A 254,151-nucleotide genomic window follows, 5' to 3' on the forward strand; every position below is an offset into this window, starting at 1 on the left:
ATTTAAATTTTTGGAAAGCACAATTTTCAACTATTTCACAAAACTTTTTTGTTTAAGCTGTTATCCACGTGCTTTGAGTAATTTATAAAATATTGTAAATATTTTAAAACTTTTATATTTCATTAAAAATTTGATACACAACATAAAGCTCAGATTTTTATTTGATAGGTATTTCATTTCATGGTTTTACCACAGACACATTTTTAATTTATTAGATCTCGATAAAAAAATATGTTTGGAAAATTCCTTGCGCAATATATGATGAAGATCATATAAACATTTCTTTTACATCAGCATGTTATCTAGATTGAATTATATTTTATACAATCATTAGCCGGCATGTTTGATTGTTTAAGTGAATTTTAAGCTATGTATTAAATAAGACGCAATCACAGGGAAGTTGCAAATAAAAATGAAGTGTTGTTAGAACATACAAAATTTTGAAATTGTCTCTACATTCTCGATTGCTAGACTTTTGATCTGTGTTAAGAATGCGCGAGCTGACAACAAGTTCAAGCATAACTGATCAATATTTGTCGTCAAAATAGGTTTATTCAATTTAATTGCCATGAGCATTGTGTGCATATCCTTGACATATCGATTACAGCCAGCATACAAAAATTGAGAAATATTGGTTTCTGATAGGTATTGAACCCACGTACTCACAAAAGAGTGATACAGTTATAAGGTCACTTGACTAACCTCTCGATACCAAAGGGCTTGCTCTAGCACTGGCAGATTTACCTATACAGCCTAGGCTTGATACTTTTGATTCCACTATCATCATACACCACATTCAAGCAATGGATTATGCTTAGAATTATTTTGTCCTTATTTCAAAGATTTCATTAAGCGCCATTCACTTGCTTCGCTGATTGAGGGAACGAAGGGCAATAAATCTGATTAATTGCTGGTCCATTATTCTGGAAGAAATATAATAGGGTTGATGATAAAAATTCAAGAATTATTAAAAATAAGTGGATTCGTTTATGGACGGATCTTTAAATCCGTTAAAAGTTCTAATGATGGTGTACGTTTGATTCACCAGATGTTGAAAATTAACAATATATTGATATGTTTTTATCATCATGATTTATCGTCACTCGTTAATTATTACCCAAAAATCCAAATGAATAAAAATTAAATTGCCGTGACTGTATTTTGATAGATTTGATTTTTCGTATATATTTCCAATTATTGACCACTCAATTAACATTATCTTGACAATAATTTCCCTTTCTGACTTTTCCATCATTCGCAATATGTTTTTCAAAATACTCTGCAAATCTTGGAATTCGATTTTGATCACATGATTGTTTTAACACTAATCACGATTTTTGATGAGTGAGAGAAATTTTTTATTATTCCTCATTTTTCATACAAATGAAGGAAAACTCTTCAAATGAATTTGTAAATGCTTAAAAATGTGTCAAATTTATCACTTTCATTTTTATTCAACTCAACATGTGTCAAGTGCCTAGAATAAATTCTAATAAGTATAAGTTAAGTCACTATTAAGTTGTTGTTTGTGAGAGAATCTAACATCATATTATGAGTAAGCTATTAGCACACCACTTAGCATTTATTACACATGTATGTATCTTTAATTTAACGAGCAAGCATGCAAATAATCGATATTGTACCAACGTGTTGTGTGTTTTAACTTCTCAACACATTCACATCTATAAAAATGTTTATATACACAGCACAAATGTGAAGAAGAAGCGCGGCAACTTTCTCCGCATAATAAAAACATTTGGTAGCTTATTTCCTACAACCAGTCGATCGTTGGATTTATTTTGCTTCGAGACTTAGTGTGATATAGACGTCTCTCGATACGGAGCTGTTGCTTGTGGTTAGTTCTTCTTTTTTCTATATTTTGTGTGATTTTTTTCAAAAAAAATGACAAATTTTTTAAATGGTGAAAATACAATTTTAGAGTAAATACCTAAAGAAAAATTGAGAAAAGTTTTTTTGGTCAAATTGGATAGTAAAATAGTAAATTTAAGTGTGTGCGCGCGAATATACTTTTTTTTTGAAAAGGCGAGAAAGAAGATATTTAATTTGTTTAAGTGAAATCTCAACATTAAGGTTTTTTTTTGTTGACGGTAGTTTTAAAAGTGCACTAATTTCTTACTTTATTTCCTTCTCTTCAATAGCATCCGTTTTGTTGAGTGCGTGTTAATAAAGTTATGTCAAAAGTAAACTAAAGTTTGACATTTCAAAAACAATTAAAACATTTAAAAAAAAGTGAAATAAAAATTATTTTTGCATATAAAACGAGGAATCACGGAATTTCAAGGATGAATTCCCATCTGGTAAAATCGTCCGTAGTATTATTAATAAGGTGAGTCAATCAAATAATATATCCTTGAAATACCAAAACAAACAAATATAACGACAAATCAGACTGATGTCACAATTAAAGACAGAATTACATAATGCTGCTGCTTGCTTGCTTTTTTGTAATCCACGATAATTTTATGCATAAAAACAAGAAACTTGCGTAATTTTAAAATTCTTGGGATTTGTTCTTTGTTTTACAATTTTGAGTCATGGTCCAGTCTACATTCTTATCTAATGACATGAATCTGCAGATTTCCCATGTCCACTATCCATGACTTGTGCGTCAGATGTTGAATTTGTCATCAAATTTCCTAACGAACTTATGTGACAATTGATATAACTTGCCAGTATCAATTAACATCCATCCATTAACTAATTTTATAATTCTTCGATCCATACCCGGAAAGAAAAGCCAACTCTCTGTAACTCTATTATATCAGTATCTTTTGTTATCCAATTCACATCTTTTTCGCATTCTTCTTTTTTTATTTCGCGTTTACAATTGCAACACTTGTGCATTTAATTTAAACTCGGGTTTAAACTTAACTAAATAATGGAAAGGTGCTGCCTTTTGGGGAGACTTTGAGCGTGTCATCAAAAAAAAAGCTTTTTTTTATACATCTGTACGCCTTATCTGATGAGACTTATTGGAAGGAAAAGTGAATGAAAGAGAAGCGTAAAGACTAATTGAAAGAGAAGAAAAAAATTTACTGGAAATTTTTATTCAAAAAAAAAAAAAATGAAAGAAATGTAATGTCTGGCAATGACTATAAAACACGTTTCTCTCCTTCATGAACGTTACACCAACGATACTTTATTATTATTATTATTTTTGCTTTTTCGAATTTAAAGAAAGTTCCTTTTGAAACAAGAAATTTTTTTCGTAATTCAATCACTGAACTTGCACATTTCTCTAACTATTCTGGCCATTTAACCTTCGTCTATACTTAAAGATGGGAAAATGATTCCACTTTGGTCTAAGAATTCAAAATTACCTAGAATTAATGATTAGAATTTTGCTAAACATGCGTTAATCGACACAAAATATTCATGACAGCCAATTGGCTGTCATATGGCATCCAAGCTACTTGTGTCGATCAGGTGCAGATTAATAGCACTCAATAGTTTACGTTTTGATTCTTTCACAAAAATGCCAAATAATGAGTCTTAAATGGTATAGACACTAAAACTAAGTCACCTTAATGAAGAAGACTCAATCTCTGAGCTTTTAAGGTTCCTCCAAAGCACACCAAATAGAAGCCGCCTCTGTATAGCCTTCCTTGTTTGTGTCGCTCGAATAATGACACATGTTTGCATGCTGTTGTCTAAAAAATCATAAAAAATAATAAATTTCGTTTGCAGTCAATTTAAATATACAATATTATCCTGTTTATGTGTATAAATTGCTTATTTAGATGCAAGCATTTCAACAATAAAATTAACATATTCAAGAGGCACGTTCTAACTGAAAATGAGCTTTTTATCCTAATAAAATCTCCCCAGAATGTTTGTTGTGAAAAAGATTCAAAATAATAAATTTAAGGTTTTAAGAAGCACGTACCAAGAAACAATGAATTTTGAAATGCATAAACATACTAATCATATTTGCATTTTCCTGATTATTACTAAATTATTTTAATGACAAAAATATGAAAAAGAGCAGCAACGAAATTATATTCAGTCACAAATTCCACCCGGATCTTTTGAGAGTCCAAATTTATCTCATACACCTGAATGTATGTGTTCGCCTTTTTGCACATTTAGTATTTCTTTATTTTTCGAAAGAAAACAGTCATGCCAGGGACATACCCAGGGGGGTCAACCTACTTCCTACCATTCTGGACAAAATTCTTCAATTTTCTTGGATTTTTGTTGTAAAAATCCGAAAAATTCTCTTAATTTCTGGGTTTCATACGAAATATTCAAGGCCCCCTCAGGCAACTGACTACGTCCATGAGTCATGTGATGATGATTAACATTTTTTTATTTTCCTTTTCATAAAAAAGATCGTGACTTTGAAGAAAACAACCAAAGATTAAAAATGTTAACAATGAAGTTTTAAGAAAATTTAAAGAATTTTATTATTAAATTAGAATTCAAGTGTGTTGTTTACTTTTTATCGTATGTCTATCTAGCTTTCGTCCGGACAAACTTTTAATGGCTCTTAAAGCGGATCTTTCTTCAAGATTACAATTCTCAGAACAATTTAAAGTGCTGAAATATTTCACAATTAAGAATATATGCAACATCAGCTAAAGGCACCCACCTAAAATTTAAACATTCTTTATGAATGTCAAAATTGAGTTCATAAAACTTGATTTCATTTCACCAATACTTTTGTCTCAAAATATTATACACTTCTTCTTTCTCGACAGTTTCTCGTGTTTCATTATTATTCCGAAATCCGCAATTTAATTGAATAAAAAGAATTTTGTTGACTGACGGCTTACCGGTATTCTGTAAGCATATACGTGACAAAGACAATAGAATGTTATGTCAAAAAACAAGTTTCGAAAAAAATATTTCATTAAAGGTCATTTTACAAACAGCAATTGACAACGAAATTTCTTTTAATATCAAATTTACAATCGACAAAATGGTTTATTGCTGCTTTTAAACTTCCCTATTAATTAGATATGCTTAATTTATTTTCAATTCATTCCAATCAATTCTTCAAAGTTTAAAGCCACCATAAAAAGAAGGATTTTTAAAAAACAGGACAACTTGAATTATTAATGAAGGAATGCAAAGTTGTTGTTGCTTAAAATGCACACGTGCAGATTATTTTCATCGAATTTGTGGAACAAGAAATGTTTATCTTGTATTTTTTATCGAAAATGTTTAAAAATAGAAAGAAAAATTTGCCGTTCAGGCAATGAATATAGTATCGTTGCATGCTAATGACTAGGGGAACGGTCGATAATTTCGTAACGCTAAAAATAAAGTTTTCAGATCTCTCCTACTATAACGTTTTGTAATAAAATTTGAATTTTTTTTGTAATTTTCGAGTGTTCCCTAAAGTTCAAATGGAAGTTCAATAAGAACAGATTTTCAGAAATCAGTAATTAAACTTAGACTCAAGGTTTATAGTAAAAAGTACTTCATAACAGACATAGAGCATAATTTTATAGTACAGTAATATCAATACGTTACCTAAAAGCATTCTCTTTGTCTGTTAGGGACTAAAGCCCTCAAAGGATGATTGAGAGATTTGTTTTCAATATCTTCATGATCAAACTATTTTTGATCATTTGAAATGGAAAACGAATAAAAGCACAGCGTAGAGATGTTCGAAAATCCGACCTAGGTCAATTTGGCTCTAGCCTGATAATTAGAGTCTGATTTTTCGGCCATTTTTACGCCTAGTGAGTCAGGATTTTGGTTTTCAAAAATATTCCCGAACAATCAAGGAGCATGCTCATGAGTTTGCTCACAAATTTGAATGCTCAAATATATTGATTGAATAAACTCATAAGCATGCTCATTTATTTGAGTATGCTCAGTGTCTGTTAGGGATTTGGTTGATTATCTTGGATTCAATCTTTTCTACAGCTAATAGAAAACCAGAATTATTTATCAACATTGCAGAAATATAAAAACGTAGAAAAATATTGAAACGTTCCGTTCCAAAAAATATTTAAATAGCAATTTTTATATAAACTTGAAATTCTGCATTTTAATGCAGACGTGACTGATTAAAGTTTTAAATGTTAAGCATGTCAGAACAAATCATAGAACCAAGACATTTAGAACATCAGTATAGCACATATCATAAATCTTCTTGCGAGGCTTGCCATCAAACCATTACAATTCTTGAAGAATCGAGGATATTTCCAGAAGTTTCATAAATCTTTCAAATTTTGCATCAGAAAACAAATCAAACACGTTTCTAATTCTCATTAGAGTCAATATTCCATTTCAAGGTTCTCTTGAGATAACAAATATAAGATTTAAAGCTTTTAATTTCATGAAAACAAATGTCTACCTTAAAATTAATTTCCATTTTATTACCAATTATGCAGACGTTGCCTTAGGTAAGCTATTCAACTCGATTTTTTTCGAACAAAAATCAAACATAACAAATAAAATCCGGATTATACGAGTCAATAAGGGAAATATGTATACTTCTTCATTTCATGGAAGTTCAAGTAGTTTTAAACCTTGACAACAGCTTATTCGTCATATGGAAAATATTGCCCAAGAGCTTTTTTTGTGTCATGATTTAAATTTTAAAGATATTATGTAATTATGAATTTTCTGATAAAGAATTCACGTAGCTACTGAGTTGTCGATGGATATTGTATGAATGGACACAAATATTTAATAAGGTACATGTCGGAGAAAGGGTTCACAATCCAGTCCTTTGCCGACATAACTCTGTACTTGGCATAACTCTATACTTGGGTCTCAAACCAGAGTCAGGTTAGGCTACCTAGCTGGCAAAAACATGCATTCTAAGCAGAGTAGACTAAAAGCAACGCTTACGAGCATGCTCATCTAGTATGTATATTTAAGGTGATATTTGCGTGTCAGGGCCTTGCACCAGATTGTCGAGCATTTTACCGCTGTGTGCTTTCCAGGAATGCATTAAGACCTTCTATAATTCTAATTACTTATCTACTTACTCACTGGACGTGCAGATCAATTGAGATCCATGACCTTCCTCAGATGTCGCCTGATTATGGTCCTATCGCTGGCTACGCTTGCTAATTTGCCCTTCTACCCTGATTATACCTCTGATGATGTACAAAGGCTAGCTTTAAAAATCAAACAAAAATCATCTCTCAATTTAAGTGGTATGAGAAGACGAAATCTTTTTTTTTTATTCATGCTAAGATTTATTGACAGTTAATTATACTGTCAATAAGATTATTTGTTATATCCACGTACAAGTAAAGTAAATATTTTGACAATAAATTTCATTTGACTTAAAATCCCAAAATGTCATGCAAAATTTTTTCTTAATTCTATTTGTTTTATTATTTTGCTAATTTTCAATGCTATTAACATTCATTCCTATAAAGCAACGAAAAAGTTAATTCAATTATAAAAGAAGTTTTGCATTTTTTTTATTGCTCTAACACCTTCAATACATTAAGCACGTGGGATTGTAAGACTCATTTCTATTATTGCACGACAAGGTGCCATAACTTACGAGATTCATTACAATAACAACTTATGTTTCAGTCTGACTGTAAAGTTAATGTCTAATTACAGTATTTTTAAATCATTTGAAATTAACACTATTTACTAGTCGCAAGTTTTGATTAGTTTTTCTAGATGTTACATGGAATTGATGGATTTGTGTTTAATATCACAATAATGTAATTTTTATGGAACTGATAAAATTCATTTTTCGATTCTATTTTTCTCAATATCAAATAAAATGAATACAATTTACAAATTGGCATCAAATACAAGTGGCACAAATGAAGAAGACTCTGTCAAGGAGCTTCTAAAATCTATTAAGAACAATAATTGAAGCGGCCTCTAATTGGCAGCCTTATGGAAGTCACAGGGAGGCAGCTTCTAGTTGAATCAATATAAGATATTTAGTACAGCCTCGAGTCTACTTAGAGCTCAGATCTAGACAAATTCGAGTTTACTTCAAACACCGAATCATGTAGAATCTCGATTTAATCTCCAATCAAATCCTTTTCAAATTGCAATTTTACTGCTTGTAAAATCCATTGACATAGTTTTGTTAATTGATGTGTGAGACTGAGACAATAAAAAAATGAAAAATTGAGGATTTCTCCAATTCCATTTCTCTGTAAAAAATTTCTCTGCATTGAAAAATCCGTAAATAAAAACTGTCATATGACTGGCCTGAATTCCTTTCAGCCTTACATGTTATGAAAAAAGCTATTGTTTGCAGTGAGCATACCAACTTTTATAGACTAAAAATTACATCAAAAAACTATTTTGCATTGCTCAAAGGATATTGGCACTTTAATTCAAACTCTAATGTCTCTATTGTTTAATAATCGAAGCTTATTGCAGTCTTATTAGTTCACGGTAGAATAAGCACATAACAATGTTATTGAAATATATATCTACTGTGTAATTTATAATCAATGAAGAGTATCTTTATTATCCAATTGATCTTTTTATTCCAACTTTCACCATTTTGGTCACACGATGTGCTGCTATAAAAATTTACGATTATTTAATAGAAACTCCACATACCAAACTATCGCAAAATTTTAAACTAGCGCTGTAACAATGAGCATATTAAGTTATTACCCAAGAGAGTTTAATTAAATTCTTTTTACTTTTATATGGGGTCGTTCATTAGGTACGGTACATAATAACGATCTTTTTTCAAAATTACACAGTGATAAACTCAGAAATTGGGGAATCCGAAGTCTGACTCCGAAACTGACCAGATGTCAAACCACCTATATATCCCCCACTTATCACCTCCCTGAACGTAATTAGCGAACGGCCCCTAACGTCATCGGAGGGAATCGTGTGTAGCATCAATGAGTATTTCATATAAAAAAAGACTTGAATATTAAAGAAAATCAACATAGTTAAACAAATAAGTTAGTAAATAATATTCTGTCACGTATTGGGTTAAGGTCAATACTAAATTTTGTTTTTACCTCCTATTCCGTCTGTAACCAATTGCAAATGTGTACAAAAAATAATAATTTTGGTTCACTTATTTTCGAAATATTTTTTGTTGACAATACTTCATGTAATTTTGAAAGTCTATTTTGATTCAGTTACAATAATTATTCCGGCTAAAGATGTAAACTCAAGCATTAGAGAATGGCAATGCTGTACAAAGAATGTGAATGAACTTGAACGACTTGATGAAAGGGAATTTCAAACCATTGAATTTAAATAATGGAATTAAAATGTGAAATGTTGAATTATTTACAATTGATTCAATTTATATTGAGATGTTTTGACTTCTTCTCATCATCTTATTTACTGTGAATCATTCAAATGTCTGTAAATCATGTATTTTATGAACTTGAAATTTTCAATATTAACATATGCAGTTTCAAATCAGAAATGATGTTTTGTTAAGTCGTGTCCAAAAGTTTTAAGCACAGAATATAGAGATTTGAGTTAAAGCTAGTCGTTTTTCCTTCAGAATACTTCTCATTTATTTCTAATGTAGTGGTAAATATCTTTAATTTAGTATTAAGTAGACAATTTTATTGATTCTATTAAACTTAACTTTGAAAAGTTTATTATATGCAACTGTATATTTTATATGTCTCTATGTATGTCTCTAGCAGCCTCTAGGGTGGTATTGACTTTAATAATTTCACTTGAGTACAATGAAAGTTTCCGAACAGACAAAGAGCATGATCATACGTTTACTCTCCAAATTGAGCATGCTTAACTATATTTGTTGAGTATACTAATGTACACGCTCATTTAGGTGACACTGCACATGTGTATTAGGAGTTTACTTACTTCGCTGACCCGACAGATCAGCTGTGATTCATGACCTCTCTCAGTAGATGTCTTAAACTGGTACTATCGCTAGTTGCCCCTTTGTCAAATACCAATTACCCAAATCATGTGCTACACTGTCTCTCTGATCAACAGCCTCCTTTCGAGAAGGAGTTTAGGAGTTTTGCATCCAAAATTCAAATAATTCAATTTTTAAAGTACTATTCTGAAGAATTTTAAGTACCCGAGTAGACAACTTGACATAAAAAACTTGTTAATAATTAGGCCTAAGGGCTACTAATATCATTTTCTCCAGAACTTTTCGTAAAATATGTCATTAATCGATCGTTGTTCTTAGGAGACTATTAATAGACTTTGGTATTGGTAATTGGCTTAGGGCATCGATATAGACCGTTCTAGACGCCTTCTGAGTCATGAATCACAGCTGATCAATACGGCCAGTAAAAAAATAAGTTAGTCGACTGTAGGCTTAATTACTAACTAGACATTATGTCCACTCAGGAACCAAAAATTCAAACCGAAGACTCCCCTGCCACATTCAATTCAAAATGCAATATTTTTCTCTCCTTATTATTCTCAGTTTCTCTTTCTAAATGCATGCATTATGAATCATTCACTTCTTTAAAGAAATAACAATGAAACCATGTGCGATGGAATAAATGATTAAGATTCTGTTTTTAAGATATGGGGATTTTTTTGCATTTGACTAAGCGCTATAAATAGACTTCTACAAAACATCAATTAAAATAACTTAAATTTCTATTAACAATGACGTTATGCAATTAGATAATAGATTACGGAAGTTTACGGAACTTTACGTATAATTTAATTTCAGACATCCTCATAGTATTACAGACGTACTCAGCTTTATATTTGTTAATTAATGGTGAAAACATTTTAGTTTAGCAGTAATTAATATCTTAGACATTAGGAAAATCCACAACTGTGTCATTTATGAAGACGTTAATGCTTTAATTTAATGTGTTATAATTTTGTACCTTTTTGGAAATGATGTAAGTGTTTTATACAATAGTTAACCATTCTCACTTTGAAATTACGTGACTTTAATAAATTAACACTTATCACGAGCCATTCCTATAATTCATTGCAAATTAAGTATCGAAATGCTCATTTGCAATTTTATGACGAAAATTTCTTAACATTTTTTTCATTGTTATTGGCTCGCCTTTCTTTGGTGAATAACAAAATTATTGATCGTGTGCATATCAATGTCATTAACGAAAAAAGAAGTTCAGACGAATAACAAATATTCCATATTACATCATACGATTAATTCTAAGAAAATCTCAATGACTAAATCTTCTGATTTCTAAAAAACGATTAAAAATGAGGATGCAAAGTATTCCTGGTATGAATAAACATTCTTGGATTTAATAAACATTCTTGCCTCGTAAAGGTCATTCACTTATTGCGTATTAATTACATGCTTACTGTAACGATGTTCCTAAGTGGATACATCAAAAGGATTTCCACCTGACTCTGTTGGTGGCTCTCTCCAAGTAGCTTTGACAAGTAGCTCTGGCCAAGTAGCTTTTGTAGCTTCTTCAAATCAAGGGCGATGTAACAAATTTGTGATTCTGTCCCAGCTTTTTCCCAGCAATGACATGTTCTCTGGCCACTTGTCGCGTATTGGAAAATTTGAATTTAATGACATCCACACCCTTGTGAGACAAGCCTGAACATCCTATCCTTCAATTGTCAACATGTCAATTATTATTGGTAACCCAAATGATGCAATACCTACATATTAGGGTATTTGTATCAAATGAACTCTTTTCGTGTCAATGTAAAACAAAAACAAAAATTAACAAACTTACTGCTGGAATTCAGCCCATATCCACAATTCAATTTATTTGTTACACGTACAATATTACAAACAATGAACATGATGCACATTTTTTTACATAATCTAACGGAGTTTTTAATTCATGAAATTTTTGTTGCTTCACGGCTATCTATTTAATGACCAAACTAATATTGCTTCTGTTGAGTATTGCTATTGTTTTTGACGTGTGGCCCAAATTTTCTCTTTCTTTTTTTTCATGATGCATTTATTATTATTGTTACTTTCTGTTATTATACAGAATTATAATTAAATAATTAACACATCTTACACAATTAATGTTCATTTTTAATATTAGATAATATAGAGGGATTCATTCATTATTATGGTAATTATTTTTAATTTCTGTATGTATTACACATTTTCATTTTCTAAAAAAAAATGTGGACCGGAAAAATTGTTAATCTTTTCAACTTCCGAAACAATTTTTGGGTAAATTTGCAATATTTTAGTTTTATTTTCATAACCGAGTCGCTTCCAAAATTTATGAGAGAGATGTAACATCGGTCAAAATTTTCGGAAAAGTAACTGTAGTGTACAGATGTATTTTTAATCGATTCTTCCGAGCGACACGAATGAAGATGACTATTTTACTCTATTTTATTAAGATTCTATTCCATTGCTTGGAGTACAAACTTTTAAAATTTAAATGCTCTGCTAAACATCTTTCATCAACACCAAATGAATGAGCAGACCCTAAAAAAATCTGAATTTTCCTCGTTTGGCGTCTTAGAAATATGGTTTTCAAAGAATAATAATATAAAATAAGTAAAATGTTAACTTCTCTTGAGTCATATGATTAGGAAATTCCGACTTAAAATATTCTATGCAGAGAAGGTTTCAACAATTGTTATTGTAGTTTGAATGGACTTCAATGAAATAAACTGCACCTCTGACTTCTCAGTCCTGTTTTTAGTATCTTAATGTCGAATGGCATAAATGAAGTGGTTATTTGATCCATGTGTTAAAAAACTCAATGCTAAAAAATTCTAAAAAATACTAGATAAATTTTTAAAAAATATTGCAAAATTTTATAGAATCCAGCACCAGATCAGAGTGACTCTGACACTTCGTAACCGCGGTTTTACTTTCAGAAACCGCGGTTTTTAAAAATCCGCATTTTGGGCCAAAAGCCGGTTTTTGAATTCAGAAACCCTAATTCAAATCAGACCATTTCCATATGGTCAGTGTAGTCGGACTTTTGATCAAAATAGACAGCACCAGACAAAGTCTAACAGAAACCCGTCAGAATTTAGGATAAACCGAGCCCGTAGTGGTCTATCTGTACTAAGAAAGGATGATCTTTGCCTGTCACCGCAATTTGTGCTGTTCGGGCCAGAGAACCGATGCAAGTCAATTTGAATCTTCTTCCTTATTCCTTACAGTTAAAATCTTTATTCGTGATATGAATTTTTACAGTTAATAAACTAATAAATCATGTAAAAAGTAGCTTTTCCTCTACATTGCTTCATACGATTTATGAATTAACATACTTGAAGTAAGATAAATGCGGATGTAAATTCAATAATAAACTTACTTAAAATTCTCTTTACCTTTACATTTCTGAAATATTTTTACTTGCTCATTAAATCATATGTCACAGAATTCGACACATTTACATTAAGCACAATAACTTTTTTGTTTATTACTCTCAGTTAAGCAGTTTGACATATTCTTATATGTCATGACAATAAGTGACATTTTGTTGTTTGGATACATCTCACGAATTCCTCAACAAAAATACCTGAGCGAGTGATGAACATGTGTTAAGCATCAATTAACATTATCAAGATATAATCATTCCTTACTATGGAACTATTGCTTTAAAATTTACATATTTTGTATGTATATGTACAATATGAAAGTGAAATTTTCAACGAAAAAAAAAATATTAATGGGACATTTTCACAAAACATGTCTGCCGTTTAAATGCTCATCTCATAGAAAATCGCCAAATATCAACGGAACACTTACTTTCTCGATCTTCACCATTTATTCCAGTGATGGATAAACTTTTTTTCTTTACGAGACTATTTAACATTATTTATGACACATTACTGTCTAGTCTAGTGTAAAGCATACCTAAATGTTGCTACCAGCAGATCGTTCAACACTGATTTAATGTAATTAAGTTCCATATATGGAAAGTGGTATAGTTGCATTTTCACAAAAAAAAATAACACGGCGACAACAGTTCCAAAAGTATGAATATAAATTGGTTTCATTCTTCTTTTCCTTCCTCTCACTATTGCAGTGTTGTTGTTGTTATTTCTTACTTCATTTTTTTTTGCCATTCAATTCCTTAACATCACGCTTTTTTGAAAATCATTTTTGACAATGTTAAGGTGAATGAAGGTCAATGTTGATCTTAGCTACTCTTGAAATCTCTGTTTTATGTATGAACTCTCCAATATCATTATAGCTTTTTCTGATGATTTAAATCACAAGCTTGTTAACTAGGAATGTTTTGAAATGTCAATTTTTAATGCATCAATGCAAAAGTTCAATTTAAAGAAGTATCGATTCTGTACATAAAATTACTTAATTCAACAGACGCTATAATTAGCATTTAATATTAAATAATTTAATAAAATTCAAAAATTCTTGCTATATTAGTAATGAATAGCTTCAGATTAATCGTTAATTTCCTTATTGATATTTTTAAAACGGATCAAAATCTACATTCTAAATTGATTGATTGTGCATTAAAAGGCTCATTGCATGTAATTATTAAAAAATGTTAATCTATGATAATAATGACATTTTAACAAATATGCAGTATGAGTATCCCGTGCTGCATAATGCGGTAAATCGCATTTATCGCCATAAAAAAGGGTCGAGTCAGACGTCACGGTAAACCCAGTCTTAAAGTTACATCATAATCAGCCTTCACGGTGCCGGTAGAGCAACCTCGTTTCTTTCCGATAACACAGCGACGTCACGGTGTCTTAGCAAATCCGTTGCGCTGTTTGGGTCTATTGACAATTTTAAGAATAACTTTAACAATTTATTGTCTAGAAAATTCAGTTGATGAAATGATCAGGCATAACAATTTAATTACAACAGTTTTATTGATAGTAAACAGCAATGATTGTCAGCATCACTCAAATTCGACAATTTTAAGCATTATTTTATTTATTCACGCTATATATTTTTTGTAATAAGTTCATCGCACTGTCAATAGCATCATTATTTTAATTACAACTTCTACAAACTTCTGGACAACATTGAAATTTATATTGTCCATTGCTGATAATGCAATGCTTTATTACTCAAGCTTTGACCATCAAAAAAGTATCCAACATGTAGAAACATTTCAAAATCAAAACAAAAGCAAAAGTCGGATAGGTGCAAATGTGAAGTTCATTTGACGAACCATAAAAATATGTAAACAAGTCATTCGAAACATGCACAACATCACCTTTGGTGATAATACTGCATTACATAATGAAATTTAATAATCTCATCCAGAGATTAAAAATATGAAAGAAAATACACAAATTATGCAACGGAATTATGAGAAGAGAGAAAAGATTTCTTTTTTGTCATCTCGCCTTTAATTCAAACGTGATTGAGTCTATTTTTCCAATTTATATACCTAAAAAAGAATGAGTAGACATAAAAAAACATTTTTTGACGATGATGAAAACAACAATAAAGTATTATTAATCAGTCAGACGAAACCGCATGGTGCATACCATTGAAAAGAGAGAGAAAGCAATAGATTTATTGACGTTTTAGATAACATGAATGGATGTCAACTATGTATATGTTGACTGAAAGCATGTGACGATCTGAGACGAAATAGAAAGAGAGAAAAAGTGATACATATTTTTCATATGAAAGCTATTGCATAATTGCCTGATTTGATCATTAACTAGTGACACAAAAAGCTATAAATTGTTTACGTACGTGCGAAAATTAACATGAAAAATTGAAGTTTGACGAAAATGTGAGCATGCAAATGATTTAATTGATTTGGTGCTGATTTGCTTTTTGGACATAAACTTTTTGAAACATAAACTTACCTCGAACATCGCTACATCGTCATATAAATGATCTACAGTGCCGGCAGATGTCGGTCCTTTTTTAAGGGGTATTGTCCTGCTCGAATATCTTGTCCAATGCCAGCTTAGCATCAGTTAAGTTACCTGATCGACAAAAATGAAGAAGGGATCTGCCATGGAGCTTTTAAGGACCAACCAAACTTCTTTTATTAACACCAAATGGAAGTCGCTTAATTCTGGCATCCATCGAGGTCTATCGAAGCTTTTACAGTTCCGTGACGAAGCCTACTTCATTTGTGTCGCTCGGGTTATTCATTCCAGCCCTTCTCAGCATTCACTTTAAGCTATACCTTTCAGGAAATCATCTCTTCAAAGCCAACAATGTTGGTCATATTTAAACTCAACTTGAGCTTGTCTGCAAAAGAAATTGAAAGTTATTGAATTTTAAAATTACTCATACATTTAAAAATATCGTGTCTGAAATGCACTGAACTACTGAGTTATTTCTCGAAGCTGCCTCAAACAATTTACTATTTTCAAGTTCACTAACTTATTTTTAAAAACGAAGCATTTCTTTTGGATTTGTTATGAAATTCATTGATTACTGACAGCTAAAAACGAAAAACTTTAAAATCATTGGAAATAAAGGAAACAAGTGGATTTAGTTTAAAAATAGCCACAACAAAAAAGAAGTATACATACTTTCACTATCGTTTAAGATTTACACATGCATTTTCATGAAAAAATATACGAATTTTTAAGTAGAAACGGTCTGTGTTTAAGAATTGCAGACAATGTCTTCCTAAATACTTGCACTTTTATTTACTTTAACAATTACACCGTATGTATGTTGGCAAGAAACTCATGTACATCATAAATCTACTCTATCCTTTGTGAGACGTTAAAAAATTGCATTTATGATATTTAAAATACGCTGCACATTTTGTGGAAGTGCTGTTGAGCGAGAGAAATAAAAAAAAAGTAAAAGGGAAATTTTTTCACTGGATTAATGCAAATTTTTTTGCTTTATTGAATCTTTGAAACTGTTTAATGAGCCATGATGTTTTACAATTTGACTTAACATGCCACAATACAGTTGAAAGAATCTTATACAAGAATACTTTCGCATTGCAATGACGTACTCTGTACAGCAATAAGAATCCATGAATCAGACAATATAATCCCAATAAATTGCAATAAAGTCCATAAGATGGATATAAAAATATCGTAAAAATTCTTTCACAATGATTACAGTTTGACTTTCAAGTCACATCCTGAATTCAACATCGTAAAGTTTTTAATCAAATATCATCTTTCAATTTGCATAAATCATTTTGAATATTATCATTCAAAACACATGACAGCATCCTACATCCGTGATCTACTTCTGTCATTATGAGATAATGGAATATCGAATGAATGAAGCACTGTCTGCTTAGTTACATTTATGAAATATAATACTTGCTTAAGATTTAACTAGAACTGGAAGTTGAATTGGATTTAGTATGGAATAGCCTACTAGACTCAATACAAAATTCAAGTCAACTTCAAACTCTGGATTTAACAGCTTACTTATCAAATCCTTTTGACCTCCAGTCTGCAACTTCCAATTGACTTGAAATTTATGTCTTTAAAAAGTGAAAACAAAAGATTTAAATGCAGGCAGTAGCACAAAACTTGAATTCCTGTTTCTCATTGTCGATGTCTATTTGTATACTTATAAATTTAAATTCAATAACTGATCATAATTTTATGATTTATACTTACAGCATACATCTAGTCGTCACATCATTAGCATTAGAAGATACAATCTCATCAGATTTACGAGTACGAGCTCGTTCAGCATTACACCTAGAAAGAATAGGTTCCAAAACGAATGAATGTGATGTAGAAGAAACTGAGCAGCCTTGTCCTCCAAGTAAATTTCGTACCCCAACTGGTGAATGTAATAATGTTAATCATCATGATTGGGGCGCACGTGGTGATATTGTCATGCGAACGATAGAGCCAGATTATGCTGATGGCAAGAGTGAACCACGTACATCAATTGGAACACATGCCCTTCCATCACCCGATGTTATTATACAACACTTACAGAAATCTATCAACAAAGATTCACAACATCCGCATATTACAGCAATGTTGCCAGCTTGGGGTCAACTATTAGCTTATGATCTCTTCCAATTTATTTCACCACAATCGACGCAATGCTGCGATAGTAAATCAAACTTGAATGATGATTTAGCTCAATGCTATGTGCGTTCAGGCGAAGATTGTAAAGAGTATACTCGTTCCATTCCATCACGTGATTTACAGTCATGTAACTTTAAGTATCGTCAACAAATGAATGGTGTATCTGGCTTTATTGACGGTTCAGGTTTATATGGTGCTACAGAAGAAGAATTTGATGCTATTCGTACCTTCCTTGGCGGAAAAGTTGATATCAATGAATGTGCTAGATGTAATGAAGCTGGTGCTATTGGTGCTCTTCACGTCATCCTTCTTAAGGAACACAATCGTATTGCTGATGAATTAGCAGAATTGAATCCTGACTGGAGTGACTCAACATTATTCTTGGAAGCTCGTCGTGCATTGATTGCTCAAATTCAACATATTACATACAATGAATTCCTTCCAATTCTTCTTGGTCAACAAACCGTATCAAAAGATGAATTAAGGTGAGATAACACTTTCCATATGCTGATCATGACAGCATTAATTTATTAATCATATTGATGTATTTTACAGATTGGTATCTGGCAAGCATTATTCAGGTTATTCAAGTGCAAATCGTGCTGGAATATTTAATGAAGCTGCAGTCAGTGCTTTCCCAGCATTTTACAGTTTATTACCAGCTGACATGATGAATTCCTCAGCAACCGCAGACATTTTAATCAATAGACCTGCTTTACAACAAAATTTCATTCCTCTTCATGATACATCTGATGATGAATGGACACCACTTGCATTGGCCATTCAACGAGGACGTGATCATGGTATTCCTGCATATCATAAAGCAATCAACATTTGTGAATCTCGTTTGGGACTTAGTGATGATTTAAGCTTTGACGACATTGAATCTGTTTTAATTTCTGAGGAAAGACGAGAACTTTTGGAGAAAATTTATTCGTAAGTATTTCAGGCACTTTCCCATAATGAAATCTATACATAAAGCTTTAATTACAGAAATCCAAGCGATATCGATTTAATTGTTGGTGCCCTCTCAGAAGCTCCATCACTCGGTTCCGTATTTGGTCCAACACTTACATGCCTGTTTGCTATTCAATTCTCAAATTTGAGAGTAAGTGATCGTTTCTGGTATGAAAATGACTTGCCCCCATCATCATTAAACATCGATCAACTTCAAGCTGTCCGTCGTGTTTCTTTATCTGGCCTTTTGTGTGCCGCAGATGGAGTTAAAGCCTCACAACCAAAAGCATTCCTTCGTGAAGATCCATATTTGAATGCACAACTCTCATGTGATCATTTATCTGGATTGGATTTAAGTGCATGGAAATCAGAGGAAGTTGAAGTTGTTATTGAAACTTTTGATACAACCATTAGTACTCACATTCCTGAATTGGCTGATTTAAGTTCAGAGCTCATCAATGATGCTTTTGGAAAAGCCAAGATTGAAATGATGAATAGAAATCGTTTTGAATATGAATCATGGTTATCTCAAGGTGGAATCGATGCCCGCTCACCTGATGGAACAGCTGCTTCATTCAGTAAAGCTAACAAAAATGCACTTCTTATGGCAAATTCATCACATTTCTATGAAATTGCAACTAATGAACTGATTGGAACTTTACATAACATTCGTAGACGAAAGAGACAAGTATTTGACAACAACTTAAGCAATGGACAAGATGACTTCATCAACAGTATTTCAAATCTTGATGTCAACTCATTCTCTACTGGAACAATTTCACCAGTTACACTTGAACCACAATGTGAAGATCTTACAGCACCATGTGATACAAAGACACCATTCAGAACATTAACTGGATATTGTAACAATTTAAGGAATCCAACACTTGGTCAATCATTGACTGTTTTCGCTCGTTTACTTCCATCACAATATGATGACGGTGTCTTGAAGCCTCGTGCAACTTCCACAAATGGATCTCCATTACCAAATCCACGTGTTGTTTCAACACTTATTCATCCTGATATCTCCAACTTACACACTCGCTATTCCTTGATGGTTATGCAGTTCGCACAATTCTTAGATCACGATTTAACAATGACACCAATTCACAAAGGTTTCCATGAATCAATTCCAAGTTGTCGCTCATGTAATTCACCAAGAACTGTTCATCCTGAATGTAATCCATTCCCTGTACCACCAAGAGATCACTTCTATCCAGAAGTCAATGTTACAAGTGGAGAACGATTATGCTTCCCATTCATGAGATCATTGCCAGGACAACAATCATTAGGTCCAAGAGAACAAATCAATCAAAATACAGCTTTCCTTGATGCTTCACAAGTTTATGGTGAAAATGGATGTGTTGCAAGAATGTTACGAGGATCATCAGGTCGTTTGAATACAACAATTCATCCAACACGTGGTAAGGAATTACTTCCAATGTCACCATCACATCCTGAATGTAAATCAGCTAGTGGATATTGCTTCATTGCTGGAGATGGAAGAGCATCAGAACAACCTGGTTTAACTGCTATTCACACAATTTTCGTCCGTGAACATAACAGAATTGTTGAAGGTTTACGTGGAGTCAATCCACATTGGAGCGGTGATCAATTGTTCCAACATGCAAGACGTATTGTTTCAGCACAAAATCAACATATTACATATAATGAATTCCTTCCTCGTATTCTCAGTTGGAATGCCGTTAATCTCTATGGTTTGAAGTTGTTGCCTCAAGGATATTATAAAGAATACAATCCAAACTGTAATCCAGCTATTGTCACTGAATTCGCTTCAGCCGCTTATCGTATTGGACATTCACTTTTGAGACCACACATTCCACGTTTGAGTGTTAACCATCAACCAATTGATCCACCAATTTTATTACGTAATGGATTCTTCAAAACTGATCAATTGTTACAGCCACAAATCTTAGACGAAATCTTACGTGGTTTAGTCGCCACACCAATGGAAACACTCGATCAATTCATTACTGGTGAAGTTACAAATCATTTATTCGAAGATGTTAAAATTCCATTCTCAGGTATTGATCTCGTTGCACTTAATGTTCAACGTGGTCGCGATCATGGAATTCCATCTTATAATCATTATCGAGCATTATGTAATCTTAAACGTGCACAAACTTGGGATGACTTATCACGTGAAATTCCAACAGAAGTTATTAACCGTCTGAAGAGAATCTATCCAACACCTGATGATATTGACTTATTCCCAGGTAAAATCACTAACTTTATGCTTAATATTCAAGCTTTAATGTTAATTGATTAATTACAGGTGGTATGTCAGAACGTCCATTACAAGGAGGTTTAGTTGGTCCAACATTTGCTTGTATCATTGCCATCCAATTCAGACAGTTGAGAAAATGTGATCGTTTCTGGTAAGAATGTGACTTTACAGTTCCTTTATTGACAATTATCATTTTGTGGATTAATTCTTTTAAAGGTACGAAAATGCAGATCCAGCAATCCGATTCACTGAAGCACAATTGACAGAATTGAGGAAAACAACCATGTCTAAAATTGTATGCGAGAACTTGGATGTACCCGGAGATATGCAAAGAGCTGCATTTGACCTTCCAAGCAACTTCTTGTAAGATTTTCAGTAGCAATTTCCAATTTACAGACTTTATAATTCACAATATTTTACATAAACAGGAACCCAAGAGTATCATGTCACTCAATGCCACAAATCGATCTTAATGCATGGCGGGAGAATGTAGTTTCAGGATGTACAATTGGAGGTAAACATGTAGGTGTTGGTGAATCATCATTCCCATCACCTTGTACTAGCTGTATTTGTACAAATGAAGGGGTTAGTATGGAATATTAATATCAATACATGCTAAATTATGATTAATAACATTTTATTTTGTAGCCACAATGTGCATCATTAAGAATAACAGACTGCGCACAATTGGCTCGTGAATGGCCACGAGATGTTATTTTAAGAGATGATGTTTGTTCAGCACAATGCGGCTTGAACCTTCAAAGTACAAATCCAAGAGATTCTTCAGATCTACGACCACCACCAGCACAAAGAGTACCACGCTCAAGACAACAGACTCAATCATTCCAGGGCTTCAAATTCCCTGATTTATCGCGTTTCATCAGTAAATAAAGGCGGATGAATATAATATTAATTAATTTAACAAAGTGAAAAAGAGAAGAAAAGAGATACAAAAAAAAAATATTAAAATTGTACATAAATGCGTTAAAACCTTTTGATAAGTGGCCATAATACAATTTTTATACCTTTTTATACTTTTTACTATAAAAAGCTACAAATTATTTACAAAGCCTATTCAGTAAAATCTTTCGAGTCATAAAGTATTTTTTAATGATAATTATTCTATGTATGAGGATGAGAAAGTGTGTAGTATTACATAAAGCAAATCTCTTGAACGCAAAAATGTGCGATGAACAATCAGCATGCTTTTATGCTTCTAGTAAAGAAGCTTTGTAAATTGTTATGCTTAAAGTTTATATTTGATTAATGAGTTATAGTAATTTATGGTGATACAACACGAAAAAAAAGCATTTTTTATTTTAAAAATAGCGGGAAACTCTTTTATATTCTCGTCTAATTATGTTATGAATCTTACTTCCTTCAAACACCTTTTTTTTATATTGTTTATTAATTTTATTATGTATATAGTTTTAAGATTGATTCCACCATACCTAAACTAAACTTTATCCAACAAACTATACTGAATGTAACTCATTACTTCTTGTGAGATGATTACTAAGGCATTTCAATGCTAAATTACTAAAGAATAAAGTCATTTAAATTTTCTAAATAGAAATACAGACTATTTTATTTCCTTACTTACTTAGCTGACCTTACAGATGAATGCCATTTTCGTGTGATCGATGGTCTCTCTCAGATGTCGCTTAAAGCTGGCTCTATTCGCTGGATTCCGTCTGCCAATACCAAGTGCTATACTGTCTTTATCGACAGCTTCCCTCCAAGAGTTCTTTGGTCATCAACGAGTTCTTTTAATATTTATTTTATTTTCCTTACGTTGAGCAGCAGCTGTCTGGTGTTCTGTTTCAATTTATTAGGATATTTCAGGCTGTTTTTCCTAAATGTTTCTCATTTGATGATCAGTTTGAGTCCCCGATGTGACACCAGATTCTTAAAATCAACCTGCAATAGGTTATTAACATGAACGATTTTTAAGAATTTTAAGAGACCTAGCTAGAGACTATTACAACTTAATTATTGATTTTATATAAATGAATATTGATTTCGATGCGATGAACATGAAGATGGTTTTTTTGTCGTGATGACGGTTTTTGTCCCAATGGACGTTTTGCTTTATTGAAACTCTCCACAGTTGCATGGTCCAGGGTGTATCAATACAATGAACGTAGCCACAATTTGTGTGTCGCGAATCACATAAATCAAATTGACCTAGCTAGAAAGTCGAAAAAGCATTTTAAGTGTGCTAGACATTACCTGTGATTGAACCAGCATCGCCAACATTCAAAAATTCCCATTCTTTGGATTATCATCCTGACTTTAAAGCTTCATCTTCCTATAGAGACACTGATGTACAGACGAAGTGTTTAATACAATTGTTCCAGTATTCCTTAATAGTTGGTTGCTTCTGTCGTCTTCTTGAATCTCCTCTAGTTTTAGAAGCACAAAACCAAGGCATTTTTAATATTTTTTCTTTATTTATATTAGGTACGTAAAAGATTTTTAAAACAAAGTATAATGGTCTTTAACATCTAATAATCAAAATAATATAACATCTTCATGATTTCGTTACCATTTTTCTTGCAAATTTTAATCATTCAACATAAATCACTTCTTTACACACGCAATTATTGTGAAAGTTATCTTTAAATAAAAGAGGAAACATAAACATTGCACATTTTTCATCAGAGCTTCCTTTACATATTTTTTTGTCAATTAAATTTTTTGTTTACCGTCTAATTCTATAAAATGTTTTTTTGATAAAGTAATTTACACAAAAGTTACTTCCATATTTCATAGAAAGTTTATTTCTTTATATTTTTTGTATTGTCTAAAACATCTCGTTTTAAGGCTGATGATCTCTGTAAATCCGATTATTCTTGGCATCAATGTTTTCATATTTAGTCGAATAATTTTGTCTTTAATGGAAACTGTTTAAACTCAAATTACAAACATATTTAACATAAATTAATACTTTAAAATAATTTAAATTGATCAACAATAAAGTAAGAGATGAATTTAATGCTTCTAGAATTATTTATCGTCTACTCATCTATCAAAAAGGATTATTTTTCATTCAAAACTTGATTATTGCTTTAAAAATTATTAATGATTTTCTTCGTTTTCATTCTTTGTATGTATAAATTTAAGAGATTTATGGCAAAACAATACCTGCTGATTGTTATGCTTCTCTTATTCGATTATAATTTATTTTTTTAAAAAAAACCTTTTTAACTCTGCATGCAAAACTTTAGAGAAAAAATTTAATTGAAAAGACTTTTTTGATTCCTAAACAATCTTTCATTCTTTTTAAGCTATTTCTATTAATGTTAAAATTTATGATTCATTCAAAAGTACTTGAAATCATGAGTAAGTTGAACATTTTGCTGTTAGCAATGACTTGATGATAAGCCATTAGCAGGTAAATTTCCATTAAGTTGAATTGAATTTGATGGTGGATTTAAAAGATCACAGTATTGTAGCAGTGCTTCTCGTAATGAACGAGATACTTCCTGGGATGATGTTGTTGTACAATCAACAAGATATGGATATAGTCCAATCAATTGTTCCCATGCTGTTTTGCCGACTATCGATAAAGAAGCTTTATTATTATGAACAACATAAAAATTTAATTATTACTAAATTACCTTTTGCTGGCGGCGCCTTTTTCATTGATATAATAAGTGTTGCAACAGCTTTCAAAACAAATGAAATTTCACTTAATCGATACCTTGGCAATGGACATTTCCCACTTTGACGCTCATCATCATTAAACTTTTTTAAAACTTCCTCAAAACGATGTAATAAAGCAGTAATTGCAAGCTGGCCAGCAACGCCGCCTTCACTATTTGTTAATTGAATGCCTGTCATTTCTTTGCTTCCATTATCTTCCAATAATGAGAATTGTAGTAATGTTTCGAAGCAAGTTTTTGCAAATTCTTCACGTAACTTTAATTCAACATCACAACCTGGATTTGGATTAGTATTCGTTGCTGTTGAATGAATAGAACCCTTATTTAATAAAACGACAACATTTAAAATAAATTGATGAGGAATTTCGCCGGAATATGGTAGAACTTCATCACGCAATTGTTCAATTATTTGACAATCAATCGCCTCATCAAGTACTAATTCATCAAGTCCTCTATCCTCAACTTGACAGACACTGAAAGATAAAGCATAATGTGATTTTAATTGATAAGATTAAATAGAGCAATGACCTACCTCTTTGGAAATAAAAATTTGTCTAAAGTATCGGATAAATCATTCCACATATTTGCAAATTCTTTTGGACTTTTGCGTGCAACAGGAAGACCATAGTGCAATACAGACATCAAACTTGTTACAGCCAATTTCCATGTACTGCTCGACATACATTTATATTTTAAGCTTAATGGTAAAGAAAGTGCTTTAATTATTTCGTGTAAAATTTGTCCTTCAATGACTCGTTCGTCGCTTGCTGTTTGTTGATATAATTTTACAGCAACACTCATTGACTTTTCACCAAACGGAATGTAGTTCATGCTGACCCATTCCATTGTATTTTGTGGCATATTCCTTTTGCGGCTTTCAAAATATGGTGGCGAACATGCAAAACGACTAAAGCTTAAAAGTTGTTTAAAAACCGCACATGTGATTGTGTTCAAAGGCGTTGTTCCTGCAGCAGCTTCTTTTTGAAGCAATTCCATACAATCAAGAACTCCATCATGAAGTGGTGTCAATAAAGAATCAGACATGGCACTCATTATTAAGTGATTTGAATCACTATGAACAGGAACCATAACAGCATTCATAAGAACATCGCAAAGCTTCCGGAGATCTTCCTCTGTGAAATGGGTATGAATATGTTGGAATAAAGCTGGAAATATTTGGACAAGTGCAGTCAAAAATGCTTGACTTGGAATGTAAATATCATCAGACGATTTTTCGGAATCATTCGAAGGAATTTTTGTACTTTCTACTCCAACATTTAACCATACTTTCCAAGCACCCTGAAATATAATTAATTAAAATAAAATATCGGTATGAATCATAATAACAGTAATTGCTTACATTCCACAAATCATCATTTTCGCCATTAGTTTTCAAATTGATGGATTTATTGTAGAGAATCTCTTGAAAAGACTTGAGTGCCGCTAAAGAGACCTCATTCGATTTGCTAAGTGCTGAACATTCAATAAATTCCAACAACAATGAACATGCACGTGGAAAATCCCCAATTGTCTGAAGCAACTTAAATTTCGTGATAAAAACCTAATTGAATAAAAAAGAGAATGAGAAAATGTTTTAAAAATTAATGAGGAGAAGTTTGTTTTGGAACTTACTCTTGATACTCCAGACAATGTTAAAACTTGTGTCTCGGCCCATTGTTTTTGTGCAGTATTTCTCGAATGATGAATTAAAATGTTTCCGCTTGTGTCAACTTTTTCATTACTTGCGGAATTAGATGCAGTCCTAACTTTATCTAGTAATGGAAATAAAACTTGCCACATAACTGCTTGCCATGTTGGAGGATTAAGTAAATTTCCATGAGCAGTAATTGTTGAAAACAAAGTTTGTCCTGCAGATTTTCTCACAGCAGGTCGTGGATCAACGCATAAATCTCCCAATCTAGCATACAATACCATCCACAGTTTATCAAAGTGCGGCATGTTTAATGTATGTGGAAAATCAGGAAGAACTGAGATGTCATCGCCAACATTTTGACTTAATCTGTCTTGATTTTGATTAAAATAATCTGAAATATTCCACATTAATCCTACAGCAGTAAGCGATATATTCAGCTCTTGCATTTGACTCCCGAATTTTGCTGCTGTATTTACACATAACGGTAAGCATCGCCAAGGCATAACGGGTAAGAAATCAGTCACAACCAATTGAAGACATTGAAATGCTATTCGTATAAGTGCTTCTCCATGATGATCATTAAATGTTCCAATGATTCCAAGAATTAATGGCCATCCGTAAGTTAAAATTTCTCCAGTTCCATTAAGAACTTGTAAAACACATTCCAATTGTCTTTGACGAACATCTCCATGAGGGATACTACTTAATTCAGACAAGGGACCAAGCAATAATGTTTGAAGTTTCATATTATCTTTTAAAGGAACTTCATATTTATGTTGCAATGCAGCCTTAACTAAATAAGTTATTGCCTCAACGCCCCACAATCGCATGCAACTATGTGGATGAATACAAATTTCTAATAAATGATTTGTTAATGGACGCCATAAGACTTCAATTCGATTTAAATTTACAAGTCCAGTTTCAAGCAATTTAGCAACAGCAAACAATGATGGTTCACGATTATTGTAAGCAAGTTCCATTGATTCATGTGACAATTTACATAGTGCATCAATTAAATGATGAAGAGCAACATCATCGAGATATTGACTGCTTTCAAAAAGCTGACTCAACATTGTTGACAAAACGGGAAGATCCGTCATAACTTGTGTAATTGAATTTGTATCAGCCATTGGTTTTTGTGTCGCTTGTAGACTTCCACCTGTTGATGGCTTTAATCCTAATATCCATGCTAAGTGTTGTAATGTTGCCAAGACAATGAAAAATGAAGAGCCTAAAATGCCTCCATGACAATGAGCTAAATGTAATATTGCACGCATACATTGAAGATTTTTGGCAGTCAGCATAACTGGACCTTGATGTGCTCCAGGTTGAAGAGAACTAGTTGGAAGTGGCGTACCAACTGCAACAATTGGAAAACGTTGCTGATTATCATCATGTAATTGTGGATGCATATATTGATTTCCCATATCTTGACTACCACTTCTCATAACATTTCCCTTCATATTCATTCCTTGATATCCTATATTTAATACTGACAATGCATAATGAGGCGGCAAAGAAGCTTTACAAATCGCTGTAACAAACGAGTCACGAGGCGTACTTAAATCCAACATTCCACATAAAGCAGCATAATTTTGCATTGATTTCAAGACACATTCAGCCATTGCTTCGTCTGTACTAGCGTCAATCAATGGAGTTAATCCTGCCAATAGTCCACACCAACTTGAATTTATTATCTGACAATGAAGAACTTTATCTTCTTCACTAACACGCGATTTATAAGGAACTGGCTTTTCTTCTCCAAGCTGTAATTTTTAAGGTATAATAAATCAGTATAAATACATCGAACAAGATATAATCAAGATACTTACAATAGAAGGTCCATTGATTGCTAATGAAATAGATCGTACAATGTCTAGTAAGCATGCATATGCTATAGAAATTCCGTATCCGTCAGGGATTGAAGGAGGTTCTGTTTTTTCAAGCATCTCTAAATAAAACGATTTTGATTGACCAGTTGGGAAATTCATAACAAGTGGCAACCAAACGCCTCGGAAAAAGAATCCTGATTGTGGTGACATTCCCGAACCAACTTGTAATCCAGCTAACATTGCCGGTGGAGATGATTGTAGATTTCCACCAGCTCCCATCATTTGGGGTGATGCAAATAAACTTTGGACATAAGCACCTAACGAATTAATAATGTCTTGAAATATTTTCGTTGAATGGTCTTTAAGGTCATAGCAACGACAAAATGAGACAAGTAACTCTGGTTGTACGGTCATTTTATGTAAAACTTCTAATGCTAACGAACGTTGCCATGTAGGCTTATCTGGATCTAAAAATTTCACAATTAGTGATAAAAAGATTTCACACTCAGTGATTAAGAGTTGATGATATTTCTGAATAAGAATTGATACAACACGCAAAAGTCTCATACTGATGGGGAAATAGGGCTTATCGTGTGGTGCTGATGGTTGAGTAGGAACAACGACATTACGATATTTGATATTTGGAGAGAATAGCTTAATGACTAATGCACAGACACGCTCTTTAAGGAGAAATGAAAATTCGGGATTTTTGTAGAAAACAGACGAGAAATTTGTTAGTACGGATTCTAATAATTCTAAACCAAAAGTTCGTGTCATTTCTGTCATTCCTAATAGCCAATATGGTTGATCAGCATTTACTAACTGAACGAGATCTTGGAAAAGAAGGAAAGCATCTGAAGCGCAAGTTTTTAATCCTTTTGGTGCCATTCCATGCGATATTTTCAATTCCTCTAAATTTATCTCGCGGACTTCTTCATCATTTTTAGATTCCTCTTGTTCAACCAAAGCACGTTCAAAAACTAACGACACAAGTTGCCTTACAGTAGCTCCAGCGGTATTAATAGTTGTTGAATCTTTTGTGAAATGTAAGCGAAAGCACAAAACGAGAGTTTTGGCAAGTGTCTCGCCATGAACAACAGAATTTGTTGTCAATAGTAATGTTACACTTTGTAGAACTTTCACTTCCTCGATTCCATTTTCCATAAGCATCCACAATGTGTCAGTTATATAGCGAGCACCTTTTTGATCCACAACTTGCTGTGTTATTAAACGTTGCATCATTCCAAGACAAAATTTTATTATCTTTAAATCCTTCGACTCGCATCCCTGAACGAGTGGGTACAGAATTTGATTTACCACATAATATACAGGTGTTTGAGGATTTGCTGCTGCAGACTTCAATTTCTGTATTGCTTCCTCGCATGACTGCAAATAAGATAATAAAATTAGCCATATTGAATGTAATAATTTAATATTCATAGTAAATCTTTCACATATATGCTTCTCCTCATTCAGTCTCAGTATCTCTGTATTCTTTTTATGTACAAACATAGAAAAGATTACATTTTTCATGGTGTCAATATTTATTTATTTATTCATTTATGCTCCATATTAAGTAAAGTCGACCTACATAATTATTTTTTATATAGAAACATAGAATTTTTGTTTGTTTCGCCATGTCTCGTTATGCTGATTGGTTACTGAGTTAAAATTATTACGATCAAACATGATAGTAGAGATGTAAAAGTATGCATGGACAATGTTATCGATTTTCCCTTAATATGCGGTTGCATGATTATGGAGAAAATTACGCAATGAATGGATGTAAGTTGCTATTATGGATTTTTCTTCTTTCAATTGTTCATCATCATTGAAGCAAGAAGATGAGGAATGATTTGAATTTGTATAGATATCATTATAGAAAGTGTTTTAATAATTCAGATCTAATTTAAACCATGAACGACGATGGTTATAAAAAGAGGTAATTCACTGGAGAGCAATAGAAAACATTTCTGCCGTCTACGTTAAACAAAGGGGAGAAAATCAATGAAAATATCCATTGCCCTAACTAGTAAGTTCTTTAATGATGTTTGTACAAAATTTTCGTGATAAAGCACGAATTTGATGACATTAGCAAATCATTTTCATACAGACTGCCTAACATACAGTTCATGATACTTTACCTCCTTTATTTGGGGATTTTTCTTCTTTGTTTCAGCACTCAAATTACGAAAATCATTTTGTAATGATTCTAAAAACTTTTGAGCTGCTTCAGTTCCAGTAGTGCCGCTCCCGACAAATGACATCATAAATTTATTTTTTCTAATTCGCAATAAATTTGCTTAAAAAAGTTTTTTTTCTTTCTCGTCTTGTTTGTCAATTATTTCCAGGTCATCAAAAAAATTTTCTCACAATATTCACACTATACCACTAACTTTTTAATACTCCCGACACTTAAACACACTTTCCTAATGTTCTTTTGTGTTTTTAAACTATTTTATTTACTGTTATCCATTATTTAATTAATTTTTTCATCAATTGAAATTTTTGTAAAATAATTTCATTACTTTTGTATTATTTTTAGCGCATTTTTCTGATAGGAAAAGATGCTTCTGTTCGCTCTTTGTCCGTCCGTCCATCCGTCTGTCTGTAGATCTATATGCTGCTTGATTTTAAGCTTTTTGATATGATTTTCGGCTTAAATGAGTTTTCTATGTTTGGCTAGAGTTGACAAAAAAAAATTTTTAGATGTTCTTAAATCATAGCAATCAATATTGATCATTATTTTGATTCTTTACACTGAAAATGCGCTTTCGTCGGTCACGGGTGACCACGTTGATACTAGTTTTTAGTACCTAGATCAAAGTAGATTAAAAATTTGATTTTTAGATTACCGTTGTTACAGCCTTAATTCATTTAAAAAAAAAACAATTAAATATTCTACTTCCAGGAACAATATTGAACAAAATAACTTAATATTTCAATATTTAATGAAATTTTAAAATTAAATGAAGAATCATCGTGTAATTTTTTGTTTTAGTATATCTACTTGTAGACATTCAAAGTAGCAACGGTCGAAATATTCTTGAACTACCGGAATTTTTTTCATTATTATTTTCCCGCTTAAAAGTTATATTCCCCTCTTGAAAATATTCTTAAAAAGTTTTAATTCAGTTTAGTTAGTTTAAATACATACATTGTACTTGATTGAATATTTTATTACATTTAATTACCATATATTTTCCAATACAATGGAATCAAGTATAGAAAAGTCGTGTTTAGAGGAAATATCCGCAAATGTTTTTGATTCGATGCAAAAGGTAAACAAGATTCCATGAAATTATTAATTACGCTTTAATCATACTATTTAATTAGGTCACATTGAAAACCATATCAAACAATTGGCAAGTATCTAATGCTGTGGCGAAAGATGTACTAAGCAAATGGCTCAAACAAAACGAAAAAAAGCTCAAGGAACTCGTAAAAGAATTCGTGATTCAAGGAATCAACACAAAAGGAACTTTCGCAATTAGTGTCGTGCCTGAAGACAAAAAAGAAAAGCTAGCAAAAATATGGAAAAACTTTGATAGCTGGTTGTACAGCATTGAAACAAAATCGAATTCTAAATCACTGGATCTTCCTGTGAATTTTGAGCCTATTCAAGTGTAAGTTATCAATTGTTTTAATTAATTCGAATATGTTCTGAATGATGTCATTATTGTACAGGAAAAATCTACAAGTCAATCTTGGAAATAGAGATTTACAAATTGCAGTGAAACAAGAGCCTTCAACAAGTCAGACAAATACAACTAAGATAAAAACTCCATTTGGAATGGTTAAACCGTTGGATAAGAAGGAAATTAAGAAAGAAAAGGTCGACGTAGTAGTTAAAAAAGAAGAAGAGACTGAAAAGGTGAAAATTGTTGATCCTGTAAAAGAAGAATTGCCTCCAAAAGTTTCTCCAGAATCGAAATCAAGTAATGTCAAATCGAATGCTAAGAAAGGTGGCAACAAAAACCAACCTGCTGCTCAAGGAAAAGCCAGCATTTCATCATTCTTCAGTAAACCTTCTAACAAAAATTCGACAGATAAACAAAGTCCGACTAGCAGTGAATCAAGTACTATCAAAAAAGAACCTGAAATCAAGGTTGAAAAGAAAGAAGAGGTGACAAGAAAGCGCTCAGCATCACCTGAGATTCAAAAGAAAGAGCCTGCCAAAAAAGTGCCTAATAAGAAGTTAAAATTGAAAGATCCACCAAACAAGAAACGTTCTAGAATACAAGTGATGGAAGATTCAAGTGAGGAAGAGGAGGTAGAACCGCAAATAGAAGATTTGCCAGACAGTAAATTCATCAAATTTGATCGTGAAATGACACCTGAAAAGAAAGAACTGTCACCAAAAGAAGAAATGGATGTTGACGAGGAAGTGGTGGAATCTAAAAAAGAAGAAACTAAAAAGGGACACAAAAATAAAGCGAAACGTTGGGTTACAAAGCGATTTGAAACAGACGATGGCTTCATTAGAACAGAAAAAGTCCTAGAAGAATATTCAGATGACGAGGATGAAAATAAAAATGAGAATAATGATGATAATATAAAGAAAAATTCACAGTCCCAAGAAAAAACAGAATCACCACCGAACAAAAAGACTCCACAAAAGAAAGTAACACCGAAGACGAAAGTTAAGGATATGCCCAAAACAAAGCAAGGAAGTATCATGAATTTCTTTACAAAAAAATGAATGTCCTAAACATTTGTTACCCGATTGGACAAGAAGTCGTTAGAACTAGACATTAATTAGGCATTGACTTGCCTTTAACTAATTTTACCGTATTTTTGTTCAATCGAGCATCAAAAGCATGTCCAACTTTCTAATATAATAAAGTTTTAAATTTAATTTAAAAAAAGTTCCTAAATTATTTTTGACACGTAAAACTTACATATTAAGAACGTGAGGTGCTTTATCATATGGCGCACGCATCAATCAAACTTGGCATAGACAAAGATTGATACCAAATGTTCCCATACCTTTAATGCATAGATTTTTTCTTCATTTGATAGAATATTCTGTAGAAAATTGAATCTTTTGATACAAGTTCAAGGACAGATCAGGCACAAACTTTTTGGAACGGAACATGATCTGCCATTTTGCTTAGTTTTCCCGGAAAATGGAAAAATTGTTTTTCAATCTAAACAAATTTAATACATTCGCACGTGATTACGGTGTTAATATATTTGGGAGTCGTTCGTTTTTGAGTGGGCGAGGAAGGTCTGCGATTTTGTATCAGTTTGAAAGAAAGTAAAACATTTTACAGCATTTTCCAACGATTTATAAAAATGCTTACAAGTAACATTTTTGATGATTGCTACAAACATCTCTTCAATCCTTAAAGTACATCAGCAAACTAACGTTTCTTTAAATTAGCGATGAGCAATCTGTGAACCACGACACATAAGTCTGCCACCAAAAATTATCGAAGATGCTATGAATCGTATGCCAGGTCTAGTTTCGGTCCAGTTTTACCACCAAGGTCTGCCGCGAAAAATAAAAGGTTGCACACCTCTGCTTTAAAGCTTTCTGAAAATTGAAAAGTAATAATGTCGAAGTATTAAAAAAACAAACTTTTAAGTTTTTCTCGATAGAAAGTTTGATTTGCCTTACTACCTATAATATTCTTTTCCTGTGTGATTTATTATTTTTTTCAATGATTTAAAAGAGAAAATTTACTCTCGATTTTACAAGAACTTTTTAATTATTTTCATGTAAGGTTTATTAACCCGAGCAACACAAATGAAGAAGGATCCGTCATGGAGCTTTTAATGCTTCGTTACTTCCTTTATTAACATCAAAATGAAGCAGCTTTTTTTGGCAGCCATATCAACGCCAAACAAAGGTGGAGCTTTAAAAGCTCCGTAGAGGAGCCTTACCTGCTCCGTAGAGGTGCATTAACAGTTCCGTAGAGGAGCCTTAAAAGCTTAATAGCAGAGCCCTTCAAACTCCATAGCAGATCCTTCTTCATTTGTGTCGCTCGGGTAAATCTTTTAAATTGAGATAAAATCTTGTTGAAGGTAGATACTTTTGCATAAAATATGTATATTTTGTTTGTATGTGCTTTTTAAGGTAATTTTAACTTTCATCAATCAATAAATCGAAAAATAAATTTTCATATTTTTATTATTACTAAACTCTCTGTGCCATTAATGATTCACTTTTTACAATTTTTATTTTGATATTTAAAGTTCAAAATTCATTAAACTAGAATAAAATAATAAATATGTTTGTAATTTACAGTCGAAAGCTTTCGTTTTTCCTTAATAAGCCTGTAAGCTTCCGTTGTAAAAATATTTTATTTTTTATACATTTTACTACTGTTTAAAGATCATAAAAATATGAACTCTCATCCATTAACTATACATAATTCTCTTATTATTTCATATACATACATAAACTTCTTTTTTTTGTTTTTGAAACTAAAGAGAGCATCACAAAAATAAAAACAAATTCACAAAACTTTTACGGGGGTGTATTGGTACCCGAGTGACAAAAATGAGGAAGGCTCCGCCAAGTAACCTCCGCTAAACCTCTTTTATTAATATCACCGTTTGTAGTTCATCTGGTTGCCAAAAATAGGCGGCTTCCATTTGGTGTTAATAAAAGAGGTTTAATGGAGCTCCTTGGCGAAGCCCAGAGTTGCAAAACATGCACCTGTCGCAGACAGAAACCGTACAATTTCCTAATAATTTGTATGGTTTTATTACAGAACGCAGACAAAAACCGTACAATTTCTTAATTTGTATGGTGTTCTTACAGAACTTATCAAGAAATTGTACGGATTTGGCCTATGACAGGTGCCTGTTTTGCAACTCCTCCGGAGCCTTTATCATTTGTGTCACTCGGGATATAAAAGGATGGTGGTTAATGTTTATAAACTAACAACACAATTGACTTATTTATTGAAAAAAAGACGAGAAATAATACTATGTTAGTCATCAAAATTATTAACGTCATTAATAGTTTCTTCATCCATTATAGAACTGTAAATTATTTTTATTTACGTAATCATTTTGTCCTCATTTATTAAAAATATAACTTTTTTTTTCATGATAAGTTAAGACGGTTCCTTATTCTTGCATAACCATAAAGAAATTTTCATTAATTTTTAATAGCCTTAAAGTTTTGTGTTTAGTTTTAGTGTCAAAGTCACTACTCATTATTGAGTTCCAAATATAAGTAAAGTTTACTGTATTATTAACGCGACATAAAACAAATTAATCAGGTTAGACAGTAGGAAACTATACCTGTATGGGGTCATTAACTCACTACACAAACAGTGTTCCTCAAACTGTGTGCTGCGACACACTAGTGTGCCGCCGATATTTATTGAAAATGCTATGAATCGCATGTTGTGTACGGTTTTGGGAGAAGATTATTATCAAGTTGTGCCATGCCACAAACAAGTTTGGACAACACTGACTTACTACGTAACACGAAAAATCTACATTTCGACCCCTGCTCCTACGACCCCATCCTGCTCTTTCCGTAACAAAATATCTATGAAGAACATTTGTCATTGTTAAAGGCGTAACAAAATCTCAACCCCCTTCCCTTAAGAGCGTTACTTATGGGGTCGTTCGCTTATTAAGTCACGCAAAACATTCAGAACCCCTCTCACTTCCCCCAATATTACAAAAATTCCATACAAATAATCCTCCTTTGTTTAAGCTGCTCTAAAATCATAGACCTTCTCCCCTCACCACCCCCTTAAAAAGCGACCGTAATAAGTGAACGACCCCTAATGTATAATGTTGTTTTGTTGAAATTATACTCAAAAGTAATGAATGTCAGCAGCACAACATTATGAATATAAAGAACATTTTGAAAACATTTGGATATGAAAAATTTTGGCACACACATTTTGGCTATACAGGAATATAACTCATATTTCGTATACTGAATAGATGATTTGAAACCAAAGTGATAATTTCTTTGACTAACTAGACGTTTTACATTGGAACTCAACACCTTTATTCATGATTTATATTCAAAAGTTTATTATTTTTATTGAAATGCATTTAATTAGTGACGATTTTAAATTGATTTGAAAGGTTTATTATTCATAAGATTTAATCATTGGTCCATCGCTTCTTCTTTTTCTTTACTTTTATTCCAGTTAGAAAAGCTTACTATTGCGGGTGTCTTGTATGAATTAATGTATCCATTTTGTGATGAGGCTTTGATATATGCTGGAGAAAAAATAGAATTTGTGGATGTAATTCCACTAATGTCAAGTGGAAATTTTCCTACTATTTTTGACATTTTTATGCTGTCGTTGCTTGTATTACTAAGCTCATCTCCATTATTATTGTTGTTGTTGTTATTATTATTATTCCCATTTGAGTAATAATTATTATTATTTATGCTTCCATTGGACATTGACTTCAAGCTGTTCTTACGATTTTTTATCGTTTCCTGAGCAGATTGAGCTAGTTCAAGCCAATGCTTTTTATTATCTACAACGCCTTCAACTAATGGCTTTAAATCCTTTGATAAATCAGCAAAAGCCTATTTTTATAGGAAATAGAAAGTCATTAACTTAATGAAAAAAAGATTTATGGACATTTTTATTTACCTCATAAATCGGCATACAGATTGAATCAATGAATCCAACTTGCATCATTGGTATTTGATCCTCTTTCTCACGATTCATTATATCAATTGGCGTAATATTCAGTTCTTGCCGTTCCATATCACCTTGTTCGAAAAATTCAGAACTTACGAGATCTGCAACTCGTTTCTCAATTTCCCATGGTTTTGTAATCGCAGATAGGTCACATACAGTCATGCTCATCGCTCTTAACAGCGAACGATTCTCCTCATTTGAAAAAGTTTCAATTGGAGGATTTGACTTGACTGTATTCAAAAATGGACCACGTTTTCTGGATTATTAAAGCAAAATTTAATAAAATAATCATCAAATAAATATCTAATAAATTACCTAAAATAGACAGCCAAGTCTGTAGACAGGATTGCATCCTCAAGTACTTTGATTACGCGACAATAATCTCCTGATGATAAATTCGATAAAATTTGATTACCCGGACTATTAAGAATCATAACACATTGATCAAAATGATGATGTTCCATTGTGGATGTTGAATAAAGCTGAGCAAGTGGCGATGACGCTCTATTATATTAAATTATATTAAGTCATGCACGATTAATTTAAATTCAATTTTACTTACTTAATTTGAAATGAATTATTTGTTCCGCGATGGTCCAAGTCACTGTATAAAGATATATTAAGTAGTATCGATTGATTCATAAAGGAAGCTATAACTTTTTTTAACTTACTGACATAAACAGCCAATAATCAAAGCAAGGCACTCAATTTCTCCAAAAATCTTCCACCATTGAGTTGTCGTTAGAATAGCGAACATCATTTGAGCTACATTAAATGCATGTCGCCAATTATGATAAGTAACATTCCGGTAGTTCTTCTTTACACTCAACAACCATCGACAGAGCATTTCATAATCTATATGAAAGCGTTCAACGAGATCTAAATCAAGAAACATTCGCAAACATGCCTTAAGTGTATCATCATCTGCTAAACTCAGATCGTCGAATGCAAAATCATGTAATTGAAAATATGCTGATGATGGAATTTTTAGGCGCTTCATGAAGGAAATGGAAATATATAATAATAAATTAAAGATGCTTTCAGTATAAAAATAGAATTTTTTTTGGAATATTTACTCTCAGTCGTACAGCATCATCTGTTGTTGCGGATGCATGATAACTAAGAACCTCAAGCGTTACACTCTGTTTTGCCATTGCAACAATTGCCTTCTCATACATGTGTGTATTATGAATTCCCATTCCGCAGAAAATTGCAAAAGCCTCTACAAAATTTTCATCATTTTTCGTGAAAGTCTAAATTGAATAAAATAATGAATATGTTATAGGAATGGATATACTTTTGAGTAGAACAAGAGACTAACCAATTCATCAAATTTATTGATTAGCTGAATAACACCAATTATCTGCCCCAAAGAATTCTTAATGGCCATACACAATATAGATTTATGTTTGAATGAAGTATTCTCATCAACACTGGAATCAAACCTTGGATCATCATAAGCGTGTGGTATGTTGACAGTCTGTTAACGATTAGATGATGTAGATATGCAACATGTTCAAGGATGTTTGAAATAACTTACCTCGCCAGTTGCTGCAACATAGCCCGTAATGCCAATATTTATAGGAAAACGTGATTCAAACGGACTAGTTCTTTCATTGAGATCATCATTAGCTTCAAAATCAAATACACGTGAAAAACTTCCTTTGGATGCTTCATGTACTAACAGTATCTAAGAGGATGGATATTAAAAGAATGATGTAGACATTTTCCATTTCATCTACATACATGTATGTAGGAACAAATGAATAAATGGAAATTACCTGTACTCTTTGGCACTGAATAAGACTTTGCATATGTGTTAAAATTCTAAATACCATATGTTCAATTGTACTTTGTTCTTCGAATATCATTCGTGCTAAATCTAAAAGCACTTGATTTCTCTTCACTTCTAACTGAGATTTCTCATAAAGCTGTGCATTGCGTAAGCCAATTCCACAAAATTGTAGATATGATGCAAACACCTGTAAAGGAAGAAAGAAAATGTTTTGATATAGAAAAGTCGAGGTAACAAAGCCTTAAAAATTGCAAATTATTATCCGACGTGACTCTGATATGGTTCCGTATTCAAATCGAATTCGGAACCAAGTCCGAGTCACGTTGGAATTTTGATCGATTTGTGCTATTCGGGAATATTAATTAGGTATTCAAAAGTTCAAGTTTGTTCTTAGAAAATCGGTATCAAATTATTGAAAATAAATTTAATCTCTGAGCATTAAGTGGCACATTTCTCAATAGGATAAAGATACACGTGTATCTCACAGCATAAAAAATTTAATTATTTAGGAAATTAACCAAATTAAGCTTGTTATCAAAGCATCTGTACGAAATGAAAATTTGTTCAAAGCAAGCTCAAAGAATACAAGTTCTTTTACAGTATTCTATCAATATGCCATTAGGTAAAGAAAATCCTTGAAGCACTAAAACTTATTCTTTTAAATAGGAATGTTCAGCTCGTAAATCTAAAGAAAACGTGCTTTGATATTTATGGCTTTTAATATTCAATCGCCTTTAATATTGGGGGGTTTACGATTTTTTGATGGGAAGTGCTTTGTTTTACTAAGGGGTGACTTGCTTATTACGTAGGTAATGAGTGAACGGCCAGTTAATAACCTTAGTCAATTTCCACTCAAGTGAGGATGATGGAAATTCTATTCGTAGCCAAATGCGTATACAGAGGGGTTTTATAAGATCAACCCATCTAACCCCAACAACCATCTCCGGACCAAAATTTTCAAAATTTGTTACTGCTCTTCGAGACAAAAATTATCAAAAACTTGAGTATGCTCAATTATATTGATTGAATAAACTCCTCAATACACTCTTTTAGATATCATCTTGAGGAAGCTTATTGTCTGATAGGGTTGAAGATGAAAACGTGTAGAAAACAAGCATAAAGAACGAAAACTTACAAAATTAAATTAAAGGCCTTTACTAACAATAAACAGCAATAATTTTTTGATCATCCTCAGGCTATAGCAAAGGGTTTCGTCTAATTTTAGATAAAGAAGAACTTTTTTGAAGTTTATTTAAGTAAATAATATTATCTGACAGACACTTTGCGAGAATTAATGAATAGCCTTAAACTATTTCACATAGCTCATTCATTCTCTGCGTCAGAAGAAATTTAATTTTGTTTCCTCAATTTCAATTGAATATAAAGTGCACTAAATGCTTTTATTCTATGGCTTCCATTTAACGTTTAATTGCCCTTCTGTTCCCCTTTATTAGAAGCTTAATTTATCTTTTATAACTTTGTTGGCTTTTGCATTCAAATCTTCAACTTATAAAGCACATGTAAAGAACATACTTCAGAAGGTTTGAAAAGTTTTAGATGTGAATAAGGTAGAAGTATGCAAGAGCTTATAGCAGTGGTGGGCAACCTGAGTGATGTGGCACAGGACATTTTTGTAAATACCAAGGACCGAATGCCGTGTGCTGCTTCAGATGAGTCTTACCATCAATATGTGTCACGACACACAGGTTGACCACAACTGGCTTATAAGAACGTGGAAAATCAACAAGTCAATCAAAAATGTTCAGTTCAATGGTTTCAATATTTTTAATGATATAAAAGAGATCCTTACCTTTTCATCAATTGATGAAAAACAATGTTCAACGCCCAGCTTATTTATCACTTGTGCTACACCAATAACATCACCATTAGCATCTTTTATAGGCATACAGAGAAGAGCTTTTGTTCTATAACCAGTTACCAAATCAATTTCACGATTAAATCGTTCATCCTGAAAACAATAATGTAAAAGGAATTAAATCATTGGAGTATTTTTATAGCTTGAGATAACACGATGATAAATGACAAAATAAAATCAGCAAGAGATAGGGCATGTAACTGTGAATATAAAAGATTTTCTATAAATCTGCTTGTAAATCCGTGTTAACCGAAAATTTCATTTTAAATAGGCAAGCAGGGACGTATCCAATAAGATTAGGAGTGAATTTTGTAGTCATCTCCCCTCCTCCTATCTCCTATTTGGACTAAATTGTACAATTTGCTCAACTTACTTCATAGGCATCAGGTATGTTTACTGGTTCTCCACTTTCAGCAACATGTCCTGCGATTCCAGTTCCCCATGCAACTTTTACTTCATCTCTTAATTCCATTTCCTCCATTGTGCTTCGCGGACATACGTCAAAAAGCTTTGATACCAGACATCTTAAGCCGAAAAATAAGAAAAATTGGATTTTGATAAATGATTTACATTTGAAGTTGTAATTGGACTTTTATACAGGAAGACTGTTATATGTTCTCAAATAAATCTCCCAATCTCTTCAATTTATCTTATGTAATATTCAGTATTACAATAAAAACCCTTTCTGTCTTTTTTCCGTAACTACATCTGCATACAAAATTGCCGTTGTATTTACTTTTTCCATTTCCATCTACAACGTATGTAGGAAATGCTCAAATTGAAACTGTAATCCACCCTTCTTTTCTTTCGAAAACGTCAGGCTACTTATCTTTCACTTTCAATGATTTACGATACTTTACGACAATTTTTTTTTTTCTTTTTTGTAAAATGATGAATGAAATGCTGACTATGAGACCATAAAACGAATTGAAATTTGACGCATGACAGTGACGTTAGCAAAGGTTTTAAGTGTACTTTTACAAGATATTTTAAACCACATTTTGTGGCTCGTTGGTGGAATGGTTTCGTACTTCGGTACCTTATTATTGTAATAGCTACCAAGCAGTCATGGGCTCGCGAGACTCGCTACATTAAAATGCGGGAAGTTTCCCTTTATTTAGGACGTTAATATTCAACCCTTCCCTATAGTCGCGACTTGCATTGCAAAATATTAAAATAAAATCATGTAAAAACAACACGTGGCATGCAAACAAATGTCACAAGTACTCCACGAGCAAATAAAAGATGGCCATCACTATAATCATTCATTATGTACATTTGTTTTCTTTACTCGTGCAATTTTTCATCTCATGAAATACTCAATTTTATAAAGTATATTTTTCTTCTTTTATTTTAGTTCATTTTTTTACTCTTTTTCTCTCGTGAATTATAATTTATTGCCTCATGATGCTCAACATCTAGAATATTATCAACAGAGAATTGTCGACTATAATTCTTTAAGATTCTTGGGAATCTGTTTTACTATTCATAGCCTGATTCTTACTAGTTGCATTGTTGCAGAGTGAAATTGAGAAGCACAAACGTGTACTTAACATTGTATACTGCACATTGTATTTTAATAACCAACTACAAACAAGTCACCCCACTACTAACAATAATTGTTTTTAAAGCTATTCTGCATATGTATGAACCTCGTTTATTGATAGATTGTGAGTCGTAGTGGCTTGATGGTGGAATTGTTTAGTACTTCGGTACATAATTATTGCAATATCGATCCTGCGATCATAGGTTCGAGACTCGGCAGGAGAAATTTTTCACTTGTCCTTTTTCGAATCATATGTTGTGAATAACCTTCCATCTTGCAGGCTACAGACAGTAATGTCATCAAGAATGTTGTTCTGTTGCCACTAAATCCTGTAGGTCTACTGATCAGGCGCGTACCCTCACTCGTCAAACAACTATTAGTCGTGGAATGTCCTAGCTCAGCATATGATCTCAATGATCTGAATAGCTAAGAAGCTTAACTGAATCCTAGTCCCCCTCATTTAACTGAAAATAAGCAGTAATAACTCACCTTTTTGGTCCTTCTGCATTATTTTTCCCCTGTACTAGAAAGAGTGATCCACGATCAGCGTTAAGAAGAATTGACACGTTTTGAAGTATTTTATGACACAATGATCGTACATCAAGTTCGTTGCAAATATCTTTTACCTATTGATGTAAATTAAGATAAAATTTTAAAACATGAATCATTAAATATTTAGCTGAATCAGCTTACCAATTCAAATATGAGCTCTTTCTCGTCTAAATGCTTCAGCTCATTGCGTGACAGTCTCTGTGTTCTATTAATACTATTAGTTGTGCCATTTTGATTTTGTACTAAACCCATTGTTGTGTCGTTTTGCGAGTTTATGCTAAGAAATGTTGGCGTTCCGTCTATTGTATTTACAATTGGTTTCAGTAAACCTCCACGTTCAAACTCATGAGCTGAGATTTTTCTAATAGACGCAATAAATAAGGAATTTTGTTTAATTGTACACGTGAATTTTTCTATAGTAAATATGTCAATCAAAAATAGTAATTATCTCATACCTGACTGGAGTTGTGGCGCCACTACCACTACGTGACGAACATTGCTGTTGATTCATGTGTGTCGGTGATGACACATGCATCATCATATCAGATCCAGCAAGAGCTGCCGGTGTTGCATGTGCCACAAGCCATGCATCGACAATGTTTCTTGTTGCCTTACGTATAAAATATTCTTGCGCAAATTCCTGATGCTCATCAAGCCATGACTCCATTCGTGCAAATTCTACATCGTAATGATTGTTTTGATGATGATTACTATTACTATTATGTGAATGCGACGCACCCAACCGACTGTTACTGTTTGAAATGTTACTTATGTTGTTTATATTATTTTCGAGCCCCAAATTTATGTGCCCCCCGTCAATTGTGGTGGGCATTCTGCTTTGGGGCTCCTCTATACTCCGCAGATGCAGACCTGGAAGAAATGATACTAAATGTTAATTTTCAAGCTGTTCTTATGACTTTTTAAGAATCTATATAAAAATGGCTATGAATTTTTAATAGCACCCGTTACAGTGGGTTGATGTAACGCAAAAGATTAAGTATATTTTTATGTATAAAAAGCTCATGAGACATTTAGACATTTACCTGGCTTTTTATTCTTCTTGAAATGACAAGATGTGCTAAAGTAACACATACTTTGGCCCATTTAGGGCATTTTAAAATTTAAACCTCGTTTTATATGTTAAAATATCACGATTGAATATCACACATTTGTAAATCCACAAAAAGCACTGTCTGTCCATTGGATTATGTTTTTGTTTTATTTTTTTCCTTTTTATTTTCTATTTATTTGCACTTATTTTCTTAGTATTTTCTAATGCCTGGTTTTAGTATTGTAAATTCAAAAATTGATTTTTAATATCACGTTGCATAGACGAACTAGTTACATGAAGCAATGTTCCACCAATCATGGAAATGAGCTATAAACAGATAAGGATGTTATGTAGAATACTCGTCTAAATGAGCGTAGTCATGAGTATACTCAATCAATATAATTGGCCATGCTCAATTTTGCTACCATCATACTCATGAGCATGTTCCATGTCTGTTCGAGAGCAAAGGCCTGCAAATGGCATTTTGATGAACTCCATTTGTGACAAAATTCAACAAAATTTCTTTTATCAATTGAGCTTAATTGCATCATTTACTTCCAACATTTTCTTATTGTTCACCAAATAAAATAAAAATAACAAGAAGTGCGTCACTTTCTAATGACAAACACGTGCCAAACTGTTTCACACCATCACATAATTTAGAAGTGAAATTTTTATTAATGACTTGATACCATCCGATATCATTTTAGGATATTCATGATTTTCATTTCGCCAATTTACCGCTTTATTACCTCCCAAACAACCATCCTGGCCAATTTAGAAAATTGATTTTTGTCCTCTCATTTTCTCGTTCCTTCTTCTTTTTTTTGTGCAATAAAATATAATGCCCATTAAAATATAAAATGCGATAAGACACCTAACGCCTATCTTGTTTTAAGGAAGCTTGCTTTAGAATGTAAATTGTTTTCAGTAAATTCTAAATTTTTATATGCCTAATTTAAAGTGCTTGCTATACCTAATTTAAGACTTAAATAATTAGACAAGCACATTTTGGAATTTTTAGCATTTCCAGCACTTTTGAATCGAAATGCTTATCCAAATATTTTGGAGCTTTTAATTAAAGAAAGCTCCTCATAAGGCATTTAATAACAGTTAATGGCTTGCAAGCATGTGCCACAGCCTATAAAAATACCACCACATTACTTGCAAATAATGTCTCACAAACAATTTGGATACTATCCGTTTTCTGCCTATCAAATGACATTATTAGAGCGCATTAGGTCAGGTTACAAGATATGGGCTATTTGTTTTATGTGAATTATGTTGACGGACATTGGCCTGTATTAGTAGACAATAGACAAATTCTATACTTTTTGAATTTTTATGTCCTAATACTTCTCGAGCGACACAAATAAGTTCATGACCAACAGACATAGTTCGAGTTCAATTTGATTTATAAACATATAATTTTCTCGAAACGTCTGCGAAAATTGACAGTCATCAAACATAGCAATCCTAAAGGCTCAATAGACTGGAAATTTCTAAAGGAAATTGACTTTGAATTTCAAAGAAACTCATAACAAAGTCCATTGCTATGATCATGAATTAGATATGCACGATTTAAGCATTTTAAACTTCAATCATTCTTAAAGGTTCTTACTGGGTAGAAATGAAAGCTACACGTGTGCTAAAATATAGCTGATTCCATTGAAGTCTGGAATTCTCTTTTATCTATGATTTCAAGAAGTCTGGACATTATTGGAGTCTGACTCCAGTGGAGGCACTTTTTTGGGCTTTCGGAGTTCAGACTTCTGCCAGACTCCCAAAGTCCTCCCAACTCTGCTTTCAAACAATGTTTAGAAAATGAATTGAAATAAAAAGTACATAGATACATAGGCAATTAAGGCAAATAAAACAGAAAGCATTTTAAGTTCATTGATATCACAAAAACAAAATAGAAGAAGAAAAGCATTGGAGGCACCCAACAATGCCGGTGTGTATTGTAATTCCCTCTCCACCAACATCAAATGACATTTTATTATGCCATTCATTACAGACTAAATTACACAATTCTTGATAACAGTGACGTTATAGAGGTTGGTTTTTTACAATTCTATTTATAGTCCATGAAGAAATTATTGCTTTGCTTTTTCTAAAAATGTCATTTCTCTTTTTTTTTGTGGATATTTTTTTAGTGTCGGTAAATAAAAAATCAATATTTTGAGAATCATTCAACGGAATTTCTTTCTATCCTAAACAATGATAAACAAGAAATATCTTTCCATAAAAACCATTCAAATATAAGAAACAGAAATTTTTCATATTTGATATCTTTTTATTTGAATAATTTTGTGTAAGAAGGAAAAGGTTTTTTGAGATGTTTAGCAGTTGTGGATAATATTTTTTGTGCCATGGCACTTAGATTTTACTGGATCTTGGTTTTAGTTCGTGGAAGTGACTAAAAAAAGATCCAGACAGTACAAGATCCATAAGGTCAAAGTCACTTCCATAATCCTAGAAAAATTATACAGGTATGTAGATCATATCAAACCAAATTTTCAATAAGATACACCATAGTACAGTAAATATTTGCAACATTATACAGATTGAGCATAAAGATTTCCATATGACCAGTGATGGACAACCTGTGTGCCGCGAGTTAAAAAATGTTTCAATTCCCTTGAATCGTATGCCAGGTGCTGTTTCTGTCAAAGAATACCACCAAAGTGTGCAGCAAAAAAAGAGGTTGTCCACGACTGCACTAGACCTAAAACTTCAAAAAGCACCAACTAGTTATCTATTTCTATTAACCTTCCTATTCAAATCTAAGAATTTCTAAGTTTTTGAAAGAAAATTCACTGTGCACTTGAGAATATTGACGACCACAACAGTGTGCCGTCACACAAAAGTCGCCCACCTCTGCTGTATCGTTATCTACAAAAAAAATCACTTTCTATTTTGCCAATTCACTTGTTTACAATATTCTCATTTCCAATATTATGGCATCCAAAATTTTATATGCTACATATTTAATGGTTTGATACCACATGTTGATGGAACATCAAAATGGAACTTTTATCATTATACAACAATAAAATGAGCTTTAGATCGAAACATTTAATTTTTATGCAACAACCGACCTCAATATGTTCAAAATTGAATTTAATTGATTGAAAATGTCATTCCAAAGTCATGTCTCCTTGATGCCGAATTTTGTATCGAATAACCGAGTTGTTCCAAAATGCAAAAATTAAAGCTTTTAAGAAGACTTAATGTTTGTGAATGTCGAATTTTATAGAGAAAATGATTGAAAAACTACAAAAATCCTGCATCGAGTTAAGTAAGAGGATACGGTAAATTAGAAATAAAAACAGATTAAACTTATCTAGACTTTCACGATTTCCAAGTCTCGCATGTTTTACGAGACGAGCCACTGGAATCAGCAATCGAATTGGAGCGAGACGGGGAATTCCCGTCCTGTTCCGGTGAAAGCCTACGCTTATCTAACAATAAATCATATTCAAGATATGATCTACATCACTTTATATGTAGTTGTCCTAATAATCTATCCAATAATCTATTAAAAATTAATAAAAATCCCCTAATTTAAAAAGTAGAGTCATAGCATTCAGCTTCCGAATTATTCAGATCTAGATCAAAACAACTTTTCATATATATCTTCACGTGGCATATGCTTTCGAGTATTTATTCACGATCGAGTCAAATACCTTAAATATTTATGATAATACATCCGCAAATGACCTTTAGAGGCCGAAGTGATCGTAACAAATACCAAAGAAAAGAAAAAGAAACATAACTCCAGAAAATACCAGTTCTTAACTGCCTCCTTTACATACATTAAAGCAAAGCAAAAAAAAAACACACGAGCATATTAATGAAGCTTCACGAGATATTCTACTCTCAGCTTCTCTCATATCAATATTTAACAATCTTAATGTTATGGGTGTGAAAATAAATGAGTGACGTTGTATATTTTGCTGGCAAAAAAAAGAGGAAGATTATTGCAGCATCATTTTCAAATCATCTACCTTGAATAATATTAAGTAATCAATAAATTTTAAGAATTTAAGAAGAAAAATGTCTAGAAATGTTCCGTAAAATGTTTAAAGACTTCAAGTTGTTGATCGAGGGTCTTCAGCGCATTTTTATCAATCGATCATTATTTAGTTAACAAGAAATATACAATCAGTAGGATCTACAACAAAAATTTCATGAAAAATAACGGTCAAAAATTCTTTTGAAATTTAACGGTCAAAATAAATTCAAATTATGATCGAGGGGAAAATCGCCAAGAAGTTTTGTAAATAAAGCAGAAAAGTCATTAATTAAAGCATTTAGGGATTGTTTTAAGCTAGCGAATTAAGCGATAAGCCAGTAACTCTACAATACTGAGCTAATGCTTCAAACCAGAGCTCTCAACGATGTCTGGTTGCTGAGATATAATGCCTCATCCAGCCACCCTGCCCACCTAATGATGCTCAATGAAGCTAAAAATCTAATTTAAGAGAAATTTAAATAAATTTTATTTACGAGACATCATCATAATTCTTTGCAAAAATTATTCTTTGGCTATCTAGAACACAATATAAAGTCATTTTTTATTCCTTAGTTTTTTTTTCTTCTCTCTTAATTGTATAATTCTGTGGCTTGTGTGGATTCTTTATCTCACTCATGATTGCATATTAATTTATTTTACACGAAAAAGAGGTATAAAAGCGGGATAAAATAAAATAAATGTTTATAATCAAAATAAGAAGCAAACATTAGTAACAACATCAGATGGAAAGAGTAGTATTCTGTGTACACATGATAGGATATCACATGGCGCCTTACTTCTCATAAACACGTTGACTTGTTCTCCACTTCTCTCTTTTACTCCTTTTATTTATGCCTATTAGCCGCTAACTGTGGTTAGATGGTGACTTTTCTTTCTGCGACAACAAGGCAACAACAAGGAATAGTAAAAAAAAAATTATGAAATCCGATTAAAGAGAATGAAGTAAATAAATAACAGTAGTAATCAATTTGAAGTATAGACATTGAAAAAGCAAATTCAAACAATTTAATTACGATTGTTGCCAGGTTGACATTTCCTTTAGTACTTTGTACAGAGTTATGAACCAAGTACTTGTATATATTGAGTATCTATTGAAGATCAACCAGAAATGCTTTGTTTTAACGAGATATAGTTCCTGACATTGTGTGGATAGAATTCTAAAGCGCTAGCCGGATAGCATTGCAATCCTGATCAATGATAGATTCTATTGCTAATGCTTTATTTTTACAAACATTGACTGAATCACAGATAATGAATATGAAATTTATTTTCGCTTACTCGACACCTACAAATGTCTTCATAATGTCATTTAAAATTATCTATGACACATCGGATATCTTCATCTGCTTATTCTTTATCTCCAAAGAAGCCCTTTTAAATGATATTTTATATGATACTGGCATACTTATTGACGGATTCCTCTAGTTCCGAGTATATCCTTAAACAGCACATCGTGTTCAATAGGACACTGCTATATCGTCTTAACTAGGCGCGAAGCTGCCCTGACGGTACCGTGAAGGCTGATTATGACTCATTTTTAAGATGAACAATGCGGTGTACCGCAATGCGACGCTTGGAATAGAAACTCTGCATAAAGATTTAAATCAATAGAACTGAATAGAACGGATTAAAAACCTAGGTATTTTAAAATTTGGAGTAAGTAATTAATAATGATCCATAAATTTGATTTTGAATTTTCCCATATTTCTACGCATTTATATTCAATATACTGCAATACACTTTACATTTACTTAGCTAATGTGGACTAATGTCGTCATACTTTATCAAAATGATAAGAACCCATATAAACAAAACAAAACAGAATACATGTAATGTTATCATTATTTACTTGTCTACGCAAAAAAGTATGAAGGTTTTGTATAGGAAATTAAAACGAGTATTTCATTTGACTCCAACAAGTGTAATAAGATTGTGCGTCGATAAAGAGAACAATCAAATAATGGAAATGAACTTGTAGGAATATTGCAGATATTAAAGTAATCTACATGCGCTCCAAGCTGTTTGGTTGTTTGGTTAAGGAAATAATGTTTGTTTTCAAATATAATTATGCATAGTCAATGTAGAAATGCTGTTTTTCTTCTCTTTTTTTTAAAGCTTGATACGATTGTTGCTATTGCTCATAAGAAAAATATTCCACATCCAATGCTATACTCACAATACCGTCTGTTATATACATTTTTAATTCGTATATAAGAATGTAGAATGAACGGAAAATCGAGAGAGAATGAACAAAAAATTGTGAGAAAAATAAGAGATTTTTAAGGGAATTTTACAGCCCACCTTAAGTCATTCCCAATATTGGCTTTATAATTAGGATGATTATTAAGACATTAAGTATTTTAATTAAATTCTAATTTCACACATATCCAGATATATTCTGAAATGTTTGTTGGAGTATGTAAATGATGCAAAGCTAATTAATGTATACCCCGCAGCAGTAGAACTCGAAGTCGACTTGGATTTTGTATGGAGTCGAGTCTACTTGAATTGACTGTTTCATACAAAATTCGAGTTAACTTCGAAATCTACCGAATATACAAGAGTATGTTCATAAAATTGAGCTTTCTCAAATTTATTGATTTAGTATCCTCATGAGAAGTAAGGTTTTCCGAAGTCTCGGACTCGGTCTCAGCATCGGGAACACTTACTTAGCACATTCACTTAGGTGAGTATGTTCACTGACTGTTAGGGTTAACTTGACTCGTAATAATCTTATTTTTAAAAAAAGTATTACTTTTACGGCTTTTTTTAGACTTTTTACTTTAAATCTTATACACAGATGTGCGTGAGAGAACATTTAACAAAGAAACAAAAATATTATTTTTGACAATAACCAAAAATTATTTTTTGTTAAATTTACTTTTGTGTTAAATAAAAAAATTAGTTGATGAGTATGTGATTGCTTTACCATGGTTCATTAGCTCAAGGGCTTGTGGACGATGTCGGCGACAAAATATTTTCTATATACACATAACTTTTATTCCACACAATTGTAATAATAAAAAAAAAAGTTCACTTTACTGTTGTTTAATTTTTCGCTCCATTTACTTTATGAATTGCATTTAATATACATTTTGTTTGTAGTAACAAAGAGATTGAGAATAGTTTTGAATAATAATGCAAAATGCCTTTTTTTTGTTGAATGCACATACATGTATTAAAGTTTATTCACTACTTTATTATTATTTCACTATTATATGATTCATGGAATTGATTTTATCTTTTTAAATTTCATCATATCCAATTCTAGATTTCACACTCTTAAATGACGACACTAAAATGAAAAGCGAGACTTTTCTTTCTGTAATTCACCAGAATTATTTGTGTTGTACCTTGAGTTTATTTTTATACAAAATTTTCTTGACTTTTCATTTAACTGTGAATGAATGATATTCTTAAATTTAAAATCTTATTTTTGTAGCCGGTTGGAAATAAATGATATAGCTATGATAGCCTTTATTATTTTATTACTTATTAATTTATTTTTATTATAATATTACTCATATTTCACGCTACTGTAAATCTTTTAATATTATTCTATAGTGTGTGTACGATTCGTTACAGGCTTAAAATACACTTTACTTCCAGAACTTTATTCACTCTCACAATTGACTTTAAAGTTTTCATAACTTTTTGCCTTCTTTTTTCTGCAGCAAACCTTAAAAAAACTTTATTTCACGTCAATCGGCAATGAGATAAAATTGAGAATTTTTCCACGTCTCTAATAGATTGCGAAACTCATGGTGACTGAAATATACTTCCAACCACGACAACACGTAAAAGTGTTTTAACTCATTGCGAATTCATACAACACTGCTTACTTTTTTTTTGTTTCGAAAAAATTTTTATTTCTGTGTGTGCCTTGCTCTCTCCTCAAAATTTTTATATACATTCTTATGTTCTCTTCTTTCTTTTCGTTCCTACTCAACAGCTGCTCTTCAAAAAAGAAATACATTTTTTTTTTGTTATTTTCTCCTTCACTCTAAAATTGAAATGTGTGTACATATTTATTAAGACAATATACAGCAGTGAATAAAATATATATGAGAGAGAATTCTTGTCGGCAATGACTGAGTAATTTACGAGAGAGGAAAACTTTGTGAGAGGAAACTAAAGCATGCAATAGACAGATTTTCGAAAATAACAAAAGAGTGCATTTTCGAAATCATGTGGTTGTGTTTATACTTCCATTGCTTGGCATTTAAAGAGCAAAAAAAGCTTTTTTCTTCGTTTTGAGATACAATTTATCTTCTTTGGGTCTTGTATCTTATGTTTATTTATTATTTCTCTTGCTACTCCATTTCATTGGCAATACCATTAATAAGACAATGCGTGAATAATAAAACAAGAATCTCTCTGCATATATACGTACGGAGAGGACATAAGAAAACACCGATATATTATATTATTTCATCGCAAAATTAATTCCAGTAGCTGCTTAACCAGTATACGACAAAAAAAAACTCACTCTTTAAATTTTTGTGGCTGTATATATATAAAATTTACACCTTTTTATTAGATTTTTTTATATGATTTTATTTTGCTTTATTCTCTGCATTAAGAATTCTACTTTGAGATTGATATCTCATCGGAATTTATCATTTAAGCTAAAGGATCTGATTACTGTCGTGATGACTTTTTTTTATATATTTTTATGCCATTTATATAAACTTGGAATTTCAAATTAATTTTCAAGAAGCGATACTTATTTTTCCTCTTTTTTCTTGATAAATTGACGCATTGAATAGCTTTCGGAATTGGATTTTGAGAATTATTTTCCTTTTGAATTTAATTCAAGAAAAATTATATATATGAACGTGAAGAATAGCATTGAAGGATTCTTGAGTGGACAAATATCGTTAGAAGAATAGCATTGAAGGATTCCTGAGTGGACAAATATCGTTAGAACTAGTCAATAACTCAGTGGTAGGGTCACCTTTTACTTTTCTCGGCACACCTTGGTGGAAAGCCTTGATCAAAATCGGTCACAGTATTCGATTCATGAGCAGTGTACCGCGACACATATATTGTCCACCACTGCACTAAGTGGACATTAACTTACGATCAACTTGTTATCAGAGCTCGAAATCGACTTGCATTTTATATGGAAAATTCGACTCAAATCTACTCGACTCCTAAAAAATCCGAATAGACTTCGAACTCAGCTAGTTGTATCTTGTTTTTGTCCACTCAGGAACATATTTGTTCTAATTGAATATTAATATTTTTATCAATTCTTGAGAAAAACTTAGGTAAGCTTAATATTCGATAATAGATTCTCTTATATCTAGCAAATATCTAGTAAGTCAACATGTTTAATAGCGAAGACGAATGTTTCGTTTATATACTTATAGAAGTTCAAATAAACAAATTTCAATTAGCTATGATTTTTTAAAAGCATAATTTAATTTTCTTTGCAAGAATAATAAGGAAATGGAAATTAAAAAAGATTTACAACTCATCATTTTTCATCCAATTTTAATTCATTTGAAGAAAAAAAATAATCAGAAATTATTTTTCACTTATTACGTTATGGGGATGGGAGGGGATTCATTGTTCATTTTTAATAAAGTTCCTTAATCTGTTACGTAATAAGTGAGTGGTCCCTATTGCAAAAATTGTAAAACTATGATACCGTAAGACATCAGACACAGTAATTTAAACAATAATATCCACATCTTATTTTATTAATTTCTAAACTTATTCAAAGGTAGCTAATGTAATATTATATGAATATTTATCAGTATTATAATTCTTATCAACGTATTAAATTAACAAGCGCCACAGCTTATTAAACCAGTTTTCTTTCCTTCTTCTTTCGACATACAAAATTCTTTTCTTGCATCAAACAGATTCATAGAGTAGCTTTAGGCTAATGACTTTTAAAATGATTTTTTTTACTAATGCAAAAAAGTGGAAAAAGTTATAAACTCCTTGTAGTTTTATCAGATGACTAAAGCGCATTTGTACATCTTTTTATTGGAGCAAGCAGCATTTGATTAAAATTTATAATAATTTATAAATTCTAGCAGACAATGAGCATGCTCACTTAAATGAGCGTGCTTATGAATATATGGAATCATTTAAATTGAGCATGCCCTTGTCTGTTCGTGAAGCTTGCAAGAATTAAACTCAAATATTCCAAAAAACAGAGCTAATAATATTCTAGTTCTCTACGATACAGGACTCAAAGTCGACTCGGATTTTGTATGGAAAATTTGATTCAAGTCTTCTCGACTCCATATGAAGTTCTAGTCGACTTTGAGCTCTGCTACGATGTCTGGTTAAATAAGAATCTTTGTGCTCCAGCGAACTGAAAAACTGCATTATTAAGGTCCCGTTTATCTACAAAAATGCGCTAAAAAAGAACAGATGAATAGAAGGCGAGTAATAGATATTTAGAGCGAATCATGATGCCCCTTGGTTTTCTAGAGCAGCAATTATATAGCTGTATAAAAATGCTACGACATAATTTTATGCTTAATGTAATGTCTAGCCGACATAGTAATTAAATTTCATCATCATCGTCATTGTCACTTTCTATTTACTTGTCAATCTGTATCTTTATTCATTGACGACGCGCAATATCCTATAGTGCGCTATATATAGCAAAAAGGTCTCATAATGGAAATCTCCATGACGTTTGATATATTTTTCATTATTTCTTTTTTTTTTGTATTTTTCCAATTTGAATATTCACATCGTGTTCCACATGTCAATAATTTAAATTTATTTAGATTGAATTAATATTTTTTTTAAATGAAGTATCAATATACAGCTAGTAAATTAAGTGCCATTCTGTTTTTTCTCACCAAGAAACTGTTTTTATTGCAAATATATTAAAATTTGCAGGCTCGTAGTCCCATTTTTCGTTCATAATCAAATATTATTGTCATTTTAATAAAAATAAACCTAAAGGAGAGACTAAAGACAAAAGAGGTCATTCACTTATGATGTCCGACAACAACAACTTATTTAACACGTTAATAAGATTTGAGCAAAAGGTATTTTCCAGCTTCTTTCGGACTACATAAGTTAATAACCCAAAAAACCCAAAGTCTTCTTGAAAATTTTGAAAATTTTCTTTCTTCGAAATCTTAAACTTTATATCAGTGGTGGACAACCTTTTATTTTTAAGGCACGCAATAAAGGTAAGCTTCAACCGAAACCGTACAAGACATACGGTTTATGGCATGTCCATAAACCATTTGGTGGTACACTAGTTTATCGCGGCACACAGGTTGTCCATCACTGATTCATATACTCTTGTTCCTTAAAAACTCAACTAAGTATGTTAAACAAACAGTTAATCGGGTTTCTATGGTGATTTGTAAATTGTGAGTGATATGAACTAAATGGACAAATGAACTAAATTATTTTTATAATAATTTCGAAACTTCACTAATAGTCTGTGAAAACGTTTTGGAATTGTAGCATAAAGGCTTTAATTTAAACAGTCTACAGTGTGAACACAATTTAAAACACCGGAAAAATTTTTGAAAACAAATGACAATTTGCAGCTTTTGCGTTACATCAGATCCTCAATAATGAAGTAAATTTGACAAACAATTTTTGTATAAAACTCACCGCCTTTTCTTCGAGATCGCCACAAAACGGGCACAGGATGAGACGAATTATTTGGTAAGGAAGCCAGCTTGTCAACAATACACTGTTATCCTAAAATGAAATAAATAAGAAAATTGTGATTAATATTTTTGATTTTCACAGGCAGACTGAATATATTTTTAAGTAGTAACAGTAATTCATTCCAGATTCCTCGAATACTTTTTAGAATCAACATTAAGAATTATAAATATTAGAAGTAATTTATCTAAACATGGCATTTTTCACTGTAATTAATACAAAGCATATGGACATATGGAGTGCAAACAGATCGCAAGTTGATTAATTTTTTTCTAGGAATAAGTATGGTGCAGGAGTGTAATCAGAATCTTATTTAGAGTGGTTTTGAGATTATTGCACGAAAAACCCTAGTAAATTAAAGAATTTTTCCAAAAGGAGGGTTTGATCCCCAAAAATCTCTACCTTTAGATACACTCCTATTAAGTGGTTAGCTAACTCATTGATCGACGAAAAAAATTAAATTTTTGACCCTTCACCCTCCAAACTTCTAGAAAATATGTAAATCATTTGAATTATCACATAACTTAGAATAGACTCGATTTTTCTCGTAAAATCCATATGTTCAAAATTCTTGTTCGGAATTAAGACATACAATTTGTAAATCACACTGCCTAGCTACAGTTTAATTTATGTAGTTAAGATAAAACGCAAATAAATTAATATTGATTGATACGCAAATTTTTAATAAAAAAATCATAAATGAGACGTACATCACTCAATTATGATATTTATCCATATGTATGATCATACAAAGTGATTTTACGATTTTAAAAATATTCAAAAAATTTGAATGATAATGCTTGGTGAATTTTTAAAATTTAATTAAGGTGTAATTTGAATTTCACCATTATTGACACATTTAATTGCTTCACAGTCAATTAATTATTCAAATACATGTTCGGTATTTTATTTCACGAGAAAAATCATTCAATTCATTATTTTATCTCAGTCTATATTTTTATTATTCTCATAGACCCGATCGGCACGTGTTAGAATGTTACTATTGCCGCGTCTTACCAAGAGCCAATTGACTATCAAGTGGTTCCACAACATTTCAATATGAATATGCTGATCAGGAGAGTATTGTGTTTAATTTTATTAATACCCGAGCGGCACAATGCGAGGGGTTGGTCGAAGCCGTAGTCTGACTCCAAAGCTGAACAAATGTCATTTGAATACCTTCTCGTGGATACCTAGAAGGTAAACGATAGAGTAAAAGACTATCCAAACCCATTCGTCTGAAAGATGGCAACCCCATAAGTATACTAAGGATGGTAAAGTGTACATCCGATTATTTTCGAAATCAATAAGCACAAAGAAAGCAACATAAGGCACAATGGGGTAAAAGCATTTTTCGACGCAAGAATGAGTCAAAATTTAGCCGTCACCGTGCTTTCAAGTGAACTTTACGTCTTACCGTTCATACGGCAACGTAGCAGTGCTTTAGCCAACAAGTTGTGCTGTTCGGGATAATTATTAGGTATTGGTGTAAATAATTATTGTCTAGCACTCATTTTAAAATATAGAGAAAAGATTACATCATGCAAAATATTTTGTTTCATGATCAAAAACGATTTCTTTTTCTGTTTTTATTTCTCCAACATCTACCTAATCCAGTTTCTGAAGAAAATTAAAAAAAATTTCAAGATTAGATAAACCTGGCGCCTAAAAATCAAGTAAGAATTGTTATATCCAACACAAAAATTTATAATACGACATTTTTAATGATTTAACAGTCTATCCAGAATTTTCTTTGAAATGCTAATATGACCATTATGTAAATTCAAAGTCATGTTTATCCTTGATTCCTGAGAATTTTTTAGAACAGATGCATACTTCATATCAACTAAGTTACCAAAGTTATAAAATTTTGCATCCTCAAAATGAACTGCATTTCAAATATATTAACTGACGACCTTGAAATTCTCTCAATATCCAGTTTGAATATTCTTCTTATTTTCTTCATGAATAAAAAATTATATACAGAAGTTTCTCTACCTTTTCATATTAACCTGGTATAGAGCAATGTCTTCCAAACATTTTGGTTTTGGCGGCAAATTGTTAAGCCAATTTAGAAATAGAATTACTGTGACGCATCAACTTTTTTGTTTAGATTAATTATTCTTAATGACTAACTTTAAAACATGATTTCGAAACATTAGATGAATTTGCGGTGCTCAAATGTATCATGGTACAAAGTTTAGCAGCCATTGGTAAAAGTAGAAAAGGAAGAGATCTATAAGTATATATGCATATATATGTTGTTAAAGTAATAAAGTCTAGAGTAAAGGGACTGAATATAATAGAATGAGAAGATTTAAATTGCATGGGAAAATATAACATGTTAACGACGTTACTATGACTTTCTTTCAAGGCTTTATCACTCGTTTTATTCAAATGAAAGATTTCTTCATCTCCATACAAAAATTTCATCCGGATGAAAGATTTATATGGAGAAGAAAATTTAGCAGAGTTAACGACTTGTAGAGGCTGACATCGTTAAACTAATTAAAGTGAACGATGGGCTGGACATATTTTAAGAAGGTCTATAAGCTCCTTTAAAAAGATCTTAAATCTCACTTTGTAGATGGCAAAAGATCTCGAGGATGATAAAAGAATTCATTGAAGAAAACCAGCGATAGGGCCAGTTTCAGACGGCATCCGAAAGAGGTCATGGATCATAATTGATCTGTTCGGCCAGCAAAGTAAGTTTGTAAGTCAAAGCCTTGCTATATTATAAGAACAATATGTACTACATTGTTATAAAACATCCATGTATTGCCAATGTAACAACATCGTGCAGTGATCACAATGGGGATTTTTTATTTGTTGGAAAATTCTATTAGCTTAATTAATTACTTGCTCTTTATTTTACTTGTGTACAAAGGTTTCAGTTAGAGTTAATATAGTTATTTAAATTCTTTTTTATGCATTTCTAAATCGAGTAATTGAGAAAATATGCATTTAATGATTATTCTAGTTTGCACAATTAAAGGGTGCAATAATCACACAAAGAATCAAATCAAGTGTTGGTTGAATCGATTGCCCATTGGACACTTGCACACATTTTCCTGCTAGCTTTTTTTGACCACTGACACGTTTCCCAAATGTAAGTCGACAATAGACATAATTAAATTTTCATGACTTTTCCTAATTTTTTTGAAAATTTTCAGTTTTCGACAGACGTAATTTGAGAAGGACCCCTATAAAGGGTTCATTAAGGAAACCCCTGGTGTATTTCAGAATTTCTGTCCAAAAAAGCTCTTTTGTTTGATCAGTTACAGAATCGCTAATATCCACTCCTTCATTTCCCCATTCATGCATAATAAGTGAGCCCTAAGGGAACTCAAAACTACAAATCTTATATTATGAAATATTCCCAATAAATTATTCACATTCTTTAATTAGGTTTTCAATCCCGGGATTATAAGCAACTCTACTCCGAAATTGAAAACCCTAACTGTTAAAAACGTTGCAACTGTATTTATTGCTTTTATTATTATTTGACTTCTTTGTTTAAAATTCAGAATTACGTAATTTAAACAAGAAGTTTGAATGTGATGCCGTCACTTACTTACATAGTATGAATTTGTACAAATTTTGTATTTTTCTATTCCTTTTTGAGCTGCACTTAATATCTCACTTATGTTTTTTGAGACAAATTCAAGTTAAATTTTCAGTATTTGAATCTTAGTAAGAAATAAAAATCACTTTAACTAGTTTCATATTTTGCATGAATTTGTAAAACTTTATTCACTTTTGCTTGTTAAGCAATTCTTTTTTTTTCAAGAGTCCATTTCACAATTTTAAATTTACATTTGCTTTAAATTCATATAATTTCACTTTTTAAGAGTCAATAAATTATTTTCCACATCTACTTGATTCTCATAAATTTCTTAGGCTGTTTTTCACAAATACTTATTTAGCAAATACTAGAAAAATAAAATATAAAGAAAATGTTGTCAGAATTTTTTTTATCAGTTGTTTCGTAGTATATGGTACTTTTTTGAAAACCTCTCTCTCATTTTTCTGTTTTCATTAACTACATATGAATTGGTATACACTAAAAAAAAGACACTCAGACTTTCAATTCACCTAAATACCTCTAAATATTTCCCGCATTTTAATTGTACGACTCGTACTACATCATTATAATATTGTATTTTTTGGAATTACGTAAATAATACACAGCAATACACGAATAATATTTATTTTATATATTGGTAGTTGGTTTTGATATAAATTATTATGGTACTGTTAATTAAGTGTGAAAAACATAACGACTTTGACTAAGTATTAAAAATATTCATTCATACTTTTACAATATTGAGAATATATAAACTACTAGTCACGTTAACAATTGCTCAAAAAATTGTCAAATATGTGATTTTGCTCGTATATTCATTGTCATCTCAAAAAGCTCATGGCTCGTGCATATACAATATTATGATGGAGAAATTGCGACTAATTTTTAAAACGTTATTTCATATTTATTTATCAAAAAAGCAATGGTGGTTAAGAGAAACTTTTGTTGACAATTGATCTTGTTTGAATTATTGAGTGCGAAACTTTAATTAATCTTCAAGTAGTTCAATAAATATTTCTCCCATTTATTTGATTTATTTTTTAACAACTAGTTATAATCAGACTGATAATCAGTTTACATGTGTATTTTTAAAATGACGTCACGAAATGTGTTTTCTTTTCCTCAGAAATGGTTGCACAAGGGGTGTAGCTTTGGGGGTCAAACTCAAACGAAGTTTTGAAACTCAGCACAAAACAGAGGTCGAAATGGAGTCGAATTTGATAAAGAGTCGAGTCGACTTGAATAGACTATTTCTATACAAAAGACGAGTCGACTTTAAGCTCTGGTACAAAATTTTCCTATTAAGAAAATTTTAATGTTTTTCAAATTTTGCGTGGGTTCACTACGCTCGGCCTCTTTACTCTTTAAAATCCTAAAGAACTTTTAAATTAAAATTGTTGGCTCCACCTTCGCTTCTGTGTTTCGCATTTCTAAATCCTTTCCTTCTTTATCTAGGACGTCATAAACAAGCACAGAACAATGTGCTATTTTTTTCATAGGGGCTGTTCACTTATTACGTTCAGTGAAGGGTTTCCAAAAACGGGAATTTTCCCGGGAATTCCCGTTCCCGACGAAGGCCATTCCCTTTCCCGTTTCCGATTTCCGAAATTTCACGGGAACTGGAATTCTGGAAACCCTAGTTCAGTGGGGTACAAGGGTAAATTTGATTCGAATAATAGAAATTCCACGAATTCCATTGTTCATTTTTGAAAAAAGTTCGTTATTTTGTAACGTAATAAATGAACGGCTCCTAAAATCCACATTTTTTACTTCATTTGCAATTAACATTCCAAAAGACTTCTCAAAAACCAAAAAAATGTTTATTAAGTGCCAAAGTCTGTACAGTTCTTTTCATCACAAAGTATTTCACGCTAACAACAAATACATCACACTTCGCAATTCTGATTTTAGTTCTCATTACACACGTTTTGTTCCTTTGTTTATATACCTTATATAAAGAATGTCTGTGTATGAACTTTAGTAAGTCAAGATTATACACGAGTATCATCAGACACTATTCTATTCATTCTTACACTTTTTATGTCTTAATTTTCCTCACAAATTTTGCACTTAAAATTATTTCTTTGAATGAAATTTATTTCCTTTCTTAGTAGCTACTCATTTTAAAATACTTAGAAGTAATGTTTACTGTATTCGTCGAAAGAATTAGGTGATGATTATAGTGTCATGAAAAAGTTTGATGAGCAAAAATTTTTAACATGAAAAATAAGAGAACACGAGAGAGGAATTTCCAAAATAGCAAAAAAAAAAATGTATTTATGTAGGGCAATGAAGTGAAGCAACTCGCTCAAATCACGAAAGTTTTTTTTATCTCGACAAGATAAATTTAGCTGTGATTTTATTTTTAAGAAAATAAAATTCATACAACTTTTAAAATTAAATGACAGTCTTATCATAAAACTTTATATAACTAAATTGATTCCTTCAAATTTATGAGCGTTATATTATGCATTAAAACGGAACTGAACCGAAAAATGACGAGAATTGGTATTTTTCAGAGATCGATGTCGACTTGAGTTCATTAAAAACCGATTAAAATTTGCATGGAATATTTTTCTGCTAACACTTGTGAAGTATACAAATTTCATATCGGTTCCTACCGAACTGTGACGAACTCAATTTGGCTTCGACCTCTCGAATTTATTTATGACTAATCCTTTCAATATTTTATAATTATTCACAACAAGACAGTATTTTCCTTGACATTTTGTCACTCCGTGAGACCACAATGTTTATATATCACAAGCTTCGAACTTTTTTAAATATTATTGGTATTATTATTATTTATTTGGTACATATCAATGACCGCTAAATTATGTAAAAATAATATATATTCAACATACACAAATTCACATTTTGACACTTATTTTGACTTTTAAAATATCAAAATAAATTAAATTCATTTGCTAATCGGCACTAAATTCTTTACATTGTTGATTAATGATTAGAATTATCACTTTTCTGATTTCTAGTAAATAATGTTTCACTTGATTAATCTGATAAGATTTTAATCAATGACGACTTTACAAATGTCGCAATAAAATTAAGTAATAATTTTTTTTTTTTCCTTTTTTACAACTTAAAAAACAATATTTGTAGCCGCGCTCGAAAAGAAAACTAAACTGAACAATGTGAGACATTTGTGACTTTTGCAGAGAGAAGAAATTACAAATAAATGTTGTTGTTGCCTTTAAAATAAACGTATAAGAAATATAAATACTAGTAATGTTAAAAAAAGTCTTATCTCAAGTAAAAAACGCATACAACGACGATGGAATTGCCAATGTTTATGTATTTCAGATGTTCGAGCGATCGTGAGTCACATTTTAATGTGAATATGAAAAGCTTATACGATTCACAATCTCTGATCGACTCGCACACATGAAAAGTAAGACAAAAAAGTGTGCTTAAATTCTCCCTCGAAGTGATCATCGGATGTACATAAGTGTGAATATATGAGCTGCCGCTCTTCGGAATACAAATGTGTATGCATTTATAACTCACACAACCCATCATGTTCTCTTTCTTATTAACGGCATTTGTGTATTTTTTAGCACATATTTGAACTTTCTGCTAATGTGCTGATGATATCGTTTTTGTCCAACATTGTATTGTTGTCTTTTATCAGATCATCTCTCATTTCAAATCAGTTCAGAAGCTAAAATTTTCGACAATGAGGACTCCCGTCCAGGGAGGAAGGGACGGGTAGGGAATCCCATTGTTCATTATTGAATAAGGTTCGATACTCTGTATTGTGATAAAAACAGCGAAAAAGAATCAGTGATGTAGTGGTTAGAGTGTCGGCTTATCGATCCAAATACCCCGGGGTACAAGGGAAAGTTTAGTTCAATTTGAGTGTTTTTTCGCTGTTCTAGCCAAGTCTGCTTGGTTTGTGAGATTCGCTTATATTAGCTTATATTTAGCTATTCTTAAAAAGTAAGCTACTAAGCTAAAACTCGTCATTAAGCTCCTAATGACTAATTCTGATCCTAAAGCTCCTTAAACTAGTGGATGAGGGCTTTCGGTGGCTCTTTTGAGCCTCACCTGTAAAATTCCTGATTACGTCCCTGGATGTACTTCGCCCTAAATTAATTTTTCATCATTTGCAAAAGGCGCTCTAACTCATTTGGAATTCATTCATATTCTAGATAGTTATTAATACAATAAAAACACATATTGCTGCATGTAAGTAACTTTAATTCATTTTTTTCCTACGTGTATTGTTTCAGTCTGGTTTATGCATTGCGATTCCCATAAATGAAAATGTTTCATTGTGGAGGTGAATAGACTTAAACAATAATTAAATATTCTTTTTGAGCAATTTAATTTCACACATTTCCTTTATTTCCATTTTTATTGTCCAATAAATTTTTTCAAATATTTCTACTATTCTAGTGTAGGTGAGTTCAATAATTCTCCATTGTAATCACATCATTCTCATATTTGACCATCAAATCGAGGAATCAGGTAGTATGAAAATATTGATTCAAATTAACTTATAGGCTAATCATGTTATTTGGTCATAAATTTTTCTAGGTATATTACATCCGGCATCTTTCAATAATATTAACTCGATTGACCTTAGTACAGTCATCATCTTTAAATTACATAAGACATAACACAATAGACGATGAAAACAGTTAAAATGTCTTTTACTTTCTTTTGTTTTGCTCTTTCGCATCAACTTTGATGAACTTTTTTTTTGCAAAACTACATCTACGACTACCTATACACTTATGCAATGAAGCTCTTCATTGTAATTTCCATCTTAAGATATTTTTGCAATAAATCCATAACTCATAAAATGCATCCAAGCTGCAATAAATTCCAATTACATCTTCTATCCAAGAGTTTCTGGAAGGAGATTTAGAGATGGGAAGTAATACGTAAAAGAATATTAATTGATATGTTTCATGCACTTTACATATTATGCACAAAAATTTACTTTTAAGACAGACTGTATGTGAATAATGAAAATTTGTGTGAATGATCAATATCGCCAATCACGTCGGAAATTCATGTCTTTTACTCGAACATTCGAATAACCAGTTTTTATTTTTGTCCATGGTCATTGAATAATTTATTAAGCTTTATACTTTTTTTTCGTATTTATTTAGCTTTCTTACATTACTTTACATCCGAAATTCCGGTTCAAGGACGAATTTTCAATTTTAACGCACACGCAAAGTTTATAAAAACAAAGAAGACATCATCTCAGAAAATAAGATAAAGAGATGCATGGGTATAGAAAGTTTCAGGGACGTAGTCAGAAATATTTTTGAGTGGGATTTGACAAATTTTTCAGGAATCCCCTGCCAAATTGAAGAATTTTTTTCTTAAGATAGGCGGTGACCCCAAAATCCTTATTTACTTATATTAGCTATAGTCATCACCTATATACATATTTACACTTATTATCTAATTATTTTTTATGGAATTTGCGTGAAATCGTTCAAATCACAACAAGTAGCTAAAAGAAGGTGTCAAGTATTTTTTTGAAAAGATACCTTGAGTAATGAATCACTGCTTAACGCCTTCGAATCATTTTTCTCTCTTCTTTCTTCTCTACATATATTCAGTTGAGTCACTCATCATATTTCAAACTCGGAAAAAATATTAATAACATGAGGATAGACAATCAAAAGAAAGCTTAGTGTTTTCGATTATGATTGATGACAATTGGTTTTTATTAGATCGGATATTGATTTTCTATTTAGGTAATCAACGATGTTTTGGCAACATTAGTACATTTTAGTCATAATTAAAAAATATTTGTATACGGGGTATACGGGTGTTGCAGTTGAAATGGTTTGATAGTTATTGACAAATTTGTGACTAATAATACCGCTTATTAAGCTAAGCATGTGTTTAGCTCAGCAAAATCTGAGTGTAAACGGAGTTTCCCGAAAATAATCATCAAAAAATGCTAGAAGTCGTGCTAGAATTTGTGGTACAGAGGTTTATTCACGGGGCATCTTAAACCCCTTCCCCCTAAATATTGACGATCCATACTAAAATATCGTACTCCTCAAAAGAAGTCTAGTTTAGCCTTGTTTTGGTATTTAAGAATCAATACAAAAGCCTAGATTTTTTTAAAACTTCATGAAAATATTTATCTTTATTTGGTCTTTGTTTATTTTTCAAGCCTTAATTATTCTGGGTAAATGCATTTGTACTTTATTAGAAAAATAGCTAGGTATAAAAGTTATTTTACATGCTTCAAAACAATAAGAAATATAGTAAAATTGAACTTTCTTATAAAAGTCCCAAAAGAAATCCATGAAATTTATACTCTTTCATCCAAAAACCAGCCATGGAAGGTTTTTGATACTGGATCTGACAAATTTTTAAATTCACATCTTCCCAACTCAGTGAATGTTTTAGCATCAAGTACCAACAAAGTTACTCGATTAGCTTCTGACTCTCCATATGTTATAGATGCAATTACTACACCGTCATCTTCTGATTTAGCATCCTTTGCTGGTATGAATAAAGGTTCGCTTGGATATGCATCTTTTTCCTTCCAGATTATCCTAGTTTTATTCTCAACGTCAACTTTTATTAGCGTACAGGGATATTCTGCATGAACGTCATATCCAACACCATAGAAGTATTTATAATACTTTCCGAGGTGCTTGTCATACCAGATCGTACCGAATTCCATTGGAGTGTCACATAAAACTTCTGGTACAACAAAAATGGTCCCATCAGATTTAATAAATGCTTCAGCTTGTACTCCTTTTAATGTAACAATATTTTTCTTTTCAGCATTTTCTTCTTTTGGTACATTTAATGGCATGACGAAGCGAAGCACACGAGAGTTCAACATATTTGTCTTTATTTTTTCTTTCTTCAATTTAACCATATTGTCAACCATTAATCCTTTAATTATGTCCGCATCATTATAACAACTCAAATCAAGAACAACATGTCCATCATTTTCATATTGATTGATGGTATGGAAATAAAAGAAACCGTCTGCTTCAAATGTGTGCTTTACTTCACCGGTTACTCTATCGACCAGAAAGATGTACGTGTTTTCATCTTTGAGCCATTTAAATGCATTAACAAATGGTGTTTTTAAATATGTCGCAATCTTCATTTGAAAAGCAGGCATTGATAACGGTTGTTCAATGATAATAAAATAATTTTCGGTAATGCCAAATGAATGCATGTAACCTGGACTGAATTTTCGTCTTGCTGGCACTTTTGCGATCATCTTTATATTGTCAAATTTGTTTTCTCCTTGTGGGATACAAAATATATTGTACTTACTCCCTTCAGAAGTTATGGTCAATCCACACTGGTAAAGATTTCCATCATAAAGCTGAGGATGTGCAGGTTGGAATATAATATTTGTGTATTTATTTAAATCATATCGTTCTAATGTTTCCAATGTTTTAGGGTTAAATTTTCGAATCATTGGTGTCTCCGTAATTGCATAAATTTCAGAATCTAATGGATACACTGTTACTAGTGTATTGTCAGAAGCTTGAGTGTTTTGTGAGAAAAAGGCACGTACTCTATTGAAGAAAAATTAATGAAATATTAAAAAATTTGATATACGCAGTAGATACTATTTACTTTTGAATGAAGCTTCCGTTGCTGATTGTTGTTGTTCCAAATTCATTAAACGCCAAGCGATTTTCGGATTTTACTTTTTCATATGCTTCACTCTTGATGAATCTACACTGATATGTAACATTTCCATTATCAATATGGAAGCGATGAAGTAGGGCCATTCCGTCGAATACATGATTTAATGACACATCACCAACTTTAAACGTACCAGGACCATTTAAGATGAAACTTCCACTGATCCAGTTTGGAATTTCTCCTATAATTTCCCCATTTATTGGTTCAATTATCTCCTCTTTGCGATTTCTTATCCAGTTGTTTGTATCGAAATTAAAGAAGCTTCCATCCTTTTTGATTATTAGCACATTGAGTATTAAGAACTAAATAGATATTTACTACTTACTGTGTCTTTAATTAGATCACTAATTTTTTTATAGCTGAATTCTTGATTTTCTGACATGTTTTGATGAAAATTCCAATCCTACTGTTTGATTACACTTTTGAAACTGGCTAGATTATCATAAAAATATATATATTTCAAGTTTTGTGATTTTGACAATCAAATAAATTTCAATGTGAATATGGGTGAATATGACACGAATTTGATGATCACTAGTACATTCATATACAAATAAACATCGCAATTTTCAAGATTATGTATTTCAAAAAGCCGGCTTAATATATTTCACTTGAATATTTTGGTGTATATTTTTAATACCTTTATAATGCTAATTGATGCTTCCAAATGATACAATTACAAAATGACTGAAAATATTTGGGGAAAAACTTGCTCGTTTTCAACGACCTTTAAAAGTAAATGAAGGAAAAATATTATCGGTTATCCATACGAATGTATGTATCAAAATAAAAAAAAAGCGTGTAAAAATATGTCTGTATTCAAGAGTTTACAGCATATGTTGCATTCCTATACACGCAAAGAATTTAAACAAAAATAAGCATGATTACACTGTCACACTACTTTTTTGAAAAAAATAAGTACAACTGGGTGTCAAACGATTGGTCGAAAATGAATTTACTGAAAATGTTCTCAATTTGACCGCAGACCTTCTTTTCATGAACAGGACATGTCAAACTTAAATGCAATTTCTAACTCACATCAAATATTAGAGAAATATTTTAGGGAAAATTCAAATGATTTTCATAAATTTACCCACGAAGTAAGACAACGCAAAATATTTTCTCATGACCCACAATCATGCACTTTTCTATACATTACTAGAAGACAGTAGAAAAGAAATTTCTATCAACAAATTAATTTGTTTTGAAGAGTAATGGAAATTTTATGACATTATGATGTACGGAAATGTTCTTCATTCATTAATTTGTTTTTGACCTATCCTAATAGAAATTCCCAAGAAAAGCATTTAATTATAATTGATTAATAAAAGAGTTAATAGTTCGAAGAAGAATTCCGCATTACCTATTTTAAAAACAAATTCCTATTATCATTACTAAAACTTTTAATCAAATTTACTTATACAGCGCAATAAAAAGGACATAAAACTTTATGGTTGTTTCTTTTCAGTTCCCATAAGTTCCTTATATTCAGAAATTTTTTCTCGTGTTTGTTGGAGTCTTTCCTTAAGCTGTGCAATTTCTGCCTTGACTTTTACTCTTGTATCCTGAATGTGCTCAAGAGTCTTTACTTTTTTATCCTCAACTGTAAAAAAATTCATGAAAATCTGAACTATGGAGGATTTGTAAGAATAACTAAGAGCTTACAATCAGTATCGTGTGTCCAACTTCCTGACGAGACTGGTTGTATGGTATTTAGCATTTGTTGCATCAACTGTGAAGGTTCATAAAACACAATTTCGTCATAGAATTCCGATACAAGACGTTTCTTAGTATCAATTACAGGAGGGGGTATCGAGGGACTTTCAGTATTTGGTGCGGAACCATCAGAAGGCGGTTGAAACAGTTTTAGAATGTGATAAAATGTTACAGGTTTATAGATCGTTGGATCATGGAAATAAATTTTGATCACGACTTCAAATTCTCCCCATCCAGTTTCACTGACTTCATATGGCGGTTTAGTTATAATGCGATTTGGATTCTCATAACTTTCGTGTAATTTAAAGTGTATCTTCTTAACATAAGTTTGCATATCCTCATTATTATACGGTTTCACATAAACAGTCCATTGATGTGTGTGCCCATCTGCAAGAAACAACAATCTAGTTATTGAACTGATCTCTACATCAACAATCTATTTAAAATTTACCTTCTTCTCGTTTCTTGCCAAATGCTCGAGATACATTTCCATAAACAATTGGTTTGACTTCCACTACGCCCTAAAATTACAATTTCATTAAATATTGTGAAACTAATAATGAATTAAAGACGATTTTGCACTTTCCGGTTCTTATATTAAAGAAAATTATATATTATTAAACAATAAAGCCGGAAAATACAAACACCTGATATTCTTTCTTACCTTCATCCTTCCTCCCGAATCTGGTCCAAAATCAGAAAACTTCAATAAATTGGACATTGTCGTAGATGTGCTGTAATTTATGATTTTTGATGAATTTAAGTTTTTTTAAATTTTATTTTCTTTCTTTTCAAACATAAACAAAGGAGTCCAAAATTTTAAAACAATAAATGTTCGTTACAAAAGGGGTACGCAACGATTTTTTCTTCAATTTTCCAATTTTCATTCCCCTGATTTGTTCAGTGAACATTTTAAAAAATATAAGAAGAAAAGTTTTATCCAATAATCAAATTAAAGCGCATTATTTTTGCTCCAAAAGGTAAATTTAAAGGTAGTTTAGAGTAAGTCAAACAGTGGATTTTGCAACAAAAACATAATTAATGAAGAAATCATACTTAATACTTGATAGACATATGAGAGATTATCAATATTCACAGTAAATTTAAAGTGGACAGACAGTCGATAAAAGATTCATTTTTAATTTTTATATTACCGCGCTAATCAACTTTTACGAAGAAGACAAATATTCACATTTTTAAGTTTTTTACAAGAAAACCCGACTTTCGGGACTATTTTATCCTTGCATAATACTATTATTGTGACTTGCTATCATGTAAAGTGATTATAATTAATAAGAAAGTGAATTTGAAAGAAATAAAAGGAAATCAAGAAATTGTGAATCACACAACAACAAAAAAGTCACATCAAATTTAATTTTTTTTTATAAATTATGGAGTCATCCTCAGCATTGGAGCTACTTTCTCGTGCAGCATTAAATGCTCAGGAACATGAAGGTAAATATCAATGAAATTTATTTCAAGAATTAATTAAATTACGAGATTTTTTCAAAATTTTCCTTTCGCAACATCAATTTTCAACTTTTAGCAGCTATTGAATTAAGTAAACTGCCAGCGAAGAAAAGATTATCACAGCTCAAAGCTCATCAACAACAACAGAATGCCATATTAAATTCAACACCACCTACCCATTCTAGTATATCAATAATACCCATCAATAATCAAGCAGTATCTGCGCCCATAAATTCCAGTAACAATAATAATACAATCAAATCGTCATTATTGGATCGTCCAGAGATGATGGAAGAAGATGAAGAAATTAATGTGGATGGTGATCACGACGATAGTCCATTAGATATGCGAATTACTAAAACAAAGCATGATTCTGACGATTCCGTCCGTCCAAGTGTTATTCGTCGTGCTCCGTCATTTAAAGATACTAACTCGAATTCACCAGGTAATATCTAATTAAACTTATCTTTTATAGTTTATTGCAAAATTGTCAATTTTTAGATCCGTCATCAACATGCGATCCATTTATTGATGAACATTTTAGACGTTCTCTTGGTACTGACTATGATCTCATTATGCGAAATAAGCAATTGGAACAAGAACAAAAGCAACGAATGTTAGAAGAGCAATTAAGTTTACAGCAGCAGCAGCAACAACAAGCAGCTGTTATGCATGCTCAAAGTCTACTTAAACTCAAGCATCATAAAAAGCATCAAATTCATCAACATCACCAAGCAATGTTAAACATACAACAAGAAAATCAACTGCCAATTCAACCAACGCCAATACAAATTGTCCCACAATTGCAACCACAGCAACAACAGAAACAAGTGATAATCACTGAGCACAGTGATGCTAATGAAATGTCTGTTGACGATCACTTTGCAAAGGCTTTGGGTGATACATGGAAGAAGATTCAAAATGAGAGCAAATGAAGTTGCTCTATGTACGGTAACAGGACTTACTTACATTTAAAAATTAAAACATATAGCATTTATATGCTTTAGGAAGCAAAGAGTCTTGGACTCTTTTTAATGGTGTACCTTTTCCTTGCATCTTCCTTTTTAATTAATCCTACTTTTTACAAATATATTCTCATTCGGTGGCAATCTGAATTTTTTTTAATATGTATTTTGAATCGTTTAATCATCTTAAACTACTTGAAACGGATCTTGTTAAATTACACAAAAAGCTATATCTTTTTTATACATATTTTAATATTATAATATTATAATTATTAAACTTTAGATTTTATTGACTTACTACAACAGAGGTATACATTCTTTAATGTATTTTGTTCTTTTGACCACTTTTGACTCAAAACAACCCGAATAGTAGTGAAAAACTATCCAGAATCAAAACAAAAAAATTTCCTCAAAACCTTATTTTTACTAATTATTGACGGTGACATGAAAGGAATGACGATATAACAGAATTTGCCTTAGCAATGGGAATCAGTTTCCATAGCATACTGTATTTTTTTAATTATTACACTTTTTCATAAACACACACACAAGAGCAGTGCCGATTAGAATTCAGTTCCTGAAATATACTTTTTTCGGTAGATGATCGGCTCATTAACAAATTTACTAATTCTTTTTATGATTATATCACATTTCATTTTTGATAATTTTTTAGGCTTACATGAAGGGAGGAAGAATGGAATTTTTATAGTTAATAGGTTGCTTATGCTCAACAAAAAAATTGTGAAAAAAAAATGATTTTTTTTTCAAAAGTGATCGATTTTTTTTAATAAGAAAAAAATGATAAGTTTAGGGATGGGATGGACAGAGAAATTAAAGTTATGATAATATAAAAGAAGGAAATCAAATATGATGAAAAAAAACTAGCTTCCATGACTAGATTGTGGAAGTTCACACTCAATTCAATTAGATTTAGGCCTGATTAATTAAACAACAAAAATTATGTATCCAGTAATCTTGGGTACCAACTATTAATATAAAATATAAATAAATAAATATATATGAAAAAATTAAAGTTCTTCGTTGATGAATCATTAAAATGCAGATAATTCTTTAATTCTATTTTTAAGATGATGCTGTTTTTATTAAACTTGAAAAGAAAAACTGATGATGAGCGAAAACAATTGTGAAAACATTTTTAGAGTTTAAAATAAAATGAATTTTTAATAAAAGTAAGCAGTTCTTTGAAATCAAGGTTTTTTCTTTCGAGGTTCAACAAGTTCCAATGCCGGTATTGATGAATCTTTATACCAAAGTGTTGGTTGATCTGCGATATTTTCTCCAAATACTTTTTGAAGTACATCCAGTACCATTTGTTGAATTAGTTCGACTTGATGATTCGGTGTGTAGCCATCACTTGAGGACCGTGAGATAGTGACCATAACTGGTAATTTCTTTAAACTCTTCAAAAATCTTTCAAACTTTTCAATCATTCCTTTTATCTCTTCCTCGCTACTTTCATGATGAGGAAGTTGGTGCTCCTCGTCATCGATTGTACAACCAGCATCGTTGACAATGAACCAGTCAATATCATATATAGAATAATTATGACATAAACTATCAATTAGCTCCTTAACAAGTTCAAACTTATCCTTCATGCTTTCATCTTTCAATTTATACTTTTCTAGAGATCCATTCTGGGCCATATGCTGGAATATTGTGTCAAAAAATTCCAACTGACTATTTCGTTCCGATACAAATTTGGCAATACTTTTTGGGTCATTCTGATCATAATTCTTGTCCATTTTAAAGATTTCCTTTAATCTGTCATACGTATTAGCTTTAGGATAAATTGAAAGGAATGGATTGAGGGTACTAAAGTAATCAAGATCAATATCAAGTATCCATGTTCGATCTTCTTCAACTAAATCACCCAATGATTCATTTACTTGTGTCACGGTCAATTTAACATCTTTTTTGTTTTGCAGAAGTTCATCTTCCTTATAACTTCCATCGGTAAGGAAGTAGTCCAGATTTGAACTCACGCATATTTTTCCATCGAAATCTCCTACGGAAAATTGGTAATTACCGTCAGAAATTTGATTAGCAAATTGGGGACGAATCCAAACTAATTCATTGATGTGTCCTGCATATGTTAATGGAACCAGCCAATTTTCTATACTTAAACTTTCTAATAATAAACTTCTATTATAGACAGTAGCAGCAGGCATCTGACGATTAATACAGCAGTCAGGATGAGAATCAAAGTGTATCATCATGTTATTTTGAAAGGGCAAATACAAATTGGCAAGTGCAGGAAGAATCAATTCCAAAATTTCATTATGATTCTCGACAACGAAAATTGGAATTTTAGTAAACTTCTTCGTCTTTGGTCTATGAATTGGTTTTGATGTCGATGGTCCTGCAGAACTTGATGCCATATCTTCAAAAATATATTTTTCAAAACTTATCAAAGCTGTCTTCCTATTTAATTTAAATTAAATAATTTACCTTAAAAATGTTCTTCTAATTCCAATATTGTTTGTTTGAAAACAAATGGATAGGTTTTGGTTAAAGTGGCATAACATCCATTTCAAAATTTCCCAATATAAACACGTTTTGAATCTCATTGAAACTATTTTATTTATGACCAGAGCTCGAAGTCGACTCGAATTTTTTATAAAGTTGAATCGATTTTTCCATACAAAATCCAAATTAACTTCAAGCTCTGTGTAAAACTTCGCATAATCTTGTACTGATATGTAAGCTTAAGTTACACAATTAAATTTAATTTGATCCAGAATTTGAAGATTTATATCCGATCGGCACTAATTATTCATTAGTCAATTGTCTAACATATGGCATCCAAGTGGCAACTTTCATGTTAACTGTCATAAAAATTGTCACTTGGATGCCATGTGGTGGTCATTTCGCTGCAATAAATAATTTGTGACGATCGGGCTTTTTGGAACGTGTGTCATTTTGAAATTACGATGAAATTTTGGTTAAGTGATCGGAACTTAAAGATACTGCCCCTATAATCACCTAACTCTGGAAATGTGTTTTATATCGTCTAGTTTTACTTAAGAAAGGCTTGATCTAACGAATTTGAGTACTTTGGAGGAATACTTTGGAGTTATTCAATTTTCGCTCTGAGTCATTCAATCAAGACGCGCCGAAAATTTGCGGAATAAAATGAAAAAATTTTCTCTTTGTTTGAAAAATGTAGATGTAAGTGAAAGAGATGGGGTATAGGCAAGATCTAATATCTAATTTATTTAATACTCTTGATTCACATATTCCAATTTCATCCAGACTTGCAAAACGTGCAAAAATGATTTCTAATGCTTGCTTCAAATCTGTTGATATGGATGATGTCAGAAGTAAAACTCTCAAAAGAAGACCAACAAAATGAATGACTTTGTAATTATCAGTTCGAATCATCAGACTAAAAGCTCATATAATAAGATATTGACGTGTCCTTATTACGTACATAAAGCATCCTCATAAGCGAAAATTTTCCATTATTTACGTATGCGACTACTCAGAACTTTTTCAATATTCATAATCCCTTCTGAGAATTATTGAGAATAATGTATAAATAAACTTTTTTTATCAAAAAAATTGAACCTTAACCTTTTTGAACAAAAAGTAATGAAAAGACTACCGTTGTGAATTGCATTGATTGATGCATGATACAGCATGCTACATTTAGTCAGTTCATCATCATAGCAATACCTGACACGTAAATATGATTCACTGGTGTAACTATGTTACGTACATGTATAACGTAAAGTTGTGATATAAGCACCAAGTAACAGGACCATGTGGAGCTATGTGAGATCATGTAATTATCCTCGGAATCCCTAATTGTAATAATTTTCGCAATGACGCGTGCTATGACGTTTTTATTCAGTCTGAGCTGTTATTAACAAGTTAATGAATCATTGAACGGTCGCTGATTAACGATAAATGCTGAAATTCAAGGTATTTCCAGTTTGATGCTAATTAGCTTAATTCGAGCATTCCATCCCCGTTCATTGAACAGCTCTCTATGTAAGATTATGCTAATTAATTCATCCCATCCAGCTATTTTTTGTTCATCAATAAAGAATAAATTCAATACCTAATTGAATATTGAAGATTTACAATTTAAAGGACACGCACATTACATCCAATGTGATTTATTTTTAAAATCATCAAATACTTCATCCTTTTTTAGCCCATTCAATTTTCGTAATAGCTTATCGCGTGGCGTGGCATGACATTTTTACCATTATGTGTAGATAGTTTACTACTTATTTCCAATTTATTTGTAATTCTTTATGTACCTTGATTATCAAAGTGAAATTGATGGCACAGCAGATAATCAGAAATGCAAATAATGACTGCTAATAAGAAAGATCAAGCATAGGGTTCGATCAAAATATTGAGGGTGATTTTATATCATTTAGGGATTATAAATACTTTAAAGGTAGTGAACGGGTCTAGACAGTCAATTCTAAGAAAATCTCCAGCACTGCTATGCTCCGAGACACAGTACTGGATTGTATCGCGATGAAATTTACACTCCATATGTATTAAGTCAGACTTGAATTGACTTGAATACGCTAAATTTGCATCGATTTTTTCTGTATACACTTGTGAAGTATAACATTTGGCACTTAGCGAGATGTGGCTGATTAAATTTGGTTTCGAATGATATGTATGTGGTATACAATGTCACTCTAGAAAAAGCTTGAGAAACACAGGCATAGATTCTTAGACATCATAATCCCTAATATCAAGAACACATTTTAGCAAATCAGAAATCAAATTTTAATAAGATTAATTAATTATGAAGTTAGAAATCTGAGTCAATATGTGATATTACTCTTAGTTATAGACAATTTACGTATCAGACTATGAAAAAGACGTCAACAATGGCCAAGATCAAATATTTTCATTTGAGGAATTCGAGAAAACTTCCAAAATTTCCTTTTGGTTGACAAGCCAAGCGATTATCACTTGATTATACGCAAAAATATGATAAATAAAAAGCAAATAAGTTGAAAAAGATATTGTTTGTTTAGCTTGTATAGCCTCTCATATCATATTTCTGACTTATTTACTAAGCTTAATTAATTGAATTGTTATGATTGCTTAATGTGTAAACATCGTTGTAAATATAACATCAGGCTTTTGACATTTGACAGCTACGCACTTTTTGTGACGAATCATTTAATAATGTTGTTTATTGCAAATGTAACTTCCCACACACAAAAATGGATTTTGAATTACACTTCGATGTAAGGAAATTGGACCAAAGTCGTAGAATTCCTTTATGTACCATTCGTTAAGTAGGTCATAAGGAAGAAAACAGCGTGGTAAATAAAATTTTGATTTCTTTTTCATAGCATCCTAGATCCTCTTGATATGTTAACCCAAAAAAAGTTCTATTTTTAAAATTCGGATGAAAAAGATTATGAGACAATAAACGAAGCATAATACATAAATTAAGAGGGTTGCGTTGCGTATTATATCCTTAAGGCAAACTTGATTTCGTTTATATTCAATTTTGCACCACGTGAATATTTTTGAATAAATTCAAATAGCAATGGGAAGCTTCTCAAAATTTCAACTTTTCTATCCAAAGAGGATCCTTTAAACTGATATGACCCCCACTTAAATCACAAACTTAATATCTATTCATCATTTAAATATGTGTAATGTCGTAAGAACTCTTGAAAGGACGCTGTCGATAGAGACAGTATTGTGTACTTGGTATTGGTAATTAGCCGACAGAAGCCAGCTTTAGGGACCATCTGAGGGATGGAAATGGATCACAATTGATCTGTACAGCCAGCGAAATAAGTAATGTCGTGAGTATTGTGCGAGTCGTTGTCATATCGACAGCACATTCTAGATAATAATTGAGAGATCGGTCTCTGGTGGAAGTCGAATCCACGTACACACAAGAGTGATACAGTTCACCGATGTTGCCTAACCACTCGGCCACATATGCCTTACTCTAGCATGTGTAGATTCGCCTAAATAAGGATTAACACCCCACATTCCACTCTGCTCATACACTACAGTATATATAGCCAATTACACGCAAATTAACAATTCCCATTGCTTAATTTATTTATAATAAAAGCAACTAGATTATAGTTATCGACGAAATTAAAACTTGCTACTTAAATCATATCTTCAGAAGCGTTTCAACAAAACTAAATCCAAAAAATTCAAAAGCTTACCTGTACACAATTATCAAGAAGATCAAGAAGCACTTAACAGAAGTTGAATAAATTAGCACTTCACGTGATGACTACGTTAATGTTTATGATAAAATTTCAGATTTCCACACTTCCAAATTGGAAATATTCTGTGACGATTTTTAAACAGAAGTTTTTAATTAAAACTGTCTGATATGATAATTGGAACACCACAGCACAGTACTAAAAAGTTGTGACTATAATTTGAAAACTTTTTCAATTTTAAACTTCCAAAAAGCTTTTGACCGGCTTATTTCACTATATTTATTCAAATATCCACTGTCTTCAACGAGAGTTAAACATGAACTAAACCTTCTTTTTTCTCTTCATATTTGAATGTTATCGGCGAGAAAAAGATTTTTCTATGCGCAATGTCGGGAGTTCTATTAGTTTACTGATGAATGTGACAAGTATACTTCAAGTTAAATTTAATTATGGCATGTACAGCATGAAAATTTTTAATAAAATTTTTCATTTAATTTTTCTTGTTTATTTCCTTTTTTTATATATTTACATAGCAGTAAAGAAATTCATACAATTTATCATTAATTTTTTTACTGTTTTTCGTTCAGTCAGAACAATCTTCCCTTTACTTAATGCAGTGTCTCTAGCATTTCATAATATATAGGAATAAATAAAATCGTAGTAATTCGGAAAACTACTATTTACAAAATTCATTAATTTTCATTCATTCAGGCTTATGAAACTTTAAAGTCCAATTGGACATTTGGACATCATGATACACATATTACAATAAGGTTTATGAAATTATCCTAAAAACAATATATTCATAGTCAATGTTTACGTTTAAAAAGAAACTAAAAAAAAAAATTTCATTTATAGCAAAAATAAGAAAAAAATTTGTTTAACTAAAAAAATATGACTAAATTTTATGAATAAAGAGAATGAAAGTTTCTAGACGTAGCTACATATTTTGTTCTTACGCCAGAAATATAATTTATAGGAGATTTTGGATTAATGAAAACAATATATTATAGATTTCATTGTCCATGCACTCATAGAAAAAATTTACTCAATTTATGTAATGACTTTCTTAACATTGATTCTCCTTCTGTATTAAAATAAGAATAGTTACAAAGGTTTTTGATGAGAAAAAATGCAATAATAAATAATTTGTTTTGTTGTATTTTGTGTGTGTGTGTGTGTTAATTTGTTATTAAAACTACGTTGGCGCTCTTCTGTCATATTCCCTTCGTCTTGAGTCATACTCTGCTGCCGGTGGCGGATAGTAATCATTTGGAGGTAAATGAGGATGTCTTTCACGATAGCCTGGCATTTGTTCTGGTGAATCATAATATCCATGTGATGGATAATGATAATTCATGGGATGATAATCGCTTCGACTATATTAACATAATAAAAATTAATAGTTTTAACCTAGCTTTATTTTAATTCTTAAAGGATTTACCTTCTTTTGATGTCACGATCTCTATGGTCTCTTTCTCTGTGATATGGTCTATTGTATGCATCATATCTTTCTCGTTTATGTTCGTTTGGATATCTATTTTTTTTATAATAAATAATAGATAAAATCACAACTGAAAAATGCCCATTTAATGCTTTTATACCTTTCACGATGATTGCCGTAAACATCATATCGTCCTTCCGGATAGACTCGTTGTTGTGTTGGATTGGGCGGTAATCCTCTTGAGGTTGAACTCACTCCTGCTCTACGATGATAATCATCCCACTTCTTATCTCGACTTCTATGGAGAAACAAATCATACATTTATACTTTAGACATTGTAATGAAGTTCATTCAAACGAATGTAAACGAGTCACAAAACTACAGAACTTTTCTCTATTTATTTACGTATGGATTTAGAGCATAGAAATACGATAGACATTTATCTTTTGATGCCTTAGGCGCATTTCGTTAAGAAACTTTATCCTTAGAAATTTCCAATAAGCATAGGCAATTGAAGGAATAAATTAACTATCTGGGTGTGGAAATTCACTTACCTTGCATCATTTGCTATCCTCTTGTGATCCTTAGTGTCATCAATTTCACCATCTTCTCGCTCTAAACGTCTCTTTCCGTGTGAATCATTTGTATCGTCATTACTATTATTGCTTACATCGTGACCTAAATATTTATCATGAAGTTTATCACGTTCCTCTTTCAATTGATGGTGATGATGATGGTCTTTCTTATTTTTCTTTTCTTTTTTATGGTTTTTAGATTCATGCATATCGTTATTTTGATGGCTATTATGATGATGATGATGATGGTGACTATTTTTCTTCTCATTTTTCTCCGCTTTATCGCTGCCGTGAGAGTGATGATTCTTGATTGGCGAATCTTCACTTGTTCCATTAACTTTAGCCCTTTCAGTTTTGTACATTTTGAAAAGTTTTGATGCGCTATCTTCTGTAAATTTCGATACAAAATACCACAAGCTACTTCTCCATTCTTTTATCTTAATTGGATCCTTGTATTCCTCAAGACATTCATCAATTCTAGTTCCAATTTTTAATAGACATTCGCGCCATTGACTTGCTTTTTCCTCATTACTCACTCCATGTTGATGGTGGGAGCTATCAAGAGCCTTAAGAGCTTTCTTTACAGGTCTCATTTTCTCTTTACACTCATTAAATATATTTGGATCGAGATCACCGAGAATATCCAATGCTCTAGGCTCATTGTTGGCTGTAAAATGCATTGGCTTATTAGCATCTTGTTTCTTAGTCTTCTTTTTACTTTCTTTATGATCCTTTTCTTTGCCTTCCTTTTTCTTTTTCTTCTCAATTCCATTCGTTTCTTCTTGAGACATTGAATGTTTTATATTCTCATCGTCAGTTTTTTTCGAATGCTCTTCGTGATGATGATGGTGGTGATGTTCATGCTTTTTAGTCTCTTTGACTTTTCGCTGTTTACGTTGTTTTAAACTTCCACGTCTTAATTCAACATTCTTCTTGATAATTTTCAATAAATATTCAGCTCGTGATTGTAAATGCTTTGCTTGTGGTTTCTTATCATCATTCAATAATATTTTGTTCGCTAAATGTAATGATGGATCCATTTTCATTGCCTCCCAACTACCAATTCCATATTGATAAATTCCACACAAAAGCTTTGAATCATCATCGCCATTCCAATCAACGTCAAAATTTGCAGGTCTTGTTTTGATGTCAAGAGTCCAATTTAATCGCTCTTCTGCTGTATTAGGTAAAATCTCGTCAAGGGGTGCTAATTCTTCCTCACACTGAAGTAAAGTCTTTGCATTAAATGAAACGCCTCCAAATTTCACACTTAATCCTGCACGAGCGCCACGTTTCTTTTCGTTTGCTGATGAAGAAGGTTCCTGATCTTTTAATTCATCAAGGAATGTGATACAACGCTCGCGTAACATTTCGGCTACTTTCTTCAATTCATGTAATGGCTTTTCTTGTAGCTCTGCATCGCATGCTATGGCTTCTAATCGTTTTAAAGGTGCTGGGAATTTTTTGTAACTTTTAATAAACCGTCTTAATTCGTTATCTGTAAAATTTGAGAATTTTTCTTTGAGAGGTGGACGACCTCGTTTTTTAGGACGACCATCTTCACTATTATCACTCATTCCATCATCTGACTGTTCGATTTCATCAGATTTCTTTCTCTTTTTAGCTTTCTTAGACTTTTCTTGCTCTTCCTGTAATACTTGTTTACGCTGCCTGGGCGGTAAATAGAGATCTTCAAGCTCCTTATTTCGTTCCTCTTGTTCAATTTTTCTACGGAAATTTTCAGGTATAATTTCAGCCCAGTCTTTTGTGTCATCTCCCTCCTCATGCTCAACGACTTTTCTCTTCGGACTAGATATAGCAACTTTATCTTCATCAAATGCAAAACTTGCAACCTTAAATGAACTAAGCAACTCATCTCCTACCATACTTTGGGGCTCGTCGCGCGTTTCAGCACGTCTTAAAATCTCATCAATATCGCATTTTAATTCCTCATCGCCTTCTTCTTCGTCTTTAAATAATTCTTCAGCACCAAACTTTAAAATTGCTGAAAGTTCTTCTTTTGAAAATGGATTTGCTCCATTAACATTAGTACCATTCTTATCTAATACAGTTCTTCCTGTTGTATCCATTCTTTGTATGACTAAGTGATCGAGAACCATTTTTTGTTTAGCTCTCTCAACAATTTCTTCTTCAACACTACGTGCTGTAACTAAACGATAAATGTTGACTTGATTTTTCTGTCCAATTCTATGTGCTCTCGCTTGTGCTTGTAGATCATTTTGAGGATTCCAATCACTATCAAAAATAATTACTGTATCTGCTGTTGCTAAATTAATACCTAATCCACCTGCTCGAGTACTTAAGAGGAAACAAAAATCTTGTGAGCCTTCAGCATTATAGTGATCTAAGGCCTGCTTTCTTATCTCTCCCTTGATTGAGCCGTCTAAACGTTGAAATGAAAAGTGTCTTTTTGTAAGATATTCTGCTAGAATGTCCAACATTCGAACCATTTGTGAAAAGATCAAAACACGATGACCTGTTTCTTTGAGTCGAACAAGTAATTTATCTAAAAGTACGAGTTTTCCACTTCCTTTCAACATTTCCTTGAGCGTTTCTTCCTGAGACATTGGCGGTCCTTCATCATCAATTGGTTTAATGAGCATTGCATGATTACAACATTTCTTTAATTCTATTACAATATTTAAAAACGACGCAGATGAACCTTTCCGACCTTTCAGCAATGCTTCAAAATTTTTAGTTAATATCCATTTGTAGTATTGCTTCTGTATAGTTGTCATTTCCACCCGGAGAATCTGTTCCACTTTTGCAGGAAGACTTTTTTCTACGTCTTTCTTCACGCGTCGCAAAATGTAAGGTTCTAGTTCTTTATGTAATTTTGTGTAACCCTTTTCCATAGCATTGCCATGAACTTTCTCAAAATCCTCCCAGGAAACAAATTTTTGAGGCATAATGAAATGTAAAAGTGCCCATAATTCTGTAAATGAGTAAAATAATAATATAAATTAGCAACGGGTATATATTGTGATGAAAAGTTGTTTACCTTTTAAGCTATTTTGTAGTGGTGTTCCAGTAATGAGTAATCGATGATTTGTATTGAATTCTTTAAGTGATTTATACAGCAAGGAATCATCATTTTTAAGTCTATGAGCTTCATCAACCAGTAATGCTGCCCAATTAATTGATCCCAAAAGTATTTTGTCTTTGAGTAAAATTTCATATGTCGTCAAAATTGTATTGAATTTAAGCTTATTTGTGTTAGCAAAACACCAGTCATACTGTCGAATTATTTCTCGACTTTGTACATCACCGATATAAGTAACTACATTCATGTCAGGCGCCCAGATTTGAAATTCACGCTGCCAAGCAGTCATTGTTGATAACGGAACAAGACACAAAAATGGACCATACAATTGTTGAGTTTTGAATAGATAATATAAGAAGCAAATTGTTTGAATTGTTTTACCCAAGCCCATTTCATCTGCTAATATTACAGAATTTTCTTTACACCAACTCAAATTAAGCCAATTTAAACCTTGCATTTGATAATCTCTTAAAACTAGTCCTCTATCGACTCCCATGTATTCTGGTTGACTTTCTACTTTAACAAATTTCGGTCGACGACGAAGCAAGGAACAATGCGATGATGGTGTTACTTTAGACGATTCACGAATCAGAAATTCATCAATTTTAGTTTGCCATTTTCGTTGTACAAGCTTAGAGTCTTCCCAAGTAGCATCAGCATATGGCAAAGATTCCCATTTGCATAAAAAATCTATTGATCCATCAGGCTTTTCTTGTTGTCCAACAATTCTTTCAATGCAGCTGTAGCTCTTTAAAAGCTCCTGATGTAATTCAAGTTGACACTCGTAATAATCAATATCTTCTGGATTAGCTGATCTCTTCTTCCACAATTCAATTTCATTATCACGCTTAATAAAGTTCTCTAGTTTTTTAAGACCTTTAACTTTTTGTTTTTGTAGAGATTCTTCAGATTCCCAGGTATTGTGTATGTAAGACCAGCCTTTCCATTTAATGAGATATTGTTCCTCAGTTGAAGATTTATCAGTAATATCTACACCTTCATTTGGATCACCTTTCTCTTCAACTGCATACATTGTTGTTTCATTTCCTGTTACGCCTTTCTTTCCTATTCTTTTACCAACAATTCTTTCAATAGTTTCCGTATTATCATCTGGTTCAACTTGGAGACTCTCTTCATTGATATCTATGATATCCTCTGAATCTGTTTGTTCATCCTCACTAGCTTCCTTATAGCTTACAGTCTTACCACGACGCGACGAAACGGCTCTGTTCTTAAAATTTCTTGAATCTTGAAAACTCTCGTCTGTATCTGAATGCTTTTTGGGTTTAGGCTTTGGAGCTGTTCGTTTAGGCGGTGGTTTTCGCACTGGTCGAGCAAATGAATCGTCAGAATCTTCTTCACTTTCTTCTTCCTCCTCCTCTTCCGAAGTATCCTTCCATGTACTTTTAGTTCTGCAAAAACATTTTTCATTAATAACTATAATGTCCACATGTGCATGTGGTTAAAGAATTAAATTAATTTCTTACAATTTTTTGGTTGATTTCTTTTGAGCTGCTAACCGCTTTCGTGCAGCTTCTTTCCTTGCCCTTTGCTTAGCTGCTGCAATATCTTCTTCCTATAATTAGCACACGTGTGAGTTTGTAAAATAAATTGAATAATATATGTTTAACTAACATCAATGCTGCTTTTAGACGAACTATATTGCTGGTTGTCTGATTGATTACTAATAGCATCTGAATCTTCCTCATCTCTATGCTCACTTTCCTCGGAGTTATCATTATGATATTGACTGGCGCTCTTATTGCTAGTTATTGCTCCGGTTCTTGTGTCTTCATCTGTTCCTTCAGGTGATGAATTGTTCAATTCACTTTTAGACGTTTCTTGTTCATTGATAGATTTTGACATTGATTTCTCATGAGATGTATTAACAGTCGACGACTCATTTTCACTTGAACTAGAATCACTATTTGAATCACTGAAATACCACGGATAATATCCTCACATTAATTTAAGTTACAGTATATTTAGCAAAGTCGGCTTAACAGCTACTGATAAATCCTGTTCTTACCTATCTGATTCAGATGAGGAATTAGATTTACTGCTAATTGATTCATTGTCTGAATCGCTTTTATCGTCCTTTTTCTACAAATATAAACAAAATCTTTAGTTCTATATATAAAAACAGGATCTCGTCGATCAAAATTTGCACAAACAAAAGCCGGTTGATAATTTCTGAATGAAAATCTAGCTAACATTCCTTAATTTTGGAATTATCTAGACCTTTTCCATATGATCTTTATAGTCCATTATTAAATACTTGATAAATTAGCTAAAAAGAAGGATAAATCGCTTCTAATCCTTTTAGGAATTCTAATGAAGTGAATATTTGTTTATTTCTTTGAAATTCTTAGTACTTTGCAGGACTGAAAATTTTCACTAAAAGGTTATCTGGATTACGTAATGATTTTTCACAGAACATCCTAAAATCAGCTAGAACCCACAGGATTCAACATATTGCTTATAAAGTCACTAAATTTGATTAAAATTCATTCAAAGTTTTTGAAAACCCCACAAAAATCCTAAAAATTATGAAAGAAAGTCTCACTGGATCTTTATGAGGAGCATTAGGAAGCACTAATATTAGGCCATACGATACAGGAAATACTGGAAAACTGATCCAGAAACATTTATACGATTTCAGTGATCAGTAAACAAATAATTGAGCTGAGTTTTGGAAGGTTTTAAAGAGTTTGAAAGCAACTTTTCCTCGTGGCTGGATGTGCTCAAAACTGACAAAACATAATGAACTATAGTGGCTTTTGTACACTTGACGTTAGATAAGCTATAAGGAGTCCACAAAGATGTAAACAAACCTTATAAAGATTCAATTTCAAGAGAAATTGGATGTTTGAAAACTTTTAAAAACCACGCCCTTAACACCTGAACTTCACAAAAATTAATATCTAAGAATGATCAGCACAGCTAGAATTGTAAATTAATCCAGAAATATCCTTGAATAATATAATTAATGCACTATTTACCTTGCTCATTGTCTCAGCAAAGCTTTGTAGTAGTGATATACTTCTATTCCGTTAATTCGCATTCAAATTTGCTTCAAATCAATCTCTCGAGCTCTTAATCACAATAATATTAATTAATTTTAAGGAATTACAAGCTTTTATCAATTTATTTATATTTTTAAAAAATTTTCAATTTTTTCAGCAATGTTAAAAAAAGCTTCAATGCTGAATTAGAAATTTCTCTCGATGTACAGAAAATTTTTAAATGAGTTTTCTGGTTGAAATCTTTCTTTTATTTACATTATTCCACAATTTTATTATTTATATATGCTTTATTTATTGTTTTAAACTATAATGCGTATGTTTATGCTGGTTTTCTATTATTTTTTTCTGTAAATAATTCCTTTTAGATTTGAAATTTTCCGCTGAATTACGCTGAACTATGCTGAATCACGCTGAAATTCGCTAAAATTCAGTAAAGGGAGTGAAAATAAGAAAACGAACAGTCGTTTTTAGCGCATTTTTAAAACAATAAACTTTTACTTTGATCAACTGGCTGGCTGGTTGGATGAAATGTGAGATCTCAGCAACTAGACATCTTAGAAAGCTCTAATTTGAAGCATTAACTCCATTTTATCAAGTTACTGGCTTATCACTTTGTCTGGTAGTTTAAAACGATATCTATATGCTTTAGGGGCCATGCTTCCTTAAATATTATGCTACGCTTAAAAATGACTTTTTAAACTAAATAAATTCTAATAGATGTTCCTTTATAGATTAAGATCCATGTTAATGGATCTTGAAATAAAGGCAGAGAAATGAGTCCACCTTTCTGAAAATTATCTGACAATCAATTACTTATCGATTGGCAAAATGCGCTGATGCCCTTTAGTAACACAAAGACTTTCAACATTTTTTTATTTGTGGAACAACAGAATAGCAATAATTTTAAATAAATGAAATAAAAGAGATTTGTACTTTAACTACGCACCTGTGATTTGAAAGTAATTAAAATTAAAAGAAATTCTCACCAACGGTTTTCGAAAAATTCAAAAAACAGGTTTTCGAAAATAACTGTCGTAGCGAATTTTCCTTCGAAATAAAAAATAACGAAAACAGCAACAAACAGGAACAAGCCGATTAAGAAATAAATTATTTAAATACAAATACTCATAATCAAAATGTCAAGTACATCTCAAAAGCATCGTAATTTTGTCGCAGAACCCATGGGAGATAAGCCATGTACAGGTAATTAAAAAGGATAACGAATTTCATAAAAGTACGAAAATTAAGCGCATTTTCAAATTCACAGAATTAGCAGGCATTGGCGAAACATTAGGAAAGAGATTAGAAACCGCTGGATTCGATAAGGTAAAATGACATAAATTAATTAATTTGAAACCACTTATTAACTTCTTGAAATCAATAGGCATACACTGTGTTAGGTCAATATTTAATCCTCAAAAAAGATGCTGAGCTATTTAAAGAATGGATGAAGGATACAATTAATGCAAATTCCAAACAGGCATCAGATTGCTATCAATGCCTAAATGACTGGTGCGAAGAGTTCTTGTAAATCACCATAAAAATAAATCTCTTTGAAATCTGCATATATTTTTCTATTATTTTAATTTCTAACAAACAAATTAAATTCATCAATAATTAAATTAACACAAAATAAACTTCCTCTTATTTCAAAATAAATGTTAAATCTTCTGTATAATAAAGTATATTTTGATGACAATTAATTCTAATGCTTTTAATTTCATAATTAAGGATTATAGTCAAGATAAAAGAAATTCAAAAATTCAAAAAATAACGGTTATTTTGAAAGCTACAAGTTTGAAAAAATATCAAGTCAACATTTTAAAATTTTACAAAAACATTATAATTAACCGTAAATATGGAAATAACACCATTAATAACTTAGTTTTTAATACATTTTAAAGAAGTTTTAAAGTATTTAAATCAAAATAAATATTCAATAGCAGTGCTTTAATGTCTAAAATTAAGAAAACAAAAATGAAAGAAAATTGGAGAAAAACGCGTTGAATAACAAAATGGCGAAAAAGGGCGTGCAATATTTCAAAAAACTTGTGAGAAGAATTGAAGTTCAGGAAAAATTAAAATTTAAATATTATTTTAAAGCATTCAAATGTGTAAAAAGCGGGCTTAAATAATCAATAAACTTTAATTAAGCATATTATCTAAAGGAATAAGTGGAAATCTGAGTGTTTTCAACACATTTATTGTGTTTAATTAGTAATTGAAAATTTTGCAAGAAAAAAAGCAAAAAGTGAATAAAGAAGAAAAAAAAGAATTCACATTTTCAAATAATTTCTAGTGATTTGTGTTAAAAAGAAGGTATTTGCAGTATAGCAAACAACGAAAAGAAACTGGATAGTATTTTATTTTAGGAGGAAAATAATCAGATTGCATTGAAAATAGTAGTAGTATTTTTTCAAGAATATGAAGCTATGAGGGAATGAGAATAATCAATAGACAAGACATAGACACAGAAATGATGGATGAAAATTCACTAAATGGTGCTCAAAATCAAATTGGTGTCGGTCAAAATCGCGTAAATAATATAGCGACTGGTGACAAAGTAGTTGAAGACCCAAGCAATGGAAATGCTCAAAATATTCAGCCTCAATATACGATTCCCGGAATTTTGCATTTTATTGAGCACGAATGGCAGCGGTTTCAGGCTGAACGCTCACAATGGGATACAGATAGAGCCGAGTTACAGGTATGTTTTAATTATTTATCATTTGGTTTTTTCCATATCACTGAGACAACCAAAAACATCTCATTTTCCTTCTGTTTTTCACGGCCATATATTACGAAAACTCCAGTGACAGGGAGATTAAAAGCGATAATTTCATTACTCTTAGGTTGTTATCAAAATTACAGTTCTACATTTGCATTAATTTAAAAACTTGATTACATTAGCTTCATTTGATGAGAACTTGGATGTATTATACTATAAGTCACTGAAACGGGAAATGTTACTCGAAAAGAAAATTATCTCGCCCATTTTTCCTTTTTTTTCTCATTTCTAATGACTTGAAAATTAAATTGATTCAGCACTACTTTTGTAAAACTGCACTTCAATATGTTTGAAAGTGATTTAAATAATGTTTGATTTTTGTTGAAACTTTTTCGTTATTTTCGTAAAATTAAATTGACATATAAAATATGAAGGAAGAAGATTCGTCAACGTGGATGTTTCAATTCTCTTTTTTTTTTTTGCTGATTTCTCTTCATATACACTTCGCTTTTCCTCATGTCACCATCTCCATATCGGTTGAAAAAAAAGTAAGAAGATGGAAAGAAAAAATATATGAATAAGAAGAAAATCTGAATGAAATAAAAATGAGTTTGCCTACAATCACTTTTATTAAGTGACATTAAATTTTACACATCATCTTCAATACTCTCATCATGAGCATATCACAGATGTTTATTCAATAAGGATTTTTTTGTACTTCCGTCTATTAAGCTAATCATTCCTATTATTTTGGCTGTTTTCAGTTCTCTTCTGATAACTTTAAATTAATAATTGACATGAAACAAAGGAATGATTAAAATGCTTAATTGAGTGATGTTTACACATTTTTAATTGGTGACAACTCAGTAATTATCCTCAATTGTTTTTGCGCATTTCAATAAAACTTAATTGTTATCGATATAAATAAAGAAAAAATCCCATTGATCATATATATACAACATACTTAAAATTTCTATTTCTATGCACAAGTTGAATACTTGTAATATTTTCTGCTCTGCATCAACATTCTATTCATGTTTTACTCATTTTTTGAATGGAAAATTTTTCCTCTCTCGTTCGCTCTTCATTTTAACTTTCTCTCCAAAAAAAATAATATAATATACTACCTTCCTATCAACGGAAAAATTCAGTCTTCACCATGACCTTTTCTTTTCGTTCATATTCGCTTTTTCATTCTCTAAGAAAATAGTTCCTTAATACTATTGCCCTGAAAATCGACATTTGTCTCTTGTTAGAGTAATGCAAAAGTCAATATTTATTTAATAATAGCTTTATGAAATTTAACACTTTATTATTGTGGTTTTTTAAAAAACAGACAATAAACGGAATATCTTCTTGGAATGATAAAGAACAATAAACAAGAGAACTTGTTGTGACTTCTTCTTAAAAAAAGATTATTTAAATCTTCTTGTTGATTATTGGCATTTCAAGACCTATCGCAATGATTGACGTCAAATTAATTGATTTTTTAGCTACAACCTACCTTAATTTATTGTTCTAATGCGTTCTACAAATTATTACGTTTTATCAATTATTAAGTTATTTGAAAGTTCATTGAACACATGAAACGCTTGTGAAGTTCGATATAATTAACATCATTTTGTCCTTGAAACTCAATAAGAAGAGAATCAAGTATGAAATTTGATAAAATGGAAAATATTTCCAAACACATTAAAAAACTTTAATTTTAGTTTTTCTAAGATAATTTGATGATTTTGGCTAATTTTTAAAAACATTACAAACAAAAAATCACAACCGGTCTTTACTTTTTTGTCAACGGCGTCAACGACCTGTCATTATTCAGTGTTTTTCCTTCCTTATTCATACGATGTTTTTAGCTATATATTTTTATTTTTAGAACTATGTGCAAAAAAAACAGAAATAAAGCCTATCGTGAAATTCGTTTTGATATTTTTTCCCTGCTACTCATTCTTCCGTATTCCTTTCGCAACCGTTCATCAATAGCTCATATATTTGTTGAGTCTGATTAATAACAAGAACAATGAAAAATAAATAATAATCATATTTTTAGTGTGTGGCTTTTGTTGATGAAAATAGAATGAAAGCGAAGAGTAAAAAAATAAATGAAACTAAAAAAAAGAATTTTATTGGAAAAATCGATTTTCCTGCCTTTTTTCTTCCCCTATAGAGAATCATATTCTTAAAGTATAAAGTACGACTTGTGTTCTGTAACACTTAAGCTCATTGTTTTTAATAAAAAATTTAAGTTTTTATTCTTATATTATGAAATGCAAGTGGGAAAATAACTTGATGACATGTTCTGTCATAAACTTTTGTGTTAGTGCTGCATTTCGATTCATAAAAATTTAATTAAATTTCATCCTTTATCTGTCATTTGAAAATCTTTTGCATTAAATTACGTATTCTTGAAAATAAACTAAACAAATGTTATGTATGTGCCTTACCTGGAATGTAAAGTGTTCAACCAGATTAAAAAAGTAAAAAAATACTTGAATATCAATGTAAATAATCTAAACATTCTAAAATAGACTAATATTTATATCCGAGCGATGCAAGGGAGTTAAATGATGGGAATGTAGAATGTTTATTTTATAAAATAAAAATATAAACTTGCTGCTATCTAAACTAATCTGAAGTATTTTTTTGAATTCTTTAAATTATTTAAAATTTGGAATTTTCATTCATAATGAAAATGTGTTTCACACTCGTCGAAAAAAATTGGCTGACGTCATATAGTCTGAAATTGTATTTTTTGACTGGTTGTAAAAGAAAATTTACCGTGTTATTTGAAAAAAATGATATGTGTCATCATTTATACTACAATGTTAACGAGATGAATGAGTATACATAAAAAAATATGTGGTAAATAAAAAGCTCTTTTTTCACGACTGAATAACAACAAATTGCTTGTCGTACTCATCAAAGTGCTTTTACTTCCATATTCCTTTACTAGACCCAACCAACCATACATGAACAATAAATGTAGAATCTTTAAAGGAAAACACTTCTTTCATAAATGTTTGCACAACATGAACGACGTTTGCAATCACATTTTTTTGATGTCATGCAATGGTTAGAGAAACCGTGTGTATACTAAATGATCACGATAATAGCTATATGCAGGATAAATTAATATTATCAATTTTATACAGTTGTTTAATTTCAATGCAATAATTTTAAAGAGTTATTCACATAGCAGTTAAACGTCTCATTTTAATTATAATATGACATAATAATGATCCAACAAAAGACTTATTTATTTATAAATGCATCAAAACACTTTGTTCCATTGAAATTCATTTGGAAATTAACACATATTATGAACACACCTAATTAAATTATTCGTTCAGTAAAAGCATTTTGTTTGAACATCTGTTGAAGTCTAAAATAATGGTAGCTCGATGTTTTTTTGTAGAGGATAAAAAGATTAGATTTATTTTCCTAATAAATGTAAATTCGAGTAGTCAAAAAATGGAGTGAGGGTGGCAAATGAGAGATATTCATGTAAACAGCCCAAATATCGCTTATTGATGGATACATAATTAATTAATTTTAATCTAGATTCCTCGTATCAGTTCCTTTCATAAATATTAATTTTCTTTTCTATATCTTTCAAACTAAAAAGCTCTCATTTATCGAAATATTTAGTTGAAATATAAACGATAAGCAGTAATAAGAAGTTTTCCAAAGTATGCGAGAAAGAAATAAAGAAAAGAAATGAAAAATATAAGAGTAGTAGCTTGTAGTAGCTTAATTAAGCCATATGCTCATGAGTTCATTTTTTTTTATTTGATGAGTTTTTAAGTGAAATTTTTTTTTTCTTCACTGAAAACCGAATGATAATGAAGAAGAGTTTTTCTTTCTTTATGATTTATCTTCGAATAATTTGAAAGTTTCTTTTGTTTTTTTTTTGTTAATCTTTTGTTATTTCGACAATTTTAACAGTTTTCGTTTGGCAGTCGATACGAAATGTTCAGTTTGCGTTCATATTTATAATTCGTAATTTTATTTTTGGTGGATTTATGTAAATGAATAAAGGTGTGTTTTAGAGTAATGTCAACAGAAATAATAAAAAGCTCAAATTTTAAATAACCAACGTAGAACAAATATTTTTCAACCCTCTCTCAGGGTAGCATTTTTATGACATGTCATGAATTGAGCTTTTAGTATACAAAACTCTAAATTAAGGTACTTTTTAACACTTTACTCACGAATTCGTGATTAGCTATGTTTTTATCTTTAAGGCTTAGCCGAGAAAAAATTACGTCTACATTGGACAGTGCTTCTGAATTCTTAAATGATTAGAAAATTCTCTCTGTAGTATAAATTTGTTAAAGGAATTCTACCAAAATGACCAAAAACAGTGAAAAGTTGTCTCAATTCTTACATTTGCAAGTCGAGTTGCTAACCCCTATTCATTTTTTTTTCATAATTGAATTGCTTTTAATTAATATGTAACTTTCACTCTTTTAATTTTAGTCAAAAATTGCTGTGCTGTTAGGCGAACGAAAAGGTCTTCAAACAACACATTCAGACTTGATACGTCGAATTAAAATGCTTGAATATGCTTTACGACAAGAACGCATAAAGTTTCATCGCTTAAAATTTGGATGTGATCCACCGACAATTGACTTAACACAATCACCTGATGAACAGGCTTTAGCGAATGAAATTGCTACAGGTAATTATTCTTATTATAGCATTTAATTCAATTGATTTGTTTTGACGCTTTTGTTATTGTAATTTAGATGCAGATTTTCCATACAGTCCTGTAACAAATCAAATGTGGGAGCGTGGACGTGCACGCCTTCAAAATTATTTGAAAGAAATTGGGTGGACAGAGACAATAATTGATGTACGTTCAAAGTGTACCAGAAATTTATTGAAATTAGGCAATGCGGAACAAGAGGAAAATATAAATCCAAATGTAAACGGTACTGAGACTAATAATAAGCGCGCAAGTGAATCCCAAGGTTTGTGTTCACAAGAAAGCAGCGAATATGATAATGAAAACAATTTTTATATCATAGGACGCGATCAACCGGCAAAAAAGAGTCAGCAAGCTATGGCCGATGCTCTCTTATTGGACACAGAAGCAGCTGTAATGTCTAGCTTTGCCTTTCTAGAGCCCGCCGATGTCGAAATGGACGAAGAAGATTATATGGGTGATGATATGGATCTTGTAACTGGCAGTGACTCCGATATAAAGCAGTTAAAAATGAAAACCAAAGGTGTAATTGTAAATGATGGTAAGACTTTGTTATTTTATCATACTTTAATTTATTTAAGTATTATGGACTAGATTGATAATGTTATGTAAAAATATTTTAGATGATGCAGATGCTGAAGCAGAAGAAGTGCTGAATGATTTGAATCGTTTAGCTGAAGGCGAAGATGCCAATATGAATATGGTTGTCAATAATCAGCGTATCAATGATGGATCTATGAAAAGGCGTGTAATGACTGGTATGGGACCAGGCGTTAATGATGAAGAAGTTGATAGTAGCCTCGGTCTTGGCGAATTGGCAGAATTGACCGTGACCAATGAATCAGAATCGACTTACGATGTCAATAATTCTAAAGAGTCATATCGTAAAACTTGGAATGCAAAATATACATTGCGTAGTCATTTTGATTGTGTAAGAGCACTAGCATTTCATCCGAAAGAATCTGTTTTAATAACAGGATCTGAGGATCATACTTTAAAATTGTGGAATCTCCAGAAAACCGTTCCGGCAAAGAAATCAGCATCGTTGGATGTTGAACCACTTTATACATTTAGAGCTCACAACGGACCAGTTTTATGTCTTGCAATGTCCACAAATGGTGATCAATGCTATTCTGGAGGAGTCGATGGTGTCATAAATTGTTGGAATTTACCTAACTCTAATATAGATCCTTATGACAGTTACGATCCAGACGTTCTAAAATGCAGTCTAGAGGGTCATACGGATGCTGTGTGGCGACTCGCGGTAAATCATACGAAAGGAAATCTTGTGTCTGCTTCCTCAGACGGTACTGTTAAACTCTGGTCACCACAATCAAAGATCCCATTATTAAATACATACAGTAATGAAACGGAAGGAATTCCAACTTCTGTCGACTTTGTTCGTGATGAAACAGATAAAATAGTTGTGAGTTATAAGAGTGCAGTCTCAATAATCCATGACGTAGAGACGGGCAAACCATTATTAAAGTTAACACCAAATGGAATGTCCGGACCAACAGATCCATCAAAATATATTAATCGTATTATATCACATCCAACAATGCCGATAATCATAACAGCACATGAAGATAGATGGATTCGATTTTACGATGTAAACGACGGCACATTACTTCATGCAATGGTCGCACATTTAGATGCTGTAACAAGTTTAGCAATTGATGTTCATGGACTTTATTTATTAAGTGGTTCACACGATTGTTCAATACGATTATGGAATATTGCAAATAAAAAGACATGCGTGCAAGAGATAACGGCTCATCGGAAGAAATTTGAAGAAAGCATTCTAGACGTGGCATTCCATCCTACAAAGCCATTTATCGCCAGTGCTGGCGCTGATGCAATTGCAAAAGTGTTCGTTTAATCTTAATAATGAGATGATGAAAAAAAATAATATGAAAAGTATGATAAACAAAAAAAAAATAATAGTAATAATGATACTACTGATAATTAATAATCCAAAAAAACACACATAACTAAACCTACTGATTATCGGTAATATACAGCGATTTAAAATAAAAGTAAATAAACATTATTATTATTATTAATTATTATAAAGCACGCCATCTTGTTAATAACTAGATGTGTTACTGAGTGTGGTAAAGTGAAACATTTTAAGAGAAAATCAGTGAACTATCGCCATTAAATTGTTTTCAATTATTATATTAAATATTTATATACTTTTTCATTTCATATCATATTCACACCATAATAAACGGTTTAAAAAATTATGAGCTTGATAGTTTCGAATAGCTTTTACAGATGCCCGAATTATGCTCGATGATGGAACTGACGAACAGAATACTGTTCGTATAATAATATTTGGTGTGAATATGTTTGGAAAGGCATTCTGCTTTCCTTATCAGTTTAATTTATTAATGAATGCAAGATAATAAAAAAAGGATGCAAGAAAACGATGAATAAAAACTATTATGATTATTGAATTAAATTAATTAAAAAAAAGAAAAAAAAACATGAATAGCAATAATATTAACATGAAGAGAAAAACTTAACTACCGCCAATTTTTCATAAATTAAAAACAAAAACACTGATCACAAAAAAATTAAAACAAGTGAAAAGAGATTAAAACAATTTATTTCGTATGAAGAAAAGTAATATATCTTATTAATATATATAAAAAATAATGATGAGATGAACATAGCTGAGTTTTGAGAGAAATAAATAAGAGAATCCAGGACAAAAAAAAAGTATGATGCGTAGCATATTTTAATATGATAATGATACAAAAAGTGAAACGTTTGTTATTCTGAAAAAGCTTTTCCTTTTTTTATATATTATTTTTCCATTAGAAATTCGCTATAAATACATAAATTTTAAAGGAAAAAAAAGATAATTATGTGTGGCTAAAAAACAAGTAGAAATGCCGATTTTTCATCATGTAGCGTATAGGAAAAATAATAAATCACTCTGAATGGGATTAAAATCACTTGGGTCGATAACAGAAAATATTTTGTTTCAACATTGACCAGAATTGACGGTCGATTTTATATCCTCAGTATCACAAAGAAACTCATACATAATTAAATTAAACATTAAAGGAAAAAAATGAATAAAAAAAAAAATCTAAAAAAAAACTTCAATGTTATACTAGAGAATCTAACACAAAAAAAAATCATAAAAATGAAAATGAAATGAAAATTTTTTAATGGACAATGAGAGCATAATTTTAGGATCAAATCAATTAAGTCATTTAATTTATAATGGACGAATGAAATCCTTAAAAGGAGTTATGTATGATGATGATGATGATGATATATTCTCTAATAAAGTGCGATAATACTGAATCTTTGTCATATACTTTCTTGGCGCATTTCCCTATTAGAATTTTTTTTATATTTTTATCCATGCGTCTTTTCCATTAACAGCTTTATTTATTTAGCAGCACATTCTTAAGATACAAATTAGAATCAATTGTATTATGTGAAGTTGTGCTTACACGACGCGCCAATGCAGATGATGATTTTTTTTTTATATTTTCTGTACAATTTGAATAGTTAAATTAATTTCATTTCTTCTCCTTTAACATTATTATTAAATTATAATTAATTGCAAAAAGATATTTTTTATGTTGACAAAAAACAAAAATATAACAAGAAAGTGGGAAAAAATTAAGCAGAATTGTTACATAATAATAGTATGGTCTCTATAAACCGATGAAATTAACTCATTTTTGTGTAATTAAAAACTCAAACCAATTAATTGATAATAGGAGTTAAATAATTAATAAGAAGAAAAGAAAACTCTGTTCATAAAAACACTTACTGAGAGATGAAAATATTATATGAATTCTAATTGAAAAGATTAAAAAAAAGTAAAACAATCGAAATAAGTTTTAAGCTCTTGGTCAAAATAAACATTTGGTAGAAAAAAATATAAGAATGCTAAAGAAAATATAATTCCAGTCTTTAAAATATCATGTTGAAATGAAAATGTATATTCAGTGGCACCAACAAATCTTATAGGATTACTAGACTTAGGGATGGAAAATCATTAAAATTATTTGAGCAAAAAATAGTAAAAATATGAACAAATTAATTATTCTTTTATTGGAACTTTTTGATCCTAAAATTATTTTGGCATTAAAAAAAGAATTTTTTAAGTTTTAAGAAAAAAATTCAACAAATTTGCTCATAATTTATTAATGAATTTTCCAATCCTTAGTCAGTATATCCTCCCAATCTTCCTAGACAATTTAAAAAAAAAAGTAAACAAAATTTAAAAACTTAGTTAGCTTAAAACTATTTGAAACTAAAAAATTAAAAGCTTTTTCTCGCTGGATATTCATTTTCATTTTCCATTCATCTAAACAAAATTAATAAATTCAAAAAGTTAATTTTTTATTTGAAAGAAAACAATTGAAAAAATTCATTAGTCATACAGAAAAAAAATAAAGAAGGCAAAGTTTTTTGTCTGATTTTAGGACTTAGACATCATGGACAAGTTATGAAACAAGAAAAAAAAGTGAAAAAAAATTTCAAATACAGAGAAAAATATGTAAATCATCTTAATCTATTAAATCAGTTTCTCAATAAATTGGTTAGTATAATTGAAATGATAACGATGATAAAGAAATCAAACAAAATGAAAATAATAAAAAAAAATAAACAGAAAAAATGAGGAAGCATCTTGTGTATAGTTAAATATATTTCAAAAATGAAAAATGAATAAAAAAAATAAAAAAAAAAAATAAACTGTTTAATATCAAAAAGTATTGACATTTTTCTCTAAATTTAAGCTACAACTTATTAATAATTCATTCTTTTCTTTTTCAGCTACAAAGCTTCAAGTTTATACTTATTGGACGGGACTTCATCGCACAATTGATAAATTCAATGAACGACGGAATTTCTAAGGAATCAAAATTGTCAAACATCTTCGATAATTGATTCAAAACTGGTACATTGACCTGGACTCCATTCGTGGCAATTTTAAGGAAAGGATTTTGGAACTTACATCTGTTGCACTAATTCTATTAATTACAGATTCAATATTTCATTCTAATGTAGATCTATGAAGTTGAGCAAAGCTTTAGTTATTGACAAAGCTCTAACATAATAGAGCGAAAGCTTCTTCAACTACGATTCTCGTAACTTTACAAAAATAATCTCCATTCTCACTAAATAGCAGGTGATTTGTTCTAACACACCTGTAAAATGGCAATATCACGTTGAATGCAGATAGTCTTTAGTTAACAGTACGTAACGAATTATACGAAAAAGGCAGACGATTCATCAACAAGCGAGAGAGAAAAGCAAAAAAAGAGTAAAAAGCCAGACAATGCAGCACTACACATGGAAAATGAATGATCGAAATGAAAGAATTCTTTGATAATTGCTGTGTCGTGCTTTCTATCTCTTTCCAATTGTGTGTATTCTTCATGTTACAACAGAAACAAAAAATAATTTTTTTATATTTTCTGTTAAGAACGAGTTTCTCAATTTGAGCGTTAGTTAGTGTTTGCCTTACCTCAGCTTAGATTTGTTGTGCGAAACCTTAATGCTGTAAATTTTACTTTTTTGAAGTACAAAAGGTAAATAAATCATTTTGGAAATTCTATAAAAAATATAATTTTTTAAAAAGTTTAGAATTTTTTAACTTAATTCATAAAAAAAATGTGATAAAGTCATTGAATAGATTATAAATAATTTGAATAGCAATGAAATAATAGAACAAAAATATATTATAGCTTTAGTGCCGACAATTTTATGCAAATTAAAAATCCATTATAACTTCATTAGAAAAATTTACAACATATTTAAAATTAAATCTTTTGTCAAATTTCAAGAAGTTTTCGAAAAGAAGTTGACGTGGCCATAACTGCGATGCGTGTTAATGACACTTAAAGAAATGAAGAAGATTCTCTTTTTTGTGAATCATAAGCAGTCGCAGATAATAAGAGATATATTAAAGCTTTACAATTATTAAAATTTCTATACAATTGCATCATTGTGGAATTTTATATTCCAAGATTCTCGGAAGGAATCGTGATCTTTCAATATTGTTATTCTTAAATCACGTGGCATAACTGTTGACTAATATTGAGGAATCTTACTATTTTATTCCGATCGTAACACAGTCTCACATATAATCAATAAGAATAGAAATGTGTGGAGACAAAAGAGACATTTGACGTAAAAAAGATAAACTGGTATCGAATTCCACCTAGCTAGAGAATATTTAAAGCGCTTTGGGGATTTTTCGTAAATTACGAAACGCTTAAGGGAGGAGGTGGGTTTCAATTTTGTTGCAAAGCGTTATGGTGAGAAGAGAAGGAGGTCTAAAAATTGAATTTTGAACGTTACGGAATTTCCGAACGTTCCATTATTAGATAATTACCATAATGTGATTTAAAATGTTAATAGCCAACGGGAGTCTGACAACAAAACGAGATTTGTGATTCTTTTTAGCTCCAAAAAATATCAATAAATTTCACCATGATATCCATTCAATATAGAACGGTATAGAACGTATCTTTTGTCGTAACCTTGCAATACATGGAGACAAAATAACGTTATTCAGCTTGCTCAGACTTGGATAACAGAAAAACATTTGAAAATTGATTTATCAATCAATTTGTTTCAATTTTGTTAACATGTTTACGGAAGTGTCATCTACCTTTCGAAACATGAGCATTGAATCAAATAAATAGAAATGCTTAATTTATAAAAATTTCAAGTGATGTCTAAATGGAAAGGAAGTCGAGTATCGATAACCCATAGTCAATCTTTAAATCAATGGTGGCCAACCTATGCCGCCTTTTATGTTTGAAAATGCCTTGAATCGTATGCGGCTTTGGAATTAATAAAACCTTGTAACCACAGATTTAAATGGATCACAATCATTATTGTATCTTTTTAACTTGGACCATAAAACTCGAATGTCATCTTAAATCCAGACGCTTAGCCAGAGAAGGTTTTTGAAATTAGAACCCTCCTGGACAAAAAAGTATTCCTCAATTGACAAAGCTTTTGGAAAAATAAATTCCAAAAATCGGCATTTAAAATCCCTAAAAATAAGAAAACTTTATCCTCGAAAAATTTCTGTAGATGCCTCCGGTTGCATCTTCTTCATCAAAGCTAGATGTCAATTATGAACGACGGCCTAGCAATTTTACCATTCATTATTTGATAGCCATTATTATTAATATCAGATTCCTTCCATTAGAGACATCACAAAGAAGATATAAAGAAAAATGGCAAACAATGGCAGCGTTTTGGTAACAGGAGCTTCAGGCTATATCGGAAGTCATTGTATTGTGACATTATTGGATGGCAAGTTGGCAACTTTATATGAAGCAAATTACATATTTTATGTATATGTATATATTTTTTTGTTATTATTTATCTAGCTGGATACGATGTTGTTGCTCTTGACAACTTTACAAATTGTGTTCAAGGCCCAAATGGAGAATCCGTAGCACTTCAACGTGTTGAAGAAATCACCGGCAAGAAAATTGTCTTCTATCCATGCGATCTACTTGACATTGATTTCTTGAGGAAAATTTTTGAACAACATAATATTGCTTCAGTCATTCATTTTGCCGCTATGAAAGCTGTAGGCGAATCTATGCAATTTCCACTCTTATACTACAAAAATAATCTCATTGGAATGATTAATTTACTCGAGGTGAATTTGATGCTTTGTAAAATGAGACAAAGGACATTAATTTAAGATGATGTTATTTTTCAGATGATGAAAGAACATAACATATTTAATTTGGTATTCAGTAGCTCATGTACAGTATATGGTGAACCGGAAAAGCTCCCAATAACAGAAGAAAATGAAACTGGCAAAAGTGTAACAAATGTTTATGGACGAACAAAATATTTCGTTGAGGAAATGCTTCGTGATTTGTCAAAAGCAGATGAACGATGGAATATTATCGCCTTACGATATTTCAATCCAGTCGGGGCACATCCAACTGGAAAAATTGGAGAGGATCCAACAAAACCTTTTACAAATTTGATGCCATTCATTAGTCAAGTAGCAATTGGCAAAAAGGATATTGTCACAATTCTTGGTGATGATTATAACACACCAGACGGAACAGGTGTACGTGATTATATACATGTAATGGATCTTGCAACAGGTCATGTATCTGCAATGAACAAACTTGAGACAGGCAAATTCGGTATAAAGTTTTACAATCTTGGTACAGGAAAAGGAGTTTCCGTTCTTCAACTCATAAAAACTTTTGAAACTGTCAATAAAGTTAAAATTCCTTACGTAATTCTTCCACGTCGTGAAGGTGACATCTGTGAAATGTATGCGGACCCAAAATTAGCAGAACAAGAGTTGGGTTGGAAGGCAAAGCATACATTAGAGGAAATGTGTGCTGATTTTTGGCTTTGGCAAACATTAAACCCAAATGGATATAAATCTGATGTCGCTCAAACTAACGGACATTGATTTTACTTTAAATTATTCTAATTCAGGTTTCTGTATTCAACTTAAAAGGAGATGCTCTTATTTCTATATTTTTCGTTTTTATACAGCATTTTACTTGCAAATTTCCATTCACGTTTGTACGGTTTTTCATATGAATAAAATTATTATTTTAAGATGAATAAAAACATTCATTGCTTTGTGTATCTTACAAACTTTCATAATGAGCTTTATGGAAAGTTGTTTAAAACTTACAAATTGATTGTTCATACATAAATGATGTCTAATATAATGATGATTGCAATTTAAGTTAGAATATAACACTAAAAATAGGGGCGTGTACAGGAAAGGAGAGGAGGGTGGATTGGGAGCACCCATTCCTCCTCCCTTTTAGGGACAAAATGATGGCATCCTCCTTCAATTTTAATGGAGTTCGTTCACTTATTACGTTCTGTTTATAGGGAAAGGGGAGTGAGAGGTTGGTTCTACGATTTTGTGTGAGCTTAATAGGAGAACGGGAATCTGTTTCTTGTTCGTAACTTAATAAGGTGAACGGTCACTAGAACTTATTCTAGACACGAATCACAAACCCCTCTGGACTAATTTAATTGTAAACGGTCAAAGGTACAAAAGCCACAGAAATGTCTTTATCCATTGGGTCTCTTAACAACAGTATATATTTCTGCAATAACAAACGATTAACTCGTATAGATAAGCATCTGACTCGTCGACCGTAAATCCTGAAAACAGAATTGATTGATCCATGAATCGCGATGCACAGTTCAAAAAAATAAGCTTTTCCCAGAAGTGAAATCATAAGCTTTAGTTACAATACAAAGGAAATAGTAACAGTATGCGCATGATTGTTGAGAGTTACAGTAAATTCTCTATATTGCGATACTTTCAAGTAAGGCAGAATGAATATAGAAACATTTATAAGGAACATGCTGTGGCATTTACTCTCAATTTTCTCAGTGTTTGTTATCAAAAAACAAAACTTTCAGCTGATGATATTCATGATGTGTAAAATACGAAAAGGAAATCATTTCTCTTGCAACAAGTGAACAAGTTAGACACGCGAATTTTTGTACTTCTTTAAGGAAAAAGGAAAAGGAAAAAAATACATATTTCGTCTTAAGATACACATATATATTAAGAAGAGAGTTTGATTATAAATAAGAGGATAAGAGATGTGTACGAGTGTGCAGTGAATATTGTAGGAAGTTTTATTGCAAAAAAAGTTCGAAATACGACTCTATCTCATGGTACATATAGAAAATTGAGCAAGTAATTCGCTTGTGAATTTATGCTGTAAGGAATAAATTAGTCAATTTGGTCTTGTTCGATAACAATCTGCCAGTCAGCTAACGAATAAAAAAATTATCATTATCGATTTTTGATCTGGAAATAAAAAAAAAGTGTTCAGTTAGTGAAGTTTCCGTGTGACAGTGTATATATATGCAGTGTTTGGGGCCAACTGATAAAATCGAATAGAGATATTGAAAACGCATATGTAATATAAATACACAGCGAATGAGATGGATTTGCATTTTTAGAGCTTTTCAACTAATGTGAGTTGCAAAAATTTTCATTTTCATATCACTTAATGACTTTACCGTTAACATATGTTTTTATAAAAATTGAACAAAAAGAGCTTGACCTTTTTGGAATTAATTAAAATTGTTTTTATAAAATTTAAATAATTAATTCTTCTGTAAAATTAAGGAACAATTTTTTGTAGTTTCTAGAAGGTTTTCATTTTCATTTTTCCCATTTTTTAAGGTTGTTGTTCAACCCTTAAGCAAGTGAAAATAATAATAATTTGTTTTCCTCCGACTTGTTGTGCTGTTTGTATATATGTACATAACTACAACATAGCAATTTATGTTCGCTTGTTGAAAGTGACAGCCTCATTCCAATGATGTTTTCCAAAAGTTTTTCATATTTTTAGAAAAAGTTAATCATGCTTTTTTTAAAAGTCTCGTGTGTGTATGTATTCAAGTTTTAATTTTATTTTTACGACAATATTGAAATTTTCCCCAGTTGACTCTTTTGGAAGTATTACAATGAAAAATTAATTAGACAAAAAGTTCTCCTACATACATGTGAAAAAGGCGTAAAACATGACACTTTAATTTAGTCTTCAAAATGTTAACATTTAACGCTTTATATGCCTTGTGTTTATAAGTCTTCCCCGGATAGCACAACGTGTTCGGTACGGCACCGCGGTGTCGCCGTATTAACAGTATAACCTAAAGTTGCCGTGACAATTAATTCTGACCCATTTTGCGATAATAAGCAATTCTTTGTATTGTTCCGCTCGGGTTTAGGACTTAAAAGTGATTATAAGTTATTGTCTGAAGGATAAAGCTTTACCCAGAAGAATCATAACGAGAGAGCAGAATACCAATGAAACCAGAAGTTTTATTTGAACTCTAAATAGAACAAAAAATATGGAAACAAGGAAGTAATGTTCTTAAATTTTACTTATCCTTGTACTCTGTTTGCTCAAGTATTGATTTTTCTTTTCTACTGCAGTCCTGATGATATTGTTGCATATACTCAAGTTAATAAATACATACAATTTAAAATATTAGAAAATTACTTTTAAGGATAACTTTCCAATTACAGTTTTAAATTTCTTCTCGAGTTTGCCAATTAATAGATAAAAAATCCTTCTAACTCCATCGTTTAAATTCAAGGATTTTTTTGATTACATCCCGTACACAAATTAATGAATAAATTCTTGCATATGGACTATTTAGTAATCACATTTGTATGTTGCTCACATCAGAGATATTTATAGAGATAATAACTCAATTAGACAATAAATTATAAGGGCTATCTTTTTTAGTCTGCTAGAGACAGAGGATGATAATGAAAGTTTTAGGATGTATCCAAGCTATCAAGTCTATAGTATCTTTTTGTATCTTAATTATTAGTACCTATTTTTGAAATTTGTCTCAGATCAAAAAAAGTTTATGTCTTCTTCCAGAATGAATCTATTGATAGAAATCTAATTTATCCGGTCTATGATATCCATAAATTTATGATACTGACCTTTTTCAAAAATTTTGATATTTTTATTTAATAAAATTATTAATGAAGCCGTAAAATTTAATCAAAAATGTATGAACAAATCAGAAGAGAATCTCAGATTTGAAGAGAAGAAGCTGGTGTGAGTGGATTGATGTTTTTTTACGCATTTGAAGAAAATTTCAAAGTGGAAGCGAGAAATAATAAAATTAAATAAATCCTCCACCCTTAGCATAACGCAGATGATTTTTCAAGCTGAGAACAAACATTTTTCATTACTTCATGTTCAGGATTAAATTGATGCTGAACAAAGAAAAGTAAGCTTTCTTTAAGATTTGTCGAGACCAAGACTTCCAAGAATTCCCTTGTAGTTCCGATCTCGGTTTCTAAAGTTCAAAAGTTAAATCGAGATCACAGGAAATCCTAATGAAAAGTCAATCCATGTCAAAAACATTTAGAATGGCTATTTAAGAAGTCCCCAAAAAAAGATTTATGAAAAGGTCTACGGAAATCAGAATAACTTTCTAAAAATGAAAACCTGTGATTTCCTTTAAATTTTTTAGTATCTCAAAAGTGTGTATCTCACTTTAGCAAGTGCTTCCTCCTTTTAAACGTCCAAATAAATTATTAAATTTAACATGAAAGATATTCGGAAGAGATATATAAATTAAATAATTGAATTTGCTAGTGCTTCATCTTGGAGAAATTCCTCGAATATCAGAAGAAGAGTAATGAAGTCTTATTTTATTACTAAAGTAATAAATAAATTTTATTTTATTCCATTATAAAAGCACTGAAAACACCCAATTGAGTTATAAATTTCATTTTATACATCATCGCTTTCACAAAGTACGTACATAGAGAATAAATATATATTGTTGGTTAGTATAAAATGTAAACATTTGTCACATAAATCAAATTATCATTGTGCATTGAATGTCTTTCATTAAATCAAGTGCTCTTGTTCTCAGCCAATTGAACATCTACTTTTGGAATAGAATGTTCATCATTCTCATAGACGCATTCGCCCGCAATCCATGTTGAATGTACATTTAAATTGTCGTCCAATAGTATAAAATCAGCATCTGCTTCATAATTGAGAGTTCCTTTACGATTAGATATACCTAAACATTTTGCTGGATGCAATGAAGCTGCTTCTAATGCAAATTCAATTGGGCATAAAGTTTCATGAAGAAATACACGAATGCATTCATCCATTGGTGCAATTGATCCACAAAGTGTATTTGTATTTTCAATATATGCCTTATGATCTCTCACTTCGATGCTGTATTGCCCGATTCTATGTGTTCCTTCTTCCAAGCCCATAGCTGATATAGCATCAGTAACTATGATCAGTCCATTTGGATGTGTACGATAAGCAATTCTTAGTGCAGCTCCATGTGTATGAATTCCATCAGAAATAATTCCGAAATATACAGTCTTGCCATCTGGGATTTCATTTGATGCTAATAGCCCGACAATACCTGGGTCACGATGATGAAACTTGCATTGGAGAAAAATTTTGAGTTCATTGCACAAAAAAGTTTATATAAACAAATATGTAAACATACCGGCATCATTGCATTAAACAGATGTGTTATAAGACTAGCGCCATGCTTCACAGCAGTCTCACCATGCATCAAATCGGCCATAGAATGACCAACTGATACGATAATACCTCGTCGGACAAGTTCGGAAATTACTTCTGGCACCCTTGGCTTTTCAGGCGCCAGTGTGACAATAGAAACATCACTTATGTCTCCATATACAGCTTCAAGTGTTTCAAATCCATTCTCTAATTCGCGAATGCAATTTTCCGGATGTGCACCTTTCTTTTCAATTGATATGAAAGGACCTTCAACATGTACACCCAATATTGTTGCGCCATGTTTTCCACCCGCCTTTCTTTTTATTTTCGGCAAGACTTGATGATAAATTTCTTTTGGAGATGTTACAATTGTTGGACAAAAACTTGTTACGCCATGAACCAAAAGCTTTTGTGAAACTTTTGAAATTCCTTCCTCAACAGTGTTGACATCATATGAGAAATCTACTCCATATCCACCTGTCAGAAAGGAATTTACATTAAATGTTGTAAATTTTGTTGTGGATTAACTTTTGAATCAAAATATATGACTTAATCCTGAGCGACACAAATGAAGAAAACTCCGAAATGGAGCTTAAGGCTCTGGTAAGCTTTTTTATTAGCATGAAATGAAAGCTGTTTAAACTCAACGTCCAAAAGGCACCGGGACGAAGTCTTCTTCATTTGTGTTGCTCGGGTGAAGAATTTTACTATCTGTGTACTTACCATTGATTTGTAAGTCTATAAATCCTGGCGAAATTATAGCATTATGACAGTCTACATTCTGTAAAGATTAATAATTTATTTTCCTTGTTTTTCTTTCTGGTATCTAAAAATATTTAGAAAGTTTTGCTGAGTTTTATTTTAATCCATTTTAGACATAAATATTTAAGTTGTAAAATGTTTTTATAGCACCTTACTTCTAAGAATATTTATCATTATCAAATATTTAATTGTGATAATTTAAGCTTTAATCTTTTATGAAACCAAGGCAATTGATAACTTTTTGACATTTAATTGGGACTTACCACATGAGCCTGACTTTTTTCGTCAAAGAAAATTTTCTCCGGATTAATTATTTTGCCATTTCGAACCCATAAATCCTCTCGAATTATTTTATGATTTCTTAATATCCGACAATTTTTGAATTTGATTAACCTTTGCGATAATTCAACTTGTGAACGAGCAAAAACAGTTGCTTGCTGCGATAACATTTTTTATCGCTTTGCAATGTTGTGAGAAACACTTAATTAGCTTGGACAATCAGCAACGATTAAAGAGCAATAAACTTTTTACATTCTTTTTATTCTAGATTTTGAATAATATTTATCAAAATCTACAATAAACCTCTAAAACTCTATATCAAATTATCAACTAAGTTGATATTAAAGAACTATTGTCAAGTAAAGCCACATAAAATTCCTAAATGCGGTATAAATGACTAAAAACTAAACAAAGGTTTTTGGAATTGAATATATAAATGAAAACATCAACACAACAATAAAAAAGTAAATAAAACTGTTTTGCGTCGTAGCGCACTGAGGGGAAATTCAAATATTTGAATAATACGTTACGATTATAAGCGATTGTGCAAATTCGCATTACGAAATTAAGCTCCTTTAGCTCTTACATTAAATAATTGTCACAAACAAATCTCTAATCCGACCCATACAACACAACGTGTCCGCTAGGGCACCAATACGTCACCGTTTCAACAGTAAGACGTGAAACAGGTCGGGCCAGCAACACAAATGGCCTTAAAGTTAATTTGACGGCCATATGAAAGAAGGTAGTTTTCATTTGATGATGAAGCCTTAATAGATCCTTATCATCTAAGATCACTCGGGTTAGATATGTCGCTTCAAGCATCACATTTAGTTTGTTTATTTGTAACGAATCACGGATAATCAACCAAACCATAACTCATTTAAACTTCATATTTGTGCATTCAACAATTTAATCAAAATAAAGAACCTAATTTAAGCAATGTTATGATAAAATATTTATATTCATACACCAACAAGTTCATTAACTTTAAGCTCGTGTTTTATAATTATTAATGAGTTGTTTTAAATTAATACGTTCGTCCTTACTTTAATTTTAATGACGATGATTGAAGATAATTTTCATTTTCTTTTCTTTACCAAGAATTATGGCGCCATGAAAGAAAAATAAACTTAATTCACAACTTGTTAAGTTTATCTTTGAGCTTTTGCCTACAATAAATTTCCTACAAATTCTTTAATCTATTCCTCATACTTATTTCCTTACTTCGCTGTAATCTAGCACGCAAAGAGATCGCTTTTAGGTACCGTAGCGTTCTTTCTGTACCATAAAAGCATGCTCGTTGCATGTTATAGATTTGGACACCTTTAGAGGAGCTTCTAGGTCGTCTTCCCCATAGCCTACTTAAATTAAAATGGACAACAGATGAATTATTTGATTAAAGCTCACTCATAAACAGAACAACAAGACTAGAAACCGTCAGGAAAAAATCAATCCAAAACAGGTGGCAAGACGTTTATGCTTCTGAATATAGAAATGTTCATTATCTTTATTATATGATGTTTTATCGCAGCAAACAATTTATTCTCAAAAATTATTCTTCTTTCTTTTGGTTTTGATCACATAAAAACCATAAATCACGAATCTCTTGAGCTTCACAAACAGAGATGAAATTGAAAGAAATGCTGCCTGTTTGCTTTGATGCTAATATGAAAAGTATAAAATAAAACGCGCAAGTTCTTTTGCTAAAATTAGAATGAGATTTTGAAGTAATACCTAATGGAATGAAGAGAATATGAAAGTTTAGGTTGAAAGGTACAGATTTATTGTACTTTTGCAATAATAGAGTCCTTTACCGTTTATAATATTAGTGTAGATACGAGTCTTGTATACCAGCTTTCAAAATGATCAATAAGCATGAAGTTTTCAAATTTATTGTAGTATTAGGCTATTCCAATTTTACCGGTTTTCTAAATTTTCCTGGACCGGGACTTGAAATTTTGAAGTTTTTTTTTCAAAAAATTTGCAACCTTGAACCTTCATAATACAAAATTTTCAATATTTGTATTAAAAATCTATCCTAATGTATTACATATATTAGGAAACTTTAATCCAGTGGTGGGCAATCTTTTATTTTTCACGGAACACCTTGGTGTCTAAATCACCACACGGCACACGACATAGAATTCATGGCATTTCCAAAAAATTGTTGGCCGCACACATGTTGCCTACCACTGCTCTAATCTGTCGACTTGCACTAGTCGACTTTAATTGATTTTGAACTCGATTTCAAATTCAATTTTGCTTAGCAGGGGGAAATGGGGATCAAATAGTCGATGTTTTGCGGTACGGAGTAAATGAGCGAATTCCTTCTTGTTTTTCAATTAGCTTGATGTATTATTTTTGGTTAGACATTTATCCTTTCATATCTTATCGGTGTCAAATTGGAGTTTTTTAAAAAGCGGAATTATTTTCGCACTTACTGTGACTCAATTGAATTAGCATCTATTTATTAGTACATAATCATATGTCAGAACTTAGGAATTTTATCTTATTTTTATTATGTAAATGAGAATTTAATAACAAATTTTGAGAACAAGTGATTTAATGTTGTGTAAAAGGTTTATCATTTACAGTCCATGCCTCCCTTAATTTAAAGTCCAAATCTCTAATTCGTCGCATTGCCCGTTCTAATGAGTCATGCTTTTTAAGTTTTTTCCTTAAAGATGGTGAATATGCCTTCCAGTATGGCTCATCAGTAAACGAATAGTAATAGTTTGAGTGCTCTAAACTATCATCAGACTCATTATCAGTAATTGGATTTGGGCCAGCACTGCAAATATGAAATAGAGATATGACGAAATATATTGTCAGAACTATCGATGAAAGTTCCTATAATCATAAACATATTTTGTACATAGTAAGAGTAAACATTAGTATAGTTATTCACTTTATGTAAATTAAGTATGAATATTCACCACGAAAATTTTCGGCCTTCTCATTTTTTTTTTCAACAATAGATCACACTTTTTTATTAAATAAGTGACACGAGTATGTGAGCGAACGAGCGAATAAAGAATTGTGTACGAGTCGTACAATAATCAAACTTGAACAGCAGTCAAGTAATAGCGTTTTTAAATAAACGAAGCAAAATGGGTTTTAAAATTGTATATTTTCATTGCTGATGTTGCTTATTAATTATAATCATTATCAGTTAGATTCCAGATCATCACAATATACTATAACAATTTAAGCAAAAAAAAAAAATTAAATTAAAATGAATTATTTTTTATCACTACGATGATGAGCTGTCTGTATCGCTTATTCGCGGTTGTACAACAACATTCCAGTCTATTGGTTTAAAGTGCATTAAAGATCGCTTCAGTCTCTCATATTCGGCAATCCGTGATCGTTCATGACTACTAAATGCTTTAAAATATGGTGAAATTTCACCTGTTTCGATGTCATTTGGTTGTATAGCTGCTCCCTCACAATAGCTCAATAAATAAATTGTGCATGTCAATAAAAGCCAAATTGTCACCTGAAAAAATACAATTCTTTATTGATACATTTATATGTATGAATGTATATCATCCACAAATGAGAGAGTTTCACTTCCACAATAATCTGTAGACACGTTATCATTTTCCATAAATTTACTCACAATTTTTGATAAGTACATTACTCAATTTTTCTGTATTTTATACTCCTAATCAATTCTCTCACTTAGTTCCTCAATCCTAACTTTTTTACAATATTTTATTCACAAATGTGTTCATCGAAACATCTAAAAACACTAATAGACTCTCTTAAGCTTTAGTTAGTCTTTCAATGACCACTTCAGTTGTTATGAATCCATTTAAGTCAAATTGTCTTCAATAATTCTGCTGATTCCGGCAATGTTCAGTAAACAATTAGTTAATATTTTTTAACAACAAAAATACTACTGCTGTTGCGTTTATGTGTCTTATCATTGCCCACATTTAATACTTATTTACTTTTTTTTTCGACGTAAACTTTTAGTTCTTGTTGCTACTGTCTGCCACACATTTTTAAAATAATGAATATTAACAAAGATAATGAACATGCTGAAAGTAATAGATACCCAAAAAAATTGTTACTAGTAAATTTATGTAGTTTGTATAGTTTTCTAGATGTGTGTGTCGATTTTATTTTCTTAACAAATTTGCACTTTTTATGACATCAAATTGTAGTAAACAGACAGTCTGGGTGGAGCTAGATATTTTTAAGAGCGGGTGTATTTGTATCAAACCATAGAACTTAGTTGCGAGTGAGTGCCACACCGCCTACCTACCCCCTGTTTACACCCTAACTAGACCGTTAGAATTACTAGTACCTCCAAAATCCCCTTAGCGATGCCTCTGCACATCTTTACTGAAGAAACTTCTATATCTAAAACATAAACGACTTCCTTAACTGCCCTAAACCAGAGTTGTTCAAACTGTGTGCCGTGATAGACTTGTGTTTTTTGGAAATGCTTTAAACTGCATTTTGGTCGTGAATAACCACCAAGGTATGCCGTTGCACAAAAAAGATGAAACGACACTTCTCAATCTATGTTCTGCAACACACTCCTTTGTCGCGACACAATATCAGATGTATCACTCCCGAGTGACACAAATGAAGAAGGGTTCGCATTCATAAACACCAAATAAGTCGCCAGATAAAATTTGGTATCAAAAGGTTTAGTTTGGCAACACAATCGACATATTTACAACCATTTTGTCCCCATAAAAAGACCGTCATTACTAATGATAATAACTTCCTTAAACAAAGGAAATTAAAACATATGTAAATTATAAAGGCTTTTTAATTAAACTTAAGCTTGAAACCCGAGATAAAAAACGGAACCATAAATTTTCATGCTCCATGCTTAACAAAAATTTGGCTCTAGTTTTATGTGTAAAAAAGTTAATGATATTTCCATATAACACAGTGACACTTCATTTTCACTTTCATGAATGTCATTTGGGTTGTGTATGTACATGTGTTGAGTGATTTACAAGCTAGCATCTTCATTGCTCAACAGATAAAGATGGTAAAACAATTGATTGAAATCATTAAATTGTATTATTCAACTGATACCTTTAAATCACATCCATATGAATGAAAGATGATTATGCTTGTATTCGTGTTTGAAGATTAAATACTTTAAAAAGTTGTGTACACTAAGTTTTATTCATTACTACGTTTGATGAGTGACACAACACAAGACATGCTTCCTTATTGAATTTTAGACGTCACATATGAATCTCGAGTGGCACAATCATATGTCACGGTGCTGTCTAGGTATGAATCACAACCGAATTTTCCGCCATAAAAATGGTTCAAAATCAGCCGTCACGGTGCCGTCTAGGCAACTTCGTGTTTTGCCATTAATATGGCAACGTATCGCTGCCTTTGTGAACACGTTGTGCTGTTCGGGAATAGCACCTAATACAAACTTTTTGACTAAAAATAAAACGTAGTAAGTTCAAACAACTCTCAAACCTTTGAAAAAGTAAAATTCATGACATTATATTCGGAATCACTCGTCGAATAAATTTGCATGTTCCGCTTGGTTCTATATTAATTGATTAAGTATGGCTGCTAATTTGACTAAAGTATGATATGCTTCAAATGTGATTTGATTATTCTAAGCTATCGTCATGATGTCATTGAGCATTATTTGCATAAAAATATTTTTCGAGGGTAAGGGACTCCAATTTTTTTTAATCAACCTTACCATAACTTATTACGTTATGGAAAGAAATGAATTTTCAGACACCCCCTTCTCTTTGTTACACTACTTCCACTCCTTCCCCTAGAAAGCGGACAGATCTTTAGTAAATTAAAGGAAGCTTTTACCTAGCAATTGCTGTTGAATTAAGTTTTGACCTCCTTGACTTCGATCCTGATACTTCGATAGTGCAGAACCTCTAGTATTTTACAAGTGAATATGATTGCTTGTGGTGTTCTGATGCTATTAAGAAGACAATGTTTCAAAAAGTATGTATCATACTGGAACAATATCTAGAAAAGATACAGAATCCATGATGTACAACAGTTTATTGTTAATGTAAAGTCATTAAGGAATATTACTTTCATAACAAAAAAGCCATTTGAAATTTGAGATTCCATTAATGTTTAAGTATTTCTTCTCATCCATAAAACAAAAGAATTATAGAGACAGTCATTAAACCCACCACCTACCCACCTAATAAGAGACATAATTTCGAGTAATTAAAGGACAAAAGCTCAGCAACAAAGTTAAAAATTAAATAGTGGTGTTAAAATTGTGATGGATTCAATGAAGAACGAAAATGAAATTACACTTTCACAGGTTGCACTCTACACAACGTTATCATGCTTCATTGTCTCTCTTATTGCTGTTCTTCTTTACTTGACATGCTCTAAACGCTACAAACTAAATTGGTTTGAGAATAATCTGCTCGAAACAGCAAAGGAAAATGAAGAAAATGCTCAAAGGTACTGTAAAGCTTGACATAAGAAAATGCTTTATAGTTTTCAAGATAAACGATTCTCGGTTCTTGTTCTATTTATTTATAGTCATGAAGTGTTGGTTCATTGTGAGATGTTAAACAATAATGAAAGTTCCATCGCCGGAAGTTCTCGATCTCTTAATCGTAATGTTGGAAGTCCTGTATCAAATACAGAAGATCCAACATTTTGGGTACCTGGAACATCATCACTCACTGGTCATTGTAGCGATGTTCACTCAGGTATAAAATTATTTAATTGATTCCTTAACATCCTTAATATTCTAAATTATTTGATATCAAAGATTATTCGGAGCCACAAAGTCCCACGTCGCCAACAAGCAGTAAATGCTCATTCGCCTTATCTGTCAACTCAATTCCAATCGTACGCTCTGACAAGCATGTAGTTTTGACGTCAACAAGCCCAGCACGCCCCAAAATGGCTTCAATGCAAGCAAAATTAGATCACACGAAAATTGATACATCATTATATCAACAAGTTTGTCATTATTTTTATTCATATTTTATTTTGTGTATATCCAATTTTAGAGAACTTCAATATTTATTTAAAATACATAACCTAACAACCCATTCTCTTCCGCTTCGTTGAATAAATTTTAGAGTGCGCCAAAAAGAAATTTATCAATGTCATCTGAGGATCTCCGGGGGACATTACATTTTACAATGATTTACGATCCCATTGCTGGAATTTTAACTGTTCGACTTATTGAGGTAAATAACCAAATAACATGTTTTAAGTCCGATATTAAATCTCAATTTAAAAATATGAAAAGGCACACGATTTGCAACCGAGAGATTTCAGTGGAACAGCAGATCCTTATGCTAAAATACGACTTTTGCCAGACGCTTCAAAGACCAACATGTGGCAAACGAGAATACATAAACGAACACTTAATCCTGGTAAGAATATGTCATGTATAAATATCAGACATGAAATTTAATTTCCATCGTTTCAGTCTTCGATGAAGATTTTGTATTTGAAGTACGACCAGCAACGATTGGAAGAAGAACTTTAGAAATTCTCATATATGATTTTGATGCTTACTCTAGACACGTATGTATCGGTGGCTTAAAAATTGCCCTTTCACATGTCGATTTATCAGATAAAGTTGAGTTATGGAAATCATTGGGGCCATGTTCGGAGCAAGATGCGAAAATTGAGTTGGGTGACATAATGGTTTCGTTATCGTATCTACCAAGTGCTGAACGTCTTACATGTGTTGTTATTAAAGCAAGAAATTTAAGAGTTTTTGACGATACAAGAAATTCATCAGGTAATTGAATGCATACATAAAAGTCATCAAAAATTTATGTTAATTTATTTTGTTTATTTGCTGCGTGCTTTAAAGTAGATCCTTACGTCAAGGTGTCAATAATATATAATGGAAAAAGACTTAAGAAAAAGAAGACGACTGTCTTTCGTAACACCATTAATCCAGTAATTAATGAAGCTTTAACATTTGATATTTCAAGAGATATGCTTAAACATTCCATCATCGAGTTTTTAGTTATGCACGATAATCTTCTTGGAGCCAACGAACTACTTGGTCGAGCTGTCATTGGTAATTCACATGAGGTTCGAATCGAGGAGAAACAATTTTTTGATGAAATATTTCGTACTAAATCTGCAACTGCTCAATGGATACCTCTTTCCGATCCAAGAAATATTCGCTAAATATATTTAAGGCTTACATCCATATATCTCCTTATTATCTATACACAAAATTATTTTTGAAAATCATTCCACATAAAGCTATTCATTGCTTCTGTTATTTTTTGTTGTTTTATCTCTAATGAAAGGAACTTATTAAATTTAGTCATGATTAATCATTAAATCAAGCTAGTTAGAAGTAAAAAATAAAGTACATGAATGGTGCAAATAAATATTTGAGAATCAGGAATTTTACGTGTAGTTGGAAATAAATGAGCGACTGAATATATTTGCTTCTGTCTAATACGAAATAAAATTAACAAACAAGTAGAGTATAACAAGGATATGTCCAATGTACCTAATCATATTGAAAAAAAAATCTATATTTAGCATATTTTAGTCAAAAAAGTAAATAAAATTTAATTACACTGAAATTAATTTCGGTGTGAATGTACTAATTCTAGTGAAAATGATGACCTAGAAACTTATATAGTCATGTGACATTAAAGACCTATGCATAAATAATGTTATTTTAGAGAATTTTTTATATAATCAGCAGTTAATTGTTTTAAATATATATTTTAATTTCAATCTTTTATGGCGACTGGTTTAAAATTTAATTATTATAACAAATATAAAGTAAATGACTGTCAGCAACACTGATTGAAAATTATATTAACGGAACCTATTATGTATAGTAATCTAATTTATATAGTTATTTTAACTAAATTGTTAAAAATATGTTTCTTATTTATTGACTTATTTATTCTATTTGTTTAGTCTAGTCAACAAGAGTAAATTTTATAGCTAATCAGATGATTTACTTTGGAAATAAAATTTTCTTAAAAAAGCTCAAATCTCTGTCAGAGCTCGAAGTCGACTCGAATTTTATATGGAGACATGCTGACTTTTCCATACAAAATTCGAGTCGCTATCAGTTATTCTTACTTTTTCTTGAAATATTTGTCCACAGAATTTTTCTTTTTGGATGACGATGCAATGGGAGATTCTGCTTTTCTTTTCTCACTCTGAGAAGTGTCTGAATTCTTCTTCGCATATGCTGCCTTCATTTTCGCCAAATTCTCTTTCATTACAACATCATGATCAACTATTCGATGTGGATAGTCTTTTCCTATTATACAGCCATACTTCTTTTGATTTTCTAGTGATACTTTCCATGGCTCATAGATAACTCCTGCTGGATAGTTCTTCAATTCAGGTACATACTTTTTAATATATAATCCTTGAGGATCAGTTTTCTTTCCGAAAGCAACTGGACTATAAACTCGGAAGTATTGATGGAAGAATGCAGAAGCACTTAGCCACATCCAATTTCCAGCATTTAATGCCCAATCAGCATCAAGTAAGTATTCTTCAAATACTTTTTGTCCTTCTTCCCAATTAATCCAAAGGTCGCCTCTTGTTAAAAAGCATGCAACTGCATGTCTACCTAAATGATGAATCCAACCTGATTGTAAGGAATAAAATTATTATCATTCATGATAAATAGGGATAAATGCTTAATAAGTAAGTACCTTCTTGTTTTAACTGTCGCATAATAGCATCTATGAATGGATATCCTGTAGCTCCATGTTTCCAAGCATCCAGATATGATTGATTGTGGGCCCATGGGATTTGAGCACATATTCGATTGCCTTTCATTTGATCAAAGTTTGCAGTAACGGATGCAACACAGTAATAAAATTCTCTCCATATTACTTGACCTTCAAGCGAAACTGGTGGTTGTGAATGCTTCCTACCCTTGTAAGCTTGTTTAATTTCTTGGTAGAAAAGACGTGCACTCAATGCACCAAATTTTAAGTAAGGCGATAGAACTGTAGTTGATGGTTCAAGAGAGTTTGGACTCGTATTAGGCTTTTCAAATGAACAAATATAATCAGTTTGCTTCATTTTATCATACATTCTTCTTAAGGCTTCCGTTTCGCCCCCAGGAAATTTGGACGTTTTACTCAATTCTTCTTTATTTACACCCATTTCCTTAAGAGTAGGTACATCATAACAGTCTTTACATTTCTTCTCCGTATCATCAAGTTCTGGCTCACAAGATTTAGGCACTTTATTTGGATTATCAACAGGCGGTGGAACTTTCAACTCACTGGCAACAGATAGAAATTTCTGATATGTCATTGGAGCTGAGCCTTTATTTTTCTTTATGACCAATTCTGGATTGAAGATCGTATGAGAATATTCGATCATAACTTCCACATTAAATTTTTCAGCATCTTTTAAGAGAATTTGATCACGTTTTACAGCGTATGGTTCAATGTCATGCTCAAATGTAATCAGTTCGACATTCCACTTTTCAAAAAGTTGTGGAAAAAGTTCCTTTGGATTGCCGCGTACAACATACAGTCTGTAAATTTTAATTTCATAAGAAGCAAGCAATTTAACGTCACTTTATGAATGACTTACCTTGTGTTTAATTTTCTCAAGTTTTTATCCAGATCTGCTAATGTTTCTTGTAAGAATCGCCATCTATTCGCTCCGACAGTCATCCATTTGATAATACCCGGATCGAGCATGAATATGGGCCTCAAATAAGCCTGTAAAGAATTTTTGTTATTAAAGTAAACATTGTTTTTGAAAACAAAAAATTACCTTTCGATTTATAGCCTCATCAACTGCCTTAACTAATGCAGGATTATCATGTACACGCAGTCCTTTACGGAACCAATGAATTACAGTTACTTTTTTACTCATTTCAGTCTTTTTTCTGTGATAATTTATTAAAATTAAATTTATGCTCTCAACCGTTGTTTTTTCAATGTTTTGCGGGGCTTGAAACTTTTGAAAACAAAAACAAAACATTCTCGGGAAAAAATTCGAGAAGATTTTTGTTAATTAAAGACAAAGTCTGTTTTTAATATAAGAATAGTTGATTAAATATCGTTAGAAGTTAATATGGAACCTCCGAAACCAAAGTTTACTTTCATTGAGCCACAAAAGCTAATTAAAACTGCGACAGATATGAAAAATTGGGAAAATAGCGAAGCATATTATGATTTGCTTGGATTTGTTAATTCAGTTTGTATGTGCATCCAAGGAAAAAGTCTTAAATACAGTTGTCAGATCTCACAAGTTGTACAAAAGCTGCTTGATATGCTAGATAAAATGGAAAAACTTGCATTAGAGACTCCACCGGTTGAGTAAGATTGAAACATAGAATTTAATAAATGACTCATTTAATAACTATGAATATTAACTTTCAGTCAGCCTAGTCGGTTTGGAAATGTAGCATTCAGGACATGGTATCAAAAGATGAAAACCAATATCGAATCATTAGTTAAAGACATTCTGCCTGAAAATCTTTATGACGCATTACCAGAACTTATTCCTTATCTTTTGGATTCATTTGGAAATCCTACGAGAATTGATTACGGAACAGGACATGAGCTCTCTTTTATTTTCTTTTTAATGGCACTTTTCAAAATTGGGGCACTTGAAAAAACTGATGAATTAGCTGTTGGAATTAAAGTTTTTGATAAATATTTAAACTTTGTACGTAAACTACAGTTTAGTTATAGATTAGAACCTGCGGGCAGTCAAGGTGTTTGGTCATTAGATGACTATCAATTTATTCCCTTCATTTGGGGAAGTGCTCAATTAATTGGAACAGAGATTGAACCAGCAAAATTTGTCGAACCTGAAACGATTGAAAGTTTTCGAAAGGATTACATGTTCATATCATGCATTGATTATATCCAACAAGTAAAGACAGGTCACATTGCTGAGCACTCCAATCAATTATGGAGTATCAGTGCAGTTCAATCATGGACTAAAATTTGTACAGGACTTATTAAAATGTATCAGAAGGAAGTTCTTTCAAAATTTCCAGTCATTCAGCATGTTTTGTTTGGTTCAATATTCAGTTTGAATCCTGTTAAACCAGGAACTCGCTTGCCTCAAGCACGTTTGGGAATGCCTTTATCAGCGCATCCACTTCCAGGACATTAAATTAATGTATTTGTATCATATCAATATTAAATAAAAAAAACTTGCAAAACCCCTCTGAAAAAAATTAACCGACTTTTTAAATTTTGAATTTCTCTGGGGTTTGTAACTATTAATAACAATAGTCGCATAAATATTTTTCCTTCGACATAAAATTTAATTTACACCGAAGTTCGCCAATAATGGCTAAATATTTTGGTTTAGATAAGCCTCTAAGATTCCTATCATGGATCCAAAAGAATGGAGGATTATTTCCAACACTTAGAAAAGGATTTCGGTGAGTTTTTAAATTACGCAATGGAAAGAATCACACAATCCAGGAAAAAAAATTAATTAATATATAATTTCAGTATGGATGAAATGAAAGCGGGAACCTTAGTTGGTGTCGATAAATATGGTAATAAATATTACGAAGAACCTACCCATTTCTATGGACGTAACAGATGGGTTGAATATGCTGAATATAAAAATTTGGAATATGACGGTTCACAAATTCCTGCAGAATGGTAAGTTATTAAAATGATTAGTCTCATTAATGCCAATTATTTACTATGGATCCTTATTTTCAATAGGTTTGGCTGGATGCACTATAAGGTAATTGATTTTAATTTTAAATTTTTAAACAAGATCCAGGAATGATAAGATTATGTTTTAGACGGATTTGCCACCAAATCGTGATGGAAATCGTAAACAATATAAATGGATGGCTGATCACTCAGAAAATTTGTCAGGAACTACAGGTAAAGCTTTTAGCTATAAAATTATCGATTGTATCTAATGTTTTCATGTATTTTGAAACAGACCAATACTTCCCATATTCAACTACACGTCCAAAAGTGGAGGCTTGGGATCCAAAAAAATCCGTGTAGATTCAATGTTAATAAATGTATAACTTAGGAAATCACAAAGCATTGTGGAAAATAAATTCAGATATTTAAAATCACAGAAAATGAAGTTTGATAATTAGATGTTAGTTTTACTTTGATAGGCACAGATACTTATCCTTCGCAGGTGATAAATTGTGAAAATATGTCAACTGTCGTTTAATATTCAAATTATATTTACATACTAAATTAGTTGTTTTGTCCCTTTTATAGTGGTTAACCCCTCCATATAAATATTTTAGTATGTTTTCTAACTTCAAACAATAAACATCATCCTTACTTAAATTCGTAAGGAAGTTCTTTTTATTATACTTATCAACAGACATGTATTGTGATTTACACTCCACCTAAAATAATTTATAATTTTGTATCATCGGATGATCTTTTATGCTCCGTTTCGGATTTTTCCTTTTTCTTCAACAACTTCCACAAGAGTCTGCGAATTAAATTAGATTGATTAAAAAAAACTTTTGGGATAAAAAAAATTTACTCACATATAAATCATCAGACCAACTATGAAAATAACACCACTAAGAGCAAACATCTCAGAGATGTCATGAATTGGACTGTCAAGAAGAAACTGGTAAAATGTCGGATACATGTAAGGAAAAACAAATCCTGCAAGTGCTTCAAAAAGACCCATGATGGCAAACATTGTGCTTAAATCTTCTGCCGGAACAATTTTAGAAATTATACTTCTCGCGCCTAAGAACTTGACTGAAAACATAAAATCAATTCCAGTTCCAACGAAAAAAACAACCCTGGTTTTTGCAAATATGTAGATTCCACGACAGATTATTGACATTATTGTTGACAAAATTATCAATACGACATCAGATATCTGTAAAATTTTACTAAGCACACCAACCGCGAAACTTGTTCCTAACAAACCCATTGTTGTATTGAAGACAGAATGGTAAATATAGATATCTACATCCCAATTAAGTTTGGCACGAACATATAGTAACAAATTTTGAGATTCTCCTTGTGTAATTCCATGCATTAAGAAATGCATAATCATGAAAAGAATAATTATTTGTCTAAGTCCAAATTCACGCTTCTTAATGAACGATCTGATACAGTAAATGGCATGACGAGGGTCGAAAAATTCGAGACAAGCATTTTTAGGGGGATCATCCGAATTTGCAGGTTCTTCAACAATGATTGGAGTGTTGTTTGTTCCATTAATGCTTGTTGTTTCTAGTGCATGATTATCATACGAAAGATCTTCCTTAGAATCTTTATTTTTTGGTTCCTTCAAGTAGAAGATAGCATACATAAATCCAATAATATGAACTGGTATCATAGCACCAAAAAGTTCTGCACACAAAGAAATAAATAAAAGACTCATTCTATAATTAACTTTAATTGACTGTTACCTGCGTAATCAAATCTCGAGATTAATGTTGGACTTATACTTTGTGCAATAATTGGTATGATGGTCATTAAAATTTGAAAAACTCCAAATCGAAATGTTCTGTTTTCTTCATTAGAAACTGCTGTTAGATAGCTAAAGATTCCCATAATCATAAGATTCTCTGCGCCAGTCAAACTTGGTATTAGACGATAAGCATATGCTGGAAATTCCACTGGTCCGTTGATGAATATTGCAGCAATAAAAAGTGCTATTTAGATATAGATCGTCATTATTACTATACCAATCACAGCCCCAACCAATTATTAATCTACTTACAAAAATAACCAAGTGCTTCTCCAATATAAGGAACTAACATACAAGGAACTCTCAATTTCTTCTTATCTGACCAAGGACCAGCAAAAAGAATTATGATGAGCGGACCAATTGATGATATTGGATTACGGATAGAATTTATCAACGAAATCTTTTTTTGGACTTTTTTTTCTGCATCACACAAAAATTTATAAACTTCTGGTAGCTTATCCTCAATAGATGCATATAACACTTCATACTTCTTCTTTATGTCGTCACTTTTTACATTCTCGAAATGGGTCATATTCTCTCCTTCAGCAGGGCAATTAATGTCAAATTCATCTTTTCTAACAAATATCTTACAGACATCTTTATCAAATCCAATTTCAGGAGTGACAAGTTCTCGACATCCTTTTTCCAAGTTCATGTTTTCAATAGCAGCAAACGTTATCAAAAACGGAAGAAGCCAACATATTATTAAAGGCTCTACTGTAATATTGTTGTACAATTTTCTGATGTTTTCTGCTATTGATAGCTTTGGACTCGTATTGATTTGAACCGATTCCTCAGTATTTTCTGCGACATTTTGGTCCTCCATCTTATTGTTTTGGATATTTAAACTTGTTCCTTTTATTTTTATCTAACACAACATGATAACTCTTGACTGACTTGATGCATAAACAAAACTGAAGATGAGAGACTGAAATCTGGTTTCACTTTTTCAATTAACAGAATGTGAGCATGTTTTGAATCAGGAACCTGTTTATTGCTGTTTATTTCTTCAGTCTCATACTCTTAAATTTAGCAAATATTTGATTCGAAGCTTTCAGAAGTTATTTATGGCTCTCTTATAGCATCTATCTTATTGACAAACTTAAGACAGGCTAATCAAATTCGTACTAAGACACAATCAATTAAATATCGTTGTTTGTTCCACAACTTATGAATTTAATATGATCTTTAAACTTAATATTAATTCACACATCGTTGTGTTAATTGCAGTTTATTGCTGAAAACAGAAATCGTTGACACAATGCTAAAGAACGCAACAATTTTTAATTTTATTCAATTTTATAATAAAAATCAGCACACATGAACCAGCATTTATTTATTATGTATATCAATGCATATATACTTTATCTTTATCTTCAATTAGCAAATGTGAGACTAATTGCCCTCAAGTAACATTAATGATTTTTACATGAATATAATCTTCAGAAGTCAAAATACTTTCGGAACATTCTGTAAAATAAAACGCATAGGGTTGTTACAAAGGGAACATCCAATACTTCCAATTTACAATTTTGTTTCCAGTCCAAGTTGTAATAAGATCCCAAGAGATAAGTTCGTGGACCAATCCGTCAACCACTAGAATAAAGATGTAAGATTAGAATTTTATTCTTGATGCTTCCTTTTTTAAAACTTGTTTAAGATGACGATGATTTCTCTATATTTGATGTCATATGAATGGAGAAACTGCTTCATTGCACTTTGAATTAAGGGCTATACGAATGATGCAATCTACAATAATTAACTTTCTTGAGTAACATTCGAGCCTTTTTATCAATTCTAATTTTTATTTCAGTTCAGATGTTTACATATGTTTTGATTCATACAAGGGTCAGACTGGGGTCAGACACAATAATTAGAAATCATGATTTGTAAAAAAAAATTTTTTCGTGAAAAATCCCGAGGGTCAGACAGTAGAATTGATATGCCATTGAATTTTTTTTTAAAAAAATTGGGTGTGTGTTTTTTGAGATTTTCTTTTTAGTTTCGCATTCCTTAATACAATGCGACCCTGAATTTTTGGAATAAAAATCTCTTGGGGTCTTCCTTGACAATGGAATCATAATATCGTAAATTGGTGTCTGACACAAACTTTCATTCCACTTTTTTTTTTCAAACAAAAAAACCACCTGTATCATTCTAATCAACTTAACAGTTGTGCATACATTAAAAACAGAACAGGAAAACATTGAGAAATTTTCTTACTTTTATCAAACATAAATACTTTCCAATTGAAACTTGACAGTAATAGTTGACTATTTTTTAAAGAATTTAGAAGTTTAGTTCCTAGATAATGAATCTCAAAAAATTGTTTATCAACTTAACATTTGTGTGTCTTTTTGGATTGTTCTCTTTATTTTTCTTTACATTTACATCTTTGACAAATCAAAGCAAAACTAATTCTAATGACTATTCAGTCAACACATTGCAAAATGAGAAAAATGTAACAAATATCTTATTTTGGATAAAATACTGGAATGATCCAAGTGAGTAGCTTTAATTACCCTAACAGATAAAGAGCATGTTCTCTAGAAGGAAATGTTCATGTTCGTGATATTTGATTTCACCTTACTCTGTTCTTAAAAGCACACTCTTTGGCTGCTAGGCTTAATTTGTTGTAAAACTCAATTCGCAGGCTGGTATATTGGAGGTGATGAAGAAGGAGAACAAATGTTACAGTCCATTGGATGTCCTACAAAAAAATGTTTCTTCACACATAATAGAAACTATTTACCAAACATTACAGATTTTGATGCTATACTCTTTCATGGTGCAGAATATTTGCATGATTCTGTTCCTCATGAAAGGAGTCAACATCAACTTTATGTTTATACAGTTCTGGAGTCTCCATTTTTATGTTTCGAGAATCTAAACAGATTTCAAAACTTTTTCAATCTTACTATGACATATCGCTTTGATTCTGACATTCATTGGCATTATGGATCATTTTTTGATAAGCAGACAAATGAGCTGGTTGCACCTTTGAAAATGCCTAATTGGAAAATACCAGAAAATGACTTTTATGGTAAGACAATCCATAATCATCAAATTAGATTCTCATAATTTTTCCAATTTTAGATCAAGAATTAATGAAAGTTTTTAAAAATAAAAAGCAGAAGATAGCATGGTTTGCATCAAATTGCAATTCTAATTCCAAACGAGAAATTCTAGTGTCAAAAATTCAAGAACACATTCAAGTTGATATCTATGGAAAGTGCGGAACACATAGTTGTGATCCAAAATCCTCAAATTGTGATAAGATGCTTACTTCCGATTATATGTTTTATTTATCTTTTGAGAATGCTTTATGTAAAGATTATGTGACAGAGAAGCTGTACAGGCCATTAAATGAAATCATCATTCCAATTGTGTTTAATGGAGCTAATACTTCCCTCTATGCTCCACCTCAAAGCTACATCGATGTCAATGATTTTGATAATGTTGATGCTTTAGTGACTCATTTAAAATATTTGATGAATAATCCAGAAGCTTACATAAAATATTTTTGGTGGAAGAAGCATTATTATGTAGTGGACCATAAACCAACATTCAAAAAAGGATTTTGTGATCTATGTATGAAGTTAAGAGATAAAAACTATCACAATGAGATCCATTCGTATGGTAATATAAAGGATTGGTGGGAATCTGGGATGTGCACAAAGGAAAGTCGAATCAAATTTTAGATTTAAACAGGCTATGAACATGCTTTGATTGTATTAATAATGTATTACTTAAGTTCCATAAAATATGGTATTAGTTGATCGTATGTCTAGTTATTAAGTGGGTATTATGTCAAGTGTCATGAGTTTAATAGTAAAGTGAAATTTATCCAAAACATAGTCTGAGAGGGCTTCGAACTCAAGACCTCTTTATTTCATGTCAAGTGCTCTTACCTACTGAGCTAAAGGGGATTATTAGAGAGTGTTGCAAGATACAGCCTTGAACCTTCTTCTTTATCCAGTATTCATTGCACAGCTGTTCCAAATAAATAGCAAATTCTACAAAATAAATTAAATTCCCCATTTTCATATACTAGACAGAAAAGAAAATTGTGCAAAATATCATGACGAAGCACATATTCTGATGATAAGAAATGTTTTAATTATAAATGTACTCCACATGTTCAGATTCCAGTTTTTATTTATTTATAAACTTTATAATCGTTCACGCGATGTCATAAAGTCAATATAGGACTGATAGACATTTTTAAATGATAGAAAGCGAAAATATAAATAAATAATAACATTTCATAAAATATTATTGAGATAGGTCGTGTCTATTATTTATGCAGAATTATAATAACACATATACTAACTCTAAAATCTTTGCCTTATTGTAGATTGGACAATCTGTAGATTTAAAAATAAATAATTTTAATAATAAAAAACTTTTGTTTTGTCTAGAAATTTAGTTATTGTCATTCAAAAATGTTTATAACCCAAACAAAAAAGAGGGCTGTTTATTGATAAAGTTTCGATTGCCTTGAAATATTATTTTCATATATTTTTTTAAATTTACACAGCTTTAAAACATTTTTTTTAATTCATCCATAATGTTTTCTAAAAGGTAGGAAGTCAAGTTTTAATTTTTTTAATTAAAATATTTTAAAAGAAAGGATGGCCAAAGAATTCATGAAAGGTAGCAGTTGATAAACACAGTGTAGCATTTGGTTTTTTATTGGGAATTGACAAAGAACAGCTATCATTAGAGATAGTTTTAGATGTAAACTGAGAGAGAACCATGGAGCATAGCTGATGGCTGTCAACTGTACGACCGACGAAGTAAGTAATTAAAAGAAAAGCTCTGAAAAGAGTTTGAAAATTTCTAGAATTTTTTTCAAAAGCAATCATAATCAAATTAAAATATTTTGTGGAATAATGACGACAACATTTCATGATTCTAAATTTTAACTCAACGTGGCATTAATAAGAATATTTATTGAAATATTAATTTCAAATCTCGAAGATTATTTTCTGTTTCTATGCTGTTGATAATCATAATCAAGTACATACGTAATTATGGAGGCGTTTTGGGGGTCAGGACGTTTGTGAAGTAAGCTTAGAAACAGAATAAAAAAATAATTTTATATGTAAGTTAGTAAAAAAAAATTAAATTGAATCAGATTGATTATGAAATTTATTTAAGCAGGAGATATAGAGAAGTAAAAAGAATAAGAATTGGAATTGCACCAGATAGAATTGGAATGTGCATAGGTATTTGTCAATTAGACTAAAAATAATGATGTCAAGAAAATTAATCTATTAAAATATAAATCGATTTTCATCAACAGATCAATCAGTGACAAACAATCAGAGTCAATTTATGAAAGTTTATAATTATTGTAATTACTAAAATAATCTACAATCACACTTCATACAAAGGTGTTTAAATATTGAGATCAAATTCTATATTTTTAATTAGGTACACCCGTATCACTTATTACGTTATAGAATAATGAACTTTTAATAATGAATGAACAAATGAAATTCTCGGTATTTCTTTTGCATATGTATATCAGATTTAATTTGTCTCCAATTTTTTGTGAAAATTTAAAAGCAGGACCCTTCCCTGAACGTAATAAATGAGCGGCTATTCTAATGTACAATTAATTTTTCCACTTGTTTAGTTTTTAATAGAAATTAATCAAAAAATACAAACTATAAAAGTTTTGCAAATTTTTATTTGAACAGGACATAAGCTCCTGATCATCAGAGAATGTCGCTTTCTCTGACAATGTATTAATCATTTTCAATTTTTGCATGTTCATATTCTAATGATGATAAGCGATGATTCTTCCGTTAAGACTAAAGTCCGAAGAAAGAATGTGTATGTGACTTCTTTTTACAATATTTTTGATGGTCAGACGATGTTTGACGTAGCGTCTCTTCTTCTTAAGTTCATGAACAAATTTCTTAAAGCGGATCTAGAAGAAATTCTTCAAAATTTAATTCTGATAGTCAATTGCATGCTTTGCTCATGATTCAGTGAAGAAATGAACTTTTAAAATTTTTAAAGTTTTCAAAACAATTGAAATTTGGGGTTTTTAAAGGCTTTATTTTGATAATGAAATATAATTTATTTTGTACTATAAAATAAATAAACGTTTGCATAATCTATGTATTGAAAACGTGAGAATACAATAGTAAACTCTTCAGCTCTCATCATTCACACAAAAGTCCTTATCATGTACTTATTTCGAATAGTTAGCATTTAAATATTTCAGGAAAATCGCGAGGTTTCTCAGTCTGAGTTGAAGTTTCGAATGACAAACATTACCTTCTAAAAATTAAAATCAGTGAAAATAGTTAATTAGAGTAAAGTTGTGAAGTATTTTTCAGACATAACCCAGTGATATAATTATAAATTCAAGACAAATTTTAGTGATTCAAAGTAAATTTTATTTAAATTTCTTTTGTTATTCCTGCCAATTCCTACATTTTTTGTATAAATAGAAATGATTTGTTGCTTGCACTAAGGATTGAAAAATTTACAATAAATTTAAATTGTAAATGCCATGACATTTTTTTACAAATTAATAAGAGAAAGCGGATTATCGGCATTTGTTCAAGGAGGGTCACGTGTACTGTTTTTGATTGTCAATTACCGGGATCAAAAAGTTTAAGGAAAATTTTAAAAATATTTATCAGTTCAAATTTAAAATTTCATTTTGTTGCAAAATTGGAAGATTTAATGTTCAAAGAGGGGCTCAATTTAAGTTTCAAAAAATAATCTATTATGATAAATAGTGCATTTACGGGATTTTTCTTTCTTTGTACTTGTACACCTCGATCAAGAACAGGACATTGCGATAAACCGTCTCATTTTTTGCCGGAAATATGGTTCGAAATCGGGCGGCATACATGTTGCCCATCACGATCAAAATTCCGGCCCTTGATTCGGTTTGAATCCGACTTGTGTTATTCGGGATATTTAGTGATTCAAATGAGAACACTTTCCATTCTTTATGTCGTCAGTAAACCTTGAACTTGAAAATGAACTGAAATGATTACAAAGTAGTCGTATGATGCTGTACGAATGTCAATTTTCAAACTGTTTCAAACATGTGCGGACATAAACGGAGCACTAAAAATAAAATCATGTGAAATTAAAAAGAGGCACGTCTTATAAAAATATTAAAGGCGATTTTTTGGTTAATTTAATTAATTTTAAAAAAGATTTATTGTTAAATCAGGATTAAATAGGTTGAGTGGGATAATTAATGAGCAATTCCTCTGTCAGTAATTTGAAGGTCAAGATGCAAAACATTTTCAATCCTATTGCAACCAGCTAGAATTGATGATGCCATTTCCTCAAAATCATTTCATTTTTAATTCTAAACGTGATAATAATTTCCTAAAAATGTCGTAATTAATATATTGTATTTTATTTCCAGATGAACATTACACTTAACCAAATCGTTGACAATATTGATTTAATCATCAATTACAAACAGCCAATTTTCTGGGCAGCTGTCCTTCATGTCATATTTAATCCAATTTTCTGGAATGTCGTTGGACGATTAGAGAACAAGTCAAACGCAATTTCACGTTTATTTGGAAATGACAAAGAAAAAGCCTGTTATATTTTTGCATTTGTTACTTTCACACTTGGACTGACTCGTGATTATCTTGTGTTCTATGCCTGTGCTTTGCAACCAAAAATAACAGATTTCTTGTCATATTATGCAAATATCAATACACCAACAGATTTGATTCAGACAGTTGGAACATTGTTGCTCTTGTATGGATCAGTTCTTGTATTGACATCAATGTACAGATTGGGAATCACTGGAACTTATCTTGGTAAGAAAATTGAATGCAGTTTTATAAAAATGACAAATAATTTAATGAATTAATTTTTGTTCAGGTGATTATTTCGGTATTTTCATGGAATCAAGAGTGACTGAATTCCCATATAACCTTTATGAAAACCCAATGTATGTTGGTTCAACCTTCTGCTTCTTTGGTCACGCTTTGAGGTAAGAAACTTTGTAGTAGAATCAAATAGAGCTGATTTTTGACCAAGTTGTCTCAAGGCAGCTTCGAGCTCTGGAACTAAATTTATGAAATATTTAAACAATTTTCTTTAAATTTGCAGAAGTATGACCGCTTCAGGACTATTGATCTCATGCATCGTTTGGTTAGTCTACAGAGTTGCTGTTATGTTTGAAGGGTAAGTTTTAAATCAATCAGAAACTAAAATGACAATCACTAACTAATTTTATATTTATTTGCTTAGGCCATTCACAGCAAAGATCTTCGAGGAAAAAGCAAGAAAAGAGGCTGCTAAAGTCAAGTAAAGCACTGTAAAGAACCAAAAATTATTGAATAAGAACCAAAGCTTTCTCTTAGAAATGTAATATTAAAAACCATATTAATAAGTCTACCTTAATAAATTTTAATTTTTAAAAATAATTCATTTTATTTTTTATTCATTACTGATTTTCAACAATATTAATTAATCCTAAACAGCACCACGTGTTCGCTAGGACATCGCTATTTCGTCGTTTTAACGATAAACTCGAAGTTGCCCTGACGGCACTGTGATTATTATGTCATATAATAATCAAATTTTTATAAATATTTACAGTCCACGTGGTGGTTTGATCGTATGCGTGCGACTATAACACATCCATGCTACACATGTCTACACAACTGAATATGAACATGAGTATGAACACTTGCTTGTTATTCAATAGAACTTAAAATAAACAAATATTTAAGAAAATTGTGAAATTATTGTTATAATATTATGAAAAATATAACAAGTAGTTATAGAGTGACCGGTCACTTATTACGTTACAGAATAATGAACAAAATGAAAAACTCAGGATTATTGTTTAAATGAAGTTCAATCTCTTCACCAAACACATACGTAATAAGTGAGTCATCTTTATTCTTAGACTTTTTATTAATTAATTTGAAAACTAAGGAAATGAACTGCTTTAAGATGTTATGCTTATAAATTATAATTGTTCAATATTGAAACACATCTAAGCTTAGTTATTAATCACAATTCAACTCCAGATTATAATTCATCAGTTTTTAAATCATAATCTTCACTTTGATATTTAAAATTAAATTTAAAAATGTGAAAAACTTCAATAAATGCACTAAAGTTGATACGTCTTCTTGGTTTTTTGTCAGAAACATTAACATTTGAATGTCTATGCGATTCACTTTTTGGTCGTCCGTCCTGTTCTATCAATTGATAAGCAGTAATTTTTAAATTGTTGAAACTTGGATCTGATTCCGCAATTGGTGATAGAGTTTCAAGAATGTTTTTGATCAGTCTTTCAGCTTCTTCATCACTCGAGGATTTCTCCAATTGCTGGATGTAATTTTCAGCTATTTCCATTCGATTTGCGGCACTCATTTTGATAATAAGAATGAGAACTGTCGCAAAAATATAATATTTTATTTTGATATCAATTTTGACTTCTTTTAAGAGATTCTTTTCAGTTGTATTATAACTACAAGACTAAATAATAATCCGTTGCCGAACTCTTTATATTGTTTACTTTATAACATTGAGCAGTGGTGGGCAACCTTTTATTTTTTGCGGTACACCTTGGTGAAATCGCACATGACTTACGGTTCATGGCAATTCCGAACATTTTTGGCGATATACTAGTGTGCCGCCGCACACAGATTGCCCATCACTTGCTCACCACCAAGTCTTAGTGTATAAATACATTCAGAGATGAAAACATCAAGAGAAAAAAGACACGTCATATAAAACGAAAAAATGGGATTCCCTTTTAGATAAATGGGAAATATTTTTGCATGCTTTAATTGAGTTTATGTTCATGAGTATGTAAAAGAATATAACATATTATATTATTTAGAACAAAAAGGAAGCAGATAAAAAAATAGCCATGATAATTATAATAGGTCTTAGTTATGATGAAAATTTTCAGTGAAATTTTGCAATACAACAGTAGTCATGACAACTTTGCATCATGCCGTTAATACGATGACGTACCGGTTCCTTAGCGAACACGTATGCTGTTCGGGTATTCACTCTTTGCAATTCATCATTGGGCAAACTGGGATACAAGCTAAAATTTATTAGATTTGAAAGCGTTCGTCATTTTCTTCTAAAGATACATTTCAAAGAGGTATTTAAAACACACTGAAAATTAATCATTTAAATACATGCGTAGCTTTATGAAGCTTTCAGCTAAGACACAATTTTTAAGGCATAATTTAAATCAGATTTTTTATAATTATTTGTTGAATTTGTATACATGAAATCGGATGGAATCTAAACTATAATGTTGAATAATTTATTTGATTATTATAATCACATTTGGCACTTAAATTTGTAGATTTAGGAATATTTGTTAGGCAAAGAAGTCGAAGCCAAATTGAGTTTGCTATCAACCGATTGAAATTTTTTTAAAAAATGAATAACCCAAATGCAATTTATTGAGTTTCAAAATCAAAATTTAATCCGTTTTGAGTATGATGATTTAACTTCTGTGCTTTTAGGGTGCAAATATCAACATAGTCCAAGCAATTGCACATACAGTTAGAAACACTTTTTCCTTCTTTGAGCTTTTTTTTTCTTCAGATACAAGGCACTCATCTTTTATTGCCATAAATAGTTCTACAATTTTTGTGATTTTCTCCACATTTGATACAGACTTTTTACCACGAATTGCATAAAAAAGAAGTTCTTCAGTCTCTTCCACAAGCTGGTCGTATTCATCTGAATCTTTAGCTCCAGGAATGCACTCAATCAGATTTTGAAATTTTTGCAATGCATTTACATCGTAAACTTGTGACTCGTCGTATTTATTGACAAATTCGGAAAGCTTTTTCTCAGCCAATAAAAAAACTTCTTCCGGATTTATTTTTGGCATGACTTTAACTAAATATTTTTTACACTAATGGATGTGTATCTTTGCAGATCTAACAATATCGACTGATTTTAGAAGTCTACCTTTATTTTCATAATACAACAAACAATTAGTTGTGATAATCATATTAATGAAGTCTGCATGGTCCAAATAAGAAAAACTTATTTACACTTAGTTGGATGAATGACTGTCTCAATGGTGAAAGAATTTGTCTACTTCTTTAAATTTGTAAATAAACACATAATATGTTATGTAAGTTTCAGTTGTCAGCTGGGAAGCTATCATTAAAGACTTCCATTCAAGTGAGTGATGTCACACAAAAATGGAATTTTTTTAGCTGAACGAAGGGTAACCTACATACCCCGGCACACTAGTGTGATGTCAAAAATTATTGGAAATGTCATGAACCATATGACTGTGCTGTTTCGGTAGAGGCTTATCACCAAGGTGTGTCGCGAAAAATAAAAGTTGTCTACCACTGATTTACTAGATTTTTTTTTAAATTTTTCTGGAGTTTTTGTTTGTGCATAACAAGCAGCAGGGATGACGGATTGTAATACTTAAAAACGATTTTGGAGAATTTTGTCCAAAAAAGAAGAGAAGTTGAGCTAGTTTACCCTAAATTATTTTGAAAAAGCTTTGGATTGGAAACATCTTTGATTAGTGTTGACCTGAGTAGGACATCATATTCACTAATGCAACGCTAAGTTTGTCATGCTAAGCAAAATAACAACATGATCTGGGATGCTCTGACAGCTTCGTGATGTTATTTCAAGCTTGTTTACGGTTAATAAAATCTATTTGCCACAATAGATGCTGCTGACATGCTTAAGTACCAATTAAAACAGTACTAAATAAATGTTATAAATTCTCTCTTTAATAACAGCTGATAAAAGAATTGTGAGGAATTAAAAACTCACAATACATGTCTAAAAACTCTCTTTCAAGCTCTCTGTAAAGAGATTCATTCTCTCTTTTAAAAATATTTTCATTTGAGAGATAAGAAATGCTTATCTAGTAGTATAAACGACCTGCCGTAATCTGAAACTCTCAATTGTTTTGTTAACAATTATTAAGTCATTAATTTACTGTTGCCGCATTAACATCAAAATTATGGAAGATCAAAATATTATTTATGGTGGTGATTTGGAAGGTTCTGAAGCAATTAGCTTCGCATCATTAGGAGAAATGATAATTGAAAATTTAAAGAAACATGGAGACAAGAGAAACTTTGTAAGTTCCGTTTGTTTATTTATTTTTATTGACTGATCAGCACTATTATTATTGTCTGGTATGAATTGACAGAAACAAATTAAGTAATTGAATTAAAAATTCTTGCATTATGAGAATTTTGTATGTCCAATCTTAAAAATTCAACACATAAAGAGTAATGAACTTTGTGAAGTACTCATATGAAGTAATTAAAACCCGAGCGACACAAAATTGTTCGGCATCCATTTGATGTTAATAAAAAAGCTCCGATTTGGTTGAAGTACGTCAGAATCATATTGCAAATCGAAACTGTAGCGGAGCCTACTTTGTTTGTGTCGGTCGGGAAATAGAGATGTGAAAACGATAATAAATGAACTTAAGTCTCTCACTGCTTATGAACCCGAACGACACGAACGGAAGAGTCTCCATTCAACTCCTTTAATCATAATCATTTGCATTTGTTCTTCAAGATTGACGGAACCACAGGAAAAACTCAAAGCCATAAGGAAATTCTAGACCAGAGTATAAAAGTTGCAAAAGCTCTTCACAATAAAGGAATTAAAGAAAACGATGCAGTTGCAATAATTTCTGAAAATCGTCATGATTTCATCCCAATTGTTTTTGGAACATGGTATTTGAATGCTGTATCGAGCCCAATAAATGTTACATATACTGAACGTAAGTATCTCCTATCTCTAATAATTCTATTTAACGTTTTTGTCTTATCACATAATAAACTCAATGATAACTGTGTTATTTTTAGGAGAACTCAAGCACGCTCTTCAATTATCAAAGCCTAAGGTGATATTTGCATCATCATTCGCCATTAAAACTGTCATTTCCGCTTGTAAAGAACTGCAATTTGTGAAGTATTTAATTCTTCTTGATGGACAAAGTTTAAGTGAAAATTACATTAGTTATCAAGAATTTATTAATGCTCAGTCAGACTCATTCGATGTTTATCAGCATGTAAAACGCAAAGTAAACACAAAGGATCAAACTACTGTTATTTTTCTATCAAGTGGAACGACAGGCTTACCAAAAGGTAATTAAAACTTTGACGTTACATGAGTGGCTTAAACATGTTCCTAAAATTACTCTTTGCAGGTGTCGAGATCACCCAAAGAAACATAATGGAAGTAATGCAGGGTTATAGTGATGGTATTGAAGAGTACAGAAAGGTTGCAGGCAGATTAGCTGGTCTAGCAATTGCACCATGGTTTCATGTTTTAGGGTTGATGAATGTTGTAGTAACGATTCTAGTTGGTGAAAGTCTTTTGGTCTTTCTACCCAAATTCGATCCTGAATTATATCTGAAGAGTATTGAGGTAAGATGCAAATTGAGCTATAATGTTAAGCCTAATAATTGAATTATTTTGTTTAATTCTTACAGAAATATGCCATAACTGTTTTGATAGTGGCACCGCCAATTGTTGTGTTCTTGGCCAAAACTCCACTGTTCAATAAATATGATCTATCAAGTTTGAGAGCAATTTATTGTGGTGCTGCACCTCTTTCAAGTCAAACAGAAGAAGAACTTAAAAGTAGATTTAAAACTACTAAAGTTCTAATAATTCAAGGATATGGAATGTCAGAAACTACTTACGGTATAATTGGATCTCCAACAGAAACGAAATCTGGTAGCATTGGACATATCTTAAAAGGCAATTATGTAAAAGTAATTGATGAGAATGGAATTCCTCTTGGACCGAATCAACGTGGAGAGTTGTGCTTTAAAGGATCAAGGGTAATGAAGGGTTACTTGAATAATCCGAAAGCAACAGCTGAAACAATTGATAAAGATGGCTGGCTTCATACTGGAGATATTGGATACTATGATGAAGATAAGCAATTCTACATCGTTGACCGGTTAAAGGAATTGATAAAGTATAAGGCTTATCAAGTTGCACCAGCAGAACTTGAAGGTCTTCTCCTTTCAAATCCCAAAATTAAAGATGCTGGCGTAATTGGTATACCTGACGAAACATCCGGTGAACTGCCATTTGCATTTGTTGTTAAGCAGCCAGGAGCAAATTTGACAGAACAAGAAGTAAAAGATTTTGTCGCCAAAAATGCAAGCAATGCAAAATGGCTTCGTGGAGGTGTCAAATTTGTTGATGAAATCCCAAAAAATCCAAGTGGAAAAATTTTACGAAGAGAATTGAGGGAACTGTATAGCAATACACGATCGAAGCTGTGATTTTATTAGATTTATTGACTTTCAATACCTTAATAAATTTAGACCTGTTAATCAAAATTTTTATATTAATCGAAAAGCTTGTTGTTATCAATTATTTTCGTCAAATGCTATCTGCTAAATACAAACTTCTCTCAGTCTTTTTTCGGCTCTGAATCGAACTAGAGTAATAAAATAATTTCAGTGCAAATTAGTGTAAGATTATTTTGATAAAAAATGAGTGATCCAAATGTTATTTATGGAGGAGATATTGAGGAACCGGTCAACTATGCTACTTTAGGAGAGATGTTAGTGACATGTTTTAGAGATGGCGGTGATAAATTAGCATTGGTAAATAATTATTCCTAAATTTTATCAGCAAATGTTTTATTAAAATCTAAACATTCAGATTAATGCTGAAACCGACGAAAAATGGACTTTCAACGAGCTGTTGAAAGAAAGTATAATAATGGCAAAAGCACTTCATGGAGCTGGTATACGTAGAAATGATATCGTTGGAATTTTGTGTGAAAATAAAAATGAATTTGCTGCTATATCTTATGGAACAATATTTCTTAATGCTGTATTAGCACCTGCCAATTATGCATATACTGAACGTAAGTTCTAAAATTAAATTTTATCTTTTCAACAATATATCATTAGTTGTGGGATTACATGTCTATCACAACATTGATAAGCGAATATTATTGAGTGGAATGAAACGACAAAATTGATGTAAAAACAAACCTCCAGCAATGATATTTTCATTTATGTCTCCGTGTTAATCTGCTTTTTGCAGATGCCTCTAATTATAAGCCAATTTAAATAGGTTGTTGAGAATATGTCAACAGTCGTTTAGTATTCAAATTATATTTGCAACTTTAATTAGTTGATTTTCCCCTTTTATAGTTGTTAACCCCTTCTTGCAAATATTTTAGTTTGTTTTCTAATTTCAAACAATAAACATTATTCTTACGTAAAACCGTAAGGAAGCTCTTTAATTAAACTTATTTGTTAAAACAGTTGAATTACCTCTTGAACATAGGTGGATATGTCATTTTAAACTATTTTAATTACAATATACAAACTTAAATTCATGATAATTTTAACTTTTACTCAAACTTTTGTTTAATTCATAGGTGAAGTAAAGCACACATTTGATACATCCCTACCTAAATTTGTATTCATTTCATCAGCTGCTAAAGGAGTTGTTCCTGCGCTAAAAACTTTTTCATATGTAGAAAGAATAATTTTGATTGATGAAGACAATGTCGATGACGGTAAAGTCATCTCTTTAAAGAACTTTGTTAAAAAGTATGGAAATAATGATTTCGACGTCGAAAAGTTGGTCCATCAACCTATTGATTTATATGATCAAGTCGCTGTTATATTTATGTCAAGTGGAACGACTGGATTTCCAAAAGGCAAGTCGCTTCATAACTTATACTAACAATTTGTAGTTTATTATTTATTAATTAGGTGTCCAAACTACCCATGGTAACTTAATATCATGTGTTGCATACAATATTGAGCGAGTTAACTTGACAAAGGATTTATTTGAGAATAAGATTCAGTTCTCTTTGGCTCCTTTCTTTCACGGTATGGGCTTTATTGGAAAACTATTTGGAACTACTTCACGTGAGATCACGCTAGCGTATTTAAACAAATTCGATCCTGAATTATATCTGGCAACAATTCAAGTACAGTAGAAAAAGATTTTGAATCTAGAGCTTAACCTTCTTTCTGTTCTTCGATAGCTTAAGCTCTAGATTCAAAAATTTAATAGAATCTTGCTTGTTTCTAAAGATTATTTTTTTTTTCATAGAAATATAAAATAGAGATACTGGCAGTTCCACCACCAATTGTCGTTTTCCTTGCCAAAACACCATTATTGGAAAATTACGATTTATCAAGCTTAAAGTTGATTGTATGCGCAGCTGCACCTTTATCGCAAGAAACTGAAACACAAGTTAAGGAAAGATTCAACAACGAAATAATTCTTTTGCAAGCCTATGGACAGTCTGAAGCAACATTAGCTGTTTTGTATGGACAAGCTGGATCAGCCAAACCAGGTTCAGTTGGAGAAATCATCAAAGGAATGAGTGTCAAGATAATCGATGAGCAAACAGGAGCTAGTTTAGGACCTAACAAAGTTGGTGAAATATGTCTTAAAGGACCATTCTTAATGAAAGGATACATCAATAATCCACAAGCAACAGCTGAAACCATTGATAAGGATGGATGGCTTCATACTGGAGATTTAGCATATTATGATGAAGACAATCAGTTCTTTATTGTTGATCGATTAAAGGAACTTATTAAATTTAAAGGTTTTCAAGTGGCACCAGCAGAACTTGAAGGTCTTCTCCTTTCAAATCCAAATATTAAGGATGCTGGTGTAATTGGTATTCCTGATGAAATTGCTGGAGAACTTCCATTCGCTTTTGTTGTGAAACAACCAGGAGCAAACTTGACTGAACAAGAAGTAAAAGATTTTGTCGCCAAAAATGCAAGTAATACAAAATGGCTTCGAGGAGGTGTCAAGTTTATTGATGAAATTCCAAAAAATCCAATCGGAAAAATTATGAGAAGAGATTTGAAAGATTTGTACAAGAGTTTGAAATCCAAGTTGTAAGTTTTATTACAATCAAATAAATATATAAAGAGCTGTAACATTACTTTTTGTTAGTTATTGCATAATTATATCATACTCAACATCAAAACACGATTTTCCAGTGTCATGAGTAAAGATCATTTTCAAATTTGGATTTGGTCCCTGAGTTTTTCCTTTTTCTTCCAAAAAGGTAAACAGCATTTTAAGGGATTTATTGTACTTCAGAATCCTTTTGTTTGCTTGGCAAAAAACTTTAGATGAACTTACCGAGCATTGCGTCGTCGAGTTTAATCCTAACATATCTAAACCCATTTGCAATACTTCATTTTTGTTATTCTGTTTTTGATTGCACAGGTCAATTTTTTGATCAAAAACTCTTACTTGGTTCATTCTTGATGTTATCTGTAACTAGAAGAAAATCATATGATGAGAATTGAAATTAGGGTCTGAAAAATGAATATTTACTGTTGATGTTGAATATGGTTGTATATCCATACACGATGACATTATTAAATCGCATTTGTCGTTAAAATATACACTTTCATTAATTAGTTTAATTCGATTATTTGATTCCGGACAGTTCATTATCTTACTTGTTTTTAGTTTCCATTCTTTCTGTAAAGAATAAACAATTTTTAAAGTAATTTATTAAATATGTTAGTTCTCCATCTTACACAGCAGGAACTAAAATTGAATATGACAATAATCAGAATTAGCAATTTTACAGTAAACATCATCAAAGATTACTAACAGTTACTAAATGAACACTAATCATTTTCCATTGATTTTATACCATTTTTACATGATTTTACGATATTTATTTAAATTTGTTTAGTGCCATCAGAGAAAATTCAATTATAATTACTTTTATGTTGTATTTAGTGGCCTAACTGATCTATGACCATGCGCTAAATTACAATCAAGTTAACTAGAAAAATCATTAATTAATGTATTGAGCAATAATGTTAGCTACCAAAATTGATGAAACGAGCTAATGCTTCAAACCCGAACTCTTTACGATGCCAGGTTGCTGAGATCTCACTCCTAACCCAGCGCACAAAAATGCACTAAAAAGACCTATTACATGGACAAGAAAAATTCCAAAATAAAAATAACGGTCATGAAAAATTCAAAATTCTCATTGAAAGCATGCTAGGTAAACATTCGATGAGATTTCGATGAAATACGTTTTTGATTTTTATAAAGAATGGTTAATGAAAGATTTTGGTGCCCTTTCAGATCAATCGTGCACTTTTTAAAAATTAAAAATAAATTAATTAATAATGTCAATCTTTCACGACGAAATAGAGATAGAGGATTTTGAATATTGCGAGGAGGAGGATCTTTACACATATCCTTGTCCGTGTGGCGATGAATTCATTATAACTAAGGTAAATACACGTTTAATAATTTTAATTTCATGATTTTTCATAAACATTTATTTGAAGGAGGAACTTATGGATGGATTAGAGGAAGCAACATGTCCCAGCTGTTCATTAAAAGTAAAAGTAATATATAATAAGGTATGTAATCAGTGCTAAATGTAGATCCATGTGATGTATTTTAACTTTGAATTTAATTTTAGGAGGATTTTAAGCGAGAACATATTGAGATTGAGGAGAAATTAGGCAGCATGACATTGAAGGAGACCAAAGTTTGTAATTAAAAAAATAAGATAGATAGACCAATCAACAACCATCAATGTATTCTCAATTTAAATATATCGTTCTGAATATATTTTGTGATAAAAATAAATTATTTTGTTTAAAATGCTAATAAATTCAATTTGTCTATTACGTTTTAATTTCATATTCAGCAGCTAAGCATGATTGATTGTCTTTTTCGTTTCTACTTTTCCTTTTAAAATAGTTTTTGTCGATGCAGATAACAAAATTACATTAGAAATGGAATTAAGCATGGCTTTTGTAAGCTTAGTTAAAATATCTTACTTTTTATTACTAAGATGGGAAAGTCCGTAAATTACGTAAAATTAGCAATTTTATAAATTTTACATCTTCCGAATTACTCTTCCTTATACGAGTCTGTTGTTGAAATTAATATTGTCACCCGAGCTTTTGACAGAGTACGTGCAGCCTGTAGTTTTACTTCAATGTTCGGTGAATCATATAAATATATTAATTACATTCATTCCGTTAAAAGTAGGTAGGCACTGGGATACAAATGTCGGAATCAAGTTCAGATTCCTTGATGAAAATGTTTTTATTTATTTCTGTTACGAAAAAATGTTTGTCATTGTTGATGATGACTTGCATATGGAATTCCTAATCTAATCTTAGAAAATGCAATTTTAATCCTAAGATAGGTAGATATGATAAAAGTCTGCATGGTTTACATCAGTGTAATAAAATCAATCGTACAATGAAGTTCAAGTTCACGATTTTCGTAATTTTTCTTACTATTTCCTGCTTAGCAGAAGCTTTTTGGTCCGATTGTCCTGGTTCTAATGTTCCTGGACCAGATGATATTGTGTCACCAAATTGTAGTGGAGATCGATGTCGAGCAGTAAGAGGTGAATCATTAATTGCAAGGATTTATGCAACGCCACAAGCTGTACATCATGAGCTAATAGCAAGAGTAACTGCGTTCGTTTTTGGAATAGGTAAAAATATAAATTATATTTTTCATAGATCAATAATTTATTGAATTGTAATAGGAATCAACTTGCCAATGCAGCCACCATTCGATAATGCGTAAGTAAAATATATATAAAAACATGTTTGTATGACGTAAATATCAAATCTTTTCTATGACGAAGATGCAACCAAATTCATTTTGCAAATGATACTTTAACAAGCTGCCCCGTTTATCCCAATATTCAATACGTCATGAACGTCGAAATGCAAGTTTCTTCATTATTTCCAGCTTTTACAAACACTCTAGTACAAGGTATGTACATACTCGAGAGACACAATTGAAGAAGACTCAGCTAAAGTTCTTTAATTAACACCAAATGGAAGCCGTCTCCATGTAGTATTCAACTAGCTACCAAAAAGAGGTGTCTTCCATATAATGTTAATTAAAGAGCTTTACCGGATCCTTCTTCATTTGTGTCACTCGGGATAATATTCTCAATGAGATTTAAAATTTGAATAAATAAATATTAATAGTTGACTTTTGGGATGGAAATCAACGAGCTGCATGTGGACAAATCATCGCCGATTTAATATGAACAAGGATATTGCTTTTAAGTTACATTTTTCTAAAGGTTTTCAGCTTGACTTATTTTCTTTTATGCTTTATCACTATTTTTGCTTCAATGCATGAGCTTCCAGTGTCATGTTTGATTACATTACGAATTGTAAGATTAGAATTTGAAACCAGTCCAATAAATTTTATTGCATGACTTGATAATTTGTTTATTTTTCGATGATTGTCACAGAAGTAACTCTGTTAAGGAATAAAAGGAAGTAAAATAATTTGAGATGATATCCAACACGTCTTTTCAATTTACCAAATTTCCTCCATCACATTTCAATCCTGATCCTGTTCTCAATAAAGGAATTAGATCATTTACGTTTTTCCCTTTATAGCAACTGTCCTTTGTTATGTTCAGCACAACTAATTTATCTTCAAAAATAATAACGTTTGACTACATAAGAATAATAGATTAAATTTTAATTTAAAGATAAGATTTTCAGGGATTTTTCTGGTATTTGATGTGCATTCCTACTCGAATTTATTTTTACCTACTCAAGTTGAATGCACCTAGATTTTCAAGACCTTGAATGACTTGATGAATGATTTAAATTACTTATAGACCGAGCGACACAAATGAGACAAGATCTGTCACAACTTTGCAATGCTTTGATCCATTTAATAGGAAACCGCATACGATTGGAAGTCATATGGTCGCTTCCAAGTAGCTTCTATTAAGACTGCTTAAATGGAACTAAGAAAAAGTCTTTTTCATTTGTGTCGCTCGGGTAGTATCAACTATTAATCATGTTTCTACATTTTTAATGAAGTTGTACCAAAAATTACTATGTGCGAATATCTATGTTATCGTTAACGATAATTATGTATGCAATCAAATTATGTAATTTCTACGCGGGACCGTTATTTATAGCTTAATAGGTAATATCAATTCCTTAAAATATAATTTATCATAATTTGACAGGGTAAATTTATCAATGAACGTAATATACTCACTATTGCAGTTTTATATGGACGTATATCGGCACACATGTCTGAAAAAGTTTCACAATTTTCATTGATGGACATTGTAGAGTTTGGTGAAATTTTGATTATCCGATTATCATCTCCACAATTGTTAATTTTCTTTAATTTGATTGTATATCCATCCTTAGAATTGAAAATGAATATTATGAAATATTCAATTAATGACTTTATAATCCCGCGCGTCACAAATGAAGAAGGCTTCACCACGGAGCTTTGATTCACATCATATTAAGATGCTAATTCAAGAGCGCTACAGCCCAAAGCGATGAATCGCAGTTACTGCAGTAAAAGTGGGCCCAAATCATCCGGATCGGTAACTCCGAGGTAAGAGTCTGGGTTTGTAGATCGGCCTTCATTTATGTCGCTAGGGATTCCAATTACTTACACAAGCCAAACTAGTTTGTATAGTCCAAAATAAAACAAAAAACTCAATATCAACTTTCATTGTGGATCTGTGCAGAATGAATGTTAACAAACCTTATTTATAAAAAATGTTATGCTTCTAATTAGCTCCCATCATTTCGCAAATTTATTTTATTGGATATAACGGTATGCTTAATTGTTTGTAACAACTGTGTGACAATCTATAAAATTACAAAATAACACCCATAAAAATGCTGACTTCCTGTTTGAATTAAACACAAAATTTGTTCTTTGATCGTAAACCACAACTTATCAAGTAAAACCATCTCATTATGCTTAATAGCATCACGTTAATGATCTTCGACAGTAAATAGTTTTTTTGTATATTTCATCGTACAAACCTCGTAAAATTTCCATGTTAAGGTTTTTAGTCAATCGCATACAAAAAGTAGTGACAAGGTCACTTCTATAAAAAATAAAAAATAAAATTAATGAAATCATATCACCCTGCGCAGACTGTAAAAGAGAGACATGTAAACAGCTTACACTTATTGAAAGAAATTGAAGGAAATTGGTTAAGAAGTTAGTCATGTTTTAAAGCGCATTTCCTTGAATTTGTAAAATTCTGGATTATTGTTGTCAACTGTCGTTTAATATTTAAATTATATTTGCAATATTTAGTTGATTCCCCCTTTTATAGTTGTTATTCCCCTTCAAATAAATATTTAGTCAGTTTGTGATCTTTGAAGAATAAACGTCGTTGTTATTAAACCTAATTCGTGTGGTGTCTTTAATTAAACTAAAGGAAATATACATTTAAATACCTAAGTTACAAATTTAATATTTTTGGAATTTAAAAATCGGACATTGACTCAAAATAAGCTCGTAAAAATATTTACAATAAAAAATAACTTGTCATGTCACGCGAACTCGATGGAATCAGGTAATGAAGGAATTCGAAAAACTGCTGACCTTCATGAAGAAATTCACTTTATGCAGTGCACGGACGTAAACAGATGCGAGACAAGAAAGAAAAGAGATCACTGAACGACTGGACGAGAGGAAAAAAAATTGAAAGTGAATTTATTTATCTTTTGTTCCTTCTTATTATTATTTAACTAAATGAAATGGATTTTTTTCATTACACAGAATAATGGTCTATTTAAACTAGAGCAATAAAAAGAAGGGATTTATGAAGTTGAGTTCGATATGATAATATGATTGTGTCCATATGGATTAAATTAATTTAATGAAAAGATATTTATTTCATCAGATATCATTTATTGTTGACATTGATTATTATTTATTGCAAATAATCTCATTAATTAATGGATATCATAGGTGATTACAGATATATGTATCTACATTTCAATTAACATGAACACAATCAACAATTTATAAATTTATTAGGTAAAATCAATTTTATATTTAGCTAGCCATTGGGTCCGGTTTTAGGCGACATCTAAGGGAGGAAATGGATCACAATTGATCTGTATAGTCAGCGAAATTAATAGCTACAATATTAGAATTGGTATTTAGTCAGTACTTTTAAGGGTTAGAGTGGTGGGTAATCTGTATGCAGCGACACTAAAACCTAAAAACTTCCCTCCATACGAAAAATGACTTCTATGTATCACTATGTACACTCTGTATGAATTTCACACGTAGTTCGTATGTAAACGAATGCATTTAATGATTGTTTTCAACGTGGGTTGATCATTAAAATTGACCATAATCACTTGAATAATTAAAATGATTTTCTCAATATGGATTTCACAGATTTTATTCAATTAATTACATCAATAGTATGTAATTAACATGAATATTAAAAGATATCAAATAATCCATCGAAACTGATCATGCTTATTGACAGAATGATGTGTTTAATGAAATTATTGTGTCTGACTGTTAAGCTTAAATGCCATGAAAAATGATTAATTTTAATAATTTATGTATCTGGTGCTCATTGTTAAGATTGATGACATAAATTATTGACGGATTTACTTTGTTGCTAGTTAAGTCATGGATAGTATTAAGGAATGATATGTATTTGATGTAACATAAGGATCTGATTCGTTAAAAATTGAACTAGATTAAATCATACTTTTTTGTCAATTTTTGCAATGTGAATCAATAAAATTTGGAAAACCCGATTATCTTGCTTTCTGCTTTACACATACATTTGGTCCATTTCATAAGGTCATGTGTGATAACCATATTTAAAATACTTTTGATTGATTGATTGGGGCATTTTTTGCCATACTTACATACCATAATTGTAATGAAACTAATTTGATTTTTAAGGCTCCTTAAGAGAGCATGAAACAACTAATTTTATATTAAAAGTAACTCTCTTGGATATGATTTGGTAATTTTTATATAAAATAGTAAACTTTGTTGTTTGATTAGGCATAAGATAATGATCCATAATTACTAATTTATTTAAAAATGTATTTTATGTAAGGATTAAAAGGGTATCTTGCAATTTCAATTATTTTACTTTCCATTATGACATTGCTTATTTTTTTGTTACTTCCTATGCATTCATGACTATTAATGCTGAAACTCAAATTCATATTGATCATACAGGAATTGTTTATTTATCCATATCAGCTACATAATTTTGTTTAAAAATAATTAATGAATTTTGATCAGATCGCAATGACTTAACATTTGTAAAGTATAAACTCTCTTAACAAGTATTAGATGAATATGCTCGTAAGCGTTGTTCTCAGCTTACCCTGCTTATGAGAGCATGTTCATTGCTTGCTAGAGTTCGAATCTCAATTGTAAAAGTAAGGAAATAATGCATAATGATATTATTGTAGGAATGTAGATCAATGATTTAGAACTATCAAAATCATGACGACTTTTTGTTACAAACTTCCTAATTTTGCTGTCTGAACTATTGGTCTATTGTGATCCATAAGATGACAACTAAAGTTGGCTCCATCACTGGGTTTCCAATATCAATTATGAATTAATTAGCGCAATCATAAAATGTAGCATAATTAAAAATGAAATAAGAATATAAATATTTTTTTTTCATATAAATTGTATTTTTAAGTTTATTTACAACTTAATAAGTACGGAACACAGAACAAAATTCAGTAAATTATTTACATAAGTTTGTCACATTCATAACCGAGAATTTTGCTAATTACAGATTAATAGACTCTTTAGTAGTGATAGTTGAAGTGTGGTGCGTTAACGGCAACATGAGCTGAGTTTTCAGCAGATGAGTATTTGACTGGAGCAACTGATTTGTAAGCAACTGGTTGGATTGTCTTGACGACTGGAGCAACATACTTCTCAACAACTGGAGCTGGAGCGACGTATTTTTGTACAGATGGAGCTGAGTAGGTTGAGTAGACTGGAGCTTGTGCGACGTATTTTTGAACAACTGGGGCTGAGTACACTGGAGCTGAGTAGACTGGTGTTGGTGCTACGTATTTTTGGACAACTGGTTGAACGTATTTTTGGACGACTGGGGCAACAACTTTAGCGTAAGTTGGTTGAGCAACGATTTTGTGTCCATCAACTGGTTCACGACGAACATTAGCAACGAATCCATGGTGATCATCAGCTGTGTATGAAACAATACGTCTGTATCCATCAGCATCAATCAATGAGTATTCTCCTGAGATAGCACCATCCTTAGCGACTTCATGTTGTTGCTTGATGTCACCAGTGTGTGAATCATGAACATCATAGTTGAATTCGTAGTTGGCTGGTGCTTCTTGTTCATATGCAACTTTCTTAATCAAAGCTGGTTGAACTTGTTTGATGTATGCTGGTTGGATTTGCTTGACTACAGCTGGAGCAGCATAGTGATGATTGTCATAGTTCGAGTTGTAATAGTCATTATTGTAATGTTGAGCTGATGCAACAGCAACAAGAGCGAACAATGCAATGAACTGGAGATAGAAAGAATATTATTAAATTATCAGTTAAATACTTATTTGTATGATTAACTTACTTTTGATGCCATTTTAGAAATTTTTAGTGCTGTTACTTAAATGATTGCAACAATTGAACTATATTTTTGTTACTGAATTAATCGCTATATATAGTAAAACAAATTCATTGGCCCACTACTGTCTCCAAATAATTTTCGGTCCATTCCAACTTCCAAATATTCTCTCAACTTGTTTAACTGCTCAATTTTATTTCTTTTTCCTTTCTTTGTTTGGTAGTTTGTATCATTTTTCTCTCAACCGGTCAATAATTCGTAATTTAATCATTTTCTCAGCAATTTTTTTTAAAATTTAATACGAAAATTTACATGGAGTAAGGATTTGTACAAATAGTACAAGGTTAAACGATCCAAAATCAGGAATCAGGTGGCTGTGACTCAAGCCCCCTAAAGCCTCGTTGGCTTCGTCTCTGATACATAAAATTAAAACATTTTTAAGAGAGATGTTTAATTCAAAGTTTAGACGATTCTAGTTCTTGAATTTTTAAAAATTTTCCTCATCTAAATATCAATTTTTCATCATCTTTCAAGATTTAAGAAAGAATTTTACGCCCCGCGTAAACAAACCGTGGAAGAATATTCATTTGATCAAAAAATAAAATTTGGATGCTCTCTGCACTGAGTAAAGGCAGTCAAAATATGGTAAATTGACTATGTCCTTTTTAACATAATTAAATCTTTTTCAAGCGTAAAACATTAGTGAATTGAAAGGAATAAAATTGGATAGTCCTCGATTTGTCAAATATGAGCAGAAAATTTCGACCAACAAGCAGAAAATCTTAAGGGTGAGCATTTTACAAAAATTCATCAAATTTCAATTCAGTTGTTCTCAATAAGCAGTCTCAAGCGGTGATATCTCTAATTAAAACAGCTCAAAGCTAATTATTATCCATCTTAGAAACAATGAAATCAAATCTGCGCTTAGGAAAGTAACAATCAAGAAGGGTAGAGAAATAACCAGTCTGGGAGATTCAATCAGCGAATTCAACGCAAGTTATTATAAATACCATTCAGGATCATCAAGGAGTAAAATTCAAAGAGCATAGGCTTCACCGAGAAGGTGCAAACGTCATCGTCATTTGTGCTCAAAGCTCTTTTTTTCAAGATTTAAATAGTTAAAAATTTCAAGTAAAGCAGATACTCCCCTAACAACATAGTTCCCTAATAAGCATTCTCTCTTCAGTAAAATAGCTGACCATGCTCGTGAGCGTTGCTCTCAGCTTACTCTGCTCTTGAGAGCACAGCAATTGTTTGCTAGAGCTCGAATCTCAATTGTAAAAGTTATTAAATACAACATGGTGATGTTTGAGATTTAAACCAAACTATCTAAATTATGACGACTTTTTGTTACTAACTTCCTTTCTTCTGTCAATTTCCAATACCAAGTATGACTTTTTGCTGACTGTTACTAAGGACTAAGTTCAAATCTGTAAATTTTAATTGAATCAAAATAATGTTTGAAAAAAACCTAAGATCATGCTATGACACACTAATGTGTGTCTAACAATTAACTCACTAACAATTAAATCTATGATGATATGTAGCATTATCAAAAGTGAAATAAGGATGCAAATATTTTTTTTTTTTCATATAAATTGTATTTTTAAGTTTATTTATAACTTAATAAGTACGGAACACACAGAATTGTTTCTAAAAATTCAGTAAATTATTTACACAATTTTGTCACATTCATAACCGAGAATTTTGCTAATTACAGATTAATAGACTCTTTAGTAGTGATAGTTGAAGTGTGGTGCGTTAACGGCAACATGAGCTGAGTTTTCAGCAGATGAGTATTTGACTGGAGCAACTGATTTGTAAGCAACTGGTTGGACTGTCTTGACGACTGGAGCAACATACTTCTCAACAACTGGAGCTGGGGCGACGTATTTTTGTACAGATGGAGCTGAGTAGGTTGAGTAGACTGGGGCTTGTGCGACGTATTTTTGAACAACTGGGGCTGAGTAAACTGGAGCTGAGTAGACTGGTGTTGGAGCTACGTATTTTTGGACGACTGGGGCAACAACTTTAGCGTAAGTTGGTTGAGCAACGATTTTGTGTCCTTCAACTGGTTCACGACGAACATTAGCAACGAATCCATGGTGATCATCAGCTGTGTATGAAACAATACGTCTGTATCCATCAGCATCAATCAATGAGTATTCTCCTGAGATAGCACCATCCTTAGCGACTTCATGTTGTTGCTTGATGTCACCAGTGTGTGAATCATGAACATCATAGTTGAATTCGTAGTTGGCTGGTGCTTCTTGTTCATATGCAACTTTCTTAATCAAAGCTGGTTGAACTTGTTTGATGTATGCTGGTTGGATTTGTTTGACTACAGCTGGAGCAGCATAGTGATGATTGTCATAGTTCGAGTTGTAATAGTCATTATTGTAATGTTGAGCTGATGCAACAGCAACAAGAGCGAACAATGCAATGAACTGGAGATAGAAAGAATGTTATTAAGTTATCAGTTAAATACTTATTTGTATGATTAACTTACTTTTGATGCCATTTTAGAAATTTTTAGTGCTGTTACTTAAATGATTGCAACAATTGAACTATATTTTTGTTACTGAATTAATCGCTATATATAGTAAAACAAATTCATTGGCCCACTACTGTCTCCAAATAATTTTCGGTCCATTCCAACTTCCAAAAATTCTCTCAATTTATTTAACTGCTCAATTTTATTACTTTTTTCTTTCTTTGTTTTGTGTTTTGTATCATTTTTCTCTCGACCGGTCAATTTATTAAATTTGTTAAAAATGAGTAAGGAATTGCTCGAATATTGCAAGGTTAATCAATCCAAAAACAGGATCAAGATCGACGTAACTCTTAACTAAAAATAGGAGACTTCCATCTGTAGTTAATAAAGGTGGTTTAGTAGAGCCTTAAACGTTACAAGGTGGGGCTTTTTTCATTTTTGTCGCTCGGATAAGGCATAAGATCAAACATGAACCAAACGAAAATTTTGGCTTTGCTGATTGCATATTGTATTATAGTGCCTACAGAATTGTCTAAGATGCCTAAAATTCTAATTGCGTATAACTTTGAAACATTTTTTTCGTATGCTATATTAAAAAAAAAAATTTAATTTGAGGCAGTTTAGACGATTCTAGTCCTTGAAATTCTCATCTCAATATCAGTGGTTTGTTATTGTTCATGATTTACGTAGACAAAATTTTAAAAGCACATTTTGGATTATAATTTGGTTAATAACCGCAAGATTAGGGTTATGTATCGAATAATCTGACACTTTCAGATTTTTAAAAGACTGTTTAAAAAAAGAAAAAGACTTGATTTTCCTAAATTATAAATTTTCCTGTTTATTTTGATTGCAAATTGTAATTTCGCATCTCGGAGATTAAGTTGATTAAACATGTTGTTTAAATCTAGTTGATTTCCCTTCAGGAATATTAATTTATTTTCCAAAAGGTAAATTTTTAGTTTCCTTTTATACTGATTGTATCCTTTGTGCAGTTGATTAAAAACTTTTGGTCTAAGACAAATGAGATCATTGGCAAGTTGCAATTTACGGAATCTGGGAAATTTAAACTGTCCTTTTCTACGACCATCAACTATAACTTCAATGTCATCGTGCTTCATTAAGATATACTTTTTAGTTAACAGCAGTAAGTTAAAGAATGCAATTCCTTTAACAGGCAATACATTAACAGCAATGTCACTAAAAAATTTTTCAGTCGAAAAATCTCCTCTCGAGTCCAAACGCTGTCTTCAGAGCTTTATTTTGAATCTTCTGCAAACGATTGGTGTCTCCAGCACTCATTCTACAAATCAGGGAGCCGTTACAGAACATGCGAGAGTCAATGAAAGCATTATAAAATAGCATCAGTGAATAACATGGTAAGTGCTTCTTGATGATATTCATTGCGTTCATAGACTGGAAGAAGATTTTAACTAAGTGATTCACGTGTTCAGTCATCGCTAATTTACTGACCACAACCACTCCTAACACCAAACATAAAAGCAATTGTAATATAATTCAATTTATATAAAAATGTAAACTTAACTCACCAAGATATTTTTTGTCTTCATCTCTTCAATAAATAAATACAAAATGAGGTTTATGAAGAACAGGGTTTCAAACTATGAAATATATATTTTGTTCAAATTCGAGCAGCTGAATTTAAATTATGAAAAGCCGCTAAAAAATCTAAACCAATTTACTCACCGTTTTCTATCGGTTGACGGTTTAAAAATAAATGGTCAACTTTTTTCTCTAAGCATAATCAAAGGTGAAATAAGAATATAAATATTTTTTTCATTTAAATTGTATTTTTAAGTTTATTTACAACTTAATAAGTACGGAACATACAAAATTCAGTAAATTATTTACATAAATTTGTCACATTCATAACCGAGAATTTTGCTAATTACAGATTAATAGACTCTTTAGTAGTGATAGTTGAAGTGTGGTGCGTTAACGGCAACATGAGCTGAGTTTTCAGCAGATGAGTATTTGACTGGAGCAACTGATTTGTAAGCAACTGGTTGGATTGTCTTGACGACTGGAGCAACATACTTCTCAACAACTGGAGCTGGGGCGACGTATTTTTGTACAGATGGAGCTGAGTAGGTTGAGTAGACTGGGGCTTGTGCGACGTATTTTTGAACAACTGGGGCTGAGTAAACTGGAGCTGAGTAGACTGGTGTTGGAGCTACGTATTTTTGGACGACTGGGGCAACAACTTTAGCGTAAGTTGGTTGAGCAACAATTTTGTGTCCTTCAACTGGTTCACGACGAACATTAGCAACGAATCCATGGTGATCATCAGCTGTGTATGAAACAATACGTCTGTATCCATCAGCATCAATCAATGAGTATTCTCCTGAGATAGCACCATCCTTAGCGACTTCATGTTGTTGCTTGATGTCACCAGTGTGTGAATCATGAACATCATAGTTGAATTCGTAGTTGGCTGGTGCTTCTTGTTCATATGCAACTTTCTTAATCAAAGCTGGTTGAACTTGTTTGATGTATGCTGGTTGGATTTGTTTGACTACAGCTGGAGCAGCATAGTGATGATTGTCATAGTTCGAGTTGTAATAGTCATTATTGTAATGTTGAGCTGATGCAACAGCAACAAGAGCGAACAATGCAATGAACTGGAGATAGAAAGAATATTATTAAATTATCAGTTAAATACTTATTTGTATGATTAACTTACTTTTGATGCCATTTTAGAAATGTTTAGTGCTGTTACTTAAATGATTGCAACAATTGAACTATATTTTTGTTACTGAATTAATCGCTATATATAGTAAAACAAATTCATTGGCCCACTACTGTCTCCAAATAATTTTCGGTCCATTCCGACCTCCAAAAATTCTCTCAACTTGTTTAACTGCTCAATTTTATTGCTTTTTTCTTTCTTTGTTTTGTGTTTTGATTCATTTTTCTCTCAACCGGTCAATTAATCGTAATTTAATCATTTTCTCAGCAAATTGTTTAATTTAATACGAAAATTTACATGGAGTAAGGATTTGTACAAATAGTACAAGGTTAAACGATCCAAAATCAGGAATCAGGTCGGTGTGACTCAAGCCCCCTAAAGCCTCGTTGGCTTCGTCTCTGATACATAAAATTAAAACATTTTTAAGAGAGATAAAAAATGTTTAATTCAGGCAGTTTAGACGATTCTAGTTCTTGGATTTTTGAAAATTTTCCTCATCTAAATATCAATTTTTCAAAATTTAAGAAAGAGTTTTACGCCCCGCGTAAACAAACCGTGAAAAAATATTCATTTGAATAATTAAATCATTTTCAAGTATCAAAGTAGTGTGAAACATTAGTGAATTAAAAGCAAAATGATTGTACAGTCCTCAACTTGTCAAATAAGGGCAGAAAATTCCGACCAGCAAGCAGAAAATCTTAAAGATAAGCATTTTACAAAAAATAATCAAATTACAACTCAGTTTTTCTTAACAAGCAGTCTCAATCGGTGAAATATCTAGTCAAAATGGCTCAAAGCTAATATTTATTCATCTTAGGAACAAGGAAATCAAGTCTTCGCTTAGGAAAGTAATAATCAAGATCTGCACATTCACCGAGAAGGTCGAAAAGTCATCGTCGTTTGTGCTCAAAAGATTCGTGGACTTACCGTGCGATAAAGTACTCAAGTTGCTTAAGAAATTCAAAGTCCCAGCTACTAAGGCCAGTATCGAGAATAATTCAATATGGTCCGCAATTATGTCAAGTTTTCTTAAATAAAAGAATTTGTTTTTCTTTTTTTTTTAAAGATTTAAATAGTTAAAAATTTCAACTAAGAGATAAGTAAAGTAGATCCTCCGATAACAAACATATTTCCCTAATAAACATGCTCTCTTTAGTATAATAGATGACCATGCTAGTGAAAAAAAGTTATTAAATACAACATGATGATGTACGAGATCTAAACCAAACTATCAAAATCATGACGACTTTTTGTTACAAACTTCTTAATGTTGCTGGCTGAACAAATCTATTGTGATGATTAAGATGGCAATTAAACTTGGCTTTATCACTGGGTTTCCAATATCAATTATGAATAAATTAGCGCAATCATAAAATGTAGCATAATTAAAAATGAAATAAGAATATAAATATTTTTTTCATATAAATTGTATTTTTAAGTTTATTTACAACTTAATAAGTACGGAACATACAGAATTGTGTCTAAAAATTCAGTAAATTATTTACATAAATTTGTCACATTCATAACCGAGAATTTTGCTAATTACAGATTAATAGACTCTTTAGTAGTGATAGTTGAAGTGTGGTGCGTTAACGGCAACATGAGCTGAGTTTTCAGCAGATGAGTATTTGACTGGAGCAACTGATTTGTAAGCAACTGGTTGGATTGTCTTGACGACTGGAGCAACATACTTCTCAACAACTGGAGCTGGAGCGACGTATTTTTGTACAGATGGAGCTGAGTAGGTTGAGTAGACTGGGGCTTGTGCGACGTATTTTTGAACAACTGGGGCTGAGTAAACTGGAGCTGAGTAGACTGGTGTTGGAGCTACGTATTTTTGGACGACTGGAGCAACAACTTTAGCGTAAGTTGGTTGAGCAACGATTTTGTGTCCATCAACTGGTTCACGACGAACATTAGCAACGAATCCATGGTGATCATCAGCTGTGTATGAAACAATACGTCTGTATCCATCAGCATCAATCAATGAGTATTCTCCTGAGATAGCACCATCCTTAGCGACTTCATGTTGTTGCTTGATGTCACCAGTGTGTGAATCATGAACATCATAGTTGAATTCGTAGTTGGCTGGTGCTTCTTGTTCATATGCAACTTTCTTAATCAAAGCTGGTTGAACTTGTTTGATGTATGCTGGTTGGATTTGTTTGACTACAGCTGGAGCAGCATAGTGATGATTGTCATAGTTCGAGTTGTAATAGTCATTATTGTAATGTTGAGCTGATGCAACAGCAACAAGAGCGAACAATGCAATGAACTGGAGATAGAAAGAATGATATTAAGTTATCAGTTAAATACCTATTTGTATGATTAACTTACTTTTGATGCCATTTTAGAAATTTTTAGTGCTGTTACTTAAATGATTGCAACAATTGAACTATATTTTTGTTACTGAATTAATCGCTATATATAGTAAAACAAATTCATTGGCCCACTACTGTCTCCAAATAATTTTCGGTCCATTCCAACTTCCAAAAATTCTCTCAATTTATTTTACTGCTCAATTTTATTTACTTTTCGTTTCTTTGTTTTCTTCTCTCAACCGGTCAATTTATTAAATTTGTTAAAAATGAGTAAGGAATTGATCGAATAGTAACAAGGTTAATCGATCTAAAATCAGGAATCAGATCGGTGTGACATTGGACCAAAAACAGACGGTTTCCATTTTCCAAGGTTCTTAATCAAAGGTCATTTCTGCGGAGCTTGTAAGTATCCATTTACATATAAAAAGATTGCAAAATCTACTTTTTTTTAATTTTGACACTCGGTTGAACCAAACGAAATAAATTCTGACTTTTTGAAAGAAATTTGTAAAAGTGCATATTATAAGTTTTAAAATTTCAAAACTTGGCTTGAGTTTTTTGAGAAAATAATGCAAAAATTGGCAGAATAAATATTCAAAATATTGAGTCTTGGTAATTATAGTGTGCATAAAATTGCGTCAGATGCCTAAAATTGTAATTGGGTATAATATGTAACATTAAAACATTTTTTCATGTGCAAAGTTAAATTAAAGAGAGAAAAAATTAAAAAGCACTCGACCTTATCGAGCGACTTCAGTGCCTTTTTGTCTAGCGATCGAGTAAACTGATTAACCAAACGACGATCTAATGAGTGAAAATCGAATGTACTCAAAATCAACCTAAAAATCAGGAGATCCAGTAGGACGGTTTCTCAATAAAGGTGGTTTCACTGACACTCGGTTGAACCAAACGAAAATTCTGCCTTTGCAACTTTGTAAAAGTGCATATTAAAGATTCAAAACTTGGCTTGAGAGAAAATAATGCAAAAATTGGCAGAAAAATATTCAAAATATTCCAGTCTATCAATTATAGTGTGAATGGAATTGCGTCAGATGCCTAAAATTGTAATTGGGTATAATATGTAACATTAAAACATTTTTTCATACGCATAGTTAAATTAAAAAGAGAAAAAATTAAAAAGGACTCGATGTGAAAATCGTGTACTCAAAACAACCTAAAAATCAGACCTCAAACCTAAAAATCATAAAATAGATCCAGTAGGATCTAGCTCACTACCATAATGTAAAAAATAAGATCCTGTAAAATACGAATTAATTCTCAGTAAATTTATAAACTTTAAAGAAAAAAAAAAAGCAAAATTAATCACCTTTATTATTATATTCTAACGCTTTAAAAATGTTTTCCAATGTTTTCTTGTTTTATTTGTGAAATGAAAAATCATTAAATAATAGATTTGATTTATTGATATGAAAGCAGTATTACATTTTAACGGAAGCTTATCTTAATATTAGCCAGAATGACTTTAAATTAAATTCTACATGAGTGATGTTTAACGAATTTGAGATGGATAAATATTGCATGAAAAATCATTAATTAGGATTTTAATCATTAATTAACGAGTATAGAGATGGTTTTGCTTCCAGACCAATTGATATCGGAATACAAAGATGCGCTCAAAATGTTTTGTTTAGACAGTTTAAACGATTCTAATCCTTGAATTTTTTGATTTTTGATAATGTTCCTTATCAAAATATCAGTTGTTCATTATTGTTCAAAATTTAAATAATCAAAATTTTCAACTAAGTGATAATCCTAATATGATCTCGACATAATCACATGTTCACATACCCCCTGTACCTATAAGCAAAGCTCCCTAATAAGCATGCTCTCGAGAGATTAATAACCTTAGATATATTAGATGAACTTACTCGTGAGCGTTGTTTTCAGCTTACTCTGCTCTTGAGAGTACGGTCTTTGGTTACTAAATTACAAATAAAAATGAAGATTAAAGATTGGGCCTCTTCTGAAATTTCTAACAAGATCGTGCTACTTTTACACTAATGTCGATAAGCATAGTTTGCTAACAAACTCAATAAAAATATGTAGCATAATCAAAAGTGAAATAAGTGAATAATTTTTTTTTCATATAAATTGTATTTTTAAGTTTATTTACAACTTAATAAGTACGGAACATACAAAATTCAGTAAATTATTTACATAAGTTTGTCACATTCATAACCGAGAATTTTGCTAATTACAGATTAATAGACTCTTTAGTAGTGATAGTTGAAGTGTGGTGCGTTAACGGCAACATGAGCTGAATTTTCAGCTGATGAGTATTTGACTGGAGCAACTGATTTGTAAGCAACTGGTTGGATTGTCTTGACGACTGGAGCAACATACTTCTCAACAACTGGAGCTGGAGCGACGTATTTTTGTACAGATGGAGCTGAGTAGGTTGAGTAGACTGGAGCTTGTGCGACGTATTTTTGGACAGCTGGAGCTGAGTAGGTTGAGTAGACTGGGGCTTGTGCGACGTATTTTTGAACAACTGGGGCTGAGTAAACTGGAGCTGAGTAGACTGATTTTTGGAGCTACGTATTTTTGGACGACTGGGGCAACAACTTTAGCGTAAGTTGGTTGAGCAACGATTTTGTGTCCTTCAACTGGTTCACGACGAACATTAGCAACGAATCCATGGTGATCATCAGCTGTGTATGAAACAATACGTCTGTATCCATCAGCATCAATCAATGAGTATTCTCCTGAGATAGCACCATCCTTAGCGACTTCATGTTGTTGCTTGATGTCACCAGTGTGTGAATCATGAACATCATAGTTGAATTCGTAGTTGGCTGGTGCTTCTTGTTCATATGCAACTTTCTTAATCAAAGCTGGTTGAACTTGTTTGATGTATGCTGGTTGGATTTGCTTGACTACAGCTGGAGCAGCATAGTGATGATTGTCATAGTTCGAGTTGTAATAGTCATTATTGTAATGTTGAGCTGATGCAACAGCAACAAGAGCGAACAATGCAATGAACTGGAGATAGAAAGAATATTATTAAATTATCAGTTAAATACTTATTTGTATGATTAACTTACTTTTGATGCCATTTTAGAAATTTTTAGTGCTGTTACTTAAATGATTGCAACAATTGAACTATATTTTTGTTACTGAATTAATCGCTATATATAGTAAAACAAATTTATTGGCCCACTACTGTCTCCAAATAGTTTTCGGTCCATTCCAACTTCCAAAAATTCTCTCAATTTATTATACTGCTCAATTTTATTTACTTTTCCTTTCTTTGTATTGTTCTCTCAGCCGGTCAATTTATCGTAATTGATTCATTTTCTCAGCAAATTATTTAATTTAATACGAATATATTTTTTTTGAAAATAGAGCAAATGCCGCTTAATTTACCACGCCTTTTGCCCTCCAATGTTGACAATACATAATTTTAAGGCTGTTACTTTTTTTGGAAACAGTTGACTGTTTACCCTTTCCTTGACGGGTGATAAAAATGAGTAAACAATTGCTGGAATAGCACAAGAAGGTTAATCTATCCAAAATCAAGAACCAGATAGGTGTGACTATGGCATAGTGTCGGATTTTAGCCGAATCCGGCATCAAGTCAGATTCACGCCATCTAAGGCCAGATTTTGGATCGATTAATCTTTTTGCGGTATTCGAAACCGGATCAATAATTTAATTTAAAAGATTCATCACTTTTGACTTTATCTCCAAGGCAAACGGTGTAAAATGGAACGATAATCTGATACCAAGCTGACTTGATTCTAACCTGAGGTCGGATTTAATCAAATTTGATCTTAGTTCAGAGTCACATTGACCCTTTCACGTTGATTTTTGGTCATCCAGCAAAAATTTAAACAATTTGATTTATTTCCTACATTTCTCAATTCTTTCTGTTGAAACTATCATTTCTTAAAATCTAATCACGATTTGCCTCATAAGAAAAATTATCTGACACAGTAAATCACATAAAGCTATTATATCCTTTTTAAAATTCCAATGGTCATTACTGTTTATACATATTTGTAATGAAATTCGAGCTCAAATAATTATATCTGATTTCATTTATAATAAATGACGTGCTTAACGACTTCAGGTGTAAATAAAATCCTTTACTTGAGCGATCTTTTCATGTTTTGTTCATCAATTTGATCTGTGACACTTTCTCATTATTACGAATGATATGCGTAAAGTTTGAATTGATTGTTGTTCTCAGTATTATTTGACATCATAATTAAATTATTATTATTGCTAAATTGATGAACTGCTGTAGCTGCAACTAATTGCACTCAAGTTGCACTTTATAATATGACATTGCGTTTCGGATAGAGTTGAGGGATCCCATTGTTCATTTTTGAAAAAAGTTCGCTATTCTGGAACGTAATAAGTGAACGGTCACTTGATCAATAAAGTAACTAAGTTCATCAAGAGAAAAATTTCCGTATGGCTATCAAGTTGCTTGTATCTGAAATTAATTAAACTAGTTACATAGTCCTGAACGTCCATTTTGGTCCTCTTTAGTTACAAAAGTTAAAAAACTTGTTTAATTATTGTTCCTCTATAAATCACATCGAACTGTGACATAATATATTTCGCAAATAAATCCTTAATATTCTGGTTCCGTGACCTAATATACTCTTGTAAGTCTATCAACAAGATCTTCATATGATATTGCCTTTAATCAACAATTTAACTCTGTTAATGGTACTTGTAATATCGAAAAGGGAAACAATCAGTTTTTTTGTTGGATTCATGGCTAAGTTATGAATTACGTTGATCTTTTATTACTTTTTAAGGCAATATACATTGTGAATATTATGTATTTCATGTTAAAGTAATTGTATGTAGGTGAGATAAACAAGACTGAAACGGCATAAATTTTCAATATATATTATCAATATCTCAATAATGAGAATTTTTTAAAGGAGATGGACTTGAGCTCCTTTTTCAGACTTTAAGACCCATCATGAGCTTTAGCATCTAGAAACCTGAAGCATTCCTAAATACGATTCTGATGTTCCGATAATAAGCTTTGAGGTAAAATTATATGACATGTAGACAGCATGACAATCGATGAGAATAAAAAATTATGACCATAATCACTATTTCTCGGCAACACCTTTTTGAGTACTTGACATCTTAAAATACGCAACTTTGGAAAATAATTTATCGATTAAGAATTAAATAAAATGCCTTCAAGTCCTGCTTCACATGAGAAAATACCTTCGTGACAATAATGCAACAACAATTGATACAATATAAAGTGGCCGTAATTGTTATAGTCTAGATTTTAATGGCTCTTGCATGACTTTTTGAGAGATTTTTAATTTTTTTAAATTCCTCAAAATTTTTAAAACTTTTTTTAAAAATATTTTGAAATTTTAATTCTTTTTTACGTTACGATGTCTATTGGCACGGACATCGCTACGTCACCGTATTAACGAAAAGACGTGGCGTCCACGTGATCATTTATCATCTACAAAGTCGAATTTAAAAACTTCATTTATAGGAGCTTGTTCAGGTCTTCTGGTATAAATCAAAGCCTCGAGACATCTAATCGTGCATCGAACTTAAACTCGTCTTATGATATCAGCCTATCTACACATAAATTCCAATTCTCAGACTTCCTCCAGGCTACGATCTTGAGCGGATATAAATCTGCGTAACTCCTACATTTATGCTGATCTTCCTCCATTTTGGGAATTTTAAATCATAATTTAAAATAAATAATGCTCTAGATAAGCTGTCAAATATTTTACAATCCTATGTTGATACAAGTTTTCTGCAGCATGTTAACGACATTGCATTTCTAGATGTTACTGATCATTGCAAACAGCTTTTTTATTTGTCAGCTTAATGAAAGTATTTTGCTATCAAGTTTAACTGAATTATCATCAATGACAAATGCAGATAAAAGTATTTAATCAAAAAATATAGCTTTTATTTTGTATCCTAGGTAGGTATTTAAAAATATCAAATTTAAAAATCAATATGAACGCCTATGAACTCTAATAGTATGAACATAAAAACACATAGCGGTGAATTTATCATTGAATCTAATTATATACTACATGTGGTGTCAAACGAACAGTGCCTTAATTTTTTTTGCAGCATGACATGCAGTTGACAAAAAGTTTTTTGGTTACATGAATAGATAGGACACATTTCGATTAATAATTGACTGCAAGGTCATTTATGAACATGCTGTCTGCTATAGGGCTTTAAGGGACATTGATTTAAGGTTAATAGTCATCGACATATTGATTTTTCTTTATAAAACATGTTAATTAATGTACATTTGGATTCTGTAATTATATAGTTTACACCTCAATATATGATTGTTAATTTTACAAACAATAATTTTTGACATTCCAATGATGCCTTGAAATGTTAAGTCACTCATCGTCGAGAACGAAATTATTGCTCTTTCGTGCATGAAAATTATCCAGTTTCTGTTGCATCATCAACTTTCGTGAATGTATCGTCTTAAGTTCATTAACAAATTCACCATTATCCTGCTCTTCTTCCTCACCATCTTCATTATCCGTTAACTTCATAGCTGTAAATGCCTGAGAAAACGAGAGAAGATTACAGTCATAAAAAGATGAATCATAAATATTGCCGGCTTTTTTTCATTGCATCTTCTTCCTTTAGGCTTTTCTAAATATCAATGTCGGGGAATCCGTTCATTTATATAAAAAAAATGTACAAAGTTGGCATTGAAGCAAGCAAAAATTTATTATTTATGTAATCGTAGCTAAAATGAGGGTCTTTACCATCAAGCAAATTGTTTCATACCACACAAAAAAAAATATGACATGCTTCAGGCTACTGCTGGCTCATGTAAAAAAGCTTGATTTATTCATGTCTGATAAATATCTTGATGTGGTCTGTCACAAAACTCTTTGCAAGTTGTTTTCAACACTTGACGAAGTGATTTTTAAACGAATTATATTGAGCACAAATGCAAAAAAGAAATTTTTATGGCTATTGGATATTACGAAATTTCTTCTGTTTTAATAAAATCTGATGAACATGATTTGCAATAGCTTATGTCAATTTTTATAAATGCTCAAAATTAGTTTGTTGTTTTAAGCTTCTAAATTGTTCCAAGAATTGGTCTTATGACCCTTCCACTGTATGCCGCGGGGCAACAGATTCTCCAATTAAACGGGTTTTAAACTTGGTATTTCATATTTGATTTGCAAAAGATCAACTACCATATGCTTAATGATATGATAATATACACAAATTATAGTTTAAATCGTGTCAATATCTTTATATCAATCTCATTCTATGCAAATGTTTTATGAGATCATTGAATTACGAATGCATGCACATATTAAGCTTAAATCTATTATTATAATCTCAACATGATGTCTTTTTATGATCCCGAGCTGTGCATATGCATTATTTTCTCTAAGGTTTCCAGATCAAGTAATTCAAGGATTGGATGTGTATAAAAGGAATCTAAAGAACTTAACGTTCCGAACTGACAGAAGATAATGAAGCCTTTACATTCAGAGCCGACTTTAGAGGTTCTCTCTACGCGGCAATGGGTCCATGTGTGTCCGAGCCAAGGAAGTAAGTAAGTAAGTTGCATCAAGCTGTCAGGTGAACGGTAAAGAACTGAACTAATGGGCCAAGACCCTATCCGACTGTTCTATCAGGAATTTTACAAAATTACGCAACGCTCACACTTTCCAGAGTAAAAATTTTGGTTCTTGATTTTGTTACAAAGCGTTACGGATGTAGTCTTACTTTAAGCATTACGTAATATTCGAACGTTCCCATTAAACATAAATATTCGTTTACCGATTATATGATACTCGGGTATACATTACATATTGAAATACTTTGCATATTTTGGCGACTAAACTAAGAAAACATAGAAGGCACGCACTGTGGCACGTAAACAAATATTCAAGGTTGAATAATATTTATTACTAATTACATCTATTATTCGCAAATGTTCAACAATATATTGAAATCATCTTAGTGTTCTTGAAGAACTAAGAACTGCTAAGAACCAATGTGTAAAGCAAGGTCAGCAACAATTTCATGCATAATATCCTCAATTTCATATATCTGTATCATGCAACAAATAAAATATATGCAGGCACCGATCAAGATAATACACAAATAAAATGAGCAGAAAAGAAGAAAATTTTAAAAAATAAACTTGAGAAACAAGTAAGGAGGTAAAAAAAAGTAAAAGTGACCGATTTTGCTCTTCGACATCCAGTCCAATGTTTCACCAAAAAAAAAAAAATAAACGAGAGTAAGAAAAACAATTTCAATGTCTGACCTACATATGTACATTAAAGAGAACACATTTGAACTCTTTAAATTAATAGTAAAAATACGATTTTGTATGCCAAGTTGTGAACATTACCTTCTTGCTTATATGAAAATTTATCTGCATATAAATTCCGCGAAATAAATAAAATAAAGCCGACAATATGAAAAAAGCAGACTTACCTTCATCGTCGTATGGTCTGAGCTATCAGCTCCATAACTCATAGCACTTGCTGGTGCAATAGTTGCAGAATATCCTCCGGCATACTCACTGCTTGAAAGAGATTTAAGAGTCGGAATTAAGCAAAAAGTATCAATGAGAAAATTTATAATTTCTAGGGTTCGTCCAAAATTCCAGACCTGCTTCCTTGGACGAACTTTAAGATACAGAATTAATCTGCAGACCTGCGCATTTAAAATTCAGGAAATGCAGGCCTGTAGTTCTTGGCTGAATATTGTTTAAAGGTTTTGTGGGCAGGTATTAGGGTACTGAGATTTGGAATCCCATGAATATCTAGAAATTCTTAAAATCATGATGACCTTGACATGATTTTTTTAAAGCTTAAATTTTTACATGCGGTTACAAACTTCATGCTGATTAAATATTTAATTTTTGAGAATCTCTGCATGCAGCTTAAGAATTCTGTTGTTTTGTTTTATAACCTTAGTTAGGTTTGATTTCGGGGTCAGTCTCGAAGAAATGGAAGGAATTTAAATTTTATGAACATTTTATTAAATACATACGAATAGTTAGTGGGCTCCAGGGATTCTCTTAATTTAACATTCTCTTGTTGCAAGCGAAGAATTTCCATTTCGAGGTAATCAATCTGATGCCAGGCAGCACGCCACAAATATGGTTAAAAGCGAAAATTGAATGTAATGCATTTTATGGGATAATGACATGCATAAGAAAGAAAGAGAAAAATAAAAAAAAGTATACAGTCACTGTAACAAAAGTGTATTTTTGAATGCTTTTTTACATCACCCAATTCAAATTCCAGTTCATCAATTATAACAAGTGCTTCTTGGTGTTCACTTTCAAGTTCATTGTACTTTTTTTGAAGGTCAATGTATGGTTGAGTTGTTGTTGGATCAACATTTTGGATTATTTCAGATACACTGCCGATAAGTCTGACAGGAACGCGAGATGCACGCATCGATACATTTGTAGCACGGCGTAAATTTGACTCAAGCATTCTAATATGCTCATTTTGCTGAAAGCATCGAGTTGACAAGTCATTAACTTTCTGTTTCAGCTTTGCATTTCCTTCCAAAAGTTCTTCCTTTACACTCCGTTCTTCTTCAAGCCGCTGTTGATATCTTACATTTATCGCTGATGTTCTTGAACATACTTCTTTCATTTGTTCTACCTCCACACTTAATCGCTTGTTTTCAGCTTCAAATCGACTGCTGCGTGACATATCTGAAAGTACATGATGTCGATAAGATTGGTTTTAAGTGCGGTTCTTATGTAAAGTGCATTTTTATGTAGAACTTGGGATTCTTTTGCTTATTACGTTTGCATTTCATGGGATTGCAATTTATTTAAATTTTGTGTCCAATTTGACCATTCTGGGAGATTTGTTTACATAAAAATGCACTATTGCCTGCTATTGCTATCAATTTCCAAAAACTAGCACTACTATATCATTTTGTTCTTCACTTTGATCAACTCTTCCCATAAGTTCCTTAATCTTCAAATTTAATCGTAAGATTTCTGCTTCAAAATCACACATTTCTGTGTTTACTGCAATTTACCTTATTTTTGACTGTCTTTATTCCTTTCTATATACTCTAAAAAAAAAGAGAATTATTTTAATGATTCACTAAGAAATTTTGAGACTTTTCTGATAATATAAACTGATATTTGTGAATATTTTTTTCTTTATCACAAATTTATCAGTTGGAACTGATAACAAATTCAGTCATTATTTCGAAAATATTACCAAGCATTGCATTTAATTTCTATAAAAACGTTTGTTTCATTTTTAACATATTTTTATTTTCTAGGTCCATTTTAGAACTTATAAAAAAATTATTTTTCTAGCAGCATCTTTAGTCTTTTGATAGTTAAGGCAGTCTTAGTATGAGTAGCTGGCTGATGGTCCGTGGAATGAGACTTGTGATGAGAAATCATGATTGTCGTATCCTTGGTATTGGACTGGAGCTACTTTTTGAACAACTGGAGCAGCATATTGTTGGACATATTGTGGGACAGCTTCAACTTTGGCAACTGGGACGGCAACCTTGAAAGTAACAGTGAATGAAATGATAAAATTGTCTTAAAAAATGAAATTGTTATGCATACCTTTGTAACAACTGGAGCAACAACTTTTGAGACGACTGGCTGGGCAACTTTGACAATTTTTTGTCCCTCGACTGGTTCACGTTCGACTTTAGCGATGAATCCTTGTTCATGATTAGCTGTGTAGTGAACAATACGACGGTAACCATCAGCATCGACTAATGTGTAATATCCTTCTACATTTCCGTCCTTTGCTGATTCATGTTGTGACTTAATATCACCAGTATGATCATCATGAACTGAGTACTCGAAATCGTAATTTGCTGGTGCTTCATGTTCTTCATATGCTACTTTCTTAACAATTGGTTGAGCATATTGAGCAACGACTGGTTGGTATGACTTGACGAGTGCTGGTTGTTGATAGTAATTTTGAGGAAGTGCTGATGCAGCAGCGATGAAAGCAAAAAGTGCAATGAATTTGAATGCCATTTTTGAATAATTTAATTATTTTTGGAATGTTTATTCTGAAATGTTTGATTGACTAATGATATCCTAAATTTTGAAGTGGACATTATTTATACCAAAATTTATCAATTAAAAAGTATCTTACTTTAACATGTCAAACTTACTAATTCTCTCCAAATCTCACTAACCGGCTTATTAGTTTACCACTTACAAGTTAGTTAATCAGTGCATTACACAATTTGTCAATCAAAAACATGAATTTTTTGGAAGTTTGTTTTATTTTTGCAATCTTTTGAATTTGCTCATGGACTTTGAAGGATTTTGAGGGGTGGTGTCATTTCACGCATCTGATTCAATTAAATTTAAATACGGATCAAGATTTGTAATGCTTTATGACATTATGTGAGGCACAATATTCTAATCTAAAATTATAAATCTAATAAAGTAAACTGAATATGGATATGATTCTTTGTAATTTTTTGTCTAGATTCTAGATCAGTGGTGGGCAATCTTCATGTTTCCGGGCACATCTTGGTGATAACACAAAATCGACATCGTCCACTGTATACGGTTCATGGTTAGCCCAAAGATTTTTGGCTGGACACTAGAGTGTCACAGCCCACAGGTTGTCCACCACTGTTCAAGACCCATTCTTCTTTATAGAATTATTTGCATAGACTTTTTCAAACACTTTCTTAGCTTAAAATCTAATCATTTCTGTAAAACGCTTCTGAACAGCACAACTTGTTCGTTAGATTACGATTACGTTGTCGCATCAACTATAGGATGCAAAGCTGCACTGATAGCTATGTGACGACTGATTTTGACCCATTTTTATAGCGTAAAATGCAGTTTATTGGAATATACCACTCGAGGTTGTATCCAAACTACAACAAGTTTAAGAAATCAAAGCATATCCATCTTCAATATATTTAAAATAAACTTAGAGATTCTCATTGTTCAAAACACTAAAGTATTTAGTGGTATCATATTAAAAATCGATTAATTCTTATTAAGTTATTTTCACAAACCTATTACTCTATAGATATATCAAGATACAATGCATCACAAAAAAGCGTATGCGAAAAAAGTGATTTGTGGGCTGTTCGAAAGCATTAGGCAATAGATGATTGAACTCTTTTTTTAGTCTGCATATATAAATTGAGCTGCTTGTAGCGTTTAACATATCATTCATCAAATATCAGTCTAATAAGTCAGTCGCGTGTGCAAGAGAAAAATATCAAATTATTCAAAAATGGCATTCAAATTCATTGCACTTTTTGCTTTCATTGCTGTTGCATCAGCACTCCCTCAACATTATTATCAACAACCAGCACTCGTCAAGTCATACCAACCAGTCGTTGCTCAATATGCTCAACCAATTGTTAAGAAAGTAGCATATGAAGAACATGAAGCACCAGCAAATTACAATTTCGAATACTCTGTTCATGATGAACATACTGGAGATGTCAAGTCACAACATGAAACAGCCAAGGACGGAAGTGTAGAAGGATATTACACATTGATCGATGCTGATGGTTACCGTCGTGTTGTTCACTACACAGCTGATGATCACAATGGATTCGTTGCTAAAGTTGAACGTGAACCACTCGAGGGACAAAAAATTGTCAAAGTTGCCCAACCAGTTGTTGCTAAGGTAATAAAGTTAATCCTAATTTGATTGTCTTGTAGACTAAATTATTTTATGTAATAAATCTATCTAGGTTGCCGTCCCAGTTGCCAAGGTCCAAACTATCCCATACGTTCAAAAGTATGCTGCTCCAGCCGTAACAGAAGTTAAATACCCAGTCAACAACTACTATGATCATCACTATTAAATTTTATAAACAGCACCATAATGATAATCATGTTGGTTCTATGCTAAGTATAGAATTATCATGTTCAAAAGGCTATTAATAAATCAATCAATATTAAACATAAACATTTGAGTATTTAGTATAATAATCTTTATTCGCACTACTTTTCAAGAAGTTCTAACACAGGCATACCATTTGTACATTTAAAAACTTAAGTCAATAATCAAGCAAGTGGTCATCATAATGCATATACATTAAAAGTAATAAATTCGTGGTTTAATTTGATGATTTTGTGTAGCAAACATTATTTAGTAGTAATATCCTGCACTCCATGGCTTATGTACTGGTTTCCATGGTGCGGGCTCCGGCTTCCATCCAGAATGAGCTGGAATAACTTTAACTGTAGCTTGGAATCCATTCTTAGCATCAGCAGTGTAGTCGACTACTCTTTTTGAACCATCAGGCTCAACCAACCAGTATTGTCCCTTGACTGCTCCATCTACTGCTTTTTCAAATTGTTGCTTAATATCGCCTGTGGATGGCTCATTGACATCATATTTGAATTCATAATTTGCAGGCTTTTCTGGTGGTGGTGCTGGTGTCCAAGCTGGTGCTGGTTTCCATGGAGCATGAGTTGCTGTTGCTGGTGGAAGATAGTATTGAACTGGAGGGATGTAGGTCTTAAAGATTCCAGCAAATGCTGCTGATATAAGACAAGCGAATACTGCAAGTTTTAATGCCATTTTTCTAAATCTTTTTCTTAAGTTTTGATTATTCTTGTTGAAATGATGATAAGTAACTGATAATCATGTTGAAATCTGAAGATCTTTTTATACTCAAAGATTAGCAAAATATTTTTAAGAAAATCTTAACTGGATCAATAATCTTAATTGAAATAATTGTAATAATTAAGGCTTACGATAAAGTGTATTTCATAGGATGGACATCTTTATGAATTTTAGGATGCTTGTATGCAAGCATGCTTTAATTTTATCCAAACTATCTTATCATTAAACGTGCATGTAGACAGCCTTCTTCTGTATCGATATTATTATTTCTTCAATTGTATCAAGTCTCACGGTCTCTTTTCTAGATCAGACATCACATATTAATTATTATTTTGTTAAACTGGAGTTATCTCAAAAGGTTTGCGAAACACTGCTCTAGTTACTTATGTACAAAAACATTCAGTAATATGAAATTATGATACGAGTGATATGCCGACATTACTACTTCAATAAGCACAGAAATTGCTCTACGCTTTTATTATTATTAATTAATATTAATGAATATTATCATGAGGAAGAAGAAGAAGAAGAAGAGATGGTCATGTAAATAAAATTGAAATTCTGTAAGGTAGGTATTTTGAAAGGGAATTGAATATCAGTTTATATAGCTTAAAATTAATTTTTATGAGATGATCCAATGATGATAGTCCATACAAATTAAAAAATCAATTTTGTCAGTATAAAAAGATCTGCAAATCGAAAATAAAGGATCAGTCTCTTAATACATTTTTGTTGATAACATCAAGAAAAGCTTTACTATTGAAATGGTTTACAAATTCGTACTTTTATCATGCATCATTTCGGTTGCAGTTGGTGGATTATTACCGACGTATCTTCCTCCACAATGGAAACCAGAACCAGCTTGGACACCAGCACCAGCACCAGAAAAGCCTGCAAATTATGAATTCAATTATGAAGTCAATGAACCATCCACAGGCGATATTAAGCAACAATTTGAAAAAGCAATAGATGGTGCAGTCAAGGGACAATACTGGTTGATTGAGCCTGATGGTTCAAAAAGAGTAGTCGACTACACTGCTGATGATAAAAATGGATTCCAAGCTACAGTTAAAGTTATTCCAGCTCATTCTGGATGGAAGCCGGAGCCCGCACCATGGAAACCAGAGCCGAAGCCTTGGGCTAGCAAACCAATTTACTATTATTATTAAATAATAGACAATGTTAGATTATTCACTGTGTGAAATGCTGACTCATTGCTTTTAGTGAAATTGTTTAATGCTGTGTTAAAAAATAACAAATTTTTATATTGGTTAAAATAATTGCAAATAAAATTTATGACAAAAATCAGACTAATTCATCATTATTACTATAGTGACTTAACATTAAAATTCATTTCGTTCTTAAACTGGAAATTTTTAAACATTACAGAGCTGACAGGTCTTTGTAGAGGTTTTAAGGAGTTTTTTATGCACGGTGCATAAGGGACCGTTTACTTATTACGTTACGCAAAAACACGAATTTGAAGACTCCCCTTCACCTTCCCCTAAACGGCACACCTAATAAGTGAACTGCCCTTAAGGAAAAATTTTGTCATTTCATAATATTTCAATTGCATCAATACATTTTGTGTCATATTCCAGAGATCGAAGTCACTTAAGTCGGCGGCTAAAAATCGGCTTAGCTAAGCCGTTTTTTTAGCCGGCTAAACTTTTTCGCTTAGCTAAGTCTTTTCTTCGCTTGCCGTACAGATCAAGTATGATCCATGGCCTCCCTCATTCGGCTCCTGAAGCTCTGCTCATATTCTATTGTTCCTAAGTATTTTGGAATGAAATTTTTACGTTTATATTATCAAAGAATATTTTAAGAAAATGAAGATCTTTACTGGTAGGATACATTTTTATTTGACTAGTAATATGAGGATTTGTAAGAAGCACTAATCTCGAATATATAAGGAGCATTCTTATGTGTATACTCAGTTTTATGGATTGAGATTAGTAATGCTTGTGACTGATTGGACATTCTTTAACTCGGCAGGGAAGCCTTGACGAAATTCGGGAATGGGTTGTCGAAATTTGACGATATATGACAAAATTATTAACAACTTTTAATTTCGATTTGCGATATCATGCCGACGTACTTCAGACACACGTCATGAATATGTTCATTGTCTGTTAGGAAATTTAGTAGTGATACGATTTGTCGTCTTTAGAACTAGACTCACGATTAGTCAAATAAAAGTAAGTTTTTAAAAAATAATAAAATTAATGAGAAAAAATCCAAAATTTAATTCATTTGTTCAGTACGTATCTCTTATTTCTGTATTTTTCATTTTTCACATTTTAAAATATACATATATTAATATAAAATTTACAAAATTTTACAGAATTTCTAATTTCTCTTACTGCATTTGCCTATATTTCTATGAGATTGGTTAAGCGTTTGATAATTTGTATTTTCCTAAAGAAATATTTAAGCCGATTGGATTTATTGCCATCCATGTGAAGGTGCTTGAACTTTCACAACAGTTGGTGCCTGCCATCCGTGGCTTGGTGCTTGCCATCCATGAGCTGGTGCTGGGGCAATAACTTTTGTGACTGTTGGTGCTTGCCAACCGTGGCTTGGTGCCTGCCATCCGTGAGCTGGTGCTGGAGCAATAACCTTTGTGACTGTTGGTGCTTGCCATCCGTGGCTTGGTGCCTGCCATCCATGGGCTGGTGCTGGGGCAATAACTTTTGTGACTGTTGGTGCTTGCCATCCGTGAGCTGGTTTTGCTTGCCATCCATGAGCTGGAGCAACGATTTTATGATCAACTGGTTCACGTTGTACATTAGCTTGGAAACCATGATGATCATCAGCTGTGTATGAGACAACACGTCTGAAACCATCTGGATCAACTAAGGAGTATTGTCCTGAGATTGCACCATCCTTAGCAACTTCATGTTGACGCTTGATATCTCCAGTGTGTGTGTCATGAACTTCATAGTTGAATTCATAGTTGGCTGGTGATTCTGCTGGAACTACGTGCTTAACGATTGCAGGTTGTTTAACAATTGTTGTAGCATGTGGATTCCATGGTTCTGGTTGCCAGCCAGTCTCAATTACTCCAGCATTAACAGCAGCCAATGTAACGCACAAAATTACGAATTTAAAAGCCATTGTGAACTTAATTTTTTTTTCTTATTGATGCTTTTCGTTTTAATTCAAGTTATTGAATGATACTGATACTGCACTCAATGTATCCTTATATACTAAAGAAATGCAATATAATACATGCGCAAGGTCAGTTAAATATATCAATGATTGCAAGATTTCAGTTTCATTAATTATTCTTAATGGCTTCATAAAACTACATAAAATATACATAGTTTCATACAATAAAAGTTTCAATTTCGTAGTGTTCGCCAAAAAACAGCAGTTATGTGCAGGCATTCGAATCTAAATTGGTGCAAACTTTTAGTTTTCTTGAAAATCTTTTTAGGTTAAATTTTATGATTAGAAATAAAAAATAAACTTTAGCTGTTCAGACCTTAAGATCCATAGTTGCGCGTTATATGCGTTTCTTGGTTATTGTCAGTTTAACGTGTTAAGATTCAGGAGTCAAACCTAGACTTACAGTTCACAGAGGGGTCCTGAAAAACTACTTTGACATTACTGCCTGTAACTTTTAAGAAGAGGGTGTGAACCGCGTTTTCACCTCATATAATTCGAAAAGGGCCAAAGAAATAATTCACATGCCGAGACGAGAGTCCATGATCGCTTGATCTGTATTGCAATAATTATGTGCCGAAATACTAAATCATTTCACCATCGAGCAACTTCGATTCACCAATTTTATGTCTAGATGATTTAGTTTAATTACCAAAACAGAATACTCGACTGAAATATGATACAATTTTTAACTACTTAAACTGCCAAATATTAATTTTTATTAAATTTACAATGTTCCTCTTAAATTTGTTTAGGTACTTAAATTTCACACATTAAAAATATGATGAGGCACGTGTTAATAATTTTTATTTAAACTTATCAAACTGAATACATCTTTTATAAAATATTCATAGGACGTCTTTATGTTATTACATCATTCGTGCAGCAGCTTCATCTGTTAAGTCGGAATTGAATTCAAAACCTGGGAAGAATTTTGTAAGATCTACAAAATCTTTAGAATGAACTTCACGCTCTGTAAAAAATATTTAAAGTTTAATTCAAATATGCAGGTTCCAATAAAAATTTTTAAAAACGCACTGGCTCTGTTTCCATTTTTCATTGCATTAATTCCTGACTCAACAGCTTGTTCAAACAAATCTTTCTCACTTTCGAGCTTCATTGTGCTTACGACTGAGAAAATGACACAAATAAGTAATCCCAAAATAAAGAGCTTCATATCTGTAAATTAAGTAGCTTTTAAAATTTTAAATAAACAATATTATCAGAATAGCAATGAAATTTATACTTTTCTGATCATTTCCTCCTCATGTATGTGACATGTTCATTTTTTGTTTCACGCGGAATTAAGTGTTAAAAATGATGTTATATTATTTTCCAAAAAATGCTAAACATGATATTTAGTTTTGGATGATGTTAAAGGGTTTAGTAGTTTTTTTAACCGATATTTTTATTTTTGTCCGTCTATTACTAATGCAATGTACCTAGTCACGATTTAAATGTCGCGAATATACAATCCGAGTTGATGTGACTAACAACAGCGAAAAAAGCATCCGATCTGACTAGACTCTTCCTGGGATTGATCCCGAGACGTAAGGGTGGGTAAGCCGACAATCTAACCATTACGCCACTGCTGCTTAATGGGTGTAGTATGAGACTGCTGCTTAATGAATTCTGATCAATTATTTTACAAAAAGATTCTATTTTTTTAAATTAAATTTTCCGCTGTGGTACGTCTTTCAATTTCAGTAAAAACTATTGGAAGTCTAAATTTATTAATCCTTAAAGAAATTTATCTGAAAAATAATTTGAAATAAAAAAGCATCTAGTTTCACTTTATAATTATAAATTCACTCATTTTTGAGTATTTTATATATTTATATTCTCTTTTTCAATATATTCATAAGTCATAGTAACTAAAAATGTACAGGATTTTGTAGAATAATTCATTTCCATATCACACTTACGGCGATTAAAAATGAATAGGAAGTTGAATAACATTGTAATGAAAGAATAGAGGTATTCCTAGCAGACTGGATAAGCGTTTGATAATTTGTATTGTGCTAACGAGCTATTTAAGCCCATGGGTTTGATTGCCATCCATGTGAAGGTGCTTGAACTTTCACAACAGTTGGTGCCTGCCATCCGTGGCTTGGTGCTTGCCATCCATGAGCTGGTGCTGGGGCAATAACCTTTGTGACTGTTGGTGCTTGCCAACCGTGGCTTGGTGCTTGCCATCCGTGAGCTGGTGCTGGGGCAATAACCTTTGTGACGGTTGGTGCTTGCCATCCGTGGCTTGGTGCCTGCCATCCGTGAGCTGGTGCTGGGGCAATAACTTTTGTGACTGTTGGTGCTTGCCATCCGTGAGCTGGAGCAACGACTTTATGGCTAACTGGTTCACGTTGTACATTAGCTTGGAAACCATGATGAGCATCAGCTGTGTATGAAACAACACGTCTGAAACCATCTGGATCAACTAAGGAGTATTGTCCTGAAACTTGACCGTTTTCAGCCTTTTCGTGTTGACGCTTGATGTCTCCGGTATGTGTGTCATGAACTTCATAGTTGAATTCGTAGTTGGCTGGTGATTCTGCTGCAACTACATGCTTAACGATTGCAGGTTGTTTAACAATTGTTGTAGCATGTGGATTCCATGGATTTGGTTGCCAGCCAGTCTCAATTACTCCAGCATTAACAGCAGCCAATGTAACGCACAAAATTACGAATTTAAAAGCCATTGTGAACTTAATTTTTTTTTCTTATTGATGCTTTTCGTTTTAATTCAAGTTATTGAATGATACTGATACTGCTCTCAATGAATCCTTATATACCAAAGAAATGCAAAATTATATGCAAGGTTAATTTCTCTTATGAGTGCAAGGTTTAAAATGCATATATTGTTGAAATTTTTATATTTTCACATGCATATAACAAAGTTTATGACGCTTGATCAATTTATACGTATAAGGAATAATTAAGACCAGTTTAATTTAGTTTTGCAGAACGAAGGAGAAGGAGAATGAAAAATTTGACAAATCAGTTTAGACAAAAAATTTTCTTGTTTATTATCAGTGGAACTTCTGAACGAGGTAAGTTAGTGTTTGGTGCTTAAACTAGTCTAAATATTGTCTCTAATACTTCTAATTTTAAAGAGAATCTTTAGGAAATCTGACCATTACAATGATGTCGCTAAGGCATTCCACGTTGTTGACGGCAAGACAAACATATCTTTCTGAACTGACTTCATGACGGCTAATGTTACTTTACTTAAACGACATAAAAGGGAATCTGCCGAATGGGAAGTCACGTAAAATAAACATACATATTTAGATATTACTGAAATTGCAGAGTTATTAAAGTTTTAATTCATTAATTAAATAAAATATTATAGTTTTTGGCAAAAAATGTATTCATGATTTAAATGTTTTCCTTCCAATAAAACACCTTATTGTGTCTATGTTTATTATCAAAACTAGGGAGCTTAAGTCTTTTCTTTCTTTATTTAAATGTTATAGTAAAAATTATGTTTATAAAATTAGTTTTAGAAGGTTAGAAATTTTTAATAACACTCAGGAAAATTAGAGCCTAAGTCTTTTAAAAGTATTCTGAAATGTGTAATAAAATGAAAATGAATGTTTTGTAAAATGGACTGTATCTTTATTATAAATATATTGAGATAATGAGATGTTTAGAGTTTAAGATTTGAGATTGAAGTGAAAACTTTGATAAATCAAAGGTTTCTAAGATGACATTTCATGAAGATAAAAATATGATGAATTTCATTCAACACATTCTGAAAACAAAGAAAGACTTCTTTTCTAAATCGACAAATTGAATACTTTAGGTTTTTTGATCATGCAAAGTTTTGTTGGTTTCATCCAGAAGCATCCAGTCCTTTGAAACATTTCTGCATCATTCGATTTAATTCTAGATTAATTAGGTCTCAAATTTCTTAATAATTGAAGTCGTTTCAGGATTTGAATTTGACCCCCTAGTTCCCTTGTTCTGACGTTTCTCAATTATTTTCCAAATTTTCTATTTTTCTTGACATTAAGATAGCATTATTAAGTTATTATTGTACAGTAAGTTAAAATTCATATTAAAATGTTTAATTAGACGCTAATCTGTAAATATTTTTAAAAAAGTTGAATAATAAGACTTAAATATACTGTATTTTAAAAATATATGCCTCTTGTATATATTTTTTATTAATTCATTATTGACATTTTTTGTTTAATTATATAAAATCACCATAATTTGCATTTTTACATTTTTTTTCTATCTTGAATATCGTATTTTAACAAAAAATGTACAAAAATAAATTTACCCTGTTTACTTATAATATTTGTGTAATTTATGTACGAGTTTATAATATGAATTGATGTGTATGAACATTGCGGTGCAGAATGATTCAAATAGCAGGCAGAGTGATCAAAAAATTAAGCATTTGTCAATATATAACAGTTCTAATTGTGTTTAACCCCATGGGTTAGCGGCGTGTGGGTTTGGTTGCCATCCGTGTGATGGAGCTTGAACTTTCAAGACTGTTGGTGCTTGCCATCCGTGAGCAGGGGCTGCTTGCCATCCATGAGCTGGAGCTACAACTTTTGTGATTGTTGCTGGTTGGATGACTTTTGTGACTGCTGGCTGAATAACTTTAGTGACGACTGGTTGTTGTACAAGAACCTTATGGTCAACTGGTTCACGTTGTACATTAGCTTGGAAACCATGATGATCATCAGCTGTGTATGAGACAACACGTCTGAAACCATCTGGATCAACTAATGAGTATTGTCCTGAAATGTGACCGTTTTCAGCCTTTTCGTGTTGACGCTTGATATCTCCGGTGTGTGTGTCATGAACTTCATAGTTGAATTCGTAGTTGGCTGGGGCCTCTGCTTCTACAACTTTCTTAATAATTGCAGGTTGCTTAACAATAGTTGTGGCTGGTTGGATGACAGTAGCAGTATGTGGATTCCATGGATTTGGTTGCCAACCAGTTTCAATAACTCCAGCACTAACAGCAGCTAATGTGGCGCAGAGAATTACGAATTTAAATGCCATTTTTGTATTGTCTTAAAAAATTCTTTCTTTTCGATGCTTTTCGTTTTAATTCAACTTGACGAATGATGCTGATACGCTTGAAAGTGATCCCTTATATACTGAAAATACTGCAAGACTATGCAATGTGCATGAAGTACGATGTCAATTATTCTCACACTATGCATTGCACCATTTTTTTTTCTTTCTCTTCCTTATGCCTTTTTTTCTCGTTGATAATATTAATCATTTTAGAACATATTGAATGCATAAGCACATGCAATCACGACTCCCTTTTTTACTTCTGCAAAATACATTCATTCATTCAACAACTAACCTGAAATGAATCTTTTACCATAGAAATCTCTAATTAATTTAACATTCCATTCCTAAAATTGGACATGGATTTTGTTACTCCTTATCAAAGATGTTCCAAACTAGTATCTACATATACATCATAGCAGCATCTTATATAAATGATTTAATATTTTTAGAATAAAATATTTTAGGTAACTTAGACAGGTGGTTCAACAATTTGAATAAACTCTTGATTTAAAAGATAAATTTGGAGCAAAACTGGTTAATTTTGGAAGTGTGAAGGACCAATTTTAAGTATGCATTTTTAGTAAAAGTTAGTGCAAGCAATAAATTTTATCATTTAGTGAATTGCGATGAACTTGAAAATATTGCGAATTTCGATGTTAAATAAGATTGAAGGGCTTGTAAAAGAATTCAATTTTTCGCTTTTTTCGCACTGAAAGTGCAATTTTTTTTCATAAAAGGTATATATTATCGTTAAATTCCAGTTTCACATGTTGACATGCAATAAAGAAATTAATTGCTTAATGGCAATTTTGTAGATTTTGTTAAATTGGATCAGCATGCTCCATAAAGTACAATCTTTATATTTTGTTTCAAAATAAATTTTAATATAATTATATTTTTCTTAACAAGTAAATTCGGAAGCAATATCGACTCAAAAATTTCAAAAGCTAAATAATCTTCAAATGATGTATTGAGAATTGCCTAAAACTAAGTATAATAATCAGACTAAAAAATTCATTAAATTAACCAGTTTTATCATAAATTGGCAGCAATATTTCGGTGCTGCTTATTTTATGGCTTAATAATTAAAAACGCAATTTTAATTTACGTGCTTCAATAAATCAAAAGAAAAAAAATTAAAAATTCCAACAATTTATTACTGCAGGTTAATGACAAAGTTTGGGACAAAAATCTTACAAATTAGCCATAAAATATACTATGACATAGAAATGCTAAGATCTTATAGGTTGTATGCTTTGCATAAAATGAGCTTTTTATCCGAGCCTGATATCTAAAAGGCTGATTATAAAGATATCAAATGTTCAATTAAAATCTGGCAAGAACCTTTAAAGGCACTAATTAAAATTTTTCAAGAATTCTTAAGGACAAGTTTTAAGTTTTATTGCATTTTCATCTTTCTCTTTATTTCATTTTCCATTGCTTTTTGCGCCAATTTTTTTTCTTTCTTTCTCTATCTCTATAATGACCTTAAACTGTATTAATTGTCTTGAAGTCTTTTCGGAACCTGTTCACTGGTCAGATATAGATATGAACGCCCGCGATGTGAGTATGTGCATTTACACATTACAATCGATCCAATTTATCATGTTTTCTTTTTCCTTCATCTCCCTCCTTTTTACATGTCCGAGACAGCACCATATGACATGAATATCAAAATTTGCAGTTCAAGATCAATAGTATTGCTCAATAATGCAAGTTAGTGCAGGCATAAAGGAATAACTTTTTTATTACTATCAATGTCTGGTATTGTTCATTTATGGTCTGAAATCATTATCTTTTCAGACTATAAATGAGTCTCGTATGTACACTGAAGTATTATGTAATTAAAAGTTCAACTAATCTTAGTTCATCAGTTCTCGCAATTAAGCATAAAATTAATTAGAGCATCCTTATAAAGCAATAAGTTTTAAAAATGAAGATCACAGTCTTACACATTATGCATTAAGCTCGTTCTTAGAAAGGACCTATTAATTTTGATAAGATTAATTTAATTAAGACATTTTGATTCTATTTATAAATTTCTATTCCTTATATCAAGAATATGAAAGTAAAATCTAGGATTTATTAAATTTGAGTTTGTAACATAAACAAAATTCAATTTTTTAACAGCAACTATTTTTACAACCATTTCTCAAAATAACAATCTTATTTAGTAATGATATTGATGTCCGTGGTTTTCAAAGACTGGTGCTGGTTGGTAAACCTTTGAGATTGTGGCTGGTTGATATACTTTGGTTACAACTGGTGCTTGTGCGACGATTTTGTGGTCAACTGGTTCACGTTGTACATTAGCTTGGAATCCATGGTGATCATCAGCTGTGTATGAAACAACACGTCTGTATCCATCAGCATCAATCAATGAGTATTGTCCTGAGATAGCACCATCCTTAGCGACTTCTTGTTGACGTTTGATATCTCCGGTATGAGCATCATGAACTTCATAGTTGAATTCGTAGTTGGCTGGGGCTTCATGAGCAACTTGTTTGACATAAGCAGCCTGTTTGATGACAGCTGGTTGAACGTATGTTGCTGGTTGATAAGCAGCTGGTTGGTGATAATAGTTAGAATTATATCCAAGATCGACAACTCCAGCTGAGACAACTGAGAGAATTGTGAATGAAAGAACTAATTTGAATGCCATTTCGATTTTTGTTTGTTTGACTTGTTTATACAATTTATAAAACTTGAATGATATAAAACTAAGTTATTATTACGCCTTATATACTGACACTCGTAAATTTTTTGTATGAAAATTTCTTTCACTTGATTTGAACCTTTCTCTACGTCATTTTCTGTTAAAGCACTTCATGTCTCCGTTGTACAATATCTTACATCGTTGAAATAAAAAGAAAAAACTCAAAAACCTTCAGTTTAAAAATTTAATTTGGATTGCGTATTAATTTTTTAAAAATATCAAGGAACTCAAAATTGACAATTTATTTAGAGCAAATACCAATAGTTTTGATAATGATATGAGAATTTGAATAAAATATGCCAAAAATTGAGATAAAAAGGTTTTAAAATTCTAGATTTGAGCATATTATTTTTTTTGAGTTTGAAGCTTGATAAGTCACTGATTAAAAAACTATGATTAAGCATAAAAAATTGAATAATTTGAAATTAATTAATGAGGCCCGTATTTGTTAATTCAAAAATCAAAAAAGGCAAGTTTGCTTATTGCAAAAACTATTAAATTTTTTCGTATTCGTTGCTCTTGTTTTCTTATTCTCAAAAAAAAAGGCAACTTAATGGAAAGTGTTAAATCAATAATGAAAGAACCCTTGAAAGTAAAATTGAAGAACATGTTACGATGCAGCAGAATTGTCGAAAGAGTATAAAAGATAATGGTGCATTCGTTATACAGTCAGTAAAAAGTTTAAACTTGAATTAACTAGATCAACTCTTAAAGAAAATAAAATAATTGAATCTTTAAAAATGGCTTTTAAAATTGTCCTTTTGTTTGCTTGCATTGCCGCAGCTTCAGCTGGAATTTTGGCTCCAATTGTACAACATGAAGCACCTGCCAATTATGATTTTAACTATGAGGTTCATGACACAAATACTGGAGATATCAAGAGACAACACGAAGTTGCCAAGGACGGTGCTATCTCAGGAGAATACTCATTATATGATGCTGATGGTTTCAGACGTGTTGTAAGTTACTTAAAGAATTTTAAAAAATATATACTTTTACTAATTAAAGAACTTTAAATTTAAAGGTAACATACACAGCTGATGATCATCATGGATTCCAAGCCAATGTACAACGTGAGCCATTAGGACATAAAGTAGTTTCAGCACCAGTTGTTACAAAAGTTATTCAACCAGCAACAGTAACAAAAGTAGTGTCACCAGTCTTCTCACATGGATGGCAACCAAACCCACATGTTTCAAATCCATGGGGTTAAATTATCACAAAAAATATAATTGTATATACCGTAACTTGATATTAAAAGGCTTTTATAAAAAATTCATAAAAATATATTTCTTTTTAATATATTTAACTTTCAGCTACATTTACTTACATGTAATCACTTCAATAGTACCAAATTCAATATGTAAATTAAATTATGTAATACTTCCTTTAGTTGATCTTGATTCCCTTAAAAGTCTTCAAATAGTTTGAATGAAACATCACAGATTCTTGTGAAGTCAGTAAGTTGATAGAACTTTGTATTTTGTGCAAAGTTATTCTCAAGTTCAACAAATATTATGTTCAATGCAGCCGAATTGTTTAAATAGCGCCAGTATTTTTTAAGTCCTACTTTATATCCACGATGTATGTTTAGAATATAATAGTAGAAATCAAAGCAGCGATAATAGTTGAAGAACTTGCGGACGTGCTCACGATAATATTCCATTCTTTTGAGATTGTAGTCATATAAATTACGATGTTCGTCATATTGAACCTGATAGTCTAAGAAAGTAAGAGAAAAGATTTAAATATAACAGAAACAGAAAATTTTAATTAAGAATCATACCGTCAATAGTGATTTTCGGGAGATTGAGAAAAACATCAAATAATGATGGCATGTATCCGTCTTTTTGTAGGTAGAAAACCACTAGCAATAATAGATGCTTGGGATCAATTGTACAAACAGATTTTTCAATAATCCAGTGTCTTATAAAATGAAAGAAAGTTTTTGCTTCTGACTGAACATGAAATAAATGCTTAAGGATTCTGTACTGCTCAACTTTTAATCCATTTCCAATGCTAATCAAAAATATTTGATTGGTCAAATAAAATTCACATTCAATGGATGATTCATCTGAAATTCTGAGCACTCTCCAATCATCACTAAAGTCCAAAATGTCTCTTAAGACTCCAATGATTCCATAATCTCTTTCTGGATCTGATTTCTTAAAATAATTGTCACCTAATAATTTCAAATCGAGTGTTGTTAAAAGTATTTAATTTAATTTAATAAAAACTGACTTACCTATGACGATCTGCAGATCTATCACATCATTCTTCTTTGCAACTCCTACTTCTGTTAATCCAGTAACATACGCTTTGCACATTTTTTTCATCTTTTGCATTATCAACAATTCAATGCTTAGTTTTGCCAATTCAAAGTTCTTCATCTTACTTTGATTTTTTGAATGATTTGATAACTCGTAAACATATTGATTTACTTGCTGAACAAATGACTCAAACTCTTCACGATGCATTTTTAATTAATTTTAATTATTGTCATAAAACTTTAGCATGATATGAAATAACCTCAAAATATTTTAGAAAATAAATAAAATTTTTCAGCGGGGCACACAACTAAATGTCAAAAATATCTTTGAAAAGTAACGTTCATTTAAGAATTGATTCGAACCAATATAACACTTTAAATTCCTACTTACCGTTATATTTTAACTTCTACTTACTGTTCAATATGAAATAGCTTTTAATATCTGAATTTTTGTCATGTGCATCTTTATATTTTACATGATCCAACATTTTAGGAATATGAAAATAAGAAATTTTGCAGACTTGACTGCCAGTGAGGATGATCAAATGTTGAAATTTTTTAAGAGAAATAAAAAACCATTTTAAAGACAAAAAAAAAATCAAGTAACCTTTGGAAATTATGTTTCTTCACTCAAAATCATTCATAAATTTTTCATCAAAGCAACAAGACCGTTTTTATCGGGCTCCATCAATTTTCGTTCAACTTTGCCTTCAATCTTGTTTGATTATCTGAATGATGCAAGCCTAATTGTAAGAAATTCAAATTAATTACGTTTAATTCAATTAATTGTACGAAATTGATAAAAATTGCATAGGTCTATTGGGGAGTGATCCAAATGTTCAAAAAATCAAGATTGAATGACTAACTTGATTATCTTCATCTTATTTTATTGAGATCAAAAGGATCCGAATTGGTTCGTCCAAAATCTTGGAATCAAAGGCATAATGAGTCCAAAATTTTTTCTGAATTTTTAGGTTCCAAAAGAATTCAATTTTTAATTTTGGAACTCGAAAAATTTGGATCAAAATTTTGGGGAAAAAATTGGATCCCAAAATTTTGAAACTCGAAAAAAAAATTCGGATTCTAAAATTTTGGAACTTTTCGGATCAAAATTTTGAATTTTTCAGGTTCCAAAATTTTTGTTTTTTTCGATCCATAATTTTAAGATTAAGATTTTGAAACTTTTATAATTTTAAATATTTTGTGCCTAAACTTTTCCAATTATACTTTCAGCAATTAATTATTGTTTTTTTTTTTACATTTTTACTTTGATTTTCGAATAAATGTAATTAAAAAATAAAATATTTAATTTTGCGTTTTATCTCTTTTTATTTTTGGTTTTTTTTTTGGACTTTATTTTATTTTTTTTTTGAGTTTTAAAATTTTGGAACTCGAAAAAAAATTCGGGTTCCAAAACTTTGAAAGCAATTTAAATTTTTTTTTTCAGTTTTGATTATTGTTTTTAATTTTTATTTATTTTAAAATGTACCAATTTTTGTTTTATAAAAACTTACTTCACTTTGATCGGCTAACTGACCACCCAGTTACTGGTCTATCGCTTTATTTGATAGCTAAAAACCATGGTTAAGTGCTCCATTTAATGATTTTTTTAGTTTCCCATAGAAAAAAAATCACGTGTTGTAGCCCCTTGAAATTTTGAATTATTTTGACCGTTAAATTTCCAATAAAATTCCCGGTAAATTTCATGAAATTTTCAGTTTATTTACAAATTAAATCCTGATCGCTAAGCAAAATAAAGTGCTTAAATCCCTCGATCAATAAGACTTTTAACATTCTTTAATTAATTGAATCAATTAACATCATTTGTAACGGTTATTTTTGAAAATTTTATCTCAATCTCAATAGAATCACACATAGAACTTCCATGCGATTTTTAAAATTCTCATATAACTTATTCTGAACAATTTTGAATATAATAATACTAAGTCTAAAGCTTCTTTCATGATTTTCAATATTGAAAGTAGAAAATAAAGCTACAAATCATAAGGTATGAAATGGAAAAACAATTCAATAATTAAAACAACAACCCATCTTGAAAGCATGGAAGTTGAAATAGCATGGCAATATAAAGTTCTGACCAAAACATTCCAGGAAATTTAGTTCTTGCTTAAATATATTTTTAATAAACTTGCAAATAATAGTTTGCATAAAATGGCATCAAGTATAATTAACGAACAAGATTTACGAGCTTTTTTAGCAGCATCTGAAGATGAAATTAACCAAATAACAAATATTTCTAACTTTGAGAAATATGATGATCCAACGAACTTTGAAGTTTGTAATGAATTAGTTCAGCTGATTAAATCTGAACTAAACAAGGTATGATAGCTATAGATTGTTTATAATAAAGAATTGTTTAATATTATTAACTTTTACAATAGGAATGTGATGCATACGTAATTGGTCCACGTCGAATGGGACTCAGCGAGGGAAAAGCAGAAATTGCTGTATTTTTGGACATTGGTAGCTGGTTATTTTAATTATGCTATATTTTTATCGGTATGTAATGTATCTTTGTTTTTCGCAGGTCAACATCGATTCTTTTCTGAAAGAAACTATAAAACAAACATCCAGGAAATTAAAATGCTGGAAAAACTGTTGCGAAAACAACCCAAATGGAGAATTTTGCGTTTGAATCATGCATTACCGTCTCTTAATGTGATTTATCGACCAACTAATCAGCGATGTGACTTGAGCGTTACTAATGGATTTAGTGTTCAAATATCGGAAATGATTGGTCATTTCTTTGAGATTCAACCAGAAGCTGTTAAATTTTATCATTTCATTCGTATATGGCTACGCATCAACAAGATCACTTTTAAAGCTTTCACTTTGACTTTGCTGGTCATGAATTATTTGCAAGAGTGCAATTTGATGCCAACTGCTTTTAAAGCTCAAAAGAATGTTCCTCAAAGCTTCATCGAAGGTAAGTTCTTAAATTTTGTATGAAGTCATCACACGAATGATAATTATTTTCAAGGCATTCCTGTAACTTTTGATTCCGCTCGTGACATATGCAGTTATAGCGTTAAGAAGATGCCTTTCTATTATGTCCACATTCGCGGTTTCTTTCGTTATTACGCAAGTTTCAACTTTGCTGAAAACGTCATCAGTACTTACTATGGATATCCAGTACAAAAAGAAGAGTACCAACCAAGACTTGATTATGATTCACCAATGTGTGTTGCAGCTTTCTTGAATCAAAAGTGCAATATCTCACGATATGTAAGTGAGGAACAAGTTAAGAATTTCACGGATGTTTGTCATGCGTCATACAAGTTTTTGATTAGAAATAACTACTGATTTGAAATAGTCTCAATAGGAGAGGTAGATGTAAAAGCGAGCAAAACAAACGAATTAAGAGAAGATCTCCGAGAAAATTATAAATTTGTATTCATATTTCTTATATTTTATTTTTTTAAATTTAAAACGCCAATGGCTCAACTTGCTTTTCTATTCTGCTCAATAAACTCATGGATTCACTCACATTTGTATATTTTTTTTCCATTATCGACAGACGCTCAATTCTCTCGATCAAATTAACTTGTTTTAAAAAGCAGATGCGTTCGAGAGTGTTGTTTCAGTCAAATTGAGTTATTCAGTGTTGTAAGTTGTTAGAGTGCTCTAAAGTTAAGGAATAAAAAAAAAATATATTGGTGTTGTGTCTATAATTTTTCGTACACATAGCATCACAACATTCTCAGAATTCCGAGATTCCCCATTTTAATCAGTGGACCATACTTGATTTTTAAATAATAAAAAACATTCTACGCAGTATTCAGACATGGAAGAGACTATGTGGAAGAAACTAATGCAGCTTAACTCTACGGATGTTTTGAATCAGCTTTGTTTATATTATGGAAATTTTTTACCTATGGAAGTACGCTTTCATCTAGCTGAATGGATCGAAAACACTATTGTGTAAGATTTGCTTATCTTTATTTTATTTTTGGTTAATGTTGTGTGCCTTGGTCAGATACTGTTATAATATTAATCTCGGCATTTCACCGGTTTTTATCTATATGTGTGTGGAAGCTACATAAATTATTAATACTTTGACAAAAAACAGAATATGTCCATCAACTTGAATGAAGCTTTATTTTTGTTGTTTTTATTAAAATTTCAGGAAGCTATTGTGCATCGACCCAGAAAATCCAGAGTATGATTTTATGACGAAGAAATTTAAGAGTGATTTGATAGAACAGATGAATCAGCGATCAGAACAAATGCTTGCAGAAAATATGATTCCAACAAAAGCTCGTTTGGATGAAGCAGTAAAGCGATTCCAATATATGAATCCAACAGATTTATTTTCTCAAATTGCAGAGATAATAAGAAGAGAATGTCAGCTTTTGTATGATTATCAAAATGGAAATTATGCTAATTATGTCAGCGGATCAAGAGATATAGATCAAAAAATTGAGAATTTAAAAGACTTGTTCAGCTCTTTCCTCTCCAATGACGTCACAAAGTGGACTAAAAATTTTTATGTTTATCAAGAGGAATATTACATGATCAATGGCAACAATTCACCTTTAACTAACATTAATGGTGGTTCTCCGTCACATCCAATAGAAATTAACTTACATACATCCTCCTTGACATATATGCTGGATGTCTTGAAAAATATTCAGTTCCATATTACTGAAAAATTAACATCAATTACGAGGGAGTGTCAAGAGATTTTAAATAGCGTTGTCGATGACTTTATACTCCAATGGAAGTGTAATCAGTTGATTTATGGAAATAATGACTTCAGTATCAATGGAGCAAATACTGATAAAATGAATGTTTGGTGTTCAGAATTGGGAAAGATCTTTACAAATTTATATGAAACTATTAAAACGTTGCAAGATAATCATAAACAATTGCCTAATGGAACTGATAATTTTGCAAACATTTTAACAAGTCAAGGTCATATTTCGTTAAATCTACTATTGAAATTGATAAGAGAATCACTGATTGTTGAACATCAACCGCCACAAGTGATCAAGACAAATACGAGGTAATTACTTTATCACATTAATTTTTGCGTTTTATTGATGTAGGACATGTTTACATTTCTGAAGTATATGCCTACTATAATACACTGACATGTAATCATAATCTAGTTCTTCATATTCCTAGAATTATTGCATCAGAACTATTTTATTAATTGAATATTATTGTAATATTATAGATTCACAGCATCAGTTCGTCTACTTATTGGAGATGCATTGAATAACAAAATTGTCAATGGAATTGCACGAGGATCTATCGTGTCAGAAGCACAAGCTAAAAACATCAATACGACCAACGTTGAGCTCTCATGCGGGGAAATTACAAGCAATCAAGTGAATTTAGAAGTTAAAGGAAATTCATTGACTGGTCAGTTCCGTAGCATGCTTCTTAAGAACTTTAAGCGAGTTGGCAAAAAGTCATGTGAAATGGTAACTGACGAGAAGTTTGCAATTGTCTTCACAATTTCTATGGAAATTTTCGGAAGACAATTGAAGGAGAAGATTTTAAGCCTTCCAATAGTCGTAACTGTTCATGGATCACAAGAGATTAATGCTTGGGCAACGATTCTATGGGACAATGCTTTTGCTCGTACCAGTCGACAATATTTTGCAGTTTCTGATACAATTTCATGGAAGGAATTCGGACAAGCATTAAGTTATAAATTCCATTCAGTGACAGGTCGTGGATTAACAGATGAAAATTTACATTTTCTGGCTGAAAAGTTTTTCGATCAGCCTGTTCCGTTTCCAGTACCAGACACTCATTTGGTCACATGGAGTTCATTTTGTAAAGAAAAGCTTCCATATCGAGACTTTACATTTTGGGAATGGTTTTATGCTTGCTTGAGATTAACAAAGGATAATTTAAAGAATGCATGGTATGAAGAGCGAATAATAGGATTTATAGACAAGAAGAAGACAGAAGATCAATTGCATGGCTCTCCGCACGGCACTTTTATTTTGCGCTTCTCAGACAGTGAACTGGGTGCTTTATCAATTGCATGGCTTAATTCACAAGGATTAAATGTTGCAGAAGTGCTTCATATAAGACCTATTAATTCAAAAGAGTTCGATGCAATCCATATAAATCAACGAATACACGATGTGGATGAATTGACTTACCTGTATCCAAACATTCCAAAAGATGATGCATTCAGGATTGATCGGAATCCACATTCTCCAGGAGATTATGTTGCTTTTAGGACAGTAATGAGGGTAGACATTAAGAGGAGATAATCAAATTTTACTAATACTAAAACTAAGTATTTTTTTTGTAACTGCCATAATTTTTTTAAATTTTTTATTTAGCCTACTGCATTTATTTTGTTTTTTATAAATTTTATTTAATATTTAAGTTTTTTAATAAAATAAAGACTAATGAGGGAAAAAGAAAGTGTAGAAGTAATTTTAAATGATTTTGAGACAAATCCAAAGTGCCCTAAACATGGACCAACAGTTCTATTTGCTTCAAAAAGTCAAAAATATTTTTCATGCTCCTGCGATCGTTCGAAGGATTGTTTTTACTTGGAATATGACAAGTTTTTAAGGATTAAGGATCAAATAGAATCTGGAAATGAAACAGAAACTAGTAAAAATGAAGGAACTATCAAAGAATTCGATTTAAGAAAAGATCCAGATCAGAGATTCTTCTGCATTACATGTGATGAGTTTACAGTTGATTCACAAAAAAGTCATAAGTCACATCAAGTTAAGAAAGTTTCCGATGACAATCTTCAAAATCCATCCTTATTTCTTCCACAACTTAACAATGATAAAGTTAATGCTCAATATTTCTTTGACAATACAACTTTAGGATTTATTGACTCCGTGCTTGATAGCTTACAACTGGATCATGTTATTTGTATAGGAGCTCCACGTCTTCATGACTATTTAAGAAATAAAAGCAGTAAAAAATCATTACTACTGGATATCGACAAACGATTTCAGCCGTTCTATCCTGAAGAATTCTGTCATTACAATATGTTCAATAATTACTTTTTCAATGGAAAGAAGGACGAAGATAAACTGGAACAATTTCTCAAAAATAGCAATAAAGATGAGAAATCACATCATTGCCTATTTACAGATCCACCATTTGCAGCACGAACAGAATTGCTAACTCACACAATTAGAACAATTTCTTCTCTCTATTTTAGAATGAATCATAAGCTTCTTCCAGTCTTTTGGATTTTCCCGTACTTTAATGAATGTCACATTAAGAAATATATGCCAGAGATGGAGATGCTAGACTATCAAGTAACTTATATGAATCATCATGCATTCAATAATGAATATAAAGGACGAAAAGAAGGATCTGTTGTAAGGATATTCACAAATATTCCACAAAATTTAATCAAGTATCCAACATCTATGACTGACTATCGATTCTGTAAGCCATGCAACAGATTCGTGTCAAAATCAAATTTACACTGCAACATCTGCAAAATCTGTCCATCTAAAAATGGAGCAACTTATAGACACTGTAAATTATGTAGAAAATGTATGAAGCCAAATTATAAACATTGCAGTACATGCGATAGATGTACAGTAACAAATCATGATTGTAAAGAGTTTCAAATGCATCAAGAATGCAGAAAATGTCATGTGAAAGGACATGTAGAGAAATATTGCAAGTCAGCTAAAAAATTGAATAAAAAGTAATATATTAAGTCATAAATATGCTTATTAAATGCAAATGCATTCACTAGCATTCACAATTTCTTTGCATGCGATCCATAATTAACGGACAAAATTCAAATTTTTAGAGCATGGAAATGTAAACTTATGAGTTGTTAGTCCCCTGTGTTTACATTTTTGAATTGGAACAAAATTATCAAATAATTATTAAGATGCCTAGTTTTGCACAGAAATGGCAATATTATTCAAAACGGAAACTATTTAGGTTTGGAGTTCCATTTGTATTACTAGTTGTCGGTGGATCATTTGGATTAAAAGAATTTACACAATTAAGGTAATCGGCGGTAATTTTTTCATAGCCGGAAAATAACTAAATATTTTTTAATTCTTTAGATATCAATTCAGCAGTAAAGTAACAGTTAAGCCAGATGAGCTGGATAGAATAGGAATCAAAATGAAGAAACCAGAAGAAGTGACACTCGAGACTGAATATGAAAAGGTTAAAGTGTTAGACATCGACAATTGGGAAAATAAAAGAGGACCAAGACCATGGGAAGAAGTTCAGAAAAAATAGTAAAATGTCTACTGACTTACTATGTATTTACTTGTGTATATAATAAGACATAGTGATACAATAATATAGTTTAAATTAATTCCAATATTGATTTATTATTTCAAAGTTATTGTCACAGGTACAATATTTCCTACTGATAGCAACAAATATCATTAAAAGCGTACGTAATATCATAATGTGATGAAAGCTATTGTCATAGAATGTAATATCTTGCAGTTTGTCTAAATGTTTGTATTAATCTCTCTATATCGTGATATGTATAAAGAAGAACTAACATGGAGTTGTTCTGTTTCCATACCTACACCATTCTCTTATTAAAGTCATAAATGCATCTCCCGGACCAGGACCAGCAAAATCTTTACGTCCAAAAATTTTATAATCATCTGTCAACTTTCCTAAAGCCATTGCATCGTCAAATACCTGTACAATTGCATTGATGACTTTTTGGTTTGGTGGGACGCTTGTGAATTCACCAATAACTCCTACTCCAATAGTTTTATCATTAAAACCTTTTGAATGAGTTCCAAAATAATCCCATCCAACTCCTTCAAATGCAAAACCTAAATTCGTATTTTAGATTAGAATTCGATATTTTTCAAAAGGACGATCAAATCTTACCATCACCACCAAAAAATATGTTATAGGCAATATCATCTAATGGAGGATTTTTAGTAAAATCATAAGCCTGAAGTGATCTTGCTCTAGCCATGCATGCATTCTATGTTAGTATGAAGAAAGTAAGGAATTATTTAATTTAACAAAATTAATAAAACCATTTACCAAGTCATTGCATAATGGTGTAACTGTGTGTCCAATCAAAACCCAATCCATAGTTCTACTAAATTTTTCTGGCGTTCCTCTTCGATTTTGAGCAACCCATTCTTCCCGTCGATATATTTTGTGCACTGAAATATATCTTTAATGTATACCTTAATGCTGTTAAGGATGCACTAAAAAGCTTACATGGACGGAAGTTGTCAATTGTTGCAATAACTGCATTTAAAGCGTTAGCCTTTGGTTCAAAATATTTTAAATCATCTTGTAGCACAATTATATGATCAGTGGCTATAACTCCGCGTTCTACAAAAGTGGATATAAAGCTCTTCAGTAAATTAATTAGTCCTAAATAAGGTGCTACTGTGGAATAATCTCCAATAAATGCTATGCAAATCCCAATGCTATTGTATTCTGTAGCTTCACTATTTTGCGTATGCTGTCCTTGGTAATCAAATCCACGTCCTTCATAAACCCTTTCGTCCCTGCCGATAAGAAAATTGTAAGCAATATCATCAAGGTTTGGATCTTGAGATTGAATCGATTTAACAGCTGATATACAGTCAACCTGCAGATATAATTAAAATATCACTTCCAGTTCTGATGTTTAACTAAAAAGGGCGATTTGGAATTATATTAACCTCATTGATACACGATGACCCTCGGGTATGACCAATAATGATTCGCTTTATTGGGGACTTTAACATTGGAATTAAATTAGATTTTGGTGGATCTGCTCCCCAATTTTCCCGAGTCACAAAATATTTTGGTAAAACAATCCCTGGTGTTGTACTTGTAGTTTCAATTGTTGTCTCATCCGTAGTAATAAACTCTGTAGTGGTAGCTTCTAAGAAATTTTATAGCATGTAAATCTACTTCAAGCTATATCCAATAAACATTTACCATTATTGTTTTGATTATTAGCCAGCAGATAATAAACCACAACAGACACTCCAATGATAATGCTTACTATTGATAAAATTACCGGCACTAGCCATACGCCCCTACGTGACATAATTTTTCTGATAACACCTTTTCGCTCCTTCATATCGTCTGTAGTAGAAGAATTTGTGGAATTTCGTGGACTTTCATTTGGATCTATATACAGCATAAAAGATCACATTAGTAATTAGTATTTTAACTCATTTCAACGACCAACCAGCTTCTGACGAGTGATGATGGATATGATAAACAAGATCTCCAACATGAATTCCATCACTGTTTTCAAATTGGACATTCGAAGAATTAGGCTTAATATCAATTAAATTGTTCGATGCTAAATTGTTATTAAGATTTTGAGTTAAGTTTGAATATTGATTCTTAATGTCAGCAACTGCTAAAGAGCTGCTTAAAGTTGAAAAGGAATCACTTCTTTTTGACAGTTGACTGTCGCTTGGAATGGTTGACGTTGAAGGTTCAAACATATTCAACTGGATTTTTGCGATTAACTGACCTACTCGCGAGCTTAAAAGAGACTAAACTTCTTAACAATCCAAAAATATTTCAAAATTGACTAATCTAATCGATTTGTTTTGGGTATGTTATCTTAATTGTCAACAATTAATTTATTCTGATTACATAGCAAGTAATTTCAAATTTTATTGTCATTAAGCTTAAGTGCTTTTAATATTTACAATACGGATTTATACGGATAATAGTTTTTGTTAGTGTCCATAACTAACAAGAAGTTGTTCTGTTTCCATATCTGCACCATTCTCTTATTTTCGTCATAAATGCTTCACCCGGACCTGGCCCACCAAAATCACTGCGACCGAATATCTTATAATCGTCCGTCAATTTTCCTAGAGCCATTGCATCATCCAATACTCTTAATATTGCGTTTAAAATATTGTCATTTGGAGCAGTATTAGTAAAATCACCAATAACTCCATTAGTAATTGACTTGTCATTCAATCCTGAATGAAGAGCTCCACGGACATCCCATCCTCGACCCTCAAAAGCAAACCCTAGAAATTAGAATGCAAGAATTACTGCAGATAACTTGAGTTTTACTTACCATCACCACCAAAGAATATATTGTAAAGGATATCACTTAACCCACGACTAAAGTCATAGTTTTGCATCGATCTTGCTCTACTTTTGCAGGAAGTCTGTCGAAAAATGTTTTAAATTTAAGTTTACTTTAAAAATTTTTTGTTTACCAGATCAGTGCAAAGTGGTGTGACAGAATGTCCAATCAGAACCCAATCCATTGTTCTGGTGAAAGGAATCAATTCTGATGTTTGTCTTTCAGCCATCCATTCTTCTCGACGGTAAATTTTATACACTAAATAAAAAGGAATCATTAATTTATGGCTTAATTATCAATTTATCCTTATTTTACATGGACGGAAGTTTGCTAATGATTTAATAACATTGTTCAACGCATCAGCTTTTGATTCAAAATATTTTAAGTCATCTTGATGCACGATTATATGATCTTCGATTAAAATGTCAAGTTCAATAAGATTTGAAATAAATTCTGTCAATGAATCAATCAGTTCAGAACTAGGCGCGATTGACGTATAATTTCCAATGAAAGCTATACAGATTCCAATACTGTTGTATTCCGTTGCATCTAAATTTTCTGTATGCTGTCCTTGATACTTGAATCCACGTCCTTCATAAATTCGTCCATCTCCACCAATAAGAAAGTTATAAGCAATATCATCCAGGCTTGAATCTTGTGTTTGAATTGATTTCACCATATTAATGCAGTCATTCTAAATAAAGGATAGTTTTAAAAATATAAACATCAGTTATTCAGATCTAAAATACTCAGAGCTAATGACAGTTTAACGAGTGAAGTTCCTGAACCTACACCTACAGTTTAGAGTGCAGTGGGATCTGAATCACTCTTTCGACAACATTACTGCCTGTAGCGTACATATTCATATTTTTGAGATGCATATCTACCTGATTTGTACAAAATTCTCCACCAGTATGTCCTATGATAATTCTTTTAATTGGTAAATCTAGTTTGGAAATGTTAGATGATCGAGGAGGCTGTGCACCCCATTGCTTACGAGTAACAAGATTGAAAATTAAAGGATATTCTGTTGTAGACGGTTCAGTTGTTTCTTCAAAAGGTGTTGTTACTTCATAAGGTGTTGTTGCTTCAAAATTAGTAGTAGATGTTGTAGAAGCTAATGTTGTAGGAGTAGACGTTGTACTTATATTACATTCAGTCGTTCTGTTTCCATATCTGCACCATTCTCTTATTTTCTTCATAAATGCTTCACCCGGACCAGGCCCATCAAAATCACTACGACCGAAAATCTTATAGTCTTTGGTCAATTTTCCTAAAGCCATTGCATCATCCAACACTCTTAATATTGCATTTAAAATATTGTCATTTGGAGCAGTATTAGTAAAATCACCAATAACCCCAGTAGCAATTGTTTTGTCATTCAATCCTGAATGATGAGCTCCAAGGACATCCCATCCTCGACCCTCAAAAGCAAATCCTAGAAATTGGAATGCAAGAATTACTGCAGATAACTTGAGCTTTACTTACCATCACCACCAAAGAATATATTGTAAAGGATATCACTCAACCCACGAGAAAAGTCAAAATTTTGTAATGACCTAGCTCTACTTTTACAGGCACTCTGTAAGAAATTTTTTAAATTTAGTTCACTGAGATTAATCTTTTCATACCAGATCATTGCAGAGTGGTGTTACAGAATGTCCAATCAGAACCCAATCCATTGTTCTAGTGAAAGGAATCAATTCTGATGTTTGTCTTTCAGCCATCCACTCTTCTCGACGGTAAATTTTATATACTGAAAGAAGATGTTCATGTTAAGCTTTCAGTTGGCAACAGATAAATTAGAAACTTACATGGACGGAAGTTTTCAATTGTGGCAACAACTCTATTTAAGGCGGAAGCCTTTGTTTCAAAATATTTTAAATCATCCTGCGAAACTACTATGTGATCTTCAGCAATGATCTCATACTCTATAAAGGTTCTTATGAAGTTATTCAATAAATTAATTTGACTTTCAGTTGGTTCTTCTGTTGAGTAATCTCCAATAAATGCTATACAAATTCCAATGCTATTGTATTCTGTGGCATCAACATTTTGGGTATGCTGTCCTTGATAATAAAATCCACGTCCTTCATAAATGTTATTGTCACCACCAATCAGAAAGTTGAAGGCAATATCATCGAGACTTGGATCTTGAGTTTGAATTGATTTTACAGCTGATATACAGTCGACCTGCAATTGATAATTTAAATATCACTTCCAGTTCTGTTTTTAACTCAAAAGGGTAATTTGGAATCATAGCAACCTCATTCATACACGATGCTCCTAAGGTATGTCCAATAATGATTCTTTCGATTGGTAATTTCAACATTGGAATTGAGTTTGATTTTGGTGGATCTGCTCCCCATGCATGACGAAGTACCAAGTATGAAGGAACCGTTGGATATGATATAGTTGTTCTTATCACTGTTGACGTTTCTAATTTTGATGTCGTAGAATATTCTATGGTTGTATCCTGGCCACAAGCACTTGTTCTGTTTCCATATCTGCAAAAAGTTTTGATTATGTTCATAAATGCATCTCCAGGTCCTGCAAGACCAAAATCACTTCGACCGAAAATTTTGTAATCTTCCGTCAATTTTCCTAATTCCATTGCGTCATCAAGTACTTGTACCATTGCATTTAATATATTTTGATTTGGTGGGATGGAACTAAAGTCTCCGATAACTCCAATGCCAATAGTTTTGTCATTATATCTAGTTGTATGTGCTCCTACAATATCCCATCCTCTTCCTTCAAATACCAAACCTATTTAAATACATATTTTATTGATAATATGCTTTTGAAGATATTTAGTATTTTGTTCCTGTAACTTACCATCACCTCCGATAATAATATTGTACAGAATGTCGCTTAAAGGAGGATTCCGAGAAAATGCGTCATTTTGTATTGCTTTGACCACAGCTTTGCAATCATTCTGGCGAATAAAGATTTATAGATCTCTTACGAACAAACAGCATGTTGTAGTCACTGCAGTCCCTGAAAGCACACGACGCAGAAATGGTCGAAATTTTGGAACCAGGTCATCGTGACTATAGATGAAATCTTGTCTCAGACCGGAGTCGAGTCGGGCTGATCTAGATTTACGGTCATTTCTACGGCGTGCGCCTTCCGGGAGTGAACATACTTACCAAATCATTGCATTGTTGAGAAACGGTGTGACCAATTAAAACCCAGTTCATGGTTTCTTGATAATAATCGAGTTTAGCATGAGGTTTTTCAGCTTCCCATTCCTCTCTTCGATAAATTTTGTAGACTGAAATATTTATTCAAGACATGTATTTATGGTATAATAAAATTACAGTAACATTACTTACGCGGGCGATAATTTTGAAGACTTTTGATTGCATTGTTCAACATTTCAGCTTTAATTGGGAAATATTTCAAATCATCTTGAGATACAATTATATGATCTGCAACTATTAATCCACGATTTTTGGACGTCCTTATAAAATCACTCAGTAAGCTAATTTGATCTACACTTGGAGCAATTGATTGATAATTTCCAATAAATGCAATACAAATTCCAATGCTGTTGTAATCTGTCGATTCCAAATTTTGTGTATGCTGTCCTGTAAAATTAAATCCACGTCCTTCGTAAACATTACCATCTCCACCAATAAGGAAATTGTATGGAATATCATCAAGGGCTGCGTCTTGGATTTGAATCGACTTGACCACTGATATACATTCAGTCTGAAATGATAAAAATGTTAATCCACAATCGATATCCTCAAAATTAGTGGTGAGCAGCCCGAGTGCTGTTGAGGATGCTCAGATAGGACAAGCGTTTCTCTTGCCGAAATCACGACTGCTTGGCCTGTATCACAATAAATAAACCTCGACTCACAATAATAAAGAAAGTAAATAGAAACCTGTGTTGTGCAGAAACTTCCTCCAGTATGTCCAATAATGATTCTTCTAAGTGGTAATTCCAATTTAGGTATAGAATTAGATTTTGGTGGATTCGCTCCCCAAATGTCACGATTAATGTAATATAAAGGAGTTTCACTACTTGTGGTTGTCTCAATCGTCCCTTTAGTTGTACCTGATTCGCTACTTTTGTTTTTTAATATAAAATAAGTGCTAACGGAAGCTGCGGTTATTAAGGAAACAGCACAAATAACTCCAGAAATTATCCATGCGATTGCTTTACTAGACAATTTCTTTTTAGGTAGAATAGGATTGGTTGATCCTCTACTATTACTATCCTTTTGGTCCATAATTTTTTTGAAGCTATACAATAATGCGTGTTCAGTTCAAAAGCCGTTAAACGACTGATCAATAAATGTTTTCTGTAATTAATTTTAATCTAATCCATGCTAGGTAAATAGCATATAATTAACAATTTATCAAGTCAATTAGTGTTGAAATAAAACAAACACACGCATGATTCAGTCGAAATCTGTCATAAATTATCCCGAGCAACGCAAATGAAGGAGGTTCCACCACGTCGTTCGGTCAAGAGCTACAAGCCTGCATTTTAGATGCGCATGACTGCAAATTTCGACTATATCTTATAATTATACTCCAAGGACACAAGTCTGCATTTTTTGTCTGTAGGCTTCCAATTTCGGACCAACCATACTTTGGAGGCTCTGCAAATGCTCTTTTATGATCACCCAATGGCCTTAGTGTGGTATAGAAGCTACATGACTGCCAAATATTGGCATCTTTCCTGTGGTGTTAATAAATGAGCTCCTGAAAAGCTCCGTGCCAGATCCTTCTTCATTTGTGTCCCTCGGGTAGTTCAATTCAAGATACTAATGTCAATCATTCACAATTTTCATTTCTTCAAATTTATTTTTAAATTACCTATCTGCATTAATAAAGATTACATTATATATCACAATAAATTTTAAAGTAATTCCCCTTTTAAAAATACTTCTGATTATTTTCGATTTGACCCGATTTGAAGAGCCTGTAAAACAAATTTTTGCAATTGCTTAATAGGTAATAAAAAATTGATAATGAAAAAATATTATCAAAATTCTTTAATTTTTTTGACTGTGGCAGAAGATTATCATTTTTCGAAGAAATTTACGATGACTTATTGTCTAATCTATTCATAGTATGTACTTAAGGTATAATTCACATAGATATTAGGGGTAGTAAAACAGAGCTGTAATCAAATATACCTCAGCAGGCAAAGATCAAAGCAAGCTGAGAGCAACGCTTATCCAGTATATTTCAGGTTAGCAAGCTCTCGAGAGCATTATCTTTGCCTGTTAGGGATAATAAGACCTAAATCACGCTTCTATTAAAAATCATTTTATTAACAAGTTTTAGTTCCATATCCATATCTACACCAAGCTTTAATCAGTTGCATAAATGCTGCACCAGGACCTGAACCACCAAAGTCATTTAAACCAAAAATTTTGTAATCATTTGTAAGTTTTCCAAGAGCCATTGCATCATCAAATACTTGCAACATTGCACCAACCATTCCTTGATCAGGGGAAACAGAAGTGAAGTTACCGATGGCACCAATATCAATCACTTTTGAGTTAAAACCAATGCGATGTGATTCTTCAAAATCCCATCCTCGACCTTCGAACACTAAACCTAATTGTGAAATATATTGATTTATTAGTATGTTAAGTAGGGTTTCCCAAAGTCTCGGATTTGATGAATTTTCGAGACAATAAGGGAATTCGACAAATCTCGAGACCGAGGCTGGTCTTGGTCTAAATCAGTGGTGGGTAAATTTTTATCTTTCGCGGCAAACCTTGTTAGTAAGCCTCAACCGAAAAAATGGCATACGGTATATAGCAAATGGCCCGCGGCTCATAGGATGCCCACCAATGGTCCAGGACTAAAAAAACCTTTAATTTTAAGTAGGTTGATCTTACCATTCGCACCAAAAAATATATTGTATGAGATATCATCAAAAAATCGATCTAAACTTTGATCTTGTAGTGATCTTGCTCTTGCCTTACAATCATTCTGTCGATAAATACTTCATTACTTTTTCAATATTTTTATTTAGATCATGATTTATTAATTTTACCAAATTTTCGCATTGAGGTGTTAAAGAATGATCTATTACTACTTGTTTCATTGGAATGTTGTAAGGGGTTGGAATGCCCTTATTTCTCTGTGCACCCCATTCCTCTCTTCGATAAATTTTCTGTACTGTAAATAAATTAAAAATATTAAAATTTGAGCATCAATTTAATAAATAGGATTTAAGTAAGATTACAAGGACGATAGTTTTGGAGGTTCCTTATAACATTGTTTAGAGTTACAGCCTTTGTTTCCGAATATACCAAGTCATCTTGTAAGACAACAATATAATCCTTTGTAATTAGTTGATTTTTCACAAATGTTTCAATAAAATCTCTTAGCAAGTCATACTGCTCAAAACTAGGAACTGTTCGTGCATAGTTTCCGATGAAAGCTATGCAAATTCCAATACTATTGAACTCTGTCGCATCTAAGTTTTTCGTGTGTTGTCCTTGATAATTAAATCCTCTGCCTTCATATATTTTTCCATCTCCACCAATTAGAAAGTTGTAAGCTATATCTTCTAGGTCTGGATTTATGAATTGCAATGATTTCATTGTTTCTATGCATTCGGTCTACAAATAAGAATCAATAATTTCTAGGGTCAATGAACATTTGAACATTCTAACCTCATTGGAGCAGAAATTACCACCTGTATGTCCAATTATAATCCTTTTAATTGGCACGTCTAGTTTTGGTATATTTGATGATTTTGGAGGTAATGCACCCCATTTACTACGATCAGTTCCATTTTTGTAGTCAAAAATTTCAAAATAACTCTCTGTGGTTGTTGTATATCCAATTGTTGTGGTGCTACTAGCTGGAGGCTCAGTTTCAGATACAGTTGTTGATGGGACAGTTGTATATTCTGTAGTTGATGGTAAAAAATCAGGACCTAGGAAAATTTCATATAAAAATGTTTTAATTGATGCTTCAAAAGTGTAAATCAAAAAAATACCTTTATTATTATGCCTTAATGCGAAATAAGAAGCAACACTTGCTGATATGAACATTAAAATTACAGAAATTATTGCGGCTATAATGCGAAAACTGTATTTATTTTTATTTCCATTTGGAGGTAAATTATCCAAATTCTCAAATGCTTCAACTGTGTAAGAGCCAAACGGATCACTTCCAATCGAATCAGAATCTTTATTGTCAATTCTTCTCCTTGAATGATGATGAATATGATAAACTATATTTCCAATATGAATACTTTCACTATTATCAAACTTAACATTGGTAACGTTATTTGCCATTAATACGGGTTTTTGCAATTGTCTGTTATAATCCCTAAGTTCGTGAGCATTATCAGCAACACCAACGACACTATCAACAGTAGAGAATGAATCATTTCGTCTTACTGGCATCCGTCGATCTGCATAAATATTTGTGGCTTCAATCATGTTTATAAGTTTGAGTTGTGAACTGTCCAAAAGTTACAATGTGACTGAATGTTGATTATGTAAAAATAGAATTACCTAATCTTATCTTAAAGCACTCGAAATTTTTTTGGACGGATTAACTTAATTGACTTTTAAGGCCCCGTGTAAAGTAATTAAGTGCCTATCAATATAATTCAATGTTGTAAATATTTTTCCCACGCTTTATCAAAAGAAATCAAAATATTAATCTTGTTTTACTACATTGGAAAATAATATGGTAAAAGCATGCTCACAAAATTGAGCATGCATTGGTTGAGTATACTCATGAGGGTTCTCACTTAGATGAACATGCACATTGCCTGTTAGAGAATTCCAGACCTTTGCGTTATATGCGTCTCATGGCGAATGATATTTTAACGAGTAACGGATTCACCAAACAACAGCATTCGAATATGCATAAAAATCTGGACATAGTATAAATATACATATTGTAGTATGATCCTTAACACTATTTTGACAATTTTATTGACTGTAATATAGATAATAAATAATTCGATAATGTCTCGCGAATATCTCCCATGATGAGTCTTAGACGATGATTAAATTCCAAATAACGAAATTATTACGTCACCGACCCACTTCGACTCACAATTGATAAAATAGAGATTTGAAAGTAAAGAACAAAACAAGTAAACAAAATACAATTTATCTTATCATTCGATTGAAGTACCTACCATAAGTAAGAAATGAAGTAGATTAAACAATTATAACCGGTTTTGATTTAATTACTCAATAAAGAAAATTTGACATAGTAATCAATGTACCTAATGAGTCGATTCTGAAAACAAAATAATTAAAAGCTTTATATGTAAATTGAGCATTAAATCATAAAAATTGTCATTTTATTTGAAATTCAATAAAAATCTGATGAAAAATTTTTAAAAATCTGAATTTCATCCTCTTTGGATCAGAAATTCAACAGACAGTTGGCACATTCCTGAAAATTTTTGCATGGCTGTCTTAGAAACTGTTTGTCCACTGTTGAAACTTTGATCTGCAAAATGAATTCAAAAATATACGAGGAATTACTTTCAAATATAATGTTCTGTTCCGAGGCAAAGTCAGGATGTTTTAAATGGAGACCAGATGGAAATGGACAGCTACCCAACATGGGAAATGTTAATTTCACTTACCAAGTACTCCTGCCATGCACAACGGCTTTTCAATTTTAAAAGTGTCGTACTTTTTATATTCTGATCGTTTAATACATTTTCCTTCATAAATGGATAGAACTAATTCTTCGAACTTTACATTTGAGTAGAATCGAAAATATCCAACGATATGATTCACAAAATTGGTCATTTTTTTCACTCCATATGACTGCAATGTACGAGATGGATCAAACTGCACTTCCCAATCTAAAATTTATATTAAGCATCAAGCATAAAAGAATGTAAAGCTTATCTTACTTACCACCAATAAATTCTTTCGGCAAATTCTTTTGAATGTTTTTGATGCTTGGCATGTAGTTGTTCTGTTGAAGATAGTAAAAAATCAACAGGAACTGAACATATCGTTTGATATTTATTCCACATAAGTGAATCCAAATTCTTATGTAATGGAATAGAGGAATGATTTGAGGTTGAAGTGAGTTCAAATGATTGATAATTTCACAAAGTCTGACACTTAGTCCACTACTTGCCACTATGTCACCTAGAAGTAAATATTTTATTAGAAAATTTCAGAGCTCGGAGTTGATTTGAATATGCCAGTGGTGGGCAACCTGTGCGCCACAGCACAGTAGTATGCCATTAAAATGTCATGAACCTTATGTTATGTGCGGTTTCGGTTTAAGCTTACTACCAAGGTGTGCTGCGAAAAATAATAGGTTGCCCATCACTGGAATATACAGTCGAGTCCACTCCGGAATAATTCATTGATTATTTCGAGTTTGTATCAGCTACAACAATTAAATAAATTAACTTACATTTAAAATCGGTTTTTAAATAAACCACCTTTAATAAAGGAACAGTTGCTTTTGGTAGAAAGATTTCGACCTTAAACTCGTGAGACTTATCGATGGCATTCTTAATTTTTCTTAATACTTTTGCTGCTTCTTCTTGACTATTTGGTGAGCAAAAATTGTCTCCTGAAATTTTGATTAATTGTTTTCAAATCTTACAGTTTAGAATAATTCCTCAGGCTTACCAATTTCAACGAAGAAGTCAATATCGGATCTTCCAACAGATGTACCACTTACACGTGATCCAAAGTAATGGACTGTTGAGGTTAAATTATGCATGCTTAGTGCACGTTCCAAAAAAAGACTTACATTATCATATCTTGTCATTTCGGAACGTCCAGCTGAGTATCTAGATGTATAAAGTGCTATATCATGTCCTCTATCTAGATACCAATTGAGTTTTCTTTGGATTTTCGCACTAAAAGAAAATTTCACCATTTTTAATCCAACTAATAATTTTCTGATTGCTTCTAGCCGTTGTCACTTCAAACTGAGATCTATTTTGCAGTAAGAATAAGTTTTTAAGATATGCTCAGTCACACAATAACAAGACGATCGTTGAAAACACATACATAGGCACTCGTTTAGAATAAACAAACGGTGAAAGATCGAGCATAAAAATGAAATTTGAAACAGATTTTTTTTTATTTAATATGTTGCGACACTTCATTTGTAGATGTTTTATGCTTGGCATTTATCAAACTATCAGATTTACGAATTTTCTTAGAATTATTATTTATTTTAATTGCGTTCATGTTGAGCTCTCACAGAACAATTTATGAGATAGATAAAATTGTTGAAAATCAAGTGAATCAAAGTGAGAAGTAGTGGCTCGGTGACGGAATGGTTTAGTGCTTAATTACTTAATTATTGCAAAACCGAGCCTGCTACAATGGATTCGTGATTCATTATGTCCATTTTCGAATTATATGCACCGAAAACGCGGCTCACAGCCTTCATTTGAAGGCTTCAAGTAGCAATGTCATCAAACAGAAGTGTTTTTGGGTCTCATTGTAAACTGTAGCTTTAGATTTGAGCCGGAGATCTGGTAAGTCCTCACTCGTAAACTGATCAATAGACAAGAAAAGCCAAGAAACGCATGTAACGCGCAGATATGGATTTCAGAGGTCTGAACAGCTAAGGTCTAATCATAGCTTGATGTCAAATTGAGCTGACTTAATTCGACTTAAACCAAGTGGAGTCTGTGCGATTTGATTTCTTTAGATTTCAAGACTTTGAGTTGACTCGACTACGTGAAGTCAACTTGATGTACAATTTGTAACGAGAGGGAAAGGTATGGAGGGGGCGTGGATATGAAAATTCATTTTCTTGCAAATAAATGAATGGCTTCTTAGAGTTCAATAATATTTATTATCTTCAAAATTTATACTTCATAATAAATTCTCTTTCTAAACTTTGACACAATTTAATGAAATATTCAGCACTTGATTTAGTAAGGTATTTTCCAATATTATGTCGTCTATTGATAGGACCATAAATACATAAAAAATGTTCTTCAAATTCCTCGGGATATTCGTAATTAATGCGCATCAGTTGTTTACCCTCATAGGTTGACATTACGTATTTAGGATATTCAAGCTTTGAGTAGAATTCAAAAAATTTTGGAATGTAAGTTTTATATCCATTCATTTCATTAAGTCCATAGTAAAGTAAGTTACGTGCTGCATCAATCTCAACAGTCGGCCATCCTAATATGAAAATAAATAAGATCATTTTACATAAATTTCAAATTTTAATGTGTACTTTTTACCATTTATATAAGTAATAGGTAAGTTCTCTTGAATCTTTATGCCTGAAGGAAAAAGCTTTTCATGTTGAAGGAAAAATATAATTAATAATTTCAACAGATATCCATCAAAATCTCTATAACGTTTTAGAAAAATCTTCATAAATTGATAAAACTTTTTGGCTTCTGGCTGAAGATTGAAGAGATGTGCCATCATCAATGAATTTGCAACACCAAGTCCATTAGAAACACTTATATCGCCTGTTTAATTTAAGAAAAAAAATGAATTTAGAGACAGGTATCCCGTAAAGCACACGATGTGTAAATGGCCGAATGCCCGTCACAAGGTCAAAATAACTCTGAGCAGGGATGTCGTTGTTGACTCTGATCTCAGACTAAATTTAATGAAATCCGACACTAGGCTAGAGTCAAGTTGGCTTGGAGTTTGATCATCGGCCATTTCTACGCTATGTGCCTTGTGGTTATGTCAATAATTTCTATTTCTAAACTTTTCATACATTTGATGTTATTCGGGACGTAAATGACTTGCAAAATAGGAACAGAAGCTGTCAAAATCTTGGCTGTAATCTTCCATGTTACTGCATTTTCAATTATGCTGACAATTTTTTCAAGTACTTGACGATCACGTTCAACATTTTTATCTGAATTAAAGTTGTCACCTGTTTGAGAAGAAATTGATGCGTCAAATTGATGGTGCCGAGATCGATACCGAGTCTGAGACTGTCCGGGAAGTCTCGGCTTCGGCAACTCATAGTTAAAACCAGGAAATTACCATATTCAATATAAATGTCCAAATCGCTATCTTTTTGAGCTAAGCCAATAACTCGAGATCCATAAAAATGGATTTTTGTGCTCATACCTCCATTAATTAATATAGTATTTAAATTTGCACTAATTCCAGTATAATTAAACATGCTTTTTAACATTTCAGCTTCCAAAACCGCCTTTTCAACGAGTTTTGGGCTCTTCAGATTGATAAATTTTTCAGTTTTTCTATTAGGCATCTTTAATAACTTTTAAGCTATGAATGTTAGTTCTTAATTCGTCAGCTCTTGCAATGAGACTGAACAAAATTGCATACAGTTCTAATTATTATGTATTGAAATCCACTTCAAAATCCTTTATTTGTCTGAGTTAATACTAAATAACGTGAATGATGGAGATGAATAGAAATAAGCCAATATGTATGTTGATATTTGCAATGTGTTGCGAGCAAAATTAACGATAAGAGAAGAGTCAAATTTTATGAGTCATAAATATATATTGGCATACATATTGACGACATTTGTCGAAATCTAAAATAATGTGCTAATTGCTTCATTAAAAGTTAAGTAAATGCCATTTCTCAAGTGCACCATTTTATTAATAAACGTGGAAGTTCAGTAGAATCAACAATTGTCTCTGTATTAATATTATTAAATAATTTGTTGATCATAAAAAATCGGAACATGATGACGATTTTAGTTTCTTTAATAACGTTTTAAAATAACAATTTGAACTTCTTGAAAACAAATGTTTGTTTATTGTTTCGAATAAAGATTAAATAAATTAAAACCAATGTTTGTTTATTGTTTGGAAACCTGAATAAAGTCTTAAAATAACTTGCTTGAAATCAAAACAAATATTATGAATTTTTGTTGAATTTCTGAACTGATAAAACTTTAAACACTAAAAACGCATTTAAAATGGAAAAATAATCCTATATGTGTTTCAAAAGTTAACTAAAAATTCATTGAGAATACAAAGTTTTGTACTAAAATTTTTTCAGTTCCGTTTACTCATGGAATCGCTCTTTTGTTGAATTTCTGAACTGATAAAACTTCTGAGGAGACTAATTTAGTATTTGAAAATGCATTCATCTTATAACGGACATTTTATATAAACGCTTGCATCATAATAGCATTTATGCAGCATAAGTAACCAGACTTTTTAGACCAGAGGTGGGCAACCTATGTGCCACGATAGTGTGTCGCCAAAATCTTTTGGAATCGCAATGAACCGTATGCCGAGCGATTTCGATCAAGGCTTACCACCAAGGTGTCTCGCGGAAAATAATATTCACTGACCTACAGTGAAGTTTTTGGTATTAACAATCAGATGCCAACTAAGAATAAGAAGAAAGAACAGTAACTAGCTAAGTATTTTGTCTGTCCGCGATTTGAATTTTTATTAAAAATTTTAATGACTTTAACAAATTCAAAGAAGTAACCATTGCATTTAATTGTGAGCTTACTGAATGATTTTTCATGCTTCCTCATCTTGATTCACATCAACTTGAGCCTGATCTTCTTGATTATCAACAATTTGTGAATTTCCCTTTTGAGTTTTAGGAATTTTTGTACTGCTGAATATTGTCATGTCTGGAATTTGTAAAATATCTTCACTTGGTTCTTGAATGACAATTTCGATTTCTTCTTCCGGAGATATTGAATATTTAGTGCTTTGTAGTAAGTCTTCGATATTATTATTCTTTTCATACCAATCAATGTACTTTAAAAATTTTGATATATTTGGTAAACTTGTTCCATCTTCATTCTTAATTGTTTCAAGATATGCTCTCGTCCATTGATAATATTCTTTTGATAATGGCTTTTTAAGTGCCATACTCATAGTTGTCGATAATGTGACAAGTAACAATCGAGATTTGTTGACTCCTTGTGAACTGTCTGTTGCTCTGTTAATCTCATCTATTGTTTCAAGAATTCTCCTATTTGGAGTTGTATCAAGAATAAATTTTGACTTATTCATGATTATTTAATTCCGACCGGTTCAATGAAATGTAATTAAAAAATGTGCAACCAAATATAGAAAAGATTACTGCAATTAAATTTTTGTGAATTTAAAGTTTTATTTTTTGGATTAAAATATCAGATAATAATTGAAAAAGTAATGATTTAAGTGCAGAATTTGGAACATCCTCTAGAGACTCAAGGACAGTGGTGAGCAACCTTTTATTTTGTCGGCACATCTTGGTGGTTATTCTCGACTGAAATCGCATACGGTAAACGATTCATGGCATTTTCAATAAATTTTGCAGGTACACTAAGGTGTCGAGCAACACAGGTTACCCACCACTGCTCTAGGGACTTGGATAATCTAAGTAGTTTAATTTTCGGATGTCTCAGCTATCAAAAATACAGTGACAAAATCTTTTGCTCCATTTGGTCCATAAATATGAGCAGTAATGCTGCAGTTAAGTGTAGCAGATGGTAGAAACATCATCATTTTTGGATCAGCCTTAATTCTATCTAATACAACTTCATTCTTAATTGGACATTTTGCATATTTGATTATTTTTTTGCCAAATCCTGACATTATGAGTTTCCATACAGGATTTGTCGGTAATTTTCCATCATTAAATACTGAGCAGAAATCAATTTTTTGCATATTTATACTTTGAAAAATTTTATTGTTTTGTATCATATCAATTTTGACAGTCACCTAGAATTTAATTTGGTAGCATTTAGTCAATTTCAACCCGAACGACACAACCGAGTCTTCTTCATTTGTGTCGCTTAAGTAACAACTTACAACAAATCTGACAATCGGAACCTTGAGTTTAAAGTTAACAGATATGTAAATATCATTAACTTCGCACTTTTCGACATGAATAATTGAGTCGTTACTACTGCATTCACTCAGTTTTGTAAATCTAAAGCTTTTTGAACAATATGCATGATTAACGATCATCAAAACTAGAATTATAATGATAAATTTCATAATGGCTCTTTAGATCGAATTGATAATCCAGTCAGCAATATCACTGAGTATAATTCTTGAACTGACTCAAAAATATTTAAATTGTGAAATTTTTGAAGCAAAAAATAATTTGCAGTCATCAAATTAGATAATTAAATAATAATTGTCATACACAATTAAGAATTTTAATTATTTGATTCAAGATTTACATATAGATACTTCCAAGCAGTATTAACTCGACCATACGAATGCTAATGTAAACAAGAACATTTGCAAAATTGCATTCTTAATTTGGGGCCGTTCACTTTTTATGTTCGTGGGTGGGGACTATTGACGACCCCTTCATAATGTTAGTATTACTCATATATTCCGGGGCGTAGACAAGCGACGGATAGGGGATGGAAATGGGGTCGGAAAGAGAGAGTTAATTTAACAATTACTCGATACCTGTAAATTTCAAAATTAATTCAAAAATAAGCATCTGAGATTCTCAAAACTTGTATATTCATATATTAAAATTCATTGTTCAACAACTCTGCCAGTAACCGAAAAATTAGTCATATCTCTTTGTCCAGTTTCTCCGACATTGTCAAAAATAACATCAAATCGAACTTTAACCGCTGGTATAAATAGCATCATTCTTGAATCAGGAGTGACTTTTTCAAATATAAACTTCTTTTTAATAGGACATTTTGTATAATTTCTCAAATATTTTCCAAATCCGCTCATCACAATCTTCCATAAAGGTGTAGATGGTACCTTTCCATGCTTGAAGTTTTCACACCAATCTAATTTTTTTATATGAAGACTCTGAATGATTTTGTTGTCTTGAAGAAAATGCACTGATATTGAAATCTTAAAAAAAGCAGGGCCATTACTTTCTTAAATACTAATAAGAAGTAGTTCACATATTACGTTCGAGAGGGGAGAGGGGTTCCACGATTTTGAAACAGCAACAACAAAGAGCGGATGGCATTATTTTTGTATGGATTGCTAGAATTTAAAAGGGGTTCTTGGGTTCTTTCCATGAAAAACCCAAACAAATTGAAGATTTTTATTTTTGCAATTTTGGTACACTAGTGCGCCGCAGTAAATAGTTTGGACAGCACTGTAATAAATGAACTGTGAACCTTAACTTACAAACGTTTTGATGACTGGAGTCGGAAGATTTGCTATCAAACTAAAAGATCCATCTTCAAGTTCACATTTTTCTAAAACGAAAACGACACTTGTGTTTGTGCAGTAATTGACAGATAAAAACTTGAAATATTTAGCACAATCGATATAGCTTATCATACATAACACTATTGTGATTATAAAGAAAAATTTCATGCTAGTGCTGCTGATTTATCGAAAATATTCATGATAAATGAACAAATAAATCAGAAATTTCAATAAAAGATTAGGCATGAACTGATAATATTTAATTAAAGGAAATATTGTGATTTAAATCAAGCAATTAAGTAATTGTCTGCATAAAATAATTGTAATAATGACGGAAAAATCGGATTGAATATGCTAAAAATAAAACAGACATTTAAAGCCATATCGTCAACAAATCTAAGCACGAGTAGTTTAGTAAATTTAATTATAGAGCTACAGAAAGTGCATAAATAATAACAGCATTTAAGTATGATGAGCATAAAATTGAACATATTATGAGAATATGCTGAAAGTGAAATTTATGAAATCATAATAGCTTAAAACCTTTCAACAGTTTATGCTAAGTGAATAAATCAAAATTAATTCATTTTACTCATCAAAATTATGCTTATATTTTTATAAAAAATTCTTTATTCGTTTAACTTAATCTAAATTTATAAAATTATCGTTATCAGTCACACCTTAAATATAAAAATGCGTTTTGGCAAAAAACTTATTTGATTTTCATCTGCTCCTGTAGCCTAATGGATAAGGCGTTGGCCTCCTAATGTTGTATGAATATTGGAGTGAGCCAAAGATTGCGGGTTCGAGTCCCGTCAGGAGTATTTTTTGCTGAAAATTCTTTTTTTCGTTCTTTTTTTGTATTTTCACAATTTTTTTCTTTTTTCTTCTAGAAATTCTATAATTAAGTAAAAAAAAGTTTTTTTTTGGAACAAGATTGAAAATGAAACATTTTTTAGTATTGTAGTATGCGTTGCATATTTTCATGGAGATGATTGCGAATGCGGATTTTAAGGGTCAGTTGGATAATTTGATTAATGAAATTACTTAGGGGTTATTCGTAAATTACGTAACAATAAGGAGAAAATCATAGAAATATGTGGCACTGCTTTATATAGGCTTAGCGTTCCTTAATATAATTATACGCAATATAGCATTTCTCTACGCATGACACTCATGACTCCATGTCGTTACGTCACTGAATTTAGTCAGTTGAGTTAATGTAGACTCAATAAAATACCGGCTTAATCTCATACATAATTATGTTCTCATGTAACTTGAACTTGTAAAGAAAAAAAAAATATTACGCGAATTTTTTTAATTTTCTTTCATTTATTCAGTTAAATAAGATTAAGAGATTTCTGCTCATATTATAATTTTAATGCATTATAAGAATTGGATCGATGGCCAAGGTCGTGATTTAATTTTTTGCGAAGGTGAACTTAATTAACTTATCTCAATTTTTCTTCATATGTACATATTTTTCTAATTAAATTCACACGATGTAAAGCGATTATGATGAAAATTATTTTCAAGTAAACCATAGTCTTAGAGATAAATACAACCTTCAGTGGGGTACATGCACATGTCAAGGACTGAAAATGCGACATGTTTCATTATGCTATGAGATTTGTGAAATTAACTAAATTAATAGTTTTTCGCAAAAGAAAAACGTTTAATGGCAAATTGTTTTTAAGAGAACCGCATTCTGACCCCACCAAGCTTGGGAATTTTAAAAACTAAAAACCTTTAACATTTTTTTGAATTCAAAATATACGTTAGAACTTTAAATCGTGTACTCAATTGATTATAATCCATAAATTGATGATTATTTTACAACTTCTGTCTAATTTTATGCTAAGTACAAGATGTATTGTCACTTAAAAAGTAATCTAATAAGTCAGTAATTGAAAATAAGAAATATGATATAGATTATATAATTTTTGTTGTTAAATGCTCACTTCCAGCTTGATAGAATCTTATTAAAAAGTAATTTGTCAGAACACGCCAGAAAAAATATTTTTTTCATTACTTTATACTTCTTTTAGGGTGTGACATTGAGACGATGTAAAATAAAAATTTAAAATTATGATTATGACGTTAAAAACGCAAAGATCGTAATCAAAAGCACGATCTTAATTTTTAATGTAATAAGAACTATTAATGCTATAATTATTCTACCATACATACACAAACTACTTAAGAATTGTTAATGCATATGATTAGAAAATAACTTACTTACTTACTTTGTTGGCCATACAGATCAATTTTGGTCCACAACTTCTCGCAAATGCCGCCTAGAACTGAGCCTATCACTGACTTCCAATTGCTAATTTAATATGCAATACTGTCTCTGTCTATTCAAGATTAATCAAAGAAACGCCAAACTAAAATTTGTCGCATTAAGTATTTTTTGTTTAAGAATGTAGAGAAATTAAATTTAAATTTCATACAAAAATCAATGAATATATAAGAAAACAAAATAAATTAGCACCTGATTTTATTGTAATTCTCGTCTATAATGACCTTGCAATAATGCAACGAAAAATTTTATGTAACTCGATCAATTGAAAAAAACTAGTTTCAAGCTACTTTTCTACACTTCATTAGAGTGCACTTTTGTACGGGATTTGTCTTATTTCGTTGCAAACTAGCTGCATCTTTATAAATTGATATTTATGATACCTATTAATATGGTGCAGATATTACAGGTCATATGACTGGGGGAGTTGGGGAGTATCAATCTGACTCATGAAGTGGTAATCCTTCACGTGAATCTCCTTGTTATTACTAAAACCTAGCTTGCAGGGTGCTACTCCCACAAACAGGATAAAATAGTGGACTTACAACCTGCTATCTCTGAAATTAATTGTACAAAGAAGTCTTCAAGAATAGGACTTAGAAATGCGCTCAATTTAGTAGATTGTAAAATTAGCAGTAGCTTTTTAACAAGCACTAGCAATCAACAGTAGTAAACAACTAATATTATTAAAATTCTAGAAAATTCCTTGATCGTATGACAATCAATGCAATTGAAATTAATTGATATAATTTAGAATTTCTAATAATTTAAGCAGGTGAAAATTATAAACAAACTTATATCTAGACATTGGGGGACGTCCCCAAATGAAATTATAAATGCCTCTTTTTTAATTCACTTGTTATGCAAAATTTTTATGGAAATTTACAGTAAAAAGTTGAAAAATCCTGTAATAGAAATTTAATATAATTTCCCAAACAGCACAATGTGTTTACTATAGCACCGCTACGTTGTCGTAGTGATGGTAAGACGCAATTGCCTTGACGACATCTTGACTGGTGATGTCGACGCAGATCGGCTTTAATTTGATTACAAAATGCATTCTTTCTATGCGGAAGATAAATTAAGAGAAACGAGGCAAAAAATGTGATAAAATTTATCAAATGATATTTTGCAACATGAAGTTTCATTTCCGATATGCAAATTTCAATCATCAAGGATTCCTTAATCAGCTGAAATGTCAAGATGGAAAAGAGATACAAGAATAATTTATGCTAATAAAGAGGTTGTTCACTGATGACATTTGCAAAAAATTAAATTCACAACATTTAAATGCAGAACATCATAGAACTTAATTCCATCTCCAGCACAAATGTATTAAGTGATGGACCAAAAATCTGAAATATTATTTTCAAGGTAAATACAAGTATTTATGAGTTGATTTATGTTTTGACGTATTTTTATTCTTTCATGTTTTCATCACATTTCTATTACAAGTTCATACCTAACATACGTATCAAAAGAGTTTTATGAATTAATATACTTTAAAAAATGATTTACAAATTGTACAAAATTTTTGATTTATTGCGAGGAATCTTATTGAGCTATAATATTATAATCTATTTCTTAAATTAGTTTGTTCGATTAATTTCTGTTCATGCTCAATTTTACTATTATATGCTGTTCCTTGATCAATTTTTGTAACATTTCCATTAATATCTTCAACCTTTTTCTTTTTCTTTGCCATATAAGCTGTTTTATAGAAATTACTGAATAAAAAGTAGAACATGACTGCATGTGCACCAATCCAATAAGCGAATGACATCGGATAGTTGCATGGATTACTGAAGAATAGCTGAAATGCGTGAACCATGATTCCGACAAATTGAATCATTTGTAAAATTGTCAAGTATTTCTTCCACCAAAGATATTTTTGCATTTCTGGTCCAATTGCAGCCATCATGTAATATGTGTACATTACAATATGAACGAATGTGTTGAGAAATCCAAAGAACGTACTGTGACCACCAGGCATGAATTTTACGCCCCACCAAACTGTAATGAGTAGTTTTTATAATGATTAGTCTTACTTGATTTCAAATCAAAGTTGAAGAAATGCAAAATGATTCTTAACTTAATTAATTAAATTAATTTCTATCATTTTGACATCAACAACTGTCGAGGAACTAATTAAAACTTAATAATTACCACTGAATGGCATGATTCCATGATGAATGACATGTAATGTTGATACTTGATCATAACGCTTCCTCAATACAAAGAAGAATGTGTCAAGAAACTCTGAGAATTTGCTAAGATAATACAAATAGCTTCCATTTGCCATCTAGATTAAGGTATAAATTCTTTAAACATTACTCAAATTATTAAATTCATTGAACTTACCCTTAATGCATCAGAATTCATTGAAAAATCAACAGGCTGGCACCTCCAGTTGTATTTACCAAACCATCCAGACATACCGGCTTCGAAAAATAAATGAAAACTTAAAACAACTTGTAGAAAATTGTAGAGTATGATGATCTTTCTGAGTTTGAATGGTTTTCTGTTTTCCATGAATTTTGGTCCAAGAAACTGCAATGAATTAGAGAGTGGGATATTTAATAATTAGGTGATATATCGCTGGAGGGCGGTTTATATAGTTTCACATTCTTAGACATAACTGTCTTGAAGGTATCCTTGAAAGAGGAGGGTGGTGATCAGATACCCTTTTTTGAGCAAAATCTATCAATTTGCCAAGGTATTAAGAGACAAAAATGTCTAAATTCCTTTCAAACTTATGGCTACGCCCATGCTATAATGCCCTACATAATAATATTTTATCATCTTTAGTGGAATTGATGAATTTTATGTCCAACATATTTTATAAACAATTATTAGGTAACTGTATTTGACATGATTTTAAAAATCTGTTAATTAACTAGTTAGTAATATTTCACTAATTAACACATGAGCATCAGATGCGATAATATTAAATGAAGTAAAAAAAAAATATTCAAAGTGTCCAATTGAATCAATTTCCAAAATTAGCCCATATTTGAAGAAAATTGTTAAACAACATCATGATAATTAAATTAAATATAAATTGATACAAATTGATTGATCTAATAAGAGAAATTAATATAAGTTTGCTAATTGATGATGAAACTTAATAGAAATTGTGAATGATCAACATCAGGAAAGAGGTGTGTTTGAGTCAACATCATCCTCCTCCCTCCTTTTCCTGGACCCCCCTCAAAAAAATTCTGTCCATGCCCCTGAATAACACTGAAAATTCTTAACATTCCTTGATGAACTTACCTTTACAATGAATACGTATGATAAGCAAATTCCTATGGTGGGGAAAGGTGATGACATCAGTGGCCAATTTGCCACTCTAGGATCCGATTTGTTTTCCATTAAATCACGCCATCCGGCACTAATTTGTCTTACAATTTCCATCTGAAAAGAAAAGTTTATCTTATTAATTTGAGAGAATTTTACAGAATGAAGCTGTCGGCTTCTTAAATTCCGATGAATATTTGGGATTTGGGTGTGAAAAATTCTCAGAAAATATCATAATTGTAAACAAATTTAATGAAGAATATAATAGTTTTCACATAGATATTATTGGTAAGTAATAATCGAAAAAATTCCCATAAATTCTTTACGTCAATAACCTAGAGATTTTCGATCTGGGGAAGTCCATTTACCACGAATCATTTTCAATTACCAATTAGCACATGATATTTTTCTAAACAATTATCTCGTATTGATAAAGTAATTTTACACGAGTCTTTCTAGTCAAATGAGATGATTTTAATTTGATAATTAACCTTATGCAATATTTATGTGATTAGCTTATTGAGGCCATTGATCGCTTTGATTTATTTATTTAGTAAAAACTATGATTTTTTTTCATCATTTCTCAAAACATGTGAAAACTTGTTTGAAGCTATTAACAGAATAAATAAAAACATATCCGTATTATGCAAATGACTAACATCTTGGGAAATTGGATGAACTGTCTTCTAAATGTTTCAATATATTGTCAATCTTATGATCTCAAAATGCTAACAAGAACAATCAGTGACACAGCAAATGCAGTGTTGTCACCTATCGATCTTCCATCAAAGGCAGAAATCAATCACAGACATTAAATAAAGACAGTTTTGCGGTCTTGAAGGCTTTCCTAGTCAAAAGCAATGCAGACAATTTCTTGATAAACATAAAAACTATTGTCTTTGCCTTCGTCTAGGTCTTTCCTTTCCATTCCTTTTCATTGGTAATGTCTAAATTTGCAAAAGCTACCTCTCGAAAGGCATCTATCTGACAACTCTAAGTAAATGTCTTGCATGAATAAAATTAATCATAGATAGATAGACAGATAGATCGAGATAGATTTGTACAGTTATGTAGACATGTTTATTTAAAGTAGAGTTATTAATGATAGCTATAAAATAAAGTCTAAAAATAAATCTTATCATATGTAAATTCGATCAAAAATAATTTAGCCGATGATCTCAGAGAGGAACTAACTTTTTTGTCTCAATAAATTTCTTTGAAGGTCTTTGTGATACACCTGTGTTATCAACACCTTTAGTTTATTGAATAAATTTAAGGAATCAATAATTTTTGACAAAATAGAGATTATAATAAGAATATTAATTTGATTTTAGGTTGAAAAAAGTTTGAAAGCTATGTTCAAGTGTCTAGATCCAAAAAACAAGGAATTTTAATAAGTAAGAAGAAGAATTCATTAAAATTCATATTTGATTCTTTGAAATTCAAGTTTCTGCGAAGATTCGCGAAGAAGCAATAAAATTAAATCCAATAACTTGTTTAGCCTTCACAATCTAACTGAATAACTGTTGATGTAGGTTAAGAATATAAATTGTGATAAATAGTCTTATAAAATTAGTATTAATACAAGTTAATGAGGCTGATAATTGAAAATTCTTGAAAAATTTAGGATTTGCTTCTTGGTAAGAACAAATTACAGAATTCAATTAGAAAATGATAAAAACTTGTAATCTTTTAAATCCTTTTAATATTAAAAATAAAGAATATTATTTAGAACTTAACAATTATTATTTAATTGAATCAATCCACTAAGGAAGACATAAATATAAAATTATTTTTTTGTTTTTGAACACCTATTTTTCATTAATGATGTTTAGTTTTTATATGGCTATAGAATCTATAGAATGTTCTTCTAGTCATTAGACAATCATTTGATACTTAATAATAGTAATAATAAAGAAAAAGCTTAAGGGTTTGAAATTTTTTGAACTATACGCACAGCCATTTAATGAAGATTTTGCTTTGTCATGATGCGAAGACATTTCCAAAAGCTTTATGCCAAAATAAAAAATGACTTTTTAATGAATCAACCTGAATAATGACGTAACTAATTTTTTGATTGATTGTTCTGACCCAGTGTTGTCCAAATTGGTAAATTGATCAAGAATCCGACCAGGACTCTGATTTAATGCCACTGCTGGATTTAAACAAAATGTTATGGTTTTCGGCCAGAGTAACGGCAGCCTGGTGTCGCATTTCGGATCCATTAATCACGATTAACCACACTAGTTGCTCAGCACTGGATTAAATCATTATATTTCATTTTTATTAAATTAATTCTAAGCTGAATTTTTCGCGAATGTCCAAATCTCTAACAAGCATACATTTGACGTAAAACATAAGAAAAAAAGCTTAACATTAAAAAATTTTGTAAGCATCATAAAATTTATTATCGGAAGTTCGTGATGTCACGGAAATAACAAATTAAAAGAAGTTCACGAAAAGTTATTGTCTTTATATGTAGTTTATGGCTCGCGTTTTTCCCATCACTAATTTTTGTTAATTTATTTATCTGATAATTGTTTCAATTTTTGAGATTTAATTGTAAAATATTGTCTAGTAATTGAAACAAATCATCACCATGTAAGTTCCTCATGCATAGATTTGAGAGATTTGGAAATAATAACCAGCTTTAACCTTCCACAACCTTAACATTGTTGAATTAATTTTCTTTTCTGTACTGCTCACGCATACAAGTCTTTTAATATTCGCGGAAATATGCGAAGAGTCAATAACTTTTTTTTATTGGAACTAGAATTAAAAAAAAAAGAATCCAAATTAAATTTGATAAAATTTTTGAAATTTATTGATCAGTTCTAATTTGGTGACTGTATCACAACCCGAGTGAACATGACATAATGTCTAGTTAATAACTTGACCTAAGGTCGATTAATGACGTCAATGGAACGTTCCAGAGAAAATGTCTTTAGTCGACCGTTAGTCTACTTAATAGCTAGACATTTTGCCAAGTTGTCCATTCGCAAGCTTGTGGTAAGTTGTACAAAAATTAAGACATGTCAAGAGCTAAATTATTGACGTAAATCTCCATTAACTTCTTCTCTATAGAAATCTTCAAACAAAAAAATCCATTCGAATTTAAGGATTAATCTCCAGTTGTGAAAGCTTAGGAACTTTATTGCCTACTTTCATACTTTCTCCTGATTACGTTCCTGTCCATAGTTAATTCACGTGACATAATGTAAAATATAATTTTTGAAACTTTTGTGACTGCTCTATAAATTCACACATTTAGTTATAAAACATGTGAGATTTCTCATCAAATGTTGATGTTGATAGTTTAGCAATGAAATATTTAAAATAGGAAAAAAAAATTGTAAATTGTAATCAACAATCAACAGAGGTTGAATTTAATTATCAAAGTTCAATGGCTTTCTAAGGACTGAATAACTATGATGATTATTTAAGAATGTAGCTAGTTAAGCTTTTATTGACATTTAATCAATATTTAGATCGATTATAGGTAAAATCTACTATTAAAGAGCATTGGTATGTTTTGTGGATGCAAATCGGTTACCTAACGGATTCTACACAGAAACGACATACATATGGCTGTCAAATATAGGCGGCTTTCATTTGATGTTAATAAAAGAGCTTTCGCGTGGCCTTAAAAGCTCCGTGGCAGAGCCTTGTTCATTTGTGTCGCTCGGGACAGTAACTTATTTACATTTCACTCTGATTATACTTTACAAAATGTTTTATTAGGTGTCAATTCACTACATTACTTAGGTCAAGTTTAAAAAAGTTGCGAACTATTAAATAGAGTAAATTTTAAGCTTATTTCTCACGTGCATTTAAAAATAATATTTTGGAAAAATAATATCTTCTGTTTACTATTAAACCTTATGTCTATTTTTGTCAAACTAAATATTTTAAGGTCTGCGTGTGATTCCAATATTTTCCACTATTTCCTTTATCCGCACCCACAAAGATATGTCTTAGGTTTTAAATTCAGCTATTACTGTCTATTTTTGTCATCCACCAGTTTATTTAATTCGTATTTATAAATATTATGAATATTAAAATTGTTAAATTTCGATAAATCATCACAACATTTCACATCAAGGATAGAATTTACATCCTGTATATTACACCTGCACTCTATTACACATGCAGTGAAAGGCACATGCCAAAAAAAATATTCTCGACCTTAAATGGAAATTGTTTACAAAAACAAAGTATTTCTTTATGTTTGCATTTTTATGACTTTTTTGGATGTTTGTTTTTTTAAAAAGTATTCATGAAAACACCGGTTTTTAATTTAAGTTGAAATCGAGATTTGATTTTAGGTTGAATTAATATTTTTATTTTAAAGAGAATATCGGATGCTTCCAAATAATAAAATAATATAATAAACAATAAATTCCAATTGGACTTCTATTCAGGATATGGATTTGAAAACTCTATTTGAATACATACAGTTATTTTATGATAATATTGTAGATTAGGTTGATATTCATAAAATAAAAATCAATCACCAAGATTAAAATCAAATTTGACAAGATAAATTTAAATTGCAAATTAATTATCATCCTCATTGACAGTGATTCTATCAAAAATTCACTTACTTAAATCAACAATATAAAAACAATCAAAGACCACAATTACTACTCATGAGAATAATTAAATGGGAATTCTGATATAATTCTCAACAAAGTAATTACAAGTTTGTTCCCCTTTATTACTAATCACATATAACAACAATAAATTATAGATTGCAATAGAATCTTAATCTCCATGGAAAATTTCAAGAATATTTAATTTTGCTATCAAAGTTGTTACTTTATTGCATAAGATTTGACGAAATCTTCAAAAATTTGTTTATTTTTTCAAATTTCAATTTTTTTTAAAACTTTCTTTTCAGTTTTGAATTTTATTTTAAATTTATTTTTAAATTTGAATTTTTTTAAATTAAAAATTTAAACTTTTTAAAAATTTAAAATCTTTCAAAAATTTAAATTTGAATTTTTTTAAAAATTGAATAAATTTCAATATTTATTTACGATGTTTTTTTTTCACATTTTTAAGTTTTAATCAAACTAAATTTAACACTTTTGGACTAAACCCAAATATTTAACAAATTTATTTATTAAATTACCATTATAAAATAATTTATAATTTCAATCTTTCACTTTATACTTTGAGAATAAATTAACTTTGCAAAGCACAGAAAATAAATAATTTTTTAAACTTTTTCCTCGATTTAATTTTCCACTGCCTTATTCGCAGTTTAGTCAAAACACGTCCATACGATTAAGCTACTTGCGGCAGACTGAAATGATGTTGAATATTTTTCTGAGGTGAGAATGAGAACAGCTGCGATTTTTTTCCTTAAAATCTTTGATATTGCTTTTTCGTTGCTCTTATTAGCACTCGGCTTGACTCATACGAAAATTTTCTACTCACGATTATGGATGGGGATAGAAATAATTTGTTTTTACAATATTTTCATAAATATAAATTGTCTCTTCCTCTTGTTGACATAAATGACAATTAAAAACGAGGTAAAAACGGCAATCTTAAAATTCTTTGCTTTGTAGTTAACGTCATAATTTGTCTTAATGGACTTTTATATGTTCATTAATCCTACCAATGTCATTCATAAGTTATTAGATAGTGATCAATTTACAAAAATCTTAACTCTTTACAGATTTAATTTAATTTTAATGTTTTTTTGAAAATTGAAGATTTTTTGCAAAAAGGTTATTCAATGTCCAAAATGGCTTAAAGGATGGCCTATTTTGATCATAAAAATAAGAACGAAGATCAACACTTTGACGTAGATTGAAAAGCTTCGTTTCAATCCCAAGTGGCAAATGTCATCTTGCGTGGCAACCGTACAGCTGCCAAATGAATTCGACTTATCTTTGATGTTGATAAAAGAGCAGGTTTCGGTCAAGAACCGCAGGTCTGCAATTTTGAGCTGTACTTTATTATTTGTCCAAGACAGCAGGCCTGCTATTTTGAGCAAATCATATAAAAGAGCTTTAAAAACTCCGTTGCCGAGCCTTCTCAATTTGTGTCGCTCAGTAAATTAAATTAGTTACAAAAATATCACTTACAAGTATCATTAAAAGATCTAAAGATGATCACTCATATTTATCAAATAAATTATCTCATTACAACCGTTTTGTAGCTCTAAATGTAAAGGAAATACCAATCTTAACAAAAATCATAGAATATTCTCCAACATATTCTCAGGTGTTCCAACTAATTGCATGCGAATATTTGGAATGTTCCCACAATCAATGATTCAATTTCAATGCCGAAAGATATGATGATTTGTTTTGTTATAAACTGTAAATGATTCTTAAGTATTTGCACTGTATTTAATAATTTTGTTTTTCCACGGAACAATTTTTCTCGTAAATTATATTAATTATTTAATTTTGGCTAATGCCAGCTAATGGACTTGTAATAATTATTTTCTTATTTATAAAGTTAGTCATTTTTGTCAAATCTTATCAAATATTAATTAGGGAGCATTCGGAGTTATGTAACGCTAATTACCCACTAGTTCTATCCGTAAAGCTTTGTGAGAGAATCCGTGTATTCCGTAACAAAATTGTAGTCTCACCCACTCTGTGAATTACGTTATTTACGAACGTCCCCTTTTAAATTAATTGTCATTTTTAGCAAGTTCAAGTTTGAAAAACTGTTTATTAATTCAAAATATTTAATATTTTAATATAACATTCACACAATAACCTACGTCAATGTAAAATATTTTAATATATTTGTTTCAATAATTATTTATATCACATTAAAAAAGAATATTAATTACATAGGAATTTACAGAATAATTTCTAGAATGAATTAAAATTTTAATTAGTTTTAATATGTTTACAAATCTTTTATGGTTTATTTATTGATGAAATTGTTCTTAGTTTTTAAAGATAATATTTTAATCATAGTCAAATCAGAATGTATCTGAAAACTTGTAATAAAACTTATTTGGAACTGATTACTCACTAAGTTCAAATCTTTCCCGTGCAACAAAAATGGAGAATGATCTGTCAGGAAGTTTTTAAGGCTCCATTAAAGCTCTTTTAGAAACACCAAATGTTATCCGCTACCATTTGGCATCCAAATAATTGTCATATAACCTTGTGCTTCATCGTACTTCACCGTACTCTTAAGAAACTCATGTCAGAGCCTTCATCATTTATGTCGCTCGGGTTGAAAGATACAGAATAGACTTGCAAAAAGTCCTACGAATTTAAAATGTTTATTCTCATATATTCCTTAACCTAATTAAAGTTTGAATAAAGAGATTTCATGCTAGCGTGTTAGGAAGGCTTTAACCAGTGGTGGATGTCATTTTGGTTTTCGCAACACCACTTATAGATTAGCCTCGAACGAAGTTGTCCACGACAAACGGTTCATAATATTTTCGAAAATTTTTGACGACATAAAGGTTGTCGACCACTGCCTTAAACTTAGTAAAGATTAACATCTTATCTCTCTTACTTCCAGAAACATTTTGCTTGTAGTTCTAGAAAAACCCATACCTATAATTTATGTGCTTTATTAAGCCAAAAAAATGACCACCATTGAACTATTAAATGTAGTATGCTGCTTAATTTCTTCATCAAATTATTAATAAGCAGTGTTAATTCAATTAGAACAAGATATTGAGTCGATGGTAAAAGAGTTAAATAACCGTGAAATGTAAATATTTTAAACCCATCATACTGATCATTATACTGTATTGAAATTGGATTTTGCTTTAAGATTGAATTGTTTACTTAGCAGATTTCATGTGAATAAATGTGTAAGAAAGTCAACTTCCATGAAATGCTAGTTTTCAAATTATCCAGCTGACATTAAAATGTAATGTATATGACGACATTGATTGAACATTGAAAATTAGTCAGCAATATTTTACAGAAAATCTTGTTTGTAATGTACAGAATCCTCAATAAATTAGCTTGGAAACTGCTTTTAATTATTTTGGTATTTAAGCTACTTCCTAGTTGATTCTTATCTATTTTTTCTACCCGAGCGACACAAATGAAGTCAACACAAATGTGTTGCTCGGGGTGTCAATATAAATTCTCGTAAGAATTTTTCCTAGTTTCCCGATACTCCTTATATGGAGTGTGATTATTGTGTAAGGAATTGGGATTCCCCAAGTACTTCGGTATTTACCTTTTTTTTTCATAGATCACATCATAGTATGCTAGGGTTTTTAAGTTAAAAACGTTTAAATTATTTAATAAAATTAAGTTTAATTAACACTTTCATATTAATAAGTTCACACGTTATACTTTCTTCAATTTTCTCGCGGAAGTGATATTTAATTGACTGTAAATATAGTGCAAAGTAGCTGAAAAAGCTCATCACATTAAAACAAAACAAAACATGCAGCATTGTTGAACTTGAAATTTTGAAAGCATTAACACAAGTACCTACATCATATGGCTTGCTATAAATGAAAATGCGAACAGTTTTGTGTGTAGTAAATGCTGACAAGTTCAGTGTGGCTTAACATATGCATCAGAAAATACATTTAAGCCGAAAGCTTTAAAAGCTTTTTGTATAATTTAAATACGTTGAGTTAATGGTTGATAGACTTTACTGGACTTAACTTATTTATAGTTATTAATACTATATTTATAATATAAAGTGTCAGCAAGTGAAGTAAGCATGTCTGGATTAGTATTTTCCTTAATTTTACCACTTTATTGAATTTAAGGTAAATTTAAGAATTAAAAATTTGACAGTTAAATTTGATAATTTTAGCTTTATTGTTCCTTCCTTCGTGAATATGTACGATTATAAAAATTGGCAAACAAAACTAAAAACAATACGGCATGTCCTCCAATAAAGTATACAAATGACATTGGGACATTACATGGATTGTCAAAAAGTAGCTGCATGGAATGAAGTAAGACAAGAACAAATTGGATCATTTGAAGAATTGTCAAGTATTTTTTCCACCAAAGGTATTTTTGCATTTCTGGTCCGATTGCTGCTATCATGTAATAGGTGTACATCACGACATGGACGAATGTGTTAAGGAATGCAAAGAATGTGCTGTGACCGCCCGGCATGAATTTCACACCCCACCAGACTGTGGAAAATTTAAAGTGGATTAAAAATTTTGAATCATTTATGGCTGTATACAAATGATGCTCAATTTATGGATGTCCAATAAAATCAAAATCTTGTTCTCATCAATTGTGAATAAACCACTTAAAACATAAATTTTACCACTAAACGGCATGATTCCATGATGAATAACGTGCAATGTTGACACTTGATCAAACCTTTTCCTTAATATGAAGAAGAATGTGTCAAAGAATTCGATAAATTTGCTGATGTAGTAAATGTAGCTGCCTCTAACCATCTTTAATTGAATGACATTTATTCAACAAATTCTAAAATTAATCAGGTTGATATTCAGTACATACCCTCATTGCAAATTCATTTTGTGAAAAGTCAATTGGTTGACATCTCCAGCTATATCGTCCAAGCCATGAAATTCTACCTTCCTCAAAAAACAGATAGAAACTTAATACGGCTTGAAATAAGTTGTAAACTATTAAAGTTTTTCTCAGCTTAAAAGGCTTCTGATTTTCCATCAACTTTGGTCCAACATTCTGAAATTATTAAGTCATTTTAGCATGACAAGTCTATTTACTATCAATTTCTTTACACTTGACTCACTGTGACTTACCTTAACAATATAAACGTAAAATAAGCACAAAGTCATTGTTGGAAATGGAGAGGACATTAGGAACCAATCTGAAGTACGTTTATCTGAATGATTATCCATAAGGTTACGCCATGCTGAGTAGATATTGGCCTAAAATGATCAACCTTGACATAAATATTTGTATTATATTTTAAATCAGATTAAATTTTACCATTTTCACAAGACACAAGATCTATGTCCGTTATGAATCGAAGTTAATACCAGACTGTCTCAAAGATTCACCAAAAAAAATTGTCTTGATTTTATATGTATATCCAAAAAAGTATTATAATATGATTTTCACAAAAAGTCAAATTTTTGCTTATTTAGTTGCATGATGTATGTAAATTAGATGACAAACTACTCTAATAATGACTTGTATGTTCTCATGTAATTGAAGAACAAATGTTTAAATTTGGATTATCTGCTTTATAAACTTGGAATAGTTAGTCTTTTAGTGTGCAGAACAGTTAATCGACTAAATGGTAATGAAAAAGTCAACGCAAATTTTTATAAAGGTTTTTCTGCAAGGATTGCAATTTTACTTGTGGAAATGTGTTTATGGATGTAGTTGTGTGTAGGGTAAAGAATGAAAATCAATAGGGAGCTTCATTTATTACGTAACACGAAAAATTTGGATTGTTTGAATCGTAACAAAATCTCGACCTTATTTGACCTTGTACGATAAATTGATGGCAAGTTCATGACCTGTTGATGATTTGTTCTAACGTATTTTTGTCCACTCGGGTAAGTAATCAGTGAACAAAACTTCATTAAGATTCTAAATTAATTTAATTTGATATTAAGAATTAAAAAATTAAAGTTTCAAATTATAAAAATAAATTCAAATTTATTAAATAAATCATAAAAACTCAAACTTAATATTTACAAAAATAATGCCTTAATTCTACAATTTTTTAAAAATTTAAATAGAAAACTAACTCACTTGAATATTAAACTACGACCATTGTATAAATAATGCAGACAATAATAATAAGTCATGATTTTTTTGCAACATAAGTAAATTCATTAACTTATTAAAAAATTGCAAACCTAGTCACGTTTAACACACAAAAAATTCAGAATAAAATCACAATCTATGCACAGACTTAAGGACAGCGATACAAAAGTAAAACAATTTTTTAAATTAAATTAAAAAATTGATTACAAATTGTCGCATTAAATTTGTTCTATGTACATTAACCATTAGAGTATTACTAATCTGTCCCTAACATTTATCAAGCTGCTAGGGTACACAATGGCAAAAATCTAAAAAAAATTCTTAAAGTTCCTTTTTAAATTCTATAATTTCACTTTCTATTGAGTCTTTTCGACTTCCACAATTGAGCATATCAAATGAGTTTTTAATTCCGTTGAGTGTGCTGATTCCATTACTTTGATTGACTCCATATATTGAGTTGATGTCATTTCCGTTTATGGCTTTATAGCTATTCATTGCATTACCATTTACATCAGTAACATCTTTAACTTTATTTTTGGGCTTATAAGTTTGTTTGTAGAAGTTTTTGAAAAGGAAAAAGAATAAAACGCCATGTCCACCAATCCAGTATGAGAAGACAATTGGATAATTGCATGGATTTGAGACAAATAATTGGAATGCATGAGATGAGATGCCACAGAATTGAATCATTTGAAGGATGGTCAAGTACTTCTTCCACCATAGGTATTTCTGCATTTCTGGTCCAATTGCAGCCATCATATAGTATGTGTACATTATGACATGAATAAAGGTATTGAGAAATGCGAAAAATGTGCTGTGACCGCCTGGCATGAACTTGACACCCCACCAAACTAGAATTGAATAAATAAATTTTATTAATCTACTGATTCATCAGTTAGTAAAGTCAGAACTTACCACTGAAAGGCATAATTCCATGATGAATTACGTGAAGTACTGATACTTGATCATATCGCTTCCTCAACACGAAGAAGAATGTATCAAAGAATTCTGAGAATTTGCTAATATAGTACCACCAGCATACTTCCGCCATCTATAAAATTAACAAAATGTTCAATAATTTTGACTATTTTAAATTAAGGATTTTAAGCTTACCCTCATTGGAAATTCAGTTCTAGAGAAGTCAACCGGTTGACATCTCCAACTATAGTCATTAAACCATCCAGCCGAGGCATATTCGTAGAATAAATAGAAACTAATGAGAACTTGTAGGAAATTGTAAAATACAATTAGTGATCGAAGTTTGAATGGCTTTCTGCTTTCCATGAATCTTGGACCCAGCACCTGTAATTAAAAATTAAAATTAATTTACATTCTTGTTATCATTTTTAGCATAAAATCCTGCAATGTCATCTAACTAGCATACAATTATACAAATTTTAATTGTTAAGAACATGATTAATGCCCAACACTTTCATACAAATAATTTAATTATATATTCACATTAGATTTTCTTTCACCTGAAAGCAATTAACTGTATATTGTAATGCATTCATATGACATGTGCTTAGTCGCGTGATTTACAAAAGTAATTAAATAAACAAAAAGTATATGATGTAGATTGATCAACAAACCTTGACAATGTAAACATAAGAAAAACATATCATGATTGTTGGAATCGGTGATGACATTAGAGGCCAATTTGCAACTCTTGGATCTGATAAATTATGCATTAAGTTATGCCATGTTCCCTGCATTTTATTTAATACTTCCATCTGTAAATTTAAAAAACAAACAAATTCAAAATATTAATTACGTAAATTCAATATAATTAATCATAGATTTGCTATTTTAATTCATTCATATGAAATTTTTGTTTGTAAATTATTGACTTTTCTATTAATTGATTTGTTTACTTTAACATTTTAAGTTAATATTTGAACCTACGTATTTGCATAGCTTTATTAAAGTTGTCATAATATTATTTTTTTCTAAGAAAGTTTTGAAATTCGAGGCTGATTAATAACTATTTGGATTTTAAGAAACACTTAGTATTGCGTATTTAAAGTTTGTACTTACATCCCGAGTGACCAATTAGAATCTACATCCGTTTGACAGCCATATGACATAAAAGCATTCAATATTCCCTAATTTAGATTATAATATTTTAAGAATTAAAACGGATAAAAACATTTTTTTGCATTGCACCTCGACTTGCTTGATACTTGAGGTGATACTTGTAAATGATGAATTGTGTCTCAGGAAAACAAATATACCCAAGAACTTCATTAAGGGTTTTTTGGGGTCAGCTGAATTTATATTAAATTGTCATTTATGTCAGACATTTAAGGGCTTTTTCATAAATCATACATCAATATTAAGCTTGAATGAAATGTCAATATTTTTGAGAATTTAGCAGAAAATCTGAAAAATCTTGAATTAAACTAATTCTACTTTAAATGATGATTATTGATGGCTCGTAACTTTTAAGAGCTAATTTATTGGGTTTTTAAATATTTTTCCATTTGATGGAGGCTTCTGAAGCCTCGTGTCTAAATTCCCTTTATTTTAGTCACTCGTGATATTTTATGACCATTGTGATATTTGAATAAATTATCAGGAAATATTGAAATGCATTTAAACTATTTAACTTTACTTAGATATTTTCAATTAATTTGCAGAACAAAAAATAATTTTATTAAAGAATGACTTAGCAAGAAAACATTAATTAGCCTGTGATATTGCAAATTAGAACCAGAACAAGAAATGAATTATTCAATTAAGTAAAATAAACAAGTTTTATTATAAAGTCTGTAATAAAAAGTAGTGCATGACATTAAAACTTGAAGCTTCAATATCTAATGACAATTTAAAAGGATGATTAGATTTATGGGACGATTAGTAGACCCTAGTCACATGCTCTCCATAGAATTTGTCTTTTTAAATTACTATAAAACCGCAATTTTCCTTAGAAACTTTACATGCTAATTGAACGTCTCCTTTAAAGATTATTGTATCGACCACATCCAAATGATCCAGCAATTCAGGTTTTAATTACTTTAAGACTTTAAGATAAATGACAAAAAATAATAATGAACTTTAATCAGCAACTCATGAAGTACTTGTTTTGTCGAGAAAGGATAAATTGCTCTGAAGTATATGCCAAGAATTTTTTTGCTTATTCAATTTGACCTTAGTTTGGTGATGTGAACATTTTGAAATGAAATTTGTTAAGCTAATTATCTCCATTTGGCTTAACCTCTCTTTTTCTTCTTCATATATCACAAAATCACAAATTAATAGTGTAATTTTTTTTGATATTTGTCTTCCTGCTCTGGACTATTCTATCTGGGGATTTCAATACCGGAAATGACATTTGTATGAAATGCCGGTATTCAATATCAATGTTAAGCATATTTTAATATCAGCATTGAATTCCCTAATCCTATCTATACTCAATGACTTATTATAACACTTCTCAAAGGTTATGGATCATTGGAATGACAATGAGTTCGGCAGTACTTCGTGTTCGGACACAATGTGGCAAATTGCATTTTTCGGAAAAATCCTTAAAAATTGGTCATAACAGCTGTCACGTGCCGTTAGGAACATTTCGCATATTATCGTTAATACAGCGACGGAGCGGAACCCTAGCGAACACGTCGTGCTGTTCGGGTCTCATTACTGAGTCATGAAGATCACTCAACATTTCACATACAAATTGTTAAGAGTTTATGGCGAATTATTATTGAAGAAGTGATTAAGGTGTTAAGTATAACCTTCCTATTTTTGCAATTTACATCACTTCTGCTCATTCTCTTTTTGCTTTGATGCTGGTTTTATTACAGAAGTGTGATATAGTTAGCAAGTTTAAACGACCGGAAGCTTACCCAAAAAGTATAAGTCTGTTAATAGAATCGAAATCCGACACCAGACCGGCGTGATTCTAGCTTGGTACTGGATTCAGATCATATTCGAATCACATGAGATGGCACGCCGGTCTGATGCCGGATTATTGATTGATTAATCAATTACAAAGCTATTCCAGCATAGATTGTTTAACACCCTTAGTTCTTAAGAAATTGTGATGAAAATAAGAGTTGTTGCTTTTAAATTTAAGAGTTTAACCTTAAAGTTGATTTACAAAAGTCATAAAATTTAATAATTTATTTCCAAACAAAAACTTCATATGCTCTATAATCCAATGAAATTCATAGTAAAGTACTTACATTTTCTGAATGAAATTTTCACCTAAGTAATTTTTTTAATTAACAAGTAATAGCTTTATAGCTAATAAAACTGTATATTTCACTCAATTAGTAAAAACTTTTCTTGCGCACTTTCAACTTTTATTAACAATTTAAAATAAAAATTTGTTGAAAAAAAAATTATTTCTTTACCAACTGTTTAACTCAAATGTTTGTATACAACTGAGCGAATGATATTATATGTGAATTAAGAAAAATCATTTTTTTTCTCTTCTTTCATCCCGAGAACACTGCAAAAATATTATGACGAAAGCAAACCAGTGAGCACATGTACATATTCAATTTTTTTTGTTGTTTTTTTGAAACATCGCTTGTTTTTCTTGTATACATCGTTCATTAACATAAAGGCTGTTTTGGTAAATAGAAATAAAAATGACGTTTGTTATATTTTCTACAAAATTTGAAAACTTTAAGCCTCAGTTCTAATCCCGAGCGACACAAATGAAAAATGTCTATTTTTGGTAGCCATGGAAGGCAAACATAGGCGGCTTCCATTTGTTATTAGCAAATGAAGTTTAAAGCCTTAAAAACTTCGTGGCGGAGCCTCTTCCTTTTGTGTCACTCGGGTATTTTTGAAATTTATTAACATTCGAATTTTTTGCAAATTTAGCCATATAAGAAAAAGTCACGAGAGGTGCCGATCATTAACCGCTATCTTATACAAGACACATTTTTGCTGAATCATCTTTGCAAAGCAGAAAATCTTAAAAATTGACGCAATTGAAATGAAGAAGCCGGATTGAATATTTTTATCGTATTTTTTGTTTACTTTTATCATCATTTTCCCCATTCCTGTATATTGAGAACATCTTGTGATATCATTGATTATTGTTATAATCAAACTTTTATGCCGGTGTCACAATGACATTGCAATAATCAGAATTGAATCACATTTCGTGCATCAAAATACAGTTTAGAGTTTGTCGATCTTTCTTTTTAAGTTGCACAAAAGTACACAAAAATTTACTATAAAGCTACAATTCAAGTCAATGTAAATAGGATGAAAACATTAATGACACTTAAATTGAAATGGTCTCCGGATATACTCAATGAAGACCTTGATTTATTGATGCAAACAATTCCTGCAATTCCGGAACATTTAAAATTTATGGCCTTAAATTAAGACGGAGAGGGTTCGAAATTTCAATTTCGAGATGGGATCCGATCGGCACAAATTATTCATGATCTAAGTGGCTGCCACAAGGCGTCCAAGCTATGGCAATTAAAATGAAAATTGCCACTTGGAAGCGGGAATCTGACTGTCATGAAAAGCATGTGCCGATCGGGAGAAGATGGGGAGGGTTTAATATTTCCATGTGCTGATTTCTCTTGACAGCTCCATCAAGACTTTTAAATCAATATAAATAAAATTGTTGAAAATTTTTAAAAATGTCAGTCAATTTAATTAATGAAACGTAAAGACGACAGAACTTATGACGCACACGGCAATCCTCACATACTTAATAATGAGACTTCCATGTGCCATTTATTTATATTTGCGTAAATAGCTAATCATTTGACGTAGACAAACATCAATGGACAAGTTTTAATTTATTAAATGGTTTAATCCAAGAATGCATGAATTCAAATAATAATAATAGGTATATTAAGTTTAAAAAGCTTTTAAACTGGGTTTTAATTGCTTTACTTAAAAGCTTAAATAGACCATTCTTTTAAGAACTTTATACAATCTTACTTATTTACTTTACTTGTCGTATAGATCAATTATGAACCATGACCTCCCATAATATCTGTTTCTTAGATTGTAATTAAGGATTGCGGTTTAGACTCGGAGTTTTTTGACTCGATTCTTCTTAGAGCTCTGGTGATAGCCAAAGCTTCGTTTAACGCCGGTTCACTATGTGGTTTGGTTTGACGGTCTCCACCGCAGGAAGGTGAGGTTGGTGTATGATTGAATTAAACTAGGTATAGCTAAAGCAAGTGATTATTGGTAATTGCCACCCAGAAGCCTGCGATAGAGCCAGCTTTAGGTGTCATTCGAGGGAGGCCATGAATTATAATTGATCTTTATGCTCAGCCAAGTAAGGAAGGAAGTAAGTAATAAGTTATTTATAGCTGATTAAAAATGCAAATATTCAATCAATAAAAAAAGAATTGAAAATAATCGATGATCGTCTCCTAATTTGCTCTTATATGCTTTAAGCTTTAGAGACTTCGCTGGCTTATTTTCTCTCAGGGTTAAAATGATCATTTACTGATTGCTCATTTAAACATCAATTCATCATATTTTTTGCAATTAAATTCTAAATTGTGTTTAGTCGCCACGAAGTATCTAAGCATTTAAAAATAGTTAAGACATTACGCACAACGACGAGTTTTATTGTGATTTCATTTTGTGCCAATTCATCTTAGAATTGGATTTTTGGTCATGACGTAAATATGCTAATTTAATAAAAGATTAGATGAATGAATTCGAAATTATTATTGATAGAAGTTTTCATGACTCTGTTTTGCGAAAATCTGTGAATATTAAGTATGTTGACATTCACAATAAATTTTAAATTGTGCTCAGTTTTTTAATATGGTCAGTTATAAAAATCTTACGTTTCTCGGGAATACCAAGTCCATAAATTATTTAAATATTTATCATTTAATCCCGGAAGACACACTGTGTAGGAATAATAGAAAATCAGGCACCATGCTGACTTGACGTTTGGCTGTGGGCAACTTGACTCTGGCCTGAGACCGGATTTTTATCAAATCTCACTGGGGTTAAGAATGCTCACTTTAGGTACCTTATAAAAGGCATTTTCCTTAATAAAATGAAAAATAAAATATTCAATAATCTAGCATAATAGCAAATGCTCTTGAGCATAAGTTGTTCAAACAGAGGATATGCTTGTATTCTGGGATAAAATTGTCTTGGTTCCAAAATTTGGTTTCTAGGTTCTGTGCTTTCCGAGAATATTATCAGAGAATATCCAATTAAAACATGATGATCCTTTTGGTCATGAACTTTAATTATCCGCATTTATTCTTCAATTTACGTTTCTTTAAGAATCTTTGATCAGTATTTGCATTGTATTAATCTTAGAACCTCTATAAGTACCCGCTCTTAGTTGTTTTAAATTTACTTTGACGATTTAAATCTTTTGACTTTGGAATTATTATTTTAAAAAGTTGATTAAACTTTGTTTCGTGAAAGCATAAAATCATTGAGTTGCAGATACCGTCCTACTTTTGTGTAAAGATGTTCATCATTAAGAGCCTTATTTTTGTATTTTTGAGTACAAGTATCAATTCTTTTGACGTTATAACTAGCTACAAAAAAGCACAAACATCTCTATTGTGTCTTTAATGTGAAGAAACAAGTGAAGAAATAATACGATGTACGTCAGAGAATAAGGAATAAAACCTAAAAAATCAAGTTAGGAAATTAATAAATGCGGAAATAACAGATAGCGCATCATCTGATTCCAATAATAAATAAAGCGGTAGAATTGTGTAAAAACCCAATGCGGATATCAAGCTAGTTCACACCATATGGCAAGGATAATTTCTGTTCCAGTTAATAAATTACTTTAGCATATGCCATTTTGGTCAATTTTCCCAGAATTTGCAAAAACTTGTCTTCCAATCTAAAAGTGTAAATATAGGAATCGGAATTGACGTTAGTCTGATAAAAATAAAGTTGCCAAAAATAAGATATTAGAAAAGTTAAACAGCCGACTATTCACGTATGTGGGCCAAACATCTGTAGACTTTAGACTTTAGACTTGATGCAAAATTTAATTTTTAAAATATCGCCAACAAGTTTATTTAGAAAGTCCAATATGATTTGCATTTTTGCCTTGGTAATCATTTTTTGCTGTGATTCAAAAAAAATATTATTAGTCTTAAGGTAGAACTGCTGACAAATTGACTTTGGAAATTTGAAACTCATGGTTTTAATATGTGTACATTCATATACATTCTTTATACTCATTACATTCTTATAGCATTTACGTCACAGCACAAGTTCATCAATCTTTCATGTCAATGGATGTATTATATACATTAGTGTTATTTCTTGTCCTTTCCATTACTAATGGATTTTTAACTTTTGAACTGTAATTTCGAAGAAGATGAAAATAATGATTTCATCTACCATTTTGGGTAGGCTTTATTTGGTGTTGTTGGATATTAGCACAGTTCACACATTAAGGAATTGGGTTTTTTAGGATTTAATTATGATGTTGGCCAGGCTTGCTAACGGAATTAATGTCATTTGTCGTTAAAATTATTGCTTAATATCAAACAGTTATTTAGCACATTCTGGAATCACATGAAGCAAGAAGATTCCTCCAAGGAGCTTTCAAAGCTCCTCCAAAGCTCTTTTATTAACATCAAATGGAAGCCGCCTTTATTTGTCAGCCATAAGGAGGTCACAGTTAAGCTTAAGCATCCTCAATCGAAGATAAAGTGAAATTCCATGACCCAAAAATTGATAAGTGTCATTAATCCTGTAAAAAAGTACATAAATAATCTTGTTAACCTCAAAATTGAAATAAAAATTCTTCATTTTAAGTACACATCTTCATCCAAGATTTAAGCTTTTTTTTTATTTTCAATTTTTTTTTCTTAATTCTTAAATGGAAGTTTTTCTATAAATTATTGTAAAGTTGTAAAAATCTGATAAAAAAATATTTAAAACTATTTATGCAGTTTGCAATTAATGAACTTTAACCACTTTTGTTATGTTTGTATCTTCTTTTTATAATAATTTGTGAGCACAAAAGACAGGAAAAAGTAAACGAATTTCTCATTTATCTCATCATTTTAAACATTCAGACAGTTATGTTGTTATTCTATTTCTTAAAGCATCTCCGTTACTCATATGATTAGCATCAAATGCATGATTTCCATTAAGGTCAAACTTTGACATTTGTTTACTATCACAGGATTCAGTTTTTTCATTGCTCATTGAATTAGCATTAATATCTTCATCTGCTTTTCTCTTATTTTTAACAGTATATGCTTGTTTGTAAAAGTTCTTAAAGAGGAAGAAGAACAAAACTCCATGTCCACCAATCCAATAAGCAAATGACATTGGGTAATTGCATGGATTACTGAAGAATAGTTGAAATGCGTGAACCATAATTCCAACAAATTGGGCCATCTGCAAAAGTGTCAAGTATTTCTTCCACCAAAGATATTTTTGCATTTGTGGTCCAATTGCAGCCAGCATGTAGTATGTGTACATGACAATGTGAACGAAAGTGTTGAGGAATCCAAAGAATGTGCTGTGACCGCCGGGCATGAATTTAACTCCCCACCAAACTAGTAAATAATGATTAAAAATATTGTTAACATTTCATAATTAATTAATTAAATTAAAATTAAAATTGGAAATTTTTTGTCATCATGAAAGCTTTCATTTAATTCATTCATTAATGAATTTTAATTGTTAATTGGAATTTCTTTTTTTGCAAGAATACATCAGCGACAAATTCAGCAAATTCGACCCCACTTTAGATTCCCGAGCGACACAGATGAAAAAGACTCCGTCACGGGACTGTTGTGAAAGTCGCCTATATTTGCCTGAGCCACAATAATTGAGAAGGCTCCGCTATATTTTACCTGTATATTGATGCCAAATGGTCTAGTCTTTCACATGGTTTAGCAGATCATTCTCGATTTGTGTCGGCCGGGTTGGCAGCGATATGGATGAAACACATCGAAGGCTTCCATTTTGTGATAGTAGAATTGCCTTCATGAATCTTTTTAGTGGAGGCTTCTTCGTTTATGACACCCAAGTAACATATGACAGTTTTCAATTCTATGATATTTAGTACTTACCACTGAAAGGCATAATTCCATGATGAATAACGTGTAATGTCGAAACTTGATCATATCTTTTTCTCAATACAAAGAAAAATGTGTCGAAGAATTCGGTAAATTTACTGAAATAGTACCACCATGATACATAAATCATTCTAATTGCGGATTCACTTAGTGAACGATCAACAGGTTGACATCTCCAGTTGTAATGGGAAAACCATCCAGAAAATGCAACTTCATAAAATAAATACGCACTGAATAGGACTTGCAAAAAGTTATAAATTATTATAAATTTTCGAAGCTTGAATGGTTTTCTGTTTTCCATGAACTTTGGACCGGCCACCTGTAAATAAAGCATTAAAAATATTATTTAGAATTCTAGAAGTTTATGTTATTTCCGCTCTGTTTCTAATTGACTATAAACGTGAACGACCCCGAAAATGCTTTGGGGCCATTCGAGATAGCTGCTCAGCCATTGGCTAGTAATGCAAAGTGTATCGTAAAATGATTTTGATGCAATTAATTAATTTATATTAAAAATATGCATCATTTTCACTTTTACAGTTGCATTAAAAGTTAGTGCTTGAAAATTCAATGTCAATTTTATTGCGCAAAGTTAACATAAAGAGAGTATAAAGTAGTACAATGGACTGATTACAAAAGTTTATGATTAACTAATTGTAACTTACGAATTAAGAAATGCCTAAAAGTTACATATTATTGGATTTCATCTCATAAAGACAGTTTTGTATTACTTATTGCCTAACTTCAATAGTTATGTGTAATCTCTTGACATATTAATCTATTAAGTGCTAAATAGTGAGAATTAGGACATTACAATTTTAAAAATTAATATACGCCAATTTGTCACATGTTATGTGTAACAAGAAGAGCATTTAAATGTTGTCTCATTGACTACCTGGGTTGTTATACTATAACAGGAAGAACATGAGAATAGAGTAAAATACAAAACACGTTTTAATATTAATAGTATAATTTTTTCTTGTATGTTAAGCTCAATAGAAGAATGTTCTGAATACAGATGTAAGCTTCTGGTTTTGAAATATAGAACTAGCGAGTACGTCCGTACTCAAAGTAATTTGTAATTAAATATATCTTAAATCTTGGAGAATTGTTGACTTTGCCAAATGCTATTAAGCTATGAGTCAAATATTCACATATTTCAGCTATAAATTATATTTTTTATTTGTGCCTTGAAAGCATATAATTATTGCTCTTAATGTTTAATTATAAAATTGATTATGTACCTAATTGGTACAAGATTCTATCAAGATTTTATTAATATTTCATCCATTCTTTAAACACTTGTGATTCTTAAGAAGTTGTGTCTAAAGAGAATACAATCTTTACTTATGTATTGACTTAGAATTTTGGAATTTAATATTACATTTATAATCGGCATAAAGATATTACTTAGTTAAAGAGTTAACATCCATATATAATGTGTTTATATTATACGAATGCTCATGATTTATCAAACATGCTCATAATTTGGTACTCAAAACGACTCAAACGTTTGAGTGGCTTTTTCATATTACTAATCAAAGTCAACGCAAGTGTTTAGCTGAATAAATTAACAAGTTCCTTAATGATCATTTATAGATATATCTTTATGTTTACTAAGCCCTTAAAATATCATACAAATACTTTTTATATACTTTTAATTTATTGAAAAACATTTTCAAATTCAGAACCGTGCACCTGAAGCGTAACATCAAAAATCTAATTAACAATAGTAACAGGATATCCAGTTGGACAAAAATACGTTAGAACTAGAAGTCAACTCTAGATTAACCTCCCATCAACTAGTTTTATAACTTTTTGTTGTCCACTCGGGATAGATTGAGGCCTAACAAATACCAATCCCCTTATCCTCTAAGACTGTTACAAAATAAGCGAACGACCCCTAAAAATTATAGACTTTTAAAATATTCAATATAATGTCTGAACTTCCCTTATTACGTTCATTTTAAGAATATAAGGAAGCAAAAATCAAGTTGCTCAATTCTTTAGCAAAATCATCTTATTTAAGTGTTTCAAAAACCGTCTGAAATCTTATTATAAAGTATCAGCATATCAAATGTGTATGAAATTAGATCACATGTTTGTTATGCTAAAAATAAATGATGTTAGTTAAAATACCTGATCATTCCTATTTTAACTTAATGGAATTTTTATATTTTTTTCGTAAACCAATCAATGTTCAGTCAATTAACGTTTGTTGTTTAGCACAATAATTATTTGAATGTGGGCAAAAAAATTCATACCATTTGGAAAAAAAAAATTGCGCATTATTTTACAGCTTTGTGCTTTAATCCTTCAATGTGCTTAATTACATTCAAAAATGGGCTTTTTCAACAATCCTTGTTTGTGTTTTAATTGACCGTTTAAAAGATTTTACAGAAAAGTAAGCAATTCTGCTATTGGCAGTTAGCTATGAACATCTCAATCTAAATAAGTTATTATTTATAATTTTCGATAGGGGTCAATAAGGGGTCATTCATTTAAAGTGTTTAATTTTCAGATGATAAATTGAGTAGATGATTTTGCAACAATTTGAAAATCAGTGGTGGGCAACCTGTATCACGAAGGAAATAAATGTTGTGAAGAATCTCAGTTGTGCTGCGAAACTTTTTCAAAATTCCAAGTTTAAACACTTTCAAACTAAAGAAGCTCAATTAATACAAAGTTGGGCAGATTTACTATATTCGAGTGCCGAATAAGGTAGCTTTAAGGTGTGTCATGGCTCAAAAAGGATTGCTCACCACTGGTTTCCGGTTTTTTGTATAACATAATAATGAAACTCCCCCTAGTTCTCTAAAGACATTCTATAGACATTCTGTTTTATTTTTATAAAACTTAATGGGTATTAGAATGATTTTAAAATAATTTTTTTCTGACAGTCTGCTAACGTCCAGATTGCCAATCAATAAAATAGAAAAAGAATAATTTTATTGTAAAATGTTTTGTTTCAGATTTGAAACAGAATTCAATGCAAAAACAATAATAAGGCATGTACACACAGGTAATAATTGAATATTCTTTAAACGTTCCAAAGTAAAATAGAATTAAGTTGTGTTGACAAATTATTCTGATAACAAAGATGATCTTGAATACATTATAATTATATTCAAATAATTTAGCATAAAAATTTACCTTAATAAATTAAATCAAGTCATAGCAAAATTTATTGAACTTCAATCAGGAAATTATTATTATATTTTGCATTAAAATCACGTTCTCAGTCGAAATATGTATGAAGCTATTGAGTACTATTTTTATTGTTTCTAGATTCGTTAATTATTTCGCACTTTATTGATCAGAAATATTAATTATTCAATTGAAAACCATATCAAATTATGACTAAGGTGCTAATTTCTTCTTAAATTACATTTTTCAATATTATTGGAAACCCCAATTAAAAGAAAATAAAATAATTTGAGGCAATGCAAATTAAATCGGCAATTATCAAATAATTTGATATTTTTACAACTGACTCTGTACACAATCATGCACCCAATGGCCTCCCTTTACTATGCTCTAATGCCCCCAATGATCCCCATGGCTACGCTTCTGTGCATAATAATTCCTAAACAATTCAAGCAAATTGATCTGTCATCAATAAAACTGATCGCCATTTGGTATTTCCTAAAAATATACGACATTGGGTAATGTCAAAATATTAATTTATTTTAGTATTATCCAAACTTTTTTGCGCCATAATTCATCTTGGTAGTAAGCCTCTACCGAAACCACACACTTTGATGGTAAGTCTCGACTGAAACCGCACAAGACATACGGTTCATGACGTTTCAAAAAATAATTGACCGTACTCTAGTCTTCCGCGGCACACACTTTGGGCAACATTGTCTTATTTCATCTTACATGATAATCTTTTTCAATAAATATTCTGTAATAAATAAATCAATGATTGTAATTAAGTTACATGTGTAGCTGTAAAATTCATTTTGTCTGTTTATTACACGGTATTTTTGACTAATTTAATTTTTTTAATAACGCAATTGAAGGTCAAAGTCAGCAAACGCAATGAAGAATTTTTATAAATATTTCGTAATATTTCACGCAGTTTACACTCTATGGTCAACTTTTTGGAAATAAAACAATTATTTTTATGTGAATGTACAATTAAAAGGAGTACACGTCGGTCCGTCAAAGGGAACAGACGTGTTTTTGATTCGCTCCGCAATTAATTCAAAATTCTCAAAAGCTCCAGATAACAACAACAGAGATTAAAGTTTCGAATCTCAGTTCAACTTGTTCAGACGTGTTTTGACTTGTTCGGCAAAATGGTAGAAACAACAACAAATCTCAACAACGAGGAAAGTAACCAAAAACTTTCGGAAAAACAACCTGAATCTCAACAACAAGATTCAGCACCCGTGACAACTCTCAACCGAGGATATAAACAACGAAAAGCAACATGACATTGAGATGGAAAATCTCAAAACAAAACAGACAACAATGGATCAATTCGTCCAACCATTAAGGGCAGAAAAACGTCGCAGCCAACTTGAAATCTTCAGTGCGCCAGCCAAAAAGATACTAGTGCTAGCAAAAAGAAAGATGACAACAAAAAACAATTTGACTTCTCAAATGCCAACGAATCTGTACGATGACAGATTGTTCACTTCAGCGGAGAAATCAGCAAAGCACCAGAACAACCAAAACAAAGTGAAATATTCATTATCGAAAGACAACAACGTAACATCACAGCAGAAACCAAAACCACCACCGATCCATATAACTAGTGGTGGAGGATAGGAGATCAGAAGGTTGATGAACCAGATAACAACCAGTTTTATGATTCAAAAAGGATGTTGTTCAACGGAGAGTTGGGACGACTACGACAGATTCATTCCTCAGAGAAAAACAACACCACTTTCACACCTATTTGGAACCACAGATGAAATTCGTGTATACGTACTTCCAATGATGGAGATCGTAGACTTGGAAAAGGAGTTGAAAACGGAAAAATATCACCAGTTAAAATTGTCAAAATGACAATGAAAATAACGACGATAAGAACTACCTTCTGTATTTTAATAAAGTACAGGAAGGCACCTTCGAAATTAACTGTGTTACGGCAAAGTAAAATGGGCTAAATACAACAACAAGCGTAACGGACCTTCTTTCTGTTCGAAATGTTTGCAGTTTGGTGTTGTAACAAACCACTAATCTGTTTAGATGCTCTGAACAGCATGATTCAAAAACCTGTCCTTACATTTGATTGAAACCAACAAGGTCCCAATCGAAAAACTTTCACTTCTGCGGCGAGAAACATATCTCACAAGAATGCAACATCAGGAAACAAATAATGTGGAAAGCTAAATATGAACGACAACAACCGAAATTGAACAACAAAGGAATTCACGAAATCCTGCTGGACAACAAAGGAATTCAGAAATCTGCTGGACAACAAAGAATGCTCCACCAACATTGAACGATCAGGCGGATCTGATCAATTTACATCACAAAGACCCTAGGATATACCGGTACCAACAACATCTAGAAAACCAGCTTCTGAAATTTAAAATCGCAAAATAATCATACCCTCAAATCAGGGAAATCAAAACAAAACACGAAGAAACAGGAGAAGGGGAAGGAATGGAAATAACAACATCAAAGCCAAAGACCAATAACAATTAACTCAACCAGGTTGTAGAAATTATGGACCTAGACTTCAAACTAATGGAAACAAACAAGGTCGATGAACCTTCATCCAGTGTAATACAAAGTCACCAGCCCAAGGCACTAATCGATGAATGCATGTTCTTCATCAACTCATTCATCGAAATCATCACCAAAAAGTCAGATACCTTTCCATCGGCCAAAAAGTTGCCAAAATCTACATGAGTCAACATGGATTGTAGTCACCAAAGAATCATAATTTACTGGAATAACAGCCTTGCAGATAAATGTTAGCATTTCTCGACTACCTCAGCATGCAAAATTGATGTTGCGTGCATATCGGAAACATTCCTAAAACCAAAAACTACGTAATTCATCGATCTGATCGCATTGATAGACCAAAAGGTGGTGTTGCGATCATTGTAAAGAAATCTAAAACATCAGCTTCAACCAAGTTACAACACAAAGCTAATAGAATGTATTAAGTCTTCATCAACGAATCAATAAGTATCCGTCTATCTTCCAGGAGGAAGCAAAGGAAGGAAATAGACGATCATCTAAGAGATGACATCAACAAAATAACAAACATTGGAAAACTACATCTACGGAGACTTCAATGCAAAACATCGAGAGTGGAATTGCAACGTAGCAAACAAAGCCGGGACAATACTACAGGATATGTCCGGGGAGTTTCTACTACCCCGATTCACCAACGTATTATCCAGAAGATCCGAAAATCTGTATCAACAATTAATGCTCTCAAATTCCAGTGAACACTTTCTAAAATGCACAAGCAATGAGTACCAGCTGTGTATTTTCAAATCAACAAAAGTTGACAGAACAGACAACACAGTTTACAGATATGCACTTTACAGAAATGCCAACATTTAAATCTTATATAACTCGTCGTTCTGGAAAACCCGTGCAACACCGTGGATAGAACATCATATCAAAGTTTTCAGAACTCATCATGGATTCAAGAAACAAAACGAAAAATCAACTTTGAATCGACAAATGAAATCAAAGACTTAATCAGGACGAAAAGAAGTCTTCGACGAAGATGGCAACGTAGCAGAGATAATCAAATCAAAACTGAATTAAACATCCTACAGAAAGTTCAAAGACAAAATTAAGTCAAAAATACAATAAGCGGCTTTCAGAAATCCAACCATCAAACCAAAAGTGTGCAAGAAAGGTTCAAAAATGCCACCGTTTTGATAGAACATTTCACTTGAAAAAAAGTGACTATTTTCGTAAAGCTCACGAAAATCCACTCTTCACATACCCAGGACAGTAAACATTGGAAGGAGAAAATAGTTTTGCAAGAACTTTCTGAAAAAAATAATAGACGATGTCAACAACATACTCCTCAAAAATCTTCCACGAATATTTGAATCATCAACACGTGTAGTTTGGAAAAAAGCTAAAGTAATCCCGATGTAACTGGCAAACCAGCAAAAATGAGCAGCTATAGGCCAATAAGTCAGTTCCCTTCTGTAGAATAAACGAGCATTGGAGGATAACAACATCATTTGACTAACAGTGTGGCTTTCGCACAGGACGATAATCTTTTAATAACGCAGGAAGAAATCAACAGGAATGAAGGTCAGAGTCTGGCATAACGGTCTTTGTTTAAAAGCAAATTTTTCCACTACCATGTAAGATCTTTCCTAAGTGAAAGAACTTTTCAGAGTTCTCATTTTTATAGCAATTTTCGTACAAATACACATATGATATTGTAAGCAGAAACAACCAACAATCACGCACTCTTCGCAGTTTGCATTGTATCATTCTATGGTCAACTTTTTGGAAAGTAAAACAATTATTGGAAAATTTATGTCAAATTTACAATTAGAGACAAAAATTCCTCAACGAAAACATTGGGAAACCGAAGCTACATTTTTAACAAGAGAGTTTAAAGCATCCCGGAGCTCACACTGCACAAATCTTTATCCCCTCATCAGCAGGAACTCAATATCGACGTTGAAACAAACTTCTCATCTATAAGCTAGGCTGTTATGTGGCATTTTCCTACAAAAATACAGAGTTCAAAAGATTCAACAAAACATTGATATGAAAGGATATCCAGATCTACATACTGAAGCAAAAATACCCTCTTTGCTAGACTCGTCTTGCGTCGCGAAACACCGAATAAACCACAACATAAATTAAAGCAAAACAATTTCAAAATAAAATCAAAAACTAAATGAAGGCTAAGTCAGCCTTTAATTTAAATCTGTACATAATTAAGTTAAAAATTTTGAATAAAAAGTTTATTTTAAAAAAAAAAGTGAAAGTACAATTAAAATTTACATTTTTCATATTTTGTGGCATCCTTTTCAGATTATTGTGATCCAGAGCTTCTCTAGAGCGATTCGTGGCTGATAAGTGTTTAACGAGTGAGAATGCGTCAGAACTCTTTCAGTCTATAGAGGGATCAGTGCCAATCCATGATGTTAATAAAAGAGCTTTAAAAGCTTCGTGGTAGAGCATTCTTCATTTTATCGCCCGAGAACCCCCACGAACTAATTTTTTACGATTAATAAGCAAAGAATATCCATTCATTAATAAAATTTTTATTAATATGCTACAACTTAATCCAATTAATTAAAGCGTGTTAAAATCTTTCAGAAAATAAAAAAATTGTTTCCTATCTTGGCCAATATAGGTAGTTAAAAATTGCAAAAATATTTCTCTAATTCCAAATTCCAATCTGTAAAAAAATACAAATCGTAAAAAAGAATCTGTTTCATTCAAGAAATTAAAGTTCGCAATACGTAATTCCATTTATGTCTTGTTGCACATTTACCACTAATGTAATGAATACAGCTTGCAACTTGAAACATACTCTGAATGTCAACATTAAAACTCATGTATAAATATTTAAACTGGAAAAGTAATAGTGGTTAATAGCAACAGTATGATTGAGAAATATTGCCGGTTAAATACAGATAAAGTGTGAAAAATATTCAATTTTCATCTCGTTACTGCCTGATAAGAGCGCATTTAAGATGATTAATTTCTATCAGGGCTCGTAGTCAACTCGAATTTTGAATGGAGTAGAGTTGATTAGAGTCGCCCAGAGTCAATTTATCCATACAAAATCAGAGCCGACTTCGAGTCAAGTTTTCCATATTCATATTTATTTGGTAATTTACCCAAAAAACAAATTAATTTCATCTCAAAATTCCCCAAATGTTTTAACTCTCATCTCATCTAGGTGCGGCGCACATAAAGAAAAAGCTAACTACCATGTATGTATGTATGTAAACACAAAGTATGAAAAAATGCGAGCAGTAAGAGATTTCTTTAAATAAAATGTGTTAAAAAAGATACAAGCTTCATCAAAAAGTAGACCAAAATGTGTATCTTAAACAGTAAATAGCAGGTTAAAAAGAGTTTCAAGGCCGTTGTTGATTACATAAAAAGTAAAAATTATACAATTTGCAGTAAACTTCAGCAGTATAAAGTTTAGCTTTAAAAAAATTAAGTAAAAATTATTGCACATTTACTTCCGTTTTTGGAGCTTTTTGTTAGATTTGCGCGAAAAAATGTTTGAAATATGATGAATCGGATTATTTAGGGATTGTTCATTTATTATGTAACATAAAGAATCGACCCTCGTTCCCTGAGCAATTGTTCGAGATGTAACAATATCTCGAACCCCCCTTCCCTTAAAGCGTGACATGGTAAGTGAACCTACTACAAAGAGAATTTAAGAATATTATTTATTAGAGTTTGACTTTGTGAACAGCAAAAGGTCATATTGCCGTCCGAAAAACTCATGGAAGGAAGCTGTCGATTAAGACAGTATTGTACTTGGAATCGGGAATTGGCAAGCAGCAATAGAGCTTGTTTTAGACGGCACATATGAGAGGCGACGGATGACAATTGATCTGTATGGTCAGCGTTCAGATCAATAAGTAAGTAAAAGCTTCATATTATTGAACTGTAAGTCTATTTCAATATTTTAATTTAAATGCATTTTAATACAATAAATTATGAGAATAAAATATATATTAAATTCAATATGAGCCTGATATTACAGTTACAAGATCAATCTTTACTTGCGTATTCTAGCATTGAAATCTTTCCGCATTTTATTTCCTCATAGCAAATGAAATAATATGATTTAGTAGCTGTAGAATATTATAATTATTTTATGTAGTAAGCCAATTTCATAAAACGTATGACTATTATTGATTCTTTATTTGTTAACATGCTATTGACATTGAACTCATGCAAATATACATATATTCGGCATCTTCGAAAAATTTTCATTGAAATAGACACAATCATTGATGGACGCACGAGAGAGAATAATATTGTTGATTTACTATCTATTTTACCAGAGTGAACACAAAAAAGAGATGAAAAATAAACAAAGACGTACCTTGACAATATAGACATATGACAAGCAAATCATAATTGTAGGAAGCGGTGATGACATTAGAAACCAATTTGTTGTTCTTGGATCTGATTTGTTATTCATTAGGTCCTGCCAACCAAGGTATATTTTGTGAGCAATATTCATCTGAAAATTAATAATAGATTATTGTATTAGTAAATTTTACATTGTTGAATCAGATGACTTCACATATGTTGCAACACTTGTGGACTATTCCCGAGCGACACAACTGAAGAAGACCGTTTGGCTGCCATTTAAGCGGCTTCCATTTGATGTTAATAAAAGAGCTTTAGCAGAGTCTTAAAAGCTCCGTGGAAAAGCCTTCTTCATTTTAGTCGTTCGGGAAAGTAAATCATCTGTTTGTTTAAAGAGCAAAAAGAGATGAGGAAACAGGATAGAGAGTTATTTTAGTTTAAATTGACAAAACATTTAATAAACAGGAATTTCTCGATTTTTTTTTTAAAAACCAAAAAGCATGTAGGGGTGCTGTATACTCAGTATTTTAATATCGTCACTATAAAGCAATTCAAATTTATCAGATTATGCAGTTCGCAGCTGCGAAGATTTTTTTTGTCAAAAATTCGAACTTCGCGTTACGCAACAAGTGAATGGACCCCAAACTAGTTTTTGAATCATTTCAGATATCCAGTTATACTTAAATTTTAGCTTCATAGGTCAATGTTTTTATCAAAATATTTACTAACAGCTTGATTAGCTCGATTATTAAGAACTGTAAACAATTGAAAAATTCAATCATCCTGATTTTGAGAGAAAGGCTCAAGCTTCACTTAAAATATCTTTCTCTAGTGATATTTAAGAGTATGCTTCAGCCATAATGATGCTTATCTTTGATAACTTTTTGTAAATTTTTGCACAATATTTTGTTATGATTTTATAGCTAGAATTAACACCAGACCATAGCAAAATATTTCAATATCATGACCTTATAATGTTCAATATTGCATCGTTTACTAATTTGTTAATTAATCTAATTAATCTACTTTGCACATTATTTTCACAATTTTATAAGTCGCTGAATTGCTTCTAGAAATTTAATAATCAAGGTCCATGTTGTTGTTGTTTTAAAATTGATTGATTTGTCGATGATTTTATGTTGATAATCATTACATTAAAATCACATCAGAGGTAATGGTTTTATATAAAGTAAATCAATTCGTCTTATTATGTCGCCGTTTCCGAGCAGCAAAATATAGCGAACAACACTTTTATCCATAAAAACGGGTCAATATCAGTCATCGCATTGTCGTCAAGACAAATTCACGTCTTACAGTTACTATGGTGACATGGAAATGCCCTAGCGAACACGTTATGCTATTCGGGACGTTAATCTCGCACATAAATTTCGTAACTCTTGTTAATTATGAACATTTGATTAATTAATGTAAGTTTTTGTAAGTTACAGTCAAATATGTTGAATAATAAATTGACAAATTAATTCCATGAATGAATACGAAAAAAGCGAGTAATAAAAGTAAATAAATAAAATTGCAACAAGAACCAAAAATAATGGATCAATAAACTTTTGAATAACATTACAAAAACTGTTGCTGTTTATGTTGTTAAAATTGATATTAATCAAATGCTATTGAACTTCAAAATATTTATATTAGTTTAATTTTTGTCGAGTGCCGATACACGCATCAAATTAGCATATTTGACTTAATTGTTTTAAATCCCCTTAAAAACACTTGTTTACTATTGGATCAAATTAAGAAAATCGCCAACTACCAACTACCAGAATGAATAATTAATCTACGCATTAATTAATTTGTCAAGTTAATTTTCGATGATTAAAATGTCCGAACAGCACAGCATGTTCTCTAGGACAACGCTACTTCATCGTATTAACGGTTAGATGCGTAAGGAAGGTCATTGTTATTGCTTATTTTGCCCAATTTTTCCGTAAAAAAATTCGATTTTCCTAATTGTGCCACTCGGGATGAAGACCACCTGAATGATTTCTACTATTAATAATGTTTGCCATCTCTAAACTGTATTTTTGTGTCATTCACCTTGCGTTTGCAAAAAATACCAAATTAGAAATGCCATGAAGGTGTTCATAAAAAAAGATCGAAGAACTCTCTTTGTCTTTGAATATTTTCTTCTTGTTCATTGATATCCATAACAAGAAGGTCAGTTATGGAAATGATGAAAGATAAAACTAATATGTTTTTAAAGAGCTTAGTCAGGTAATAATCAAAGTAATTCAGTTATTAGATCAAATAAACACGCTTTAAAATAGAATCATGCTTCATGAGGATATTCGAGTTACTGTATTTTTTACTCGTATATAGAACTCTTCAAGTTCATTCAGTTTCTAATTGGATGCATTTTATGACCTCAAAAAATATTATGATTACATCATACTGGAAGACTTAATAATTAGTTTAATTTCGCCGACTTGCTAATTTATTAATTAGTACTGTTTTTTTGCGACTTCTCGGAATTGAAAGCATCAATTAAAATGCGATATTCGTGGTTAAGTTAGTTTCTCAATCACAGATTTTTGGTTAGCGAGTGTATGGGATGATTTCATAAATTTAAATCATCAAGTTCTAAAATGTGATGTATCAATGTCAATCAAAAGCAATAAATTTGCACTATTAAGATTGAGTGACATTGATATTGTGTGAATCCTTCCTTGACAAATCAATATCATTATATGTAATGGATTAAAAGATCCGGTATCTGGTTGGAATCGAACTTAAGCATTGACACAGATATTCAGTCTTTTAGCTAGTCACTCGGCCACAGAGGAATTGCTCTTGCACTAACAAATTTGCCTATATATGACTCGATATCCCATAGTCTACTCTGCCCATACAACGCAGATTTGGATATATTTTTTAAAAGTCCGAAATTAGTCAAAGTTTTGCAGAATGAGGAATTAATTTAATTAAAAAATGTTTCTTTCAACTGTTAAAAATTCAACACTTTAACATTTTTTATTTAATTTCAACATTAAACTCGAATTAATTAAAGACATCATGTTATTGTTACCAGATTTCATCATAACAGTTTATTTTCACAGAATGTAAACTGTTGCATCAAAAAAAAAAAAGAAAGAAACTTTTTAGTTTGTTTTGACAGATTTGCGAAAAGCACGAGTCAAAAACCAGTTTAATGTTTGAAACTTAAACTTTTAGTCACTTTTGGAATGTGATAAGTTTTTTTTTGGACAAAACTTCATGCTCACATCTTGAAATTAATATTCCTTATATTTATTTTTCATAAATTCACTAGCTTGGTATGCTGTTAAGTTTAAATTTATGGTCCATAAACTACATTTAGTGCACACATGAATTTATTTGCAATATTTTTCATTTTTTAAGCTCATTTAAAGTCTTTAATATTTCACATTGAGAGATAAGATTCAAGGTTAAATCATTTTGGTTCATGTAGGTATTCGCTTTTTGCGTGTTTTTAATAAAAATAAATATTGTCTTACTGAATTACCATCTTAGTTGAACAGTACTTGTTTAATATTATTACTCGAGTATAATGCCTGCTTAATAATATTTGAAAACTTTTTAATTACATATCGATTCATCTAAAAATTCCTATTATTTGCCGAGTCTGTTTATCTAGTTGACATTATAATGAAAACTGGAGCTTTGGTCTTTAAAATTCAGTAACTTGAGTAATATTTGTATATATTTCTTAAAAAATGAATGCATATGTTTAGTGTCGTTCCCGAGTGACACAAACGATCACCATTGAATTTTATAAGCTCCACTAAAGCTCTTTTAATTAACACCAAATGGAAGTTGCCTATTTTTTGCAGTCATATGGACGCCAAATGGAGGCGGCTTCCATTTGGTATTAATAAAAGCCGTCCAGTAAAGCTTTTAAGATTCCGTAGCGTCTTCTTTATTTTTGTCGCTCGGAGTTAATTGATGATGTCTTTAAAATAATTAATTTAAGCTTTTTCATCATGAAAAATTCATTTAAAATTAATATTGTGGTTTAAATTGCAATCCCCAAATTTAATGTCATTTGTGAATGATTCTTCCGTTTCGTTTGATGCTTATTTGATTGCTTACTAATTTATTGTATTATATTTCTCGTTTGAAAGATTCCCAGATAAAATTTCAGAAATACCCGGAAACATGAATAATTGCAAGTGTTGCGCAAGACTATTAATTTTTGTTAATATTCTATAATCCCGAGTGACACAAATGAAGACAGAGCTTTTAAAGCTTCGCTAAACCTCTTTTATTAATACCAAAAAGAAGTCGCTTCCATTAGGCGTCAATATGGCTGCGTCCATAACTAGTATAACCAGTACAACTAAATCATTTGCATCCCTCGGGAATACATGTAACAAAAAGAATTTACTGCAAAAAATCTCAGCATCAACTTTTTTTAAAACAAAAATATTCATTTAAAATGGCTAACGTAATGCCCTTAGCATCAAATAAGATTTGGTAAAACCGGTATACTTTTTGAGAAAAGTAAGATTACGTTGGACTTGACAAATCGTTTTCTCATATTTTTTTCACTTTTTTTTGTGTGCCTATACTATTACGACAAAAATATTGACTTGAGTTTACAATGCGATCTTATCATATTCTTAATTTTTGTGAAAATATTTATTGTGAAAGGATTTTTTTTTGTCAAAATAACTCCAAGAAAGTTGAAAAATTTAGTGACTAAAAATCGATTCGAGCAGATTTGAACTCTGTTTACAAGAGTATTGCTCAAAAGATGATTGGCTGCATTTTGAATACAACCTTATCCATGCCTTCATATCTGAGTTTTATTGAAATTATTTGAATATATTAATATGTAAGGTCTTATGAGATAAAAACACATTTTCAATTAAGACGTGTCCAAAACCAGATTTTTCGCTAGGCATGCATAATAAATTTCATTCAATGTCTTGAAGTTGAGTATGATTTTTATCTAAATGGTACCTTACCCAAAACTTTAGATGCTACTTCAAGGTTAATTGCAAGTATTTTAATTGTAAATTTTGCAAAAAAAAAATGAAACTTTTGAATAAAAAAAGAAATTAATATGATTCTTGTACATATTTCGACATGGTCTTATTTTGTATAAAATGAATAGCTGTTTTGTTTATTTTTTTGGCTCACGAGATATTTTTTTCACGAATTCCGGTATGAAATTGTTATTTTATCTTTTTTCGAAAACTCGTTTGAATTTCTATAAACTGTCTTGATATTAAGACTTCAAAATGACAAACTGATCAAAAGGTAAAACTAAATTGTCCGTAAAATCTTTAAAATTATTAATTATATATAATTCTTGATAAATTGAATTTAATTTAATTTAAATTCTTACAATGACAAAAAACTTGTCTTGAAGCAGAACAAAAAATCCCAAAATTCTGCAAAGTCACTAAGTTTATTTCATGTAATCGAATTTCAAAAACAATTGCTGCACATTCACCGTCAATCGAAGCTTATTATTATAAATATTTTCAATGATGGTCATTTAAATTGACCAATTTTGAATATAAACTAGTCTAAATGATGTTGAATCATCTTAAATTATAAATTCGTATCGGGATTTCATGTTTATTGGCAGTTATTCAACAACACAAAAATGACTCTCTTTTCTGCATTTCCTTAATAAATGTCATTTAATCTTCCTTATTTGTTCTTATTGGTAATAATTTACCTTGAACTTAATTCACTAAGTAACTATTTAATTTAACAAATTTTCTTATGGTTCACACACTTTTTTTCTTCTTAAACTCAAAACGAATTTAATATTATTTTTTTCTTTCCGTTGCACGAACTGCTCGTCGTGAGAGCTAACCGTCGACTGACAAAAAGTAGTATGAATCGTTGCTGGTTAATATATGGGTTATGCTCACCTCTCAATATACAGAAATCACATGTTTACTTCAAATCAAAGAAAAACTTTAAGAGCAGCGGCCCTTGTACTTGTGAATGTATATTCGCACTTAATATGCTAGCTTATACTCTAATTCGGGTTTTCCAAAGATTCTTTCGCTCAAAAAGCTTTAATTCGCACATTTGGAGGCAGAACTTCTCTCTCAAATTTGTTGGATCTCGCACTAATAAGGAAGGCTTACTTATCTCACTGACTTTAATTTTATTATTTTATCCATAACTTTCTGGGGAATTTTTAAAATTTGCATAGTCATACAAAAAAATTGAGGCTTTTTTTTCGCACACATATGTAAGAAAATATATTAACATTTTTTATGTCTCAGTAAATAATCAAGAGTTTAAGTCTCAGTCGATTCCTTTTCAAGAATCATATGTTTTTCAGTAGTTATTAAATAAATATTAAATGTTATATGCATTATTGAAGCTTAAATTAATTAACGAATTTTGAAGAAATAATTAGCTATAGATACTGTAAAAGTGTTCCTTATTGCTAATAACTTTATAAAATGTGTCGCAATTCATGTTTATTAGCACACTTAGAGGATTTAAGATCTTAATCTTAATCAATGATGCAAAAGGAAAATCCAATGCGGTTTGGCTATTTAGCATTCATCAAAATACTTAATATATATAAAAATACTTTATTTCTCCTTTGAATATCCTTGAACTCTTGCAAAATAAATGAGTGAATGACCTCTTGCATTAAAAATGTTCAAAATCCATTTTTCGATTTTATTGTAGGCATCAATTAAGTATGTAATTATAATTTATTACCAGAAGTATTTAGAATAACAACATTCAGACACAATTTTGATTCTGTCGAAACAGATGTTAATGCATTCCGCATCGACAGTTGACAAGCGGTTGCCAGTGATAGAGCAAGCTTAAGACGCAAAAAAGGGAAGTCATGGATCACAATTGATCTGTGCAATTTTGAGTGACAGTTTTTTTTGTAGAACAGAATTAATAACATTAGCTAAATTTTAGCAAATGACATTGGTAATTAGGAGCCAGCAATAGATCAAGTTTAAGACTAAGAAAGGCCATGGATCACAGTTGATCTGTGCAAGTTTGAATGACAGTCTTTTTTTTATTGTTGCTCTGTCTGTCTTTGTGTCACGTTCAAAATTTGTGACCTTTTTTCGATCACTTCTACTGCTCCAATAATGCTGAATTTTTTTATACGTATGTGTTCCGAGAGCAATTTGATATTTGTCATCATTAATCGCTAAATCGCTTCCTATTTTAATTAATTAATTTAAAATTTTTATTATGGGAAAAAAATTTGAAAAAATCCATTGTCAATTATGTATATTTTTAATTTACATTAACCAGACTGTTTATGAAACTGGAAAATAATTCATATGATTAATTAAACATCGATTAATAATATAAATTGTTAATTATATTATAATATCAATCTGTTCAGGATATTTAAGTAAGACAAAAAATATAACAAGTGATTTTCTCGCGGATATTCTTAGCAAAAATTTGAATTCTAAGAAAACCGTTACATTCAAATCTTCAAAAATTCGTTAATTTTGTTCAATTTCAATAACCTGGATGTTACTGATCTTTGCTATCCTGTATAAATATGGTCCTGGATGTTAATGGATCTTAATATACTGTACAAATATGGTCCTGGATGTTACTGGATCCTTAATGTAACAAAAATATGGTCCTGGATGTTACTGGATCTTAATATACTGTACAAATATGGTCCTGGATGTTACTGGATCTTGCTATACTGTATAAATGTGGTCCTGGATGTTACTGGATCTTAATATACTGTATAAATATGGTCCTGGATGTTACTGGATCTTAATGTACTGTAAAATATGGTCCTGGATGTTACTGGATCTTAATATACTGTATAAATATGGTCCTGGATGTTACTGGATCGTGATATACTGTATAAATATGGTCCTGATGTTACTGGATCTTAATATACTGTATAAATACAATTCTAGGTCCTGGATCTTGTTACTGTATAAATATGGTCTGAATGTTACTAGATCTTAATGTACTGTAAAAATATGGTCCTGGATGTTACTGGATCTTAATGTACTGTATAAATATGACTCCTGGATGTTACTGGATCTTAATGTACTGTATAAATATGGTCCTGGATGTTACTGATCTTAATGTACTGTAAAAATATGGTCCTGGATGTTACTTGATCGTGATATACTGGTAATATCCTATCTGTACATAATATGGTCTGAATGTTACTGATCTTAATATACTGTATAAATATGGGCCTGGATCTTACTGGATCTTGATATACTGTACAATATGGTCCTGGATGTTACTTGATCTTGATATACTGTATAAATATGGTCCTGGATGTTACTGGATCTTAATATACTGTACAAATATGGTCCTGGATGTTACTGGATCTTAATGTACTGTAAAAATATGGTCCTGATGTTACTGATCTTAATGTAACAAAAATACGGTCCTGATGTTACTGATCTTAATGTACTGTACAAATATGGTCCTGGATGTTACTGGATCTTAATATACTGTATAAATATGGTCCTGATGTTACTGGATCTTAATATACTGTATAAATAAGGGTCCTGGATGTTACTGGATCTTAATATACTGTATAAATATGGTCCTGATGTTACTGATCTTAATATACTGTATAAATATGGTCCTGAATGTTACTGGATCTTGATATACTGTATAAATATGGTCCTGGATGTTACTGATCTTAACATACTGTATAAATATGTCCGGATGTTACTGTATCTTAATATACTGTATAAATATCAAGTATGGAATAAGTATAAGACTGTTGTACGGTTTTAATACAAATTTGATTATACTTCACAAGACAAAGCAGGTTGTTTTGGAGTTTTATATATTACTTTCGAGCGAAATTCCAACCCGATCCAAACATTATAAATATACGCAAAGCGTTATGTCATACGCAAATCACGAGTAAACTGAGTGTAAAAACATACTAATGTGTTCTAATAAATAGAGATAATAACGGAGTCCTATTAATTACTGTGACCAAATAACAGTCGGGCGAACGAAGAGAAGTGAAGTGGAGTCCGACACTACCGTGACCCAATACAACAGTCGGGCGAACGAAGGAAAGATGGAGTCCGACACTTCGTGACTTAATAACAGTCGGGCGAACGAAGCGAAGCGAAGTGAGTCCAGTTGACCGCTGTGACCTAATAACAGTCGGGCGAACGAAGCGAAGGCGGAGTCCGACACTCCTGTGACCTAATAAACAGTCGGGCGAACGAAGCGAAGTTAAAGTGGAGTCCGACACTACTGTGACCTAATAACAGTCGGGCGAACGAAGCGAAGTGAAGTGGAGTCCGACACTCCCTGTGACCTAATAACAGTCGGGCGAACGTAGCGAAGCGAAGGAGTCCGACACTACTGTGACCTAATAACAGTCGGGCGAACGAAGCGAAGGAAGGCCGGAGTCCGACCATGTGACCTATCAACAGTCGGGCGAACGAAGCGAAGCGAAGTGGATCCGACACTCCTGTGACCTATCAACAGTCATGAACGAAGCGAAGCGAAGGAGTCCGGACACTACTGTGACCTAATACCAGTCGGGCGAACGAAGTGAAGTGGAGTCCGACAATTACTGCACTCAACAACAGTCGGGCGAACGAAGGAAGCGAAGTGGAGTCCGGACACTCCTGTGACTCAATAACAGTCGGACGAACGAAGCGGAAGCGAATGAAGGCGTGAAAATTTTCCAACACGTAAGAAAACTCCATGCATCATCGTTAGTAAAATAGTTCGAGCGAAGCTCGAATATAAGTAGTTCGAACGAAGTTCGGATTTGGTTGAGCGAAGCTACAAATTTTGCGACCTGAACGGAGCGAAGCGAGTGAAGGTGAAAATTTTCCTAACACGTAAGAAAACTCTATGCATCATCGTTAGTAAAATAGTTCGAACGAAGTTCAATTGGTTGATGAAG

The 254,151-nt window shown here is 31.5% G+C and overlaps 51 protein-coding genes, 4 long non-coding RNA genes, 1 other non-coding gene and 1 pseudogene across 78 annotated transcripts; 23 read left to right on the forward strand and 34 right to left on the reverse strand.

Annotated features, from left to right (window-relative positions):
* The first annotated feature begins 1,787 nt into the window (after positions 1-1,787).
* LOC139092957 (uncharacterized) lies at positions 1,788-22,628 on the forward strand. The gene is made up of 9 exons (XM_070643534.1): positions 1,788-1,855; positions 2,160-2,347; positions 17,424-18,332; positions 18,403-18,783; positions 18,841-21,041; positions 21,101-21,203; positions 21,269-21,415; positions 21,481-21,637; positions 21,701-22,628. Exons 2-9 carry the CDS (start codon positions 2,304-2,306, stop codon positions 21,941-21,943), a joined length of 4,185 nt encoding a protein of 1,394 aa, XP_070499635.1. The 5' UTR covers positions 1,788-1,855; positions 2,160-2,303; the 3' UTR covers positions 21,944-22,628.
* An 870-nt stretch (positions 22,629-23,498) lies between these two features.
* On the reverse strand, positions 23,499-30,743 carry mon2 (Mon2 homolog, regulator of endosome-to-Golgi trafficking). Its single transcript, XM_070643541.1, has 7 exons — positions 30,351-30,743; positions 28,207-29,592; positions 26,353-28,140; positions 26,081-26,281; positions 25,253-26,019; positions 24,676-25,193; positions 23,499-24,614 (listed from the first exon to the last, which is right to left on the reverse strand). Exons 1-7 carry the CDS (start codon positions 30,474-30,476, stop codon positions 24,418-24,420), a joined length of 4,983 nt encoding a protein of 1,660 aa, XP_070499642.1. The 5' UTR covers positions 30,477-30,743; the 3' UTR covers positions 23,499-24,417.
* Positions 30,744-31,300: 557 nt separating this feature from the next.
* Positions 31,301-33,352, forward strand: LOC139092977 (DNA polymerase delta subunit 3-like). The gene is made up of 3 exons (XM_070643555.1): positions 31,301-31,487; positions 31,543-31,832; positions 31,894-33,352. Exons 1-3 carry the CDS (start codon positions 31,419-31,421, stop codon positions 32,906-32,908), a joined length of 1,374 nt encoding a protein of 457 aa, XP_070499656.1. The 5' UTR covers positions 31,301-31,418; the 3' UTR covers positions 32,909-33,352.
* Positions 33,353-33,790: 438 nt separating this feature from the next.
* LOC139093020 (dual 3',5'-cyclic-AMP and -GMP phosphodiesterase 11-like) lies at positions 33,791-77,002 on the reverse strand. Of its 11 annotated transcripts, none has more exons than XM_070643607.1 (17): positions 61,823-61,989; positions 58,951-59,304; positions 55,316-55,405; positions 43,073-43,502; positions 42,759-42,978; positions 42,555-42,691; positions 40,893-41,043; positions 40,454-40,612; positions 38,630-38,830; positions 38,389-38,538; positions 38,170-38,328; positions 37,925-38,101; positions 37,520-37,842; positions 37,411-37,452; positions 37,164-37,352; positions 36,798-37,104; positions 33,791-36,730 (listed from the first exon to the last, which is right to left on the reverse strand). In XM_070643607.1, exons 4-17 carry the CDS (start codon positions 43,447-43,449, stop codon positions 36,296-36,298), a joined length of 3,027 nt encoding a protein of 1,008 aa, XP_070499708.1. In that variant the 5' UTR covers positions 43,450-43,502; positions 55,316-55,405; positions 58,951-59,304; positions 61,823-61,989; the 3' UTR covers positions 33,791-36,295. The 11 variants fall into 11 exon arrangements, with proteins under 11 accessions (XP_070499708.1, XP_070499712.1, XP_070499713.1 ...); XM_070643611.1 differs by lacking the exon at positions 61,823-61,989 and adding an exon at positions 61,661-61,769 and having other exon boundaries at positions 43,073-43,487; XM_070643612.1 differs by lacking the exon at positions 61,823-61,989 and adding an exon at positions 61,661-61,769 and having other exon boundaries at positions 43,073-43,487; positions 58,947-59,304.
* Positions 63,028-63,874, forward strand: LOC139093023 (uncharacterized). Its single transcript, XR_011544664.1, has 3 exons — positions 63,028-63,164; positions 63,375-63,446; positions 63,516-63,874. It is a non-coding gene; the product is annotated as an uncharacterized lncRNA (long non-coding RNA).
* LOC139093022 (carotenoid isomerooxygenase-like) lies at positions 65,084-67,282 on the reverse strand. Its single transcript, XM_070643613.1, has 3 exons — positions 66,961-67,282; positions 66,564-66,904; positions 65,084-66,502 (listed from the first exon to the last, which is right to left on the reverse strand). The coding sequence occupies exons 1-3, from the start codon at positions 67,015-67,017 to the stop codon at positions 65,266-65,268; spliced, it is 1,635 nt and encodes a 544-aa protein (XP_070499714.1). The 5' UTR covers positions 67,018-67,282; the 3' UTR covers positions 65,084-65,265.
* Positions 68,019-69,168, reverse strand: Gas41 (YEATS domain-containing protein 4 Gas41). Its single transcript, XM_070643567.1, has 4 exons — positions 69,016-69,168; positions 68,803-68,872; positions 68,301-68,738; positions 68,019-68,238 (listed from the first exon to the last, which is right to left on the reverse strand). Exons 1-4 carry the CDS (start codon positions 69,070-69,072, stop codon positions 68,084-68,086), a joined length of 720 nt encoding a protein of 239 aa, XP_070499668.1. The 5' UTR covers positions 69,073-69,168; the 3' UTR covers positions 68,019-68,083.
* On the forward strand, positions 69,514-71,930 carry LOC139092982 (probable basic-leucine zipper transcription factor N). Of its 2 annotated transcripts, none has more exons than XM_070643559.1 (3): positions 69,514-69,806; positions 69,898-70,266; positions 70,323-71,930. In XM_070643559.1, exons 1-3 carry the CDS (start codon positions 69,743-69,745, stop codon positions 70,754-70,756), a joined length of 867 nt encoding a protein of 288 aa, XP_070499660.1. In that variant the 5' UTR covers positions 69,514-69,742; the 3' UTR covers positions 70,757-71,930. The 2 variants fall into 2 exon arrangements, with proteins under 2 accessions (XP_070499660.1, XP_070499661.1); XM_070643560.1 differs by having other exon boundaries at positions 69,901-70,266.
* MESR6 (misexpression suppressor of ras 6) lies at positions 71,860-75,192 on the reverse strand. Its single transcript, XM_070643558.1, has 2 exons — positions 73,256-75,192; positions 71,860-73,187 (listed from the first exon to the last, which is right to left on the reverse strand). Exon 2 carries the CDS (start codon positions 73,183-73,185, stop codon positions 71,995-71,997), a length of 1,191 nt encoding a protein of 396 aa, XP_070499659.1. The 5' UTR covers positions 73,186-73,187; positions 73,256-75,192; the 3' UTR covers positions 71,860-71,994.
* A 454-nt stretch (positions 77,003-77,456) lies between the features above and the next one.
* On the reverse strand, positions 77,457-85,850 carry Chd1 (chromodomain-helicase-DNA-binding protein 1). Its single transcript, XM_070643540.1, has 10 exons — positions 85,594-85,850; positions 85,072-85,515; positions 84,099-84,172; positions 83,705-84,005; positions 83,557-83,645; positions 82,028-83,481; positions 78,985-81,961; positions 78,591-78,728; positions 78,431-78,523; positions 77,457-78,365 (listed from the first exon to the last, which is right to left on the reverse strand). The coding sequence occupies exons 2-10, from the start codon at positions 85,078-85,080 to the stop codon at positions 78,185-78,187; spliced, it is 5,316 nt and encodes a 1,771-aa protein (XP_070499641.1). The 5' UTR covers positions 85,081-85,515; positions 85,594-85,850; the 3' UTR covers positions 77,457-78,184.
* A 288-nt stretch (positions 85,851-86,138) lies between these two features.
* Positions 86,139-86,754, forward strand: baf (barrier to autointegration factor). Its single transcript, XM_070643586.1, has 3 exons — positions 86,139-86,298; positions 86,363-86,421; positions 86,480-86,754. Exons 1-3 carry the CDS (start codon positions 86,232-86,234, stop codon positions 86,624-86,626), a joined length of 273 nt encoding a protein of 90 aa, XP_070499687.1. The 5' UTR covers positions 86,139-86,231; the 3' UTR covers positions 86,627-86,754.
* A 389-nt stretch (positions 86,755-87,143) lies between these two features.
* On the forward strand, positions 87,144-97,282 carry Cka (Connector of kinase to AP-1). Its single transcript, XM_070643548.1, has 6 exons — positions 87,144-87,414; positions 87,468-87,802; positions 92,306-92,507; positions 92,575-92,799; positions 92,857-93,075; positions 93,158-97,282. Exons 2-6 carry the CDS (start codon positions 87,536-87,538, stop codon positions 94,414-94,416), a joined length of 2,172 nt encoding a protein of 723 aa, XP_070499649.1. The 5' UTR covers positions 87,144-87,414; positions 87,468-87,535; the 3' UTR covers positions 94,417-97,282.
* Positions 97,283-97,982: 700 nt separating this feature from the next.
* Positions 97,983-101,153, forward strand: LOC139092976 (UDP-glucose 4-epimerase-like). Of its 2 annotated transcripts, none has more exons than XM_070643553.1 (4): positions 97,983-98,104; positions 99,739-99,845; positions 99,923-100,200; positions 100,264-101,153. In XM_070643553.1, exons 2-4 carry the CDS (start codon positions 99,767-99,769, stop codon positions 100,981-100,983), a joined length of 1,077 nt encoding a protein of 358 aa, XP_070499654.1. In that variant the 5' UTR covers positions 97,983-98,104; positions 99,739-99,766; the 3' UTR covers positions 100,984-101,153. The 2 variants fall into 2 exon arrangements, with proteins under 2 accessions (XP_070499654.1, XP_070499655.1); XM_070643554.1 differs by having other exon boundaries at positions 98,026-98,104; positions 99,725-99,845.
* A 615-nt stretch (positions 101,154-101,768) lies between these two features.
* Sytalpha (Synaptotagmin alpha) lies at positions 101,769-115,471 on the forward strand. 8 transcript variants are annotated; one of them, XM_070643524.1, is made up of 8 exons: positions 101,769-102,530; positions 112,765-113,074; positions 113,156-113,328; positions 113,391-113,584; positions 113,707-113,817; positions 113,880-114,006; positions 114,063-114,380; positions 114,456-115,471. In XM_070643524.1, the coding sequence occupies exons 2-8, from the start codon at positions 112,887-112,889 to the stop codon at positions 114,779-114,781; spliced, it is 1,437 nt and encodes a 478-aa protein (XP_070499625.1). In that variant the 5' UTR covers positions 101,769-102,530; positions 112,765-112,886; the 3' UTR covers positions 114,782-115,471. The 8 variants fall into 8 exon arrangements, with proteins under 8 accessions (XP_070499625.1, XP_070499626.1, XP_070499627.1 ...); XM_070643525.1 differs by lacking the exon at positions 101,769-102,530 and adding an exon at positions 109,632-112,297; XM_070643526.1 differs by lacking the exon at positions 101,769-102,530 and adding an exon at positions 109,632-112,073.
* On the reverse strand, positions 104,752-107,043 carry LOC139092954 (N-acetylglucosamine-6-phosphate deacetylase). Its single transcript, XM_070643532.1, has 4 exons — positions 106,609-107,043; positions 106,307-106,364; positions 105,567-106,060; positions 104,752-105,498 (listed from the first exon to the last, which is right to left on the reverse strand). The coding sequence occupies exons 1-4, from the start codon at positions 106,792-106,794 to the stop codon at positions 104,947-104,949; spliced, it is 1,290 nt and encodes a 429-aa protein (XP_070499633.1). The 5' UTR covers positions 106,795-107,043; the 3' UTR covers positions 104,752-104,946.
* Positions 109,123-110,997, reverse strand: LOC139092955 (uncharacterized). The gene is made up of 3 exons (XR_011544660.1): positions 110,250-110,997; positions 109,564-110,126; positions 109,123-109,477 (listed from the first exon to the last, which is right to left on the reverse strand). It is a non-coding gene; the product is annotated as an uncharacterized lncRNA (long non-coding RNA).
* phr6-4 ((6-4)-photolyase) lies at positions 115,326-117,543 on the reverse strand. The gene is made up of 4 exons (XM_070643522.1): positions 117,377-117,543; positions 117,191-117,321; positions 116,293-117,131; positions 115,326-116,225 (listed from the first exon to the last, which is right to left on the reverse strand). The coding sequence occupies exons 1-4, from the start codon at positions 117,476-117,478 to the stop codon at positions 115,702-115,704; spliced, it is 1,596 nt and encodes a 531-aa protein (XP_070499623.1). The 5' UTR covers positions 117,479-117,543; the 3' UTR covers positions 115,326-115,701.
* A 42-nt stretch (positions 117,544-117,585) lies between these two features.
* On the forward strand, positions 117,586-118,796 carry Ptpa (Phosphotyrosyl phosphatase activator). Its single transcript, XM_070643546.1, has 2 exons — positions 117,586-117,924; positions 117,988-118,796. The coding sequence occupies exons 1-2, from the start codon at positions 117,680-117,682 to the stop codon at positions 118,730-118,732; spliced, it is 990 nt and encodes a 329-aa protein (XP_070499647.1). The 5' UTR covers positions 117,586-117,679; the 3' UTR covers positions 118,733-118,796.
* A 35-nt stretch (positions 118,797-118,831) lies between these two features.
* Positions 118,832-119,679, forward strand: ND-B17.2 (NADH dehydrogenase (ubiquinone) B17.2 subunit). Its single transcript, XM_070643547.1, has 5 exons — positions 118,832-119,006; positions 119,080-119,235; positions 119,302-119,323; positions 119,385-119,469; positions 119,531-119,679. Exons 1-5 carry the CDS (start codon positions 118,912-118,914, stop codon positions 119,596-119,598), a joined length of 426 nt encoding a protein of 141 aa, XP_070499648.1. The 5' UTR covers positions 118,832-118,911; the 3' UTR covers positions 119,599-119,679.
* A 180-nt stretch (positions 119,680-119,859) lies between these two features.
* On the reverse strand, positions 119,860-122,075 carry LOC139092967 (proton-coupled folate transporter-like). The gene is made up of 4 exons (XM_070643545.1): positions 121,307-122,075; positions 120,993-121,238; positions 120,108-120,933; positions 119,860-120,049 (listed from the first exon to the last, which is right to left on the reverse strand). The coding sequence occupies exons 1-4, from the start codon at positions 121,878-121,880 to the stop codon at positions 119,971-119,973; spliced, it is 1,725 nt and encodes a 574-aa protein (XP_070499646.1). The 5' UTR covers positions 121,881-122,075; the 3' UTR covers positions 119,860-119,970.
* A 1,253-nt stretch (positions 122,076-123,328) lies between these two features.
* On the forward strand, positions 123,329-125,394 carry LOC139092991 (alpha-(1,3)-fucosyltransferase C-like). The gene is made up of 3 exons (XM_070643569.1): positions 123,329-123,558; positions 123,708-124,097; positions 124,151-125,394. Exons 1-3 carry the CDS (start codon positions 123,366-123,368, stop codon positions 124,753-124,755), a joined length of 1,188 nt encoding a protein of 395 aa, XP_070499670.1. The 5' UTR covers positions 123,329-123,365; the 3' UTR covers positions 124,756-125,394.
* A 1,931-nt stretch (positions 125,395-127,325) lies between these two features.
* On the forward strand, positions 127,326-129,486 carry LOC139092972 (uncharacterized). Its single transcript, XM_070643549.1, has 5 exons — positions 127,326-127,462; positions 128,466-128,874; positions 128,939-129,050; positions 129,170-129,244; positions 129,311-129,486. Exons 2-5 carry the CDS (start codon positions 128,466-128,468, stop codon positions 129,369-129,371), a joined length of 657 nt encoding a protein of 218 aa, XP_070499650.1. The 5' UTR covers positions 127,326-127,462; the 3' UTR covers positions 129,372-129,486.
* A 3,380-nt stretch (positions 129,487-132,866) lies between these two features.
* LOC139092974 (luciferin 4-monooxygenase-like) lies at positions 132,867-135,424 on the forward strand. The gene is made up of 5 exons (XM_070643552.1): positions 132,867-133,169; positions 133,619-133,826; positions 133,912-134,193; positions 134,256-134,476; positions 134,542-135,424. The coding sequence occupies exons 1-5, from the start codon at positions 133,050-133,052 to the stop codon at positions 135,346-135,348; spliced, it is 1,638 nt and encodes a 545-aa protein (XP_070499653.1). The 5' UTR covers positions 132,867-133,049; the 3' UTR covers positions 135,349-135,424.
* A 56-nt stretch (positions 135,425-135,480) lies between these two features.
* On the forward strand, positions 135,481-137,999 carry LOC139092992 (luciferin 4-monooxygenase-like). Its single transcript, XM_070643570.1, has 5 exons — positions 135,481-135,675; positions 135,734-135,941; positions 136,464-136,768; positions 136,800-137,024; positions 137,150-137,999. The coding sequence occupies exons 1-5, from the start codon at positions 135,562-135,564 to the stop codon at positions 137,957-137,959; spliced, it is 1,662 nt and encodes a 553-aa protein (XP_070499671.1). The 5' UTR covers positions 135,481-135,561; the 3' UTR covers positions 137,960-137,999.
* Positions 138,000-138,064: 65 nt separating this feature from the next.
* LOC139092975 (uncharacterized) lies at positions 138,065-138,677 on the reverse strand. Its single transcript, XR_011544662.1, has 3 exons — positions 138,613-138,677; positions 138,404-138,553; positions 138,065-138,346 (listed from the first exon to the last, which is right to left on the reverse strand). It is a non-coding gene; the product is annotated as an uncharacterized lncRNA (long non-coding RNA).
* A 509-nt stretch (positions 138,678-139,186) lies between these two features.
* On the forward strand, positions 139,187-139,767 carry Dph3 (Diphthamide biosynthesis 3). The gene is made up of 3 exons (XM_070643564.1): positions 139,187-139,329; positions 139,387-139,461; positions 139,524-139,767. Exons 1-3 carry the CDS (start codon positions 139,222-139,224, stop codon positions 139,602-139,604), a joined length of 264 nt encoding a protein of 87 aa, XP_070499665.1. The 5' UTR covers positions 139,187-139,221; the 3' UTR covers positions 139,605-139,767.
* Positions 139,768-140,285: 518 nt separating this feature from the next.
* On the forward strand, positions 140,286-141,310 carry LOC139092984 (uncharacterized). The gene is made up of 4 exons (XM_070643563.1): positions 140,286-140,558; positions 140,613-140,649; positions 140,715-140,845; positions 141,067-141,310. Exons 1-4 carry the CDS (start codon positions 140,318-140,320, stop codon positions 141,126-141,128), a joined length of 471 nt encoding a protein of 156 aa, XP_070499664.1. The 5' UTR covers positions 140,286-140,317; the 3' UTR covers positions 141,129-141,310.
* Positions 141,311-145,638: 4,328 nt separating this feature from the next.
* On the reverse strand, positions 145,639-146,527 carry LOC139093004 (cuticle protein-like). The gene is made up of 2 exons (XM_070643588.1): positions 146,481-146,527; positions 145,639-146,418 (listed from the first exon to the last, which is right to left on the reverse strand). Exons 1-2 carry the CDS (start codon positions 146,490-146,492, stop codon positions 145,681-145,683), a joined length of 750 nt encoding a protein of 249 aa, XP_070499689.1. The 5' UTR covers positions 146,493-146,527; the 3' UTR covers positions 145,639-145,680.
* Positions 146,528-148,164: 1,637 nt separating this feature from the next.
* LOC139093012 (cuticle protein-like) lies at positions 148,165-149,026 on the reverse strand. The gene is made up of 2 exons (XM_070643595.1): positions 148,984-149,026; positions 148,165-148,921 (listed from the first exon to the last, which is right to left on the reverse strand). The coding sequence occupies exons 1-2, from the start codon at positions 148,993-148,995 to the stop codon at positions 148,208-148,210; spliced, it is 726 nt and encodes a 241-aa protein (XP_070499696.1). The 5' UTR covers positions 148,996-149,026; the 3' UTR covers positions 148,165-148,207.
* A 1,789-nt stretch (positions 149,027-150,815) lies between these two features.
* Positions 150,816-151,766, reverse strand: LOC139093013 (cuticle protein-like). Its single transcript, XM_070643596.1, has 2 exons — positions 151,673-151,766; positions 150,816-151,610 (listed from the first exon to the last, which is right to left on the reverse strand). Exons 1-2 carry the CDS (start codon positions 151,682-151,684, stop codon positions 150,897-150,899), a joined length of 726 nt encoding a protein of 241 aa, XP_070499697.1. The 5' UTR covers positions 151,685-151,766; the 3' UTR covers positions 150,816-150,896.
* Positions 151,767-153,146: 1,380 nt separating this feature from the next.
* On the reverse strand, positions 153,147-154,062 carry LOC139093015 (cuticle protein-like). Its single transcript, XM_070643598.1, has 2 exons — positions 154,016-154,062; positions 153,147-153,953 (listed from the first exon to the last, which is right to left on the reverse strand). The coding sequence occupies exons 1-2, from the start codon at positions 154,025-154,027 to the stop codon at positions 153,240-153,242; spliced, it is 726 nt and encodes a 241-aa protein (XP_070499699.1). The 5' UTR covers positions 154,028-154,062; the 3' UTR covers positions 153,147-153,239.
* A 2,090-nt stretch (positions 154,063-156,152) lies between these two features.
* LOC139093010 (cuticle protein-like) lies at positions 156,153-157,413 on the reverse strand (annotated as a pseudogene).
* A 2,500-nt stretch (positions 157,414-159,913) lies between these two features.
* LOC139092966 (tektin-1) lies at positions 159,914-164,202 on the reverse strand. 3 transcript variants are annotated; one of them, XM_070643544.1, is made up of 5 exons: positions 164,053-164,202; positions 163,275-163,717; positions 163,039-163,121; positions 162,478-162,568; positions 159,914-160,565 (listed from the first exon to the last, which is right to left on the reverse strand). In XM_070643544.1, the coding sequence occupies exons 2-5, from the start codon at positions 163,713-163,715 to the stop codon at positions 160,392-160,394; spliced, it is 789 nt and encodes a 262-aa protein (XP_070499645.1). In that variant the 5' UTR covers positions 163,716-163,717; positions 164,053-164,202; the 3' UTR covers positions 159,914-160,391. The 3 variants fall into 3 exon arrangements, with proteins under 3 accessions (XP_070499645.1, XP_070499644.1, XP_070499643.1); XM_070643543.1 differs by lacking the exon at positions 164,053-164,202 and adding an exon at positions 163,958-164,047 and having other exon boundaries at positions 162,478-162,565; XM_070643542.1 differs by lacking the exon at positions 164,053-164,202 and adding an exon at positions 163,958-164,047.
* Positions 164,203-164,363: 161 nt separating this feature from the next.
* LOC139093009 (larval cuticle protein A2B-like) lies at positions 164,364-165,045 on the reverse strand. The gene is made up of 2 exons (XM_070643592.1): positions 164,603-165,045; positions 164,364-164,540 (listed from the first exon to the last, which is right to left on the reverse strand). Exons 1-2 carry the CDS (start codon positions 165,026-165,028, stop codon positions 164,376-164,378), a joined length of 591 nt encoding a protein of 196 aa, XP_070499693.1. The 5' UTR covers positions 165,029-165,045; the 3' UTR covers positions 164,364-164,375.
* A 1,214-nt stretch (positions 165,046-166,259) lies between these two features.
* LOC139093003 (larval cuticle protein A2B-like) lies at positions 166,260-166,915 on the forward strand. Its single transcript, XM_070643587.1, has 2 exons — positions 166,260-166,661; positions 166,729-166,915. The coding sequence occupies exons 1-2, from the start codon at positions 166,260-166,262 to the stop codon at positions 166,840-166,842; spliced, it is 516 nt and encodes a 171-aa protein (XP_070499688.1). The 3' UTR covers positions 166,843-166,915.
* Positions 166,916-167,129: 214 nt separating this feature from the next.
* LOC139092993 (cuticle protein 7-like) lies at positions 167,130-167,564 on the reverse strand. Its single transcript, XM_070643571.1, has one exon. The coding sequence runs from the start codon at positions 167,562-167,564 to the stop codon at positions 167,130-167,132; it is 435 nt and encodes a 144-aa protein (XP_070499672.1).
* An 809-nt stretch (positions 167,565-168,373) lies between these two features.
* On the forward strand, positions 168,374-168,778 carry LOC139092994 (cuticle protein 7-like). The gene has a single exon (XM_070643574.1). The coding sequence runs from the start codon at positions 168,374-168,376 to the stop codon at positions 168,776-168,778; it is 405 nt and encodes a 134-aa protein (XP_070499675.1).
* A 1,276-nt stretch (positions 168,779-170,054) lies between these two features.
* Positions 170,055-170,726, reverse strand: LOC139092995 (cuticle protein 7-like). Its single transcript, XM_070643575.1, has one exon. It carries the CDS (start codon positions 170,724-170,726, stop codon positions 170,055-170,057), a length of 672 nt encoding a protein of 223 aa, XP_070499676.1.
* Positions 170,727-171,567: 841 nt separating this feature from the next.
* On the reverse strand, positions 171,568-171,968 carry LOC139093019 (uncharacterized). The gene is made up of 2 exons (XR_011544663.1): positions 171,816-171,968; positions 171,568-171,750 (listed from the first exon to the last, which is right to left on the reverse strand). It is a non-coding gene; the product is annotated as an uncharacterized lncRNA (long non-coding RNA).
* An 842-nt stretch (positions 171,969-172,810) lies between these two features.
* On the reverse strand, positions 172,811-173,473 carry LOC139092996 (larval cuticle protein A2B-like). Its single transcript, XM_070643576.1, has one exon. The coding sequence runs from the start codon at positions 173,471-173,473 to the stop codon at positions 172,811-172,813; it is 663 nt and encodes a 220-aa protein (XP_070499677.1).
* Positions 173,474-174,901: 1,428 nt separating this feature from the next.
* LOC139093018 (cuticle protein 7-like) lies at positions 174,902-176,040 on the reverse strand. The gene has a single exon (XM_070643600.1). It carries the CDS (start codon positions 175,797-175,799, stop codon positions 175,212-175,214), a length of 588 nt encoding a protein of 195 aa, XP_070499701.1. The 5' UTR covers positions 175,800-176,040; the 3' UTR covers positions 174,902-175,211.
* A 1,888-nt stretch (positions 176,041-177,928) lies between these two features.
* Positions 177,929-178,773, reverse strand: LOC139093011 (cuticle protein 8-like). Its single transcript, XM_070643594.1, has one exon. The coding sequence runs from the start codon at positions 178,480-178,482 to the stop codon at positions 177,991-177,993; it is 492 nt and encodes a 163-aa protein (XP_070499695.1). The 5' UTR covers positions 178,483-178,773; the 3' UTR covers positions 177,929-177,990.
* A 237-nt stretch (positions 178,774-179,010) lies between these two features.
* Positions 179,011-182,764, reverse strand: LOC139092963 (uncharacterized). 2 transcript variants are annotated; one of them, XR_011544661.1, is made up of 5 exons: positions 182,320-182,764; positions 180,782-181,548; positions 180,323-180,718; positions 179,570-180,258; positions 179,011-179,503 (listed from the first exon to the last, which is right to left on the reverse strand). XR_011544661.1 is itself a non-coding variant. In XM_070643538.1 (4 exons), the coding sequence occupies exons 2-4, from the start codon at positions 181,011-181,013 to the stop codon at positions 179,945-179,947; spliced, it is 942 nt and encodes a 313-aa protein (XP_070499639.1). In that variant the 5' UTR covers positions 181,014-181,548; positions 182,320-182,764; the 3' UTR covers positions 179,011-179,944. The 2 variants fall into 2 exon arrangements, 1 of the variants encoding a protein (XP_070499639.1); XM_070643538.1 differs by having other exon boundaries at positions 179,011-180,258.
* On the forward strand, positions 179,277-179,749 carry LOC139092997 (cuticle protein 8-like). Its single transcript, XM_070643577.1, has 2 exons — positions 179,277-179,495; positions 179,561-179,749. The coding sequence occupies exons 1-2, from the start codon at positions 179,277-179,279 to the stop codon at positions 179,747-179,749; spliced, it is 408 nt and encodes a 135-aa protein (XP_070499678.1).
* A 125-nt stretch (positions 182,765-182,889) lies between the features above and the next one.
* LOC139092958 (signal transducer and activator of transcription 5B-like) lies at positions 182,890-187,219 on the forward strand. The gene is made up of 6 exons (XM_070643535.1): positions 182,890-183,145; positions 183,208-183,289; positions 183,354-183,752; positions 183,807-184,747; positions 184,953-185,831; positions 186,006-187,219. The coding sequence occupies exons 4-6, from the start codon at positions 184,611-184,613 to the stop codon at positions 187,060-187,062; spliced, it is 2,073 nt and encodes a 690-aa protein (XP_070499636.1). The 5' UTR covers positions 182,890-183,145; positions 183,208-183,289; positions 183,354-183,752; positions 183,807-184,610; the 3' UTR covers positions 187,063-187,219.
* On the forward strand, positions 182,978-184,379 carry LOC139092998 (terminal uridylyltransferase Tailor-like). Its single transcript, XM_070643578.1, has 5 exons — positions 182,978-183,145; positions 183,208-183,289; positions 183,354-183,752; positions 183,807-184,051; positions 184,344-184,379. Exons 1-5 carry the CDS (start codon positions 182,978-182,980, stop codon positions 184,377-184,379), a joined length of 930 nt encoding a protein of 309 aa, XP_070499679.1.
* Positions 187,064-188,503, forward strand: LOC139092962 (rRNA N(6)-adenosine-methyltransferase ZCCHC4). The gene has a single exon (XM_070643537.1). It carries the CDS (start codon positions 187,204-187,206, stop codon positions 188,485-188,487), a length of 1,284 nt encoding a protein of 427 aa, XP_070499638.1. The 5' UTR covers positions 187,064-187,203; the 3' UTR covers positions 188,488-188,503.
* Positions 188,504-189,106: 603 nt separating this feature from the next.
* Positions 189,107-191,259, reverse strand: LOC139092961 (peptidoglycan recognition protein 3-like). Its single transcript, XM_070643536.1, has 7 exons — positions 190,971-191,259; positions 190,715-190,909; positions 190,453-190,658; positions 190,001-190,379; positions 189,818-189,942; positions 189,656-189,755; positions 189,107-189,597 (listed from the first exon to the last, which is right to left on the reverse strand). The coding sequence occupies exons 1-7, from the start codon at positions 191,233-191,235 to the stop codon at positions 189,308-189,310; spliced, it is 1,560 nt and encodes a 519-aa protein (XP_070499637.1). The 5' UTR covers positions 191,236-191,259; the 3' UTR covers positions 189,107-189,307.
* Positions 191,260-191,418: 159 nt separating this feature from the next.
* LOC139092999 (uncharacterized) lies at positions 191,419-196,112 on the reverse strand. Its single transcript, XM_070643579.1, has 13 exons — positions 195,737-196,112; positions 195,179-195,557; positions 194,993-195,117; positions 194,679-194,778; positions 194,107-194,609; positions 193,655-194,033; positions 193,472-193,596; positions 193,329-193,422; positions 192,728-193,278; positions 192,156-192,534; positions 191,974-192,098; positions 191,829-191,922; positions 191,419-191,778 (listed from the first exon to the last, which is right to left on the reverse strand). The coding sequence occupies exons 1-13, from the start codon at positions 196,082-196,084 to the stop codon at positions 191,489-191,491; spliced, it is 3,492 nt and encodes a 1,163-aa protein (XP_070499680.1). The 5' UTR covers positions 196,085-196,112; the 3' UTR covers positions 191,419-191,488.
* A 1,012-nt stretch (positions 196,113-197,124) lies between these two features.
* Positions 197,125-199,300, reverse strand: LOC139092986 (peptidoglycan recognition protein 3-like). Its single transcript, XM_070643565.1, has 6 exons — positions 198,826-199,300; positions 198,497-198,762; positions 198,064-198,442; positions 197,872-197,996; positions 197,714-197,807; positions 197,125-197,426 (listed from the first exon to the last, which is right to left on the reverse strand). Exons 1-6 carry the CDS (start codon positions 199,271-199,273, stop codon positions 197,137-197,139), a joined length of 1,602 nt encoding a protein of 533 aa, XP_070499666.1. The 5' UTR covers positions 199,274-199,300; the 3' UTR covers positions 197,125-197,136.
* An 895-nt stretch (positions 199,301-200,195) lies between these two features.
* On the reverse strand, positions 200,196-201,915 carry LOC139093016 (terminal uridylyltransferase Tailor-like). Its single transcript, XM_070643599.1, has 5 exons — positions 201,461-201,915; positions 201,240-201,401; positions 200,726-200,965; positions 200,446-200,670; positions 200,196-200,306 (listed from the first exon to the last, which is right to left on the reverse strand). Exons 1-5 carry the CDS (start codon positions 201,711-201,713, stop codon positions 200,206-200,208), a joined length of 981 nt encoding a protein of 326 aa, XP_070499700.1. The 5' UTR covers positions 201,714-201,915; the 3' UTR covers positions 200,196-200,205.
* A 714-nt stretch (positions 201,916-202,629) lies between these two features.
* On the reverse strand, positions 202,630-204,523 carry LOC139092983 (terminal uridylyltransferase Tailor-like). The gene is made up of 4 exons (XM_070643562.1): positions 203,816-204,523; positions 203,541-203,702; positions 203,047-203,283; positions 202,630-202,984 (listed from the first exon to the last, which is right to left on the reverse strand). Exons 1-4 carry the CDS (start codon positions 204,045-204,047, stop codon positions 202,653-202,655), a joined length of 963 nt encoding a protein of 320 aa, XP_070499663.1. The 5' UTR covers positions 204,048-204,523; the 3' UTR covers positions 202,630-202,652.
* Positions 204,524-208,635: 4,112 nt separating this feature from the next.
* TRNAR-CCU (transfer RNA arginine (anticodon CCU)) lies at positions 208,636-208,730 on the forward strand. The gene is made up of 2 exons: positions 208,636-208,672; positions 208,695-208,730. It is a non-coding gene; the product is annotated as a tRNA-Arg (tRNA).
* Positions 208,731-211,595: 2,865 nt separating this feature from the next.
* LOC139092978 (very long chain fatty acid elongase 7-like) lies at positions 211,596-218,803 on the reverse strand. Its single transcript, XM_070643556.1, has 5 exons — positions 218,643-218,803; positions 213,485-213,625; positions 212,570-212,758; positions 212,375-212,510; positions 211,596-212,221 (listed from the first exon to the last, which is right to left on the reverse strand). The coding sequence occupies exons 1-5, from the start codon at positions 218,643-218,645 to the stop codon at positions 211,779-211,781; spliced, it is 912 nt and encodes a 303-aa protein (XP_070499657.1). The 5' UTR covers positions 218,646-218,803; the 3' UTR covers positions 211,596-211,778.
* Positions 218,804-222,291: 3,488 nt separating this feature from the next.
* On the reverse strand, positions 222,292-223,446 carry LOC139092987 (very long chain fatty acid elongase 7-like). The gene is made up of 5 exons (XM_070643566.1): positions 223,417-223,446; positions 223,227-223,355; positions 222,961-223,149; positions 222,761-222,896; positions 222,292-222,620 (listed from the first exon to the last, which is right to left on the reverse strand). The coding sequence occupies exons 1-5, from the start codon at positions 223,417-223,419 to the stop codon at positions 222,292-222,294; spliced, it is 786 nt and encodes a 261-aa protein (XP_070499667.1). The 5' UTR covers positions 223,420-223,446.
* Positions 223,447-224,150: 704 nt separating this feature from the next.
* On the reverse strand, positions 224,151-228,574 carry LOC139092973 (very long chain fatty acid elongase 7-like). The gene is made up of 5 exons (XM_070643551.1): positions 228,393-228,574; positions 225,798-225,938; positions 225,319-225,507; positions 225,121-225,256; positions 224,151-225,056 (listed from the first exon to the last, which is right to left on the reverse strand). Exons 2-5 carry the CDS (start codon positions 225,936-225,938, stop codon positions 224,527-224,529), a joined length of 996 nt encoding a protein of 331 aa, XP_070499652.1. The 5' UTR covers positions 228,393-228,574; the 3' UTR covers positions 224,151-224,526.
* Positions 228,575-232,952: 4,378 nt separating this feature from the next.
* On the reverse strand, positions 232,953-250,091 carry LOC139092979 (very long chain fatty acid elongase 7-like). Its single transcript, XM_070643557.1, has 4 exons — positions 249,955-250,091; positions 244,276-244,416; positions 234,231-234,555; positions 232,953-233,711 (listed from the first exon to the last, which is right to left on the reverse strand). The coding sequence occupies exons 2-4, from the start codon at positions 244,414-244,416 to the stop codon at positions 233,227-233,229; spliced, it is 951 nt and encodes a 316-aa protein (XP_070499658.1). The 5' UTR covers positions 249,955-250,091; the 3' UTR covers positions 232,953-233,226.
* Positions 250,092-254,151: the final 4,060 nt, after the last annotated feature.

Source organism: Chironomus tepperi, unplaced genomic scaffold (genome assembly GCF_022539635.2).
Source record: "Chironomus tepperi strain 1889 unplaced genomic scaffold, CSIRO-AGI_Ctep_v1 contig_319, whole genome shotgun sequence".
NCBI lineage: Eukaryota > Metazoa > Arthropoda > Insecta > Diptera > Chironomidae > Chironomus > Chironomus tepperi.

What these genes read in the sequence shown, in the direction of transcription:
- LOC139092992 (XM_070643570.1), top strand. Translation starts at nt 135,562, where the DNA reads ATGAGTGATCCAAATGTTATTTATGGAGGAGATATTGAGGAACCGGTC. An exon ending in GCGGTGATAAATTAGCATTG is followed by an intron (nt 135,676 to 135,733) that starts GTAAATAATTAT and finishes CTAAACATTCAG; the next exon opens with ATTAATGCTGAAACCGACGA. An exon ending in CAATTATGCATATACTGAAC is followed by an intron (nt 135,942 to 136,463) that starts GTAAGTTCTAAA and finishes TTTAATTCATAG; the next exon opens with GTGAAGTAAAGCACACATTT.
- ND-B17.2 (XM_070643547.1), top strand. Translation starts at nt 118,912, where the DNA reads ATGGCTAAATATTTTGGTTTAGATAAGCCTCTAAGATTCCTATCATGG. An exon ending in TTGGCTGGATGCACTATAAG is followed by an intron (nt 119,324 to 119,384) that starts GTAATTGATTTT and finishes ATTATGTTTTAG; the next exon opens with ACGGATTTGCCACCAAATCG. An exon ending in AAATTTGTCAGGAACTACAG is followed by an intron (nt 119,470 to 119,530) that starts GTAAAGCTTTTA and finishes ATTTTGAAACAG; the next exon opens with ACCAATACTTCCCATATTCA.
- LOC139092983 (XM_070643562.1), bottom strand. Translation starts at nt 204,047, where the DNA reads ATGCCTAATAGAAAAACTGAAAAATTTATCAATCTGAAGAGCCCAAAA. An exon ending in GGACATTTATATTGAATATG is followed by an intron (nt 203,703 to 203,815) that starts GTAATTTCCTGG and finishes CTTCTCAAACAG; the next exon opens with GTGACAACTTTAATTCAGAT. An exon ending in CGTCCCGAATAACATCAAAT is followed by an intron (nt 203,284 to 203,540) that starts GTATGAAAAGTT and finishes TAAATTAAACAG; the next exon opens with GCGATATAAGTGTTTCTAAT.
- baf (XM_070643586.1), top strand. Translation starts at nt 86,232, where the DNA reads ATGTCAAGTACATCTCAAAAGCATCGTAATTTTGTCGCAGAACCCATG. An exon ending in GGGAGATAAGCCATGTACAG is followed by an intron (nt 86,299 to 86,362) that starts GTAATTAAAAAG and finishes TCAAATTCACAG; the next exon opens with AATTAGCAGGCATTGGCGAA. An exon ending in AAACCGCTGGATTCGATAAG is followed by an intron (nt 86,422 to 86,479) that starts GTAAAATGACAT and finishes TGAAATCAATAG; the next exon opens with GCATACACTGTGTTAGGTCA.
- LOC139093016 (XM_070643599.1), bottom strand. Translation starts at nt 201,713, where the DNA reads ATGGTGAAATTTTCTTTTAGTGCGAAAATCCAAAGAAAACTCAATTGG. An exon ending in TTTAAAAACCGATTTTAAAT is followed by an intron (nt 200,966 to 201,239) that starts GTAAGTTAATTT and finishes ATTTACTTCTAG; the next exon opens with GTGACATAGTGGCAAGTAGT. An exon ending in GCCGAAAGAATTTATTGGTG is followed by an intron (nt 200,671 to 200,725) that starts GTAAGTAAGATA and finishes TATAAATTTTAG; the next exon opens with ATTGGGAAGTGCAGTTTGAT.
- LOC139092962 (XM_070643537.1), top strand. Translation starts at nt 187,204, where the DNA reads ATGAGGGAAAAAGAAAGTGTAGAAGTAATTTTAAATGATTTTGAGACA.
- LOC139092967 (XM_070643545.1), bottom strand. Translation starts at nt 121,880, where the DNA reads ATGGAGGACCAAAATGTCGCAGAAAATACTGAGGAATCGGTTCAAATC. An exon ending in CTCGAGATTTGATTACGCAG is followed by an intron (nt 120,934 to 120,992) that starts GTAACAGTCAAT and finishes CTTTGTGTGCAG; the next exon opens with AACTTTTTGGTGCTATGATA. An exon ending in GTTGGTCTGATGATTTATAT is followed by an intron (nt 120,050 to 120,107) that starts GTGAGTAAATTT and finishes TTTAATTCGCAG; the next exon opens with ACTCTTGTGGAAGTTGTTGA.
- LOC139092986 (XM_070643565.1), bottom strand. Translation starts at nt 199,273, where the DNA reads ATGATTGAAGCCACAAATATTTATGCAGATCGACGGATGCCAGTAAGA. An exon ending in GTAATTTCTGCTCCAATGAG is followed by an intron (nt 198,443 to 198,496) that starts GTTAGAATGTTC and finishes TCTTATTTGTAG; the next exon opens with ACCGAATGCATAGAAACAAT. An exon ending in CCTCCAAAACTATCGTCCTT is followed by an intron (nt 197,997 to 198,063) that starts GTAATCTTACTT and finishes ATTTATTTACAG; the next exon opens with TACAGAAAATTTATCGAAGA.
- LOC139092995 (XM_070643575.1), bottom strand. Translation starts at nt 170,726, where the DNA reads ATGGCTTTTAAATTCGTAATTTTGTGCGTTACATTGGCTGCTGTTAAT.
- LOC139093020 (XM_070643601.1), bottom strand. Translation starts at nt 43,721, where the DNA reads ATGGGCCAAAGTATGTGTTACTTTAGCACATCTTGTCATTTCAAGAAG. An exon ending in AAGAGCTCATATTTGAATTG is followed by an intron (nt 42,692 to 42,758) that starts GTAAGCTGATTC and finishes TTACATCAATAG; the next exon opens with GTAAAAGATATTTGCAACGA. An exon ending in TTTCATCAATTGATGAAAAG is followed by an intron (nt 38,831 to 40,453) that starts GTAAGGATCTCT and finishes CTTCCTTTACAG; the next exon opens with GTGTTTGCATCATATCTACA.
- LOC139092993 (XM_070643571.1), bottom strand. Translation starts at nt 167,564, where the DNA reads ATGGCATTAAAACTTGCAGTATTCGCTTGTCTTATATCAGCAGCATTT.
- LOC139092972 (XM_070643549.1), top strand. Translation starts at nt 128,466, where the DNA reads ATGAACATTACACTTAACCAAATCGTTGACAATATTGATTTAATCATC. An exon ending in TTCTTTGGTCACGCTTTGAG is followed by an intron (nt 129,051 to 129,169) that starts GTAAGAAACTTT and finishes TTAAATTTGCAG; the next exon opens with AAGTATGACCGCTTCAGGAC. An exon ending in GTTGCTGTTATGTTTGAAGG is followed by an intron (nt 129,245 to 129,310) that starts GTAAGTTTTAAA and finishes TTATTTGCTTAG; the next exon opens with GCCATTCACAGCAAAGATCT.
- LOC139093011 (XM_070643594.1), bottom strand. Translation starts at nt 178,482, where the DNA reads ATGGCATTCAAATTAGTTCTTTCATTCACAATTCTCTCAGTTGTCTCA.
- LOC139092954 (XM_070643532.1), bottom strand. Translation starts at nt 106,794, where the DNA reads ATGTTATCGCAGCAAGCAACTGTTTTTGCTCGTTCACAAGTTGAATTA. An exon ending in TATAGACTTACAAATCAATG is followed by an intron (nt 106,061 to 106,306) that starts GTAAGTACACAG and finishes CCTTTCTGACAG; the next exon opens with GTGGATATGGAGTAGATTTC. An exon ending in TGTTTAATGCAATGATGCCG is followed by an intron (nt 105,499 to 105,566) that starts GTATGTTTACAT and finishes CTCCAATGCAAG; the next exon opens with TTTCATCATCGTGACCCAGG.
- LOC139092994 (XM_070643574.1), top strand. Translation starts at nt 168,374, where the DNA reads ATGGTTTACAAATTCGTACTTTTATCATGCATCATTTCGGTTGCAGTT.
- LOC139092998 (XM_070643578.1), top strand. Translation starts at nt 182,978, where the DNA reads ATGGCATCAAGTATAATTAACGAACAAGATTTACGAGCTTTTTTAGCA. An exon ending in TGCTGTATTTTTGGACATTG is followed by an intron (nt 183,290 to 183,353) that starts GTAGCTGGTTAT and finishes TGTTTTTCGCAG; the next exon opens with GTCAACATCGATTCTTTTCT. An exon ending in TCCTCAAAGCTTCATCGAAG is followed by an intron (nt 183,753 to 183,806) that starts GTAAGTTCTTAA and finishes ATTATTTTCAAG; the next exon opens with GCATTCCTGTAACTTTTGAT.
- Cka (XM_070643548.1), top strand. Translation starts at nt 87,536, where the DNA reads ATGAGAATAATCAATAGACAAGACATAGACACAGAAATGATGGATGAA. An exon ending in CAGATAGAGCCGAGTTACAG is followed by an intron (nt 87,803 to 92,305) that starts GTATGTTTTAAT and finishes TTTTAATTTTAG; the next exon opens with TCAAAAATTGCTGTGCTGTT. An exon ending in AGCGAATGAAATTGCTACAG is followed by an intron (nt 92,508 to 92,574) that starts GTAATTATTCTT and finishes ATTGTAATTTAG; the next exon opens with ATGCAGATTTTCCATACAGT.
- LOC139092982 (XM_070643559.1), top strand. Translation starts at nt 69,743, where the DNA reads ATGGAGTCATCCTCAGCATTGGAGCTACTTTCTCGTGCAGCATTAAAT. An exon ending in AAATGCTCAGGAACATGAAG is followed by an intron (nt 69,807 to 69,897) that starts GTAAATATCAAT and finishes TTCAACTTTTAG; the next exon opens with CAGCTATTGAATTAAGTAAA. An exon ending in TACTAACTCGAATTCACCAG is followed by an intron (nt 70,267 to 70,322) that starts GTAATATCTAAT and finishes GTCAATTTTTAG; the next exon opens with ATCCGTCATCAACATGCGAT.
- LOC139092974 (XM_070643552.1), top strand. Translation starts at nt 133,050, where the DNA reads ATGGAAGATCAAAATATTATTTATGGTGGTGATTTGGAAGGTTCTGAA. An exon ending in AAATGTTACATATACTGAAC is followed by an intron (nt 133,827 to 133,911) that starts GTAAGTATCTCC and finishes TGTTATTTTTAG; the next exon opens with GAGAACTCAAGCACGCTCTT. An exon ending in TATATCTGAAGAGTATTGAG is followed by an intron (nt 134,477 to 134,541) that starts GTAAGATGCAAA and finishes TAATTCTTACAG; the next exon opens with AAATATGCCATAACTGTTTT.
- Dph3 (XM_070643564.1), top strand. Translation starts at nt 139,222, where the DNA reads ATGTCAATCTTTCACGACGAAATAGAGATAGAGGATTTTGAATATTGC. An exon ending in ATGAATTCATTATAACTAAG is followed by an intron (nt 139,330 to 139,386) that starts GTAAATACACGT and finishes ATTTATTTGAAG; the next exon opens with GAGGAACTTATGGATGGATT. An exon ending in TAAAAGTAATATATAATAAG is followed by an intron (nt 139,462 to 139,523) that starts GTATGTAATCAG and finishes ATTTAATTTTAG; the next exon opens with GAGGATTTTAAGCGAGAACA.
- LOC139093022 (XM_070643613.1), bottom strand. Translation starts at nt 67,017, where the DNA reads ATGTCAGAAAATCAAGAATTCAGCTATAAAAAAATTAGTGATCTAATT. An exon ending in GTGATCTAATTAAAGACACA is followed by an intron (nt 66,905 to 66,960) that starts GTAAGTAGTAAA and finishes ATAATCAAAAAG; the next exon opens with GATGGAAGCTTCTTTAATTT. An exon ending in AACGGAAGCTTCATTCAAAA is followed by an intron (nt 66,503 to 66,563) that starts GTAAATAGTATC and finishes TTTCTTCAATAG; the next exon opens with AGTACGTGCCTTTTTCTCAC.
- LOC139092999 (XM_070643579.1), bottom strand. Translation starts at nt 196,084, where the DNA reads ATGGACCAAAAGGATAGTAATAGTAGAGGATCAACCAATCCTATTCTA. An exon ending in ATTAGCAAACTTCCGTCCAT is followed by an intron (nt 192,099 to 192,155) that starts GTAAAATAAGGA and finishes CTTTTTATTTAG; the next exon opens with TGTATAAAATTTACCGTCGA. An exon ending in CACCACTTTGCACTGATCTG is followed by an intron (nt 191,923 to 191,973) that starts GTAAACAAAAAA and finishes ATTTTTCGACAG; the next exon opens with ACTTCCTGCAAAAGTAGAGC.
- LOC139093009 (XM_070643592.1), bottom strand. Translation starts at nt 165,028, where the DNA reads ATGGCATTCAAATTCATTGCACTTTTTGCTTTCATCGCTGCTGCATCA. An exon ending in TTGCTCCAGTTGTTACAAAG is followed by an intron (nt 164,541 to 164,602) that starts GTATGCATAACA and finishes GTTACTTTCAAG; the next exon opens with GTTGCCGTCCCAGTTGCCAA.
- Chd1 (XM_070643540.1), bottom strand. An exon ending in CGTCTAAAAGCAGCATTGAT is followed by an intron (nt 83,646 to 83,704) that starts GTTAGTTAAACA and finishes TGCTAATTATAG; the next exon opens with GAAGAAGATATTGCAGCAGC. An exon ending in TACGGCAATCATCGTGAAAG is followed by an intron (nt 78,524 to 78,590) that starts GTATAAAAGCAT and finishes TAAAAAAAATAG; the next exon opens with ATATCCAAACGAACATAAAC.
- LOC139092957 (XM_070643534.1), top strand. Translation starts at nt 2,304, where the DNA reads ATGAATTCCCATCTGGTAAAATCGTCCGTAGTATTATTAATAAG. An exon ending in GTATCAAAAGATGAATTAAG is followed by an intron (nt 18,333 to 18,402) that starts GTGAGATAACAC and finishes TGTATTTTACAG; the next exon opens with ATTGGTATCTGGCAAGCATT. An exon ending in TGATATTGACTTATTCCCAG is followed by an intron (nt 21,042 to 21,100) that starts GTAAAATCACTA and finishes GATTAATTACAG; the next exon opens with GTGGTATGTCAGAACGTCCA.
- LOC139092976 (XM_070643553.1), top strand. Translation starts at nt 99,767, where the DNA reads ATGGCAAACAATGGCAGCGTTTTGGTAACAGGAGCTTCAGGCTATATC. An exon ending in TATTGTGACATTATTGGATG is followed by an intron (nt 99,846 to 99,922) that starts GCAAGTTGGCAA and finishes TTATTTATCTAG; the next exon opens with CTGGATACGATGTTGTTGCT. An exon ending in GAATGATTAATTTACTCGAG is followed by an intron (nt 100,201 to 100,263) that starts GTGAATTTGATG and finishes GTTATTTTTCAG; the next exon opens with ATGATGAAAGAACATAACAT.
- LOC139092997 (XM_070643577.1), top strand. Translation starts at nt 179,277, where the DNA reads ATGGCTTTTAAAATTGTCCTTTTGTTTGCTTGCATTGCCGCAGCTTCA. An exon ending in CTGATGGTTTCAGACGTGTT is followed by an intron (nt 179,496 to 179,560) that starts GTAAGTTACTTA and finishes TTAAATTTAAAG; the next exon opens with GTAACATACACAGCTGATGA.
- LOC139092978 (XM_070643556.1), bottom strand. An exon ending in CATACGTATTCATTGTAAAG is followed by an intron (nt 212,759 to 213,484) that starts GTAAGTTCATCA and finishes AATTCATTGCAG; the next exon opens with TTTCTTGGACCAAAATTCAT. An exon ending in TGGAATCATGCCATTCAGTG is followed by an intron (nt 212,222 to 212,374) that starts GTAATTATTAAG and finishes TACTCATTACAG; the next exon opens with TTTGGTGGGGCGTAAAATTC.
- LOC139092979 (XM_070643557.1), bottom strand. Translation starts at nt 244,416, where the DNA reads ATGAATATTGCTCACAAAATATACCTTGGTTGGCAGGACCTAATGAAT. An exon ending in CATATGTCTATATTGTCAAG is followed by an intron (nt 234,556 to 244,275) that starts GTACGTCTTTGT and finishes CTTTATTTACAG; the next exon opens with GTGGCCGGTCCAAAGTTCAT. An exon ending in TGGAATTATGCCTTTCAGTG is followed by an intron (nt 233,712 to 234,230) that starts GTAAGTACTAAA and finishes ATTATTTACTAG; the next exon opens with TTTGGTGGGGAGTTAAATTC.
- LOC139092987 (XM_070643566.1), bottom strand. An exon ending in AAAATGAATTTGCAATGAGG is followed by an intron (nt 222,897 to 222,960) that starts GTATGTACTGAA and finishes ATTCAATTAAAG; the next exon opens with ATGGTTAGAGGCAGCTACAT. An exon ending in TGGAATCATGCCGTTTAGTG is followed by an intron (nt 222,621 to 222,760) that starts GTAAAATTTATG and finishes AATTTTCCACAG; the next exon opens with TCTGGTGGGGTGTGAAATTC.
- phr6-4 (XM_070643522.1), bottom strand. Translation starts at nt 117,478, where the DNA reads ATGAGTAAAAAAGTAACTGTAATTCATTGGTTCCGTAAAGGACTGCGT. An exon ending in ATGAGGCTATAAATCGAAAG is followed by an intron (nt 117,322 to 117,376) that starts GTAATTTTTTGT and finishes AATTCTTTACAG; the next exon opens with GCTTATTTGAGGCCCATATT. An exon ending in GCGACAGTTAAAACAAGAAG is followed by an intron (nt 116,226 to 116,292) that starts GTACTTACTTAT and finishes CCTTACAATCAG; the next exon opens with GTTGGATTCATCATTTAGGT.
- LOC139093003 (XM_070643587.1), top strand. Translation starts at nt 166,260, where the DNA reads ATGGCATTCAAATTCATTGCACTTTTTGCTTTCATTGCTGTTGCATCA. An exon ending in CCCAACCAGTTGTTGCTAAG is followed by an intron (nt 166,662 to 166,728) that starts GTAATAAAGTTA and finishes AAATCTATCTAG; the next exon opens with GTTGCCGTCCCAGTTGCCAA.
- Ptpa (XM_070643546.1), top strand. Translation starts at nt 117,680, where the DNA reads ATGGAACCTCCGAAACCAAAGTTTACTTTCATTGAGCCACAAAAGCTA. An exon ending in TTAGAGACTCCACCGGTTGA is followed by an intron (nt 117,925 to 117,987) that starts GTAAGATTGAAA and finishes ATTAACTTTCAG; the next exon opens with TCAGCCTAGTCGGTTTGGAA.
- LOC139092984 (XM_070643563.1), top strand. Translation starts at nt 140,318, where the DNA reads ATGAAGTTCAAGTTCACGATTTTCGTAATTTTTCTTACTATTTCCTGC. An exon ending in TGCGTTCGTTTTTGGAATAG is followed by an intron (nt 140,559 to 140,612) that starts GTAAAAATATAA and finishes GAATTGTAATAG; the next exon opens with GAATCAACTTGCCAATGCAG. An exon ending in CAGCCACCATTCGATAATGC is followed by an intron (nt 140,650 to 140,714) that starts GTAAGTAAAATA and finishes TCTATGACGAAG; the next exon opens with ATGCAACCAAATTCATTTTG.
- LOC139092961 (XM_070643536.1), bottom strand. Translation starts at nt 191,235, where the DNA reads ATGTTTGAACCTTCAACGTCAACCATTCCAAGCGACAGTCAACTGTCA. An exon ending in TCATCACTCGTCAGAAGCTG is followed by an intron (nt 190,910 to 190,970) that starts GTTGGTCGTTGA and finishes TGCTGTATATAG; the next exon opens with ATCCAAATGAAAGTCCACGA. An exon ending in AATTGACAACTTCCGTCCAT is followed by an intron (nt 189,943 to 190,000) that starts GTAAGCTTTTTA and finishes GATATATTTCAG; the next exon opens with TGCACAAAATATATCGACGG.
- LOC139092973 (XM_070643551.1), bottom strand. Translation starts at nt 225,938, where the DNA reads ATGGAAGTATTAAATAAAATGCAGGGAACATGGCATAACTTAATGCAT. An exon ending in GAACTGAATTTCCAATGAGG is followed by an intron (nt 225,257 to 225,318) that starts GTAAGCTTAAAA and finishes TTAATTTTATAG; the next exon opens with ATGGCGGAAGTATGCTGGTG. An exon ending in TGGAATTATGCCTTTCAGTG is followed by an intron (nt 225,057 to 225,120) that starts GTAAGTTCTGAC and finishes ATTCAATTCTAG; the next exon opens with TTTGGTGGGGTGTCAAGTTC.
- MESR6 (XM_070643558.1), bottom strand. Translation starts at nt 73,185, where the DNA reads ATGGCATCAAGTTCTGCAGGACCATCGACATCAAAACCAATTCATAGA.
- LOC139092991 (XM_070643569.1), top strand. Translation starts at nt 123,366, where the DNA reads ATGAATCTCAAAAAATTGTTTATCAACTTAACATTTGTGTGTCTTTTT. An exon ending in AAAATACTGGAATGATCCAA is followed by an intron (nt 123,559 to 123,707) that starts GTGAGTAGCTTT and finishes CTCAATTCGCAG; the next exon opens with GCTGGTATATTGGAGGTGAT. An exon ending in ACCAGAAAATGACTTTTATG is followed by an intron (nt 124,098 to 124,150) that starts GTAAGACAATCC and finishes TTCCAATTTTAG; the next exon opens with ATCAAGAATTAATGAAAGTT.
- LOC139092958 (XM_070643535.1), top strand. Translation starts at nt 184,611, where the DNA reads ATGGAAGAGACTATGTGGAAGAAACTAATGCAGCTTAACTCTACGGAT. An exon ending in TGGATCGAAAACACTATTGT is followed by an intron (nt 184,748 to 184,952) that starts GTAAGATTTGCT and finishes TTAAAATTTCAG; the next exon opens with GAAGCTATTGTGCATCGACC. An exon ending in GTGATCAAGACAAATACGAG is followed by an intron (nt 185,832 to 186,005) that starts GTAATTACTTTA and finishes GTAATATTATAG; the next exon opens with ATTCACAGCATCAGTTCGTC.
- Sytalpha (XM_070643524.1), top strand. Translation starts at nt 112,887, where the DNA reads ATGGATTCAATGAAGAACGAAAATGAAATTACACTTTCACAGGTTGCA. An exon ending in TTGTAGCGATGTTCACTCAG is followed by an intron (nt 113,329 to 113,390) that starts GTATAAAATTAT and finishes TTGATATCAAAG; the next exon opens with ATTATTCGGAGCCACAAAGT. An exon ending in TAAACGAACACTTAATCCTG is followed by an intron (nt 114,007 to 114,062) that starts GTAAGAATATGT and finishes CCATCGTTTCAG; the next exon opens with TCTTCGATGAAGATTTTGTA.
- LOC139092963 (XM_070643538.1), bottom strand. Translation starts at nt 181,013, where the DNA reads ATGCATCGTGAAGAGTTTGAGTCATTTGTTCAGCAAGTAAATCAATAT. An exon ending in AGATCTGCAGATCGTCATAG is followed by an intron (nt 180,719 to 180,781) that starts GTAAGTCAGTTT and finishes TGAAATTATTAG; the next exon opens with GTGACAATTATTTTAAGAAA. An exon ending in CCCGAAAATCACTATTGACG is followed by an intron (nt 180,259 to 180,322) that starts GTATGATTCTTA and finishes TTACTTTCTTAG; the next exon opens with ACTATCAGGTTCAATATGAC.
- LOC139092966 (XM_070643542.1), bottom strand. Translation starts at nt 164,030, where the DNA reads ATGTGTGATTTTGAAGCAGAAATCTTACGATTAAATTTGAAGATTAAG. An exon ending in TATGGGAAGAGTTGATCAAA is followed by an intron (nt 163,718 to 163,957) that starts GTGAAGAACAAA and finishes ATGTACTTTCAG; the next exon opens with ATATGTCACGCAGCAGTCGA. An exon ending in CAGACCATACGACGATGAAG is followed by an intron (nt 160,566 to 162,477) that starts GTAAGTCTGCTT and finishes TCGTTTTCTCAG; the next exon opens with GCATTTACAGCTATGAAGTT.
- Gas41 (XM_070643567.1), bottom strand. Translation starts at nt 69,072, where the DNA reads ATGTCCAATTTATTGAAGTTTTCTGATTTTGGACCAGATTCGGGAGGA. An exon ending in ATTCGGGAGGAAGGATGAAG is followed by an intron (nt 68,873 to 69,015) that starts GTAAGAAAGAAT and finishes TTGTAATTTTAG; the next exon opens with GGCGTAGTGGAAGTCAAACC. An exon ending in TTGGACACACGATACTGATT is followed by an intron (nt 68,239 to 68,300) that starts GTAAGCTCTTAG and finishes ATTTTTTTACAG; the next exon opens with TTGAGGATAAAAAAGTAAAG.
- mon2 (XM_070643541.1), bottom strand. Translation starts at nt 30,476, where the DNA reads ATGATGTCATTTGTCGGGAGCGGCACTACTGGAACTGAAGCAGCTCAA. An exon ending in AAAATGATGATTTGTGGAAT is followed by an intron (nt 26,020 to 26,080) that starts GTAAGCAATTAC and finishes ATTATATTTCAG; the next exon opens with GGTGCTTGGAAAGTATGGTT. An exon ending in AAAGGCGCCGCCAGCAAAAG is followed by an intron (nt 24,615 to 24,675) that starts GTAATTTAGTAA and finishes CTTTATCGATAG; the next exon opens with TCGGCAAAACAGCATGGGAA.
- LOC139093018 (XM_070643600.1), bottom strand. Translation starts at nt 175,799, where the DNA reads ATGGCATTTAAATTCGTAATTCTCTGCGCCACATTAGCTGCTGTTAGT.
- LOC139092977 (XM_070643555.1), top strand. Translation starts at nt 31,419, where the DNA reads ATGGAATCAAGTATAGAAAAGTCGTGTTTAGAGGAAATATCCGCAAAT. An exon ending in TTTTTGATTCGATGCAAAAG is followed by an intron (nt 31,488 to 31,542) that starts GTAAACAAGATT and finishes CTATTTAATTAG; the next exon opens with GTCACATTGAAAACCATATC. An exon ending in AATTTTGAGCCTATTCAAGT is followed by an intron (nt 31,833 to 31,893) that starts GTAAGTTATCAA and finishes ATTATTGTACAG; the next exon opens with GAAAAATCTACAAGTCAATC.
- LOC139092996 (XM_070643576.1), bottom strand. Translation starts at nt 173,473, where the DNA reads ATGGCTTTTAAATTCGTAATTTTGTGCGTTACATTGGCTGCTGTTAAT.